The following is a 288358-nucleotide window of genomic DNA, read 5'->3' as shown; positions in this document are numbered from 1 at the left end:
CTAGCTCACCTATTGATTGGGAAGAGTTCATTCTGGGTAATCATTTGGCCAGTGGTAATAGTATCATGGCGACGTGTGTATGGCAGCACAGCTTGATTGTGCTAATCTTAACAAACTCCAAAGAATGACTATGTCCAAACATGAGGAACCTATTGCCAATAATGAGCAATTGAAGGAAAACATGCGGCAGAATTTTCTGTTCCTGAGACTAAGTGTTGACAACGGGGCAGGATTTGAGGATGTCCACGACAGCAAAACTACCTTCGCACTTGGACAAAATCAGCGACCGTTGAGGGGCTAGCACCGACGCAACATAGAACACAATCAATTCCAATGAGAAATGGTGTGGGATTCGCCGAGTCCGTGGGAGGCTGACAAGCTGCAGCCGCATATACATACTTCACTCCTCACACACACCATCCCAGACAACAAGATGACATTGGTTGAGCTGGAGTGTGCCCATCCCAATGATGGGTCAGCTGGGGACAGAGGGCACCTAGGGGAGTGGCCTGGGGGGAGACCGATATGATCTGTGGCCCAAGTTCACATTAGGCAGTCAGCAGCGTGCACAGCTGCATGTTTGCCTTGCAGCCTGCGGCAATGGTGTTCCATGCCCATCCACCCCAACCCCACAGCCACCTCCTGGCCACACCCCTGCAACTCTCCCCAGCCCTGGCAGAAGCCCCCCAGCCAGCAGCACGACTGTCAGCAATTGCGATGGTGGATACTTTCCGGATCCCCTCTCCTGTTTCACGGCGCCTGCACAAAGCACAAGAGAACCTCGCTGTCAGGAATTCGCCGCGGTGGAGGCAGAGAATCATGGAGATTCCTTGAGAATACCTGGTCAGGCCCGCTAATGTTATGCCAAGGGTGTTCACTGTACGTGCAGAGTGGAACGCAATGACTCCGCTGTCGATGCACCAGAGAATTGCAATTTGGCGTGAAACCTGCACCTGACACAAATTTGGTGGCAAAACTGATTCGCCACCCAATCGCATTTCCCGATTCCGGCATCAGCCGATGGACAATCCCGCCCCTGATCTGTGTGGAGAACCAACTTTCACACCCAAAGATGAATTTGCTAATGGAAACATGAGAATGGATGAGAACAATTGAGCATCAGTCACAGGAGGTAGAACATTTCACAGAGGACTTTGAAATGACTAAAGGGTAAAATTGCAAATGCAAACTCGACAAAGATAGATTTTCAGTTCAAACTTGATGAATTTCAAGTATCAGAAGTATCTATAATAAAAAATGCCTTCCTCCAGGCAGTCAGGAAGAGACTGGAAGGGGTAAGAGTGGGGCAGATTTGGAAGTGGGGAGACCAAAAGGGGGAGGGGATGGGACAGACTGAACAGGGGGGTTGGGGTGGGGTGGACCGGAAGGGAGGGAGAACACTGGACTGGAGGGGAGAAGGGGTTTGTCAGGTCAGGCAGTAGGGTGGGGGTTCAGGCCTGGGGGGGAGGGTGGCGGAGTGGGGTCAGCTTGGGCTGGGGGGATGGTTGTTGGGCCAGGGTGAGGGCGGTTGGGCTGTTGGGGTCGTGTTGTGTCAGATCGGGGGTGGCGTTGATGTGATGGGTCCCCTGGGGGGGGGGGGGGGGCGCGGTGGTATGTGTAAGGGGTGTCCCATACAAGCCTGGATCGGGGCATTTAAATACTTACTCTGGTGTTAGAAGTCATTTTTTTCCTCTAACTATCCAGAGGAATTATCAGGGTAAAATTGACAGATCCATTTGAAGTTAGCGATTTACATGAATTCTGTTGAATGGTTCCCAGCCCAGCGTAATTATCCGTAGGATGTTAGCACTTCCGGGCAATTGCCAGATAAACCGTTGCGTAGGAACATCCTAAAGGGATTCCCCAGTACATCATTGGGGTACTCCTTAATGCGATGTTGGGGAACCAGAAGGTTATGGTCTACTGATTCTGAATTACGATATTCCTATAATGTTCAAATGCTGCTAATCCTATTAGATACTAGTATCAATTTTTGCTTTGGTTAAATCTTTGTAAATTGCATTGTAGGACATCTGTAATTGTGAAACAAACTGAAAAGTTTATCTTTCTAGTGTCATGAGAATGTCACTTTAAGAAATGTTTGTCTGCTCATGTTACTGCAGTGGTGTCAGAGTATGGGTGGAGCTGGGCTGTCTGTCAGCTTTTAGTTTCACTTTGAGAAAAGCTTGGGTGTGTCTGTTTTTTTGGTTTCGTTTTAGTGTTGAAGCTGCAGTTAACCAAAGAATGTGTAATGTTGTTCTCTCTGCCATGTAAAGACTATCTCTTGATCATTTGGTGCATTCAGAGTGATAACTGTTCTCAGTCGTGAATTTAAACCTGATGTGCTTCTGTTAAAAGTTTTTTTTAATGTCTTATGGATGTTAAAAGGAAAGCTTAAGGAATACTTCGTGTTGTATTTTTTGGGGGTTGAATTTGAATTGATGGTTGCTAAGATGTCCACTGTATGTTTTAAAGAGGTTAACTTGAGTTCATAGAATAAACATTGCTTTGCTTTAAAAAAATACTTTTCAATTTCTGCCGTGCGCTCCCCATACCACAATCTAGTAAAAGTCTTGGGTCAGGTGAGCTCCATGATACACTTTGGGGTTCTCTAAACCCTGGACCATAACACTAGTATGTAAAAAACTCTATGTTAGGAGATTATGATGTTAAGTTTTTGTAAAGTGTTAAGCCATTGTCAAGAAACCTTCACTGTTCACTTAGTGAAGCATTCTTTTTTCTGAGGAGGATGTGCTAAGCTTTGCAAATACTTACCTTGTTCTGTAGTTGGAGGCCAGACATTTCAATTCCGAGTGGTCTTTGGACCTCCTGCACACTGGGAATGGTTCCTCAAGCGCAGTTCATTTACTTTCACATCTTCAGTCTGGAGACTCAGGAGAATGGAATCTCAGAATGTGAGATTGAAACACTGGAGGTGAATTCTTGTTACAACAATGTTTAGAGAGAATTCCAAAGAAATTTAATCAAATATGGAGATTAGAAACCCTTGTATGAATGATAGAGTTTCAGTGAGACCGTTTGGTTTACAGCAGGACAAGCATCTGGGTGGGTTGTTGAGAAATCCATGGAATCTGCTTTGGTTGCATCTGTCATTTACCTTGGAGTGTGGTGTATAACGACAGTTCACTGTTAATTCACATATACCTCATACGTACTCTGAAAATTGTAGCATCAGCTAGATATTGTAAATTGTTTATCTGTCTAAATTTATATACATTTGTAAATATTTAGAAATGTTGGGTTTGTTTCTTGGGTTTGTTTTGAGATATTTCCAACCTTTTGTCTGGAGTAATATAGTTAATGTTTCTTGTTTAATAAATGTGTAATTCTTTGTGTTAAAAGTTCATCAGCAGACTCTTGTGAATTTATTGTGTACCTTTCTTCCACATTTGAAAAACAACTTTGAATCTATCAGGCTAGGTTCTCCTCTTGAATCTAACTTGTCGAGTAGTAACATCAGCTGGGATTGTAGCTGTATGAGTATGAGCTCTTTTAGATTTTTAGAAGTTAATTTTTATTTTGTCTCCACTTGGCTTCTGAGGCTTGCTCATTGTGGATACCGAGTGAATGGCTATGGAGGTAGTATGGGAGATGGGTGGGAGGTGGTGAGGAGATGAACATTAGAGGGCCTAAGAGCCTTTTATAAAACTGGGCTGAAGTGTCTGAGAATTGAGGTGAGCCTTTCTAACCATCCCATCTCAGCACTCGTCTGTTTCTGTGGCCTGCTTCAAAATGCTGCTGGAGGTGCCAGGCTCAACCCAATTATAGTTCTGTCTTCCTAGAGTGATAATTGCTTATACAGGGGCCTGCTGTATCAGGAGCTTCCCACCTCCGTGGTGAAAATTTGTCCCTATATCTGACAGAGCAGCATAGCATTGGAATGTCAACTGATATAATGCTCTGAAACCCTAGTATGGGAACATAAATTCACAATTTTCTGTTCATGTCCATTTTATTATTTCTGTGCCTTTCTTGTGCACTTTGATTTCCATATGCTCAAAAAACATAACTTATGAGAAAGTAAAGTAGAAAACTGCATAGAGTGAAGGTGGAAAGCATGTTCATTATCTGAGAGTACTATTTTTATTTTGCCACAGTTGATTCTTACTGTCACTTTCAGTCAAAAAAACAATGATAAATGCAGAGTGACAAAAACAGGGTCTCATTTAAATATGATATTGTTTTGCTTCAAGGATCCTTGCCGTTGAAATAAAAATTTTTACAGTAAAATTGCTGCAAAATGTCTGTCACTTCTTATAGTGACTGCTACTGTAATTTGGTTGAAATACTGATTACATCGGCAATTTAGATTGTGCTCTGAACACTTGCATCTGACTGGTGTGACAAGAAAATGATAAAGTGTACACGCACATGACAGTTTTGTGTAAAAAAGTGACAATAGATGAGAACTGACAATACAAAGTGACATTATTAGAGAGAAATGAATAAGTTAAAGAAAAGGAGTTGGAAATTTGGAGAAAATAGCAGTGAGTGGCCAATCAGAACTTTAGAAATGACGATAATAAGGACAAGTGAATACCAAAAGTGGTGTATCCCTTTATGCCAACCTTCATTGACAATAACCTGGCTTAAAGAGCTTCTTTTTAATGGCACAAACTATCATGAAACTACCACGGTACTACAAATACCGTTTAACTTCTGCTGCTTTTCAGAAATTTCATTCTCTTAAACATTTCTCAGATATTTTGCCTGGAAATTCTAGTTTGCTCTATTTTTCTTTAAATTGTGAAGATCCTCAATGTAGGCACCACTGGGTTTCAAAGAACAGATGATTGTAGGCAGAAGCAAGGAGCTTCTAGGTTTGTGGTGCTAGGAAAGAGTTACTCAGAGTGGAGGGCAATGCAGGGAGGAGGAAGAATGTGTGGGATCGTGGATGGTTAAGAAACTGAAAATTAAAATGTTATTTATCAGTGGCAATAGACAGAGTATTGAAGCTGTTGCATGTCATCAACAAGATCAGTTACCCTGTTACTCTAAATAACTCAATTTTGTGTGTTTTTAAATCAGAGCACACAGCGCCCATTTATTGCTTTGTAAAAAGTCAGGATCAGCTTTGTTGGTTGCTGAAATGGACATCCTCACTGGTAAAGTGTGTTTGCAAGACATTTCAGCAGGCCATTCAACAATGGCCCCATGGAGAACTGTGCAAATGTAAGGTAACTAAATGTCATGAGCGGGACAAGATGCACTCAAAAATCCTCAAGAGACAAGGAAGGAAATTGCAGAAATGGTGGCAGAAACGTTACAGTAGTCATTGAATACTGACAATGTGAGGGCTGAAGAAAGGCAGGTGTTACTCACATTGATAAAATAAATAGAAAAAAGTGATTCAGGAAACCGCAGACTGGTGAATTTGACATCCATTGTGGGTAAAGTTATGTAAACCCTTACTAAAGACAAGATCATGGACCAGTGTAGCCATCTGGGATGGCCACTTCCTGATTACAAAATGGACACTCTGCAAAGATTGCAGGGAAAATGGACAATACTAAGAAAGCAAGCAGGTGCAAGGTTTGTCTGTTGATTGGAGCTGTAGCTCCCAGATAAGACCGATACTGCAAACCATTTCCATACTAATGAGCCATCCCCGGGAACAAAAAGGTAACATTTAAGTAAACAATACCAAGACAGACACCCCGGCGCCAGAGGAGACCAGAACAAAGCAGGTCAACGGCCACCTAGGACACGCCCAGCCATCAGGGCACCCACCCCTCTATTGAAGAAATCGATAGGAACGATTGGGAAACAACCCAATTAATTGGGACCAAGTTCAAGGCCCACCCAAAAGCACGCAAAGCCCCTTTTGGGTATAAGAAGAATCCCCCAAGAGAGAATCGCTCTCTTGCGACCCGGCTCTCACCAAGGAGAGACCTACACAACAGCAACATCAGAACAAGTAAGTCCAAGGTCAATGCACGCTATGAGACAGACGCTCCTAGCTGTTATTCCATACCAATTCGCCCCCAGCAGCCTCAGAACCGAACAACGGCCATTGTTCCTCTGACTGAGTGGGTGCCCAAAGCTAAGTATAGGCCTTTAGCAGTAGTGATAGTTTAGTTTGTAGAGTTTTATGCATGAGTATATTTGACTGTGTGTGTAAATAAATGAGCATTGAGTTTGAACTTACTAACTGGTGTATCGAGTTTTTGATCAGTATTCGGTTTTGAACCTTGTGGCGGTATTGAAAGATACATGGCGACTCTAGAGCAAATGTAATTCGAATTAAGGAAGGCAACCATCTTCAGAGCCAAATTAAGAGAAACACAATTAGCAACACCATCTGGATAGAAATAAAACCATAAAATAGAGCTAATGTGCTTTTATGTAGGGCTACCTAATTATCTAATATTTTGGTTTTCTCTGAGGGGTGACAAAGGAAGTTGATAGGGATATGGAGTGGATGTGATATACTTGGATTTTGGTGACGTAATTGATATTCATCTTCTGAAAAAGCTGATTCTGAAAATATAGGAAGTGGGAATTATTTTACAATGGATTTGCAATTTATTGACCAGTAGAATCCAGAGGGTGGTGGTATAGGGCTTGACCTCAATATGTGAACATGCCATGAACGGGGTCAGACAGGAGTCGTTTGGGACCCCTTTGTTTAATATCTTCACAAATGATGTGTAGCCAGGAGGCACAAGCACATTGGCTAAATTTGAAGACGATATAAAGCTGATAAATGTGGCAGACTCCAAAGCTGAACAAGTTAACTACAGGAGGACTGCAAGATACTGCTAAACCGATGGCAGGTGAAATTCAATTAAGAGGCATGCAAGAGTTTTCAACTCGGGATGAAAATATCTATAAAGGGAATATTAATTAAATGGAAAGAAAGTACCATACTTGGAAATGGAAAGAGGAATGAGAATCCTGATTGACATTGAATCGAAGCTGCGGTGACAGAGCTTTGTGGCATTGAACAAAACAAATCAGATATTGGAATGTATTAAAAGGTCAATATTGAGCCAAAATAGGTAAGTAATTCCGAAACATTATAAATGATTGGTGTGGCGACATTTGTACTACATAGTGTTCTGATTGCCCGAGTACAGTAAGAGTATTGCAGCTACTGACTGGATACTGAAGAGAACGACTATAATGATTGAGAGGTTGAAGGGATTGGATTATGAGGAGTGATTATGTAAATTGGCCATGTTCTCACTGGTAAAGTGAAAGTTGAGAAATGATATGATTGCTGTTGTTAGAATTCAAAAGGGAATAGATCATGTAGACTGTATTCTATTCATTTGGAGATTCATCCTCCAGTGAGGAGGAGAGGAGGAGGAGAAGAATAGGGAGGAGGCCAGCTAAACAGGGGAAGGAGCAACATGAAATGAGGGAGGGGGGGAATAACGTGCTGAGGGGTGAAGGGCCAGTGAGGGCAGGCTGCAGCAGGCATAGAGACGCAGACAGAGGCCATACCCTGCCAATTGTACATATAGAGGTCTGTATGACATACAAATGATAGCGAAATGGTGCCTTTTGTGAGCCATTGTGACATCTTTGTGTCACATGCTTACCCCTGAAATAGCATCCAATTGTGTGGGTGGCCAGCTGATGCCTGTGGCATTAAAATTCAAAGTGGTGCTAAACCTTTTCAGATTAGGATAATTTCAGGCTACCTGTGGAGATCAGAGTGGCATAACCCAGTCTGTAGCACATTGCTGCATTCAGGTTTTTACAGATGCCATGTTAATCTGTGCAGGGAAATCCATTGCCCTCCCCACTGACAACATTTGTCAGATGGAAAGATCCTGGTTTGCGGCCATGGGAGGTTTTCCCAGGGTTCAAGGAGTATTTGATTGCACCCATGTCACCATTAAGGCACCAGCAGGGCAGCCACTCCCTGTATATAAACAGGAAGGGTACCACTCAATCAATGTCGAGATAGTCTGCAACCGCTCACCATGTAGCACAGTGGTTAGCACTGTTGTTTACAGCTCCAGGGTCCAAGGTTCGATTCTCGGCTTGGGTCACTGTCTGTGCGGAGTCTTCAGGCTCTCCCCGTGTCTGCATGCGTTTCCGCCGGGTGCTCCGGTTTCCTCCCACAGTCCAAAGATGCGCAGGTTAGGTGGATTGGCCATGTTAAATTGCCCTTAGTGTCCAATAAGGCTAGGTGGGGTTACTGGGTTACGGGGATAGGGTGGAGGTGTGGGCTTAAATAGGGTGCTCTTTCCAAGGGCCGGTGCAGACTCAATGGGCCGAATGGCCTCCTTCTGCACCGTAAATTCTCGGATTTTATGTATCATGCAGAGAACCTGGGGACCAGTGATGACTCTTGCATTCTCAGACTTTCCAAATTGCCAGAATGTTTTATGGACTGGATACATTGGAAGAAGGCTGCTGGGTGACAAAGATACTCTTTGAAGAAGTGAGTCATAACACCTGTTAGAGATCCTAGGACCTTAATTACGATACAAGAGATACAACAGAACCAGGTCCATCACAAATGGGAGCATCTTGATGGAATGAGACAAGAGAGGTTCTCATGCTGAGAAATTCCAATAGTTCTGTCTGTACAAATAAGTCATCAACTGTGTCAGTGTTTCCTCCCTCTCCCTCCTCCATTACAAGAAAACCAGTTTGTCACCCTGGGCACATTCAAACATCCAGTCCGTGTCACTCATTTGGATGCACATTATTACATATTCAAATCAGACCATCAATAGAATTAATCTCTTTGCAGTCTCACACATAGTGATCGAACCAGTGCTCTTATGCAGAATGCAGAATCAATAATTCATTTATGCACACAGAAACTCACAAGTGTGCAAATAATATGAATGATAAATTGACCCATGTGCACCCACATGTGTCCACGTAGGGATTTCTTGAATCTTTTCCGGGTGCTGTGGTGTTGTGCTTCCCTCCTTGCTGCCAGCTGTGGTGGAAAGAGGCTGCTGACCCATGTGCCCTCTTGTTTGTGATGACTTTGGCAGCCTTCCTCTGGTCACCTGAGGCCGTGAGGGCCTGGCATGATAGGAATCTCCAGCACTGTGGCAGGATGCCCACTTGTCAACGTGGCACTCAAAGGTATCTCTGACCCATCAGAAGCACCATGGGAGGTGCCCCCAGATGGCAACAGTTTCTGCTCACCCTCTGCCACAAGGTCCATTTGTCCTCCCTGCTTTCCTGAGAGGGACGAGGAGCTGGATGTGGCTCCAGGTTCCTCATCCTCTGATCAACCTGGCTCTGGGAGCCTGAGTTCAGAGTGAAGATCAGGATTTTCTGCCCCTGTTTTCATTGGGCAGCTTTTGAGACAGGAGTGGAAAATCTCATGAGATCTTCCAAATCACCTTTCACGCAGATGTAAACACATGACGCGAACCACCCCCCCCGCCCCCCAAATGGCACCCCGATCTTCAGTGGACTAAGTTGCAGCTGGAGCGGGTGAATCAGATGTCATCTTGCTAGTGTTAGGTACTCGCCCCTTGAGGTTATGTTTTTCTATGTCCGGAACTATATGTCATAGAAAGCTAGGTTGTTGTTTTTGCTTCAACGCTGTTCTTTCTGCCAGCTCTCGGCCTTTGCCGAATTCCGGGAATTTCTGTCCAAGATGATGGCGTTCAGATCAGAATGAAGCCCATGGTTGCTTCAGTAATCTGGATTTGCCAGTCTAAGACAGTCACCAGTCTGCAAATGGAGGAAGTTGTATGTTCGGTAGAGTGGGTGATCCCAGTGTTCATGGTCTGGATGGACATTGCAGTCACCCTTTGCTCCCCAATGCACGAGAGCCTTCAAAATCACAAACCATCAATACCTCATTCCTAACAACAAACCAGACATTACACACCCTACCCTCCCCAGCCCCCAGAACTTTCTTTTTTTTAATTTTAAAGAATGCCCCTTGTAACCTCACCACTCCAGGGCCTTCCTCCTATCTCACATCTATAATAGATCGCTTCCACTCATTGACTGCCAACTCCAGGGGCTCCTCTTTGATGGGTGTGAGGATAGCCAGGTTTGCTACATTGCCTCCTGTTTTGCATCTCTCCCTGCAACTGAAGTGCAACATTGCAATGATTTGAATCTCCTGTGCAATCATTCGTTCTTACGTATGGCCTATGAGAATTCTATAGACTGCACAAATTGCATGTTAATTCATACTCACTAACTGTTTAGCATTTTACACCCAACCCCGTTTCCCAACACCCCCTTCATAGGCCCCAGTGACATATTGAGTGACATTTTTGCATCCTGCCACCTCACACTTTTAGGGAGCATGTAAGACACCCTCAAATGGAGCCTCCAGAAACCCTCCATGGGTGTACATCTCCATAATAGTGCCTGTCCTTATCTCAACAGATCATTCAGGCATTGGAGCAATTGAATCCTGGTTCTTTGTTCTGGGAAGTTGCCGCTTTCCATGAGCAGGCATGAGTACTTTCTACTTGTCAAGGTGAATATAATCATCTGTAGACTTTGCCAGAGGGGATTGAAACATTTTAATTATTCATTATTTTATATTATTTATTGCTGCAACCTTGGGAGCAGAATAACGGAATGTGAAGAACGAGAGCTCTTGTTGACCAACAACAGAGGTCTTCAAAGCCAAGGGCAGGCAGCACCAGAGGGGGAGCTGGTCTGAAAGCAGCCATCCAGGGAAGATATCCACGAACAGTGGCATTGGCATATCAACATAACCTAAGCACAAGAACAGAGATGTCAGAGGGGTGATGCCAGAGTCATGTGTTACAACACTCTGGGTCAGTTCCAGTCCCATTTGTGCAGGAGTCACAACACAAGTGAACAAACCAATAATTCTTATAAAGAAACCATGGTCTTTGGCACTTGACTGTCCAATAATTACAGTCACCAGGTTTGTAAGATTAAACAAAGTTATTGGGCGTCATTCTCCGACCCCCCGCCGGGTTGGAAAATCGCCGGGGGCTGCCGTGAATCCCGCCGCCGCCGGTTGCCGAAGTCTCCGGCACCAGATATTCGGCGGGGGCGGGAATCGGGCCGCGCTGGTTGGCGGACGACCCCGCTCGATTCTCCGGCCCGGATGGGCCGAAGTCCCGCCGATAAATTGCCTGTCCCGCTGGCGTGGATTAAACCACCTTTTGAACGGCGGGACAAGGCGGCGTGGGCGGGCTCCGGGGTCCTGGGGGGGGCAGGGGCGATTTGGCCCCGGGGGGTGCCCCCACGGTGGCCTGGCCCGCGATCGGGGCCCACCGATCCACGGGCGGGCCTGTGCCGTGGGGGCACTCTTTCCCTTCCGCCTCTGCCACGGTCTCCACCATGGCGGAGGCGGAAGAGACTCCCTCCACTGCGCATGCGTGGGAAACTGTCAGCGGCCGCTGACGCTTCCGCGCATGTGCCGCCCGGGGATGTCATTTCCGCGCCAGCTGGCGGGGCACCAAAGGCCGTTTCCGCCAGCTGGCGGGGCAGAAACTCCTCCGGCGTCGGCCTAGCCCCTCATTGTTGGGGCTCGGCACCCAAAGATGCGGAGCATTCCGCACCTTTGGGGCAGCGCGATGCCCGTCTGATTGGCACCGTTTTGGGCGCCAGTCGGCAGACATTGCGCCGTTTCGGGAGAATTTCGCCCATTGTTTATACCAAGAACTATCATGAAATATGCAATGAAACACAACTGGATAACAACAAGCTAATAAATACTATCCACTTTCCTGCCACACCCTCCATCCATACATATGATACAGACAAACACAAAGGAATGGGTGAAAAATAATAAGGATGAAACTCAAAAGATAAGAGTGTTTCTTTGGATGGTGGATCTTTAGCATCCTATCATCCTTTCTTCACAGCAAGCTGGCAGATTAGAGTCTCTGGTTTTCAACCAGTAATGGTCCTCCATGTAGAGTCATTCATTCAGGGTCCCCGCAGTTTAGAAAATTCAGCACTCATATGCAGTCGGCTTTCTGGAGAGACACTTAATTTCTCATCAAACTGGATTTTCAACTCAAAGTTCTCATTCAGGCCTATATCTTTCTGTGGAGATATTCTATTTCACATCAAACCTTCCTTTAAGCTCATGGTTTGACCTCTGGTCTCTGCAGTCTCAAGAGAACGTGCTGGAGAGAGTGGCCTTCTGGAGCGAATTAGTTGGATGTTTTTTGGAGAGAGTTAGTTGGATCTCTTCATCAGGCCACTAGAATTAAAACTGAGACCAAACTGAAACCTTGGGACTCTAAAACGTCCTCCAGTGGAATAATATCCAATCACCACCTGTTACTGGGTAGAGCACAGCTTTGTGGGCCAATTCATTGGCTATCAGCCCAATCAATCCAGCTGAGATCCACCAATCTCTGTCATTGGTGCCAGTCATTGGTGCCGGTTTGAACCAGCACAGACTAACAGTGATCTTTCCTGCTGCTGAAATCCTCTGCTTGAAGTAAAGATACAGGCTGCCTTAAAGACACATGTGCATAAATCATCCATGGATCAAAAATGTAACAGCAAAAATAAAATAAAAAGTAAATAAGGGAATAAATAGGAAGGACCCTTACAATTCATTCTCACGTATGGCCTATGAGAATTCTGTAGGCTGCACAAATTACACATTAAGTCATATTACAATGGTCACTGGGAAATGTTGAATTTTTCATGAAGAATTTCAGCCACATGGATTTGGTGGCAATCTCAAACCAGCGACCGTCAAAGTTACAGCCATGCTCAATTCATACGCCAGTGGTGGCTTCAAGGGTGTGATAGGCATCATATGAGACATCTCACAGGTTACCATACATAGGTGTAGAAAGGAAGTGACTGATGCCCCCCCCCCCCCCCATTCCATCACGTCAATGCCTTTATCTATTCCCTACTGGTGAAGACAGCCAATTAGCCACATTCAGTGTCATTTCCTCAAATGCAAGATATCATAGACTGTACTCATGTGACCATTAGAGCTCCCTGAGAAGCCAGCTGCACGTGTAAATCATAAAGGGTTTCACTCCTTGGACATACAATTCGCTTGTGACTACAGGAGAAGAATCATGCAGGATTGTGTTCATTTCCCAGGGAGCTGGCCTGCTGCATACAGCACAATTCACTTCTCCGTGGGCTTTTAGAAGCCCCAACCCAGGCTGACGGATGAGTGGTGACAAGGGCTATCCATCGTGTACGTGAATGATGACACCAGTGAGGCATCCACAGAGTGAGGCAGAGGAGCACTACAATCAAGCTCGTACCCCCACCAGAGGCATTTTAAAACACGCCGTTGGTTGCTTAAAATGGGCTTCCACTGGCTGGAGCAGTTTGGAGGGGCTCTGCAATATTCTTTCCAGCGAATGTCACAAATAATCATGGTCCACTGTATGCTGCACAACCTGGCTGTGCAGCGTGGACACATGTTGCAAAGGGTGGAGCTCTCTCCTCAGATGGTAAAAGCCGTCAGTGAGAATGGTTGAGTGAATAAATGAATGAATGAATGAATGAGTGAGTAAGTGAGTGAGTGAGTGTGAAGGACAACCCAATCTACACAAAGTTCACACAACAACGGCATCTACATGACCATTGTTCCATCGCCAGACCTCCATCACCTTCAATGTAGACCTAGCCCTTCCATCTTCCCTTGCAGAGTTAAATGTCAACGTGCACCTTCCACCACCGAAAATAGAATGAGGAAGGGACTTTTTCACACACAATCACAAGTGAGTGCTGATACCAAAGACACCTGAGGAACGTGGGTGAACATCCATGTAACAACCAGCCTTGCACACATATTCTAATCCAGGATCATCTTTAAAGTGCATCAAATGTATTTGCATCTGTCTGAGTTATATCCAATGAGAGTAATCTGGGCCAATCTCCTCTAGTGTGCGTAGAAGAGGTCCAGTTGTGGCTGCAGTTTAAGCCATGCCCAAGAGAATGATCATCAAAAAAGTGACAATTCACACAAACATTCAATAAAGAATGCAAGAAATTGCAATGTATCTCATTTTGGAATAATGTCTATGTCCCTATCTCCTCTGGAACAAACAAATGCGACACACATGGGATTAATGCTGTGGCCATATGATCTGATACCATGACAGGCCCCAAAAATGAGCAATATGTACACCTAACTATAAAAATGACATTATTTTGTGTGTAAATTGCGAAGCGCAAAACAGATGGATAAATCACCTGTGCCACCTTTGTGTTCCTACATTTAAATCATTTTTTCGATCGAGGTGAAACCCCCAAATCAGCAGCCGAGGTGGAGGTAGTCTGCCCAGTGTGATACTCTGTTGCCTTAGATGCCCATGGTGGGTGTCTTCTGGAGGTGTGGGGCCTTAAAGGATCCATGCTACTAGGGGTCTCCTACAAAGATGCAGGGGTACCTCTTGGCCTCGCCTGCTAGAGTTATTGGTTTTAATAATGGAGGGAATGAGGAGGCATCACTGGGGTATCCTGAAAGGAAAATCCCTGGCAGCTGGCACATACTGTTCCTCCATCTCTGTGAGCGAAGTACGAAGTCTTACAACACCAGGTTAAAGTCCAACAGGTTTGTTTCGATGTCACTAGCTTTCGGAGCGCTGCTCCTTCCTCAGGTGAATGCAGAGGTCTGTTCCAGAAACACATATATAGACAAATTCAAAGATGCCAAACAATGCTAGGAATGCGAGCATTAGCAGGTGATTAAATCTTTACAGATCCAGAGATGGGGTAACCCCAGGTTAAAGAGGTGTGAATTGTATCAAGCCAGGACAGTTGGTAGGATTTTGCAGGCCAGATGGTGGGGGATGAATGTAATGCGACATGAATCCCAGGTCCCGGTTGAGGCCGCACTCATGTGTGCGGAACTTGGCTATAAGTTTCTGCTCGGCGATTCTGCGTTGTCGCGGGTCCTGAAGGCCGCCTTGGAGAACGCTTACCCGGAGATCAGAGGCTGAATGCCCTTGACTGCTGAAGTGTTCCCCGACTGGAAGGGAACATTCCTGCCTGGTGATTGTTGCGCGATGTCCGTTCATTCGTTGTCGCAGCGTCTGCATGGTCTCGCCAATGTACCACGCTTCGGGACATCCTTTCCTGCAGCGTATGAGGTAGACAACGTTGGCCGAGTCGCACGAGTATGTACCGCGTACCTGGTGGGTGGTGTTCTCACGTGTAATAGTGGTATCCATGTCAATGATCTGGCACGTCTTGCAGAGATTGCCATGACAGGGTTGTGTGGTGTCGTGGTCACTGTTCTGAAGACTGGGTAGTTTGCTACTTGGGTAGCAGCAAAGTCATCATCAAAGTGGGGCTCAGCAGGGGCCTCATCCCCAGCAGGCCTCTGATCATCTGGCACCTGACTGTCACAGCTTCCTTCAGCTGCTGCAATCTGTCTCTAGTGTGTTCACCAGATTGTACACAAGCCGTCCATGGACAATGTGGGTGTAATTGTGCTGGCAAAGGTTGCTAGTGAGGTGTTAGTGTAACCTCTGGGACATTGGCTTCTTCATCACCAGAGGAGCAGGCTTCAGGCCCTTGCCATGGCTGTGGCCTGGCCCTTGGATGGTTATATTCTGTAATGGAGAACAAACAGAATCACATTCGGAATGATCACAGTTTGAGAAAATCCCATTTTATCAAGAGTCTCCTATGAGTCTATATGCTACAACCAGGATGGTTTCCTCTTCCTCCTCATGTCTGGTTGGAGTAGCCTCACCATCTGTGACAGATTGCATTCCCTTCTCACCAGCGATCTCCATCGCCTCTTCCTCAATTGACTGTCAGCAGTCAGAGTTCTGGAACTCTTCTTGTTTTGTGTGTCTGCTTGTCCTGCATGACCAAGTGCAGAGTTAATGACAGAGCCACCTAACCCCCTGCCTACATGCATCCCCATCATACATATGTGCCTGTCATTCATACATTGCATCCAAGTGCACACAAAAGTCAAATTTCCACATGTTTTGGCCTCAATTGCCATGTAACACGAAGGCTGATCATGCATTCACCTGCCTGGCTTCGGGGCCCATTCGCACATAAATATTATTGATGATTCCAAAAGAGACCCCTGCTCAAGATATGATACTGGCAGCAGAACAGGTCATCAAGCTCCTTCCTGCACTAGATCCAGGCCCTGTTTTGGATCTCACAGTCGCTCATCTCCTCTGGATTCAGGCTGCCTTGTTCAAGCAGGAGAATCTTCTGATGCCACCTTTAGGAAACATGAAGGGGCTCATGTTGAACTGGTGGTGGGGTGGGGAAGGGGGGGGGGGGGAACGGGGACAGGGGATGCAGCGCTTCCATTAGGAATTTGATGGGTAAATTGGGGGTGGGGTGGTCTTGTGAAGATAACCTCAGTTTTCTAGCAGCGAAGCGCAGTCTCCCTTTTTGAACAGGAGGCTCTTTCATGGTCCATCCATTGCCACCTGACAGCATGTTTCACCAATGAGCAGCTTTCCTCACTCTGGAATTGCATATGACCTCTGTGCAAGCCACTTTAAATTTTAATAGTAACCGTGTGGGAAACCAGAAAGGGCAATAGTGTGAAAGTAACATCCACTTCCAATTCTGCCGTCTGGAATGGTATGCCATTCACAAAACACTGCCCATTTTTTCCAAAGCTCTCCACCACTGGGACTTTCTTTGCTTCTTGTCTAGGTCTCTTTATATAAAATTTTAGAAACTGACTGCTTTGATTAGTCAATATTTCTATTCTTATTGTACGTTATGACTGCCAAGATCGTGGAAGGTGAATTAGAAAGAGTTTTGCCTTGCAATTCCTGAATTACAATGTCATTGATATTATCTCTATGTACAATTGTTAGGTTAATTTCAGACCATAACATTTCCAACTGATCTTGGCTATCCTGTGCATTCCATTTGCCCAAATATTCCTTAGTGTCGTAACAACACCTAACTTTCGATGAATAGTTAAAACTATACAAATGAGTAAATTCATAATATCCCCATTGCTCAGCTCTGAAATACAATTTAAAACGAATCAGCCTGGGTGGTAAGAGTAGAAATTGCAGAGGCACTGGCCATTATTTTTCTATCTACTTTAGATATTGGGGTAGAAACAGGACAGGAGGACTGTAAATATTACATTCTGGTTCAAATAAAGCCAGAATGATAACCTAGTAACTACAGGCCAGTCAGTTTAACCTTCATGGTAAGAAAGCTTTGCAAAAAAATCATGTGGGACAAAATTAAAAACCACTTGGCCAAGGATGGATGAATTGAGAGAAGTTATCGTGGACTTTTTATAGGCAAATTGTGTTTAACTAACTTTATTAAGTTTTTTAGTGCGGTAACAGAGAGATAGTTGATGAGGTCATACAATTGATGGAGTATATTTGCATTTCTAAAAGGTGCTTGACACAGTTCTACATAATAGGCTTTATAGCAAAGCTGAGCTCCTTGTATAAAATAGGCAATGGCATCATGGATAACACGTTGACTGAGGGAGAATTCAAAATGTCCAAATTGCTTAACAGCGCGTCTTTCGGGACAGTGGGAGGAAAGCGGAGCACCCAGAGGAAAAACACGCAAACAAAGGGAGAACGTGCAGACTCCACACAGAACGTGACCCAAGCCAGGAATCAAACCTGGGACCCTGGAGCTGTGAAGCAACTGTGCTACTCACTTGTGCTACTGTGCCGCCCATATGCAATGACACTTGAAGTTCCTTTTGATTAAAATTCTCTACCTCTGTGATGTATTCCAAAATGTAACAAAGACCGGGGCTGGATTCTCTGCAGCCCCGTGCCAAAATTGCGTTTGGCGCGGGGGCGGAGAATCGAAGTTCCCGACACAATTGTGCCCGGCGCCGCTCCAGCGATTCTCTGGGCCCCGAATATCTGCGTGTCCGTGAATTACGCTGCGCGACTGGAGGGGCATTGCCAGCGGCCCGCCCAGCAATATACCGCTCCCGACCGGCCGAGGTCCCGACGGCATGGAACTAATATGGTCTGGCCGGTCGGGTCTCACAGTTGCGGTTGCGGACTCAGTCTACGGCTGCCCCACGGGGGTGGGGGGATCGCACATGGGGGGTGGGGGGGGGGGGGCCTTGTGGGCAGCAGGGGCAGCGACCGGGCCATCCGATGCAGGGGCGCACGGCCGATCAGGGAGCCTAGTTTGTTTGTGTTGACCCGCGGTTTGAGTCCGCCATGGCGCTCGGCGCAGCTGCTGGAGGACACCACTGTGCGCATGCACGGACCCGGATCCAGAGGTGGGGGGGGCCCACATCCACAGCCAAAACTGCGTGAAACTCCCCGGGTCCCTGCTAGCCCCTTGCAGTTAAGTGAATCGTGTTCTTTTTTTTCCAGGAAACACGGGAGTGCAACGCAAGCGTTTTTATGCCGGCGTGGGGACATAGCCCCATTTTGGGAGAATCCAGCCCAGGGTCCCAAACCTGGGAATAGCAGAGTGAAAGATGTTACATTGTACAGTCTTCTACTAAGGCTTTCTGCAGACTCCTTTTACTGCACAAACAGACAAGCTTATAATCACAGCTTCGCACAAGTGAGGTTCTGATCATGTGACAGCTGGCTATTGGCACATGATGGGACAATCCATATTAATGAAGGAGTTTAGATCCCCCATTGTCAAAGCCAGTAAAATGCTACCAAAACAGATTGGGGACACCAAGCACCTTTGTTGCATGCGTTTTGTTGGCCGTTCTTGGCAGTTTCTGGAATCAGATCTGGTGGCCTATTTTTATATTTTGCAGAGAGTTCAGACAACGGCAGGTGTGAAGTCAATCACATAACTGCACAGACATGTCCCCTGGTAATCCTGGGGGGGTGCGGGCGGGTGGAGGGGGGGGGGGTGCGAAGATTGTGCTTCAGGGGAAAGCCTGGAGAATTCTACCCACAGTGTCTTTGCTGTTTTAGCTGTTCCTTTCCTTCCCTATCCAAGGTGCTACGGCAGCAGATCAAACAAAAGATTAATATTTCACGTGGTGCACAACTCACCTTTGTGACAAAAACGAAAGAGAGGTAGCATTTCAGGCCAATGGCATTTTATCAGAATTGCTACCATTACATATTTATCTTGACCAATTATCAATCATAGGTTTAACTTGCTATCAATATACAACTTCACATGTGTATCCACATACCGAGTCCAGTAGAGTTCCTTACTTTGAGAAGTAGAATGTGATCTGAAATGGAATTTAATGCAAAATGTTTCTTTAGGAAATTAGTTCTGTTCAATTATCCATTTTGCTCCTTGTTTGCCTACACCATGATACTTATGTGGTTGGGTGAAACCTTTCTGTTCAATTTGAATAAATGACAAGAATAACATTAAATGTTAAAGGTTTTTTTCTCTCAAAAACTAAACTTTAATTTGGTGAGGTTACCTTTAGGACTGGACAAATACATGGGCCAACTGACCACTAATTTAAGTGCAGAATCTTTTTTAAAGGATATATATTCTTAAAACATTTGATGCGTGCTAAACAGCACTTATTCTTTTCTGATCTGACATGTTGTCAGGCTGATGTTTTTCCAGTAAATGCTCAGCATCTGCTGACAGATAGAATTTAATCCATCAGAAAACTGCAAACTGTACTTTAATTAGTACTGCGTGTGTTATTTGTTCGGAGAAATTCATCCTCGGTGACTTCTGATATTTTATATTAATTTGGTCATTTTTGTTTAAAGAAGGACAAGATTATGTCTAGTGATGAATGGTTAAATTCTATAACCCAAGTTACTAATAGGAAATAAATACAGTACATTTTAACTCCCAGCGGATTTCAGGTGAGCAGAGAGCAGGTGGGGTGAAAATTGTATTCTGAGACCCAGGAAGTTGGGAGGGTGAAAATGGAAATTTGGCCAACCAGAGGCAGCCAGTCTGCACCAAAAGAAGATACATGTTATATTTCTTTTTTATCGCAAAGAGAAAAGGTTCGAAGTGCCCACACTCGGGATTCTTGTAAAACATGATGAGCGGGTTATTAAGAGTGTTTCTCAATACAATCAAGATGGTGATCTGCTCAGACCCCATGGAAACACTCTGCTGACATCACCACACATCATGTGATGCATAACCAGCATGGATGTATTCCCAGATTCATAACACCCCTCCCTCTTTACTTCATTTGTGCAATAACAACAATTAACATTTATACAACAGGTCTCCTGATACATTAACATTTATGCAACAGATCCCCTGATATGTTATTTCTACACATATGTACAATTCAATAAGACATCCTCTGTGGTAGGTGACTATTCATTTTTGGTAGAATTCGGCGTTCTTGAGCTTGGATAATTGTGACCTCAGAAATGTCTTCAATTCCTTTCTATGGTTGGTAGTTCTTGAGTAGTTATTTCAGTATCTGTCAGCATAGGCATTGGAAAGACCTCAGAAACAGGACCTGAACTCGTCACTATCTCTGGTTTCCATTCCAAAGTATAGATCTCCAGCTCTTCTAAAGGTCGAACCTCATGAGACTAACTTTATGTAGCAAGTAACTGACCAGCATGTAGTTGTCAATCTCTTTCATCATCCATCTGTACGGTATCCGCTAGCTGGTACCCATTTATCGTTAGTGGTCTCAATCCTAGCTAACACTCTCTCTCCCTGGTTAAATACTTGTCTTTTAAAGATTTCCTCCCTCCTAGAAATTTGTGCTTGTTGCTGTTATTTGACAATCTCTGAAGTATCATGTGGAGTGAGCAAATCAAACTATGTTCACAGTTTCCTCTTGAACAATAGCATTACCGGTGAACTTTGTGTGGTAACACATACAGTGTACTGATAAGATATTAGAAATGTGTTTACTCTTCTTGATAATATTCCCCAGTCTTTCAATATTTTGATAGAATGCTTTAACAATTGCACAAAATGTCCTACAAACTAATTAGTTGTTGGATAATATGGAGCTGACTTGATATGGTGTATATCGTCCCTTTCAAGTAGTTCTCAAACACCTTCGAAGTAAACTGTGCACCATTATCACTGACAATCTGCTCCGGTGTTCCAAATCTTGCGAATATTTTGTCTAGTTTCTCAATGATCTGCTCAGTCATCATTAACTTCATTATCGCAAAAAGAAAAATTGAATACTCTAAAAAAAAATTTTTTTAAATAATTTTTTTAAAACGTCATTATCGTGACTGCTAGCCATTTTGAGTGTGCGCCCACAATCACCAAGCCCATTTAATACTCCAGTGGGCTAGCATAATCAATGCATATTTTCTGCCTTGGCTGCGTTGGACATTCCCATGGACGTAACGGTTGTAATGGTGGAGCGTTCCTTAGTTTTACACAAGATTAGCGACGCTTCCAGTGGCGGCTATGAAGGAGTAAGTCGCACATTTGGTGGCTCCCATTCTGGTCGGACTTTTGGACCTTTTCCCCTGATTTTTTAATGGATTTGAATTGTAGAATGGATGTTAGTGGCAGTTCTCTACTGAATTCCCACTTCGGTGCATGGAGAAAAGGACTAGAGGTGTTCGTAAAGGCACAAACAAGAAGACAGAGAGGTCTTGGGCTGTAGTTGCAACAGGGGACAGCATGGTGGAGGGGCGAACCTCTGGCTTGTCGACCCAGCAGTCTATGGAGCAGCTGATGCAAGTCATCCAGGAGGGCTTTGCTATGTAGAAACGGGACTGCTTGGACCCGATAAAAGTGTTGATTGAGCGGTTGGAGCTCAGGTTGGACGCCCAGGATCTGGTGATCCAGGAGGTGGAGAAGGCGCTGGCTGAGCAGGAGGAGCATCAGACTGAGGTGGAGCTGGAGGTGAGGATGCTGAGGGACCAGCAAAAGAAGCTTCTGGAGAAGGTGGAGGACCTAGAGAATAGGCCCCGCCGGCAGATCCGAAGGAACGGACGCTGGGGAATATGTTGCAGGCATGTTTGAAAAGCTGCTGGGGGATGGGGCATTCTCCGGCCCTGGGAGGTGGATAGGGCTCACAGAGCACCTGTGAAGAAGCCATGAATGGGAAACCCCCCCCGAGAGCTATGCTGGTGAGATTCCACAGGTTCTCGGATAAGGAGCGTATTCTGCAGTGGGCCAAGCAGACACGGAGCTGTAAGTGGGACAATAGCATCCTACGGGTTTACCAAGACCTGAGTGTGGAGGTGGCCAGGAGGAGAGCAGGCTTCAATCAGATCAGGGCGATCCTTTTCAAGAAAAAGGTGAAGTTTGGACTTATACCCAGCCCGTCTCTGAGTCACGCATGAGGATCAGCACTTTTACTTTGAGTCGCCTGAGGACGCGTTGGACTTTGCAAGAAAGAAAGGGCTGACAAAGGACTGAGAACGTTTTGGACTTGGCTGCAGCGTTCGTGTTCCTGTTTTCTCTGTTTTGTTTCTCTGTTTTTGTAAAATGTTTCTCGTTTTGCTTGGAACCAGCAGTAGAGCTGAGTGAGTTTAGGTTTTCATTTGCACTGTTGGGGGATGGAGGTGTGCTAGTTTTGATCTTGGTGTTTTTCGGTTGGGCAATTGTGTGGGGATTGTTTGATGTTGGAGATTGTTTGCATGAGCGGGGGGGGAGGGAACAATAGGTGGGAGACTATCTGGCACCGGGGATGGGGGCCGCCAAGCTAGCTAGGTGGGGGCAATGAGTCCCCCAACTAGGCTGATCACCTGGTATGTTCGAGGGTTAAATGAGCTGGTCAAAAGGGCACGTGTGTTCGCGCATCTTAGGGGATTGAAGGCGGACGTGGTAATGTTGTAGGAGATGCACCTTAAGGTAACGGACCAGGTTAGACTGAGGAAAGGCTGGGTCAGCCAGGTGTTTCATTCGGGACTAGATTCAAAGACTAGAGGGGTGGTGATCCTGATCAATAAGCGGGTGGTGTTTGAGGCGGGTAGAATAGTCTCGGATGTGGGAGGTCGGTATATTATGGTCAGTGGGAAACTGGAGGGGGTGCAGGTGCTATTAGTGAATGTATATGCACCAAATTGGGATGATGTGGAGTTTATAAATAGGATGCTGGGGAAGATACCGGACCTGGACTTGCACAGGTTGGTCATGGGAGGGGACTTCAATACAGTTATGGACCCAGGCTTAGACCGGTCAAGCTTGAAAACGGGCAGGGTGCCAGCAATGGCAAAGGAACTAAGAGGGTTCATGGAGCTGATGGGGGGGGTGGATCCATGGAGGTTTGGGCAGCCGAGGGCAAAGGAGTTCTCCTTCTACTCACACGTGCATAAAGTGTACTCCATTCTTGATTTCTTTATTTTGAGGAGGGTCTTTCTGGCTGGGGTAGTGGACATGGGTATTCGGTGATTACAATCACAGACCATGCACCGCACTGGGATGACCTGCAGTTTAGTAAAGACAGTAACCAGCACCCGCACTGGAGGTTGGATGTGGGACTTTTGGCGGAAATTGGAGGATTTTTGAGGAAATGCATTCAGAGCTACCTGCAGGTCAATGACACGGGGGAAACTTCGGCAGCGGTGGTTTGGGAAGCACTGAAGGCGGTGATAAGGGGGAGCTGATCTTGATCCGGGCTCATAGGAAGAAGGTTGACAAGGCAGAGACAGACAGGCTGGTAAAGGAGGTATTACAGATCGATAGGAGGTATGCGGAGACCCCAGAGGCAGGGCTCCTGAGGGAATGGCGGAGGCCGCATGCGGAGTTTAGCTTGCTGACCACAGGGAGGGCAGTGGAGCGGCTGAAAAAGGCTTTATGAACATGGGGAGAAGGCCAGCAGAATGCTTGTACAGCAGCGTAGGAAGAAGGAGGCAGCTAGGGAGATAGGGAAAGTAAAGGATGGTGAGGGTAACCTGGTTGGTGATTCAGTAGGGGTGAATAAGGTGTTTAGAGATTTTTACAGCAGGCTGTACAGGTCAGAACCCCCTACGGGGCCAGAGGGGATGAGGCGCTTCTTGGAGGGGCTGAATTTCCCAACAGTAGACAGAGAGCCGGTAGAAGTGTGAAAGTCAATATTTTCCCGCTTCTGTAGTAGAAAGATTCAACACACTCATTAAGACAAATAACAAACTTTATTTTCGAAAACAACTGCATGCAGTAATGGCTGAAACTTGAAGTCAGAGAGCAGTCAACAAAACTGCTGAGTCTTTCACAAGTTCCGCGCTTTCGCGGAGAATTAGCTCAATATTTATACATTATCATTATCAAGATTATGTGACAACAGTATGGTCAGGAGTTTGATCGGAAATACAAAGGGAAGCATAGACCAGACCATGTTTGGTCATATCACTCATACCATTACTTAGTCCTTGGAGGGAACATTGAAAGGTCGGAATAGACTTGTTCCTTCCTGAATTCATCTTGTTTTAAATTCCTACGGCCCTGGGTTATGACGAGTTAGTTTTATCAGGAGTTGCCGAGGTCCGATGTTTTGGAATGGCTCGACCTTCGTTGATCTTTTCAGACTTCAAGTTATGCAGAGTTGGCCTACGGCCATACTAGTCTGAAAATGGTTAGGGCAGCATTCTTTACATGGGCCTGATGAGCTGGAATGAGTAGTTTCAGCCTTTCTTATATTGTATCAAACCTTTTGACCAGTCTTCCCATTGACCAGTTTTCTCATCATGCCATTACTAAATTTGTATCATATCACATTCCCTCCTTTTGTCATATCATGACAACTAGTTAAATAGGTATATCCATGACTCGTTTGAAAATGCATTTACACAAGCAACCAAACAATCCTATCCCTAGTAGAATTAGGAGTAGTAGAATTAAGGCCTTTACGATTCAATCAAATAATCCGTGACCCAACCATCCTAGCCAACCCGGCGGGTTACAGTCATGAAATTCACTGCCAATCTCTTGAATTTGAGCAGCCTGTCTCTTAATATGGTCGGCCAGGTTAGTGATATTTTCAGAGCCATCTGGAATATAAGTACAGCAGTCCTGACCTATGATACCGCACGTTCCACCCTGCTCGCAGCGCCAAAATGTGAAAATCAATATTTTCCCGCTTCAGTAGTAGAAAGATTCAACACACTTGTTGAGACAGAATAACAAGCTTTATTTTCGAAAACAACTGCATGCAGTAATGGCTGAAACTTGAAATCAGAGAGCAGTCAACACAACTGCTGAGTCTTTCACAAGTTCCGCGCTTTCACATAGAATTAGCTCAATATTTATACATTCTCATTATCAAGATTATGTGACAACAGTATGGTCAGAAGTTTGATCGGAAATACAAAGGGAAGCATAGACAAGACCATGTTTGGTCATATCACTCATACCATTACTTAGTCCTTGGAGGGAATATTGAAAGGTCGGAATAGACTTGTTTCTTCCTGAACTTATCTTGTTTTAAATTCCTACGGCGCTGGGTTATGACGAGTTAGTTTTAGAGCACAGGGTTTTCGCTCTAGGCGGATGATCTGCTTCTGTACGATTCGGATCCAGTAGAGGGATGGAGGAAATCATGACGACTTTAGAGGAATTCGGCCGGTTTTCAGGGTATAAGCTAAACATGGATAAGAGTGAGCTGTTTGTGGTTCAGGCCAGGGGACAGGAGGGGTGATTGGAGGGGCTTCCGTTTAGGTCAGTAGGGGGTAGTTTTAGGTACCTGGGCATCCAAGTGGCACGGGAATGGGACTGGCTGCATAAATTGAATCTGGCCAGGCTAGTGGACCAAATGAAGGTCGATTTCCGGAGATGGGACGCGCTCCCGTTGTCGCTGACTGGGAGGGTACAAACGGTGGAAATGACGGTCCTCCCGAGGTTCCGAGTTGTATTTCAATGTCTCCCCATTTTGATTCCGCGGTCCTTTTTTAAGCGGGTCAACAGGGTGATCACGGGCTTCATCTGGGCGGACAAGACCCCATGGGTAAGGAAGGTAATGGTCGAGCAGAGCCGGGGAGAGGGCGGGCTGGCGCTGCCAAATTTTAGCAACTATTACTGGGCGGCTAACATAGCCATGATCAGGAAGTGGGTGGTGGGGGAGGGGTCGGTGTGGGTGCGTATGGAGGTGGCTTCATGTCAGGGCACCAGTCTGGGGGCGTTGGTAACTGCGCCTCTGCTGCTCCCGCCAGTGCGGTACTCCACCAGCCCCGTGGTGGTGGCGGCCCTGAGAGTTTGGGGCCAGTGGAGGCGGCATGTGGGAGCAGTGGGAGCATCGGTCTGGGCCCCAATTTGTAATAACCACCGGTTTGCCCCGGGTAGTATGGATGGGGGGTTCCTAGTATGGCGGAGAGCAAGGATTAAGAGGATGGGGGATATGTTTATAGAGAGGAGCTTTCCGAGTATGAGGGCGCGGGAGGAAAAGTTTGGGTTGGCGAGGGGAAACAAATTCAGGTATCTGCAGGTGTGGGACTTCCTTCGTAAGCAGGTGGCAACCTTCCCGCTCCTGCCGCTGAGGGGGATTCAGGATAGGGTAATTTCCAGAGGGTGGGTAGGGGAGGGGGGGTGGTGGTGGGGGAGAGTAGTTTAGGTTAGAATCGGGGTGTAATAAGGGTGGAACCTGTACGACAGGTAAACGGCTTTTGCACCATGTTTGTGGTTTCATGTTTATTGTCTATTTTGTTGTTGTTTCTGTGCCAAAAATGCCTCAATAAAATGTTCATTAAAAAAAAAAGATTGGCATTGCCCAACTTTCCCTTGTTATGGGCCAGGGTTTAGAGAACACCAAAGTGTATCATGGAGTTCACCTGACCCACAACTTTTAATAGATTGTGGTACGGGGAGCACACTGCCCACTCTACAGGTGTGGTATAGCAGAAATGGAAAAGTATTTTTTAAAGCAAAACAATGTTAACCTTTTTGAAACATACAGTGAACATCTTAGCAACCATCAATTCAAATACAACCCCCAAAGAATACAACAGTAAATAATCCTTAATAACTTGCCAAACAACAACAGAAGACAACAGAAACACCTTTCAACAGAAGCATATTAGGGTTTCATTCACTACTGAGAACATTTATAATTCTGAATTCACCAAATGATCATGAGATAGTCTTTTGATGGCAGAGAGAACAGCAGTAAGCCTGCTTGGTCTGGCTTCAGCTCCAACACTGAAAACAAAACTAAAACACACACTGCAGCAAACAGCCTAAAACGAAAGTAAAAGGCTGACAGACAGCCCAGCTCCACCCACACTCTGACATCAGTGCAGTAATATGAGCAGCCAAACATTTCTTAAAGAGACATTCTCATGCCACCTCCCCCCATGAAAAAAAACCCATCAACTTCAAGATGTTTCATTTTTCACCTTTTCACTATCCTTTAAGAAATGCACACAGTAAATATACTTTTTGTTTCAAAAAACAACACACGGAAACAGGGATAATAATAGAACCAATTTTGTTTTCTTCATTCTCCACTGAAATCCTTATCGATTGACAGTCTATTTGAACAAAAAGGTCTCTGCACGATCCGTCCATTTCTCTACGCCGCGGCATTTCTCTTTAAAGTCAGATACTTTAGTTCAATCTGATCACAGAGTTCCTTGTAATTCTCCAACACAGGAGCATTGGTTATCACAGCTTTCAGGCAGTCAAATTCTGTTGAAAGTCCGCTGTCAACTGAAATTTTTGACGTTTCTTCAGCAAGTCCATCAGTGGAGCAATAACGCTACAAAACCTTTGCACAAATGCTCGATCAAATCCACTCATGCCAAGAAATCTCATTATTTCCACTTGTCTTGAGGCTATCGGAAACTCTTCAATAACTGTTAGTTTCACATCCGGTGTGACCATTCGACCCTGTCCGATTGTATGGCCAAGGAAAGTGACATGGGTTTTTCCAAATTCACTTTTGGCTAGGTTTATCACCAAACCCGCCTCCTGAAGTTGATCGAATAACTGCATCAGTTGTTTCAAATGTTCTATCTAGGTCTGGCTGAAAATTACCGGATCGTCGATGTATACCGCCCAATTGGGTAATCCAGAAACAACTTTGTTTGTTAACCATTGAAATGTGGCTGGTGCGTTTTTTATGCCAAATGGCATAACTTTGAATTGGTATATACCATCTGGAGTCACAAAAGCTGAAATCTCCTTCGCTCTTTCAGCTAAAAGTAAATTCAGTTTAGAAATAAAAACTGATTGTCCCACTTTCTCAATGCAATACTCCAAATGTGGGATAGGATAAGAGTCTGTTCTTGTAACTGCATTAACATTTCTATAGTCCACAAACAACCGTTGGGTGAGCTCCATTGGCTGCAACCCACTTCAATTATGCCATTTATAAGCATACTCTCAGTCTCTTTGTTAACCTGTGCCAATTTTAAAGGGTTAAGTCTATATGGATGTTGTTTGATTGGAACACCATTTCCCACATCTACATCATGTATAGCCATTTTAGTACTTCCCAATTTATCTCCACAAACTTGCCCAAGTGATATCAATAACTCTTTCAGATCAGTTTGTTTTTCCTCTGGAAGGTAACTCACAATTTATCCCAGTTTTTAAGAACATCCTCGTTTTTCAATTTAATTGGAGGTATGTCAAATTCACAGTCATCTGGATTTGGTTCATCACTTTGAGATGGAATCATTAAAACCTGCTTTTTCTCTCCTTCCCTTTCAAAGCACCTTTTAAACATATTCACATGACACACTCGGTGAGTCTTCCTTCTATCTGGTGTTCTTACCACATAATTTACCTCAATTAATTTCCTTTCAATATGATAAGGTCCACAAAACCGTGCTTTTAAAGGTTCACCTACCACTGGTAACAACACTAAAACTTTATCTCCACTTGCAAAACTACGAACTTTGGATTTCTTGTCCGCTACACATTTCGTCACATTTTGTGCAACTTTTAAATGTTGTCTAGCCAATTCACCTGCTCTATTTAATCGTTCCCTAAAGTTTGACACGTAATGTAATGTAATTTCCGATTTCTCACTCACCAATTTTTCCTTAATCAATTTAAGTGGTCCTCTTACCTCATGCCCAAAAATTAGTTCAAAAGGACTAAATTTGGTTAACTCATTCGGTGCATCCATAATTGCAAACAGTACGAATGGAATTCCTTTATCCCAATCCTCTGGATAATCTTGACAATAAGCCCTCAACATTGCCTTTAATGCCTGATGCCACCTTTGTAACACTCCCTGCAATTCTGGATGGTACGCAGTTGATTTAAATTGTTTTATTCCTAAGCTATCCAAAACTTCTTTGAATAACCTTGAGGTAAAATTTGATCCTTGATCCAATTGTATTTCTGTGGGTAGTCCATATCCAGTAAAGAACTTAAGTAATTGCTCCACAACCTTTTTAGCTGTAATATTACACACTGGAATGGCCTCTGGAAACCTAGTAGACACATCCATTATAGCCAAAAGATATTGATTCCCACTTTTTGTTTTAGGAAGCGGTCCTACGCAATCAATTAGGACCCTTGTAAAAGGTTCCTCAAATGCTGGAATGGGTATTAAGGGCGCTGGTTTTATAACTGCTTGAGGTTTCTCTATCACTTGACATGTGTGACATGATAGACAAAATTTAACTACATCATTATGTAGTCCTGACCAATAAAAAGGTTTTTGGATTTTAGCTTGAGTTTCCCTTATTCCCAAATAACCTCTCACTGATACCTCATGTGCAACTTGCAACACCTCCTTTCTGTACCCTACCGGCAATAATACTTGATGAACTTCTGCCCACTTTTCATCTGCCTGCATATGTAAAGGTCTCCATTTTCTCACCAAGACATTACTTTTACGGTAATAACACTCTGGTATACACTCAGATTCCTCTTCCGTGTATGCTTTCTGATACATCCGTTTTATTACTACATCTTTCTGTTGCAACTCCGCCAATTTTCCTGAACTAAAAATATCCGCCTCATCCTCCACCTGTTCTTGTTCTTTTTCAACCATCTGATCAAAAATCGTTTCTGATAATTACACTTCATCTTCATCTTCACTCTTTGATTTCTCCTCTTGTCTTAACCTGCGACTTTGCGACCTTGTCACTACACAATCCGGAAAAATCCCAGGATATTCGCCCTTTAACACTTCAGTTGTCTGATTTGCCACTGGCATATCAACCACAGTAGGCATCACTCCCACCTGCGACCCAGCTATATCATTACCCAAGATAAACTGTATTCCTGGACAAGATAGTTTCTCTATTACTCCTACTACCACTTCACCACACATCACTGGACTTTCCAACCTTACCTTATATAATTGAACACTACTGTTCTCACCCTGAATTCCACATATTACCACCTTTTCTGGCAACATTCTTCCCAAACTACATAATTCCTCATCTCTTACCATTAAGGATTGACTAGCTCCCGTATCTCTCAGAATTGTGACTTCTTTACCTGCTCCTCCTGATACACATGAGTAAACATTACCCACTCAAGCAAATTCTGTAAAGAGATCTGGTACCTTCTTATCAATCACCTGTTGATCAGGCTGTACAATCATTGCACCTCCTTCGCTTCTCTTGGGCTTTCCTTTACCACTTCAACAAACCCCACTGTCTTATCCTGTTTTACCACATCAGCCTTCCCAGTGCTTTTCTTCAACCACCAACACTGTGATTTTACATGGCCCAGTTTATTACAGTGAACACATTTAAAACGTTTGAGGTTTTTTTCACCGTCCTGGATTTCTTCTTTAATCTGAGTACACTCTCCTTATTATCTCCCATCAGATCACCTTTGCCTTTATCACTTGAGTATTTCTCATGTGCCCAGTTTCTGTCCCTCACAGGCCGAAACTGATGTCGGAAACCAAGCTTTGATTTATGAACTAATTCATAACCATCTGCCATTTCTGATGCTAATCTCGTAGTTTTAACCCTTTGTTCTCCCACATGAGTTCTCACTACATCAGGAATTGAACTTTTAAACTCCTCCAAAAGTATAATTTCTCTGAGAGCTTCATATGTTTGGACTATTTTCAAAGCAATTATCACCTACCAAAATTATACTGTTTGATCCTTTCAAACTCCATGTATGTTTGACCGAATTCTTTCCTTAAATTTCTAAACCTTTGTCTGTCGGCTTCAGGCACTATTTCATATGCACCTGAGATGGATTTTTTCACCTCCTCATACGTCCCAGATACCTCCTCCAGTAGTGATACAAACACTTAACTCGCCCTACCTATCAGCTTTGTTTGAATCAGTAATACCCACATGTCCTGTGGCCATTTCATTTATTTAGCTACCTTCTCAAATGAAATGAAAAAGACTTCTACCTCCTTCTCATCAATCCTTGGCAATGCTTGGACATATTTAAATAGATCCCCACCAAGCCTTTGACTATGACGCTCTTTCTCACTATCCTCATCACTATCATCCAACTGTACATTTCCCTTTATGCCTGCCAATTTTAACTGACTGCCATGTTTCATGACCATTTTCTGAAATTCAAACTCTCTCACTTTATCTTTTTCCCTGATCTGTACCTCGCTTTCTCTTTCTTTTTCCTCTCTATCTCTTTCGTATTCAAGCTGCTTTAGTTCTTTCTCATGTTCCATGTAACTGAATTTTTGCCATTTCGAATGAGTCAAACTGTATCTCAGGCAACTTTAAATGCTTAGCCACCGCCATAATTACCTCACTTTTTCGCATTTTGTCAGATACTGTTAACTGCAATGTTTTTGCCAAATCTAACAGTCTGCTTTTGGTCTCTGTCCTTAAGGTACTGCGTGTGGCCGTCTCCACCCCCAAAAACCTCAGATCCTCTGAAAGAGCCATTGACGACAACACATTCCCTACTTATACTAAAATACCACACCTGAAAAGCAACCACACAATATGCTCACCCCTCACTGTCTTTAAGTTCACTAAACCAATCCAATAGATAGAGTGTTATCCAGGACGAGCCCCCAATTTGTTATGGGCCAGGATTTAGAGAACCCCAAAGTGTGTCATGGAGTTCACCTGACCCACAACTTTTAATAGATTGTGGTATGCGGAGCACACTGCCCACTCTACAGGTGTGGTACATCAGAAATGGAAAATAATTTTTCAAGGCAAAACAATGTTTATTCTATGAACTCACGTTTCTGAAACTGTATGTTTCTTTTTGAAACATACAGTGAACATCTTAGCAACCATCAATTCAAATACAACCCCCAAAGAATACAACACTAAGTAATCCTGAATAACTTCCCAAACAACATCCAGAAGACAGAAGAAACACCTTTCAACAGAAGCACATTAGGTTTACATTCACTCCTGAGAACATTTATAATTCTGCATTCACCAAATGATCAAGAGGTAGTCTTTTGATGGCAGAGAGAACAGCAGTACACCTGCTCTCTCTGGCTACAGCTCCAACACTGAAAACAAAACTAAAACACACCCTGCAGCAAACAGCCTAAAACAAAAGTTCAAAGCTGACAGACTGCCCAGCTCCACCCACACTCTGACATCACTGCAGTAATACGAGCACCCAAACATTTCTTAAAGCAACATTCTCATGGCACCTGTCAATTTGAGCATCTAATCCTGGACACCAAAAATGCCAGTTCCTTCATGCTCACCACACCAGGATGTCCCTCATTCAGTTGGTCAAAGACTCTACTGGATATGCATGGAGGAAAAATCACACGGATTCTCCATAATAGTACTCCATTCTGTACTGTTAACTCAAGTCTTCGAAGTGATGTAGGATTTGAGGTCTGGATTTTTCCTATGAATGTCTGTCAACATTCCTTTTCGAATCAGGTTCATCACTTGCCCCATCACTGGATCAGTTCTTGTACACCTTTGATGTTAAGATGAAGACTGAGGTACACTATCCGCGAACGAGAAATACACAATGCCGAAACTCTGCGTTTGAGTGATTATGGTCTCCACCTAGAGCTGAATTGCACGTGATTTGTGCTCCTGCCATTTTGTGCAGGAGGCCCGATAGCGGGGTACCACGGCTGGCCACCCCTCCCCCTCAGTGAAATTCAGCCCCACCCCCTGTATCACAATTCAGCCCCCCAACCCTGGATTCTATGGGTCCCACCACCTTTCCACCAAATACGGGGGTGATCCGACCTACTCCCTTCAGAGACCCCCTAAATAAGGAGACTCCCCCTAAAGACCCTCTAAATAAGGAGACCCATGACAAACCCCCTAACTAAAGAGACCCTCTCCATAGACCCCATAAATAAGGGGAACCCCCACAGATCCCCTAAATGAAGAGACCCCCTAAAGACCCGCTAAACAAGGAATCTCCCCCTCAGACCCCTTAAATAAAGAGATCCCCCTAAAGACCACCTAAATAAAAAAAACCTCCACAGACCCCCTAAATAAGGAACCCCCACAGAGATGCCCTAAGTAATGAGGATCTCCCCCCCCCTCCCCACACACAGGCACCTCCAGAAAAGAGACCCCTGTCAGTGAGTCCCCCAGAAAAGAGACTCCTATCTGGAAGCTAGGGAGCAGCCTTGACAGAGGCAGTGAAAAAAGTCACTGCTTCAACACTCACCTGACCAATACACCTGCTGGTTCTGACACAGGAAGCAGCACTTGTTGTCATGATATGCAAACATGCAGCTAATGAACACTTTGAATAGGACACAACCAATGAGTAGTCAGGACACTCAGGGGTGGTATCTCGCTATAAAAGGGATGAGGCACTCACACCCCGCCTCAGGGGCAGCACGGTAGCATTGTGGATAGCACAAATGCTTCACAGCTCCAGGGTCCCAGGTTCGATTCCGGCTTGGGTCACTGTCTGTGCGGAGTCTGCACATCCTCCCCGTGTGTGCGTGGGTTTTCTCCGGGTGCTCCGGTTTGCTCCCACAGTCCAAAGATGTGCGGGTTAGGTGGATTGGCCATGCTAAATTGCCCATAGTGTCCAAAATTGCCCTTAGTGTTGGGTGGGGTTACTGGGTTATGGGGATAGGGTGGAGGTGTGGACCTTGGGTAGGGTGCTCTTTCCAAGAGCCGGTGCAGACTCGATGGGCCGAATGGCCTCCTTCTGCACTGTAAATTCTATGACTCTATGACTCTTTCCACAGACCAACATCTACAGAGTGAGACAGGGTGTATCTTCAGCATCACACCCCAGCACGTGGCTTAGAGCAAGGCTGGTTCAGTTAGACTGAGTTACTACATTTAGATTAGCAGAGAGTCGAACTCATTGAGAACTGTGCTAATAGTTCAATAAACACATTGAACTCATTTCAAAGTCTGGAGCATCTTTTACTTAAAACGGCACCAAGTGGCAGCTTGTGTTATTCCAAATTACATAACACAACACTTGTCAACTCCTGGAAAGAGAAAACTAGTCAGCTTTGTTTAAACCCCTCAGATCCTTAAGATGCAAGTCATTCATTCATTTCCCTTATTTGGCTGTGATTGACAGCTTCCACACACACTGCTGTCAGCTTTGCTCCATTCGTCTTCCTTCATGGTTGAGTAACCCTGAAGTGCTCTAACCAATGTTTATAAACATAAATCTTTGATTGACAGCTCCTGGCCCACTTTAAACTGAATTAAGTGCATCCAATCGCTTCCCTTCACACATGAGTGATTTTGAAGTGAGCATCTGGAAATGTACAGCACTTAATTCTGACAGGGGTCTCTTTTCTGGGGGGCTTCCTGACAGGGGTCTCTTTTCTGGGGGTCTCTTTACTTAGGAGGTTCCTGTAGGCTTCTGTCTACTTAGGGAGTCTCTGGAGAGGCAGTGGGGAGTGTCTGTTGGGGTGGGGTGGGCAAGTCTTGCATTATTGGTGGGGGAGAGTGGCCCTCAGATGGACTTGGGGGCCAAGTACCTTAAGGAGTTATACCCTTGGCCCACTGCGAGGTCCACCATGTCAGGGCCACGTGATTGCCTGTAGTAATTTTCGCCCACGTGATTCCCGGCCCAGAGGACCAGAGAATCACACAGGCCTGAAGAATATGGTGCTCAGCCCACTAAGTGGATGCAAATGGGTCTCAATGGCCCATTTGCATCCGTTCTCTGGTGCAGGGTGCAAATCTTGATCCAGACGATAGCGCTGGGGAATTCGCCACCTCACTGGGAACTCTGCTGCTGGTGCCGTGAGGCAGAGAATTTCACCTAATATTGACAAAATGTTCTTTAGGGTCATGCTTGATTTGTAATGGCAATCGGGATAAAGCATCAGCATTTGCATGCTTCTTGTACTTGCGATGCTGGATATTGTAAGTGTGCACCAACTTTCTCAATGATGATCTCTGCAGTCTAGCAGCTGCCAAAGAAAGAACACCTTTATATGGCCCAAAGATTGTAATCAAGGGTTGATGATCTGTCAACAGGGTAAAATGACATCCATAAATGTAATGGTGGAACCTTCTTACCGAAAATGATGCTCAAAGCTTCTTTTTTGAGCTGAGCTTCATTCATTTCTGTGTTAGTCGGAGTTTGTGAAGCAAATGATATCCGTTGTTCCTGACCTGAAGGTTTCTCTGCGGCAACTGCCTCAGGGCAGCTTTTAATTCATCCAGTGTTCCTGTTCATCCAAACCGGCGATGAGCAAGTCATCTGAATAACATTGCACTCCATTTACCGCACTTAGAATTTGCTCCGTGGATCTTTGAAAAAGAGCAGGCACAGAAGTTATTCCAAAAGGAAGTCTTCTGTAATGAAACAGATCTTTGTGCATTATGATAGTGAGTAGTGGCTGTGATTCGGCAGTCACATTCATCTGCAGATACATCTGTGAAAGATTCATTTCACTGAATTTCTGACTTCCAGAAAGTCCAATAAACAAGTCTTCGATCAGTTGCAGTGGATAATGATTTGCTCACAAAAATGGGTTAATAGAGTTTTGAGGGCAGCACGGTGGTGCAATAGTTAGCACTGCTGCTTCACGACGCCAAGGTCCCAGGTTCGATCCCATCTCTGGGTCACTGTCCTTGTGGAGTTTGCACAATCTCCCCATGTTTTCATTGGTTTCACTTCCACAACCCAAAGATGTGCAGGATAGATAGATTGGCCATGCTAAAATTGCCCCTTAATTGGAAAAAATGAATTGGGTACTCTAAACTAATTTAAAAAAAATAATTTAAAAAATAGTAGTTTTGAAATCTCCACATATTCTCACTGAGCCAGCCCGCTTTAATACAGGAATGATTGATGTTGCCCAATCACTTGAAACAACAGGTTCAAAGACTCCTGTTCTTACTATTCTTTCTAGTTCTTTAGGATTGATAGTGTACAGTACGGTTCTAGCTTGGAGACATTTGGGTGTGCTATCAGGTTTGATTTTTAGTTGTTCTTCAGCTCCGGTCATGGAGCCTAGTGAATCTTCAAACAACTTCTCGTACTTCATCAGAGGTTGTTGCAAGTTTCTCTTTCAATCCATTATTTGATGGACTGTTTCTCAGTTAAGCTTAATCTTAGCCAATAGCTAAATAGAGTAGGAAAGTTCCCATGGACAACAGGAAGAGGCAACTTTGCCGTCTGCCCATTTGCTTCTACTTTCACCATAATGCATCCTTTTAATTGTATGGCTTCTTCAGTGCACATCCTTAGGATCACATCTGATGGTTTAAAGGTAGATGCCTTCGCTTTTGATGGTAAATTGCCTCAGGTATTAGTGATACTGCTGTGCTTGCATCTACGTCCATTTTAATATCATGACCTTCATGTTTTGGATATGCCCAAAAACATTGTTGATCTCCCTGCATTGACAAAACATTTACGACATGATTTAATGTGCAAAAACAGAGTTCCATTTTGGGCATGTTTAGCTGCAGCGCTGAGGATGACCCTGATATCAAACAGGACTCTGCTTTTTTTGGCCTTGGAGAGGACTGCTCCCCTGCTGCCTAACTTGTCAGTGCAGGAAGACATTTTTAATAGTCACCCCGATCTCTCAACCATCTAACGCGGCCTCCGGACCCTCCTGATGCCCCAGCTTACCTGTTAGGGGATTCTTGAGACCCCTCACACCACTTCATAAGGGCAGGGCACCCCAGGGCTTGATCCCCGGCATGTGTACACCTTGGCACTGCCAGCCTGGAAGTGCTGCTGCCAGCCTGGCAGTGCCACCCAGGCATTGCCATGGTGGCACTGCCAGTGTGAGTGTGCCCAGGTGGCAGTGCCAGTGTGACTGGGTGGAAGCAGAAGCAGTACCAACCTGCCCAGAGCCCAGCCACCTGGGGGCCTTATATCGCCTGGGAGACCCCTCCAAGTGCCGTTACGCCTCATCCATGTTTGTATGGGCCAGTACTAAACAGCGCCTTGGCAAGGTCTCCAATGCATGGACGTTAGTTCCTGGGCCTTAGGAGAATCTGGCGCCGACATATTTAAATGAGCCTATCTGATCACTTAAATATTTTAATCTGGATCACGGCCAGTGTGGACAAGGCGTTACGTGTGTCGCAAATCTCGCGAGAGGCTTCTCAGAGACTGTGTCACCAGGTCAGGCACGACAAGGCTGTTCGATCATGTTCTCAGCTGTAGCTTTTGTTGTAGCTTGGTTTCTTGAGCTTCATCCACTAATTTGCAGATACGACTAGATTGTTACTTGAATGGTGATATGATTGTACCTTTGCAACCTTGTTCGTTGAGGCATCCATTTTGTGGATCTTCGCTCCAGCCCCTATCTGCGAGTGCTCTCTCGTAGCAAGCTTCATGATGTGGCAACTTCCACAGTAGAGTTAGATCACTTACAGTTGGCAGCTTCCTCTGAATTGCTTCACTGCATAACCCACAAACCAGCCTACCTCGAAAAGTATCATCAAGTGTTGTACCAATTCACATCAATCTGATCTCTTAAAGACACGATAAACTGTAAAATGGTTTCACCTTCTTCCTGACCATGGCAATGGAACCAACACCTTTCTGTAATCTATAACGGTTTAGGAGAGAAATGTCCCTGTACAATTTTCATTAATTCACTGAAGGACTTGTCACCTGATTTTGCTGGGTGAACAAGATTCTGTGGCACCACAAACGTTTTACGGCCAACTGAGCTGAGGTATGATGCGACTTTTAGGTCCTCCGCTCTCTGATTAGCTATTCAAAACAACTGGAATCTTTCTCAAATTAATTCCATGTTTCATAATCTGCATCAAACGTGTCCATGGCACCGTTTTTTCCTCCGGCCTACACTTGCTCTCTTTTGACTGTGTTAGAAAGTCTGACACAAAGAATCCCTTGAACAAGCAACTAGGATATCTTCCCCTTTATGCCTGAGTATTTTGGCTTTTCTGCCGAGTGGTGGCCCGTGCAGGGTCAGCAGATTTAAAAACCCTGTTCCTCGCCACCCATGTAGCTTCGCCATGTGCACGGTCCATGCAGCCATACCCCATCTACCTACACAAAAGCAAATCTTTCCCGACTGTCGGTCTTCTTTCTCACAGTTGATATTGAAAACTTTTGGTAAACCTTCACATCCGTGGCAGTGCTTCATCCGACATTTGGGTGTGTGCAAATCCGATCCCGAGAACCTTCCGTTGCTCCTGATGCTGTCCCACAATTAGTTGACGAAAATCATCTTTCCAGCGATTTTCTGCCTCAATCCTCATCGCCAGTTTGCTCTCCTGTTATATTTCTTTGTTGCCCCAAAAAGAAAAGGATGGAGATGCCCACACTCTGGATTCTTGTAAAATACAATGAGAGGTTTATTCAGGGTTTTGCTCAATACAATCAAGATGGTGATCTGCTCAAAGCCTGCGCAAACACTGCTGATGTCACTACACATCACATGACACATAACCAGCACAAATCTATTCCCCGATACATAACAGGAAGTCACATTTTGGTTAAATTTCTTAGAAAAGTAGATGGAATCAGGGTAAGCTGCAACTTGTCTTGTGAGGCTTGGAGGAGCACTGCTTCTCTCCCAGCCCCATAAAGGTGATGTTTTGTTTTACATTATAGGGTCATTTTATTCTCCTGACTGCTCCTGAATTGCCTTAACTGTGAATGGGGTCAGAGCAGTTTCTCTTCCTGAGTTAAAATTTGAGTCTGAATCCCATTGATGAGGCCTGTTTCTGGTCTGCGGTTCAGCCATCCAACAAGCAGTGAACAGTTAAAATGTGACTGTGACCATATTTATCTTGACCAATTATCAATCATAAGTTTAACTTGCGATCCATATAAAACTTCTTGGGTGGGTGGGATTCTCCGTCCCGCCAATCCCGCTTTCCGACGCGCCCTCGCCGGCAACGGGATCCTCCCCTCCGACAACCGACCAATGGGGTTTCCCATTGTGGCCATCTCATGTCATCGGGAAACCCGCAGGCATGGGTACGCTGCAGGTGAAGCGGAGGATTCAACCGACAGAGAATCCTGCAGCGCATGTGTATACAAATCCATATACAGAGTTCACACCACGCAGCGCATGTGGATACAAATCCATATACAGAGTCCAATAGAGTTCATTACTTTGAGAAAGAAGGGGCTGGATTCGCGTTCAGCAAGGGGGCGGAGAATGGTCGTCAAACCGGAAATTCAGACCGATAGCGCTCCCGCGATTCTCCAGTCCCCAGAGAATCGTTCGGGAGTCTCTCATGCACAAACTACGTGGCACGGGTAAGGGGCCATTGACAGAGGCCTCCCCCCCACGCCCGTGATTCTCCGCGCAAAACTTGCCGTGTTCCAAACGGCGTGCTTCTAACCACCTATCGGCCGTCGGGAATGTCGGTTGCAGCTGCGGACTAAGTCCGCGACCGCCCTGGTGAGGGGCGGGGGGGGGGATCGTTCACCCGGGGGGTGGGGGCGCTCATGAACGGCCAGGTCAGCAATCAGGCATCACGGGCGAACGCGATCTCGGGGAGGCCTACATTTGTGGTGTCCCTCCGCGGTCCGAGTCCACCATGTCCCACGGGGCTGCCACTGCAGGCCGCCGCCGTGCGCATGCGTGACTCCCGACCGGAAGTGCAGGGTCCCATATCCACAGCCAGAGCTGCGAAAGCACTCTGCAGGTAGGAGAATCACTCAGGACTTTCTTAAGGAAAGTCTAGAGTGAAACATCAAAGTTTTTTCGCTGATGTGGGGGCATAGCCCCATTATTGTTGAATCCAGCCCAAGGTGTGGTTTAATGTGGTCTGAAATGGAATTTTAAAATGTTAAACTTTTTAAAAGGAAATTAGTACTGTTGAATTATCTATTTTGTCCTTTGTCTGCCTAAATAATGATATTGATGTGGTTGGGTGACATCTTTCTCTTCAATATAAATAGATGGCAAGACTGGCAGCATTTCAGCAGAAACATGGTGGTAAGGATGAACCCTGCATTTTATAACTCCCCCTAACCCTGTGCTCACACCTAGAGAGCAGGTTAAATTCCCCCAAAGAGCCCATTCCTAAATTGTCAACTCATCCATTCTCTTGTTACCTGATCTGTTGAGTGCTTCAGCATTTTCTCTTTTTTATTTTGGATTTCTAGTATCTGCCATCATTTTTGCCTTGTGCTTAAATTATCGATCATAAAGAAGACATTTTGTCAGAGCTGCTCTCACTTTGTCACTGTAATTTTCCCAGAAGTATTGTGGAATCACTGTTGATGTGGCACAAAATACGTTTTCCACCAACCTTCCATCAGCTCAGCCAGAGTAACTGCAAGTCAATTCCACACCTTCATTTCTTTCTTCTCTTCTGCTCCTTTGTGAAATATATCGACTTCCTTTTGGGATGAGGCAGCCCACTAGTGCCCTACCAAAGTGGCTACTGTTCATAAGTAAACCTGCACATTAAGACTGATAAAAAGGCCTAGGGGTCCTTTCGAGGTCCCAGCTTTGAATAGGCGGCCATCTGAGGCAGTTGCTCAGGACAACAGAATCAGAAATAAAGGGCGGGATTCTCCGGGAATCGGCGGGGCGGCCAGAAACGGCGCAGTGGAGTGGCGGGAACCACTCCAGCATCGGGCCGCCCCGAAGGTGCGGAATCCTCCGCACCTTCAGGGGCTAGGCCGGCGCCGGAGTGGTTTGCGCCCCGCCGGCCGGCGTGGGAGGCCTTTGGCGCCGCGCCAGCCTGGGCCGAAGGGACTCCGCTGGCTGCCGCGGGTCCACGCATGCACTGGAGCATCAGTGGCTGCTGACGTCATCCCCGCGCATGCGCAGGGGGGGTTCACCTTCGCGCCGGCCATCGCGGAGGCTTACACGGCCGGCGGATAGGAATAGAGTGCCCCCATGGAACAGGCCCGCCCGCGGATTGGAGGGCCCCGATCGCGGGCCAGGCTATCGTAGGGACACCCCCCTGGGCCAGATCATCCCACGCCCCCTCCCCCCCACAGGACCCCAGAGCCCGGCCGTGCCGCCAGGTCCTGCTGGTAAGTGACCTAGTCCAATTTACACCGGCTCTACCTGCATAGAACGAGCGGGACTTCGGCCCATCGCGGGTTGGAGAATCGTCGGGGGGGGGGGCCTCCGACCGGTGTGGCGCGATTCCCTCCCCCGCCAAATCTCCGGCACCGGAGAATTCGACAGCCGACGGGGGCTGGATTCACGCCGCCCCCCCCGGTGATTCTCCGACCTGGCGTGGGGTCAGAGAATCCCGCCGCCCAAAGGCTCTCAGGCAGAAATAGGAAAGAGTACTGCTTTCCTTTTAATTCCTGCTCCACCTGATTTCTGTCAGGTGAAGGGAGTTAACATTTCCTGTTGCATGTCTTCATACCTATCTGAGATATGGATTTGATATTTGCCTTTAAACTCTGTGACCCGGGTTCAAAGTTTTAATTGATCACAAAACGACTGGACTGTTCCTCCCTAAGTTTGCATATCCTTTCTCACAGTATAGAAATTGAAAATATGCACCACTAAGAACCGATGTTCCAACTTACCCTCCTGTATTTTGGGTTGGCCTCACATTTAATATCAGCAGCGTTAACATGTTGCATTTCTTTCCCAGCACAAAATGCATTGAAGAATTTGTGAAAAATTACAGCAGCAATCTCACTTAAAACAGGAAACATTATTTACTGGCTAAATGTTAATGGGAATGTTTATTTAAATTGAATGTTTGGCCAGCGACTCATGCCTCCGGGTCATTCCAGGCTCGAGTGGAGACTGTGTGGCATTTCACAATCATCAGCCCACAAGTACATCCGGGGGGGTCACAGATGTACTCAGAGATCCCTGGAGTCTTCAAGTTCTACCCTACGCTAATGGGTTAGCTCATGGGGGACAAGGGATATCCAGTGAATTCATGACTGATGACACCAGTGCAGAGGCCTGAGACCGTGGCCTGCTATAATGAGACCCACTCTGCCATCTGGACTGCCATTGAGCGGTGCATCGGTTTACTAAAGATGTTCTGTTGCCTGGATTGCTCTGGCGGTGCTTTGAAGTATAATCCCCAGTGGTTTCCTGCATCGTTGTGGTCTGCCATTCCCTCCATAACCTGACACAGCAGCGGGGTGACATTCTGAAGAAAGAGGAGGAGCGTGCATCTTCCTCTGAGGAGAAAGTGGACCAGGACGGATTTCCTGATTCTCACGATTTTCTGCGCTCGCTGCCGAGCCCCGTGGATCTCTCTTTTGGGAATGGCGTTTCCCATTCCCAAGAGTTTAAGCTCTTGCCGCTGATCCCGTGGGCGGTGAGGGCGGGCTCAAGATTCTGCCCGATGTTAAATGTAACAGTGCCTCCCTACTGGCATTGATAATGCTCAGTTTCATTTTTAGTGAATTAACTGGTTCATGATTCACAAGAAATAAATGTGTCGCACTTTATGGTCTAATAGCACAGCCTAGTGGTTGCTTTGCAGCAACTGCAAGAAAAGTCACCATCAGAGAAAGATGGTTTAAAAAAGAAATTGTAAAAGAAAAAGAGAAGGAATCAAACATTTGGATGTTTGAAGTTCAAGTTTTTTCCTCTTCTTTATATCTGAGAGGACAATTAGATATCAATCTCAAATGCATATTAATTTTCAGTCGTCGACATATGCTACTCTTGGTTATGGAAAGAGAGCTCTGCTTCCAGCTGGTAAATTTTAAAGGTCTTAAAGCTTGAGTGAGAGCAGCTGTGCTTGCAGAACGTTTAAAAATTAATCTGCTTATAGCTGATTTTCTAAAGCCAGATGCCTATGCTGGTGCTGTAAGATCCTGATGCATGTGGCACTTTGAGAGGAAAATGAATGTTTTCCCAGACGCCAGCTTCAGTGAAACCGGCAAGTTTTCCTTGGGTTTGCAGAAGAGCAGCATGTTGGGAAGTTGGCAGCTTTAGCACAGCCCCAAAACCTATATAAAAGCAGCTTGTCTTTATAATGCACTTAGGGCCTATAGAACCATAGACATTTACAACACGAACGGAGTCCACGCTAAAGGATCGTGTTAATGCTGGCTCTTTGCTGAAGCAATCTAAAACTAATTCCATTGTTATGCTCGCTTTTCCTGCTTTGTATCTTTATCTCTTCAAGTGTTTATCTATGCTCCTTTGAAAAGATGTAATAGTCTCTGTCTCAAACGTTTCCTGTGGCAATGAATTCCATGCTCTAACAACTCTCTCCGGAAAAAAATTTCTCCTAAATTCTCCCTCAGCGACAGATCTAAATTTATGGCCAATCGCCTCTGATTCCTGAAGCAGAGGTAATAACTTTTCCCTAATTACCTTATCAAAGCCTTTTATAATTTTAAGAACGCTTGTTGAGTTTCCTTTTAACTTTGCTTGTTTAAATGGAGATAGTCCCAATAACTCAAGTCTCTCTTCACACTTCTTCACCCCAGTATCATCTTTGTGAATCTATGCTATATGCTGTCTATTTGTAAAACCCAAGGCGCAGCTAACCTTTTTTGCAGTTTCATGCAACTGCTATTGCATCTTGTTGTTAATGGGATGTTAATAGGATTACTAAAGTTAAGAATACAAAGGTTTGATTCACTAAGTACCTTGAGCATATAGCTCAGATGATTCTGAAGGGGAATTGTGAACATCTTGAGTTCATGGTCCATATTGGTGCCAACGACATAGGTAAAATAAGGGATGGGGTCCTGAAAGCAGAATATAGGGAGCTAGGAAGTAAATTAAAAGCAGGATCTCAAAGGCAGTGATCTCAGGATTACTCCCAGTGCACATGCTTGCGAGATCAGGAAGCGAAGAATAGATCAGATGAATGCATGGCTGGAGAGATGATGCAGGAGGGAGAGATTTGGATTCCTGGGATTGATTCTGGGAAAGATGGGGCTTGGACAAGCTGAACGGGTTCCACCCCAGTGTGACCAGGACTAATATCCGCGCAGAGGTATTTGCTGCTGTTGTTGAGGATGACTCAACAAGAGTGGCAGGGGGGTGGGAACCTGAGTGGGGAACAAATATCGAAATATAGAAATTAAAGACAGAAAAATAGAAAACAAAAGTGCAAGGCAGAAAACAGGGCCAGAGTACAAAAACTATGGTGCGATCTTCCGGCCTTGTTGTGCTCTCGCTCAAGCATAACGATTCCCAATTCCCTATTAGCGTAATGAGGCCGGTGAACAGCAGGAGAGGCCAAGATCGAGATCCGGGCCAGGCGCCAAACAGTTTGCGATGCAACCGGCCCACTCCAGTAGGCAAAATCGGGATCTCGCCGTAGTGTGGCGAGAAACCAATTATCACCACTTAAGCCCATTTCCATACAATTAACGAGAGCCACCCCAAATCCAGTGGCCTCCTGTCAGTCATTGGCCTCTCCAGCAAGTGCTCACGCTGGCGCCGATTAGCACTCCTTTTAAAAAACTTGAACCTGGCGAATGGGCGACGAGCTGAGGAGGTGAGTAATCATCCTTTTCCGCAGGTATAGCGTTTGGGGTACTGGGCCTCGTGTCCCTGTGCTCGGCGGGGGATGGGGACCCTCGGCTGGGGGTGGGCCGCCATGAGAGGGTTGGGGGGGGGAAACTGGCTGCACCAGTATATCAATCCCTGGATGGTGTACCCGTTCCTGGGGCAACCCTTGTGCCTGCCCGTCTGCCCCACCGACCACCCATAACCCCGACCGACTGCCAAGGCCTCTGGCTGTGCGGCTAAGGCTGTTGACAATATTGCTCATAGAGAATTGGAAATCGTGTTAAGTGAGCACTTCACAGATGCCAAGCAGATTCCAGTGGGAATCATGTAGGAATCAGGCAGCATGTAGGAGTCATTGCCTAGCATCCCAATCACACCTTGATGAATCGACACTGTGCTTGAACACTGTGGGAGACAACACCACACACACAGCAGTCAACATCCGAACACCCAGGGGATGGGACTCAGCTCCGGGGAACATGTCCACGGACGGAGGGTGGGTGATTGCCACGGGGAGGGGACCAGCACCTGGTCAAGGTAACGTTGTGAGTGGGTGTCTGGGGTACAGGGTCTGGGACCAGGTGAGGGGGCCCGCTGCGGCCGGATGTGCGTAGGCAGGGTGTTCCGGGTCGGGACGAGTGTATGTGTGTGGGGGGGTGGGGCGGGGGGGGGGGTTCAATGGGGGAATGGAGGGTCCAGGGGTGGGGGGAGCCACCACTGTTTGTCAGTCTAACACCCTCTCCCACTTCTTTACAGATGTTGGCGCAGAGGTTGCCCTATTGGTGCTGGTGCTATGTGATGTGGCCAGACGCTGGAGACGGCGGCAGCAGCAGCACCTGCAGATGCTCAAGGTGGCAGCCCATGTGCTATACCCTGCCCCACACCCAGCCGCCCATCAACCTAGGAAGGGACCCAGAGGGGGAGTCCGGCGATGGCCCAGGGTGTACGGTGCCACAGGTCCTTTGAACAAATGACAGAAAGCGTGCTGCAGGAGGCTCCGCCTCAAGGAGACAGTGCGACACCTGTGCCATATCCTCACTGACTTGGTACCACGTGGAGGAGGAAGACACCCACTCCCGGTGACTGTCAAGGTCACTGCAGCCCTGAACTTTTAAGCCTCAGGATCATTCCAGGGCTCGAGCGGGCACCTGTGTGGCACCTCGCAGGCCGCAGCCCACAAGTGCATCCGACAGGTCACGGATGTCCTGTATGCCCGGGCGGAAGACTACATCGTGTTTGACATGGACTAAGCCCAGCAAGATGCCCGGGCAGCAGGTATCTCCACCATCACCCGGATGCCCCAGGTCCAGGGGGTCATAGATGCCACGCACTCACCGTCCCCTATATCAAAGGAAAGGGGTTCCACTCCTTCAACATTCAAATCGTCTGCGGCCACCAGGTGAAGATAATGCAAGTGTGTGCCCGCTTCCCGAAGAGCGTTCATGACAGCTACAGCTGGGTCATCCCTGCCCTCTTCGAGGAGCACCCCAGGATGGGTGGCTGGCTCTTAGGGGATATCTGCTGAGGCCCTGGCTCCTGATGCCAGTACGGAGGCCGGAGATTGAAGTACAGACCTAGTACAATGAGATCCATGCGGCCACCTGGCTGTCATTGAGTGGTGCATCGGACTCCGCAAGATGCTGTTCCAATGACTCGACCGCTCCGGAGGTGCACTCCAGGCCACTTTATTATGGTCCGCTGTGTCCTTCACAACCTCACACAGCAGCGGGATGACAAGCTGGAGGTTGGTGATGAGGAACATGTGGTCATCTCCAAGGAGGAAGATGAGGACGAGGAGGGGGACAAGGCGGAGGGGGATGGGCACGAGGATGATTAGGAGGCGCCAGACCAGGAGCTGGAGGATGAGGCCAGGGAGGAACCTGAGGCCCAGCCGGAGGCTGCAGGACAGGTGACAGCAGTGAGGGTTCAGCAAGCCTGGAGGGCCAGGGAGGCCCTCATACTGGCACAATTCACTTAGGATGTGGCCTGGTCCATCATCCCATCCTTACCTCCCCCCACCCCCCTCCCCCCACCACTCCCATTTCCCACCTTCCTAAGGTATGTATCACTCCAGGGTGCTGGGTCTGTGTCGGCACTGTCAGCAGGTCGCTGTCGAGGGCAAGGGAGGTGATGCTAGCCTGCAGAGAGCTGGGCGCAGATGCTCCTCAATCTATGCCATAGTCTGAAGCCTGCCTGTCTGCTGAATGCTCCCTCACACCCATCACTTGCACGTGGTGATACATGTTGGAAGAAAGTGACAGAGGCATCCTACTGGTTGTGCACAAGGGTGTTTATTGTTCAATACAGGTTCCCACTCTCCCGATGATGCAGCCACCACCAAGCCCCCCCCCCCCCCCACGGCCCCCCACACCCTACCTACCCTGTCCCCCCTCCCTCGGGTGCCTTTAGTGATCTTCGATGTGCTTGATTGTCCTAGCTCCACCATCACATCTAGGTGTCTCCTCAGGATGCACATCTGAGGTGGAGGCAGCCAGCTGCTTACCTCGTCCCGTGGCTTTCGATGTCCTGGCAGGCGTCCTCTGAGGTAGGAGGGACCCAGCTCACTTGTCAACAGCACATGCACAGCCCTGTTGCCCTGTCCCATGTGCTGACCTGAGAAGCAGCCCCATCAGAAGTAAGGAACTGGGGAAAGCTGATGGCCACCATCCCCCTTCCTCCCGCTAAGTGCCCATAGATCCCTGGAGGCTGCCTTGAGACAGAGGGGCAGCTGGTTCGAGCCCTGGCTGTGCCTACTTCACCCTCCCCGATGCCTGCACCCTCATATCAACGCCCTTGGCGATGCTCCTCAGTGACTGGAACACATCCCCCAGTGACTGGGCCACGCTCTGCAGTGCCTGTTATGGGCCAGGGTTTAGAGAACTCCAAAGTATATTATGGAGTTCACCTGACCTATAACTGTTTGTTGAATTTGGCTAGGATGAGCATAAGCGCATGCCTTTCAGATGTTATTCAATGGATTTCTTAGGTGCTTTCAATCAAAAAAACAAGCTTTATTCTAAGAATTTAGTCAACATTTGTATAAATACACACAGCAAGAATTTTTATCAACTACAAACACAAAGATCCCACACAGCTACAGTAATCTATGTTTAACCCTTAATTAATTCACCCTTAACTGTTCCAATTGATTAACAAAATCCAAGTAAAACCAGAAACCTCTTTTCAAAGGTGTGGCCCAGCACACGGTAATCTCACTGGTATAAGGCTGGTTATTGATGCTCTGTTCCACTTTTCAAACAGCAGATTTGAATTCCTTCCAGAAAGCAATTATCTCTGTTATGTTACCAAATAGTCTGGAACAGCTTTTAAAATGAAGATAGAGAAAAACACTTCTATCAACCTGTGCAGTTCAAACCAGTCAAAAAACTCAAAGCGAAAGTAAATACTCACAGAGCCACAGCCCAGCTACACCCTCACAATGATATCACTGAAGCCATGCGATAAGACAAAACCTTTTTTGAACGGAAATTCCCATGACACCTCCCTCCAAGAAAGAAAAATAAACCATCAACTTCAAAGATGGTTTTAATTTTTCACCTTCTCATTTGCTCATTAATAACAATAGACAATAAACATATTTTTTAAACAAAAACAAAACAGGCAAACATTGATAATTATACAGTCCATTTTAGTTCTTCTTCTGCCACCATCGAACCTGCTTCACCACATTTGTGACAAAGCATCGGCCATCACGTTTTCTCGTCCTGCCACATGTATAAGTTTTAAATGAAATGGTTGTAATAGGAAACTCCATCGAAGCAGTCTGGCATTTTTATTCCTGAATCGCTCCAAAAAGGTCAATGAAATCCAAGTAGAAACCTGAAACGCCTTTTCAAAAGTGTGGCCCAGTATATGGCACTCTTACTGACTTTAAGACTTGGTATTGATGCTCTGTTTCCCTTCTCAAACAGCAGGTTTGAATTCCTTCCGGAAAGCAGGTATCTCTTTTCAAGTTATCAAGCAGTCTGGAAACAGCTTTTAAAATGAAGATACAGAGACACATCTTTTGAACCTGTGCAGAACAAATCAGTTCAAACTCAAAACAAAGTAAAACTCAAAGCCACAGCCAGCTCCCAACTTAAAAATGAAAGTAAACATTTCTTAAAGGGACACTCCCATGACAATTATGATCAGTATATATAATTGTTTCAGACAAATTGCTGGTAACATAAATGTTAAAATGTTGCAAAGCCAGAACCAAACTCAAAGTCTCCTTTTCAATTGTTGAATACTTCCTCCCGTGATCATTTAGTTTCTTGGAAAAATATTCAATAGGCCACTCTATTCCTTCATCATCTTCTTGCAAGAGCACAGCACCTACGCCCACATCATTTGCATCGATAACCACCTTGAATGGTTTTGTGTAATTTGGGGTGGCCAACACAAGGACAGTAGTTAACACAGCCTTCAGACTGTCAAATGCCTGTTGACACTCCGCCGTCCATGAAATTTGCTACTCTTCTTCAGAAGCCCGTCAGTGGAGCAATCTACTGCCAAAATGCAGCACAAATGTACGGTAAAAACCACTCATGCCAATAAATCTCATTATTTCCCTTTGTGTCAAGGGTATTGGAAACTCCCCAATAACTTTTGATTTCACATCCCGTGGGACCTTTTGTCCATGTCTAATTGTATGGCCAAGCAATGTGACTTGGGCTTTTCCAAACTCACTTTTGGCTCGGTTTACCACCAAACCCTCCTCCTGAAGTTGATCAAATAACTCCATCAGATGCTTCAAATGTTCTTTCCCTTTCTCACTAAAAATCACCAGATCATCTATGTATGCCGTACAATTGGGCAATCATCACATTACTTTGTTAGTTCACCATTGAAATGAGGCTGGGACATTTTTTATGCCAAATGGAATAACTTTGAATTGAATATACCATTAGGAGAAACGAAAGCTGAAATCTCCTTCGCCCTTTTTGATAAAGGTACCTCGCAGTAATCTTTAAGTAAATCCAGTTTGGAGATAAAAGCTGATTGTCCCGCCTTCTCAATGCAGTCCTCCAACCGTGGGATAGGATAAGTGTCTGTTCTTGTAACTGCATTAACCTTTCGATAGTCCACACACAATCGTTGGGTACCGTCCGGTTTCGGTACCATCACTATGGGTGAGCTCCATTGGCTGCAACCCACTTCAATTATGCCATTTTTTAAACATACTTTCAAATTCTTTTTGAACCTGTGCCAATTTTAAAGGATTAAATCTATATGGATGTTGCTTATTTGGAACAGCATTTCCCACATCTACATCATGTATAACCATTTTAGTGCTTCCCAACTTATTTCCACAAACTTGCCCATGTGATATTAATAACTCTTTCAGGTCAGTTTGTTTTTTCTCTAGAAGGAAACTCAATAATTTATCCCAATTTTTCCTGTTATCCATTTTAATTTGAGGAATGTCAAATTCAAAGTCATCTGGATTTGGTTCTTCACTTTGAGTTAGGATTGCTAAAACCTCCTCCTTTTGCTCTCCTTCCCTTTCAAAATATCTTTTTGAGCATATTCACATGACAAACTCGGTGGGTTTTCCTTCTATCAGGCATTCTTATCAAATAATTCACCTCACTCAATTTCCTTCCCATCTGATATTGCCACAAAACATTGCTTTAAAGGTTCACCTACCACTGGTAACAGAGAACATAGAAGATAGAACATAGAACAGTACAGCACAGAACAGGCCCTTCGGCCCTCGATGTGGTGCCGAGCATTGTCCGAAACCAAGATCAAGCTATCCCACTCTCTGACATTCTGGTGTGCTCCATGTGCCTATCCAATAACCACTTGAAAGTTCCTAAAGTGTCCGACTCCACTATCACAGCAGGCAGCCCATTCCACACCCTAACCACTCTCTGAGTAAAGAACCTACCTCGGACATCCCTCCTATATCTCCCACCCTGAATATTATAGTTATGCCCCCTTGTAACAGCTACATCCATCCGAGGATATATTTTCTGAACGTCCACGCTATCTATCCCCCTCATTATCTTATAAACCTCTATTAAGTCGCCTCTCATCCTCCTCCACTCCAAAGAGAAAAGCCCTAGCTCCCTCAACCTTTCCTCATAAGACCTATCCTGCAAATCAGGCAGCATCCTGCTAAATCTCCTTTGCACCCTTTCCAATGTTCTACATCCTTCCTATAATGAGGTGACCAGAACTGCACACAATATTCCAAATGTGGTCTCACCAGGGTCATGTACAGTTGCAGCATAACTCCGTGGCTCTTAAACTCAAGCCCCCTGTTAATAAACACTAACACACTATAAGCCTTCTTCACGGCTCTATCCACTTGAGTGGCAACATTCAGAGATCGGTGGACATGAACCCCAAGATCTCTCTGTTCCTCCAAATTCCTCAGAACCTTGCCGTTGACCCTGTAATCCGCATTCAAATTTTTTCTACCAAAATGAATCACCTCGCACTTATCAGGGTTAAACTCCATCTGCCATTTTTCGGCCCAGCTCTGCATCCTATCAATGTCTCTTTGCAGCCTACAACAGCCCTCCACCTCATCCACTACTCCACCAATCTTGGTGTCATCAGCAAATTTACTGACGCCCCCTCCTCCAAGTCATTGATAAAAATCACAAATAGCAGAGGACCCAGCACTGATCCCTGTGGTACACTGCTGGTAACTGGTCTCGTCTGAAAATTTTCCATCCACCACCACCCTCTGTCTTCTGTGTGATAGCCAGTTACTTATCCAATTGGCCAAATTTCCCTCTATCCCACACCTCCTTACTTTCTTCATGAGCTGACCATGGGGAACCTTATCAAACGCCTTACTAAAATCCATGTATACGAATATCAATTGCTCTACCTTCATCTACACACTTAGTTACCTCCTCAAAGAGTTCAATCAAATTTGTGAGGCAAGACCTACCCTTCACTAATCCGTGTTGACTATCCCGGATTAAGCTGCATCTTTCCAAATGGTCATAAATCCTATCCTTCAGGACCTTTTCCATTATCTTACCGACCACCGAAGTAAGACTAACTGGCCTATAATTACCAGGGTCATTCCTATTCCCTTTTTTGAACAGAGGAACAACATTCGCCACTCTCCAGTCCTCTGGCACTATCCACGTGGACAGCGAGGACCCAAAGACCAAAGCCAAAGGCTCTGTAATCTCATCCCTTGCCTCCCAAAGAATCCTTGGATATATCCGATCTGGCCCAGTGGACTTGTCGACCCTCAGGTTTTTCAAAATTGCGAATACATCTTTCCTCAGAACATCTACCTCCTCCAGCCTACCCGCCTGAATCACACTCTCATCCTCAAAAACATGGCCCCTCTCCTTTGTGAACACTGAAGAAAAGTATTCATTCAATGCCTCTCCCATTTCTTCTGACTCCATGTATAAGTTCCCACTACTGTCCTTGACCGGCCCTGACCTCACCCTGGTCATTCTTTTATTTCTCACATAAGAGTAAAAAGCCTTGGGGTTTTCCTTGATCTGACCCGCTAAGGACTTCTCATGCCCCATCCTAGCTCTCCTAAGCCCTTTTTCCAGCTCATTCCTTGCTACCTTGTAACCCTCAAGCGACCCTACTGAACCTTGTTTTCTCATTCTTGCATACTCTTCCTTTTTCCTCTTGACAAGACATTCAACCTCTTTTGTGAACCATGGTTCTCTCACATGGCCATTTCCTTCCTGCCTGACAGGGACATGCCTATCAAGGACACGCAGTATTTGTTCCTTGAACAAGTTCCACTTTTTATTTGTGCCTTTCCCTGACAGTTTCCGTTCCCATCTTATTCTCCCTAATTCTTGCCTAATCGTATTATAATTACCCCTCCCCCAATTATAAACCTTGCCCTGCCGTATGGCCCTATCCCTCTCCATTGCAATAGTGAAAGACACCGAATTGTGGTCACTATCTCCAAAGTGTTTTCCCACAAACAAATCTAACACTTGGCCCAGTTCATTACTCAGTACCAAATCCAATGTGGCCCCCCTCTTGTCGGCCTATCCACATATTGTGTCAGGAAACTCTCCTGCACATTCTTTACAAAAACTGGCCCATCCAAACTGTTCGACCTATAGAGGTTCCAATCAATATTTGGAAAGTTAAAGTCACCCACGACAACTACCATGAGACCTCCACATCTATCCATAATCTGTTTTGCAATTTCTTCCTCCACATCTCTATTACTATTTGGGGGCCTATAGAAAACTCCTAACAATGTGACCGCTCCTTTCCTATTTCTAACTTCGGCCCATATATTACCTCAGTAGGCAGATCCCCTTCAAACTGCCTTTCTGCAGCCGTTAAACTATCCTTGATTAACAATGCGACTCCTCCACCTCTTTTACCACCTTCCCTACTCTTACTGAAACATCTATACCCCGGAACTTCCAACAACCATTCCTGTCCCTGTTCTAACCATGTCTCCGTAATGGCCACAACATCGTAGTCCCAAGTACCAATCCACGCTCCAAGTTCACCTACCTTATTCCGGATGCTCCTTGCATTGAAGTAGACACACTTCAACCCACCTTTCTGTCTGCCGGTACACTCCTGCGACCTTGATACCCTCCTCAGTACCTCACTACTCTCAACACTGGCTTCTGGGCTACAGCTCATTTTCCCAGCCCCCTGACAAATTAGTTCAAACCCCCCCCGAAGAACCGGAGCAAATTTCCCTCCCAGGATATTGGTGCCCCTCTGGTTCAGGTGCAAACTGTCCTGTCTGTACAGGTCCCACCTTCTCCAGAATGTGCTCCAATTATCCACGTAACTGAAACCCTCCCTCCTACACCATCCCTGCAGCCATGTGTTTATCTGCACTCTCTCCCTGTTCCTCACCTCACTAGCACGTGGCACCGGCAACAAACCAGAGATGACAACATGGTTTGTCCTGGCTCTCAGCTTCCACCCTAGCTCCCTAAATTCCTGTTTTAAATCCCCATTGTGACTGCTCCCCCTCCCCTTTAAGGATTCTGAAAACACGGTCTGAGACGTCACGGACCCTGGCACCCGTGAGGCAACATACCATCCGTGAGTCTCTTTCGCTGCCACAGAACCGTCTACCTGTCCCTCTAACTATCGAGTCCCCAATAACCATTGCTCTCCTGCTCTCCCTCCTTCCCTTCTGAGCCACAGGGACGGACTCAGTGCTGGAAATCCATTCACCGTGGCTTACCCCTGGTAGGTCGTCCCCCTCAACAGCATCCCGCAGGAATATGTTCTGTAACTGCAAGGATCATTGTTGCCTGCCTGCCTAAGTGGAGTTGAGAGCTGTTTGTTCATTTTATATGCTGTTTAATGGGAAATTGTATGTTCGGGTCCAGAGATACATATATGTTCTTGTTCGGTTTGAAGTTTAAAAGTTTAAATATTGTTTTCCTTTTGTTTTCATAAAATTTGTAAATAATGAAGCCCTATTCCTTATGTAATCACTCCTGGAGCGAAATGATCTTTCCGCACAGTCTGAAAAAAAAGGTTGCAGTTTTGGTCCAGTATCTGAGCCACTGTTGGGATCTGACCAAGCATTCATAACACAGATAACAGTCTAATTTGTTTTGTAAGGGCCCCTCCTGTTGATTCCTTTCGTTCCTATTGCTTTTATTTTGTCTTTATCGTTTTGGGTCCAAGAATCATTAATCTAGACTTACGTTAAAGTCAAATAGAGTAAGAAAGGAACTTAAAGTGTTAAAATAGCATACTTTGCTTTGTATTTTGTGCAGAAGAATGCAGACCTTATGGCACCCAAGAGATTGGAGGGGTTTGTTTCGATTGGTTTGCTAGTGGCCAATAATTGGCAAGGGACAGTATTCTGCCTGGCAACCAACAGCGATTGGTTCCTGTCAGGTGGGGGCTTTCGTCAAGAACCCTAGAGAAACCACTAGACCCTCAGCTCTCTCTCTGATTTGCCACCTACTGTCTGAAACCAGAGGTTTCTGCATCCTGGAACAAAGATTCTTATCCATTTACTTTCATTATTATTTTACACCGCTCTTTTCCCTCTGTGTTTGTTTGTCTGTATGTGTGTAGAGGGCAGAGCGAGTTAAAAGGGTGAGTTTGAGGTTTGATAGTAGTTAACCAGTTGTATTTGTTGCCCATTCAATTATAGTTACTGTTAACAATAAAAAGTTAATTGTGTTTAAATTTACAAACCTGAAGACTGTAGTTAGCGGGCAGCCAAAGACCTCGGGTATTTTAAAAATAAAAGTTAATTTCAACCATGTTGCCTCTGTGGGTCACATGGGATTAGAATTGTAGGATAGTCACTCCGTCCTCGTTACTTACTTTAAATGCAGTGGCACCTTTCTTGCCCAACTTTCCGATTTAGGCTGGGTGAGGAAGATAGTGCAGTAGGTTCCCAAGGCCTTGTGTTGAGCCGGAGGTAGGGAAGCCACGGCTCCTTTTTTACAGCGCTGGCTGCCATAAAGCAGAAAGATTTAACAATCCAGCTGTTTTGAGAAGACAAGGTGAAGGTAAATGTATAAGGTAAGAGGCCTTGGCTCTTGGTCACATGCCCTCGTCCATCACCACATGAACGGTATTGCAGTCCGTCTAATGTGAACCCTGTAGGTACCAGATCCTTCTACTAAAACTCCCCCCAAGTCTTTATCCCCTGGATATAGATTGATATTATTTTACTTAAAGTTTGCTTTAAGTCTTAGATCGCTATAATTCTTGTGCTCTTAACTTTAGTGTTGCAACTATAAACCATTCTAACTCCAAATCACTCATGATTAACATTGCAACATTAACAGCATGCATTAACAATGTTCTTACTCCCCCATCTACCTCCTTCAATCCTTGGCCTCAGAGATTCAGTCGCTCTGCAGGTCTTACAGCCTTTCCACTTCTCATTCACCGTTTGATTGTGAGAGTGGCAGGAACATGTCATAATATCCACCAGTATATCATGGTGCAGACACACACACTGATGGACACACAGTGGGACCAATCAACACACAACACCTCAGCCAATCACCAGTTAGAGCACACGCGCTATAAAGACAGGGGGCATCAGAGTTCCCGCCCATTCGAGTAGCAGCTAGCTAGGAGGACAGAGCTCACAGCCTGCAACACAGACATTCACCATGTGCTGAGTGCATCGACTGGTTAGGACAAGGCAAAAGTCTTTAGTTAAAGCTAGTATTGTGTTAACCCACAGTGAGAGTATGTTAAACTGTTAATGACTCAATAAAATAGTGTTGCACTATTTCAAGTGTTGGTGTGTGTTCCACGGATCCAGAGCGCCCAACACAACATGATACCAGGGGTTGAGGGATATTAGCACTTCTTAGACCTACCTGCAAGTGATCTGCCTTCCGCCAGCATTCCGTCATCCTGCAACATGGACAACATCTGCCCGCCGCCGCCGCTCCGCATCGCCGGCAACCTAGGGGCCAACTGGAAGATATTCAAACAGCGCTTCCAGCTCTTCCTTGAGGCCACAGACAGGGAGGACGCCTCAGATACCAGGAAGATTGCTGTCCTCCTCTCCACAGCCGGGGACCTTGCCATCCACATTTTTAATTCTCTCACCTTTGCGGATGATGAAGATAAAACAAAGTTCAAGACGGTCTTCCTCAAGTTTGACACTCACTGCAGCGTAGAGGTGAATGAAAGCTTCGAGCGCTAAGTGTTCCAACAGCGTTTGCAGGGTAAGGATGAATCTTTCCAATCCTTTCTCACGCACCTCCGCATCCTTGCGCTGTCTTGCAGCTACGGCCCCACCTCCGACTCCATGATACGCGACCAGATTGTTTTCGGTGTTCAGTCGGACCCCCTATGACAGCAGCTCCTCAAAGTAAAGCAGCTCACCCTAGCGACCACCATTGAGAGCTGTGTCCTACACGAAAACGCCACGAGTCGGTATTCCCACATCCAAGCAGCTGAAACGGCGCGGCAAGGTCCCACGAGGCGGAACGGGTCCAAGCAATTGAGCAACTCAGGGCCTCAGCCTGGATGAGGGCAGCCATTTTGCGCGCTTTTCGTGGACTCCCGTGCTTGTGCGCAGCAAACGAGGGGACGGCGATATCGAAGAACATAATGTGCAGGCGCGCACCACGCATGACCGCACCGCGCATGCGAGGTGGCGCAGCGAACGTGCTGACGCTATGACATGCGGCAACTGTGCCTCCGCCCATTTAAAATGGCAATGCCCTGCCTAATCTCGACAATGCCTAAGATGTGGCAGACTTGGCCACGATGCTGCCTTATGCCGAGCAGCACAGCCTGCTAATTCATATCGCTTCAGCCAGCCTCGCAGGAATGTCCGGGCAATTCAACCCACGGTCACCGAGTACGATGCGGACCTCCCACACAGCAGTGACACCGAGGACCCGAAGGCGCCTTTTTGAGTCGGTATCGTGACAAAAAACAGGGTGTCCCCGAAGCAAAGACACCAGCCGCTGTCGGTATACAGCATCGATCCAGACGATGAGTGGTGTGCCACCCTGATGGTCAACCGGTCCCAAATACGATTCCGCCTGGACACTGGTGCCTCCGCCAATCTCATTGAGGTCTGACTCCCAAAGCCTCTGTGCCAAACCAGCCATCCTTCCATCAGCCTGCCAGCTATTGGATTACAATGGCAATGCCATTGATGCCAGTGGCTCATGCCAACTTGAAGTGACGCACAGATCACGCAAAGCCATCCTTCCTTTTGAAATCATGGGCTCCTCAAAAGCCTCCCTGCTTGGCGCGCAGGCATGCAAGCTGTTGAACCTAGTTCAGAGAGTTCACTCTCTCTCTCTTGCTGACGCGTCTGCCTTTCAGGACACCGACTTCAGGATGCAACTCGACGCCATCATCAACCAGCACCACGACATCTTCGAAGGCATGGGCACGCTCCCATATACCTACAAGATCTTATTGAAACAGAATGCCACGTCTGTGGTGCACGCACCTCGCAGGGTCCCAGCGCCCCTTAAGGACCGCCTCAAGCAGCAGCTGCAGGACCTCGGGACCAAGGAGTGATTTCCAGAGTCACGGAACCAACCGACTGGGTCAGTTCCATGGTATGAGTAAAAAAGCTTTCCGGCGAATTGAGAATTTGCATTGATCCCAGGGATCTAAATCGCAATATCATGAGGGAGCATGATCCAATTCCCAAGCGCGAAGAGATCACATGCGAGATGGTTCGCGCCAAGCTCTTCACCAAACTCGACGCCTCAAAAGGATTCTGGCAAATCCAGCTCGATAAATCCAGCAGGAAACTGTGTACATTCAATACCCCCTTTGGCAGATATTGTTACAACAGGATGCCGTTTGGGATCATATCTGCTTCAGAAGTGTTCCATAGGATTATGGAACAAATGATGGAAGGCATTGAAGGTGTTCGCGTCTATGTCGATGACATAATCATTTGGTCCACCACCCTGCAGGAGCTTGTCAGTCGTCTCCAGCGTGTATTCAAACGCATACGTGAGGAGGGCCTCTGCCTCAACAGAGCCAAATGCTCTTTTGGTCAGACGGAATTCAAGATCCTCGGGGACCACATCTTCCAGTTGGGTGTACGGCCGGATGAGGACATGGTGGCTGCTATCACAGCCATGAAAACGCCAGAGGACAAGAAGGCGGTCCTCCGATTTCTGGGCATGGTCAACTTTTTAGGGAAGTTCATCCCTAACCTCGCCTCTCATACCACGGCTCTCAGGAACCTGGTCAGGAAGACGACAGACTTCCAATGGCTCCCTGCCCACAAGCGCAAATGGAGAGAACTCAAAACCAAACTCACCACGGTCCCGGTCTTAGCTTTCTTTAATACAGCAAAACAGACCAAAATTTCGACCGATGCCAGCCAATCCGGCATTGGGGCAGTGTTCCTGCAACGCGATGAGGCCTCATCATGGGCCCCCGTTGCATATGCGTCACGCGCCATGACCCCCACGGAGCAGCGCTACGCCCAGATAGAAAAGCAGTGCCTTGGCCTTCTGACCGGTCTGGTTAAGTTTCACGATTACGTGCACTGACTTCCTCAATTCACCGTCGAGACCGACCATCGCCCACTGGTCAATATAATACAGAAAGACTTGAACGATAGACGCCTCGCCTCCAGCGTATTCTTCTCAAGCTCCGGCGATACGACTTCCAGCTGGTATACACCCCAGGCAAAGACCTCATCATTGCTGGCGCTCTCTCCAGGGCAGTGAACACTCCATGTGACCCAGCGGGATTCGTCTGCCAGGTTGACGCCCATGTGGCCTTCGTGGATGAACGCCTCGTCCCAATTCATCGCGAGACGGCGGCTGACCCTTTGCTACAGCGTGTCATGCGCCACCTAACAGACGGGTGGCTCAAGGGCCAATGCCCTCAGTTCTATAATGTCAGAGATGATCTGGCAGTAGTAGACGGGGTTCTTTTGAAACTGGACCGCATTGTCAGCCCGCATAGCATGCGCCAGCTCGTCGTGGAACAGCTACATGAGGGCCATCTTGGCATGAAAAAGTGCTGCCGACGGGCCCGAGAGGCAGTGTACTGGCCTGGCATTAATGAAGACATATCCAACACAGTGCTCAACTGCCCCACTTGTCAGCGCTTCCAGCCAGCCCAACCAATTGAGACCCTGCAGCCCCATGAGTTGGTCACGTCACCTTGGACCAAGGTGGGCATCGGCCTGTTCCATGCGCTGGGTAGAGACTATGTCCTGATGGTGGACTACTTTTCAAATTACCCGGAGGTGATACGGTTGCACGATATCACATTGTCTGCAGTCATCTGTGCCTGTAAGGACACCTTTGCTCGACACGGCATCCCACTCACGGTTATGGTCGGACAATGGCCCCTGCTTCGCAAGCCAGGAATGGTCCAACTTTGCCAGGCGGTACAATTTTGCCCATGTGACATCAAGTCCGCTGTACCCCCAATCCAACGGCAAAGCGGAGAAGGGAGTCCATATAGTCAAACGGCTCCGATGCAAGGCTGCCGATGCTGTGTCCAATATCTACCTCACCTTGCTGGCCTATCGCTCCGTCCCACTGTCCACTGGCCTGTCGCCAGCCCAATTGCTCATGATCCCCTTGTTGGTGCCCTTGGGGGAGGTATATAGATCTGCAGCCTGTAGGCCGCACTTAGTACAGTGCAGTCGCAGGCAGGCACTGTTCTAGCTTATTAAAATCACTGTTCACTTCAACTCTCCATCACGTGTGAATTGATGGTCGCATCAATTTAATCAGCTACAATATCGCTATGGAAGCAGCCCTCAAACCTGATCGACTGGAACTCGACCCTCAGGCAGCAAAGACAAAGAAATGTTTTCGCACTGGCTCCGCTGTTTTGAGGCCTGCCTTGCCCCCTCCTCCTCGCCCACTGTCATCTCCACGCCCGGGTGAGCCACAGAATCTCCACGCAGATCGAGGAAGTGACCACGTAGCAGATGCGATCGCGATCCTGAAAAGGCAGTACGTGAAGCCGGTGAATGAAATGTTCGCGTGGCATCTCCTCACCACTCATCGTCAACGCCCCGGGAAATCGCTGGAGGAATACCTACGCGACCTGAAGGTACTCGCTCAAAACTGCAATTATAAGGACATCATGGCCTCGTAGCATATGGAACTCGCCATCCGGGACACCTATGTGGCTGGAGTCCGGTCCATCTACGTCAGACAGCGCTTGCTTGAAAAGGGCGCCCTCGACCTAGAAGAGACGGTAAAACTATCCACCTCCTTAGAAGTAGCGTTTCAGAGCCTCAATGCTTTCCCCTCCGACCACGTGATTCCCTCGTGGACATCCGACCAGAGGGTGACCCAGCCTGTGCCGCCTGGCTGCCCGCCCAACCCGGGGGGCTGCCCTGCTATTTCTGCAACCAGAACCAGCTACTCAGGCAGAGTTGCCCGGCTCGGAACGCGACCTGTAGCGACTGCGGCAAGAAAAGACACTTTTTGCCAAAGTCTGCCTGGCCAGATCCAAGTCTTGTAAATCACAGGCCTGACTTTCAGACTCACAGGCCCGCAGACCCCGCAGTGTGGCGGCGTGCCTGCCGGTACAGCCCCTTTCGGGCGCGTCATCAGCCTCGTGCTGTCCGTGGGGGCAGCCATCTTTAACCCTACCCAACACGTGTGACTCATGGGGGCCGCCATCTTGGCTGCCATCTCCAACACCGCCTGACACTTGCTACCGACGGGGGCAGTCTTCTTGGGACCACCCCACCACCTCCAACCACGCCGGCTACCCGCAGCTCGGCGCTATCACCCTCGACCAATCACGGCCAAAGCAGCTCAGGAACTCATGATGACCGTCCGGGTCAATGGGCACGAAACGCCCTGCCTGTTTGACTCTGGGAGCACGGAGAGCTTTGTACATCCAGAAATGGTAAGGCGCTGTTCTCTCCAAATTTCCCCCACATTCCAATTTCCCCCACATTCCAAACAATCTCCCTCGCTTCCGGATCACATTCGGTGCAGTTCCGGGGGTACTGTGTCGCGAACCTCGCGATACGGGCGCTGAGTACGCCAATTTCAAACTGTATGTCCTCCCCGACCTCTGTGCTCCTCTCCTGTTGGGACTGGACTTCCAGTGCAACCTCAGAAGCCTGACCCTGAAGTTCTGCGGACCCCTACCCACTCTCACCGTATGTAGCTTCGCAACTCTTAAGATCGCTCCTCCTCTTCACGAACCTCACCGCCGACTGTAAACGCGTCACCACCAGGAGCAGGCAGTACAGTGCCCAGGACAGGACTTTTATCAAGTCAGAGGTCCAGTGGCTCTTGAGGGAGGGGGTCATCGAAGCCAGTAAGAGCCCCTGGATAGCTCAAGTGATGGTCTTCAGGACCGGGGAAAAGAACCGGATGGTTGTAGACTACAGCCAAACCATAAACCGATACACGCAACTCTATGCGTACCCCCTTCCCCGGATAGCGGACATGGTGAGTCAGATTGCACACTACCGGGTGTTCTCCATGGTAGATCTGAAGTCTGCATACCACCAGCTTCCAATCCGCCCAGAAGATCGCCACTACACGGCCTTTGAGGCAGACGGCCGCCTCTTCCACTTCCTCCGGTCCCTTTCGGCGTCACCAACGGGGTCTCGGTCGCCCACAGAATGATGGACCAAACTTGTGGGCAGCACGGTAGCATTGTGGATAGCACAATTGCTTCACAGCTCCAGGGTCCCAGGTTCGATTCCGGCTTGGGTCACTGTCTGTGTGGAGTCCGCACATCCTCCCCGTGTGTGCGTGGGTTTCCTCCGGGTGCTCCGGTTTCCTCCCACAGTCCAAAGATGTGCAGGTTAGGTGGATTGGCTATGCTAAATTGCCCTTCGTGTCCAAAATTGCCCTTAGTGTTGGGTGGAGTTACTGGGTTATGGGGATAGGGTGGAGGTGTTGACCTTGGGTGGGGTGCTCTTCCCAAGAGCCAGTACAGACTCGATGGGCCGAATGGCCTCCTTCTGCACTGTAAATTCTATGATCTATGATCTATGATCTATGATATAAACGGTGGACCAGTACGGGCTGCGGGCCACATTTCCGTCCTTGGACAACGTCACCATCTGCGGCCATGATCAACAGGACCACGACGCCAACCTTCAGAAGTTTCTCCAAACCGCCCAAGCCCTCGATCTCACCTACAGCAAGGAGAAATGCGTTTTCCGCACAACCTGACTGGCCATCCTCGGCTATGTCATAGAAAATGGAGTCCTAGGGCCTGACCCCGACCGCATGCGCCCCCTCCTGCAACTCCCCCTCCCCCACTGCCCCAAGGCCCTTAAAAGATGCCTTGGGTTCTTTTCATATTATACCCAGTGGGTCCCCAATTATGCGGACAAAGACCGCCCACTTATCAAAGCCACCATCTTCCCCCTGCCGACTGAGGCCCGCCAGGCCTTCAGCCGCATCAAGGCAGATATTACCAAAGCCGCGGTGCGCGTGGTGGACGAGTCCATCCCCCTCCAGGTGGAGAGCGACGCATCCAAGGTCGCCCTCGCCGCTACCCTAAACTAGGCAGGCAGGCCCGTAGCCTTTTTTCCCGTACCCTCAATGCCTCCGAGATACGTCACTCCTCATTCGAAAAGAAGCTCAAGCCATTGTGGAAGCTGTGCCGCATTGGAGGCACTACTTGGCTGGTAGGAGGTTCACCCTCATCACCGACCAACGGTCGGTAGCCTTCATGTTCAACAATACACATCAGGGCAAGATCAAGAATGATAAAATCGTGAGGTGGAGGATTGAACTCTCCACCTATAACGACGATATTGTATATCGTCCAGGGAAGCTCAGCGAGCCCCCCGATGTCCTGCCCAGCAGCACATGCGCCAGCGCGCAAGATGACCGACTCCGAGCCATCCACAATGACCTCTGTCACCCGGGGGTCACCCGGCTTCTCCACTACATCAAGGCCTGAACCTGCCCTACTCCACCGAGGAGGTCAGGGCCATGACCAGGGACTGCCAAATCTGCGCGGAGTGTAAGCCACACTTCTATCGACCAGATAAGGCCCACCTGGTGAAGGCATCCCGGTCCTTTGAGCACCTCCGCATCAATTTAAAGGGCCCCTCCCCTCCACTGACCACAACGCGCATTTTCTTAACGTCGTTGATGAGTACTCCCGTTTGCCCTTTGCAATCCCATGCCCCGACATGACCGCGGCCACTGTCATTAAGGCCCTGCATAGTATATTCACCTTGTTTGGTTTCCCCACTTACTTCCACAGTGACCGGGGCTCCTCGTTTATGAGCGACGAACTGCGTCAGTACCGGCTCGGTAAGGGCATCGCCTCGAGCAGGACTACCAGTTACAACCCCTGAGGAAACGGACAGATGGAGAGGGAGAACGCGACGGTATGGAAGGCTGTCCTTCTGGCCTTACGGTAGGAGTCTCCCAGTTTCCCACTGGCAGGAGGTCCTCTCCGACGCTCTCCACTCCATTAGATCACTCATTTGCACAGCCACGATCGAGACCCCTCATGACCGCCTATTTGTTTTCCCCGGGAAATCCACCTCCGGGGTCTCGCTTCCATCCTGGTTGACGACACCGGGGCCTGTCCTCCTCCGAAAGCACGTGAGGAGCCATAAGTCCGACCCCCGGTCGAGAGGGTCCAGCTCCTTCACGCCTGTGGTAAACCACTGTTGCACCTGTATTATGTGATGTACGGTAGTCCCTGCCTGCTGGCTCCACCCAGGAGGCAGGGTATAAATATGCGTATCCTCCAGTAGCAGCCATTTCGCCAGCTACTGTGGGAGGCCACATATCTGATAGCAATAAAGCCTTAGTTGGATTCAACCATCGTCTTTTGTCCCATTGATCGTGCCTCAATTTATTGCTCTGAGTTTCTAAGGATGGACCTCCGTATCAAACCGGATCGCCTGCAGCTGGATCCGCATTCAAGCAACGCCAGAAAGGACTTCCAGCACTGGCTAGCTTGCTTCGAAGCGTACATCAACTCGGCACAAACCCCTGTCCGGGGGGTTCAGAAGATTCAGATTTTACATTCCAGGTTGAGCTCCAAAGTCTTTCGTTAATCCAGGACGCACCGAACTACACCGAAGCCATGACTCTACTCACAGAAAACGAACATTCTCTTCGCCAGGCACGCACTCACAGTCGCTCTCAACTCCCTGGTGAGTCCACAGAAGACTTCTGGCGGGCCCTAATCCCACTAGTCCGGGACTGTGACTATCAGGCCATTACGGCCACGGAACACTCAGACCTCCTTATGCGGGACGCATTTGTGACTGGAGTTGGGTCAGATCTCATACGCCAGCGGCTCCTAGAAGGGGCGACGCGTGACCTCGTAGAGACTAAAACGCTAGCGCTCTCCATGACGGTCGCCCTGCGCAACGTCCAGTCCAACATCCCCAGCCGCATGGCCCACCCCTCCTACGCTTCGTGGACCCCACAGACAGCCACCCCAGCGGGGGCGCTGCCCACCCAATACGCCTGCGCTGCACGCCAGCCAGCGAACCCGGCGGGCCCCCGATGCTATTTCTGCGGCCAACAGAAGCATCCCCTCCAATGCTACCTGGCCCGCGCTGCCCTTTGTAAAGCCTGCGGGAAGAAGGGCCACTTCGCCGCGGTGTGCCAGGCCCGCTCAGTAGCCTCTATCGTCCTCACCCCCCTTGGTCACGGACAATGGGCATCACCATTTCCCCCCCCCTCAGACCACTTGCGGCCAGTAGGCGCCGCCATCTTCCCCTCCGCACAACACGTGCGTTTCATGGGCGCCGCTATCTTGTTCCGCCCCCGCAACGTGTGTGTGGTAGTATGCATTAGGGGTCATGTGGGACTGTGAAGCCATGATGCTATTGGCTGACAGATCCCGGGTCCTGGTTGGCTGTTGATCCCTAGCTCCACTCTGAAGGCGGAGTACAAGAACACGGGCTTCTCCCCGCAGCTCCAGTCTGTTGCTGAACTGCGGGGAACAAGTCACGCTTAATAAAGCCTCATCGACTTCATCTCTATTCGTCTCCCTCGTAAGTCATTGTGCGCTACAATTTATTAAGCGTGCTTAAAGGACTATGGAGCTCAGGATCGCCCCGGAATGCCTGCGGATCAGCGCCCACGCAGTGAACTCAGCAGCAGTTTTTAAACACTGGCAGGCTTGTTTCGAAGGCTACCTCCGAACGGCCCACGGCCGGATCACAGAAGACCAGAAACTACAGGTCCTGCACTCAAGGGTAAGCCCAGAAATTTACCCTCTCATAGAAGACGCAGAGGATTTCCCGACGGCGCTCGAAGCACTAAAGAGCGTCTACGTTCGCCCAGTGAACCAGGTCTACGCACGCTACCAATTCGCAACGAGACGGCAAAGTCCCGGAGAATCGCTAGAGGAGTTCTACGCCGCGCTGCTAATTTTGGGACGGGGCTGCGGCTGCCCGCCGGTAAACGCGACTGAACACACGGACATGTTAATTCGCGATGCGTTTGTGGCAGGTATGAACTCTCCCCAAATCCGCCAAAGACTTTAGGAAAAAGAGTCGCTAGGACTCTCAGAGACACGGGCCATCGCAGCTTCCCTAGATGTGGCCTCGCAAAACGCCCGCGCCTACGGCCCCGACCGCGCGGCAGCCCCTTGGGCTCCGTGGACCCCCGTCGCGACAATCCCCCCCCCTCCCTCACAGGCTTGCGCGGTTAAGACGCCAGATCGTCCCGGGGGGGCCCGCTGCTATTTCTGCAGGCAGGCGAAACACCCCCGGCAGCGCTGCCCGGCCCGCGCAGCGATTTGCAAGAGCTGCGGCAAAAAGGGCCATTTCGCGGCTGTGTGCCGGTCCCGGGGGGTCGCCGCTGTCCCCGGAGAAGAAAGAGTCCAGCGCATCCCAAACGCTCCCCAACCCCCCCAGCGCCCCAGGTGCGACCCGCGGGCGCCGCCATTTTGGGTCCCGGCCACCATGAGGGGAGGATGGGCACCGCCATCTTGTGACCCCCCAGCCATGTGCGATGCATGGGGGCGGCCATTTTGTCCATCCCCGACCACGTGCGACCCGTGGGGGCGGCCATTTTGTCCACCCCCGGCCACGTGCGATTCATGGACGCCGCCATCTTGGATGACAACAATGGACCCCAGCATCGACGGCTCCACGGGGTCCGAAGAAGACGCTGAGACACTACGACCACATCTGGCCTCGGTGACGCTGGATCAGGCACGGCCCCGGACGCTCCAGACGACGACAACAACGGTGCTGATCAACGGACACGAGGCACCATGCCTGATCGACTCCGGGAGCACCGAAAGCTTCATCCACCCCGACACGGTAAGACGCTGTTTTTTGACCATCCGTCCCAGTACGCAAAAGATTTCACTAGCTGCAGGATCCCACTCCGTAGAGATCAAAGGGTTCTGCATAGTGACCCTAACGGTGCAAGGAAGGGAGTTTAAAAACTACAGGCTCTACGTCCTTCCCCAACTCTGCGCGCCCACGTTACTGGGATTAGATTTCCAGTGCAACCTGCAGAGCCTAACGTTTCAATTCGGCGGCCCAATACTCCCACTCACTATCTGCGGCCTCGCAACCCTCAAAGTGGAACCGCCATCCTTGTTTGCAAACCTCACCCCGGATTGCAAACCCGTCGCCACTAGGAGCAGATGGTACAGCGCCCAGGACCGGACATTTATCCGGTCCGAAGTCCAGCGGTTGCTGAAGGAAGGCATAATCCAGGCCAGCAATAGTCCCTGGAGAGCACAGGTGGTAGTAGTAAAGACCGGGGAGAAGCAAAGGATGGTCATAGACTATAGCCAGACCATCAACAGGTACACACAGCTAGATGCGTACCCTCTCCCCCGCATATCCGACATGGTAAATCGGATTGCCCAATATAAGGTCTTCTCCACCGTGGACCTCAAGTCCGCCTATCACCAGCTCCCCATTCGCCCAAGTGACCGCAAGTACACAGCCTTCGAGGCAGATGGGCGACTATACTACTTCCTAAGGGTCCCATTTGGCGTCACAAACGGGGTCTCGGTCTTCCAACGGGAGATGGACCGAATGGTTGATCAACACGGGTTACAGGCCACGTTCCCGTATCTCGACAACGTAACCATCTGCGGCCACGATCAGCAGGACCACGACGCCAACCTCCAAAAATTCCTCCAGACCGCAAACGCCTTGAACCTCACATACAACGAGGACAAGTGTGTGCTTAGCACAAACTGGCTGGCCATCCTGGGATACATAGTGCGCAATGGGATAATAGGCCCCGACCCCGAATACATGCGCCCCCTTATGGAATTTCCCCTCCCCCACTGCTCCAAAGCCATGAAACGCTGCCTGGGTTTTTTTTCATATTACGCCCAGTGGGTCCCCCAGTATGCAGACAAGGCCTGCCCACTAATACAGACTACTACCTTCCCCCTGTCGACAGAGGCTCGCCAGGCCTTCAGCCGCATCAAAGCGGATATCGCAAAGGCCACGATGCGCGCCATCGATGAGTCCCTCCCCTTCCAGGTCGAGAGCGACGCCTCCGATGTAGCTCTAGCGGCCACCCTTAACCAAGCGGGCAGACCCGTGGCCTTCTTCTCCCGAACCCTCCACGCCTCAGAAATCCGCCACTCCTCAGTGGAAAAGGAAGCCCAAGCCATAGTGGAAGCTGTGCGGCATTGGAGGCATTACCTGGCCGGCAGGAGATTCACTCTCCTCACTGACCAACGGTCGGTAGCTTTCATGTTCGATAATGCACAGCGGGGCAAAATTAAAAACGACAAGATCTTAAGGTGGAGGATCGAGCTCTCCACCTTCAACTACGAGATCTTGTACCGTCCCGGAAAGCTGAACGAGCCGTCCGATGCCCTATCCCGCGGCACATGTGCCAACGCACAAATAGACCGTCTCCAAACCCTCCACGAGGACCTCTGCCACCCGGGGGTCACTCGGTTCTACCATTTTATAAAGTCCCGCAACCTCCCCTACTCTGTGGAGGAGGTCCGTACAGTCACCAGGAACTGCCACATCTGCGCAGAGTGCAAACCGCTCTTTTTCAGGCCAGATAGAGCACACCTGATCAAGGCTTCCCGCCCCTTTGAACGCCTCAGTCTGGATTTCAAAGGGCCCCTCCCCTCCACCGATCGCAACACATACTTCCTGAACGTGGTGGACGAGTACTCCCATTTCCCTTTCGCCATCCCCTGCCCCGACATGACCGCGGCCACAGTTATTAAAGCCCTTAGCACCATATTCACACTGTTCGGTTGCCCCGCATATATCCATAGCGACAGGGGGTCCTCCTTCATGAGTGACGAGCTGCGCCAGTTCCTGCTCAGCAAGGGCATAGCCTCGAGCAGGACGACCCCCGGGGGAACGGGCAAGTAGAGAGGGAGGATGGCACGGTCTGGAAGACCGTCCTACTGGCCCTACGGTCCAGGGATCTCCCAGTTTCACGGTGGCAGGAGGTCCTCCCGGACGCTCTCCACTCCATCCGGTCGCTGCTGTGTACCACCACTAACCAAACGCCTCATGAGCGCCTCCTTGTCTTCCCCAGGAAGTCCTCCTCCGGAACGTCGCTGCCGACCTGGCTGGCGGCCCCAGGACCCATCTTGCTCCGGAAACATGTGCGGGCACACAAGTCGGACCCGTTGGTCGAGAGGGTTCATCTCCTCCACGCGAACCCGCAGTACGCCTACATGGCGTACCCCGACGGCCGACAGGACACGGTCTCCCTGCGAGACCTGGCGCCCGCCGGCAACACGCACACCCCCCCGACACCGATCACCCCCTCCCTGCCACCGGTGCACCCCGCAACCGCCCCCTTCCCGGGAGGATCGGTCCTCCTCCCATGTCCGACCAGGAGTGAAACAGAAGCAGACACCGAAAAGCTCCCGGAGACGACAACGCGGGAACAAGCACCTGCACCACCACCGAGGCTGAGGCGATCGACAAGGAAGACCAGACCACCCGCTCGACTCGTGGCATCGGTGTAACACAAGAATGTTGTTGGGCTGTAACGAGAATGTTCTTTTTCCTCTTACGAATATTGTAAATAGTTCACAAACCCTGTACATAGCCCAATGTAGGGCAAAGTGTAGGGCATTGAAAGGACATGCCAAAAAATGTTTTTCCTCCCAGGACCAGCCTTGTAAACCCCTACCACCATGCGAAGCACCACCCCGCCGGGTTCATTTTAACAAGGGGTGAATGTGGTAGTATGCATTAGGGGTCACGTGGGACTGTGAAGCCGTGATGCTATTGGCTGACAGATCCCGGGTCCTGGTTGGCTGTTGATCCCTAGCTCCGCCCTGAAGGCGGAGTATAAGAACACGGGCTTCTCCCCGCAGCTCCAGTCTGTTGCTGAACTGCGGGGAACAAGTCACGCTTAATAAAGCCTCATCGACTTCATCTCTATTCGTCTCTCTCGTAAGTCATTGTGCGCTACAGTGTGTTCCATGGGTGTCGCCATTTTGTAATCCTCAAGATCTTCGGGCGCCACCATCTTGTCTACCCCTCAGCACATGAGCACCACCAGCGTTCCAGGACCCGGGCTCACCAACCGCCCCATTACCCAACGACCAACCAAGACTCACCTCCATGTCAATCGACTAGTCTCGTTCACATAACGTGACCAACGCATCCACCAGCGTGAAAGTCGACGGACATGTAACCTCCTGCCTGCTGGACTCCGGGAGCACTGAAAGCTTCATACACCCGGATACGGTAAGGCGCTTCTACCTCACGATACACCCCGCCAACCAAAAAATCTCCCTGGCCTCCGGATCCCATTGCGTAGCGATCCAGGGGTACTGTACAGTCACGCTCACGGTCCAGGGTGTAGAATTCAGCGGCTTCCGCCTCTACGTCGTCCCTAACCTCTGCGCTGCTCTAATCCTCAGCCTGGACTTCCAGTGCAACCTCCAGAGCCTAACTCTGAAATTCGGCGGGCCCTTACCACCCCTTACTGTGTGCGGCCTCGCGACCCTAAAGGTCGACCCACCTTCCCTCTTTGCCAATCTAATTCCAGATTGCAAACCCGTCGCCACCGGGAGCAGACGGTACTGCACCTAGGACAGGACCTTCATCAGGTCCGAAGTCCAGCGGCTGCTTCGGGAGGGCATCATCGAGGCCAGCAACAGCCCCTGGAGAGCTCAAGTGGTAGTAGTTAAAACTGGGGAGAAACACCGAATGGTCGTGGACTACCGCCAGACCATCAACTGGTATCCGCAGTTCGACACGTACCCCCTCCCACGCATATCTTTAAATAAAAAAAAATTTAGAGTACCCAATTCATTTTTCCAATTAAGGTACAATTTAGCGTGTTCAATCCACCTAGCCTGCACATCTTTGGGTTGTGGGGGCGAAACCCACGCAAACAGGGGGAGAATGTGCAAACTCCACACAGACAGTGACCCAGAGCCGGGATCGAACCTGGGACCTCGGCGCCGTGAGACTGCAGTGCTAACACTGCACCACCGTGCTGCCCTCTCCCACGCATATCTGACATGGTTAACCAGATTGCGCAGTACCAGGTCTTCTCAACGGTAGACCTGAAATCCGCCTACCACCAGCTCCCCATCCGTAATTCGGATCGTCCATACACCGCCTTCGAGGCAGAAGGCCGCCTATACCACTTCCTTCGGGTCCCCTTCGGCATCACAAACGGGGTCTCGGTCTTCCAAAGGGAGATGGACCGAATGGTCGACCAGTATGGGTTGCGGGCCACCTTTCCATACCTAGACAATGTCACCATCTGCGGCCATGATCAGCAGGACCCAGACGCCAACCTTGCTAAATTTCTCCACACCGCTACTCTCCTAAACCTCACTTACAACAAGGAGAAGTGCGTGTTCAGCACGAAGCGCTTAGCCATCCTCGGCTATGTGGTCCAGAACGGAGTTATGGGTCCCGATCCCGACCGCATGCGCCCCTCATGGAGCTCCCCCTCCCCCACTGCCCTAGGGCCCTCACGCTGCCTGGGGTTCTTTTTGTACTACGCTCAGTGGGTCCCAAACTATGCGGACAAGGCCCGCCCATTCATACAGTCCATCCAGTTTCCCCTGACGGCCAAGGCCCAACAGGCCTTCGCCCAGATCAGAGCTGATATTGCCAAGGCCACAATGCATGTTGTAGATGAGACACTGCCCTTCCAAGTAGAAAGCGACGCATCAGATGTCGCCCTTGCTGCCACCCTCAATTAGGCAGGCAGGCCCGTGGCATTCTTTTCCCGCACCCTTCATGACTCAGAAATTCGACACTCATCCGTCGAAAAGGAGGCCCAAGCTATCGTTGAAGCTGTGAAGCATTGGCCTTCATGTTCAACAACACACAGCGGGGCAAGATCAAAATGATAAAATCTTGCGGTGGAGAATCGAGCTATCCACCTCTAATTACGAGATTATGTATCGCCCCGGCAAACTCAACGAACCTCCTGACGCCCTATCACGAGGTACACATGCCAGCGCACAGGTAGACCGACTGCTGGCCCTGCACGACAGCCTTTGTTACCCAGGAGTCACACGGTTGTACCACTTCATCAAGGCACAAAATCTGCCCTACTCCGTCGAGGAAGTAAGGACAATCACCAGGGACCGCCAGGTCTGTGCGGAGTGCAAGCCGCACTTCTACCGGCCGGACCGCGCGGGCCTGGTGAAGGCCTCCCGCCCCTTTGAACGCCTCAGCGTGGACTTCAAAGGCCCCCTCCCCTCCACCAACCGTCACACATATTTTCTCAGTGTGATCGACGAATACTCCAGATTCCCCTTTGCCATCCCATGCCCCGATATGACGTCGCCACCGTCATTAAAGCCCTCAACACAATCTTCACTCTGTTCGGTTTCCCCGCCTACATCCACAGCGACAGGGAATCCTCATTCATGAGCGATGAGCTGCGTCAGTTCCTGCTCAGCAGGAGTATCGCCTCCAGCAGAACGACAAGTTATAACCCACGGGGCAACGGACAGGTAGAAAGGGAGAATGGGACGGTATGGAGGGCCGTCCAGCTGGCCCTAAGGTCCAGAAACCTCCCGGCCTCCCACTGGCAGGAGGTCCTCCTTGATGCACTCCACTCCATTCGCTCATTGTCCGCACTGCCACTAACAATACACTCCATGAACGTCTTTTTGCCTTCCGCAGGAAGTCCACATCTGGGGTGTCGCTCCCGACTTGGCTCGCAGCTCTGGGAACCGTGCTTCTCCGTAAGCAATTCTGACTCCACATTCACCATTGTATTACATTGTGTTATGTTGGTGCCCTTGTGGGCTCCGCCTATGGCTCTGCCCCTTCGGGGGAGGTAAATAGATCTGCAGCCTGTAGGCGGCACTCAGTACAGGGCAGTCGCAGGCAGGCACAGTTCTAGCTGATTAAAACCACTGTTCACTTCAACTCTCCGTCACGTGTGAATTGATGGTCGCATCATATGCCCATCCCGTTGATGGGTCGGCTGGGGCTGGAGGTTAACTAGGGAGTGTCCTGGGGAGTCATGGAGGCATACGATCCATGGAGGCATACGATCCATGGAGCTAAGTTCACAGTGGGCAGTCATTGGCCTGCATAGACACATGACTGCTTTGCAGGCTTCGGCAATGGTGGTCCCTGCCCAGCCACCTCAACCCCACGACCCATCTCCTGGCTGCCCCCCCAGTACCCCTCCCAGCACTGACAGATGTTCCCCCCGACCAGCAGCACACCTGTCAGCACATTATAGCGATATTGGGCACTTTTTGTATACCCTCTCTCTCTCAGCAACCACAGCACCCGGTTCCCAATTTTCAATACCATAAGTGAATTTACCACTATAGATTCTGCCTAGTGGAGGCAGAACACCATGGGAGGCTCAGAGAATGCTGGGTCGGTCCCATTAATGATATTCTAACAGCCTTTACTGTACTATTTATATGCCCATGCTTGGCGTGCAGCGTGCAACACATTCCCGCCACTGATGAGGCACCGGAGCATGACGTTCCTGTGGTGTTCTTTGTGATTCTTGTTCTCTGGATGGATATTGTTGTGTTCACAAAGACCACAGAAGCTAAGTTCATTAACAAAGCTAACATTTATTTACACAATTTATTAAAGCCCGACCATTTATTCCTATAGTAAACAATAATCTAGCAATCTACAATCTATACTCAACTAACACTAGTCTCTACACTCTATCTATAACTGTACTCTACGCTCTCTCACTACTCTTATGCTGTCCTCGCCAGCCTTCTCACAAAAGCCTGTGAATCAGTGCTTTATATAGTTATGCATCTTGCTCCATCTAGTGGTTAATTATGATATTAAATTAACCCTTAGTATTCTGAACATTTCCCATAATGTCACAGTTCCGTTGGGTGCCCTGCGCCGGCCTCGATTTTCAGCTGACGCGCAATTCTGCGCCCGGTCGCATTTCGCGATTCCAGCATCGCTGGCCAGTGATATTTTCTGGTAGATACACTTGTGGTTAATCATTCTAATGTCATTCTATAATCCAGGAAATTCTGAAAACCAGAAACGACTTGGTCCCAAGCATTCTGGAAATGGTGAAGTTGCAGTGCATCAATATCAACCTGAGGCCTCTGAATTATTCATGCATAAGTGCTGGCATTTGGAAAGATGGTGCTGTCTAGATGTTGTTCCCTCTTGAGACAATCAAACACTAGCCAGTGATGAATGTTTTTCCTGTTAGAGCCTCCTGGTGAAGCTGCAGTAATCCTACAACAAATGCATCCATGTGTGCAATGGTGTTTCAGCCTCTTGAAGGACACCATGGCCACTGACTTACTGATGTCATGGTTGACAGGACTGCACTATGAATAATCATAGAATTTACAGTGCAGAAGGAGGCCATTCGGCCCATCGAGTCTGCACCGGCTCTTGGAAAGAGCACCCTACCCAAGGTCAACACCTCCACTCTATCCCCATAACCCAGTAACCCCACCCAACACTAAGGGAAATCAGGCGATCTTGAGCGAGAGATATATACAGCTTCTTGTTTGAATGCAGCTCTCCAACTGAAAACTAAACCAAAAAGAGCCACAAAGCAGCTTTACAGCTCAAAACGGAAGTAAAAATACAGGCAGACAGCCCAGCTCCACCCACACACTGACATCACTGCAGCTATTTGATAAACACCCATTTCTTAAAGGTACATCCACCTGACACCGCCCCCCAAGAAAAAAAAATAAACCATCAACTTCAAGATGGTTTCATTTTTCACCTTTTCACTTTCCTTTAAGAAATAGTGACAGTAAAATACTTTTTCATTTGACAAAACAAAACACGCAGACAGGTATTATAACATAGTCCATTATAGTTCTTCTTCCTCCACCGAACCTGCTTCTCTTCATCAGATTCGTGACAAAGCATTGGCTATTACGTTTTCTCGTCCTGCCACATGTATTACTTTTAAAATAAAAGGCTGTAACAATAAACTCCATTGAAACAGTCTGGCATTGGTATTCTGAAATCGTTCCAAAAATGTCAATGGATTATGATCAGTATATATAATTGTGTCAGACGGATTGCTAGTCACATAAATGTGAAAATATTGCAAAGCCAGCACCAAGCTCAAAGTCTCCTTCTCAATCGTTGAATGCTTCTTCTGGTGCGTGTTTAATTTCTTGGAAAAATAACAAATAGGCTTCTCTAGTCCTTCATCATCGTCTTGTAGAAGCACCGCACCTACGCCCACATCACTCGCATCAACAGCCACTTTGAATGGTTTTGTATAATTTGTGATGGCTAACACAGGAGCAGTGGTTAACACAGCCTTCAGGCCGTCAAATGCCTGTTGGCACTCCACTGTCCACTTAAATTTGCTACTCTTCCTTAGCAAATCCGTCAGTGGAGCAACTACATTGCTAAGGTTCTGCACAAATTTCTGGTACAATCCACTCATGCCAAGAAATCGCATTATTTCCCTTTGTGTCGAGGGATTTGGAAACTCCCCAATAACTTTTGTTTTCACTTCCCGTGGGACCATCTGACCCTGTCCGATTGTATGGCCAAGGAAAGTGACTTGGGCTTTTCCAAATTCACTATTGGCTAGGTTTACTACCAAACTCGCCTCCTGAAGTCGATGGAATAACTCCATCAGATGCTTCAAATGTTCTTTCCATGTCTGACTGAAAATTATCAGATCGCCGATGTATACCGCACAATTGGGTAATCCTGAAAAGACTTTCTTTGTTAACCATTGAAATGTAGCTGGGGCGTTTTTCATGCCAAATGGCATAACTTTGAATTGGTATATACCATCTGGAGTCACAAAAGCTGAAATCTCCTTTGCCCTTTCGGATAAAGGTGCCTCCCAGTAATCTTTATGTAAATCCAGTTTGGAAATAAAGGCTGATTGTCCCACTTTCTCAATGCAATCCTCCAAGCGCGGGATAGGATAAGACTCCATTCTTGTAACTGCACTAACCTTTCCATAGTCCACACATAACCGTTGGGTAACATCCAGTTTTGGTACCATCACTATGGGTGAGCTCCATTGGCTGCAACCCACTTCAATTATGCCATTTTTAAGCATACTTTTAATTTCTTTGTTAACATGCGCCAATTTTAAAGGGTTAAGTTTATATGGATGTTGGTTAATTGGAACAGTATTTCCTACATCGACATCATGTATAGCCATTTTAGTACTTCCCAACTTATCTCCACAAACCTGCCCATGTGATATCAATAACTCTTTCAGGTCAGTTTGTTTTTCCTCTGGAAGGTAACTCAACAATTGATCCCAATTTTTAAGAACATCCTCGTTTTCCAATATAATTTGAGGAATGTCAAACTCAAAGTCATCTGGATTTGGTTCTTCACTTTGAGTTAGAATCATTAAAACCTCCTCCTTTTGCTCTCTTTCCCTTTCAAAGTAACTTTTAAGCCTATGCACATGACATGTGTGAGATGATCGACAAAATTTAACTACATCTTTATGTAGTCCAGGCCAATAAAAATGTTTTTGGATTTAGCTTGAGTTTGCATTACTCCCAAATGACCTCCCACTGGTACCTCATGTGCTACTTGTAACACCTCCTTTCTATACCCTACCGGCAATACTACTTGATGAACTTCTGCCCACTTTTCATCCACCTGCATATGTAAAGGTCTCCATTTCCTCATCTAGACATAATTTTTACGATAATAACACTCTGGTATACACTCAGATTCCTCTTCCGTGTATGCTTTCTGATACATCCATTTTATTTCTATATCTTCCTGTTGTAATTCTGCCAATTTTCCCGAACTAAAAACATCCGCCTCATCCTCCACCTGTTCTTGTTCTTTTCCAACCATCTGATCAAAAATTGTTTCTGATAATTGAACTTCAACTTTATATTCACCCTTTGATTTCTCCTCTTGTCTTAACCTGTGACTTTGCGACCTTGTTACTACACAATCCAGAAAGATCCTAGGATATTTGTCCTTCAACGCTTCAGTTGTCTGATTTTCCACTGGCTTATCAACCACAGTAGGCATCACTCCCACCTGCGATCCAGCTATACCATTACCCAAGATAAACTGTATTCCTGGACAAGATAGTTTCTCTATTACCCCCACTACCACTTCACCACTCTTTACTGGACTTTCCAACCTTACCTTGTATAATGGAACACGACTCTTCTCACCCTGAATTCCACATATTACCTTTTCTGGCAATATTCCTTCCAAACGACATAACTCCTCATCTCTTACCATCAAAGATTGACTAGCTCCCTTATCTCTTAAAGTTGTGACTTCTTTACCTGCTCCTTCTGGTACATATGAATAAACTTTACCCCACAAGTAAATTCTTTAAAGAGATCTGGCACCATCTTATTAATCACCTCTTGATCAGGCTGTACAATCTTTTGCACCTCCTTCGCTTCAATTGGGCTTTCCTTTACCACTTTAACAAAACCAACTGTCTTATCCTGTTTTACCACAAGAGCATTCCCAGTGCTTTTCTTCAACTACCAACACTGTGACTTTATATGGCCTAGTTTATTACATTGAAAACATTTGAAACGTTTCATTTCTCTTCCACCCTCCTGGATTTCTTTTTTAATCTGAGGTACACTCTCCTTGTCATCTTCCATCAGATCACCTTGACCTCTACCACGTGAGTATTTCTCTTCTCCCCAGTTCCTATCCCTCACCGGCTGAAACTGATGTCTGAAATCAAACTTTGATTTATAAACTAATTCATAATCATCTGCCATTTCTGCTGCCAATCTCGCAATTTTAACCCTCTGCTCTTCCACATGAATTCTCACTACATCAGTAAAATAAAATTTTTAAACTCGTCCAAAAGTATAATTTCTCTGAGAGCATCATACTTTTGGTCTATTTTCAAAGCCCTTATCCACCTATCAAAATTACTCTGCTTGATCCTTTCAAACTCCATCTATGTTTGTCCAGGTTCTTTTCTTCAATTTCTAAACCTTTGTCTGTAGGCTTCAGGCACCTTATATGGACCTATGCACCTTAGATGGATTTTTTCACCTCCTCATACGTCCCTGATACCTTCTCTGAAAGTGATGCAAACACTTCACTAGCTCTACCTACCAACTTTGTTTGAATCAGCAATACCCACATGCCCTGTGGCCATTTCATTTGTTTAGCTACCTTCTCAAATGAAATGAAAAAGCTTCTACATCCTTCTCATCAAACCTTGGCAATTTTAAATAGATCCCCACCAAGCCTTTGACTATGACGCTCAGGCTCATTATCCTCATCACTCTCAGACTGTATGTTTCCCTTTACATCCACCAATTTTAACTGACTGTCATGTTTCATGGCCATTTTCCAAAGTTCAAACTCTCTCTCTTTTTTCCTTTCCTCTCTATCTCCTTTCCTTTCCTCTCTCTCTTTCTCTCTCTTTTCCTTTTTCCTCTCTCCCTCTTTCTCTCTCTGTTTCTTTGCCCCTCATTGCGTATTTAAGCTGCTTTAATTCTTTCTCATGTTCCAGTTCATTAATCTGTAACGGAATGTTTGCCAATTCTAATGCATCAGACTGTATCTCAGGCAATTTTAAATGCTCAGCTACCGCCGTAAATATCTTGTCTTTTCGTATGCTGTCAGGTAACGTTAACTGCAATGTCTTTGCCAAATCTAAAAGCCGTTCTTTAGTCTCTGTTCGTAAGGTACTGCGTGTGACCTTCTCCACCCCCAAAAACTTCCGAGCCTCTGAAAGAGCCATTGTCCACAACACACTCCCCACTTGAATTGGAATACCACACCTGAAAAGCAAACACAAATATGCTCATTCCTCACTGTCTTTAACTTCACTGAGCAATCCAATCACGAAAGATAGACTTTTATCCCGGATGAGCACCCAATTTGTTATGAGCCAGGTCTTAGAAAACTCCAAAGTATATCTTAGAGTTTACCTGACCCACAAAATTTAATAGATTTTGGTTATGGGGAGCACAAGGGTCCACTCTCATACACACAAACTCCTGTTCCTCAGGGTGATGGTCTTCCCTGAGCTGTGCCAGTCAGCGATGGGCTCTTCTCCTCATTCTAATCAAAGCTACCAATAAGGCTATGTTGCCTACGGCCTGCATTCTACACTCCTCCTTATATCTATGAATGGATACAATTGAGCAATCAATTGTAGTTCCCTGGAATGGTCTCCCTCCATATAGAAGGCAGGAATACAGTCTCTTGCATCTGACATTCCCTCAGTCTGCACAGCACATACCAAGGCCACCCTTTGCAGGAAGATATCATCCAAGGACAACATGTGGCTGAACTGTCCCTTCAGATATGACTGCACAATGAAGGTATTAATTAGGGTCAAAATATCTAAGTCCCGAGATCCACAATTATCGTTGTATTGGGTGTCTCGGGTGTCCTTGACAATAACTATCAATACCCAATTCTTGAACTTATGACATCACTACTGTCATGAGAATGTCGCTTTATGAAATGTTTGGCTGTTCATATTACTGCAGTGATGTCGGAGTGTGGGTGGAGCTGGGCTGTCTGTCAGCTTTTTACTTTCATTTTAGGCTATTTGCTGCAGGGTGTGTTTTAGTTTTGTTCTCAGTGTTGGAGCTGAAGCCAGACAAAGCAGGTGTACTGTTGATCTCTCTGCCATGAAAAGACTATCTCTTGATCATTTGGTGAAATCGGAATTATGAATGTTTTCAGTAGTGAATGTAAACCTGATGTGCTTCTGGTAAAAAGTGTTTCTTTTGTCTTCTGGATGTTGTTTGGGAAGTTATTAAGGATTACGTAGTGTTGTATTCTTTGGGGGTTGTATTTGATTTGATGGTTGCTAAGATGTTCACTGTTTTAAAAATGTTAGCTTGAGTTCATAGAATAAACATTGTTTTGCTTTAAAAAATACTTTTCCATTTCTGCTGTACCACACCTGTAGAGTGGGCATTGTGCACCCCATACCACAATCTATTAAATGTTGTGGGTCAGGTGAACTCCATGATGCACTTTGGGGTTCTCTAAACCCTGGCCCATAACAAATTGGGGGCTCATCCGGGACAAAAGTCTATCTATTGGATTGGCTTTGTGAACTTAAAGACAGTGAGGGGTGAGCATATTGTGGTTGCTTTTCAGGTGTGGTATTTTAGTTTAAGTAGGGAGTTTCTTGTGGACAATGGCTCTTTCAGAGGCTCTGAAGTTTATTTGGGGTGGAGACGGTTACACGCAGTACTTTACGGACAGAGACTAAAAGCAGAGTGTTAGATTTGTCAAAAACATTGCAGTTAACATTACCTGACAACATGAGAAAATGTGAGGTAATTATGCCAGTGGCTAAGCATTTAAAGTTGCCTGAGATACAGTTTGACACATGGAAATGGCAAAAATTCAGTTACAACTTAAACAAATGGAACATGAGAATGAATTAAAGCAGCTTGAATACGAAAGAGAGAGAGAGGAAAAAGAAAGAGAAAGAGAGAGAGAGGAAAAAGAAAGAGAAAGGGAGCGGGTAAAAAGAGAGAGAAGAAAGGAAAACAGAAAGAATAGCCCCAGCAGAACAAAAAGAAATAGAAAGGGTGATACAGATCAGGGAAAAAGATAAAGAGAGAGAGTTTGAACTTCAGAAAATGGCCACGAAACATGACAGTGAGTTAAAATTGGCAGGCATAAAGGGAAACGTACAGTTGGTTGATAGTGAGAAAGAGCGTCATAGTCGAAGGCTTATAAGAACATAAGAACACAAGAACTAGGAGCAGGAGTAGGCCATCTGGCCCCTCGAGCCTGCTCCACTATTCAATGAGCTCATGGCTGATCTTTTGTGGACTCAGCTCCACTTTCTGGCCCGAACACCATAACCCTTGATCCCTTTATTCTTCAAAAAACTATCTATCTTTATCTTAAAAACATTTAATGAAGGAGCCTCTACTGCTTCACTGGGCAAGAAATTCCATGGATTCACAACCCTTTGGGTGAAGAAGTTCCTCCTAAACTCAGCCCTACATCTACTTCCCCTTATTTTGAGGCTATGCCCCCTAGTTCTACTTTCAAGCTAAAATCCAGAAACATTTTTATTGGTCTGGACGACATAAAGATGTAGTTAAATTTTGTCAATCATGTCACACATGTCGAGTAAACCTCAAGCAGTGATAAAACAAGCACCCTTAATACCCATTCCAGCATTTGAGGAGACTTTTACAAGGGTCCTAATTGATCACGTAGGACTGCTTCCTAAAACTAAAAGTGGGAATCAATATCTTTTGACTATAATGGATGTGTCTACAAGGTTTCCAGAGGCCATTCCAGTACGTAATATTACAGCTATAAAGATTGTGGAGGAGTTACTTAAATTCTTTACTAGATATGGACTACCTACAGAAATACAATCGGATCAAGGATCAAATTTTACCTTGAGGTTATTCAAATAAGTTATGGATAGCTTAGGAATAAAACAATTTAAATCAACTGCGTACCATCCAGAATCGCAGGGAGCATTAGAAAGGTGGCATCAGACATTAAAGACAATGTTGAGGGCTTATTGTCAAGATTACCCAGAGGATTGGGATAAAGGAATTCCATTCGTACTGTTTGCAATTAGGGATGCATTTAATGAGTCAACCAAATTTAGTCCTTTTGAACTAATTTTTGTTCATGAGGTAAGAGGACCACTTAAATTGATTAAGGAAAAATTGGTGAGTGAGAAATCGGAAAATACATTATTGGATTACATGTCAAATTTTAGGGAACAATTAAATAGAGCAGGTGAATTGGCTAGACAACACTTAAAAGTTGCACAACATGTGATGAAACGGTTAGCAGACAAGAAATCAAAAGTTCGTAGTTTTGCCAGTGGAGATAAAGTTTTAGTGTTGTTACCAGTGGTAAGTGAACCGTTAAAAGCTAGGTTTTGTGGACCTTATCAGGTTGAATGGAAATTAAGTGAGGTGAATTATGTGGTAAAAACGCCAAATAGAAAGAAGACTCACCGAGTGTGTCATGTGAATATGCTTAAAAGGTACTTTGAAAGGGAAGGAGAGAAAAAGGAGGAGGTTTTAATGATTCTAACTCATAGTGACAAACCAAATCCAGATGACTGTGAATTTGACATACCTCAAATTAAATTGGAAAACGAAGATGTTCTTAAAAATTGGGCGATATTGTTGAGTTACCTTCCAGAGGAAAAATGAACTGACCTGAAAGAGTTATTGATATCACGTGGGCAAGTTTGTAGAGATAAATTGTGAAGTACTAAAATGGCTATACATGGTGTAGATGTGGGAAATGCTGTTCCAATCAAATAACATCCATACAGTCTTAACCCTTTAAAAGTGGCACAGGTTAACAAAGAGATTGAGAGCATACTTAAAAATGGCATAATTGAAGTGGGTTGCAGCCAATGGAGCTCACCCACAGAGTTGGTACCTAAACCAGATGATACCCAATGGTTGTGTATGGACTATAGAAAGGTTAATGCAGTTACAAGAACAGACTCTTATCCTATCCCACGCTTGGAGAATTGCATTGAGAAAGTGGGGCAATCAGTTTTTATTTCTAAACTGAATTTACTTAAAGGTGACTGGGAGGTACCTTTATCCGAAAGGGCGAAGGAGATTTCCGCTTTTGTGACTCCAGATGGTATACATCAATTCAAAGTTATGCCGTATGGCATGAAAAACGCACCAGCCACATTTCAATGGTTATCTAACAAAGTTGTTTCAGGATTACCCAATTGTGCGGTATACATCAACGATCTGGTAATTTTCAGCCAGACATGGACAGAACATTTGAAACATCTGATTGAGTTATTCGATCGACTTCAGGAGGCGGGTTTGGTGATAAACCTAGCCAAAAGTGAATTTGGAAATGCCCAAGTCACTATCCTTGGCCATACAAATGAATAGGGTTGAATGGTCACACGGGATGTGACGACAACAGTTATTGTGGAGTTTCCAATACCCTCATCACAAAGCAAAATCATTTCTTGACATGAGTGGATTTGATTGAACATTTGTGCAAAGGTTTTGTAGCGTGATTGCTCCACTGATGGACTTGCTGAAGAAACATCAAAAATGTCAGTGGACAGCGCACTTTCAACAGGCATTTGACGGCCTGTTAACTGTGATAACCAATGCTCATGTGTTGGAGAATTACAATGGACTCTGATCAGATTGAACTAAAGTATCTGACTTTAAAGAGAAATGCCGAGGCATAGAGAAATGGATGGTTCGTGGAGAGACCTTCCTGTTCAAAGAGACTGTCAATCGAGAAGGATTCCAGTTGGAGGAAGAAGGGGAAAAAATAGACTATATTATTATACCTGTTTGCGTGTGTTGTTTTTTGAAACAAAAAAGTATATTTACTGTGTGCATTTCTGAAAGGCATTGAAAAGGTGAAAAATGAAACCATCTTGAAGTTGATGGTTTATTTTTTTTTCTAGGGGGGAGGTGTCATGAGAATGTCGCTTTACCAAATGTTTGGCTGCTCATATTCCTGCAGTGATGTCAGAGTGTGGGTGGAGCTAGGCTGTCTGTCATCTTTTTACTTTCGTTTTAGGCTGTTTGCTGCAGGGTGTGTTTTAGTTTCGTTTTCAGTGTTGGAGCTGAAGCCAGACAAAGCAGGTGTACTGTTGATCTCTCTGCCATGAAAAGATGATCTCTTGATCATTTGGTGAATTCGGAATTATAAATGTTTTCAGTAGTAAACCTGATGTGCTTCTGTTAAAAGGTGTTTCTTTAGTCTTCTGGATGTTGTTTGGGAAGTTATTAAGGATTACTTAGTGTTGTATTCTTTGGGGGTTGCATTTGAATTGATGGTTGCTAAGATGTTCAGTGTATATTTTAAAAAGGTTAACTTGAGTTCATAGAATAAACATTGTTTGGCTTTAAAAAGTGCTTTTCCATTTCTGCAGCACCACACCTGTAGAGTGGGCTGTGTGCTCCCCGTACCACAATCTATTAAAAGTTGTGGGTCAGGTGAACTCCATGATACACTTTGGGGTTCACTAAACCCTGGCCCATAACACTACAAACATGGTGTGCTATGACCAGCACACTGAGAACATGGAGTCTTGTAGGGCACATGCTGCCTCTGTGCAGCAAACATGGGCCTTGGTTTTGATTTTTAACCTTACTTCCGTTCTGACATGCCTCTGTAAGGATCAGATGCTATTTAGAATCATATCTCCCACAACATCAAAACTTAATGTTTTGATGCATTCATAATGTTCATAATGCATTCGATCCTTGAGTCCAGCACTCAGCTGAGACATGCTCTCCAAAGTTTGAGCAGGATATTTTTTTTAAAAATAAATAAATTTAGAGTATCCAATTATTATTTTTTCAATTAAGGGACAATTTAGCATGGCCAATCCACCTAATCTGCACATCTTTGGGTTGTGGGGGTGAAACCGACGCAGACATGGGGAGAATGTGCAAACTCCACATGGACAGTGACCCAGGGCCGGGATCCGAACCCGGGTCCTCAGCGCCGCAGTCCCAGTCCAAACCACTGCGCCACCTGCCACCCCTCGAGCAGGATATTTATAGAATGTCCCTTCAAATAGCCAAAACGTGTTGCACTGAACTCCTTCTATATGCCCAGAAACCCTTCCCCAATCATTTTTTTTCTTGCTTGTTTTTCGAACTGCATCATTAGTAAGATTGAAAATGTTGTTGCTGACTTTCGTCCGTGAGACCTTTACACCTTTAACACCCACCGATTCCTCCCATCCTTCTATCCTCACTGCCTCCATATACGTTTCCTCCTGTGACTGTCCAGTCACGCCTTGACCCCATCATTGCCCATGTAGATATTTTGTTTCTTTCCCCCAAACCCTTTAACGTTGATGTCCGCATACCCTTTGTCAACTTGACTCTTCCCCTTCTGAAGACCATAGGCACTCTGACTTTGTAGGACCTCTAACCACCATGAGAATGTTATGTATTGTAACCAATGCCCTCTGTCATAATCAGAGGCACTTTGGAGATTCTCCCACTTCCATGTTAGACTGTCGGCAAGCAACACCTCTGCAATAAACTCTGGTAACTGGTTAGATAACCTATGGTGTGGAAACCTGGTTCTGCTTTGTCTGTCCTGTGAGTAAAATGAAAACCCCTGAAACAGAATTACAAACAAAGCTGGTGACAAGGATGTTTTTCCAGTGGAAAAGTCAGAAAAAGACCTGGATCGCGAGGTGATGATCGGTTTTCGGGAGACCATTCCACCATCCATAAATGTGTGGTAAAACTGGCCATTGGGACCGGGGGTTTTAGTCTTGCTAAGAGAGCATGTTCATTTTAGAAGCGATAGAAAGCACTTAGGACGATTCGTAAATTATTTTCCTCAGGAGCACTCAGAGAGCCGGAGGTGGGAAAGGAGAAAATCTTTCAGCCAGAGCGTCGACTGTATGCTAATCAATTTGCACAATTGGTGGGCTCAGAAAAAACCCCACAAGCCTCCTAGCAAAGGGATAGCCAGGAAGTAAGGGGGTAGGCTATAAAAAACCAAGTTATTTATCATGTTGGGGAGTTTTTCCAGCTGCCGTCTTCACACATGGTGGGCTGCAGCGTCGGATCCTTGCACATGGGGCAAGAGAGACCTGCTTTTGGGAACAACAGCTGCAAGAAAGGTAAAGCAACGTGATAGCAACCAAGATTAAGCAGAATTACAGTTCAAATCTTCTGTTTTTAAAACAGATTGCTGTTTGCAAGAAAAAAATGTTCATAAAGCCACAGTCCAACCAAGAAACGCATATTTGTAAAGAAATGATACAAATTAAATTTGAAGAGAAAGATATTAGAGGGGAGGAAAAGTTAAAGAAAGCACTACAACTTAAAAACAGGTAACTGATGCCAGGAAAATGTGGTGCCATGGAACCGTTCGAGGGGAATGCGGAGTCATGGAGCTCCTATGAAGAGAGGTTCCAGTACAACCTTGCTGAAAAGAAGACACAGAATGAAATTAAAGTAGCAACTTTCTTCAGTGTAATAGAGCAGAAAACCTTCACCCTATTACAAAGCCTTGTCCATTCTGCAAAGCCTGGTACAATAACTTACGAGGAATTAACGAAAACTCTTGAACAATACTTCTCACCCAAAGTATTAATCATAGCAGAAAGATTTCAAGATGTAGTCAAGAAGAGTGTGAACATAGTCCACAATTTGTAGCAGTACGACACGCTGCAAGCCAGACTTGTGTGCAGATTGAGAACTGAGAATCCAGAAGGGATTGCTGACAGAACGCTCGCTGATACTCAAAACTGCTGTTGAAATAGCAGTGCCTATGAAATTCATAGCAAAAGAAGATTCCCAAATTGGAGCTGGCACCAAAATAAAAAAGATGAATACTGAGAAAAGAAGATCTGACAGCACAGTGGCACAGTGGTTAGCACTGCTGGCTCACGGTGACAAGGTCCCATGTTCGATCACGGCCCTGGGTCACTGTCCATGTGGAGTTTGCACATTCTGCTCGTATTTGCGTGGGTTTTGCCCTCACAACCCAAAGATGTGCAGGGTAGGTGGATTGGCCACACTAAATTGCCGCTTAATTTGAAAAAATGAATTGCGTACTCTAAATTTACTTTAAAAAAAGAGAGAGGATCTCTCAACATGTAGGCTAGTCATATATGTTCCCAGTTGGGACATTCTCCACAGGAATGTTGGTGTTGAGAAATCAAATGCTTTAATTGTGGCAAGAGAGATCACATAACAAAGATGTGCTCAGCCGGAGAAAATCCTCAAACCTTGAAGATGAGTAAATCTACAAAAATAAACTGCAGAATGACTGACGGTAATGAAAAGTCCCAGGAAGACATGTCTACATAGATGAAAGAGCCAAAACTCGATGTAATATTGATGAAAGCAATACACGGAGATTTGGGGTTAATCCAAAACTGAATTGGAATAAAATTAAAATAGAAGTAGATATGGAAGCTGCTGTATGCTGTTGACTGTTTCGATCCTAACAGCGTCGCCAATACTGTTGCAAATATTAATGATGCTGGTGAACCACAAGCCTTTCCGTATATCGATCAAATGACCACACAACCAGTTAGTTAGTTCAAAAGATGGTTTATTTACATGCACAAGAGTATCTCGACATGCAAACACAATATCTACTATGAGTTAACCTATCAGCTACAATAGCCTATACTTAACTTCAGGATGATTGGCACTATGCAAATGGATAAGGCCTTTATCTGGATTTCACTTGGCTGGTTTGAAGAAAGTGGCTCTGTCTCTGCTGGGCTCATCTGTCAGGTAGCGAGCGTTGGTCTTGAACTTAGCTGGCTGTTCCTGCTACAATTTGGCTGGTACAGCCTGGATCTAAAAGAGACAGAACACATGGCTGTGCTCTCTTTCGCGCTCTTTGGGGTGGTCCTTAACCTTGGACCCAATAGTTCAACAGGGCTCTGATCACTGTCTTTGATTTCAGCCAATAAAGGGGCGGGTGCCTTGGTAGCTGGGCAGGTCCTTAGCGGTCATTGACTTTGGCAGTTGGGCTTTCTGAGTAAGGGGAGTGGCGCCGATCAGTCAGTGGCTGTGCCGGTTTCTTGATTGGTGTTCTATTGTCTTGGGAAAATGGGCCATTAAAATGCAAACGGTGGTTTGATCAGGTCGGGTTATCTGTGTTTCAATTACACATAGGCTCTGTATCTGTCTGAGTCCTGGGTTGGCCATAATTCCCATGGTCCTTTGCTAGTGGCCATCTTAGATGGCTACATTCCGTCCTCTTGATCCTGAACGCGAAGCGTGGTGGATCACACTATTGATCCCTGTTCATCCTTGGTGGCCCGGTCACCCTTGGTCAAGGCAAGGTTCTACTCTTCTCTATCTTATGGTTTGGGACATTTTTTATTTTTATTTTGGAGTACCCAATTCAGTTTTTCCAATTACGGGGCAATCCACCTAGCTGCACATTTTTGGGTTGTGGGGGCAAAACCCACGCAAACACGGGGCGAATGTGGAAACTCCACACGGACTGCTGTGAGGCAGCAGGGCTAACCCACTGCGCCACCGTGCTGCCCGGGTTTGGGATATTTACCTAATGTACCATGAATATTAATAAATTAATTCATCTCTAACGATCACTATAATTCAGGTCACTATAAAACATTTAATTTATCTGCACAGTTGATCTCTAGCTAACGCTACCTAAGCTACTCTCATGCTGCTAGTGAATATCAAAGAACTTCAATACAGTACAAAATTTAAAACAGCAGCATCACATTTCTACTTAATCCTGGTAAAGTTAAAGAGGTACATGGTTTATTCTTAGCAGTGATTGGTACATGAATTTAATTTTGTTGAATTCCAAAGAAGGGTGCTCGGACTATATATATTGGGGACCGGGGGGCTTTTGCTCACCATTTACGGAGTCAAAGTGTCTGAATGACTCTGCAGATTATTGCAATTACTAGAAGGGCTTCTACTATGTATGAAAGGGGGTTCCATTTGGCAATGATATCGCACCAAGTGGGGGTTTCGATGTTTGTCTTTATGTGTGGTGTAGTGTCCGGGCTGGTGCTGGCCTGTTGTGTGGTAGTGCTCGGGGCTGCTATGGGGTTTGTAACAAAAGTCCGTTGCGCGCAGTTGCAGAGGTCGAGCGATGATCCAAACGCATGTCAGCAGTCTTTGCTTCACCTGTGTTTTCTGTTTTCCGGGTAATCCTGGGGGTGCGTTTTCTAGGTAATCCTGGGAGTGCAAGCATAGTATCTGTTATTATCTTTGGTTAATATCTCATTTTATTAGTCTTTCTCTCCTTACTCCAATTACCCATTATGATTGTCACCATGGGTGACTCCCTCATTTTTTTTTTTGAAATACCATTTTGAGAGACAAGGGGTGGTATTCTCCCCCCCACGCCAGGGTGGAGAATCGCTGGGGCGCCGCGCGAGTCGTGCCATGCCGCCCTGACACCCACACGCGATTCTACCACCCCCCGAAACCAGCGCCGCGAGAATCGCGCCGGGCCGCTCGGAGAATCGCCGCAAATGGCGAGCGGCAATACTCCTCCCCGGGTGGGCCGAGCGGCCAGCGAAAAACAATGACAGTCCTGCCGGTGCCGTTCACCATTGGTCGCTGCCGGCGGGAACTCTGCGGGAACGCTGGGGGGGGGGGGGGGGCGGCCTGTGGGGGGGAAGAGGGACTCCTTCACCGAGGGGGCCTCCGATGGAGTCTGGCCCATGATCGGGGCCCACCGAACGGCAGGCCGGCCTCTCCCCGGGCCTACGTCCTGGCACGGCCGGCCCCTGAACACCGACCCCATGTTGAGTCAGGGCCGCCGCGCGTAAGAAGTTCCCCGCGCATGCGCAGGATGGCACGGCCCAACTGTGCATGCGTGGGTTGGTGCGGCGCCCATTTGGCGCCGCGTAAGGACGCTGGAGCGGGGTGAACAACTCCAGCACCGTGCTGGCCCCCTGTGGGGGCCAGAATAGGTCATGCCCGGGCCCTGTAAACGACGGGGCGAACACTTGGCCTCAATATCGGAGAATCACGCCCAAGAAATGCAAATTTTTTAAGTACAGAGACTCGCGCAGCTTGTGGTCGATGTGGGGAGTGGTATGACAATTTCCTCGACCAGTCTTTTCTTTATGTGCAACCAGTGGTGGTTGAGGCTTATCTTAACCAGCCGAATTTCAGGGCGGCCAGTTTTATACAGTTTCGTCCCAGGGTTCAGAGGTAGTTCGTGTGTAGCAGCGTGTATAGCAACCAATTGTGTCATATGTGTAAATCGCAGGTGGGGAGTGACTAGGGGGTTGTGTAAGGTAAAGGAAAGAAGGGGTGAGTGTACAGAACGTGGCAAAATGCATTCTTTATACCACAACCAAAGGGAGAGCAGAGAAGGTGAAACTAAGGCCTGCCAAAGGCAATGCAGAGTGTAGAGAACCATTCCAGAGCGTATGAAGTGACAGGGACATGAGGTGCGTGTGGGCTGCTGCGGGAGAAGAATGGGTGGAATCCCCGGGTAGGGCGGGGGTTAGTGCAGTTACTCCACTACCTGAGCTTAACTGACCGGATGCATTTGGGGTCCTCAGGGAGGTCGGGGATCAGTGCCGTTATTCCCTACCTGGGTGACCTGGGTGGACGGTAAGAGTTTGTAGTCATGTAGAAACTTGTCCTAAAGACTGGGAGAACAGTGACCTGTTTTTCGACAAACATGTGGGAAGTGGGAACCTTGGTCTGACTCAATGCTGTGGGGGAGACCCCAGCTTGTGAATATCTGTTGGGTCAAAATCTTAGCGGTGGCCTTTGCTGTGTTTGTCTGTGAGGGAAATGCTTCTACCAGCGATTACAACCAGCACGAACTTGAAACCATTTCTGCAAGGGGGAAGGGGGCCAATGGAATCGATTTGCAAATTTGCCCAAGGGCCATTCACAGGTTGGGTGTGATATAATTGTCCTTTCTTTGAGTAACGTTCAGGATTGTTCTGAGCACAGATAAGGCAATCTGGGTTACATCGCCGTTTAAATCGGGCCACCAACACAAAGTTCTTAAATGGGCAATGGTATTGTCTCTGCCCTGATGTCCGTGTCCGTCATGAAACTGGTAAATAACCTGGTTTCTGTCCTGGGTGGGGACTGTCATGATATCCACATTAACATATCATGGTACAATCATACACACACACTGATGGACAGATCGACGGACCAATCAACACACGCAACATCACATCAATCACCAGTGAGAGCACACGCACTATAAAACAGGGAACACCACAGTTCCCGCTCATTCCAGCAGGAGATAGCTCAGAGCACAGAGCTCACAGCTTGCCACTCAGACATACACCATGTGCTCTAAGACAGTGTTAGGGCTGGGTCCACAGGTTAACTGGTAAAGTACGAACCACAGCCAGAAGTATACAGTAGATGTTATCAAGAATAATAAAATAGAGGTGTACCATCTACAACCGTGTTGGTTCGTTTGTATAGCGGAACACCCAACACGACATAGTACCAGGCTTGGAACCCAGCAACTGTGAGACCTACCTGCACATCTTCAGAGATCCGCCATCCTGCGCCATGGACACCAACAGCCATGCTGCAGCCGGCAGACAAGAAGGCAGTGCTACGCTTTCTCGGGATGGTCAACTTCCTGGGGAAGTTCATTCCCAACCTTGCCTCCCACACAACGGCTCTTCACCACCTGGTGAAGAAGACTACGGAGTTCCAGTGGATGCCCGCACACCAGAAGGAATGGGAGGAGCTCAAGATCAAGCTCACCACAGCCCCGGTATTGGCGTTCTTCGACACTACTCGAGATACAAAGATCTCGACTGATGCCAGCCAGTCCGGCATTGGGGCGGTACTCCTGCAACGGGACGACACTGCATCATGGGCCCCGGTCGCCTATGCCTCGTGGGCCATGACCCCCACAGAACAGCGCTATGCGCAGATTGAGAAGGAGTGCCTGGGTTTGTTAACCGGCATAGATAAATTCCACGACTATGTGTATGCTCTCCCTCAGTTCACCATGGAAATCGATCGTCGCCCCCCCGGTCAGCATCATACAAAAGGACCTCAATGAGATGACCCCTCGCCTCCAGCGCATTCTGCTCAAGCTCCGGAGGTACGACTTTCAACTTGTCCACACCCCAGGAAAGGACCTCATCATCGCGGATGCCCTGTCCAGAGCAGTGAGCACGCCATCCGAATCGGGGGGTTCGTCTGTCAGGTCAAAGCGCATGTGGCCTTCACTTCGGCCAATCTGCCAGCTAATGATGCAAGTCTGGCCCGTATTCGCCGTGAGACTGCGGCTGACCCCCTTCTACAACGTGTGATGTGCCACATGATGGAAGGGTGGCTCAAAGGACAGTGCCCACAATTCTACAATGTCCGGGACGACTTGGCCGTCATTGACGGTGTCCTCCTAAAGTTGGACCGGATTGTGATTCCGATTCCATACAGCATGCACAGGCTGGTCCTCGAACAATTACACGAAGGCCATCGCAGGGTTGAGAAGTGCAGGCGGAGGGCCCGGGAAGCTGTGTACTGGCCGGGCATCAGCGACGGCATCGCCAACATGGTGCTCAACTGCCCCACCTGCCAAAGGTTTCAGCCGGCGCAAACCCCTGAGACACTTCAGCCCCATGAGTTGGGCGAAGGTGGGTGTGGACCTTTTTCATGCGCTCGGCAGGGACCACTTCATCATAATTGACTATTTTTCAAATTATCCGGAGGTCATACGCCTGAACGACTTGACATCATCAGCTGTAATCAGAGCATGTAAAGAAACCTTCGCTCGCCATGGCATTCCGCTTACCATCATGTTTGCGAGCCAAGAATGGTCTTCTTTTGCCGCTTCGTATGGCTTCACACACGTGACGTCCAGCCCTCTGCATCCCCAGTCAAATGGCAAGGTGGAAAAGGGCGTCCATATCGTGACGCAGCTCCTCTGCAAGGCTGTTGATGCCGGATCTGACTTCTGTTAAGCCCTGTTGGCCTATCGCTCGGCCCCACTGTCCACAGGCCTCTCACCAGCCCAGCTGTTGATGGGTCGCGCCCTCAGGACCACTGTACCGTCCATTCATGTTCCTAAACCCGACCCATGCTCCAGTACTGCAAAGGATGCGACAGCAGCGTGCTCAGCAGAAGATGGCACATGACACTCGGGCAACTGATCTTCCTGCCCTGGCGCCTGGAGACAACGTCCGCATACACGTACCAGAGGGTGGCTGGTCGGCAACTGCCGAAGTTCTCTGCCGCGTGGCTCCCCGCTCGTTCCTGGTTCGCATGCCTGATGGCTCCATTCGCCGGCGTAATCGGTGGGCCCTTCGGCTGCTTCCGCGCTCGCTACGTGATCATGCACCGGTGCCACGCCCTCCTGCTGTCCCTGATGTCGACTTCGTGGAGCTTCCTGCCACTCTGCCTATTCCTCTATCGCCCGTGGCCAGGTCCATTCCTCAGCCGGTGGATCCTGACCCACCCTTGAGGCGGTCAACCCGAATTCATCGCCCACCGACTGGCTGGACTTATGAGCCTGTTTGCACATTGGACTCACTGAATTGTTATGCAACAATGTTAATGTTTTTCTCTTTTTGTCGTTCCAGGAGTTCTCTTTCGATATTTGATGATTGCACTTGTTTTGTTTGTGGTACAACCTCGTTGCTACGTTGCACCTGACACCTTCCTATGTATATAGTTTAGCCTCATGTACATGTTGTAGATATTGCACACACATATTCAGCTGCACTCACTACACACCAATATTTATTACCATATAGGCACATATTCTTGTGAAAGGGGGGATGTCATGATATTCATATTAACATATCATGGTGCAAACACACACACACTGATGGACAGATCGACAGACCAATCAACACACACGCAACATCACAGTCAATCACCAGTGAGAGCACATGCACTATAAAACAGGGAATACCACAGTTCCCGCTCATTCCAGCAGGAGGTAGCTCAGAGCACAGAGCTCACAGCGTGCCACTCAGACATACACCATGTGCTCTAAGATAGTGCTAGGGCTGGGTCCACAGGTTAACTGGTAAAGTACGAACCACAGCCAGTAGTATACAGTAGATGTTATCAAGAATAATAAAACAGAGTTGTACCATCTACAACAGTGTTTGTTCGTTTGTATAGAGGAACACCCAACATGACAGGGACCACATAAATTCCATTTTTTAAAGCTATGCTGTCCTGTACAGTCAGTGCATCTTTCCATTTATCATAGGGGGCTGGGAAGTTGCCGTCTAAAACCTGTTTGAGGGTGTTGTCTGCTTTTTGGGCTTGAGATAGATCCTCAATATTGGTCTGGGAAACCTGGACTGAGTGTATCGGTTGCTTCCGGGTGGCTGCCAGAAGTGACCACGGCGTGACCCTGCTTTGGCTAAGGCGTCTGCCTTTACATTCCAGGGTGGGGACGAGTGTTGATGGCTTCTTACTTTAATAATACCGTATGTGCGGTCTGAGTCTGTCTTGAGAATGTGCTTTAACAATGGGGCAGAGGGTAGGGGTCTTCCATTGGCTGAAACAAAACCTAGAGATTCCCACAGGGGCAGGAATTCTGTTAAGCTGTTGCACACATACAGACAGTCCGAGTGTATGTCTGCGGGAGTTGGAAAAGAGTCGGGGTGCTCAATTACATAGGCTATGGCTGCGAGTTCTGCTGCTTGTGAACCTAGGTGGCCGGACAATTTTAAAGAGATCTCTTCGAGTGGGCATCCCTGCACGTCTTCTACTTAAATTTCACAACCAGTAATTCTAATTCCATTTCCGATTGTGGAGGAACCAACTACATAAATTTTTAAAGCATTGCCTGTGATTTGGGAATCCTGTGTCGTACTGCCTGCTCGTGGTTGTAGTGACTTTGGGATAGAGGATCCTCTGTGGTGTTGGACTGCTATGATCTGGCACTCGTGGGGTCCCTGCATATTGGAGATTATCGGCCAGAAATGTGTTGGTCTTGGTGCGTTTTACTGTAATGTATTTGTAACAGTAGTGTCCAGTGAGCTGCTCTGATTTGGCTGACTGAACCGTCCTTTAATCTACCGTCTAGTAATAGTTGAGTGGGGGTGTGCTCGGTCAGGATCGTTACTGGGTTCAGGCCTGTGATGTACGCCAAGTACTGTACTGCCCAAAAGACTGCAAGCAAGTACCTTTCGCAGGCTGAGAATCCTTGCTCGACGGGGTCTAATACTCTTGAGGCATAGGCTATGGGTCCTAAGTGATCATATTGTTCTTGCAGGAGCACTGCTGATAGGGTTCGGTCAGTGGTTGCTACTTCTATGGCATAGGGCAAGTCTGGGTTTGGAACTTGTAAAGTGGGGGCTGTTTTAAATCATCAATGGCGTCTGTGTGCTGCGGAAGCCATTCCCATGGGACGTTCTTTTTCAGGAGCTCTGAGAGTGGGACTGCCTTAGTGGCAAAACCATCTATATGATTTCTGCAATACCCTACCAAACCTAGGACTGACTGGAGTGCAGTGACATTTTGGGGCAGGGGCAATTTAACGATCGACTCGATCCATTTTTCCTCAATTTCTCTCTTCCCGTGGGTGATGATGGTGCCTAAATAAAGAACCTTTTCCTTTAAAATCTGGGCCTTTTTGGGGTTGACCTTGCATCCGATGGATTGCAGTAGGCCTAATAATTCAGATAAGAGCTCTACGTGTTCCTCTTTTGTGTCCGTTTGCAAGAGCAGACCATCTACATATTGTATTAGGCATTCGTGTCGAGAAAATTTAGAAAGTCCGTTGGCCAATTGTCAGTGGAAAATGGAGGGGGAGTTATGGAATCCTTGTGGGAGGCTACTCCACGTGTACCGCTGCCCTTGAAATGTAAACGCGAACTTATACTGGCAGGCCTTGTCTAATGGGATGGACCAAAAGCCATTGCTGATGTCCAGCACTGTGAAATATTTTGCCTGCACTCCTTGTTTAAGCATGGTCTCGGGACTCGTGGCAACAGTGGGGGCTGCTAAAGGGGTTACCTTATTAAGTTCTCGATAGTCGATCGTTAGTCGCCATGAACCTTCGGGCTTTTTTACAGGCCAAATTGGGCCATTATTTGTGGACGCTATGGGTTAAATAACTCCTTGGTCTAAAAAACTGTTAATAACCTTTGAAATCTCACCCTCGGCTTGCTGTGGGAAACCGTATTGCTTTTACGGCTTTGGATTGTCTCCTGAAATCTTTATTGTACCTGGGATCTTCCCACAATCATGTTTATGTTGTGCGAACAAAGCTTTGTGTTTTATGAGGACCTCCCTAATCGTCTGGTCTGCACAAATTTTTGTGGATTAAATCAATAGTCACCTACCGAGCAAATCCTGTTTTCATAATCCCCTACTATGAGCATAGCGGGAGCCCTAGCTGTTTTGGCCATTCGCCATACATATTTGTTTACTGGGTCAAACAAAAGGTTATGTGAGTTCATAAAATCAATGCCTAACATGTGCTCTGCGGTTTGGGGAAAGTCAACTAAAACGACGGGGTGTCTGGTGCTAATGTTCCCTATCTGAATGGGTACGGGAGCTGTGATATATCCCGTTCAAACATGGTGGAGGAGTTCAAAGTGGTGTGGGATCCTCCTGTGTCCCAAAGAAAATCGACTGTATGTCCCCGGACTGTGCCTGTGTAGCGCACAATGACTTACGAGAGAGACGAGTAGTGATGAAGTAGTGACCATTCGGTCCATCTCCCGTTGGAAGACCGAGACCCCGTTCGTGACACCAAATGGGACCCTTAGGAAGTGGTATAGACGCCCGTCTGCCTCGAAGGCTGTGTACTTGCGGTCACCTGGGCGGATGGGGAGCTGGTGGTAGGCGGACTTGAGGTCCACGGTGGAGAAAACCTTATACTGGGCAATCCGATTTACCATGTCGGATATGCGGGGGAGAGGGTATGCATCTAGCTGTGTGTACCTGTTGATGGTCTGGCTTTAGTCTATGACCATCCTTTGCTTCTCCCCGGTCTTTACTACTACCACCTGGGCTCTCCAGGGACTATTGCTGGCCTGGATTATGCCTTCCTTCAGCAACCGCTGGACTTCAGACCGAATAAATATCCGGTCCTGGGCGCTGTACCGTCTGCTCCTAGTGGCGACGGGTTTGCAATCCGGGGTGAGGTTTGCAAACAAGGACGGCGGTTCAACCTTGAGAGTTGCGAGGCCGCAGATAGTGAGTGGGGGTATTGGGCCGCCGAATTGAAATGTTAGGCTCTGCAGGTTACACTGGAAATCTAATCCCAGTAATGTGGGCGCGCAGAGTTGGGGAAGGACGTAGAGCCTGTAGTTTTTAAACTCCCTCCCTTGCGCCGTTAGGTTCGCAATGCAGAACCCTTTGATCTCTACGGAGTGGGATCCTGCAGCTAGGGAAATCTTTTGCGTACTTGGATGGATGGTCAGAAAACAGCGTCTTACCGTGTCTGGGTGAATGAAACTTTCGGTGCTCCCGGAGTCGATCAAGCATGATGTCTCGTGTCCGTTGATCAGCACCGTTGTTGTCGTCGTCTGGAGCGTCCGGGGCCGTGATTGATCCAGAGTCACCGAAGCCAGTCGTGGTCGTAGTGTTGCGGCGTCTTCTTCGGACCCCGTGGAGCCGTCGATGCTGGGGTCCTTTGTTGTCATCCAAGATGGCGGCGTCGATGAATCACACGCGGCCGGGGGTGGACAAAATGGCCCCCCCATGGATCGCACGTGGTCAGGGGTGGACAAAATGGCCACCCCCATGAATCGCACGTGGCTGGGGGGTCACAAGATGGCGGCGCCCATCCTCCCCTCGTGGTGCCCGGGACCCAAATTGGCGGCGCCCACGGGTCGCACATGGGGCGCTGGGGGGGGTTGGGGAGCGTTTGGGCTATGCTGGGCTCGTTCTTCTCCGGGGATTGTGGCGACCCCCTGGGACCGGCACACTGCCGCGTAATGGCCCTTCTTGCCGCAGCTTTTACAAATAGCTGCGCGGGCCGGGCAGCGCTGCCGGGGGTATTTCGCTTGCCCGCAGAAATAGCAGCGGGCCCCCCCGGGATGGTCTGGCGCTTTAACCGCGCAAGCCTGTGAGGGAGGGGGGGGGGGTTTGTCGCGATGGGGGTCCACGGAGCCCAAGGGGCTGCCGCGCGGTCGGGGCCGTAGGCGCGGGCGTTTTGCGAGGCCACATCTAGGGAAGCTGCAAGGGCCCGTGTCTCTGAGAGTCCTAACGACTCTCTTTCTAAAAGTCTTTAGCGGATTTGGGGAGAGTTCATACCTGCCACAAACGCATTGCGAATTAGCATGTCCGTGTGTTCGATCGCGTTCACCGGCGGGCAGCTGCAGCCCCGTCCCAAAATTAGCAGCGCGGCGTAGAATTTTTCTAGTGATTCTCCGGGACTTTGCCGTCTCGTTGCGAGTTGGTAGCGCGCGTAGACCTGGTTCACGGGGCGAACGTAGATGTTCTTCAGTAATGCGAGCGCCGTCGGGAAATCCTCTGCGTCTTCTATGAGAGGGTAAATTTCCGGGCTTACCCTCGAATGCAGGACCTGCATTTTCTGGTCTTCTGTGATCCGGCCGGGGGCCGTTCAGAGGTAGCCTTCAAAACATGCTTGCCAGTGTTTAAATACTGCTGCCGAGTTCGCTGCGTGGGGGCTGATCCGCAGGCATTCCGGGGTGATCCGGAGCTCCATAGTCCTTTAAGCTCGCTTAATAAATTGTAGCGCACAATGACTTACGAGAGAGACGAATAGTGATGAAGTCGATGAGGCTTTATTAAGCGAGACTTGTCCCCAGCAGTTCAGCAACAGAATGAAGCGGCGGGGAGAAGCTCGGGGTCAACAGCCAACCAGGACCCGGGATCTGTCAGCCAATAGCATCACAGCTTCACAGTCCCACATGACCCCTAATACATACCACCACAGCCTGTAACTACTGCTCTGCCTGATTTGTCCCAGCGTGTGTCACAGACCCAAGTTGGGGAGTCCGATTTTGATTTCCCGTGTCCTCTACGTATCTTTGGGTGCTTTTGTTTAACTCTTGCCAATCGGGAGCATCTTCATCATCCAAATCCTGCCCGAAATTGTACCTGAAGCCATTCTGTCCTGAGAGTAGCGACTGTAACTTTTCTATCTTCTGTCGGCATTTAGCATGGTCAACGGTACTCTGCCTCTGTTCCTTAGTGGAGCTGTGGAGCGCTCTCAAAGCTGCTTTTAAGTCTATGCATTTGCTAGTTAGCTGGGTGACCTGTTGTTCTGTTTCCTCTCTAATAGAAACTTACAAGATAATGAATGGCTTAGATAGGGTGGACGTAGGGAATTTGTTTCCATTAGCAGGGGGCACAGCCTTCGAATAAAAGGGAGTCACTTTAGAACAGAGATGAGGAGAAATTTCTTCAGCCAGAGAGTGGTGGGTCTGTGGAATTCATTGCCACAGAGGGCGGTGGAGGCCGGGACGTTGAGTGTCTTTAAGACAGAAGTTGATAAATTCTTAATTTCTCGAGGAATTAAGGGCTATGGAGAGAAAGAGTGGGTAAATGGAGTTGAAATCAGCCATGATTGAATGGTGGAGTGGACTCGATGGGCCGAATGGCCTTACTTCCGCTCCTATGTCTTATGGTCTTATGGTCTTACCAGGACTGCGCGCTGTGTATTTTGGTAGGCTCTATCGTCTGGAAGCTAATAAGGTGAACTAGACAAGATTGATGTGAGCGTTTTACATCGGCCATTTCCTTATCCTTAGCTGCTAACTGTACCTGGAGTTGCTCAATTATCTTCTCGCTTTCGTTACTGTTTCCCTCGTTCTTTTCTTCCTTCTCAATTAACTGCCTACAGAGCGTCTTCACGACCTCCTCTGTGCCTCGCAACTGTGCCAAACAGGACACTATTGCCATCGGCTTTCTAACTTTCCCTACATTTTTCTTGTGGACCTCGCTTACGTTCTCCCACCAAGTTTGTCCTATCTTTCCTGGACCTGACCCATCATTAGCGCAAAGATTCGACCAAAGGGGCCATCCTTTCCCCTTAAGTATTTCCTTAACTCTTCCTCCAATATGGGGCATTGCTCTTCTGGTAAACCACTGTATTGTATTGTACTTACTGTTCTTACTGTTTGTTGCATGTCTGGGTTTGTCCCTGCTGGCTCTGCCTGTGGGTCTGCCCCTAGGGCTCAAGTATAAAGGTGGCTAACCTCCAGCCCTGCCTTCAGTCTGGGGACCGGTTGCAGCATGTATCTTTTAGCTGATTGAAGCCACAGTTTACTCTTCCTACTCTAGTCTGTCGTCGTTAATGGTACATCAGCTCTGCTCTGTTGGTCGCTGCGACCTCGGGTTCCTGTGGATTCATCAATCTTCCCATTGCTTTAGTGGCCATTTATTCTCTGATCTCTTTCTCTACTTTTAATTTGGGACAGGGGAATAAGGCAGCAATTTGAACAGTGGGTATGGCCTTAGCTATTTTCCGGCTCACAATCACTTGATAGTGGTATACAATTCTAACAAGTTTACCTTACTCTTCCTGTTAAGTACGCACTTCCGAAATTCGGTTATTTGGTCGATATGGGACTTGCACTTGTGGTTCTTTCTCTTTCTCGCAATTGGATTCAAAGTTTGTGGGTTCTCTCGGAGTGACAAAGTCACTTCTAATTGAGTCCCATCAGAGTTCGCCAATAATGTTGACTGTTTCGATCCCAACAGCATCGCCAATAGGAGGTAAGTTTTTCCTTTAAAAACACTTACCTTCACAGGAGCAGGCCAGTCGATTTCAGCGGGAGCGGTGCGCAAGTGATTTCTGGGAGGTAAGTTTCTCCTTTAAAAAAAATAAACACTTATTTTCTGTTTTTTTTTCCCGCGGACTTCTGGGAAGACCCCCCAACCAATAAATTCTGGTGGAGAGGAAACCCGAGACACTACACGTGTAGTGTCTCCCACCCGCCCTCCTCCTCTAACCTAACAATAAGACCCATTGGTGTGAGGTAAGTGCCATATTATATTATTACTATTAGCATTATTATATTATATTATGAGCATTGCGCAGGTCAAGGAGACACAGCCGGAGTGAGAGAGATACAGACAGTGAGAATTTGCTAGTTTGGTGCAGTGAGGTAACCCAGGAAAGGTAAGTGGTTAATCTAATTGTGCTGTTTTTCAGTTAAAAGTGCAGGGAGTGTCTGATTGGCTGAAGCTGCCCCCACCATAAACTTAAATTAAACTAATTAATTAATTAGCGATGGCTGGTCAGGTGATGTGCTTGAGCTGCTTGATTTGGGAGCTGGCAGATCCCATTGCGACCTGCAGCGACCACATCTGCAGTAAGTGTTGGCTGCTCGAAGAGCTCCGGCTCAGAGTTGATGAGCTGGAGTCTGAGCTTCAAACACTGAGGCACATCCGGGAGGGGGAGGCTTACCTGGACACTGTGTTTCAGGAGGCAGTCACACCTGTCAGAGTAAGTAGTTTAAATCCTGCTAGTGGCCAGGGACAGCAGGGTGTGACTGCAAGTCAGGCAGGTAAAGGGAACCAGCAGTCAGAAACTCAGGAGCCTCAGCCCTTGATTCTGTCCAACAGGGATGAGGCACTTGCTCCCTGTGTGGATGGCGAACAGGGTTGCAGGAAGGATGAGTCAGCTGACCAAGGCACCATGGTTCATCAGGCCATTCAAGGGGAGGGAGTAAATAGGCAAGTTGTAGTTGTAGGGGATTCTATTATCAGGGGGATAGATAGTATCCTTTGTGAGCAGGATAAAGAGTCCCGCATGGTATGTTGCCTGCCCGGTGCTAGGGTGCGGGACATCTCTGACCGGCTTGAAAGGATACTGGAGAGGGAGGGGGAGGATCCAGTTGTTGTGGTCCATGTTGGTACCAACAACATAGGCAAGTCTAGGAAAGAGGACCTGTTTAGAGATTATAAAGAGCTAGGATTCAAATTAAAAAACAGGTCCTCGAGGGTCATAAACTCCGGATTACTGCCCGAGCCACGTGCAAATTGGCATAGGGAGGCAAGAATAAGGGACATTAACACGTGGCTGAAAGAGTGGTGTGGGAATAAGGTGTTCCTTTTCATGGGACACTGGCATCAGTTTTGGGACAGGGGGGACCTATACCATTGGGATGGTCTCCACCTGAACCGAGCTGGGACCAGTGTTCTGGCGAAAAGAGTAAATAGGGTGGTCAATAGGACTTTAAACTAAAGATTGGGGGGGGGAAGGGAAAGTCAGGGAACCAAGAGGTGAAGTAATCAGTGGGAAGCGTAGCTGCTTAGGAATACAAAAAAGCACGAAAAGACAGAACTCAGGAGAGGTTACAATAGTCCCCATCCCACAAAATATGACACAGTGTAATAGAAAGGTTCAGTAAACCAAGGTCCACCACACTAAGAAAACAAAAAGGGACGGTCAATAGAGAATTAAAGGTGCTATATTTAAATGCGCGCAGTGTACGGAACAAGGTAGATGAGCTTGTGGCCCAGATTGTGACTGGCAGGTATGATGTGGTAGGCATCACAGAGACATGGTTGCAGGGGGTTCATGACTGGCATTTAAACATCCAGGGATTCACAACCTATCGAAAAGACAGAGAGGTGGGCAGAGGGGGCGGGGTTGCCTTGTTAATTATGAATGAAATTAAATCAATAGCACTAAACGACATGGGGTCAGATGATGTGGAGTCTGTGTGGGTAGAGTTGAGGAACCACAAAGGCAAAAAAAACATAATGGGAGTTATGTACAGGCCTCCTAACAGTGGTCAGGACCAGGGGCACAAGATGCACCACAAAATAGAAAGTGCATGTCAGAAAGGCAAGGTCACAGTGATCATGGGGGACTTTAATATGCAGGAGGACTGGGTAAATAATACTGCCAGTGGACCCAAGGAAAGGGAATTCATTGAATGTTTACAGGAGGGCTTTTTGGAACAGCTTGTGATGGAGCCCACGAGGGAACAGGCCATTCTGGACTTAGTGTTATGTAATGAGCCAGACTTGATTAAAGATCTTCAAGTAAGGGAGCACTTAGGAGGCAGTGATCATAATATGGTCGAATTCAATCTCCAATTTGAAAGAAAGAAGGTAGAATCAGATGTAAAAGTGTTACAGTTAAATAAAGGTAACTACAGGGGCATGAGGGAGGAACTGACGAAAATCGACTGGGAGCAGACCCTAGTGGGAAAGACAGTAGAACAGCAATGGCAGGAGTTTCTGGGTGTAATTGAGGACACAGTACAGAGGTTCATCCCAAAGAAAAGAAAGGTTATCAGAGGGGGGATTAGGCAGCCATGGCTGACAAAGGAAGTTAGGGAATGCATCAAAGCAAAAGAGAAAGCCTATAATGTGGCAAAGAGTAGTGGGAAGTCAGAAGATTGGGAAGGCTACAAAAACAAACAGAGGATAACAAAGAGAGAGATAAGGAAAGAGAGGATCAAATTTGAAGGTAGGCTAGCCAGTAACATTAGGAATGATAGTAAAAGTTTCTTTAAATACATTAAAAACAAACGGGAGGCAAAAGTTGACATTGGGCCGCTCCAAAATGACGCTGGTAATTTTGTGATGGGAGACATGGAAATAGCCGAGGAACTGAATAAGTACTTTGCGTCAGTCTTCACAGTAGAAGACATGAGTAATATCCCAACAATTCCGGAGAGTCAGGGGACAGAGTTGAATATGGTAGCCATCACAAAGGAGAAAGTGCTAGAGAAACTAAGAGGTCTAAAAATTGACAAATCTCCGCGCCCAGATGGGCTACATCCTAGAGTTCTAAAGGAGATAGCTGAAGTAATAGTGGCGGCGTTGGTGATGATGTTTCAACAGTCACTGGAGTCAGGGAAAGTACCAGAGGATTGGAAAATCGCTGCTGTAATCCCACTGTTCAAGAAGGGAACAAGGAAAAAGATGGAAAATTATAGGCCAATTAGCCTGACTTCGGTTGTTGGCAAGATTCTAGAATCCATTGTTAAGGATGAGATTTCTAAATTCTTGGAAGTGCAGGGTCGGATTAGGACAAGTCAGCATGGATTTAGTAAGGGGAGGTCGTGCCTGACAAACCTGTTAGAGTTCTTTGAAGAGATAACAAATAGGTTAGACCAAGGAGAGCCAATGGATGTTATCTATCTTGACTTCCAAAAGGCCTTTGATAAGGTGCCTCACGGGAGACTGCTGAGTAAAGTAAGGGCCCATGGTATTCGAGGCAAGGTACTAACATGGATTGACGATTGGCTGTCAGGCAGAAGGCAGAGAGTTGGGATAAAAGGTTCTTTTTCGGAATGGCAACCGGTGGTGAGTGGTGTCCCGCAGGGTTCAGTGTTGGGACCACAGGTGTTCTCTTTATATATTAACGATCTAGATAACGGGACTGAGGGCATTCTGGCTAAGTTTGCCGATGATACGAAGATAGGTGGAGGGGCAGGTAGTATGGAGGAGGTGGGGAGGCTTCAGAAAGATTTAGACAGTTTAGGAGAGTGGTCCAAGAAATGGCTGATGAAATTCAACGTGGGCAAGTGCGAGGTCTTGCACTTTGGAAAAAAGAATAGAGGCGTGGACTATTTTCTAAACGGTGACAAAATTCATAATGCTGAAGTGCAAAGGGACTTGGGAGTCCTAGTCCAGGATTCTCTGAAGGTAAACTTGCAGGTTGAGTCTGTAATTAAGAAAGCAAATGCAATGTTGTCATTCATCTCAAGAGGCTTGGAATATAAAAGCAGGGATGTACTTCTGAAGCTTTATAAAGCATTAGTTAGGCCCCATTTAGAATACTGTGAGCAATTTTGGGCCCCACACCTCAGGAAGGACATACTGGCACTGGAGCGGGTCCAGCGGAGATTCACACGGATGATCCCAGGAATGGTAGGCCTAACATACGATGAACGTCTGAGGATCCTGGGATTATATTCATTGGAGTTTAGGAGGTTGAGGGGAGATCTAATAGAAACTTACAAGACAATGAATGGCTTAGATGGGGTGGATGTAGGGAAGTTGTTTCCATTAGCAGGGGAGACTAGGACCCGGGGGCACAGCCTTAGAATAAAAGGGAGTCACTTTAGAACAGAGATGAGGAGAAATTTCTTCAGCCAGAGAGTGGTGGGTCTGTGGAATTCATTGCCACAGAGGGCGGTGGAGGCCGGGACGTTGAGTGTCTTTAAGACAGAAGTTGATAAATTCTTGATTTCTCAAGGAATTAAGGGCTATGGAGAGAGAGCGGGTAAATGGAGTTGAAATCAGCCATGATTGAATGGTGGAGTGGACTCGATGGGCCGAATGGCCTTACTTCCACTCCTATGTCTTATGGTCTTATGGCCAATACTGTTACTAATATTAATGATGTTGGTGAACCACAAGCCTTCCCTTATATCGATCAAATGACCACACAACCAGTTAGTTAGTTCAAAAGATGGTTTATTTACATACACAAGAGTATCTCGACATGCAAACACAATATCTACTACGAGTTAAACTACACCTATCAGCTACAATAACCTATACTTAACTTCAGGGTGATCAGCGCTATGCAAATGGATAAGGCCTTTATCTGGATTTCACTTGGCTGGTTCTAAGAAAGTGGCTCTGTCTCTGCTGGGCTCATCCGTCAGGTAGCGATCATTGGTCTTGAACTTAGCTGGCTGTTCCTGCTGCAATTGGGCTGGCACAGGCCGGATCCAAGAGACCTAACACATGGCTGTGCTCTCTTTTATCCCTCTGGGATTCTGCGCTCTTTGGGGCGGTCCTTACCCTTGGACCCAATAGTTCGACAGGGCTCTGATCACTGTCTTCGATTTTGGCCAATAAAGGGGCGGGTGCCTTGGCAGCTGGGCAGGTCCTTAGTGGTCACTGACCTTGGCAGTTGTGTTTTCTGAGTAAGGGGAGTGGCGCCGATCAGTCTGTGGTTGTACCGGTTGCTTGATTGGAGTTCTATTATCCTGGGAAAATGGGCCATTAAAATGTAAACGAGCAGGGGTTTCGGTCAGGTCTGGTCACCTGAGTTTCAAATACACATAGGCTCTGTATCTGTCTGAGTCCTGGGTTGACCATAATTCCCATGGTCCTTTGCAGGTGGCTATCTTAGATGGCTACAATGCCTTATCTCTGAAACTGTATGTCAACAAAATCTCAAGAACGTATCATTAAAACTGTCTGATTTGAGAAATTACATGGAAGAGGTGGTTCCAGTGAAAGGTTATATCTTGCTGCAAGTTGAAGTAAATGGTCAATCTGCAAAATTACCATTACGTGTGGTAATAGGAAATTTTCCTGCACTTTTCAGAAGAGCGTGTTTGAACTAAATTGGTAAGCTGTAAACCAATTGGTTTATGGAAAGAACACATTACAGAAACTATTAGAAAAACATAAGAAAATATTTGAAAACACTTTAGGAGAAATGACTAAATTTTAAGGGCAGCACGGTAGCATAGTGGTTCGCACAATTGCTTCACAGCTCCAGGGTCCCAGGTTCGATTCCGGCTTGGGTCACTGCCTGTGCAGAGTCTGCATGTTCTCCCTGTGTGTGCATGGGTTTCCTCCGGGTGCTCCGGTTTCCTCTCACAGTCCAAAGATGTGCAGGTTAGGTGGATTGGCAATGCTAAATTGCCCTTAGTGTCCAAAATTGCCCTTAGTGTTGGGTGGGGTTCCTGGGTTATGGGATAGGGTGGAGGTGTGGGCTTGGGCTTGGGGGGTGCTCTTTCCAAGAGCCGGTGCAGACGCGATGAGCCGAATGGCCTCCTGCATTGTAAATTCCATGAATCTATGACTGGAGTTGAGGCACAGTTTAAGATAAAATCTGATAACATCCCTAAATGCTTAAAGACAAGGGGCTGAATTCTCCGATTCTGGGGCTATGTCCCCACGTCGGCATGAGGAAAATGATCACCATTTCCCCGTTTTGCTGGGGGCCAGCATGCTGGCAGCATAGAGCATCAGGCTCTAGCTGCCGATACGGCCAGAACCGTGCTACATGGCGGAGGCAGCTCGCGGACCCGGCCTGCGAAATAGTGCCCCCCCCCATTTGGCTGGGTCGCGCGCCCCTGACCACCCCCTCCAGCCCCTAATAAAGTCCCCCTCTGCCTGCAGATCAGCCCTCCCCCGACTGTGGCGATGCTGGTCTGAGTCCGCAGCCGCCACGCCGAATTCCTGCCGGGTGCGACCATGAGTGACCCACACAATCGGGAACTCGGCAGGTTGGGGGCGGAACATCGGGGGTCGGGCCTCAGGCAATGGCCTGAGGCCGTCGTTACATGGCAAGGCATACTCAGACAGTACGGCGCTTGGAGCATCGCAAAAGCAGCGCCGCTCACGATTTTGTCAGGAACTCTGATTTTGTGGCTAATTGCCGAACACAATTACGCCATCGCCGACCGGAGAATCCAGCCCAAGGACTGTGTTATGCTATCAAACAAAAAGTCCAAGTAGAACTTGCCAAATTGATCAAAGATGGGACTGATTAAGAGTGTGACTATGAGCAATTAGGCAACCCCAATTGTCCCAGTTATCAAGTCAGATGGCCCAGCAAGAATCTGTGGTGACATTAAAATGACGATAAACCCAGTGTCATGTACTGACCAGTATCCCTTCCCATTAATAGAGGGCCTATTTTCAAGTTTGGCGGGTGGATGAAAATTCAGTAAGATAGATTTGTCCTCCGCGTACCTGCAGATAAAGGTAGCAACTGAGTCACAGTTGGAGGCCAGTGGATCCCACGATGCCGGTGGATACCGGGTAAGTCAGCCAAAGCCGGTTTATCACAGGTTTTGGCATGTGACGTTTGGTCCCACCTCTTGTGAATGGGATTCTGACTCCGATGCCTCGCGGGACTTGGCTGAATCCTACAAAAACTTCCGGGAAGCCCACGAGAGGGCTTTCCCGGCATTCACTGGCCATACCACGCACAAGTGAGAGAACGCAACACAGCCTGTGGATCACGACCTTCATGTCATTGGATAGCGGTGCGGAATTCACCCGCCAAGCCGATGGGAAACTCCCTGAAAAAACCACCACAAATGAAATTTGAAATGTTTCCATTGAATTCTGCCCCATATTGTCGATATTTCACTCTCGCTGGGTCAAAATCCTGGAACTCCCTTCCAACGCTCTGGGTACATTTGCACCGCATGGACTGCAGCAGTTTAATAAGGCTGCACACCACCATCAGGGGCAATTAGGAATGGACAGAACAAATGCTGACCTTGCCAGTGATACTTACAACCCATGAAATAATTTAAAGGAAGGTTTCTACTCCCCTTCAAAACTTGACTGCTGGGAAGAAAATATTGGAGATTGCAGAGAAGGCTGCTCCTTTAGGAACAGGAATTTGGATCAGAAGTAGGCAATTCAGCCCTTCGAGTCTGCTCCACCATTCACTCAGGTCATAGCTGATCACTCCCTGGTCTAAAATCCACCTCCCACCTGTTCCCCAAATCCCTTTAACCCATTTTTTACATCAGAAAAATATCGATCTCCCTTTTGAAACCATTTAATGACTCAGACTCCACCGCATTATGGGGCAACGAGTTCAACAAATTCACTATCCTCTGCACAAAGTAGTGCCTCCTCATCTCAGTTTTAATCTACCGCCTCTCAACCTATATCTGTGGCCTCTTGTTCTAGATTGCCCCATAAGGGCGAACATTTGGTCTACATTTACTTTATCAATCCCTTTTAGTATTTTATATACCTTGATCAGATTCCCTCTCATTCTTCTAAACTCCAGTGAGTATAAGCCCAAACTGTTTAATCTCTCCTCATACGTCAAGCTCTTCATCCCCGGAATCGATCTGGTGAACCTCCTCTGAACATCCTTCCTCAAATAAGGAGACCAAAACTGGACACAGTATTTCATCTCCTTTGAAGATGAAGAGCATCCCTCCATGAGATGCAACAACACAGATGCCAATGTACAGGTTGCTGAGTTAGTACTTGTTTCTTACATGACGCATAGAACAGAAATGTGCTGGTATCCACAAGATTAAGTTCCTCAGTGCCTCATTAATGCCAGTGTCAGCAGTTAAAATTGTCTCTCCTGATGCCCCACTGCTCCTTTGGGCTTCTTTCTGTCTGCCCAAGTGCTCCTGCTGGTTTCTTCTTCTGGTTCCTTACTCTTACCTTTTCTTTGTGAGTGAGTGATGAGTGATGAATGGGTGGGTGATGAGTGCGTGACTGAGACTTATTAGAGATGGTGTAAGTATTTATTTGTAAGCCTTCAGCCTTCTTCGGTCACCCCATTGACTCTGATTTGCAATCTTCAGAGATGGAAATCGGCCACAGAGCCTGGTAATCACTGCCCTGAGATTTCCACCACACATTAGGGAAGCAGAATGTGGGAACAAGCAGACATATCCTGGGGCTTCATTAGAATGTTTTCTAAATTGACTTCAACGTTGGGTAACCTACATTTCCCACCTGGAAAAATCCTGGATCTTTGCAGAGAATATTAAAAAGCAGAGGCCAGCTTTGCATTCTGACCCTTTTTCTGACCTTTGTGATCACATATGTGAAACTCTCACAGCAAATTTAAAAAATAATGAGTAGCAAAATAGTTCAAATCAGTAGTTACCTTCACATTCACTGATGGAGTCATTCTTCTCCTCAAGGTAGCTTCATTATTTGGATTCAGGAGCTTGCATAATTCTGTCGTACCTGTCCCATTAATCAGTCTCCGCATTACATCTGCTTAGGCATGACCTGCTACAATTGCACTGGGTAACACTTGCTCTCTTAAGCAGTCTGCTAGCCTTAACTTATGGAATCTGACTTACACCGTGCTATTTTCTACTTGTACACTTGTACAAAGTACTTTACAGCCAATGATGTACTTTTGAAGTGTAGTCACCGTAATAGTGTGGGAAATAGAATTCTATTGTGAAACAAATCGTACATTCCCATTGGCAGACTGAGTTAGTATAGGATGAAGGGAATCTTTGGCTTGAATCTAAAGTAATAAACTACATTAGTCCGCAGTAAGGTGAAATGTATGGAGCAATCAGTTGATCATGGTCACTCAGTTTAAACAGACATCTCAGCTTCATGTAAGATATAACATCCTTGTTTGGCAGGCCATCTTACTTATCTGAGACAGCGGTCTTCCTCATTCTGCTCCACAGTCTTGGGGGCAGAACCTTCTCTCCACCCGTTTCACTATTTAACACCCAATGCCCCAAAAGCCAGACTGCCCTGTTTGGTTTATGAGTTTAAAAAAATAATCATTAGTGCAATATAAGAAGTGACTTCAAGAGCAGGGAAAACGTACTGAACCGAGCAGAACAACTGAAGCAGAGTCGCATAGCCTGGACTTGTATTCCCTTAGTTTAGAAAATTAAGGGGTGATCAATTTGAGGGGTCTAAGATAATTAAAGGATTTGGTGGAGTAGCTGGAGAGAAAACTGCCCGAGAGAGGGAATCCAGATTAAGAGAATAGAACCTTAAAGTTAGAGCTAAGCTATTGAGAGGTGATGTCAGGAAATGCGCTTTCATGCAAAGTGGGAAGCTGGAACTCTGGGGCAGGATTCTCCGGCCATGCCTGCCCGAGGTCAATGGACCACGTCCCACCCATGGCGATCAGCCAGGTCGGCTGGTTTCGCACAGGGCTAAATCGCTGGCTTTGTAAGCAGACCAAGGCAGGCTAGCAGCACGGTTCAATTCCTGTACCAGCCTCCCCGAACAGGCGCCGGAATGTGGTGACTGGGGGATTTTCACAGTAACTTCATTTGAAGCCTACTTGTGACAATAAGCAATTTTCATTTCATTTCATCTTGCACCAAACAGCGGAAGAATCCAGCCCTTGGTTGCAAAAAAGCTGTTGAGGCGAAGTTGAAAATTTCAAAACAGGGACTGAAAGATTTTTACTTGACGAAGGCATTGAGTGACATGAAACCAAAGTATGCAAATGGTGTTAAGATACAGATCAGCTCTAATCAATGAGACAGACTCAAGGAATTGAATGACCTTCTCCTGATCCTATGCGCCAATGTGTTAAATTAATGGGATTGGCACAGCAACAATGGGCGGAGTTTTTCGATTTTCTTCCAAGGTGTCAACTCAGACCAGAAAGGTTTTGTGTAGCCCGCTGGCTGTGCTGTTGGTTTTCCCGCTGAAATGTTAAACATTTCTGGGGGGGGGAGGGAAGAAAGCCAGGAGGCTGGCCCCACGACATTATGCTGGCATGGTTTTGGCGGGGGGAGGGGGGCATTCCAACGTGGGGGGATGTTACAGCGGGAGGCCCGCTAATTATATTAAAATTATTTTTAAAAGCTCCCATCATTGCATGGTGGGAACCCAGTTAGGTCACTGGCAGGGTGGGTGGGACACGCAAGCAGGGAAATCCTGTTTGCGTAAGAGCTATTTTGGGACTCCCCCTCGATTCTCCGCCCCCTCCGCCATTCCCGCCTGCCGAAAACAACGGAAAATGCTCCACCCAAAACGGCACTATCGTTCAATGATGTGAGATGGAGATTTTGTACGCCATGCTTGAGATTTGATATAAACTTCACCTGTAAATGTTATATCCTTAAAGCAAGTTTCAAGATATTTTGAGATGGCTCATTTATCCTAAGTGTGGAAAACGACTTAGAAAATCCTGAAATTGACAACCACAAACTGACATAGCCAAATCTCATTGGGTTAAAATATTTTATTGTTTATTTGTGTTAGAGTTAAAGGAAACCGATGGATATTTGTGCCAAATGCACTGAATGCTTGCTCATAACTTTACGATTGCGTGATGCTATTGCGGGCAGCACGGTAGCATGGTGGTTAGCATAATTGCTTCATAGCTCCAGGGTCCCAGGTTCAATTCCCGGCTTGGGTCACTGTCTGTGCGGAGTCTGCATGTTCTCCCTGTGTCTGCGTGGGTTTCCTCCGGGTGCTCCGGTTTCCTCCCACAGTCCAAAGATGTGCAGGTTAGGTGGATTGACTATGCTAAAATTGCCATTAGTGTCCAAAATTGCTCTTAGTGTTGGGTGGGGTTACTGTGTTATGGGGATAGGGTGGAGGTGTGGGCCTGGGTAGGGTACTTGTTCCAAGAGCCAGTGTAGACTCGATGGGCCGAATGGCCTCCTTCTGCTCTGCAAATTCTATGAAATTACCGCGTACAAAACATAGACCGTACAAAGTTCCACCCTTTTTTTCAAATGACATCTAATTAATTAATACGTAATTTGACCATTACAGATAAATTACTTTTTATTAAATGCTTCCTGTGGATTTAATGGAAGCATTAGTGAAGAAAAAGATCATTTATTTCCAAAGAATCAAATTGCTTGATTGAGAAAAGTGGACTATTTGAATTGATTCCAATAATAACAACTAATTGAGATCTAATTTTCCTTAGCAGTCTTCCCAATTTCAGGAAAATGGAAGCAAGAAAGTAGCAGGGATGAATGCCAGTGGAACTCTCTGATCAATGCTTGCAATGATCGTGGCCAATCAGTATGTCTACCCAAATATGCATTTATATATGAAATGTTCGCTCTGTTAATGCTGAGTGAAGGAACACCAGGATGTTTTTGTCATCTTGAGTTACTATGGCATGTGAGAAAAGAACTACATTTTGAAAGGTCCCTTTAAGCAATACAAGGATTGATCACATGCTGAGATCTTCCTTGGATATCTGAAGGCAACTGCTTTGGTCTGCTGCTACACTTGGCTGAGGCCTATAATGACTATTTCCAACACTTCTTCCCATGATGTGCTCCTGAATCCAGCCAAAATTACTCAAATTAGGCTTACCCAAAAAAAACCATGAGGTAACCTACCTTTATTGGTTGCAGGATCTTTGCCCTGAATTACATAAAAGTACAGATGGAGCCAAGTGTTTGATTGGATATATCAGTAGTGTCATAGTGTCATGTGAGAGTACTTTTAAGACATGGATGTTTAAGCAATGTACCTTTAAGAAAACAGTGATGTCAGAGAGTGGGTGGGGCTGAGGTCAGGTCAGCCATTTTGCAGTTTTGTTGTGCAGTTTTAAAAACAGCTGTGTGTCTGTGTTTTGCAGTGAGCTGTGATGTCTGCCATAAAAAAACATCTCTGGATCATTTGGGTGATTTAAACTCATAATTGTAAAGCCTTTAACCTGATGTGATTTTGTTTAAAGGTGTTAAGTCTCTTGGAAGTTTGAAGGAACATTTTAAGGAATTATTTACTGTTGCAATATTTTCTGAATTATCTTTGAAGTAAGGGGTTTTAAGAGATCCAATGTTTATTTAAGATGTTAAGTTGAGTTCATGGAATAAACAGTGTTTTGTGTTTAAAAACCCACGTGTCCATAATTGTAATCCCGTACCTAGGGAAAAAGCCGTGTGCTAGGAAAAGCAACAAATACATTAAAGGGAGAGGTTGGTTGAACTCCATAATACATTTTGGGGTTCTGAAAACGCCTCGCCCATAGTAGGTATAAACCTTTCGAGAATATGCTGACTGTCAAATGTTTCTTATGTGTGGGATGCAGCTGTCATCTTGTTAACCTGAGGGACAGGATTCTAACACTCCCTTGCCGGCAGGTTTGAAGGTGGGCTGGGTGGGGCACGTAAAATCCAGAGGATAGCCTTCCTGCCATCTACCCCGACCTGTCTGAAATTTTACAGGGGGGACTGGAGAGACTTTGCATACTCTTGGGCCTATTGAGGTGCTTAAGTGGCCAGTTAATGGCCACTTAAGAGTCTCATCCCACCCCTGCAAGTATCTTAAAAAGTAGATTTATAACTGACTGCAGAACATCCACAGTTGCCTGAGCACTTCTAAGATGTGGCACCTGCCGTGAATTCAAACAGGCATGACTCCATAGAAGAACTTCATCGAATCCCTCCATGCAAAAGGCCCATTGAGTCTACACCAGCCCTTCGAAAGAGCACTCTACCTAGGCCCAATTCCCTGCTCTATCCCCGTAACCTCGCGCATTGTACATGGCCAATCCACCTAACCTGCACATCTTTGGACACTAAGGGGCAATTTATCATGGCCAATCCACCTAACCTGCATATCTTTGGGCTGTGGGAGGAAACCAGACCATCCAGAGGAAACCCATGCAGACACAGGGAGAACATACATTAACCTGCTTCTTGGCAGTGATTTCATGCCTTTGAACCTTGGTGCACTTGGTAGTCAGATGAAGAGCTCACTCCCAAAATCAACCCCATTTTTTCATCAGTGCACAGTTAAAACCATTACTGCATACAAAATAATGATGCGATTTTATAGAATGACCTGGGCATTTACTAGATTATAGTAAGCCCCATGTTTCGCCAGCAGCTGCTCATGTGAACCCCGCTCTATTACTTTTCCATTGTCAATAACAGCTATCACATCTGCATTCTGCACTGTCGTCAGACGGTGAGCGATTACCACACAGGTCCTTCCTTCCCTTGCTTTGTCAAGAGTCTCCTGGACAATCTGAAAAATGAGGAATTTTATTTAGAAGGAGTTACTGCAACAAGTCAAATTTTAAATTTTAATGATTTTTGGCTGTTAATGCTAAAAATACATTGATAAAGATCTCCTCTGATTTAAGTAAAAAGAACATAAGAAATAGAAAGAAGAGTAGAGCAGATGGCCCCTCGAATCTAATCCTGATCTGATCTCGTCCCCAACTCCACCTACCTGTATATTCCTCATAAACCCCTCAGAATTATGAACCTGTCTATCTCAGTCTTGAATACATCCAATGATTCAGCCTCCATACTACTCTGGGTAGACTGTACCAAACTTTGATGATCATAAGGTGGGATTTTACAGCCCCTCCCACTGCCGGGATCATTCGGTGAAGGGAAACGGAATTTCCCCATAATTTTTCAGACTCTGACTGAAAGCCGGCTTGTCTCCCTCCAGATGCACTGTCTCGTTTTCAGACTGCATTTGAGCCACTGAGAAACATCAGTGGGCAGGGTTAATGTCATCAGTCTGGCAGGGCGGGGCTTGCTACAGCCTGCAACACTGGCTCGACACAGATCAGGGTGCCATCTTTAAAGCCAATGGCACAATCATTGGTGGCTCCCCTCTCCCCACCTCACGGGCAACAATCATCATGGCAGTATCGCCAGCACTCCCATCACTGCTGCTTCCCCCCGTGCCTGCAAGTTCCCCTCCCTCTCCCCATGGCTACTTTCTGCTTCAAAGGTGTCAGTGCTCCCCCCAATCACCACACATAACAGGAAACCCCCTTCAATTGGGACCCCTAGCGGGACCGCCCCGACACTGCCTCCAGCACAGGATCGCACTACCCCTGGCATAGGTTGGGACTGTCAGGTTCAACTTGCAGTGCCAATCTGTGCCGGGGGCAGTTGCAGGGATTTATCTCTCCCCGGGGGTCTATACTTAGCTTTGTGACCCCAGAGGGATCGCCTTGACTGATTCTCATTTTTCTGAACCTGTTGTAAACCTCGCCCACGTGATGTCACATTAGCGGGATATGAATATTCAATGAGAAGGGATCTTGTGGCAAGGGTGGAGCTTGATAAGTAAACAAGATTTATTTAAATGAGGTTCCCACCCTTTCTGGTGATGAACCTCATTACATCACTGGCGGAGTGCGTGGAAAATGTGCTTAGGTGTATCCCATGAGAATCCGCATTCTCGATTCTCATGGGATTTTCCACCCATGTCATTGTTCTCACTGGCAGCTAACACGGGCCGAAAATCACCGCCGAGATGTCAAACTTTCTGGTTGATGAACTTTCATCCGAACTGCCAATAAACATGAAAAGGAAAATAGAAAACGATGAAGGTGAATGAATTAAAAGAGACAAACAGAACTCCTGCTGGAAAGTGGAGTAGGACATCTTCAAAGTGAACACTCCTGGAAGAGAAGTGGTAGTTAGTTAAACATTAATACTAAAGGAAAATAGTGCAGATACTGGAAATCTGAAATAAACACAGAAAATGCTGCAAATACCAGAGGCCAGGCAGCAATCGTGGAGAGAAAAAGGAAGTGAACATTTCAAGCTGATTACTTTCATCAGAAGTGAAAAGTATGCTGTATGCTGCGGTGCATATATGGATATTATCTGGTGACCAGCACTCAGGGTTGTTTATGAGTTTTTACTGTGTGAAAATCTGCTGCTGCATTTTCCCATAACAGTGGCTATATGACAAAAACATTTAATTGACAAGAAACACGTGAAATAACAAACGTACTGTTATGGGCCAGGGTTTAGAGAACCCCAAAGTGTATCATGGAGTTCACCTGACCCACAACTTCTAATAGATTGTGGTTTGGGGAGCACACGGCCCACTCGACAGGTGTGGTGCAGCAGAAATGGGAAAGTATTTTTTAAAGCAAAACAATGTTTATTCTATGAACTCAAGTTAACCTTTTTAAAACATACAGCGATCATCATAGCAACCATTAATTCAAATACAACCCCCAAAGAATACAACACTAAGTAATGCTTTAAGCTTTCCTTTTAACATCCATACGACTTAAAAACACCTTTTACCAGAAGCACATCAGGTTCAAGTCACTACTGAAAACATTTATAATTCTGAATTTGCCAAATGATCAAGAGATAGTCTTTTGACGGCAGAGAGAACAGCAGTACAGCTGCTTGGTCTGGCATCAGCTCCAATACTGAAAACAAAACTAAAACACACCCTGCAGCAAACAGTCTCAAATGAAAGTAAACAGCTGACAGACAGCCCAGCTCCACCCACACTCTGACATCACTACAGTAATATGAGCAGACAAACATTTCTTAAAGCAACATTCTCATGACACCTCCTCCCAAGAAAAAAAAATAAACCATCAACTTCAAGATGGTTTCATTTTTCACCTTTTCACTATCCTTTAAGAAATGCACACAGTGAATATACTTTTTAGTTTCAAAAAACAACACACGCAAACAGGTATAATAATATAAACCATTTTTGTTCGTTCCTCCAACTGAAATCCTTTTCAATTAACAGTCTCTTTGAACAGGAAGGTCCCTGCATGATCCGTCCATTTTTCTACACCTCGGCATTTCTCTTTAAAGTCAGATACTTTAGCTCAATCTGATCGCAGAGTCCCTTGCAATTCTCCAACACAGGAGCATTGGTTATCACAGCTTTCAGGCCATCAAATTCCTGTTGAAAGTCCGCTAGCCACTGAAATTTTTGACGTTTCTTCAGCAAGTCCATCAGTGGAGCAATCATGCTACAAAACATTTGCACAAATGTTCGATCAAATCCACTCATGCCAAGAAATCGCATTATTTCCCTCCGTCTTGAGGGTATCGGAAATTCCTCAAGGAAAGTGACTTGGGCTTTTCCAAATTCACTTTTGACTAGGTTTATCACCAAACCTGCCTCCTGAAGTCGAGCGAACAACTCCATCAGATGTTTCAAATGTTCTATCCATGTCTGGCTGAAAATTACCAGATCGCCGATGTATACCGCACAATTGGGTAATCCTGAAACAAGTTTGTTAGTTAACCGTTGAAATGTGGCTGGTGCGTTTTTCAAACCAAATGGCATAACTTTGAATTGGTATGTACCATCTGGAGTCACAAAAGCTGAAATCTCATTCGCCCTTTCGGATAAAGGTACCTGCCAGTAATCTTTAAGTAAATCCAGTTTGGAAATAAAACCTGATTTCCCACTTTTTCAATGCAATCCTCCAAACGTGGGATAGGATAAGAGTCCGTTCTTGTAACTGCATTAACCTTTCTATAATCCATACACAACCGTTGGGTACCGTCTGGTTTTGGTACCATCACTATGGTTGAGCTCCTTTGGCTGCAACCTGCTTCAATTGTGCCATTTTTAAGCATACTCTCAATCTCTTTGTTAACCTGTGCCAATTTTAAAGGGTTAAGTCTGCATGGATGCTGTTTGATTGGAACAGCATTTCCCACATCTACATCATGGATAGCCATTTTAGTACTTCCCAATTTATCTCTACAAACTTGCCTATGTGATATCAATAACTCTTTCAGGTCAGTTCGTTTTTCCTCTTGAAGGGAACACAACAATTTATCCCAATTTTTAAGAACATCCTCATTTTCCAATTTAATTTGAGGTATGTCAAATTCACAGTCATCTGGATTTGGTTCGTCACTTTGAGTTAGAATCATTAAAACCTCCTCCTTTTTCTCTCCTTCCCTTTCAAAGTACCTTTTAAGCATATTCACATGACACACACGGTGAGTTTTCCTTCTAGCCGGCATTTTTACCACATAATTCACCTCACTTAATTTCCTTTCAATCTACAAACCTTGCTTTTAAAGGCTCACCTACCACTGGTAACAGCACTAAAACTTTACCTCCACTGGCAAAACTACGAACTTTCGATTTCTTGTCCGCTAACCGTTTCATCACGTTGTGCAACTTTAAGTGTTGTCTAGCCAATTCACCTGCTCTATTTAATCATTCTCTAAAATTTGACATGAAATCCAATAATGTAATTTCCGATTTCTCACTCACCAATTTTTCCTTAATCAATTTAAGTGCTCCTCTGACCTCATGAACAAAAATTAGTTCAAAATCTTGACACTAAGCCCTCAACATTGTCTTTAATGTCTGATGCCACCTTTCTAACGTTCCCTGCAATTCTGGATGGTACGCAGTTGATTTAAATTGTTTTATTCCTAAGCTATCCATAACTTCTTAAAATAACCTGGAGGTAAAATTTGATCCTTGATCCGATTGTATTTCTGTGGGTAGTCCATATCTAGTAAAGAATTTAAGTAACTCCTCCACAATCTTTTTAGCTGTAATATATTGTACTGGAATGGCCTCTGGAAACCTAGAAGACACATCCATTGCAGTCAAAAGATATTGATTCCCACTTTTTGTTTTAGGAAGCGATCCTACGTAATCAATTAGGACCCTAGTAAAAGGTTCCTCAAATGCTGGAAGAGGTATTAAGGGCGCTGGTTTTATCACTGCTTGAGGTTCCCCCATCACTTGACATGTGTGACATGATTGACAACATTTAACTACATCTTTATGTAGTCCAGGCCAATAAAAATGTTTTTGTATTTTAGCTTGAGTTTTCCTTATTCCCAAATGACCTCCCACTGGTACCTCATGTACAACTTGCAACACCTCCTTTCTATACCCTACCGGCAATACTACTTGATGAACTTCTGGCCACTTTTCATCCGCCTGCACATGTAAAGGTCTCCATTTTCTCATCAAGCTATCACTTTTACGGTAATAACTCTCTGGTATACACTCAGATTCCTCTTCCGTGTATGCTTTCTGATACATCTGTTTTATTTCTATATCTTTTTGTTGTAACTCCGCCAATTTTCCTGAAGTAAAAATATCCCGCCTCATCTTCCACCTGTTCTTGTTCTTTTTCAACCATCTGATCAAAAATTGTTTCTGATAATTGCACTTCAACGTCATCTTCACTCTTTGATTTCTCCTCTTGTCTTAACCTGTGACTTTGCAACCTTGTTACTACACAATCCAGAAAAATCCCAGGATATTCGTCCTTCAACACTTCAGTTGTCTGATTTTCCACTGGCTTATCAACCACAGTAGGCATCACTCCCACCTGCGATCCAGCTATATCATTACCCAAGATAAACTGTATTCCTGGATGAGATAGTTTCTCTATTGCTCCTACTACCACTTCACCACTCTTCACTGGACTTTCCAACCTTACCTTATATAATGGAACACTACTCCTCTCACCCTGAATTCCACATATTACCACCTTTTCTGGCAATATTCTTCCCAAACTACAGAACTCCTCACCTCTTACCATTAAAGATTGACTAGCTCCCGTATCTCTTAAAATTGTGACTTCTTTACCTGCTCCTCCTGATACACATGAGTTAAACTTTACCCACACAAGTAAATTCTTTAAAGACATCTGGCACCTTCTTATCAATCACCTCTTGATCAGGCTGTACAATCTTTTGCACCTCCTTCGCTTCACTTGGGCTTTCCTTTACCCCTTTAACAAACCCCACTGTCTTATCCTGTTTTACCACATCAGCCTTCCCAGTGCTTTTCTTCAACCAACAACACTGTGACTTTACATGGCCTAGTTTATTACAGTGAAAACATTTGAAACTTTTCATGTCTCTTCCACCCTCCTGGATTTCTTTTTAAATCTGAGGTACACTCTCCTTATTATCTCCCATCAGATCACCTTTGCCTTTACCACTTGAGTAACTCTCATGCCCCCAGATTCTATCCCTCACAGGCTGAAACTGATGTCGGAAGCCAAGCTTTGATTTATGAACTAATTCATAATCATCTGCCATTTATGCTGCTAATCTCACAGTTTTAACCCTCTGTTCTTCCACATGAGTTCTCACTACATCAAGAATTTAATTTTTAAACTTCTCCAAATGTATAATTTCTCTGAGAGCTTTATACGTTTGGTCTATTTTCAAAGCCCTTATCCACCTATCAAAATTACTCTGTTTGATCCTTTCAAACTCCATGTATGTTTGACCAAATTCTTTCCTTAAATTTCTAAACTTTTGTCTGTAGGCTTCAGGCACTAGTTCATAAGCACCAAAGATGGATTTTTTCACCTCCTCATACGACCCAGATACCTCCTTCGGTAGTGATGCAAACACTTCACTAGCTCTACCTACCAGCTTTGTTTGAATCAGTAACACACACAACAGAAAGAGAAAGAGAGAGGAAAATTTCATTTCATTTGTTTAGCCACCTTCTCAAATGAAATGAAAAAGTCTTCTACCACCTTCTCGTCAAACCTTGGCAATGCTTGGACATATTTAAATAGATTCCCACCAAGCCTTCGACTATGACGCTCCTTCTCACTATCCTCATCACTATCATCCAACTGTACGTTTCCCTTTACGTCTGCCAATTTTAACTGACTGTCATGTTTCATGGCCATTTTCTGAAGTTCAAACACTCTCTCTTTATCTTTTTCCCTGATCTGTATCACCCTTTCTCTTTCTTTTTGTTCTGCTAGGGCTCTTCTTTCTGTTTTCCTTTCTTCTCTCTCTTTTCCTCTCTCTCTTTCTCCTCTCCCTCTTTCTCTCTCTCATTTTTTCCCATCTCTCTCTCTTTTGTATTCAAGCAACTTTAATTCTTTCTCATGTTCCATTTGTTTAATTTGCAACTGAATTTTTGCTATTTCCAATGAACCAAACTGTATCTCAGGTAACTTTAAATGCTTAGCCACCGCCATAATGACCTCAACTTTTCGCATTTTGTCAGGTAATGTTAACATCAATGTTTTTGCCAAACCTAACAGTCTGCTTTTAGGCTCTGTCCGTAAGGTATGCGTGTGGCAGTCTCCCCCCAAAAAAACTTCAGAGTCTCTGAAAGAGCCATTGTCCACAACACACACCCTACTTAAACTAAAATACCACACCTGAAAAGCACCCACAATATGCTCACCCCTCACTGTCTTGAAGTTCACTAAGCCAGTCCAAGACTTTTATCCCGGACGAGCCCCCAATTTGTTATGGGCCAGGGTTTTGAGAACCCCAAAGTGTATCATGGAGTTCACCTGACCCACAACTTTTAATAGATTGTGGTTTGGGGAGCACACGGCCCACTCGACAGGTGTGGTACAGCAGAAATGGGAAAGTATTTTTTAAAGCAAAACAATGTTTATTCTCTGAACTCAAGTTAGCCTTTTTGAAACACACAGTGAACATCTTAGCAACCATTAATTCAAATACAACCCCCAAAGAATACATGACTAAGTAATGCTTTTAGCTTTCCTTATAACATCCATACGACTTAAAAGCACCTTTTACCAGAAGCACATCAGGTTAAAGTCACTACTGAAAACGTTATAATTCTGAATTCACCAAATGATCTAGAGATAGTCTTTTAATGGCAGAGAGAACAGCAGTACACCTGCTTGGTCTGGCTTCAGCTCCAACACTGAAAATGAAACTAAAACGCACCCTGCAGCAAACAGCCTAAAAAGAAAGTAAACAGCTGACAGACAGCCCAGCTCCACCCACACTCTGACATCACTGCAGTAATATGAGCAGCCAAACATTTCTTAAAGCGACATTCTCATGACAATACGATTTAGGAGCAACGGTAGACCATTCAGCAACTCAAGCCTGCTCCACTATTCAATAAGATCATGACTATTGAGATTGTGTCCTCAATGCGACTTTCATACTTACTCTCCAATACCACTTTATTCCCTTGCTAGTCAAGAATCTATCTATTTCTGCCTTGAAAATATTTAATGATCCTGACTACCACTTCTGGGGAAGAGTTCCACACTTACAAACCCTCTGAGAGAAAAACGTTCTCCTCATCGCTATCTTAAATGAGAGACCCCTTATTTTTAAACTATGTGCCATAGTTCTTGTCTCTCCCACTAGAGAAACATCCTCTTAGTAAAGCAGTCTGTCAAGTCCCCTCAGGGTCTTTTGTTTTTCAAGAAGATCACCCCTCATTCTTCTAAACTCCAATGGAGGCCAAACTTTCCTCATAAGGCAAACCCCTCATCCCAGGAATCAGCCCAGCTCACCTTCTCTGAACTTCCAATGCAAGAGGCCAACACTGCTAGGATGGCGACAGCAGTGGAGAGCATGGTGCACGATGTGTCCAAGGCATAGTTCAGTCAATTACGGCCATGGCCGAGCGCCTCAACACCATGTCCGAGCCGCTGCGGAGCATGTCCCAGTCGCAGGTTGGCATTGCTGAGACACTCCAGTGCATGTCCCACTCACTGAGGAGCATCACCGAGGACTGCAGACATTGGGGAGTCTGCAGGGCTGGGAGAGCCAGATGACGCAGGGACAGCCGGGGCTCATCCTGCTGTCCCTCTGTCCTGAAGTGACCTTCAGGGCCCTACGGGCACCGACAGGGAGAAGCGGCCGGCAACCCGGAACTATCCTGTGGAGTACCAATAGTGGCCACCAGCTCCCCAAGTTCCTCCCCCTTGACAGCGCCGCAAACAGGGTGGCATGGTGGGGCATGTGCCACCAGCATGTGGGCCGGGGCCCTCCAGCCCCAGGGCCCCAGAGGACATCCACCAGGGGCATCGAAAGGCACAGGACGCGGTAGGCAGTACATTACCTCCACTTTTGATGTGCATCCTGGGGATACACCTAAACGCAGCAGTAGAGCACAGAAGGCTAAGTTGGTTGAGGATCACAGAGGGCACTAGGCGGGAAGGGGTTACGTGGGGTGTGGAAGGTGGGGCAGCACCATCTCCCCCTCTCCCCCACCGTTCTTCCACTAGAGATAGTTGGGGACACATATGTATAGCATTAAAAGATGACACCTATGGCACTTTCTTCTGCAAGGTGGGCTAACCACCAACCCCATGCCCAGGCATCACCAAACACTGCCTTCGACAGTGACCCACTGACAGCTCCAACACACAGTCCCATCACCCTAGAGTGATGTTACACAGACCCTGGGAAGGTAAAACAGGGTGGTTGGGGGGCTGGGGGGAGGGGGGATGCAATTTTTTTCTTTATTCCTTTATGGGATGAGGGCTTCGCTGGCTGGGCCAGCATTTATGCCCATCCCTGAGGGCATTTAAGAGTCAACCACATTGCTGTGGATCTGGAGTCACATGTAAGCCAGATTGGGTAAGGCTGGCAGATTTCCTCCCAAAAGACATGAGTGAACAAGATGGGTTTTTCTTTTATGACAATTGACATTGGTTTCATGGTCACCGTTAGACTTTCAATGTCAGATTTGTCTTTATTGAATTTGAATTCCACTATCTGCCCTGGTGGGATTCCAACCCAGGTCCCCAGAGCATTACCCTGGGTCTCTGGATTACTAATCCAGCGACGATACCACTACGTCACTGCCTCCCTGAGGGAGGGTGGGAGGGAAAGGAATAGGGGGGAAGGGGGGGGGGGGAAAGGAGGAGAGGGAGTGGGAGAAGGGTGGGGGTGGGGGTGAGATGACGGACAAAGCCACGTCCTATGTGAAGCACAGTAAGAAGTCTTGCAACACCAGGTTAAAGTCCAACAGGTTTGTTTCGAATCACTAGCTTTCGGAGCACTGCTCCTTCCTCGAGTAAAGGAGCAGCGATGTCTATCTGCAATTATACAGGGCCTTGGTGAGGCCACACCTGGAATATTGTGTGCTGTCCTGGTCTCCTTATCTGAGGAAGGATGTTCTTGCTGTAGAGAGAGTGCAGCGAAGGTTTACCAGACTGATTCCTGGGAGGCGGGACTGATGTATGAGGAGAGATTTAATTGGTTAGGATTGTATTCGCTGGAGTTTAGAAGATCTCAGAGAAAGCTATCAAATTCTAACAGGACTGGACTGGGTAGATGCAGGAGGAAGTTCCCGACCGTGGGTGTGCCCAGAACCAGGGGTCACAGTCTGAGGATATGGGGTAAAACATTTAGTTCAGAGATGAGGGGAAATTTCTTCACCCAAAGAGTGATCGGACTGTGGAATTCTTTACCACAGGAAGTAGTCGAGGCTAAAACATTGCATGTTTTCAAGAAGCAGTTATATATAGCACTTAGGGCAAAGGGGATCAAAGGATATGGGAGGAAAGCAGTATTAGGCTATTGAGTTGGATGATCAGCCATGATCATAATGATTGGTGGTGCAAGCTCGAAGGGCTAAACATTCTCCGCCTGCTTCTATTTTCTATGTTTCTATGTTTATTGTGTAGACAAAATAGCAGTCAATTCGAACACAAATTGAGCAAAATCTCATTTAAAAAAATATAACTTTAGAGTACCCAATTATTTTTTTCCAATTAAGGGGCAATTTAGCGTGTCCAATCCACCTAACCTGCACATTTTTGGGTTGTGGGGATGAGACCCACGCAGACACGGAGAGAATGTGAAAACACCACACGGAGAGTGACCCGGGACTGGAATCGAACCCGGGTCGTCAGCGCCGTTGGCAGCAATGGGGAGGACAAGTGGATAGCACTGTGGCTTCACAGCGCCAGGGTCCCAGGTTTGATTTCCTGCTGGGTCACTGTCTGTGCGGAGTTTGCACGTTCTCCCAGTGTCTGTGTGGGTTTCCTCCAGGTGTTCTGGTTTCCTCCCACAGTCCAAAGACGTGCAGGTTAGGGAGATTGGCCATGACAAATTGCCCTTAGTTACCAAAAAGATTAGGAGGGGTTATTGGGTTACGGGGATAGGGTGGAAGTGAGGGCTTAAGTGGGTCAGTGCAGACTCAATGGGCTGAATGGCGTCCTTCTGCACTGTATGCTCTATGTTCAATGCTGACCACTGCATCACCGCGCCACCCTTGAATTGAGAGAAATCTCATAAACAGCAAATCAAACCAACAAATAGTTGTGGTGGTGTGGGATGTGGGAGAACTGCTCACCAGGACATCCAAAAAAAACCTGCTTTTTTTGACTAATGCTCTTGGATTGATCACCTGAGAAAGATGATTGAGCCACTCCCTCAGTACTGCACCATGCTATCAGTCTGAAGTATATATCCAAACCCAAGACAGTGTGACTGAATCAATACATTTTTTACTCAAAGGTGAGAGCGCTAATTAGTAGTTACTCAAATGCAAATAGTGTGCGGGCTGCTAGCCCTGTTTTGGACAAATTCCTGGAGGTTTGATCACCTCCTGCCTCATACAACCACCACACTCCGCCAAATAGACTTTTCCCCACCCCCAATAATTGTCATAATGAATCAACAAAAAGGTTTAAAAAAAATGAAGAAAAACAATTTATTTCAACAGCTCTGTGATTTTCTTTTTCCTGTGTTGTTTGCAGTCGTGTCCAGAAGACTAATTTGTAATTCTCGAACACTTCAGGACCAGGGAAGAGTGACAACCCTAACTCGTGTACAAAATGTATTTTTCTATCTACCGTTCTCTTCATGATTTGCTTCAGTCTTCTGTGTGCTGTTGTGAGGTCTGTAGGAATGCTACAAACAACTGCCTGAGTTTCTCCAGCAACTGAGCACATTCCAATAAAACAAGCCTATCAGGTTTCAATCACTGCTCCCAGTCAACATTAACATTCCTGAATGAGGTGTTTTTTCCCCCTAATATGCAAATCTTGTGTCACTTTGGATGATTCTCAAGGTTTTCTTGAGGTGAAGTGTTTATTTTGCTGTTTCTAAATCGGATGCCTAAATATGGATTGTTCTTTGCAAGGGACCTCTTCAGCCAGATGTTTTTTGAGCCTCGACCACAGCAGTGCCTTATCCTCAAATTCTGGGTCTCATGCCAGCTGCAAGCCAAACTGTCCGGCATGCTAAAAGCAGCTGTTGAGTCAGGCCATCCTTTAAGCTATATTTCCTGTGTTGCTGGTTTTAGCAAGTCCCAGCAGATTAACATTTGGTGTGCAGCTGGCTGCACAAGACTCATGCTTCAGAATCCCGTGGCATTCGTGAAGGCCTGACACAATGCAGATGTTGCTTCGGCGATTCATTTGGATGCTCAAAGATTGGCATCGCAAACATCCTGCCGGGATGCTAGAATTAAGCTGATCAAGCAGGCTAATTGAAATGACCACACACCTCCAGCAACAACTTGTACTTATATAGGGTTTAAATATTAAAAAATCACAAAGTGCTTCACAGAAGAGCTAGCTGACCAAATTTGGCAATGAGCCAAGCAAGGAGACACCAGTAACCAAAAGCTGCCTTTTAACTCCTGGAATGTGGGCATCACTACCAAAGCTAGCATTTACTGTCCATCTCCGGGATCTGGCACCCGCTGGGTCCCCACCCACAACGGTCACCACCCTGACCTGGTACCGTCCCCTCCCCCTCCCTCGCCCCTGCGCCGCCCACCCTCCCACCAGTGAACCTCACCGCGGCCCCCACCCGAGCAGCATCCGTCCCCTCTCCGGATCCACTACTGGGTGACGAAGGAGAGGACAACACGCTCCCGGAGTCGCAGGTGACCACATCGGCGCCCACACCACCACCAGGAGTGAGGCGATCGCAGCGGAGGGTCAAAGCCACCGACAGACTCAATCTGTAACGTTGTTTTTCACCCCCGCTGAACTTTATTTAAACAGGGGGTGAATGTGGTAAACACCACTGGTAAGGCACTACGCGTATTACGGTACTGCTACTGTACTATAGGTAACACAGTAAAGCCCAGCCTGTTGGCTCCTCCCAGCAGACGACGTCTAAAAGTGTATGCTCTCCTGCGTTGCTCCCATTCTGGTTCCAACTGCAGGAAGCTCAATATCTTGTGCAATAAAGCCTCAATAGTCTCGCCATTTTTGTCTCGTGGTCATTGATGATACATCACAAGGTTAGCATTTACTGTCCATCACTGCCAAAGCTATCATTTACTGTGCATCAGCATTTACTGTCCATCACTGCCACGGTTAGCATTTACTGTCCATCGTTGCCAAGGTTAGCATTTGCTGTCCATCGTTGTCAAGGTTAGCATTTACTGTCCATCACTGCCAAAGCTATCATTTACTGTGCATCAGCATTTACTGTCCATTGTTGCCAAGGTTAGCATTTACCGTCCATCATTGCCAAGGTTAGCATTTACTGTCCACACTGCCAAGGTCAGCATTTACTGGTGTAGCCATCTCAGATGGTCACCTGCAAAGGGCCATGGGAATTATGGCCAACCAAGGGCTCAGACAGACTCAGAGCTTCTGTGTGTATTTGCCACCCCGATAGCTAGATGCGATCGAAACCCCCGCTCGTTTGCATTCTAATGGCCCATTTACCCAGAACTGTACTCCGGTAACCAATACAGATACAGACTAATCGGCGCCACACCCTTTACTCAGGGAGCCCAAACAGTCAAGGTCAATGACCGCTAAGGACACGCCCAGCCATTAAGGCACCCGCCACTTTATTGGCCAAAATCGAAGGCAGTGATCAAAGCCTGTCGAATTATTGGGTCCAACTTAAGAATCGCCCCAAGGAGTGCGAAATCCCAGAGGGATAAGAGACACAGCCATGTGCTTGGTCTCTCTTCGATCCAGCCTGTGCCAACCCAAGTGCAGCATAACGACCAGGCAGACAAGTTCAAGATCAACGATCGCTACCAGACGGGTGAGTCCAGCAGAAACAGAGCCACTTCTTCCACCCAGACATGCAAGATCCGGACAAAGGCCTTGTCCACCTGCATAGAGCCGGCTGCCCTGAAGTTAAGTATAGGTTATTGTAGTTGTTAGGTGTAGTGTAAATTGTAGTGTTTTGTGCTGCATGTCGAAGTAATCCTTGTGTGTAAATAAACTATCTTTGAACTTGAACTGACTAACTGGTTGTTTGGTCCTTTGATCGACATCCGGTAAAGCCTTGTGGTGGTATCATTTGATACCTGGCAACTCTAAAGAGCATCATTATAATTGGCAACATTATTGGCGACTGCGGTGCCGATTGGAAACACTGTCCATCCCTGCCAAGGCCAGCACTTACTGTCCATCACTGGCAAGGCCAACATTTACTGTCCATCACTGCCAAGGCGAGCATTTACTGTACATCAGTGCCAAGGTCAGCATTTACTGTCCATCAGCATTTACTGTGCATCACTGCCAAGGTCAGCATTTACTGTCCATCACTGCCAAAGTTAGCATTTACTCTGCATCACTGCCAAGGCCAGCGTTTACTGTCCATCACTGCCAAGGCCAGCACTTACAGCCATCAGCATTTACTGTTCATCACTGCCAAGGTCAGCATTTACTGTCCATCACTGCCAAGGTTAGCATTAACTGTCCATCACTGCCAAGGCCAGCATTTACTGTCCATCAGCATTTACTGTCTATAGATGCCAAGGCCAGCATTTACTGTCCATCAGCATTTACTGTGCATCACTGCCAAGGTCAGCATTTACTGTCCATCACTGCCAAGGTTAGCATTTACTGTCCATCACTGCCAAGGTCAGCATTTACTGTCCATCACTGCCAAGGCCAGCATTTACTGTCCATCACTGCCAAGGTTTCCATTTACTGTGCATCACTGCCAAGGTCAGCATTTACTGTCCATCACTGCCAAGGTCAGCATTTACTGTCTATCAGCATTCACTGTCCATCACTGCCAAGGTCAGCATTTACTGTCCATCACTGCCAAGGTCAGCATTTACTGTCCATCACTGCCAAGGTCAGTATTTACTGTCTATCAGCATTCACTGTCCATCACAGCCAATGTCAGCATTTACTGTCCATCAGTTTTTACTGTCCATCACTGCCAAGGCCAGCATTTACTGCCCATCACAGCCAAGGTCAGCATTTACTGTCCATCACTGCCAAGGTCAGCATTTACTGTCCATCAGCATTTACTGTCCATCACTGCCAAGGCCAGCATTTACTGTCCATCACTGCCAAGGCCAGCATTTACTGTCCATCAGTTTTTACTGTCCATCACTGCCAAGGCCAGCATTTACTGTCCATCACAGCCAAGGTCAGCATTTACTGTCCATCAGCATTTACTGTGCATCACAGCCAAGGACAGCATTTACTGTCCATCAGTTTTTACTGTCCATCACTGCCAAGGCCAGCATTTACTGTCCATCACAGCCAAGGTCAGCATTTACTGTCCATCAGCATTTACTGTCCATCACTGCCAAGGTCAGCATTTACTGTCCATCAGCATTTACTGTCCATCACAGCCAAGGTCAGCATTTACTGTCCATCACTGCCAAGGCCAGCATTTACTGTCCATCAGTTTTTACTGTCCATCACTGCCAAGGTTAGCATTTACTGTCCATCACTGCCAAGGTCAGCATTTACTGTCCATCAGTTTTTACTGTCCATCACTGCCAAGGTCAGCATTTACTGTCCATCACTGCCAAGGCCAGCATTTACTGTCCATCACTGCCAAGGTTAGCATTTACTGTCCATCACTGCCAAGGTCAGCATTTACTGTCCATCAGCATTTACTGTGCATCACTGCCAAAGTCAGCATTTACTGTCCATCACTGCCAAGGCCAGCATTTACTGTCCATCACTGCGAAGGCCACCATTTACTGTCCATCACTGCCAAGGCCAGCATTTACTATCCATCACTGCCAAGGCCACCATTTACTGTCCATCACTGCCAAGGTGAGCATTTACTGTCCATCCCTGCCAAAGTTAGCATTTACTGTCCATCACTGCCAAAGTTAGCATTTACTGTCCATCACTGCCAAGGTTAACATTTATTGTCCATCACTGCCAAGGTTAGCATTTACTGTCCATCACTGCCAAGATTAGCATTTACTGTCCATCACTGCCAAGGTTAGCATTTACTGTCCATCACTGCCAAGGTTAACATTTACTGTCCATCACTGCCAAGGTCAGCATTTACTGTCCATCACTGCGAAGTGAGCATTTACTGTCCATCCCTGCCAAAGTTAGCATTTACTGTCCATCACTGCCAAGGCCAGCATTTACTGCCCATCACTGCCAAGGTCAGCATTTACTGTCCATCACTGCCAAGGTCAGCATTTACTGTCCATCAATGCCAAGGTCAGCATTTACTGTCCATCACTGCCAAGGCCAGCATTTACTGTCCATCAGCATTTACTGTCCATCACTGCCAAGGTTAGCATTTACTGTCTATCATTGCCAAAGTTAGCATTTACTGTCCATCACTACCAAGGTCAGCATTTACTGTCCATCACTGCCAAGGTCAGCATTTACTGTCCATCAGCATTTACTGTGCATCACTGCCAAGGCCAGCATTTACTGTCCATCACTGCCAAGGTTAGCATTGACTGTCCATCACAAGCAAGGTCAGCATTTACTGTCCATCACTGCCAAAGTTAGCATTTACTGTCCATCACTGCCAATGTTAGCATTTACTCTGCATCACTGCCAAGGCCACATTTACTGTCCATCAGCATTTACTGTCCATCACTACCAAGGTCAGCATTTACTGTCCATCACTGCCAAAGTTAGCATTTACTCTGCATCACTGCCAAGGCCACATTTACTGTCCATCACTGCCAAGGCCAGCATTTACTGTCCATCAGCATTTACTGTCTACAGATGCCAAGGCCAGCATTTACTGTCCATCAGCATTTACTGTGCATCACTGCCAAGGTCAGCATTTACTGTCCATCACTGCCAAGGTTAGCATTTACTGTCCATCACTGCCAAGGTCAGTATTTACTGTCCATCACTGCCAAGGCCAGCATTTACTGTCCATCACTGCCAAGGTTTCCATTTACTGTGCATCACTGCCAAGGTCAGCATTTACTGTCCATCACTGGCAAGGCCAACATTTACTGTGCATCACTGCCAAGGCCCGCATTTACTGTCCATCACTGCCAAGGTTAGCATTTACTGTCCATCACTGCCAAGGTCAGCATTTACTGTCCATCACTGCCAAGGTCAGCATTTACTGTCTATCAGCATTTACTGTCCATCACTGCCAAGGTCAGCATTTACTGTCCATCAGCATTTACTGTGCATCACAGCCAAGGCCAGCATTTACTGCCCATCACTGCCAAGGTCAGCATTTACTGTCCATCAGCATTCACTGTGCATCACTGCCAAGGTCAGCATTTACTGTCTATCAGCATTTACTGTGCATCACTGCCAAGGCCAGCATTTACTGTCCATCAGCATTTACTGTCCATCACTGCCAAGGTCAGCATTTACTGTCCATCAGCATTTACTGTGTATCACTGCCAAGGCCAGCATTTACTGTCTATCATTGCCAAGGTTAGCATTTACTGTCCATCACTGCCAAGGTCAGCATTTACTGTCCATCACTGCCAAGGTCAGCATTTACTGTCCATCAGCATTTACTGTGCATCACTGCCAAGGCCAGCATTTACTGTCCATCACTGCCAAGGTTAGCATTTACTGTCCATCACAAGCAAGGTCAGCATTTACTGTCCATCACTGCCAAGGTCAGCATTTACTGTCCATCAGCATTTACTGTCCATCACTGCCAAGATCAGCATTTACTGTCCATCAGCATTTACTGTGCATCACTGCCAAAGGTCAGCATTTACTGTCCATCACTGCCAAGGTTAGCATTTACTGTCCATCACTGCCAAGGCCAGCATTTACTGTCCATCAGCATTTACTGTCCATCACTGCCAAGGTCAGCATTTACTGTCCATCAGCATTTACTGTGTATCACTGCCAAGGCCAGCATTTACTGTCTATCATTGCCAAGGTTAGCATTTACTGTCCATCACTGCCAAGGTCAGCATTTACTGTCCATCACTGCCAAGGCCAGCATTTACTGTCCATCAGTGCCAAGGTCAGCATTTACTGTCCATCAGCATTTACTGTGCATCACTGCCAATGTCAGCATTTACTGTCCATCACTGCCAAGGACAGCATTTACTGTCCATCACTGCGAAGGCCACCATTTACTGTCCATCACTGCCAAGGTCAGCATTTAGTGTCCATCACTGCCAAGGTGAGCATTTACTGTCCATCCCTGCCAAAGTTAGCATTTACTGTCCATCACTGCCAAAGTTAGCATTTACTGTCCATCACTGCCAAAGTTAGCATTTATTGTCCATCACTGCCAAGGTTAGCATTTACTGTCCATCACTGCCAAGATTAGCATTTACTGACCATCACTGCCAAGGTTAGCATTTACTGTCCATCACTGCCAAGGTCAGCATTTACTGTCCATCACTGCGAAGTGAACATTTACTGTCCATCCCTGCCAAAGTTAGCATTTACTGTCCATCACTGCCAAGGTCAGCATTTACTGTCCATCACTGCCAAGGTCAGCATTTACTGTCCATCAGCATTTACTGTCCATCACTGCCATGGTCAGCATTTACTGTCTACCATTGCCAAGGTTAGCATTTACTGCCCATCAGAGCCAAGGTCAGCATTTACTGTCCATCACTGCCAAGGTCAGCATTTACTGTCCATCACTGCCAAGGTCAGCATTTACTGTCCATCAGCATTTACTGTCCATCACTGCCATGGTCAGCATTTACTGTCTACCATTGCCAAGGTTAGCATTTACTGTCCATCACTGCCAAGGTCAGCATTTACTGTCCATCAGCATTTACTGTCCATCACTGCCAAGGTCAGCATTTACTGTCCATCACAAGCAAGGTCAGCATTTACTGTCCATCACTGCCAAAGTTAGCATTTACTGTCCATCACAAGCAAGGTCAGCATTTACTGTCCATCAGCATTTACTGTCCATCACTGCCAAGGTCAGCATTTACTGTCCATCACAAGCAAGGTCAGCATTTACTGTCCATCACTGCCAATGTTAGCATTTCCTGTCGTTCACTGCCAAGGTCAGCATTTACTGTCCATCAGCATTTACTGTCCATCACTACCAAGGTCAGCATTTACTGTCCATCACTGCCAACGTTAGCATTTACTCTGCATCACTGCCAAGGCCAGCATTTACTGTCCATCACTGCCAAGGCCAGCACTTACTGTCCATCAGCATTTACTGTCTATCACTGCCAAGGCCAGCATTTACTGTCCATCAGCATTTACTGTCCATCACTGCCAAGGCCAGCATTTACTGTCCATCAGCATTTACTGTGCATCACTGCCAAAGGTCAGCATTTACTGTCCATCACTGCCAAGGTTAGCATTTACTGTCCATCACTGCCAAGGCCAGCATTTACTGTCCATCACTGCCAAGGTTTCCATTTACTGTGCATCACTGCCAAAGGTCAGCATTTACTGTCCATCACTGCCATGGTCAGCATTTACTGTCCATCACTGCCAAGGCCAGCATTTACTGTCCATCACTGCCAAGGTTTCCATTTACTGTGCATCACTGCCAAGGTCAGCATTTACTGTCCATCACTGGCAAGGCCAACATTTACTGTGCATCACTGCCAAGGCCCGCATTTACTGTCCATCACTGCCAAGGTTAGCATTTACTGTCCATCACTGCCAAGGTCAGCATTTACTGCCCATCACTGCCAAGGTCAGCATTTACTGTCCATCAGCATTTACTGTGCATCACTGCCAAGGTCAGCATTTACGGTCTATCAGCATTTACTGTGCATCACTGCCAAGGCCAGCATTTACTGTCCATCAGCATTTACTGTCCATCACTGCCAAGGTCAGCATTTACTGTCCATCACTGCCAAGGCCAGCATTTACTGTCCATCAGCATTTACCGTCCATCACTGCCAAGGTCAGCATTTACTGTCTATCATTGCCAAGGTTAGCATTTACTGTCCATCACTGCCAAGGTCAGCATTTACTGTCCATCACTGCCAAGGTCAGCATTTACTGTCCATCAGCATTTACTGTGCATCACTGCCAAGGCCAGCATTTACTGTCCATCACTGCCAAAGTTAGCATTTACTGTCCATCACAAGCAAGGTCAGCATTTACTGTCCATCACTGCCAAGGCCAGCATTTACTGTCCATCACTGCCAAGGTCAAAATTTACTGTGCATCAGCATTTACTGTGCATCACTGCCAAGGCCAGCATTTACTGTCCATCAGTGCCAAGGTCAGCATTTACTGTCCATCAGCATTTACTGCACATAACTGCCAAAGTCAGCATTTACTGTCCATCACTGCCAAGGCCAGCATTTACTGTCCATCACTGCGAAGGCCACCATTTACTGTCCATCACTGCCAAGGTCAGCATTTACTGTCCATCACTGCCAAGGTGAGCATTTACTGTCCATCCCTGCCAAAGTTAGCATTTACTGTCCACCACTGCCAAGGTCAGCATTTACTGTCCATCACTGCCATGGTCAGCATTTACTGTCCATCACTGCCAAGGCCAGCATTTACTGTCCATCACTCCGAAGGCCTCCATTTACCGTCCATCACTGCCAAGGTCAGCATTTACTGTCTATCATTGCCAAGGTTAGCATTTACTGTGCATCACTGCCAAGGTCAGCATTTACTGTCCATCACTGCCAAAGTTAGCATTTACTCTGCATCACTGCCAAGGCCAGCATTTACTGTCCATCACTGCCAAGGCCAGCACTTACTGTCCATCAGCATTTACTGTCCATCACTGCCAAGGCCAGCATTTACTGTCCATCAGCATTTACTGTGCATCACTGCCAAAGGTCAGCATTTACTGTCCATCACTGCCAAGGTTAGCATTTACTGTCCATCACTGCCATGGTCAGCATTTACTGTCCATCACTGCCAAGACCAGCATTTACTGTCCATCACTGCCAATGTTTCCATTTACTGTGCATCACTGCCAAGGTCAGCGTTTACTGTCCATCACTGGCAAGGCCAACATTTACTGTGCATCACTGCCAAGGCCCGCATTTACTGTCCATCACTGCCAAGGTCAGCATTTACTGTCCATCACTGCCAAGGTCAGCATTTACTGTCCATCAACATTTACTGTGCATCACTGCCAAGGTCAGCATTTACTGTCCATCACTGCCAAGGTCAGCATTTACTGTCCATCAGCATTTACTGTCCATCACTGCCAAGGTCAGCATTTACTGTCCATCACTGCCAAGGTCAGCATTTACTGTCCATCAGCATTTACTGTGCATCACAGCCAAGGCCAGCATATACTGTCCATCAGCATTTACTGCCCATCACTGCCAAGGTCAGCATTTACTGTCCATCAGCATTTACTGTGCATCACTGCCAAGGTCAGCATTTACTGTCTATCAGCATTTACTGTGCATCACTGCCAAGGCCAGCATTTACTGTCCATCAGCATTTACTGTCCATCACTGCCAAGGTCAGCATTTACTGTCCATCACTGCCAAGGCCAGCATTTACTGTCCATCAGCATTTACCGTCCATCACTGCCAAGGTCAGCATTTACTGTCTATCATTGCCAAGGTTAGCATTTACTGTCCATCACTGCCAAGGTCAGCATTTACTGTCCATCAGCATTTACTGTGCATCACTGCCAAGGCCAGCATTTACTGTCCATCATTGCCAAGGTTAGCATTTACTGTCCATCACAAGCAAGGTCAGCATTTACTGTCCATCACAGCCAAGGCCAGCATTTACTGTCCATCACTGCCAAGGTCAGCATTTACTGTCCATCAGCATTTACTGCGCATAACTGCCAAAGTCAGCATTTACTGTCCATCACTGCCAAGGCCAGCATTTACTGTCCATCACTGCGAAGGCCACCATTTACTGTCCATCACTGCCAAGGCCAGCATTTACTGTCCATCACTGCGAAGGCCACCATTTACTGTCCATCACTGCCAAGGTGAGCATTTACTGTCCATCCCTGCCAAAGTTAGCATTTACTGTCCACCACTGCCAAAGTCAGCATTTACTGTCCATCACTGCCAAGGCCAGCATTTACTGTCCATCACTCCGAAGGCCTCCATTTACCGTCCATCACTGCCAAGGTCAGCATTTACTGTCTATCATTGCCAAGGTTAGCATTTACTGTCCATCACTGCCAAGGTTAGCATTTACTGTCCATCAGCATTTACTGTCCATCACTGCCAAGGTTAGCATTTACTGTCCATCAGCATTTACTGTGCATCACTGCCAAGGCCAGCATTTACTGTCCATCACTGCCAAGGTTAGCATTTACTGTCCATCACTGCCAAGGTCAGCATTTACTGTCCATCAGCATTTACTGTGCATCACTGCCAAGGCCAGCATTTACTGTCCATCATTGCCAAGGTTAGCATTTACTGTCCATCACAAGCAAGGTCAGCATTTACTGTCCATCACAGCCAAGGCCAGCATTTACTGTCCATCACTGCCAAGGTCAGCATTTACTGTCCATCAGCATTTACTGCGCATAACTGCCAAAGTCAGCATTTACTGTCCATCACTGCCAAGGCCAGCATTTACTGTCCATCACTGCGAAGGCCACCATTTACTGTCCATCACTGCCAAGGCCAGCATTTACTGTCCATCACTGCGAAGGCCACCATTTACTGTCCATCACTGCCAAGGTGAGCATTTACTGTCCATCCCTGCCAAAGTTAGCATTTACTGTCCACCACTGCCAAAGTCAGCATTTACTGTCCATCACTGCCAAGGCCAGCATTTACTGTCCATCACTCCGAAGGCCTCCATTTACCGTCCATCACTGCCAAGGTCAGCATTTACTGTCTATCATTGCCAAGGTTAGCATTTACTGTCCATCACTGCCAAGGTTAGCATTTACTGTCCATCAGCATTTACTGTCCATCACTGCCAAGGTTAGCATTTACTGTCCATCAGCATTTACTGTGCATCACTGCCAAGGCCAGCATTTACTGTCCATCACTGCCAAGGTCAGCATTTACTGTCCATCACTGCCAAGGTGAGCATTTACTGTCCATCACTGCCAAGGCCACCATTTACTGCCCATCACTGCCAAGGTTAACATTTATTGTCCATCACTGCCAAGGTTAGCATTTACTGTCCATCACTGCCAAGATTAGCATTTACTGTCCATCACTGCCAAGGTCAGCATTTACTGTCCATCACTGCCAAGGTTAACATTTACTGTCCATCACTGCGAAGTGAGCATTTACTGTCCATCCCAGCCAAAGTTAGCATTTACTGTCCATCACTGCCAAGGCCAGCATTTACTGCCCATCACAGCCAAGGTCAGCATTTACTGTCCATCACTGCCAAGGTCAGCATTTACTGTCCATCACTGCCAAGGTCAGCATTTACTGTCTATCATTGCCAAGGTTAGCATTTACTGTCCATCACTGCCAAGGTCAGCATTTACTGTCCATCAGCATTTACTGTCCATCACTGCCAAGGTCAGCATTTACTGTCCATCACTGCCAAGGTCAGCATTTACTGTCCATCACTGCCAAGGTCAGCATTTACTGTCTATCATTGCCAAGGTTAGCATTTACTGTCCATCAGCATTTACTGTCCATCACAGCCAAGGCCAGCATTTACTGTCTATCACTGCCAAGGTCAGCATTTACTGTCCATCACTGCCAAAGTTAGCATTTACTGTCCATCACTGCCAATGTTAGCATTTCCTGTCCATCACTGCCAAGGTCAGCATTTACTGTCCATCACTGCCAAGGTCAGCATTTCCTGTCCATCACTGCCAAGGTCAGCATTTACTGTCCATCAGCATTTACTGTCCGTCACTACCAAGGTCAGCATTTACTGTCCATCACTGCCAAGGCCAGCACTTACTGTCCATCAGCATTTACTGTCCATCACTGCCAAGGCCAGCATTTACTGTCCATCAGCATTTACTGTCCATCACTGCCAAGGCCAGCACTTACTGTCCATCAGCATTTACTGTCCATCACTGCCAAGGCCAGCATTTACTGTCCATCACTGCCAAGGTTAGCATTTACTGTCCATCAGCATTTACTGTGCATCACTGCCAAAGGTCAGCATTTACTGTCCATCACTGCCAAGGTTAGCATTTACTGTCCATCAGCATTTACTGTGCATCACTGCCAAAGGCCAGCATTTACTGTCCATCACTGCCAAGGCCAGCACTTACTGTCCATCAGCATTTACTGTGCATCACTGCCAAAGGTCAGCATTTACTGTCCATCAGCATTTACTGTGCATCACTGCCAAAGGTCAGCATTTACTGTCCATCACTGCCAAGGTTAGCATTTACTGTCCATCACTGCCATGGTCAGCATTTACTGTCCATCACTGCCAAGGCCAGCATTTACTGTCCATCAGCATTTACTGTGCATCACTGCCAAGGCCAGCATTTACTGTCCATCACTGCCAAGGCCAGCATTTACTGTCCATCACTGCCAAAGGTCAGCATTTACTGTCCATCAGCATTTACTGTGTATCACAGCCAAGGCCAGCATTTACTGTCCATCACTGCCAAGGCCAGCATTTACTGTCCATCAGCATTTACTGTGCATCACTGCCAAAGGTCAGCATTTACTGTCCATCAGCATTTACTGTGCATCACTGCCAAGGCCAGCATTTACTGTCCATCAGCATTTACTGTCCATCACTGCCAAGGTTAGCATTTACTGTCCATCACTGCCAAGGTCAGCATTTACTGTCCATCAGCATTTACTGTCCATCACTGCCAAGGTCAGCATTTACTGTCCATCACTGCCAAGGTCAGCATTTACTGTCCATCACTGCCAAGGTCAGCATTTACTGTCTATCATTGCCAAGGTTAGCATTTACTGTCCATCAGCATTTACTGTCCATCACAGCCAAGGCCAGCATTTACTGTCTATCACTGCCAAGGTCAGCATTTACTGTCCATCACTGCCAAAGTTAGCATTTACTGTCCATCACTGCCAATGTTAGCATTTCCTGTCCATCACTGCCAAGGTCAGCATTTACTGTCCATCACTGCCAAGGTCAGCATTTCCTGTCCATCACTGCCAAGGTCAGCATTTACTGTCCATCAGCATTTACTGTCCGTCACTACCAAGGTCAGCATTTACTGTCCATCACTGCCAAGGCCAGCACTTACTGTCCATCAGCATTTACTGTCCATCACTGCCAAGGCCAGCATTTACTGTCCATCAGCATTTACTGTCCATCACTGCCAAGGCCAGCACTTACTGTCCATCAGCATTTACTGTCCATCACTGCCAAGGCCAGCATTTACTGTCCATCACTGCCAAGGTTAGCATTTACTGTCCATCAGCATTTACTGTGCATCACTGCCAAAGGTCAGCATTTACTGTCCATCACTGCCAAGGTTAGCATTTACTGTCCATCAGCATTTACTGTGCATCACTGCCAAAGGCCAGCATTTACTGTCCATCACTGCCAAGGCCAGCACTTACTGTCCATCAGCATTTACTGTGCATCACTGCCAAAGGTCAGCATTTACTGTCCATCAGCATTTACTGTGCATCACTGCAAAAGGTCAGCATTTACTGTCCATCACTGCCAAGGTTAGCATTTACTGTCCATCACTGCCATGGTCAGCATTTACTGTCCATCACTGCCAAGGCCAGCATTTACTGTCCATCAGCATTTACTGTGCATCACTGCCAAGGCCAGCATTTACTGTCCATCACTGCCAAGGCCAGCATTTACTGTCCATCACTGCCAAAGGTCAGCATTTACTGTCCATCAGCATTTACTGTGTATCACAGCCAAGGCCAGCATTTACTGTCCATCACTGCCAAGGCCAGCATTTACTGTCCATCAGCATTTACTGTGCATCACTGCCAAAGGTCAGCATTTACTGTCCATCAGCATTTACTGTGCATCACTGCCAAGGCCAGCATTTACTGTCCATCAGCATTTACTGTCCATCACTGCCAAGATCAGCATTTACTGTCCATCACTGCCAAGATCAGAATTTACTGTCCATCAGCATTTACTGTGTATCACTGCCAAAGGTCAGCATTTACTGTGCATCACTGCCAAGATCAGCATTTACTGTCCATCAGCATTTACTGTGCATCACTGCCAAGGTTAGCATTTACTGTCCATCACTGCCATGGTCAGCATTTACTGTCCATCACTGCCAAGATCAGCATTTACTGTCCATCAGCATTTACTGTGCATCACTGCCAAAGGTCAGCATTTACTGTGCATCACTGCCAAGATCAGCATTTACTGTCCATCAGCATTTACTGTCCATCACTGCCATGGTCAGCATTTACTGTCCATCACTGCCAAGATCAGCATTTACTGTCCATCAGCATTTACTGTGCATCACTGCCAAAGGTCAGCATTTACTGTCCATCACTGCCAAGGTTAGCATTTACTGTCCATCACTGCCATGGTCAGCATTTACTGTCCATCACTGCCAAGATCAGCATTTACTGTCCATCAGCATTTACTGTGCATCACTGCCAAGGCCAGCATTTACTGTCCATCAGCATTTACTGTCCATCACTGCCAAGGTCAGCATTTACTGTCCATCAGCATTTACTGTGCATCACTGCCAAAGGTCAGCATTTACTGTCCATCACTGCCAAGGTGAGCATTTACTGTCCATCACTGGCAAGGTTTCCATTTACTGTGCATCACTGCCAAGGTCCGCATTTACTGTCCATCACTGCCAAGGTCAGAATTTACTGTCCATCACTGCCAAGGTTAGCATTTACTGTCCATCACTGCCAAGGTCAGAATTTACTGTCCATCACTGCCAAGGTTAGCATTTACTGTCCATCACTGCCAAGGTCAGTATTTACTGTCCATCACTGCCAAGGCCAGCATTTACTGTCCATCAGCATTTACTGTCCATCATTGCCATGGTCAGCATTTACTGTCTATCACTGCCAAGGTTAGCATTTACTGTCCATCACTGCCAAGGTCAGCATTTACTGTGCATCACTGCCAAGGTCAGCATTTACTGTCCATCAGCATTTACTGTGCATCACTGCCAAGGCCAGCATATACTGTCCATCACTGCCAAAGTTAGCATTTACTGTCCATCACTGCCAAGGTTAGCATTTACTGTCTATCACTGCCATGGACAGCATTTACTGTCCATCAGCATCTACTGTCTATCGCTGCCAAGGCCAGCGTTTACTGTCCATCACTGCCAAGGCCAGCATTTACTGTCCATCAGCATTTACTGTCCATAAGTACCAAGGTCAGCATTTACTGTCCATCACTGCAAGGTTAGCATTTACTGTCCATTACTGCCAAGGCCAGCATTTACTGTGCATCGCAACCAAGGTCAGCATTTACTGTCCATCACTGCCAAGGTCAGAATTTACTGTCCATCACTGCGAAAGTTAGCATTTACTGTCCATCACTGCCAAGGTCAGCATTTACTGCCCATCACTGCCAAGGTCAGCATTTACTGCCCATCACTGCAAAGGTTAGCATTTACTGTCCATCAGCATTTACTGTGTATCACTGCCAAGGCCAGCATTTGCTGTCCATCACTGCCAAGGTCAGCATTTACTGTGCATCACTGCCAAGGTCAGCATTTACTGTCCATCACTGCCAAGGTCAGCATTTACTGTCCATCACTGCCAAGGTCAGCATTTACTGTCCATCAGCATTTACTGTGCATCACTGACAAGGCCAGCATTTACTGTCCATCACTGCCAAAGTTAGCATATACTGTCCATCACTGCCACGGTAGGCATTTACTGTCTATCACTGCCAAGGTTAACATTTACTGTCTATCACTGCCAAGGTCAGCATTTACTGTTCATCACTGCCAAGGCCAGCATTTACTGTCCATCACTGCCAAGGTTAGCATTTACTGTCCATCACTGCCAAAGTCAGCATTTACTGTCCATCACTGCCAAGATCAGCATTTACTGTCCATCAGCATTTACTGTCCATCACTGCCATGGTCAGCATTTACTGTCCATCACTGCCAAGATCAGCATTTACTGTCCATCAGCATTTACTGTGCATCACTGCCAAAGGTCAGCATTTACTGTGCATCACTGCCAAGATCAGCATTTACTGTCCATCAGCATTTACTGTCCATCACTGCCATGGTCAGCATTTACTGTCCATCACTGCCAAGATCAGCATTTACTGTCCATCAGCATTTACTGTCCATCACTGCCAAGATCAGCATTTACTGTCCATCAGCATTTACTGTGCATCACTGCCAAAGGTCAGCATTTACTGTCCATCACTGCCAAGGTTAGCATTTACTGTCCATCACTGCCATGGTCAGCATTTACTGTCCATCACTGCCAAGATCAGCATTTACTGTCCATCAGCATTTACTGTGCATCACTGCCAAAGGTCAGCATTTACTGTCCATCACTGCCAAGGTTAGCATTTACTGTCCATCACTGCCAAGGCCAGCATTTACTGTCCATCAGCATTTACTGTCCATCACTGCCAAGGTCAGCATTTACTGTCCATCAGCATTTACTGTGCATCACTGCCAAAGGTCAGCATTTACTGTCCATCACTGCCAAGGTGAGCATTTACTGTCCATCACTGGCAAGGTTTCCATTTACTGTGCATCACTGCCAAGGTCCGCATTTACTGTCCATCACTGCCAAGGTCAGAATTTACTGTCCATCACTGCCAAGGTTAGCATTTACTGTCCATCACTGCCAAGGTCAGAATTTACTGTCCATCATTGCCAAGGTTAGCATTTACTGTCCATCACTGCCAAGGTCAGTATTTACTGTCCATCACTGCCAAGGCCAGCATTTACTGTCCATCAGCATTTACTGTCCATCATTGCCATGGTCAGCATTTACTGTCTATCACTGCCAAGGTTAGCATTTACTGTCCATCACTGCCAAGGTCAGCATTTACTGTGCATCACTGCCAAGGTCAGCATTTACTGTCCATCAGCATTTACTGTGCATCACTGCCAAGGCCAGCATATACTGTCCATCACTGCCAAAGTTAGCATTTACTGTCCATCACTGCCAAGGTTAGCATTTACTGTCTATCACTGCCATGGACAGCATTTACTGTCCATCAGCATCTACTGTCTATCGCTGCCAAGGCCAGCGTTTACTGTCCATCACTGCCAAGGCCAGCATTTACTGTCCATCAGCATTTACTGTCCATAAGTACCAAGGTCAGCATTTACTGTCCATCACTGCAAGGTTAGCATTTACTGTCCATCACTGCCAAGGCCAGCATTTACTGTGCATCGCAACCAAGGTCAGCATTTACTGTCCATCACTGCCAAGGTCAGAATTTACTGTCCATCACTGCGAAAGTTAGCATTTACTGTCCATCACTGCCAAGGTCAGCATTTACTGCCCATCACTGCCAAGGTCAGCATTTACTGCCCATCACTGCAAAGGTTAGCATTTACTGTCCATCAGCATTTACTGTGTATCACTGCCAAGGCCAGCATTTGCTGTCCATCACTGCCAAGGTCAGCATTTACTGTGCATCACTGCCAAGGTCAGCATTTACTGTCCATCACTGCCAAGGTCAGCATTTACTGTCCATCACTGCCAAGGTCAGCATTTACTGTCCATCAGCATTTACTGTGCATCACTGACAAGGCCAGCATTTACTGTCCATCACTGCCAAAGTTAGCATATACTGTCCATCACTGCCACGGTAGGCATTTACTGTCTATCACTGCCAAGGTTAACATTTACTGTCTATCACTGCCAAGGTCAGCATTTACTGTTCATCACTGCCAAGGCCAGCATTTACTGTCCATCACTGCCAAGGTTAGCATTTACTGTCCATCACTGCCAAAGTCAGCATTTATTGTCCATCACTGCCAAGGTTAGCATTTACTGTCCATCACTGCCAAGGTTAACATTTACTGTCTATCACTGCCAAGGTCAGCATTTACTGTCCATCACTGCCAAGGCCAGCATTCACAGACCATCCCTAATTGTCTGCAAGAAAGTAGTGATGATGAGCTGCCTTCTTAAACCACAGCAGTTCATAGTGGTGAATATTTGGTAGCAAATGATACACTGGTGTAATTTTCAAGGGCAATTAAGAGTGAACCACATTGGTGCAAACTGGAGTCAGATACAGACATGGTACACGTACAGCCTGCAGGATATTAAGTGAACCAGTTGAGTTTTTGCAGCATTACTTATGCTGGCTTTTTATTCACATTTTTTTTTCAACTTAGTATGTTGAATTAAATTTACAAACTGCTATGATGGGATTTAAACATACAGCACTTGATTATGAGTCCGGGTCTGTTGATTGTTTGCCTAGTAACATAACCACGATACTGCCACTTATGGAGGAGAGAAAGGCAGAGACAGGTGATGAGGTTCAGGGAGGAAATTCTAGTACTTAGGGCCAAAGTGCTGATAGCACGCCTCCCCACGGTGGAGGAATGGAAATTGGAGATGTGTAAGAGGACAAAATTAGACAAACGCAGAAGGTTGAAGTGTCGCGGAAAGTTACAGAGACAGGGAGATGCAATGCCATGTAAGGATTTGAAATAATGATGAGAATTTCTGCTGGACCTGGAGCCACCTGCAAATGAAAATTAGCACATCTGGGGCGAAATTCTCCGGTATCGGCGCGATGTCCGCTGACTGGCGCCCAAAACGGCGCAAATCAGTCGGGCATCACGCCGCCCCAAAGGTGCGGAATGCTCCGCATCTTGGGGGGCCGAGCCTCAACCATGAGGGGCTAGGCCGGCGCCGGACTAATTTCCACCTCGCCAGCTGGCGGAAAAGGCCTTTGGTGCCCCGCGAGCTGGCGCGGAAATGACATCTCCGGGCGGCGCATGCGCGGGAGCGTTAGCGGCCGCTGACGGCATTCCCGCGCGTTGCGCAGTGGAGGGAGTCTCTTCCGCCTCCGCCATGGTGGAGACCGTGGCGAAGGCGGAAGGAAAAGAGTGCCCCCACGGCACAGGGCCGCCTGCGGATCGGTGGGCCCCGATCGCGGGCCAGGCCACCGTGGGGGCACCCGCCCCCCAGGGCCAGAGAGCCCCGCGCCACCCCCAGGACCCCGGAGCCCGCCCGCGCCGCCTTGTCCCACCGGTAAGGTCGGTGGTTGAATCTACGCCGGTGGGACAGGCATTTTAGCAGCGGGACTTCGGCTCATCCGGGCCGGAGAATCGCAGGGGGGGCCCGCCAACTGGCGGGGCGCGATTCCCGCCCCCGCCGAATATCCGGTGCCGTGAATTCGGCAACCGGCGGGGGTGGGATTCACGCCAGCCCCCGGCGATTCTCCGACCCGGCGGGGGGTCGGAGAATCTCGCCTCTGGTCTCTCCACAGTTGCTGACTGATCTGCTGTGCATTTCCACGGATTTCAATTTCAGATTTCCAGCATTTATTTGAAACGTTTTTTGTTTAAGACTGGGCGGGGCGGGGGGGGGGTGGTCTTACCTTTTCACTCTCTGTATCAAGTGCAGATGTTGCCTCATCTAACAGCAGAATCTTTGGCTCCCGTATGAGGGCCCGTGCAATAGCCACTCGTTGCTTCTGTCCACCAGAAAGCTGAGCCCCTTTTCCCCCAACTCGAGTGTTGTATTTCTAATTATGAAAAGGATCACAATTTAAAATGCTCACAGAATTCACAGTACTTGACTGGATATGCACAAGTGCTATTATGTTTAAAATGAGTTTGATAGCACTTTCCTTTCACCTAAGCTGTTATCACAAGGTACAGGGTTATTTCCTTTAGCAAAAATAGAAAATACACTTCCTGGTTTTATTTTAGATCCCCAGCAAATATTAACCTCTGTTGCTTTAAACAAAAGCTTCCATCTTAAATTCACCAGTCCTGAGTTTCTTTTGACTGATGTTTACTAGCACAAATACCTGTGGTGGCACAAATACATTTAAGGGCTGTAATTTAGTCGCGCTAGCATTTTGAGAAAATTATGATTGTCATGGTAAAAATGCCACAAGTATTTGAATTAATCATAGCAAACTATAAAACGTCAGTGGGAGGACTGGTTCTATCATCTGTTTTTCAGCACCTTATTTGAACTGCACAATTGCCATTCTTTTGCCCAGCAGTGAGTTCTGCTCATGTATGTTCACATACCTCATATTTAGAGTGCAGTCGGGGCATCCAAACAGTTTTTAAACTAGACTTGACCTTTCATTCGAGTTATACTGTGCAACAGATCTCGACTCTGATGTTATACTGTTACTTTTCTGTGGCATCATAAATCCAACTTGCCCAGGTTTTTGTTAAAATGTTTTTTTTAAGATGCCACGTAAACTAATGGTGGGATTAGGCAAAAGAACTTAAGAATGCTATCGTAGACCATTTCTCCCAGTGCTGGACAAAAGCATGCATTATTTGAAATGATTGATACATCCTGAAAAGCAGTAATAAATGATCAGTAAATTGAGATATGCAAATATGTGATTGCTGATCTGACAGTTATCACATTGCTGATCAAGTCTATGGTTAAAAAAATGTCTTTTAGGATTTAATTCAAGTAAACGACTCCATGAAACGGCACTATTATCAAGGTGCAGCTGATACCACATCTGGTGCAGTACAGCCTCTCATGGTAGCTAATGTGGTGGTTTTAATGCAAGGATTTTGGCGCAGGCTGCTCCCAGCTGTTCCATGATCTAAGCTTGTTGGAGAACATCCCAAAAGGGGGATAACATTCCTTTAACATTAAAATGACAAAAGAGAATAAAGCAGTGGCGCATTTTAATTGTAAAATGTAGTGCCATGTTACCACCAATGGGCAATGCTTCATAAGATAAGCGAGAATAAAATATCAACACTTTTACTTCAGATTGTTATTACTCACCATGCTATTCCATATTAAAACCTTAACAATGACATTTCTGAAGATTTAATCAAAGTCATTTTACAACCTGAATTGTCTGTTGTTTTGTAATGGTGGTATTGAATGTTAATTTGTATATCTACAAAGTGATGTGGTTACAGAGCACCGAGAGAGCCATCATATGAATAAGCAGAATTAACATGGATTTCTCCAAGGGAAGTAGGGTATGACAAATCTGCTCGCGTTTTTTGAGGTTGTACCTGGCAGGTAGGGAGAACCTCAAGGGTGTGGTGTAATCGGATTTTCAAAAAACATTCAGAAAGATGCCACCTTTTCAAAGATACACAAAATTACAGTTCATTTAATCAAAGGTAAGATATGAGCATGGATTGAGAATTGATTAATGGCCAGAAGACAATGGGAATAAATGGGTCATTTTCAAGTTGGCAGACTGTAAATAAAGGAACACCACAAGGGTTAGTCCTGGGCCTCGGCTGTTTACCATTTATATCAACAACTTGGATGAGGCAGGAAATGAGTGTATTGCATCCAAGTTTTCTGATGATACAAAGCTCGATTGGAAAGCAGTGAGGAGGATGTAAAGGGACTGCAATGGTTACGTGAGTGTGCAAGAACTTGGCAGGTGGAATATAATGGGCTGAATATAATGGTCATGAAGCTTGCCACATTTATTGGTTGGGAAGCTGGCAGCAACTTTGCTGGAGTAATTTCTGGGAGTTCTGAAAAAAAATCAAATACCCATCAGGCAGTCTGCTGCTTGCCTTTGGGGCTCCCGAGACTTTGAAGAATCTATTTCCCAGAGCTGCCAGCCACTCAGGTGTCCAGCAACTCTTTAGTTCCAAAAGCACTACTCGGAGAAGCGGCGACTCCAGCAGGATCTGGACCAGGAACACTGCTAAAGGCACAGTGGAGAGTTAAGAGAGGTGGGCTCGCTGGGCCAGTCAGAGAGGTTCCGGTGGAGGGAGCTCATTGGGGAGAGCAAATATATTATAGAGTGGTGCCCTTGTGACTGACATGGTCCCTCTGTGGGCGCAGGCTACCCAATCCGGAGCCTACCCACCTGCCTGCCTGCCGGCCACAGAGACACACGACATGTTGTCAGACCATTTACAGGCCTCAACAGGCCCAGGCACAGGAATGCCAAATTTCAGACACCTGGAGATAGGAAGGCGACAGGCTTTCAAGCATGCACCTTCCCACCCATCCGCCTTCCAGCAAACTCCTTCATAGGACCGAGGTGAAGAGAAATTCATTCACTCAAAAGTTTTGGTCCTTCGGAATTCTCTGACCCTGCTGTGGATGCTCAGCAGTTAAGTACATTCAACCCCGAGATGAATGGATTTCTGGGTACCAGGATAAATAAAGGAGTTATATAGAATTTTTTTAAAATATAGAATTTGCAGTGCAGACGGAGGCCATTCGACCCATCGAGTCTGCACCGGCTCTTGGAAAGAGCACCCTTCCCAACCACACACCTCCACCCTATCCCATAACCCAGTTACTCCACCCAACACTAAGGGCAATTTTGGACACTCAGGGCAATTTCGCATGGTCAATCCACCTAACCTGCACATCTTTGGACTGTGGGAGGAAACCGGAGCATCCGGAGGAAACCCACGCACACACGGGGAGAACGTGCAGACTCCGCACAGACAGTGATCCAAGCCAGGAATCAAACCTGGGACCCTGGAGCTGTGAAGCAATTGTGCTAATCACTATGCTACCGTGCTGCCCATTGTATGGACCAGCTATGACTTTATTGAATGGCAGAGTAGCCTTGAAGGACTGAATAGCTTACTCCTGCTCCGAATGTTTGTATTCTAACTGCAGGGTCAATTTATATATGTACATATTATTATTAATATTATTGCTGTTTAAAATGGATTAACTTACATCAGGGAGTTGTTCAATAAAAGAGTGAGCATTAGCTGCCTTTGCTGCCTTCTTAATGTCCTCCTGTGATACAGTCCGACTGTTGTCACCATAGGCAATATTCTCAGCAATGCTACAGTTGAAGAGCACAGGTTCCTGAGATACAATTCCAATTTGAGATCGAAGCCATTGGATGTTAATTTTTCTGGCATCAATTCCATCTAGAAACTACACAATTAAAAGAAATGTTAATTGTTTGCAAGCTTATCATGCAAGTGGATTCAAGTATTTTTACAGATTTTGCACACGTGTTTTGCATTTGTACGTGCAGTAGTAAATTGATTTCCTGCATCAATCTGCTCAATAAAGTGACATCTAACTTGTGCACTATTTCTATCATGTTTGAATAGTTTTAAATGAGACATCACGTTCATCTCACTTTGCGTCTCTCTTGATTATTCTGAACTAGATAACTTACTTCTATTCTACCCCTCATAGTGCAATGATGGAATGTATTTTACCATAAAAAGTCAAAACTACCTGACTTTCCAAACTTATGCTGAATATGCGATTTTCATTCATTGCTCCTTGCTTTAAACTCATGGGAATATTTTCAGTTGAACTTACAAATCAAAAACACAAGATGACTGATTACAGTGCCGACTGCGAGGTGAACATTTCAGTCATTCATCTGAAAATTCTCTTTCTCTATTTCAGCACAAGTGTTATCCTATATGTTCTAATCTGGGGGTGAACATCTCCTTTAAAATTGCACAAAGAGGAATTTCAGATGAAGCACAAAGAGGAATTTCAGACAAATACAGTTAGCATTTGTACTCTGGATTCTATAATTTCAGGGCACAAGTGCGATCAATATGAAGCAGTGTCTATTTTGCTTTATACCACCAGATGGAGCTGTTGTCTGTCAAAGACTGCAAAATGTTGATTCTGGTTTTGTGACGAGATTCAGAATTGTTGGCAATGTCACTCACCAGCCATCCCTTACCTAGTGCAGAGGCATGGATCTGAACACATGCGTACATTGCTCTGTGGCCTGTGCCCACACTCCACCCCAAAATATTTCTGCCTATATTTAGACGGGGGACCGTTTTGGAAGGTCGGTGAATGATTAAATAATGGAAAAACTGAAATGTGAAGTGTACGGATATGATGGGGGATCATATGTGCAAAGAATGGTCACTACCATTGAGCCAGAGCCCCCATTATTGAGCACAGAAAAAAAAACCTGTAATAACCACACTGTCGAGGCGATGCTGAACCTATAGGTAGAGAATCACCTGGCTGGGTATATAAGCTTACATAGACCAAAAATGACATTTACCATGGTCTGGGGGCATAGACATAGAACATACAGTACAGAAGGAGGCCATTTGGCCCATCGAGTCTGCACCGACCCACTTAAGCCCTCACTTCCACCCTATCCCTGTAACCCAATAACCCCACTTAACCTTTTTGGACACGAAGGGCAATTTAGCATGGCCAATCCACCTAACCTGCACGTCTTTGGAATGTGGGAGGAAACTGGAGCACCCGGAGGAAACCCACGCAGACACGGGGTGAACGTACAGACTCCATACAGACAGTGACCCAACAGGGGATCGAACCTGGGACCCTGGCGCTGTGAAGCCACTATGCTACCGTGCTGTCACACTGACCTAGACTTTCAATCAGATCTCAGTCACTTCAGGCATTCAGTAGTAACAATTTGGCATTTGCCTCGTTCATTTAGCTCAATAAAACATCTCTAGATGCATTGAATTACAGAAATGTAGACCAACAATTACAGCATTCCAGATAGTAGGTCAAATGCACAGTCCAAAGGCATGAAAGGATGAACCATGGGGGAATGCATGTCTGGCACTGGAAACCATAGGCGGGATTCTCCGATCCCCCGCCGGGTCGGAGAATCGGCGGGGGCTGGCATGAATCCCGCCCCCGCCGGTTGCCGAATTCTCCGGCACTGGATATTCGGCGCGGTTGGGAATCGCGCTGCGCCGGTTGGCGGGCCCCCCCCGGCGATTCTCCGGCCCGCGATGGGCCGAAGTCCCGCTGCTGGAATACCTGTCCCGCTGGCGAGAATCAAACCACCTCTCTTACCGGTGGGACAAGGCGGCGCGGGCATGCTCCGGGGTCCTGGGGGGGGGGGGCGCGGGCCGATCTGGCCCCGGGGGTGCCCCCACGGTGGCCTGGCCCGCGATCGGGGCCCACCGATCAGCGGGCGGGCCTGTGCCGTGGGGGCACTCTTTTCCTTCCGCCTTCACCATGGTCTCCACTACGGCGGAGGCGGAAGAGACCCCCTCCACTGCGCATGCGCGGGGATGCCGTGAGCAGCGGCTGACGCTCCCGCCCAAGGGCCGCCCGGCAAAGTCATTTCCGCGCCAGCTGGCGGGGCACCAAAGGCCTTTCCCACCAGCTGGCGGGGCGGAAATCAGTCCGGCGCGGGCCTAGCCCCTCAAGGTGAGGGCTCGGCCCCTCAAGATGCGGAGGATTCCGCACCTTTGGGGCGGCGCGATGCCGGACTGATTCGCGCCGTTTTTGGCGCCGGTCGGCGGACATCGCGCCGATTGCGGAGAATCCTGCCCCTTGTGACAGATAATTTCAAAAGATGTTCGGCGGTATTCTTCCCCCCCCCCACGCCATGTGGGAGAATCGCCGGGGCGCTGTGCGAGTCGCGCCATGCAGCCCCGACACCCGCACGTGATTCTCCCACCCCCCCAAAACGAGCGCCGCGGGAATCGCGCCGGGCCGCTCAGAGAATCGCTGCAAACGGCAAGCAGATTTTCTCCAGCCAGGATGGGCCGAGCGGCCGGCAAAAAAAAATGACAGTCCCGCTGGTGCCGTTCACCCCTGGTCGCTGCCGGTGGGAACTGTGTGGGAACGCTGGGGGGGGCGGCCTGTGGGGGGGAGAGGTGGGCTCCTTCACTGTGGTGGGGCCTCCGATGGGGTCTTGCCCGCGATCGGGGCCCACAGGCCTCCCCCCCTGGGACTACCTCTCTCCGCGGCCGGGCCCAGAACCCCGGCGCCATGCTGGTGAGGGGCCGGCGCGCGTAAGAAGTTCCCCGCGCATGCGCAGGCTGGCACGGCGCCCATTTGGCGCCGCGTAAGGAGGCTGGAGCGGCATGAACCGCTCCAGCGCCGTGCTGGCCCCCTGTGGGGGCCAGAATAGGTTGTGCCCGAGCCCTGGTCGCGCCATCGTGAAACGCGATGGCGTTCACGACGGCACGGGCACTTCGTCCCGGGAGTGGAGAATCCCGCCCGTTGCCTATTTCAAATGTCAAAAGATATGTGTGTTAAGTATGTTTTTCATGTGGTGATTGGTGATAGGGATTTCTTTTTAAAGATGTGTCCATTCAGTAATATGCAGGTACAGCAAGTGATTAGGAAGATAAATAGGTTGTTGTTTATTACAAAGGGAATGGAATATAAAAGTGGGGATGTTCCACGATAGTTTTGCAGGGTGTCGGTGAGATCACGGGCTGGGGTTCCCCAGCCGCCTGATTCTCAGCGACATGCCTTTCATTGGTGGCGGGACTCTATCTTCCTGTCATTTGTCAATGGGATTTCCCATTGTAGCCACAGGGGTGCACGGGGAATGCTGGCCCACATCTGGAGCCCTTTGTACAGTTTTGGTCTCCTTATTTAAGAAAGGATAGAAATGCATTTGAAGCAGTTCAGAGAAAGTTCACTCGATTTATACCTGGGATGGGGATTATTTTATGAGGAAGGTTCGACAGGCTGGACCTGTATCCTTTGGAGTTTAGAAAAATAAGAGGCAGTCTTATTGAAACATGTCGGCCGGGATTCTCCGAGCCCGCGCCGGGTCAGAGAATTGGCCGGGGGGGGAGGGGGCGCGAATCCCGCCATGCCGCTGATTCTCTCTGTTGACCGGAGAATCCACGGCAATCGCGCCGGCACGGTTGCCGTGTCGCTGGTCGGGGGACGTTGAAAGTGCCCCCCCCCCCGGCGATTCTCCGCGCTTGATGGGCCAAATGACCGCGAGTCCTGCCGGCGTCGTTTACGTATGGTCCTACCCGGCGGGACTCGCTGTTTTGACTGCGGGGGCCATCCTGGTGGGGGGGCGGGGGAAGCCTACTTCCGGGGGGGGGTCCTCCACGGTGGCCAGGCTCGCGATCGGGAGCAACCGATCGACGGGCGGGCTCATTCCGGGAAGGGCCTATGTTCCTCCGTGTGGGCCCCTGGAGGGCTCCGCCATGTTGCCCGCGGGCCGGCATGGAGACCCGCGCCGGCTTTCGGCGCCGGAGCAGCGGACTGCACTCCGGCACCGTTCTAGCCCCCTAGGAAGAGGTGAGTGCCTGGGCCTGGAGGTCACTCGCGCCGGTTTTGACGCCGGCGTCAACACTTGGCTGGGATTTTGGATAATCCCGGCCATAAGATTCTGAGGAGACTTGACAGGGTAGATGGAAAAAGGTTGTTTCTCCATGTGGGAGCGACTGGAACTAGGGGATCTCTCATCTGAGATGGAGATGGACATAATTTTTCTCTCTGTGGGTCATAAGTGTTTGGAATCAATTACGTAGGCCATCCTTTAAGTGGAGGCTCAGCGGTGAGTGGCAGCATGAGGGTTGTGTGGCTCGTTCATGGTCTTTGTGTTGCGTGAGGCATGAAGATGGGGAGGCGAGGACAGAAGAGAAGGGGTGGGTGCAGAGGCCAAGAGAAGGGCAATGGATGTAGTAAGTGGGGGGAAAGAATGGAAAACTGCGAGGGTCCCCGCGACATCTCTTGGTGTTCAGTTCAAATTGGGATAAAGCTGCAGCTGTTGGGGCCTTTGAAATATGGTGCCCATGCTGGAGACAGCGGGGCGCATGGCTTCCTGCCCGCCAAGTCACTAACAACGATAGGAAATGCCTGGCTACATAATTAATGATCCCAACATTGTGAATTCGGCTGGGCTCCACGGAGGGAAATACTCCTGCTTCCCACTCCCACCAGGTGACTTGGACCCGGAGCAGAAGACCCAAGCCGGAGAAACTGAGTGGGGCACATTTTAAAAGCGAACAGACCAGTAAAAGATGTTATGAAAGGAAGACTTCAAAAAGGGGAAGGAGGAGAATATCAACGTTGGATAGTTTGGAAATTGAAGGGAATTATTGGCAAATAGAAAGACTAGCACAGGGTAGAGAGACATGACAAGATTACTAAGAGCCAAGGATCTGTGGTCCGGCAGAACTCACACGATGATGACGATGATATTCTACAACAAAGTAGACAAAGAATTAGACATAGAATTTACAGTGCAGAAAGAGGTCAGTCGGCCCATCGAGTCGACACTGGCTCTTGGAAAGAGCACCTTACACAAGCCCACACCTCCACCCAATCCCAATAACCCAGTAATCCCACCAAACACTAAGGGCAATTTTGGACACTAAGAGCAGTTTAGCATGGCCAATCCACCTAACCTGCACATCTTTGGACTGTGGGAGGAAACCGGAGCACCCGGAGGAAACCCACGCAGACACGGGGAGAAAGTGCAGACACCGCAGTGACCCAAGCCGGGAATCGAACCTGGAACCCTGGAGCTGTGAAGCAATTGTGCTACCCACTGTGCTACCGTGCTGCCCTTTACTAAATACATCGGGCGTGATTCTGCCCTACCCAGCAGGCCGGGCGGTCCCGGCGGACCGAAGGACCTCTGCTTGCCGGCGCGAGTTGGCGCATGCGCAGGGGGGTTCATCTCCGTGTTGGCCATCGCAGAGGAATAGCAGCCGATGCGGAGGAATAGAGTGCCCCCACGGCACAGGCCCACCCTCGGATTGGTGGGCCCCGATCGTGGGCCAGGCCACCTCCCGGGACCAGATCCCTCCGCGTCCCCCCCCCCCCCCCCACCCCCAAGGACCCCAGAGGCCGCCCGCACAGCCAGGTCCCGCCGGTACGTACCTCCTCTAATTTACGCCGGCGGAACCGGCCGTAAACGGGCAGCCACTCGGCCCATCGCGGGCCGGAGAATCGCCGGGGGGGGGGGGCGCTGCCAGTGGCCTCCCATTCCCGCCCCAGCCAAATTCCCGGCGCCAGAGAATTCGGCAGCCGGCAGGGGCGGGATCACGCCACCCCCCGGCGATTCTCCGACCCGGCAGTGGGTCGGAGAATCCCGCCCCTGATTCTAATTTTGTGCTCCAATACACAAGAATGGATTTCTTCAGGCATCCCTTTTATTTAAAACAAGTCTTACCACTTCTCCTTTCAGTGGATCATAGAATCTTTCTATGAGCTGCACAGCGGTGCTTTTACCACATCCGCTGCTGCCAACCAGTGCTAAAGTCTGAGCTTTTCCAACCTTGACTGATAGTTTCTCGAGCACTGTTATATCTGGACGACTCTGATATCTGAAGTGAACGTTGGAGAACTTTAAGTTACCATTAAATTTGTCCTGTGATAAAACAAATGAAATGGCAAGATGATTTCAGCAGTGAAGTTGCCTGTTGCAATGATTACTTCCGTGTTATGGGTTTAAATAATGTAAGTACACATGCACATCAAGATGCTTGCTGATTCTTCAGGAACATGCTCAGGTTACTGACCCACCATTCTTTACTGGAACATCAACTCCAATGTCTAATTAAAATGCATATTCATAACAGGCAGGATTATTGAAATACAAAATTTCAATAATTTAGAAATATTGGAAAATTAGAAATATTGGAATAAATCACTTGAAATATCTGGCTATCCAAGGTTCCTTAGACAGCACCTTCCAAACTCATAGCCACGACCATCTAGAAGGTCAAGGGCAGTAGATACAGGGCAACATCACTACCTGGAGGTTCCCCTCCAAGTCACTCATCATCCTGGCTTGGAAATATATTGCTGTTTCTTCATTGTCGCTGGGTCAAAATCCTGGAATTACTTTTTTAAAGGGCACCCCAATCTCAAAGTTAAAGAAAAGGCCTCTGTCCATCGCCGGCTTGGGGCTTCAATGTCTGCACACCGCACCGCACCCCTCCCCCAAACATAATGGGAATTCCCCCACTAATGGGGTTCCACAGTGGTCCAGCCCGGCACCATCCTGGCCCGCCCATGGCCGTGCCAACCTGGCAGTGCCAAGGTGCCAGGACACTGCCCAGCCATGTCCCACACCACCCAAGGGCCGTACTCACCAACGAGCCCCCAGCATGGTCATCACAACTGATTGCCATTTTTGGCAACCAGTAGTGATTCCCACCGGCATTCCGTCACGCCGGTGATGGGGGAAACATCTAACAACCTCAGAAGCAAAGGCGTTAAGCTTTTTAAGAATATTAAAATGCAGGGGCTGTTTAGCACAGGGCTAAATCGCTGGCTTTGAAAGCAGACAAAGGCAGGCCAGCAGCACGGTTCAATTCCCGTACCAGCCTCCCCGAACAGGCGCCGGAATGTGGCGACTAGGGGCTTTTCACAGTAACTTCATTTGAAGCCTACTTGTGACAATAAGCGATTTTCATTTTCATTTGAATTCATGGTAATCAGGTTCACGTCCCTTCTGGGTGTGAATCTGATTAGGTCGCCGGTGGAAGTTGGGGAAGATCTCATACTGAGATCTCATCACTGTAAATCCCGTTATGGCCCCCTCGTGAGAGTTAGCAACTATAACGGGATTTGCGCCTGCGCAAACGGGCCCAAAAAATCGTGGCACATGGCTGCCATCACAAAGATAAAATGACCGGACATGAATGTGAATCCATGTAGGGATTCCTAAATGTCCAGCCACTGGACCCCAGGGATAAAAGATCTGGGGTTAAAAGGTCCCACTGCACCTGTTTTCTGGTGCGGTACTCTCCCGTCGGCAGCGGGATCCTCTTTCCCGCCAGCTGGCCAATGGGGTTTTCCATTGTGGACACTCCCACGCCGTCGGGAAATCCGTGGGCATGAGTACGCTGCCGGCGAAAGGGAGGATCACGCTGACGGAAAATCCAGCCCCTGGATTTCCATGGAATTTGATGGAAAACCCATCCATTACACCCGTGTAACCAAATGAAAATGAAATCTGATCACGTAAGCATCAGTGGAACCCTACGAGATAGGGGGCGAGATTCTCCGACCCCCGCCGGGTCGGAGAATCTCGCCCCCTATCTCGTAGGGTTCCACTGATGCTTACGTGATCAGATTTCATTTGGGTGTGAATCTGATTAGGTCGCCGGTGGAAGTTGGGGAAGATCTCATACTGAGATCTCATCACTGTAAATCCCGTTATGGCCCCCTCGTGAGAGATAGCAACAATAACGGGATTTGCGCCGGGTCGGAGAATCGCAGGGGGCTGGCGTGAATCCCGCCCCCGCCGGTTGCCGAATTCTCCGGCACCGGATATTCGGCGGGGGCGGGAATCGCGCCGCGCCGGTTGGCGGGCCCCCCCGCGCGATTCTCTGGTTTGGATGGGCTGAAGTCCTGCCGCTAAACTGCCTGTCCCGCCGGCGTAGATTAAACCACCTACCTTACCGGCGGGACAAAGCGGCGCGGGCGGGCTCCGGGGTCCTGGGGCTGCCCCCACGGTGGCCTGGCCCGCGATCGGGGCCCACCGATCCGCGGGCGGGCCTGTGCCGTGGGGGCACTCTTTCCCTTCCGCCTCCGCCACGGTCTCCACCATGGCGGAGGCGGAAGAGACTCTCTCCACTGCGCATGTGCGGGAATGCCGTCGGCGCCCGCTAACGCTCCCGCGCATGCGTTGCCCGGAGATGTCATTTCCACGCCAGCTGGCGGGGCACCAAAGGCCTTTTCCGCCAGCTGGCGGGGCGGAAATCCGTCCGGCGCCGGCCTAGCCCCTTAAGGTTGGGGCTCGGCCCCCCAAGATGCGGAGCATTGCGCACCTTTGGGGCGGCGCAATGCCCGACTGATTTGCGCCGTTTTGGGCGCCAGTCGGCAGACATCGCGCTGTTTCCGGAGAATTTCGTTCATGGAGTTTGAAATTGAAAATCGGCACCAGTGTCCTTCTTAATCACATAACAAGAAAACAAAGAGTATGATCATTCCAGAAAGATAAACACCGAACAGCAATCAACCAAAATGGCAGTGATGATACATATATATATATAAATACACAAAAAAGAATAAAATTGTTTGCAAACATTAAGCCTTGATATTATCAAAATTTTAGCTTCATTCTTAGATCTTAAAGCTTATTTATTTTTAGTTTACTCCTTGTATTTAAAATACTCACCAGTGTCAGCCCATCGGTTCCGTAGCTGTCTATAATTGGCACACGCTCGAAGAGAGCAAACAGGTTCATTGCAGCAACTTTGGCCTTGGCATAATCAGGAGCAAAAGAACTGGTTTGTCCAATTGCCACAGCACCATACACAATAGCATTAAAAACACTGTGGAATGAGGGTTTAGAAAATAATATTAACCCTGGTATATTATACAAATTACCATTATATTAAATTATTCAATCAGATAAGGTTGGCAGATAGATGAATATTTATTTTGGTTCACAAAAACCTTTAGAACTGTCTTCTGGCCCACCACTACAGAAATGTACTGCTTGAATCATGTGCCAGTTCCTTCCCCTTCAGACATCATGCCCTAAGAGGTCCTGGTTATGCTTGACCAAGTATTAAAGCCGTTTGCTGTTGTCTTCTGCAGTATGGCTGACCAGTAAACACTCCTGCTGTCCACCACCTGCCCTCAGACAGGCTGATAATCTACCTGTTTGGCTACATTATGAGTGGCCATCACATCCTGAAATGGGACTTGAACCCAGATCTTCTGACCCAGAGGTAGGAATACTACCACTGCACCACAAGACCTCCCTCAAGTGCCAGTACAAGTACTGTAATATGAAGGTCAGTATAAAATGACTCAATATAAAATTAATCCCACCTTGATGGTACTCAGAAATTCCAATACAGACAAATCTGGGGCAAAATTCTCCCGAAACGGCGCGATGTCCGCCGACTGGCGCCGCAAACGGTGCCAATCAGACGGGCATCGCGCCGACCCAAAGGTGCGGAATGCTCCGCATCTTTGGGGGCCGAGCCCCAACATTGAGGGGCTAGGCCGACGCCGGAGGAATTTCCGCCCCGCCAGCTGGCGGAAACGGCCTTTGTTGCCCCGCCAACCGGCGCGGCCCGATTCCTGCCCCCGCCGAATATCCGGTGCCGGAGACTTCGGCAACCGGCGGGGGCGGGATTCACGGCAGCCAATGGCCATTCTCCGACTCGCTGGGGGGTCGGAGAATGACGCCCCTGGTTCAAGCTCCAATAATTTAGGAAAATCATATTTAGTCCAAATTAACGAGTATCATTTTTCATTCTCTCTCCAGCACATCTTATGCAACTCACACAGTTGATCAGAAGCATGAACTATGACCTGGACAAGCATCAATTAATTATTAGAAATCACAATGAATTATCCTAATAGATTTAAGGTAAAGTATTTATGTTACTTACAGGAAAACACCTTCCACATCCATTGCATTTATTGCTATCAGGTATGCACCAAATCGAAAACTAGCTGCATAGCTGAAGTACTGGACAGCCTGGCTCAATGCAAAAGCACTACCATAGACCTGGGATTTCTTTTTAGCATTTCTGCAATACATGGACAATATCATGTTACAATAAATCCAGAACAAAGTTACATGGTGGACATTTAATTCAGATTTTCTAGTCCAGACCATACCAACAAATTTACCATGATTGAGGCAGAACTTATGTTAGTACTCAGATTTAATTGGATAGGTGGACAAAGGAAAATATTGAAGGTCTATCCAGTGGCATAGTGATCACACTGCTGCCTCACACGACAGGGACCCGGGTTCGATTCTGGCCTCGTCTGCCGGTCTGTATGGAATTTGCATTTTCTCCCCGTGTCTGTGTTGGTTTCCTCTGAGTTCTCCAGTTTCCTCCCACTGTCCAAAGACGTGCAGGTTAGGTGGATTGGCGGGGAGTACCCGATTATTTTCCGGGGCCAGGACCGAACCCGGGTCCTCAGCGCCGTGAGGCAGAAGTGCTAACCACTGCACACCACGCCATCCCAACTTGATGCCATCTATCACAATTTAACAGGTGAGTGTTCCTTTTAATTAGATTACACTGTGTTCTGAAATCGATTCTCGATGTTGTCTGAAACCATCGTACAAAGGAAGCAAAAGTGCTGAAAAACAAGATTTTGAAGCTGTGTGCCCACGCCGGCGTGGGAACGGTGGCATTTTACAACAGAAAAATGGCGTAAATCGGCACCAATCCTCCTTTTGGTTGGGGGCTAGCATCAAGGGAGCGAAGAGCACCCGGCGCCCCCCTTGGCCGGCTCGTGCGCCCCGGACCACCTTCCCAAAGTGCCCCCAGCCCCTGGCAAAGTCCTCCCTGTCTGCGGATCGGCCCTCCCCCGACTGTGGCGGTGCTGGACTGAGTCCGCAGCCGCTACACCGAGTTCTCGACGGATGGGACCATGAGAGACCCACGCCCCGGGAACTCGGCCGGTCGGGGGCGGAGCATCGGGGGGAGGGGGCCTCAGGCAATGACCTGAAACCGTCGATACTTCACGCGGCCACTGTCCGAGTACGCCGCTTTGGATGGGGCGGAGGATCGCGAAAGTGATCGGTTTGGTCGTAAACTTTGATTCTCCAGCCGATTGCCAAACGCGATTTCAGCGCTGCCGACAGGAGAATCCCACGCATGATTTTTTTGACACCTTATTGTTGTTTGTTTTATACTGTTCAGATTTCTTTTCTGAAGGTGTACAATCCAAATTATACTTGTGCACCAATACTGGCAACAGTATGAAATTGCCCGATATTGTGGCATATATTGTAACCACAAAAACAATTGGTGCTCCCAATTTATTTAAGAGCTCAATGAGTACCAAAACAGAAAATATTATGTAATTTTTTATTGTCTCATTAAGTGCAGACATAGGCTTAGGCTTATGCTCATTTATGCCATCATAACTTGCTTGGATGGGACTGAAATATATTAAGTTAAAGGCTTTCAGTTATAAACTGTGCGCTTTAATGAGCATGGATTCTCACTGAGTCTCTTGCAAATCCGCTGTCTTCGATCCCAGAGAATTCAATAAAAATGATGAGTATTTTAAATGAAAGGACAGTTCAGAATTCATTTTCATGGCTACGTCTCGATTTACACACCTATATGGCAGCTCTAGATTTTCATCGTACATTTTTTCAAATGTCGGTTCTACAGTTAGAGAAACAACAGTCCGGATATTTTCCACAGCTTCTGTTGCTAACTTTAAGTTAAAAGAAAAATATAGATTAAGCATTGTTATGGTGCCAAGTCTTCATTGCAATGCACTGTCATTCGTAACTTCTTTACAAAATTGGTCCCTAATCTGCATGTTAATTTGGAGAACCCGTTTGCTCCTTTTTTTGATGATTCCCTTTTTGCTCAGCAACACCTCTGCTCCCTGCACTATTTCTCGATGAGCATCCAATGTAGTAATTTGTATATCTGCTGGTATGTAAAGGGTTAACAACTGTATCATAGTGCTAGACAACCAGCAGATGGCAGCACCAGATCCATGTATATAAACTGAACTCTGAGGTTCTTCCTGCCTCTTCGTATCAGGAGTGACTAGATAGCAGAGTGGTAGAGAGATAGCTTAGTTGGCACGTCTAGTTAAACATTATTTATGCTTCTTCTTATGTACTTAATCATCAGTTATAGATGTAGAAAATGAACTAACTCATTGATATTTATATTTGTTATTCATTAAATGTTATTTGCTTAATTTTAAGACTGATAGTTTTACTGAACTACAACCATCAGACCATTCTGGAAATAAGCAAAAGAGTAACAACATATTACAATCACGTAATATGACATCCAAATCTCAGTAACATCATTCGTCCAGTTCCCAGAGGGACATATAAATGAGTATATGTGCTTCATTGCAAATTTCTCCCCTTGTTCTGACGTGGGAAGCTGCAAACTATTTGCTTGTCATTGGAATGTTAGAATGTTTCCAAGGAGAGAACAGCAAGTACGACCTTGTGTCCTACAACAAATTGTACAATATCCCTCCTATTTGTCGTGATCAAAGAAATATTTTAAATGCATTGAAGGATGTGAAAAATAGTAGGTGAAAAAAATTTCTGCAAATTATAATCATGCTTATGGTACTAACGGAGTATTCAAGGGACGGTTCTCAGCATACCAATTTCAAAAATAGCTTTGCAATGAAAAAGATGTCACGAACATTTTAGTTCAAAATCTGGGGCATCATTCTCCGACCCCCCCGCCGGGTCGGAGAATGGCCGTTGGCCGCCGTGAATCCCCCCACCGAAGTCGCCGGTACCGGAGATTGGGCGGGGGCGGGAATCGGGCCGCGCCGGTTGGCGGGACCCCCCGCTGGATTCTCCGGCCCGGATGGGCCGAAGTCCCGCCCAGAAATTGCCTGTCCGCCGGCGTAAATCAAACCTGGTATTTACCGGCGGGACCAGGCGGCGTGGGCGGGCTCCGTGGTCCTGGGGCGATCTGACCCCAGGGGGTGCCCCCACGGAGGCCTGGCCCGCGATCGGGGCCCACCGATCCGCGGGCGGGCCTGTGCCGTGGGGGCACTCTTTCCCTTCAGGCTCCGCTACGGCCTCCACCATGGCGGAGGCGGAAGAGACTCTCCCCACTGCGCATGCGCGGGAAACTGACAGCGGCTGCTGACGCTCCCGCGCATGCGCCGGGAAACTGACAGCGGCCGCTGACGCTCCCGCGCATGCGCCGCATTTCCGCGCCAGCTGACGGGGCAACAAACGCCATTTCCGCCAGCTAGGCCGCCAAAGATGCGGAGCATTCCGCGCCTTTGGGCCGGCGCGATGCCCGTCTGATTGGCACCGTTTTTGGCACCAGTCGGCGGACATCACGCCGTTGGGGGAGAGTTTCGCCCCTGGTGTGGTGTTTGAGGTGGCATGTTCATGCAATGACTGGACTGATAGAGGATCATTTTAAATTTCTGTGCTTCCAGGAAGGATCCTAGTCCATGGGCAGCACGGTAGCACAAGTGAGCACCGTGGCTTCACAGCGCCAGGGTCCCAGGTTCGATTCCCTGCTGGGTCACTGTCTGCGCGGAGTCTGCACGCTCGCCCCGTGTCTGCGTGGGTTTCCTCCGGGTGATCCGGTTTCCTCCCACAGTCCAAAGATGTGCGGGTTAGGTGGATTGGCCATGATAAATTGCCCTTAGTGACCAAAAAAGGTTAGGAGGGTGTGGTGAACCACGTATTGCTACTATATATATATTTACCGTTGTTCATTAGTCGCCCTACTGTTATCCACCACTGTATATATGTTCACTGTTGTTCTTATTCACTGTTACTTACTGTTGTTGTGGTGGTGCTTCTGTTGGTGCCGCCTGTGGCTCCGCCCCTCGGGGGAGGTATATAATTGGCAGACCTTTGGCCAGCTCTCAGTGTGGGAGCAGCAGCAGGCTGGCATACTTCTTAGCTTATTAAAACCACTGTTCTCTTCTACAACTCAACTCGTGTGAATTGATGGTGAATCAGACGGGTTATTGGGTTATGGAGATAGGGTGGAAGTGAGGGCTTAAGGGGTCGGTCCAGACTCAGTGGGCTGAATGGCCTCCTTCTGCACTGTATGTTCTATTTCAAAAATTATTCTTTAATTATTCATTTTAATGGTCAGTAAGCCACTTAATGTGTGCTTACAAACTTCACATATGCACTTTCAGCTGCCACCGGAAGTGTGTATGCATAAAATGAGCCATTTGCGAGTCTGTCTGTACATACGTGTGTGTGTGTGTGTGTGTGTGTGTGAGCGAAATCGATGCAAGTGGAATAGAAATGTTGCCCAATTTTTAAAAATATTTAAAACTAAATAAAAAACTATTTCTTCCCACGTATACTACTTTTCAAAACTGATAAAAATGAGCAGGACTATTGAGATAAATCAAAAGGTGTTGACTTTACCTTACCAGCTGCTTCAAGTTCATTTTTATCACGACTTGTGTATCCTGTCAGAGATTTCATTTCAACCACCCCGGCCACAGCAAGAATGGGCACTATTGCTAGGACCAACAGGCTCATTTGCCATCCAAATATGAATGAAATAATAACTGCAGTTCCCATGCTTGCAACATTTTGTGCTATTAGTCCTAGTCTTGAGCCTACAGTCTGGAATGAAATGAAAATAGATACGAGGTTTAGCTAATTATAATCTCAGTTTTAAAATAAACAAATGAGAGAAAGTGAGCAGTGTCAGGACGTGACGTCTATCCTGAACACTGTTTCTGCCTTTTTCCTCCTGTTACTTTGTTGTATCTTTCCCTTCCCTCAAAACGTCCTGAAGGATCTTTCACTTCCGCCATTCCTTTGGGATGCTGTTTTAATCTTTCCCACTTTCTGCTCGGTACCCTGATTTCCATCTTGAATTGGGAACCCCCACAAGTGTGGAACACTCAACACTTTCCAGGCTTTTGATTTCAATTAGATATAGTGCAGAAAAGTAAGATGATCAACTCCGCCATGTTACTGTTGGGCTAGCAAGATTGAAGATTATCCCCCTTTCCCCTCACAGTTCCTCAGAAAATTTCACCATCGTGATAACATGAGGATTTAATTCTTTGTGGATTCTTCTGCTCATGTGCCGTAACTTTGGTAGACGTTCAACAAAATTCCTGTTCCCATATGAGTAGAGCAGGAGAGCTCCCTCAGCAATTCACTCACTCCCTCCCCCCAGTGACTCCCCAAAGCAGAGCAATGGAATTTGAACGTCTACTCCCCTGTCTCTATTCAGCAGCACTGGGAAGGGACTGACAATGGGTTTCTTTATTTAAAATCAGGAAATGGTGTACTAAGTAGGGACATCTAAATAAATAAATAAACTATTTTGAGCTGTTGGGATTTATTACATACTGCATATGGCATTGGAGAAACAGAACATAGAACATAGTGCAGAAGGAGGCCATTCAGCCCACCGAGTCTGCACCGGCCCACTTAAGCCTCGCTTCCACCCTATCCCCGTAACCCAATAACCCCTCCTAACCTTTTTTGGTCACTAAGGGCAATTTATCATGGCCAATCCACCTAACCTGCACGTTTTTGGACCGTGGGAGGAAACCGGAGCACCCGGAGGAAACCCACGCAGACACGGGGAGAACGTGCAGACTCCGCTCAGACAGTGACCCAGCGGGGAATTGAACCTGGGACCCTGGCGCTGTGAAGCCACAGTGCTATCCACTTGTGCTACCGTGCTGCCCATAATGAAATGATATGGAGCTGGCAAAACAGAAGTGCAAGAGATGGGAAACGGCTTAGGCCCTGGATAGAGAGGTTGGGTCCAGATCTCCTGCAGCCATTGATGGGAGGGCAGGAACACCTTACCCAAAGTGTCAAGAATGGAGTCTTATAATGGGATTTTGCAGCGGGAACAAATGATTTGAACATGAGGATCAGGATTTTGAAGTCACTGTATTAAGACGTGGGAGGTTAGCAAAGTCCAGCAAGAACAGGGGCGAAAGTGACAGGGGATTAATAAGATCCAGTTTAGTTCGATTCATACAGCAGACATTTATATGAGTGCCAGTTTCAAAGCATAGACTTTACAGTGCAGAAGGAGGCCATTCGGCCCATCGAATCTGCACCGGCCCTTGGAAAGAGCACCCCACTTAAGCCCGCATCTCCACCCTATCCCCATAAACCAGTAACCCCACCTAACCATTTTTTTTTGGACACTGAGGGCAATTTATCATGGCCAATCCACCTAACCTGCACATCTTTGGAGTGTGGGAGGAAGCCGGAGCAGCTAGAGGAAACCCACGCAGATACGGGGAGAACTTGCAGACTCCGCACGGACAGTGACCCAAGCTGGGAATCGAACCTGGGACCCTGGAGCTGCTGAAGCAACTGTGCTAACCACTATGCCGCCGTGCCACCCGCACCCTTTTACCTCGTGCTGCCCATAAATGCTATGGATTTAAGTGGTGTTGAATTTCCTTTTCACCCCACCACTCATAAATTTGCCGAAATTCCCCAGTGGCGGAATTCAAACATTTTCTCTTGCTGGCCAGGAAGTTACAACAGCAGCATGTGTACCCAAAGCCAAATGGACTGTAAAGACCAGGGCCCTGATATTTATGGAGAGGCAGAAGAACATGCCAAGGCCAGTGACGCAGAGGTTCGGCTGAACTATTCCACTTCCCAGCAGTCAGCTGGCCAAATTGAGATGATGTTTGGCTCCCTGTGAGAAAACCAATGGTGGAAGGTTGCATCCAGGGACCATTAGGGCAATCCTTCTGTGGCCTGGTGGGGCCAGGCGATTGGGGTGACCATCATGGGAAGGAGATGGTTGAAGGTTTGGACTTGGGGCAAGGGGAGAAGTCAGCTGCAATCACAGATAGAGAGATCATCGATGCTGGTGCAGACAGGTGGTTGGGGTGGAGGTCTGCATTCAGGGTAGGGGGAGACTGAAATACCACAATCAGCAGAGGGGGTGGGGGGGGGTCAAAGATTTCTTTGGGGGACTGGAGTTGCACATTTGCTCTACTTAGACCAAAAGTGCTACTTCCTTGTCAAATCTTCCTTGAAGTTATAAGATGATACTTGAAAACACTACTGTTATTAGATATCATCGCACATCCTACTCAGGAACCTGTAGGGGACATTTTTTAAGTTAATAATTTCAGAAACAGATAAAACATAGTAAATAGCGAACTTTGGAATGTATACGAAAGATACGTTACGCACTGTTTGGACTTGTGATGCCTCTGTAGCCAGTCTTGTAGTCAGGGCTCCAGTGCTGTTATTCTTATCATCAAACCAAGCAATCTCCTAGAGACAGAGTGAAGCATTGACCATGAATAAAATGGAGCAAGAGAATGAAACATACCAGAAACTTAGTTATTCGTGACTTGTGGATTGCTGCATACTTTTAGCTTTGGCTTTTGCTAAAAAACACACTATGAAAATAGATTGAATGGGCAAGCCCCAACAAAACGTGAATTTTCCAGCTGTTTCACTGCTTTAGATCAACGATCTGGATGTCCTTGCGTATGTGTTAACTTTCACCATATGGGTGCTCACAGCTAATGTAGAAAGGCCAATCTCTCTACAATACATCAACACATTCTTTTCATCAGTTTTATGGTGACTAACACTTTTTTTTGTGTAAATATTTTTATTGAACATTTTTAAATTTATATAGAAATACAAAAACATACACAAAAGCAAGAACAGCCACCAAACCCCCATCTAGCTCAAGGCCAGTCCCTCTGTAGGACCACCCTTCAGATCCTCACCACCTTCACTGCCCCTATAAATGACAAAATCATGCTTTCCATTACTACAAAGAACACCTTTGGTCGAAACACCGGCAGGCATTGAAACAGGAACAAGGGGCGTCATTCTCCGACCCCCCCAGCGGGTCGGAGAATGGCCGTTGGCCGCCGTGAATCCTGCCCCCGCCGGTTGCCGAAGTCTCCGGCACCGGATATTCGGCGGGGGCGGGAATCGGGCCGCGCCGGTTGGCGGGCCCCCCGCTGGATTCTCCGGCCCGGTTGGGCCGAAGTCCCGCCGATAAATTGCCTGTCCCGCCGGCGTGGATTAAACCACCTTTTGAACGGCGGGACAAGGCGGTGTGGGCGGGCTCCGGGGTCCTCTGACCCCAGGGGGTGCCCCCACGGTGGCCTGGCCCGCGATCAGGGCCCACCGATCCGCGGGCGGGCCTGTGCCGTGGGGGCACTCTTTCCCTTCCGCCTCCGCCACGGTCTCCACCATGGCGGAGGTGGAAGAGACTCCCTCCACTGCGCATGCGCGGGAAACTGTCAGCGGCCGCTGACGCTCCCGCGCATGCGCCGCCCCGAGATGTCATTTCCGCGCCAGCTGGCGGGGCAACAAAGGCCGTTTCCGCCAGCTGGTGGGGTGGAAATTCCTCCGGCGTCGGCCTAGCCCCTCAATGTTGGGGCTCAGCCTCCAAAGATGCGGAGCATTCCACACCTTTGGGGCGGCGCGATGCCCGTCTGATTGGCACCGTTTTGGGCACCAGTCGGCGGACATCGCGCGTTTCGGGAGAATTTCGCCCAAGAACCGTGGCAACATATTCATCTTCACCAATTGTACTCGCTAGCTGACAATGGGAGACGATCCCATCTCTGTAGGCCTACCTTCACCCTGCTCACCAAACTTTTAAATTTTAGCTTCCAAAGCTTCGCTTAATCTCTTGCCAGCTGTACTCCTAAGAACCTGAAATGCGAGTTTGTCAGCCTAAACGGCAACACCCTAATTAGTTCCCCTCCCCGGTGAAGTGACCGGAAAACATTCACTTTTGCACCAATTCAGTTTATACCCGGAAAAAGCTCCGAACAACTAGTATCCCATTATATCCCCCATCGTTGGGACCGTATCCATAACATACAGCAACAGGTCGCCGGCATACAGAGACACCCTCTGCTCCTCCTCCCCTCCCCTCTCCCCTGCTCATTATCCCCCTCCACTCATCCAAGTTCCTCAAGTCAATGGCCAGAGGCTCAATCGCCAATGCGAATAGGAGAGGGGACATAGGGCACCCCTGCCTCATTCCCCGTGCAGTTGGAAGTATCCCAAGTTTACATTATTTGTCCGGACACTAGCCTTTGGTTCCTGGTACAACAATTTAACCCACGACACAAACTTCTGCCCTATCTAGAATCACTCCAGCACCGTGAAGATGAACACCACTCCATCCTATCAAAGGCTTTCTCTGCATCCAGCGCCACAATCACTTCCTGCTCTTCCACCTCTGCCTGAGACAGCACCACATTCAGCAGGCACCACACATTGGAAGACAATCGCCTACTCTTCACAAATCCCGTCTGATCCTCCCTGATGACCTGTGGAAGACACCCCTCCAACCTGAGTGCCAACACCTTTGCTTTAAACCCCCTCAGATATTTTGATCTTCACTTTCAAAAAGAAATAGCTTCACGTTGTGAAATACTTGCACATATCCGCACATTTTTGAATCCCGGCTGAGAGGGCTGGAGCATCACGAGAAGAGATTGAATAAACTGGGATTGTTCTCCCTAGAGAGGTGGAGGCTGAGGGGCGACCTGATAGAAGTTTATAAAATTAGTAGGGGTATAGATAGGGTGAACAGTTGGAGCCTTTTTCCCAGGGGGGGAAATGACAATAACAAGGGGGCACAAATTCAAGGTGAGGGGGAAAGATTCAGTGGAGATGTGCGGGGGATGTTTTTTACACAGAGGGTGGTAGTGACCTGGAATGCACTGCCAAATGAGGTGGTTGAGGCAGATACGTTAGCGACCTTTAAGACTTATCTGGGTAGGCACACGAACAGACGGGGTATAGAAGGATACAGGCGGTTGGTCTAGATAGTACAGGTGATCGGCGCAGGCTTGGAGGGCCGAAGGGCCTGTTCCTGTGCTGTATTGTTCCTTGTTCTTTGGCGTAGAGAATGGAGCTTCCAGCCCGTTAATCCGATTTAAATGGGTTCAATGACCCATTTGCATCTCCCAACTGGCACAGAGCGTGTAGCTCTCTCCTGCCACTGGTGAGGGACTGGAGCATCAGAATGGGATCAGCCAGCAACTAACCCATTTTAAACCCGACGCTTCATTCTCTGTCACATTCAGGAATCCCTCCACTGATGGTGGGCAGCGGAGAATCCACCCCTACAACTCAGAAGATAAAGATAAAAGCTGAGTGAGAAACTCAATAATGAACACTTACCATTAATGATAAATACCCACAGTTCTGATCCAATTTGCATTCTTTGATTCTGTTCACCAACAAAAACTTATATTTATAAAGCCTTTAATATAATAAAATAGCCTAAGACACTTCACAGGAGTGATATATACTTATATAGGGTGTTGAAAAGCCAGATGACCAAAAGCTTGGTCATGGAGAGAGGTTCTAAGTTGACGTTTAAAGAACAAAAGGGAGGGAATGGAGAGATATAGGGAGAGTGTTCCAGAGCTTAGGCGTCAAAAGACACAGCCACCAATTGTGGATCAATTAATATTGGAGATGGTTAACAGCCCACCAGAGGAGTGTGGGCTGGAGGGGATTATAGGGATCAGGAGCTGTGAGGCTGGGAAGTATTTGAAAAAGAGGATGTGAATTTTAACTGTGAGGTATTGACTGAACCAATGTATGCCAGTGAGAACAGGGGTGATAGGTGAATGGCATTTGGTGCGAGTTAAGACAAGGGCAGCAGGGATTTGGATGATCTCAAGTTTAAGGAGGGCAGATTGAGGGAGATCAGTCTGAAGTGCATTTGAATAGATTAGAAAGAGAAAGAGGCATAAATGAGGTTTTCAACAACAGATGAGCTGCAGAAGAGGTAGAGGTAGAGTTGGGTCATGTTAGGCAGGTAGATAAACAGGGTCTTAGTAATGTCACGATATGTTGCTGGAAGCTCAGCTCAGGGTCAAATATGACACCATCATTGCTAACAGTCTAAGACTTTGCTGTGAAAACCTTTCTCAGCCTATTCCTAATGCACTAAAATCCCAGTACATCATCTTCCCATCACCTTTACTAACCTGACGTAGCATCGCCTTGAAGGCCATATATCTCAGTTTCTGAGTAAGGGTTTCTCCAGCTTTTCCAAACATAAATCCCTGAAGACAACAGATGATAACTTTTAGATCATTAACTGGTTACCAGAAAGTTCTACAAGACAAAAAAGAAACTTTAAAAATCTGAACATTGCCATCAGACAGAGTTCATTTACCTGTGCAGTTAATGCACATTTTATTTTGCAAACATAGTTTCATCTCTCTGGCAGTGCCAATGCTTATTAGCCATATACAAAATGGCTGGGAACTGCACATTAATTCTGAGATTTTTTAATACTCTCCAAATTCAGAACAGGTACCTATATATTGGTGGCACAGTACCATTTTACTTAAAACAATTTAGATTGTCCTTTCCATGAAGGCCAGCATGTCCAAACTGTATCCAATCCATTTTCCTTTTTAAAAATTGATTCTTATTGTGGTGGTATGTATTAGGGGTCATGTGGGACTGTGAAGCCGTGATGCTATTGGCTGACAGATCCCGGGTCCTGGTTGGCTGTTGACTCCTGGCTCCGCCCTGAAGGCGGAGTATAAGAACCCGAGCTTCTCCCCGCCGCTTCATTCTGTTGCTGAACTGCTGGGGACAAGTCTCGCTTAATAAAGCCTCATCGACTTCATCACTACTCGTCTCTCTCGTAAGTCATTGTGCGCTACAATTCATTAAGCGAGCTTAAAAGACTATGGAGATCCGGATCGCCCCGGAATGCCTGCGGATCAGCCCCCTCGCAGCGAACTCGGCAGCAGTATTTAAACATTGGCAAGCATGTTTTGAAGGCTCCCTCCGAACGGCCCCCGGCCGGATCACAGAAGACCAGAAAATGCAGGTCCTGCATTCGAGGATAAGCCCGGAAATTTACCCTCTCATAGAAGACGCAGAGGATTTCCCGACGGCGCTCGCATTACTGAAGAGCATCTACGTTCGCCCCGTGAACCAGGTCTACGCGCGCTACCAACTCGCAAAGAGACGGCAAAGTCCCGGAGGATCGCTAGAAGAATTCTATGCCGCGCTGCTAATTTTGGGACGGGGCTGCAGCTGCCCGCCGGTGAACGCGATCGAACATATGGACATGCTAATTCGCGATGCATTTGTGGCAGGTATGAACTCTCCCCAAATCAGCCAAAGACTTTTAGAAAGAGAGTCGTTAGGACTCTCAGAGGCACGGGCCCTTGCAGCTTCCCTAGATGTGGCCTCGCAAAACGCCCGCGCCTACGGCCCCGACCGCGCGGCAGCCCCTTGGGCTCCGTGGACCCCCGTCGCGACAAACCCCGACCCCCCCCTCCCTCACAGGCTTGCGCGGTTAAAGCGCCAGACCATCCCGGGGGGGCCCGCTGCTATTTCTGCGGGCAAGCGAAACACCCCCTGCAGCGCTGCCCGGCCCGCACAGCTATTTGTAAAAGCTGCGGCAAGAAGGGCCATTACGCGGCAGTGTGCCGGTCCCGGGGGGTCGCCGCAATCCCCGGAGAAGAACGAGCCCAGCATAGCCCAAACGCTCCCCAACCCCCCCAGCGCCCCATGTGTGACCCGCGGGCGCCGCCATTTTGGGTCCCGGGCACCACGAGGGGAGGATGGGCGCCGCCATCTTGTGACCCCCCCCAGCCACGTGCGATTCATGGGGGCGGCCATTTTGTCCACCCCCGACCACGTGCGATCCATGGGGGTGGCCATTTTGTCCACCCACGGCCGCGTGCGATTCATGGACGCCGCCATCTTGGATGACAACAAAGGACCCCAGCATCGACGGCTCCACGGGGTCCGAAGAAGACGACGCGACACTACGACCACGACTGGCTTCGGTGACTCTGGATCAATCACGGCCCCGGACGCTCCAGACGACGACAACAACGGTGCTCATCAACGGACATGAGACATCATGCTTGATCGACTCCGGGAGCACCGAACGTTTCATTCACCCAGACACGGTAAGACGCTGTTTTCTGACCATCCATCCAAGTACGCAAAAGATTTCCCTAGCTGCAGAATCCCACTCCGTAGAGATCAAAGGGTTCTGCATTGCGAACCTAACGGTGCAAGGGAGGGAGTTTAAAAACTACAGGCTCTACATCCTTCCCCAACTCTGCGCGCCCACATTACTGGGATTAGATTTCCAGTGTAACCTGCAGAGCCTAACATTTCAATTTGGCGGCCCAATACCCCCACTCACTATCTGCGGCCTCGCAACACTCAAGGTTGAACCGCCGTCCTTGTTTGCAAACCTCACCCCGGATTGCAAACCCGTCGCCACTAGGAGCAGACGGTACAGCGCCCAGGACCGGATATTTATTCGGTCTGAAGTCCAGCGGCTGCTGAAGGAAGGCATAATCCAGGCCAGCAATAGTCCCTGGAGAGCCCAGGTGGTCGTGGTAAAGACCGGGGAGAAGCAAAGGATGGTCATAGACTATAGCCAGACCATCAACAGGTACACACAGCTAGATGCGGACCCTCTCCCCCGCATATCCGACATGGTAAATCGGATTGCCCAGTATAAGGTTTTCTCCACCGTGGACCTCAAGTCCGCCTACCACCAGCTCCCCATTCGCCCAGATGACCGCAAGTACACGGCCTTCGAGGCAGACGGGCGTCTATACCACTTCCTAAGGGTCCCATTTGGTGTCACGAACGAGGTCTCGGTCTTCCAACGGGAGATGGACCGAATGGTTGACCAGCACGGGTTGCAGGCCACGTTCCCGTATCTCGACAACGTAACCATCTGCGGCCACGATCAGCAGGACCATGACGCCAACCTCCAAAAATTCCTCCAGACCGCTAACACCTTGAACCTCACATACAACGAGGAAAAGTGCGTTTTTAGCACAAACCGGTTGGCCATCCTGGGATACGTAGTGCGCAATGGGATAATAGGCCCCGACCCCGAACGCATGCGCCTCCTTATGGAATTTCCCCTCCTCCACTGCTCCAAAGCCCTGAAACGCTGCCTGGGATTCTTTTCATATTACGCCCAGTGGGTCCCCCAGTATGCAGACAAGGCCCGCCCGCTAATACAGACCACTACCTTCCCCCTGTCGACAGAGGCTCGCCAGACCTTCAGCCGCATCAAAGCGGATATCGCAAAGGCCACGATGCGCGCCATCGACGAGTCCCTCCCCTTCCAGGTCGAGAGCGACGCATCCGACGTAGCTCTGGCGGCCACCCTTAACCAAGCGGGCAGACCCGTGGCCTTTTTCTCCCGAACCCTCCACGCCTCAGAAATCCGCCACTCCTCAGTGGAAAAGGAAGCCCAAGCCATAGTGGAAGCTGTGCGACATTGGAGGCATTACCTGGCCGGCAGGAGATTCACTCTCCTCACCGACCAACAGTCGGTAGCCTTCATGTTCGATAATGCACAGCGGGGCAAAATTAAAAATGACAAGATCTTAAGGTGGAGGATGGAGCTCTCCACCTTCAACTACGAGATCTTGTACCGTCCCGGAAAGCTGAACGAGCCGTCCGATGCCCTATCCCGCGGCACATGTGCCAACGCACAAATAGACCGTCTCCAAGCCCTCCACGAGGACCTCTGCCACCCGGGGGTCACTCGGTTCTACCATTTCATAAAGTTCCGCAACCTCCCCTACTCTGTGGAGGAGGTCCGTACAGTCACCAGGAACTGCCACATCTGCACGGAGTGCAAACCGCACTTTTTCAGGCCGGATAGAGCCCACCTGATCAAGGCTTCCCGCCCCTTTGAACGCCTCAGTCTGGATTTCAAAGGGCCCCTCCCCTCCACCGACTGCAACGCATACTTCCTGAACATGGTGGACGAGTACTCTCATTTCCCCTTCGCCATCCCCTGCCCCGACATGACAGCGGCCACGGTCATTAAAGCCCTTGGCACCATATTCACACTGTTCGGTTGCCCCGCATATATCCATAGCGACAGGGGGTCCTCCTTCATGAGTGACGAGCTGCGCCAGTTCCTGCTCAGCAAGGGCATAGCCTCGAGCAGGACGACCAGCTACAACCCCCGGGGGAACGGACAAGTAGAGAGGGAGAACGGCACGGTCTGGAAGACCGTCCTGCTGGCCCTACGGTCCAGGGATCTCCCAGTTTCCCGGTGGCAGGAGGTACTCCCGGATGCTCTCCACTCCATCCGGTCGCTGCTGTGTACCACCACTAACCAAACGCCTCATGAGCGCCTCCTTGTCTTCCCCAGGAAGTCCTCCTCCGGAATGTCACTGCCGACCTGGCTGGCGGCCCCAGGACCCATCTTGCTCCGGAAACATGTGCGGGCGCACAAATCGGACCCGTTGGTCGAGAGGGTTCACCTTCTCCACGCGAACCCGCAGTACGCCTACGTGGCGTACCCCGACGGCTGACAGGACACGTCTCCCTGCGGGACCTGGCGCCCGCCGGCAACACACACACACCCCCGACCATCCCCTCCCTACCACCGGCGCACCCCGTGACCGCCCCCTTCCCGGGAGGATCGGTCCTCCTCCCGTGCCCGCCCAGGAGTGAAACAGGAACGAACACCGAAACGCTCCCGGAGACAACTACGCCTGAACAAGCACCTGCACCACCACCGGGGCTGAGGCGATCGACGAGGAAGACCAGACCGCCCGCTCGACTCGTGGCATTGGCGTGACACCAAGAATGTTGTTGGATTGTAACAAAAAAAAATTTTCTCTTACTAATATTGTAAATAGTTTCACAAACTTTGTACATAGCCCAGTGTAGGGCTAAAACTGTAGTAACATGCCCAAAAGTTTCCTCCCAGGACCAGCTTTGTAAACCCCTACCACCATGCGAACCACCACCCCGCCGGGTTCCTTTTTAACAAGGGGTGAATGTGGTGGTATGTATTAGGGGTCATGTGGGACTGTGAAGCCGTGATGCTATTGGCTGACAGATCCCGGGTCCTGGTTGGCTGTTGACTCCTGGCTCCGCCCTGAAGGCGGAGTATAAGAACCCGAGCTTCTCCCCGCCGCTTCATTCTGTTGCTGAACTGCTGGGGACAAGTCTCGCTTAATAAAGCCTCATCGACTTCATCACTACTCGTCTCTCTCGTAAGTCATTGTGCGCTACACTTATACCATACATGACCATTTGATACCACAATGAAATTAAAAATATTTTTCTGGCAATGTTTAATACTGTAAGGTGCTGTCTCCAATTGTTTTTCCTGAGTCATCTCTCATAACTTTTTATGAAGACTCAACTCATGGAACTGTTTGTTCCTGCACAAGTGACTAAGAAACAACAAGGGCAGAAAATAGTGGTGATATTTGTTCAGAGTTCCGCCAACATTATTTGTAGTGTAGGACAGATTATAAATCAGGAAGTCAGAGGTGTGTGTAATAAGTGTAATATAGCATTCATGGGGGACTTTCATCGTCATATAGACTGGGCAAATCAAATTTGCATTAATAGTGTGGAGGGTGTATGGAATGTATACAAGGTAGTTTTCTGGACCAATAAGTTGATGTACCAACTATATAGCAGGCTACTTTGGATTTAATACTGTCCAATGAGAAAGGATTAATTAATAACCCTGTAATAGAGGTCCTTTAGAAAAGAGTGACCATAATATGCAAGGATGTTAGAATGAGTTTGATTGTGATTTAACTAAGTCCAAAACTACAGTCCTAAATCAGAACAAAGCAAAGCTACATAACTGCAAGGGGGGAGTTAGCTAAAATTGATTGGACACTACATAAAAGGCAAACAATGGCTAGAATTTACATAATTTGTACACACCTTACAACAAATATACCATCAAAGAATTCCTTTATTAGATTAAAGGAAAAGGCTTATAATGTTCACTTTGAAAATTGAAGGAATTTTACAATTCAGCAAAGGCAGAGAAAAGCGAAAATGAAATTAGACCATTAGATTGTAAACTTTTCTATATGGTTGTAAACAGGAGAGATTGGTGAAAATAAACATGAGCCCATTAGAGGCAGAGTGGTGAAATTAAAATGGGGAATAAGGAAATGGCAAAGACATTAAACAAATACTTAGTATATGTCTTCGCAAAAGAAAATTAACAATAAATTCCAGGAATAATAGCAAAAATGAATAACTTAAAGAAATCTGTGCAGGCAAAGAATTAATACTGAAGAAATTAAAGGGACTAAATGGCAACACATTCATTGGACCTGACATCCTGCAACTTTGTTCACAGAGCTGAAAATGAGTTTATGACAAAAATAATAATTTTTAATCAGTGGCTTGACTGTGCTTGTGAGTAACCTGGGGCAAAATTCTCCTACCCGCCCCGCCACATTTCTGCCCCGACCGGCCGGCGGGAGTCTCCGTAACACCGGCCGGTCAATGGGGTTTCCCATTGTGGGGCAGCCCCACGCTGTCGGGAAACCCCCGGGCGCCGGCAAAACGGAGACTCCCGCCGGCGGAGAATGACGCCCCTGATTTTAAATAACAGGAAATAGCCCTTATAAATATGCAAAATCATTGGCAGTCTGAAAATAGCTGTAACCAACACTACGGATTCCAAATTTTCTGATAAGCAGTATTTTAATATTGGTGTTCACCCATTTGAAAAAATTGTGTTGATGCCAGAATTAATTTACCACATGGACTTCAGCGGTTCAAGAAGGCAGCTCACCACCAGCTTCTCAAGGCTATTAGACATGGGCAACAAATGCTGGCCTAGCCAGCGAACCACACATCCCATAAAAATGTCAATGGGGAAAGATAGGTGTCATGACCAATCATTAACACTGACTATGCTGCTGCCTCCAATGGCATCATAGAAAAGTGAATTCATTTTTTTGCATTTTCCTCTTGTTAGACAGTCCCTCAGGATGGAGGGTGGAATGCTTCCACTCTAGCTTGATAGGTTCTGAAATATTGATACGTCAATGTGCGCTCTGCAGACTCAGTCACACTTAAGACAGATGGTGCTCAAAGGGTTGGATGGATGGGTCGTTTGGGGATTTGTGCCCCGGCCTCTGACGCCTCAACTTCACTTCTGCACATGTCTGATGAAGTCTCTAGACATGTTTAGTGCCATCTTCAATGAGCCATCTCCATCTTGGTAGGTCACAAGCCTGGATTTGCATGAGTTGGACCCTTGCAGAGATACTTTCAGGACATCTTTAAAATATTTGCGCTGTCCTCTTGGGAGTCTACTACCACGACTAAGTGCAAAGTAGAGCCGTTTCCGGAGAATCGTGTCAGGCCTATGTATGACTTATCCCGCCCAGCAGAGCTGATTTGGAGTGATTCAATTAGAACCTCGATGCTGATCATTGACTTGGGAAAGGATGCTGCTGTTGGACTGTCTTCCATGCGACTGCATATGGAGGTTCTTGCAAATGCACTGCTGTTAGCTCTTATCCGGTGCTTTAAGATGCCTGCTGTATATTGTTCAAGTACTGAATCATAAAGGAGCATGGGAATCACTGCTGCCTGGTAAATCATGACCTTAGTCTCAAGTTTGAAATCCTACTCCTCAAATAGTGATTGCAGGAGTTGGGCCTTGCCCCTCCCACAACACTGTAAGGTATATTTGCATAAACTAAGTGCATCTGACTTAAAAGTATAAATGCGGAAACTTTAAATCTTTTCGCTGGCAGCTAGGATGTAAATGGCTGTCATTATAAGATGCCATTAATTTGAGTACATTACTCATATGCCAACTCTTCAAAATTTCAAATGAATAAATGATGTGGTCCTTTCCCACTGTTTTCCCATTCTAACTTTTCCCATTCTGTTTGGAATAACGGTACAGCATACCGATGGGAAGCTCATGGCTTGTCCATGTTTTTTTTTTGTTTTATTTAATTTCTAATTTTGTTTCCCTTCTTTTTCATTTGATTATTTTATCCCTTCAGTTTTTCAGCTTGTTCAAAATAATAAATAAGAAATTGCATTTGATAAATGTTTTCCAATAATTTGCACGATAGCTATCCATCATAAGTTTCCAATGTTATATTTTTCGACAACTAAACTTTTTGTATTTGTTGTATTCACTTTGAAAATAATGTTACTTCCTTGAGACCACTATTGTTAAATATATTATTTATGGTGTAAGATACTTACTTGTAAGAAATATGTAACAAAGGAAACTATACCAATAACACAGAATAAAATAGAGTAAAGATTTGCTTGTTGCCTGATCACGTCTGTATCAGTTTGAGTGAAGATCTGGAAGGAGAAACAAGATCAATTAAACTTTGAAAGATTAAATTGTACTTTAGTTCAGAAATAAGTAGCATCAGGAGGAAAAATTTTGTGGGACTGAGTCTGTGGTCTGAAACATACAGATCACAATTGCTTTCATTTCAATGCATCTGCCACCCATTGCCTTCATTTCAATGAGGATGAAATCTTGCTGTGCAATTTTAATAATAAACATGTTATGTCAATAGCTCTTATAAATGAATTCCTTATTTAGGCAAAGCAATTTCATACAAATGTATTAATATGTTTATTTTCAATACCATATAGCAAGATTTCAATCCCTACATACCTTCATAGAATCCCTCCAGTGCAGGCCATTTGGGCCATCGAATCTGCCCGGCCCTCTGAAAGAACACCCTACCTATGCCCAATCCCCCACCCTATCCCCGTAATCCCACCTAGGGGCAATTCAGCATGGCCAATTCACCAAGCCTGCACATCTGTGGGAGAATACCGGAGCATCCGGAGGCAACCCTGCAGACATGGGGAGAACATGCAAACTCCACACAGTCACCCGAAGTCAGAATTGAACTTGTGTCCCTGGCGTTATGAATTAGCAGTGCTAATTGTTGTGGCACCTTGCCGCTTCTTCTTCCTCTGATTTCCATTCCTATGTTTATTACTCTCCCTCCTTTCTCATGCATGCTGTTCACGTTCCTCCACTCCAAGTTGCTGTCGCTCCTTGCTGTCCATTGTTTCCCCACTTCACATTCGCTTGAAGTTTCCGTGAGGTGTAAAAGCTAATCACCTGACTACCAATGGAGAGAGAATGAGGTGAACTTGATCTACACCAGCATGTGAGGAATGAGCTTCTAACACATGGACAGCCAATTTTTAACCTAACCCAAATCTGTAGGAGCCTTCAGATTGAAGTATCCTCCCCTTTCTCGCCCGAGATGGAAAATTGTTTCGTTTTCTGTTTCCCATCCGACCCTGACCTGCGCCTACTCGACAAAAAATCGAGGATGAGTGGGAAAAGGCCCTTAAATGGCCATAAAGTGGAGGGATCTTGGGGGGAATCCTGTCCATGCAATTTACGTTCTCCCCCCACCCCACCTCAAGGGGAGGTAAAATTCTGCCCATTGTGGGGGATGGGCAGTCTGGGGATATTGAGGGTGGGACTTAGCCATTTGCTGCTGAGACTAAGGGCAGCACGGTAGCACAGTGATTCACACAGTTGCTTCACAGCTCCAGGGTCCCAGGTTCGATTCCCGGCTTGGGTCACTGCCTGTGTGGAGTCTGCACGTTTTCCCCCTGTCTGTGTGGGTTTCCTCCGGGTGCTCCAGTTTCCTCCCACAGTCCAAAGACATGCAGGTTAGGTGGATTGGCCATGATAAATTGCTCTTAGTGTCCAAAAAGGTTAAATGGGGTTACTGGGTTACAGGGATAGGGTGGAGGCGTGGGATAAGTAGGTTGCTCTTTCCAAGAGTCGGTGCTGACTCGGTGGGCCAAATGACCTCCCTTGGCACGGTAAATTCTTTGATTCTATGATACTGGGAAAAGGAAATGAGAAAGGAGGTCAGAACATGGCTGAGTATGGTCGCAAACAATGTTCTGACACTATCCTCCAGATCAACCAGAGGAGAACACAGAAATACCAAGGCAATCCAACATAAATGAAACCCAAGTTATAAACAAATGAATACAAAAAGAAAGGCAGCAAGTTATTGCATGCAGTAAGTAACCAAAAGAAATATTTAGTGTTGCACACTTACACTGACAATCTTTGCAAATATAATGCAAAATGCAGGGTGAGTTGCTCCATTGACAATTGCACCTATGACTCCCAAAAATATGTATGGCCACTCCGATTTATTCAGCTTAAAAAGTTTTAGAAATGAAACGCTTTTCAGTTTTCCTTCCTATTATGAATAAATACAATAATTAGACTGAGCCAATTCCTTTGGAACATATGAATCAATGGAATATTGAATCCACCATGCTTGAAGAGCTTTCTGGTGAAGACACATATACAGTACAAATGGCACGATGCTTAAGTTAGAATATAAAATTCCAGCCATCTGAAAATCAGCTATTCAATCGAGCTATAGTCATTCCACCCAGCTGGAGGAGAATGATGGGTGTGGTTGCTCGAGACATACCCTGGAAGCTACGTCATTAATAAATAAAGCGGTTTATTGATGAAAGGCAAAGACAGTTAGATTACAGGCACAGAACACTATACCACAGGTCTTTATACTACAGCTCCCTGGTCCACACTGCCCGGGGTCCTGCTCCCAGGGCTCCGCGCAAACTCCCCATTCGCCGAGGTTTACACGCACTTGTGTGATTGACCCTGATCATGTGAAGCCCACCTTCTTAAAGGGGCCACGCTATCACAGTGGGCATAATTGTGTCAAAGTCTGCAGACAGTCTGAAAAAGATGGGAAGGGATCATTTATTATAATTGCAGTCACAAAGGATGCCGAGGACCATTTCATGGCTGTGGCCAGACCAGAAACCTGAGGGACTCAAACATGGAATTGTGGGGAAGATAGGTACAGATTTAGAAAGTGAAAACAAATTCATGGGCTGGGTTTCTCAGAGCCTCCACGCCGCAATCGCGCCCGGCGCGGGGGCGGGGAATAGGGTGTCGGTCCCGCAATGCCTCCCCGCGATTCTCCGGCAACCGCTTGACGCGGCGTCGGTCAGGGCCCGTTTAAAGAAGTCCCGTGGTGATTCTCTGCGGATGATCGGCCGAGTTCCTGCCGCCGTGGTTCATGTATGGTTCCACCCGGCGGGAGCTCGAAGTCGCAGCTGCGGTGGCCGTCCTGGTGGGGGGACAGGGGAATCCGTCGCTGGGGGTGGGGGGGCTCCACGACGGCCAGGCCTGCGATCGGGGGCTACCGATCGGCGGGCTTGTGCGATCTGGGGGATGGGGCTTACTTCTTCAGCGCCGGCCCGCTGTGTGGGTCCGCCATGTCGGCCAGGGCCGGCGCGCGCATGCGTGGACCCGCGGCCGGAGGTGCAGGGCCCCGAATAGGCAGAGGGAGCTGCGTGGAGCACTCCTCGGCCCTGCAAGCCCCGTTGAAAATGGAGAATCACGCCGGACTTTATGGAAAAAAGTCCGGAGTGATTCGTGCCTGTTTTCTCGCGGGCTTGGGAACAAAGCCCCATTATTGGAGAATCCCGCTTAAGGACTTTGGAAAGGAAGGGGAAATTGAAAATGGGTGGTAATTTGCAGGTACGGTGTTGTCATGTGTAGTCTTTTTCTGTAGCCTGGTGATGACTGCAGATTTTAAAAGGGGAGCCAGGGAATAAACAGAGGAGAGATCTGGGGCGGGATTCTCCCATTCGGCGGCAGAGTGCCCACCGACGGCGTGAACGGACCACTGGGAGTACCGAAGGGGCCAGCATGGCACTGGAGCGGTTCACGCCCCTCCAGCCTCTCATCCTGGCGCGAACTGTGCGCCGCGGGATTCACGCATGAGCGGTGGCCTCCGTCAATGCACCGGCCCTCGGCGCAACATGGCGCGGGGCTTCAGGGGCCGCCGCGTAAGAAAATAGGCCCGGGGAGCGAGAGGCCGATCGGTGGGCCCCGATCCCGGGCCAGGCCCCTTGGGCCAGGCCCCGCCTGGGTTGGAATCCCCACCCCCCCACAGGCCGCCCCCTAACCCTGCGCGCAGAGTTCCTGCTGGGTGCGGTGTGGATGGCGCCGGCGGAACTCTGCCTTTTTAGAGCGGGGAATCGGCGGCCTGGCCGCGTAGAGCGGATCGCGACCCGCGCCGATTCTCCGATCGCGTGCTGTCGTCGGGGAGGCGTGGCCAGGTTGCGGGGATTCTCCGGCTCGGCCCAGGCTGGGAGAATCCCACCCCAGAAAAAAAGGTTGAGTGGCTAGCAGTTTGGTGGCAATAGGATTGAGGGGCCAGCTGTGCGTCTCTTGGACAGGATGAGGCTGGGTAGAGCACTCCAGGTGATAGGATAGAATTGAGGTACTGGTATGAGCTCAGGGAGAGCACAGAGGGAACATTCAGGGAGGTTTGTCCCAAAGGGTTAAAGGAAGTGAATGAAGTGGCAGAAGCAGTTAAATAAATGACCATAATTTTCAAGCCAAAAAAAATCCAAAAATCCAATGAGCTCCTCATACCTACAGCTGTGTGTGCTGCTGCTGGTGGGAGGGATATCAGTGATACAGGTTACTTCATCAACCCGCTAAACCTATTCGAAAATGTGTAGATGATTTTAGATATCAGCCATTGTAGACTTTAATAGATTGAATAGAGCTTGTTTTACTTGAGAACTCTTGACCAACTAGTGGCAAACCTCTTTGAGGTGGAGAAGGTGTTGAGTTAGTTGAAGTATTTTTGGAGTCAAGGTGGTGTCATGGCAGCACCTAGTTGGGTCCTCTCAATATCAAAAATAGTCCGCCCTGGGACACCTCGTAATCAGATGCCTGAGCCAGACAGACTCACATTACTTCAGGAAACTGTTCATCATCAATAAGGCAGGGGGGTCGGAGAATCTCGCCCATGATTTTTTAAAATTGCAGTTGCTTTACATGTATGACCGGGAGTAAATGTGAGATTAAGATTGCATTACCTCTGCCTTATTTTCTTCCACTTCGGTTTCAATCTGAGTTGCGCTTCTAGTGCTTGATTTGTTGGATAATGTGCGCTTGGAAACAACATGGTCAGCTTCATCTTGCTCTGTTCCATTTTCTGTTCCTGTTTCTTCCTTTGTACTTTTAAATGCCTTTGGAAATATTGTTTATTGTAATTAATTAGAACATAAACTTACCAGCTGACAGAGTGAGCTGTATGTTTTCTCTGCTTGGCGATCATTTGCATAGTAACTTCTGAATAACTTCATTTTCACATTAGTATGATTTAATTGTGAATTAATCCGCGCGATTCAACCAAAACATCTCTATTTCCGTATTCAGGCCCCTTTGACATAGTGTTCCGATAAACCCCGCTATCCAACGGCAAATTGCTGTTATTTGTGGCCTCTGCGAGAAGGCCCCGTCGTGCCCGCACTTATGTCATTCTGAATTTTGAATTCAGCGCACCAGTGCAGGAAGCCTACTCGCGGATCGCCGCACAATTCTTAAAGGCAGCCTTGAGCTTTCAACGTCCCTTCAGTGCCTCGAATGCAGCCTCAGGGCCCTTCCACTTCTCCCAACTGACATCTTCCGAGGTCCTCGAGGCCGCCTTCACCCCACCTCTTATGGGTAAAGCATCGCCGTGCCTGACCCCTGACACGGGCAACCTGGCACACGGGCACCTTGGCCCTGCCAGGGTGCTCAGGTGGCAGTCCCAAGGTACCATGCTTGCAGTGACAAGCTGCCCAGGTGCCAGTGGGAGTACCAGAATACCACCCTGCCCAATGCCCGACCATCCAGGGGTCTCTAATGGCCTGGGAGTCCCCTCCGCTCATGTGCCGTTATACCTGGTCCATGTTTGTGAAAACCTGTACTAAAAGGCACCCTGGTGAGATCTCCCAGGTGCAGCCAGTGAATCTCGGGCCCTGGGAGAATCCGGCGAATTAATATTTGAATACGCATATCTGGATCACGCCCAGTGAGCGTCGTAAATCTTTGCGGCCTCATTCTGACACAAAGTCGGGTGCGGCAAGGCCGTTGAATCACACAGATTGTAATTTTATTGACTATTTTGATTTTGTCATGTTTGGCAGTACTGACACCATGAGCACAAGGTGAGATTGACTTTGACAACTGATAACCAGAGTATGCCAATCAGACACCCATGACACTTCGCTCTCAACTCTATTAGTATGCCCCCTCAATGAAAAAGTAATACTTTCCATAGAACTTCCAGTCAGTTATATAAATGCCAGTCTTTAACTTCCAAATAAGTACATAGTAAGTAAGCAGTATTGATTCTTACTCAACACTACAATCTGTTGCTTCAGTAATACGCTGCACACTGCATGAGGCCACCAAATTTTCACCGTTTTGAGATGAATTGTGACGTGGGCGAAATTCTCCGACCTCCCGCCGGGTCAGAGAATCGCCGCGGCACCGTGCGAATCTCGCGACACCGCTCCGACGCCGGGATGCCATTCTCCGATGTGTGGCAAAACGGGCATCCGCGCATGGCACCCGGCCGCTCGGAGAATCGTCGAAAACGGTCGCAGCGGCGATTCTCCGCTGGAGCAGGGATTCTCCGGGCTGGATGGGCCGAAGTCCCGCCGGCGTGACCGGATGTCACGCCGGCGCAGTTCTAACATGGTATAAAGCAGCGTCAGCCAGTCGTGCTGGCAGACTCTGCGGGAGGAGGTGGGTGACGGCGTGGAGCAGGCCCCGGGGGTGTGTATGTGATTGGCGGTGTTGTTGGGGGTCAGGAGCCCGGGAGGGGGACTGACATGGGCGTGTCTGCGGGCGGTGTGGGGGAGGCTGCCGGGGGTGGGGGTGGGCACACATCCGGGGGTGGTGGCCCACACATCTGGGGGCGGGGGGGGGGTGGCACACATCCGGGGGTGGGGGTGGGGTGGGGGGTGGCCCATACATCCGGGGGTGGGGGTGGGGAAGGAGCGGCGGGGGCGACAAAGGCTGTGGGCGGCCATGGTCCGCCATGGCAGAGCGGATCTAACGGCCAGACCCCCCTATGACGGCGGATATGCGGCTGTCCACCCAACCCGTTTGCTTCATGGCGCAGGCGGCCCGGCTGTCCTGACGTGTCCCACCCACCAAATTGGCGGCACCCACCAGCGGGTATGTCCAGGGCGGCACACATGGGAGCCCCCCGGTGCGGGCACTGCCACCAGATGGTGGCCCTTGCAGAGGGGACGGCCGACGGGTCTCAGGGCATGGAGGTGGTGGGGTGGGGCGCGTACTGGCAACCGGGCCGGCCATGTAGACAATGGCACATGGTTGTAGATGGGTGTATACCAATGCTGAAACCCTGTCTACTCCCACCCCCTACAGATAGTACAATGTGTAGCCATCTTCCAGCATTGTTGGCCGCCGTGGCGGGGCTGCTGCCCTGCATGAGGCCCAGTGGGAGCTGGAGCACGGGCGTGACTGGGAGGTGGCAGAGCCTGTTGTAGAGTAGCGGGCTGCAGTGGAGCACATGCAAGCCACCCAGGCCGCAGGGCTAGATGCCCGAGAGGCGCAGGAGGAGCACCACGCCGTGCGGGAGCCAAAGCAGGAGGATGACGAGGAGGAGGAGGAGAGTGTGCCACGGCCTGATGCGACAACGTGTGTACCGGCCCCGCACGTCCTTTGAGGACCTCCCGGACAGGGCGTGCAGGAGGAGACTTCGGCTGAGCCGGGAGACCGTCACCCACATCTGCCACCTGATGGCACACCTGGCACCACGTGGGACCGGGGGTGGGCATGCCCTCCCGGTGGCCGTCAGGGTGCCGGTCACCCTCAATGTCTTCACGACGGGGTCATTCCAGTCATCGAGTGGGGACCTGTCCGGCATTGCCCAGCCATCGGTGCACCTGGATGGTCACCGACGCGCTGTACGACATTGCGGGCCGGTACATACAGTTCCCTGAGGACCGCGCCCACCAGGATGCCCGCGCGACGGGTTTCGCCACTGTTGCTCGGATACCCATGGTGCAGGGGACGATGGATGGAGTGCACATCGCCCTGCGGCCTACGTCGGAGGAAAGGGTCATGTGCCTGAACAGGAAGGGTACATATTCAATGAATGTAAAGGTGGTCTGTGACCACAGGATGACGATCCTGCACGTCTGCGCCAGGTACCCTGGCAGTGTGCATGACTCCTTTATACTCTCCCAATCATTCATCCCGCCATGTTTGAGGGACACCCACCCCCGCCTGCGGGGCTGGTTGCTGGGCGACAGGGGATAACCGTTGCGGTCGTGGTGGTGCTTTGGGCTGCTGAAGATGCGCTTCAGGTGCCTGGACCACTCTGGGGGGGGGCCCTACAGTACCCGTCGGAGAGGGTCAGCTGCATCGACGTGGTCTCCTGCGTCCTGCACAACATAGCCCAGCCGAGGGGCGACGTGTTGGAGGAGGAAGAGGAGGACGGTCAGGATGAGGAGAACTCTTCTCCAGATGAGGGGGGTGGCGAGGGGGAAGAGATGCACGGGACATGGGGATGGACGGCACCAGGAGGCTGCCCAGCGCTGCCGGCTGGGCCAGCAGGCACGGATGTTGCTGGTAGCTGCACGTTTCGGCGACTATGGTGGGGGTCAGCACTGATGGGCATGGGCACAGACAGCAGAGTTCGGCACCTCCCACACCACCGACCACCCTCACCTCCCCCACCGCCGACCACCCTCACCTCCCCCACCACCGGTTGGGGGGGGAGTCCGAGGTGGCGTGGTGGTGTTCCAGCAGCCCCCCCCACCCCCCACCCCCTCCACCCCCCGCCCCGTGCAGGGGGAGCCAGAACAGGCCCCAGCACCTCCTCCTCCTTCGGGGTGCCCGGTGGCCCCCGGGGCTCTCCATGGGATGGGGGTGTGAGCGGATCCAGCACCCGGGGCACCACCATCACCTGGCGCTGCCAGTCCTGGAGGCCCGCGCTGGTATTGACCAGGGTTTGGACGTTCGCAGCCATGGAGCTCAGGGACTTCGCCATCCCTGTCTGACTCTGTACAATGCCGTCCATCACCCGGGCAATAGCGCTGATGTTCTGAGCGATGGCCTGCTGGGACTGGGCCATGGCCTGCTGAGACCGCGCCAGGTTGTTGAGCGCCTCTGCAATGTTCAGCTGGCCCTGGCTCATGGCTGCCTGTGAGACGGCAGCCCTGTCCTGGGCCGCGGAGGACGCGTGCACAAATAGCCCCAGGCCCTGAAAACTCAGTCCCATCGACATCGACATCGACATCATTGTCTCCACCGCGGACGCCACCCGTGCGGTGTTGGCCTGTGTGACACTCATGCCCCGCACCATTCCCTGCTCCTGGACGCAGATGCACTCCTGCATTTGCATCTGCAGGTGCTCGAAACCGACCGTCACACTATCACGCCCCTGGGTCCCTGACTGCATCGGGTCTATGGGTGGGCAGGGGAACTCCAGGAACCCGGGACCCGTCTGAGCGGCAGGTGTTTGCCGGGGCTGGGCTGCCCTCCGACCGTTCGGCCCCTCGGCTGCTCCTACCTCCCCCTGCTGTACTGGATCGGCTGTGTGGTGCGCACCAGTTAGTGTCCCAGAAGTCTCATCACTAAAATGGCCAACCGAAGTGAGAGTATCTTCGGTGGCGGAGGGTGCATGGGACAGCTGTGACGCAACCTCGGTGCCTTCATCGGACCTGCTTTGGGGGTACCCTGGGGTGCCATGTCCCGTATGTTCGTCCCCTCCGTGGTGGTGTTGTGTTGTCTTCTTTCATGCCTGTCTGTCCTGTGTGCTAGTGTCCTGTGTCGTCGTGCAGTGCCTGTCTGTGCCCTGTGTACCTGTGTCCTGTGTCGTTGTGCCGCACCTGTCCGTCCCCTGAGTGCCTGTGTCGTCGTGCCATGCCTGTCTGTCCTGTGTCGTCACGTCGTGCCTGTCCGTCCCCTGTGTGCCTGTGTCGTCGTGCCATGCCTGTCTGTCCTGTGTGCTTGTGTCCTGTGTCGTCCTGTCGTGCCTGTCTGTCCCCTGTGAGCTTGTGTCCTGTGTCATCCTGTCATGCCAGTCTGTCCCCTGTATGCTTGTGTCCTGTGTGGTCGTGTCATGCCTGTCTGTCCCATGTGTGCTGATGTCCTGGGTCGTTGTGTCATCACTGAACTGGGCTGTTGTTGGAGCTGCCCACCCCATCGCTGCTCGAGTCCCTGTGGGCTGGCCGCCCAGGCGCTGGCCGGGGGCGGTGTCTGCCAGGTGCGCCCGGTTGATCTGCGTCGGCTGGCCATCCAGATGCTCCACGTCAGTCACCGCGTGGCCCTGCGACACACAATACACCATCATGGTTAGGCAGGTGGAGAAGGATGTGGGTCGCGGTACAGGGTGAGTGGAGAGTGCTGAGGGGGAACGGCTGGGGGTAGTGTGATAAGGGAAGAGGGCTGAGGGGAGAGTGCTGAAGGGAGAGTGCTGAGGGGAGAGTGCTGAGGGGAAAGGGGCCAGGCAGGGGAGGGATCTCACTTGGTGGCGCGCCCCCGATCTCGGCATGGGCAATCTCCCGGTCCTCGGGTGCACCAGCTATGTCCAGAGCCCTCTGCTCGTGCACGGTGAGGGGCTGCAAGTCAGGTTCACCCCCTCCGGTTCGGGCACGCTCTCGTTGGTTATGGGCGCTCTTCTCCTGGGGGGGGGAATGACAGCATTGTTAGGCGGTCCGATGCATGCAGTTGGTTTTATGTTGCCATGGGTGCACAGGGCTCATGGCCAACGCACCCTGCATGGGTAGCTGCAGCCATGCGGGTCACGGCTGTGGTTGTACCGTCCCCCTGGGGAGGACGTGGGTGTTACACATGTGGGGGGTAGGGGGGTTGGTGCCATGGGCACATTGCTGGGTAGTCACCCTGGCTGCCCTCAGTAGGTCATTGAGCTTTTTGAGGCACTGCTCGCCAGTCCTGGGTGTCAACGCGATGGCACTGACGGCCACGCTCACCTTCTTCCACAGACGCCGGGCCACGTTGGGTGGGACTCTCTGGCCGGGTCCAGGGTACAGATGCCCTCTCCTCGAGGACATCCAGGAGCGTCTCCAGGTCGTGGTCTGTGAACCGGGGCGCTGCTCAGCGTGGCGCCATGTTGCTCCAGCGGCAGCCTGTGCATTTGCGTCGCCTTTTGTGCGACGCGGTGCCGCATCGATTGCGTGGTGCCGCCTATCCGACACTGCTCCGAGGCCGCGCCCCCATGCTTCATGCAGCGCCCCTGCGGGCCCCCTTGTACGCACAGAATGGGGTCCCGGAACGGTCGCCGACCGCGGAGTGAAACACTCCCGTTTTGGCGCCGGCGCCGACACTCTGCCGTCGGAGTGGAGAATCGCGCTCCTGGTGTCTGGATCGTTGCGGTGCTCATGGTCATATATTTCAATTATATAATCAACAAAATTTGGAACAAAGTAGTGAGAGTGGCATGCTAGATGGCAAGATTTTGGTATACATAACCAATCTGAGCTATTATGCTACCACAGTGATATAGTAATACATGATGCAAATTGTAGTAATATTCTACATGTAGCTGGTTATGTTGCAATGATATTGTATAGGTACTGATACTATAGTGAGTACTAGAGTGAGTTTGGGAATTTGGAGCTAGGTGGGAATTCAAAGCTGGGTGGGGAGGAGGTGATTTTTAACTCTGGTAAGTGACTGGTAAATAGTTTTTCTTTTCATTATCTAATTTATTGATTTATTTTTTCTTTTGTTTTTTCGAATTGTAGTTGTATAAGTTAACCTAAGGTTTAAGACATGGCAGGAGATCCCAGACCTGAGTCATGCTCCTCCTGTGCAATGTGGGAGCTCAGGGACACGTCCCTGGCTCCTTCACGTGCACGAAGTGTGTCCAGTTGCAACTCCTGTTAGACCGCTTGACGACTCTGGAGCTGCGATGGACTCACTTTGGAGCATCCGCCATGCTGAGGACATCGTGGATAGCACTTTTAGTGAGTTGGTCACACCGCTGGTGAAAGTTACTGAGGGAGTTAGAAAATGGGTGACCAAAAGACAGAGCAAGAGTAGGAAGGCAGTGCAGGTGTCCCCTGCGGTCATCTCCCTGCAAAACAGATATACCGCTTTGGATACTGTTGAGGGGTGTGGCTCACCAGGGGAAGGCAGCAGCAGCCAGGTTCATGGCACCGTGGCTAGCTCTGCTGTGCAGCTGGGCAGGAAGAAGAATGGCAGGGCTATAGTGATAGGGGACTCAATTGTAAGGGGAATAGAGAGGCGGTTCTGCGGACGCAATCGAGACTCCAGGATGGTATGTTGCCTCCCTGGTGCAAGGATCAAGGATGTCTCGGGCGGCTGCAGGACATTCTGGGGGGGGGGAGGGTGAACAGCCAGCTGCCATGGTGCACATAGGCACCAACGATATAGGTAAAAGATGGGACAAGGTCCTACAAGCTGAATTCAGGGAGTTAGGAGTTAAACTAAAAAGTCGGACCTCAAAGGTAGTCATCTCAGGGTTGCTACCAGTGCCACGAGCTAGTCAGAGTAGGAATGTCAGGATCGATAGGATGAATGCGTTGCTCGAGAGATGGTGCAAGAGGGAGGGATTCAAATTCCTGGGACATTAGAACCAGTTCTGGGGAAGGTGGGACCAGTAGATATCGCACGGTCTGCACCTGGGCAGGACTGGAGCCGATGTCCTGGGGGGCGGGGGAGTTGCTAGAGTTGTTGGGGAGGGTTTAAACTAATGTGGCAGGGGGGTGGGAACCGATGCAGGAAGTCGGAAGGTAGTAAAACAGGGACAGAAACAAAAGGCAGAAAGGGGGAAAGTGTAAGGCAGAGAAGACAAAGTCAAAAATCAAAAAGGGCGACAGTACAAGGTACAGTGACTGAGGGGAGCTCAGTGAATATGCCCAGTAATACTAAAAGGAATAAAACGGGAAGTAAAAACAGAAATGATAAGAGACACGGCAGGTTGTCACATGAAGATATGGGTTCAACGACAAGGAAAATTAGGAGAAAGGTTAAGAGGCAATATAAAACTTAGGAGAGGTTACTGATCGAGGTGTTAAGATTCAGAACAGAGGTAAAAAAGCCAACATAAGTGTACTTTACCTGAATGCTCGTAGTATTCGGAATAAGGTAAATGAGTTGATGGCGCAAATCATTGTGAATGACTGTGATTTAGTGGCCATTACTGAAACATGGTTAAAGGATGGTCATGACTGGGAGTTAAATATCCGAGGGTTTCAAACTATTCATAAGGACAGAGTGGATGGTAAGGGGTGTAGCTCTGTTATTTAAGGATGCAATCTGGGCAATAGTAAGGGATGGAATCGGTGCTATGGAGGATAAGGTTGAATCCATTTGGGTGGAAATCAGGAACAGTAAGGCGAAAAAGTCACTGATAGGAGTAGTCAATAGGCCACCAAATAGTAACATTATGGTGGGGCAGGCAATAAACAAAGAAATAACTGATGCATGTTGTCATTTGAGAGTACCTTTAAGACATGGATGTTTAAGCAATGTACCTTTAAGAAAACAGTGATGTCAGAGAGTGGGTGGGGCTGAGCTCAGATCAGCCATTTTGCAGTTTAGTTTTGCAGTTTGAAAAGAGCTTGGGAGTGTCTGTGTTTGCAGTGAGCTGGATCTCTGCCATGAAAGACTATCTCTGGATCATTTGGGTGATTTAAACTCATAATAGTAAAGCCTTTAACCTGATGTGATTCTGTTTAAAGGTGTTAAGTCTCTTGGAAGTTTGAAGGAACATTTTGAGGAATTATTTACTGTTGCAATATTTTCTGAGTTTTCTTTGAAGTAAGGGGTGTTAAGAGATCCAATGTTTATTTAAGATGTTAAGTTGAGTTTGTGGAATAAACTTTGTTTTGTGTTTAAAAACCCATGTGTCCATAATTGTAATTCCACACCTAGGGAACAAGCCGTGTGCTAGGAAAAGCAACAAATTCATTAAAGGGAGAGGTTGGTTGAACTCCGTGATACATTTTGGGTTTCTGAAAACGCCTCGCCCATGACGATGTAGAAATGGTACAGCAATTATCAAGGGAGATTTTAATCTACATGTCGATTGGTTTAACCAGGTCGGTCAAGGCAGCCTTGAGGAGGAGTTTACAGAATGTATCCGCGATAGTTTCCTAGAACAGTATGTAATGGAACCTACGAGGGGACAAGCGGTCCTAGATCTGATCCTGTGTAATGAGACAGGATTGATTCAGGATCTCATAGTTAGGGATCCTCTTGGAAGGAGCGATCACAATATGGTGGAATTTAAAATACAGATGGAGGGTGAGAAGGTAAAATCAAACACTAGTGTTTTGTGCTTAAACAAAGGTGATTACAATGGGATGAGAGAGGAACTAGCTAAGGTAGACTGTGAGCAAAGACTTTATGGTGTCTCAGTTGAGGAACAGTGGAGAACCTTCCAAGCGATATTTCACAGTGCTCAGCAAAGGTTTATACCAACAAAAAGGAAGGACGGTAGAAAGAGGGAAAATCAACTGTGGATAATTAAGGAAATAAGTGAGAGTATCAAATTGAAGGAAAAAGCATACAAAGTGGCAAAGATTAGTGGATGTCTAGAGGACTGGGAAATCTTTAGGGGGCAACAGAAAGCTACTAAAAAAGCTATAAAGAAGAGTAAGATAGATTATGAGAGTAAACTTGCTCAGAATATAAAAACAGATAGTAAAAGTTTCCACAAATATATAAAACAAAAAGAGTGGCTAAGGTAAATATTGGTCCTTTAGAGGATGAGAAGGGAGATTTAATAATGGGAGATGAGGAAATGGCTGAGGAACTGAACAGGTTTTTTGGGTCGGTCTTCACAGTGGAAGACACAAATAACATGCCAGTGACTAATAGAAATGAGGCTATGACAGGTGAGGACCTTGAGATGATTGTTATCACTAAGGAGGTAGTGATGGGCATGCTAATGGGGCTAAAGGTGGACAAGTCTCCTGGCCCTGATGGAATGCATCCCAGAGTGCTAAAAGAGATGGCTAGGGAAATTGCAAATGCACTAGTGATAATTTACCAAAATTCACTCGACTCTGGGGTGGTCCCGGCAGATTGGAAATCAGCAAACGAGACACCACTGGTTAAAAAAGGAAGTAGGCAGAAAGCGGGTAATTATGGTCAGTGAGCTTAACTTCGGTAGTAGGGAAGATGCTGGAATCTATCATCAAGGAAGAAATAGCGAGGCATCTGGATGGAAATTGTCCCATTGGGCAGACGCAGCATGGGTTCATAAAGGGCAGGTCATGCCTAACTAATTTAGTGGAATTTCTTGAGGACATTACCAGTGCGGTAGATAACGGGGAGCCAATGAATGTGGTATATCTGGATTTCCAGAAAGCCTTTGACAAGGTGCCACACAAAAGGTTGCTGCATAAGATAAAGATGCATGGCATTAAGAGTAAAGCAGTAGCATGGATTGGGGATTGGTTAATTAATAGAAAGCAAAGAGAGGATTAATGGGTGTTTCTCTGGTTGGCAATCAGTAGCTAGTGGTGTCCCTCAGGGATCAGTGTTGGGCTCACAATTGTTCACAATTTACATAGATGATTTGGAGTTGGGGACCAAGGGCAATGTGTCCAAGTTTGCAGACGACGCTAAGATGAGTGGTAAAGCAAAAAGTGCAGATTATACTGGAAGTCTGCAGAGGGATTTGGATAGGTTAAGTGAATGGGCTAGGGTCTGGCAGATGGAATACAATGTTGAAAAATGTGAGGTTATCCATTTTGGTAGGAATAACAGCAAAAGGGATTATTATTTAAATAATAAAATATTAAAAACATGCTGCTGTGCAGAGAGACCTGGGTGTGCTAGTGCATGAGTCGCAAAACATTGGTTTACAGGTGCAACAGGTGATTAAGAAGGCAAATGGAATTTTGTCCTTCATTGCTAGAGGGATGGAGTTTAAGACTAGGGAGGTTATGCTGCAATTGTATAAGGTGTTAGTGAGGCCACACCTGGAGTGGTCTCCTTACCTGAGAAAGGACGTACTGGCGTTGGAGGGTGTGCAGAGGAGATTCACTAGGTTAATCCCAGAGCTGAAGGGGTTGGATTACGAGGAGAGGTTGAGTAGACTGGGACTATACTCTTTGGAATTTAGAAGGATGCGGGGGGGATCTTATAGAAACATATAAAATTAAGAAGGGAATAGATAGGATAGATGCGGGCAGGTTGTTTCCACTGGCGGGTGAATGCAGAACTAGGGGGCATAGACTCAAAATAAGGGGAAGTAGATTTAGGACTGAGTTTAGGAGGAACTTCTTCATCCAAAGGGTTGTGAATTTATGGAATTCCTTGCCCAGTGAAGCAGTTGAGGCTCCTTCATTAAATGTTTTTAAGATAAAGATAGATAGTTTTTTTGAAGAATAAAGGGATTAAGGGTTATGGTGTTCGGCCCGGAAAGTGGAGCTGAGTCCACAAAAGATCAGCCATGATCTCATTGAATAATGGCCTACTCCTGCTCCTAGTTCTTATGTTCTATAGGTACTCATAATATAGTGATGTTGTATAGCACAGTGGGCTAAGCAGTTGGCTTGTAATGCAGAACAATGCCAGCAGCGCGGGTTCAATTCCTGTACCGGCTTCCCCAAACAGGCGCCAGAATGTGGCGACTAGGGGCTTTTCACAGTAACTTCAATGAAGCCTACTTGTGACAATAAGCGATTATTATTATTAGGTATTCATACTATAGTGATATTGTATAGGTACTCAAACTATTTTGAAATCATATAGGTACCCATACGATAGTGATATTGTATATGTACTCATACTATAGTGATAGTGTATAGTTACACATACTATAGTTATAGGTACTCATACTACAGAGATAATTGTATAGTTACTCATAATATAGTGAAATCATATCGGTATTCATACTATAGTGATATCGTATATGTACTCAGAATCATGAACGATTCTAGCATAGAAAGATACCACAAGAGCAAATCAGCTAGTCCCTCCCCTCATGCAGTCCACCTTAACCCTGCAAATTTTCTCTTAAGCTGCTTACTCAATTCCCTTTTGAAAGCCAAGATTGAACCTGATTCCACCATACTCTCAGGCAGTGCTTTCCAGATCCCAACCACCTGCCATGAAAAAACATTTTCCTTCATGTTGCTTTTTTGGTTCTTTTGCCATTTCCCTTATCCTCTGGTTCTCAACATGTCTGCCAAGGGAACAATTTATCCTTTATCTACTCTGTCCAGAATCTTTATGATTTTGAATATCTGTATCAAATATCCTCCCAACCACTCTTCTCCAAGAAGAACAACCCCAGCTTCTCCAATCTATCCACATAACTGAAGTCCCCTATTCTGGGACCGTTTTCGTGAATCTTTTCTGCACCCTCTTCAAAGCTTACACTTCCTCCCTGAAATTCAGTGCCTAAAACTAGACACAATATTTTGTTTGAAGCTGACCCAGTGTTTTATAAAAGTTTGTCATAATTTACTCGTTTTTGTACTCTTCTGCCTCTGCTTATAAAGCTCAGGAAGCCCTATCCCTTTTTAACCACTTCCTCAACCTGTCCTGACGCCATCAACAATTTATGCATATGTACCCGCAAATCTCTTGTATTATAGAAACATAGAAAATAAGAGCAGGAGGAGGGCCTGCTCCGCCATTCATTATGATCCTGGCTGATCATCCAACTCAATAGCACAATCCCGCTTTCCGCCCATATACTTTGATCCCCTAAGTGCTGTATAAAACTGCTTCTTGAAAATATATAATGTATTGGCCTCAACCACTTCCTGTGGTAACGAATTCCACTCGCTGGTTGAAGAAATTTCTCCTCATCTTTGTCCTAAATGTTTTACCCCATATCCTCAGACTGTGACCCCTGGTTCTGGACACACCCACGGTCAGGAACATCCTCCTGCATCTACCCTGTCCAGTCCTGTTAGAATTTTAAAAGTTTTTAATGAGATCCCCCCTCATTCTTCTGAACTCCAGTGCATACAATCCTAACTGATTGAATCTCGCCTCATATGTCAGTCCCGCCATCCCAGGAGTCAGTCCAGTAAATCTTCGCTGCACTCTCTCTATAGCTAAAACATCCTTCCTTAGAAAAGGAGACCAAAACTACACACAATATTCCAGGTGTGCCCTCACCAAGGCCCTGTATAATTGCAGCAATACATCCCTGCTCCAGTACTCTAATCCTCTCGCAATGAAAGCCAGTATACCATTTGCCTTCTTTACCGCCTGCTGTACCTGCATACTTACCTTCAGTGATTGATGTCCGAAGACACCCAGGTCTTGTTCCACATTCCCCTCTCCTAATTTATGGCCATTCAGATAATAGTTCCGCACCCATACCAACTTTAGAATTGTACCCTTTAACTTTATATTGCCTTTCCTCATTCTTACTTCACTCTCCTTTGCATAAAACTTCATCTGCTTTGAGTCCATCCTTTCCACTAGCCTGCCTAATGTTCCCTTGAGGTCTTTCACTATCCCCCAAATAATTCACAATCTTCTCAATTTTGTTAACTTTGAAATTCTGCCGTGGGCACCCATATCTATGTTTTAATACATATATCAAGAAAATCAGTGACCCTAGCTCTGACCTCTGAGAAACCCTGACTGTATCTTCTTCCAGTCCAGACTATAAGACCAAAAGACACAGGAGCAGAATTAGGCCACTCGGCCCATCGAGTCTGCTCCGCCATTCAATCAACGCTGATATTTTTCTCATCCCATTCTCCTGCCTTCTCCCCATAATCCTTGATCCCCTTATTAATCAAGAACCTATCTATCTCTGTCTTAAAGACACTCAGTGATTTGGCCTCCACAGCCTTCTGCAGCAAAGAGTTCCACAGATTTACCATCCTCTGGTTGAAGAAATTCCTCCTCATCTCTGTTTTAAAGAATCATCCTTTTAGTCTGAAATTGTGTCCTCTGCTTCTAGTTTTCCTACAAGTGGAAATATCCTCTCCACGTCCACTCTTTCCAGGCCTCGCAATATCCTGTAAATTTCAATAAAATCCCCCCCCTCATCCTTCTTAACTCCAACGAGTACAGACCCAGAGTCCTCAACCGTTCTGCATATGACAAGCTCTTCATTTCAGGGATCATTCTTGTGAACCTCCTCTGGACCCTTTCCAAGGTCAGCACAAAAGGTTAATCATTATTCTCTGTTTCTTGTCACTCAACTAACTTCATATTCATGCTGCTGCTGTCCCTTTTGTCCCATGGACTTCAGCCTTGCTGGCAACGTTTATGTGGTGATATTGTACATGCATTCATACTGCAGTGGTATTGTACACGATTCATATTCAAATGATGTCGTGCGTATGATTTACTATGGTGACCTGATGTGCATAGCTCATACAGAAGGGATATTAACCACATAAATCAAAGCAAAATAATACTGTACATGCAGCTTACACTGTTGCTGAACAGCGCCAGGGACCCGGGTTCGATCCCCGGCTTGGGTCACTGTCTGTGCAGAGTCTGCATGTTCTTATCATGTCTGCGTGGGTTTCCTCTGGGTGCCCTGGTTTCCTCTCACAAGTCCCAAAAGACGTGCTTGTTAGGTGAATTAGACATTCTGAATTCTCCCTCCGAGTAACCGAACAGGTACCGGAATGTGGCGATTAGTGGCTTTTCACAGTAACTTCATTGCAATGTTAATGTAAGCCTACTTGTGATACTAATCAAGATTATTATTATTATAATGCAACAATATGGTATATTTACTGATGCTGTCCAAATTGATTCATATTGCAGCAAATCTTGCCACAAACATAACACTAAAGTAAAATTAAATTTTATGTATTGTTACAGGGAAAGAAAATAGGCAAAATCTTCAGTCCTCCTGCCAGTGTTGGCGCCTTATACATTGTTTGCCAATGACCCATCTCTGCTTTGGAAAATGTTGTTCTCTTAGCTCTTCTTAAATTGTAAAGATGTGATAGCATTTAAGTTTTCCAGTTATATTTGTTGTATTTTGTTTTGAGATATTCACCAATGAAGAAAATGGTACCTGTGCCAATACAAGTGAGTGATAAACTCCATTTTCCTGCATCAGTTCTGCATGTGTCCCTTGTTCCATTAAAACACCATTTTGAAAGCTGGCTATCATATCTGCAGTCCTGATTGTTGATAGACGATGAGCAATCAAGATCGTAGTACGCCCTGTACTTGCCTGTGGAAATAAGAGGTGTTCAGGTTACACATTACCAGCCTTTCAAGAATTTACCAAGTTACTCATGGAAGATTTTATGATCTGATATAAAAAACAATCTGTTTGCAGATGATCCTCAAAGGTTTGCACAGCTATGGCAGGCATTCAAGAGATTCCCCATCCACGGTGAAAATGAACCCCAAAGTCTTCGACTTAAGTCTAGCGATGCCGAGACAGACAAAGTATAAGCTTCCAGTTGTTTTCCAGGAACCAATCACAAGCCTGAAGCCAGAGGTGCCACTCCACATAAAGCATGGCTGACCTGAGTCTCTCTCATTCTTACTGCCTTCCAAAGGCATGTTGGAAGGATTTGCAAGATGACAGTCAACCTTTTTTGGCCACTTTATGAATGCACCTTCTGTAGTCACCAAGTCTTGTAGTTGGACTCAACTTGAATCTTCTGGTTCAGAGGCAGGGACACTACCCACTGGATCACAAGATAGTCAAGGTCCTTAGCGCAATATTAAATACATCCGTTTCAACATCACCCACATCCTGAAAGCAAATAAAACAAATGGCAATGAATTCTCAGAGAAGTTCCCTTGATTACTGTAACTTTGGCAAAAGAATCAAGAAAACCTTCGTGAAACTCTGTATTCTCCGCCCCTTTTTGCTTTTCCCTGATGACAGTATGACAATGAATGGAAGGGATGGAAATGGAAGAAATGGTACATGGAGGTCCCACAATGCAAACACAGGGCTGGCTCGAACAATCAACTGCCCTTTTCCTGTCTTTATAAAAAAATGTTTCCAGAATTTCACTATGTTTAGAAGTAATTGCTCAATTGTTTCCTGAATAACATTAGGTATTTCCGCCAACTATAATCCCGCATGTTCCATGAATATATGATGACATTCTTTTTTTTTCTTTAGCTTAATATGTGCAATTATTTGTGTTTGCTAACTAAAATCTACAAATACCTTATCCAATGCTGCTTGAACAACAGCTTCACTCTCCGTGTCAAGGGCAGAAGTGGCTTCATCCAACAAGAGAATCTTCGGGTTACGCACCAGAGCCCGGGCGATTGCAATTCTCTGCTTCTGTCCCCCACTCAGTTGTGTACCTCTCTCCCCAACAAAGGTATTGAATTTCTGAAATAAAATATAAAAATATAGATCCTGTGAATGCTTCACTGTCCAAAAATGTAATTAGAAATCCTGGCTACATCCAGTTGACACATTAAGGACAGCAACATCATTTAGAGCAGGGTTTCTCACACTTCAGGTCATAATCCGTGGGTAGGTCGCAGGCGGGTATCGGGCGGGTCGTAGAGCAATCAGTTGCCATTTGCGGGAGAAGTGTCCAATAGCTGCGGCTAGCCTTTAAATTGGGAATGCTGGCCGCGACCAGCTTTTAAATGGAAGGATGCAGTCTTCCAGCAAGAAACGGCGGCAGAGAGCAGATCACATGCCCGGCATGTACACTGGTGTCAGGCGCCCTGTATATCTGTGTTTTTGATGCGAAATCAAAGAGGGAGATTCCTCAATTTTCTAGCTGCGAGCAAGCACGGCTACAGGGCTGTGAAGAACTGAAGATGGATCATTTTGTTATAAGGAAGACAGGGCCAGAGACACAAACAGGCCAGGACATCACAACTGAACCTGCTGGAGAGAGCTGCTTGGGAGTCCAGGGCAGGACAAAGCAGTGCTGGTGTTAGCTTTGTACAGAGCTCCAGGGCCTCTAGTGATCAGCCAGCAAGGGACAGGGAGTCAGTGCAGCAATCCCCTGTGGTTGTCCCCCTCTCGAACAGGTATACCCCTTTGGATACTGTCAGGGGCAATAGCCTATCAGGGGAAAACAGCAGCAGCCAGAGCAGTGGCACCACGGCTGGCTCTGATGTTCAGCAGGGAACGTTCAAAGCGCAGAAGAGCAATAGAAGAGCAATAGGCACAGATAGGTACTTCTGTGGACATGAAAGAGACTCCAAGATGGTATCTTGCCTCCCTGGTGCCAGGGTCCAGGATGCCTCAGAATGGGTAGCAGGCATCCTGAAGGGGGAGGGTAAACAGGTAGAGGTCGTGGTACATATTGGTACTAACGACATAGGCAGGAAGGGGGATGAGCTCCTGCAGCAGGAGTTCAGGGAGCTAGGCAGGGTTAAAAGACAGGACCTCAAGGGTTGTATTCTCGGGATTACTCCCTGTGCCACGTGCCAGTGAGGCTAGAAATAGGAAGGTAGAGCAGCTAAATACGTGGCTAAACAGCTGGTGTAGGATGGAGGGTTTCCGTTATCTGGACCACTGGGAGCTCTTCCGGGGCAGGTGTGACCTGTATAAGAAGGACGGGTTGCATCTAAACTGGAGAGGCATAAATATCCTGGCCGTGAGATTTGCCAGTATCACATGGGAGGGTTTAAACTAGTATGGCAGGGGGGTGGGTACCAGAGCAATAGGTCAGAAGGTGAAAAGATTGAGGGAGAACTAGGAAATAGGGCTACTATGACTCTGAGGAAGAGCAGACAGGGAGATGTTGCTGAAAACAGCGGGACTGGTGGCCTGAAGTGCATATGTTTTAATGCAAGAAGTATAACAGGTAAGGCAGATGAACTTAGAGCTTGGATTAGTACTTGGAACTATGATGTTGTTGCCATTACAGAGACCTGGTTGAGGGAAGGACAGGATTGGCAGCTAAACATTCCAGGATTTAGATGTTTCAGGCGGGACAGAGGGGGATGTAAAAGGGGTGGCGGAGTTGCGCTACTGGTGAGGGAGAATATCACAGCTGTACTGCGGGAGGACACCTCAGAGGGCAGCAAGGCTATATGGGTAGAGATCAGGAATAAGAAGTATGCAGTCACATGTTGGGGGTTTACTACAGGCCTCCCAACAGCCAGCGGGAGATAGAGGAGCAGATAGATAGACAGATTTTGGAAAGGAGTAAAAGCAACAGGGTTGTTGTGATGGGAGACTTTAACTTCCCCAATATTGACTGGGACTCACTTAGTGCGAGGGGCTTGAACGGGGCAGAGTTTGTAAGGAGCATCCAGGAGAGTTTCTTAAAACAATATGTAGAGAGTCCAACTGGGGAAGGGGCTGTACTGGACCTGGTATTGGGGAATGAGCCCGGCCAGGTGGTAGAAGTTTCAGTAGGGGAGCATTTCGGGAACAGTGACCACAATTCAGTAAGTGCTGGTGAACAAGGATAAGAGTGGTCCTCGGGTGAATGTGCTAAATTGGGGGAAGGCTAATTATAACAATATTAGGCAGGAACTGAAGAACATAGATTGGGGTCGGATGTTTGAGGGTAAATCAACATCTGACATGTGGGAGGCTTTCAAGTGTCAGTTGAAAGGAATTCAGGACCGGCATGTTCCTGTGAGGAAGAACGATAAATATGGCAAATTTCGCGATCCTTGGATAACGAGAGATATTATAGGCCTCATCAAAAAGAAAAAGGAGGCATTTGTCAGGGCTAGAAGGCTGGGAACAGACGAAGCCTGTGTGGAATATAAAGAAAGTAGGAAGGAACTTAAGCAAGGTGTCAGGAGGGCTAAAAGGGGTCACGAAAAGTCATTGGCCCACTGAAGGACAGGGGAGGCAATCTATGTGTGGAGCCAGAGGAAATGGGTGAGGTACTAAATGAATACTTTGCATCAGTATTCACCAAAGAGAAGGAATTGGTGGATGTTGAGTCTGGAGAAGGGTGTATAGATAGCCTGGGTCACACTGAGATTCAAAAAGACGAGGTGTGAGGTGTCTTTGAAAAATATTAAGGTGGATAAGTCCCCAGGGCCTGATGGGATCTACCCCAGAATGCTGAAGGAGGTAAGAGAGGAAATTGCTGAGGCCTTGACAGAAATCGTTGATCTTCACTGCCTTCAGGTGATGACCTGGAGGACTGGAGAATAGCCAATGTTGTTCCTTTGTTTAAGAAGGGTAGCAAGGATAATTCAGGGAACTAAAGGCGGGTGAGCCTTACGTCAGTGGTCGGGAAATTACTGGAGAGAATTCTTCGAGACAGGCTCTACTCCCATTTGAAAGCAAGTGGTCGTATTAGCGAGAGGCAGCATGGTTTTGTGAAGGGGAGGTCGTGTCTCACTAACTTGATAACGTTTTTCGAGGAGGTCACAAAGATGATTGATGCAGGTAGGGCAATGCATGTTGTCTATATGGACTTCAGTAAGGCCTTTGACAAGGTCCTTCATGGCAGACTGGTACAAAAGGTGAAGACACACGGGATCAGAGGTGAGCTGGCAAGATGGATACAGAACTGGCTAGGTCATAGAAGGCAGAGAGTAGCAATGAAAAGGTGCTTTCCTGATTGGAGGGCTGTGACTAGTGGTGTTCTGCAGGGATCAGTGCTGGGACCTTTGCTGTTCGTAGTATATATAAATAATTTGGAGAAAAATGTAACTGGTCTGATTAGTAAGTTTGCGGAAGACACAAAGGTTGGTGGAATTGCAGATAGCGATGAGGACGGTCAGAGGATACGGCAGGATTTAGATCGTTTGGGGACTTCGGAGGCGAGATGGCAGAGGGAGTTTAATCCGGACAAATGTGAGGTAATGCATTTTGGAAGGTCTAATACAGATAGGGAATATACAGTGAATGGTAGAACCCTCAAGAGTATTGACAGTCAGAGAGACTTGGTGTACAGATCCACAGGTCACTGAAAGGGGCAACACAGATGGAGAAGGTAGTCAAGAAGGTATACCGCATGCTTGCCTTCATTGGCCGGGGCATTGAGTATAAAAATTGGCAAGTCATGTTGCAGCTGTACAGAACCTTAGTTAGGCCACACTTCGAATATAGTGTTCAATTCTGGTCGCCACACGAGCAGAAGGATGTGGAGGCTTTAGAGAGGGTGCAGAAGAGATTTACCAGGATGTTGCCTGGTATGCAGGGCATTAGCTATGAGGCGAGGTTGAATAAACTTGGTTTGTTCTCACTGGAACAAAGGATGTTGAGGGGCGACCTGTTAGAGGTCCACAAAATGATGAGGGACATAGAGTGGATAGTCAGAGACGTTTTCCCAGGGTAGAGGGATCAATTACTAGGGGGCATAGGTGTACGGTGGAAGTGGCAAGGTTTAGAGGAGATGTACGAGGTAAGATTTTTACACAGAGGGTTGTGGGTGCCTGGAACTCGCTGCCGGAGGTGGTGGAAGCAGGGACGATAGTGACGTTTAAGGGGCATCTTGACAAATACATGAAAAGGATGGGAATAGAGGGATACAGACCCCGGAAGTGTAGAAGGTTTTAGTTTCGACATAGACATAGAATTTACAGTGCAGAAGGAGGCCATTCGGCCCATTGAGTCTGCACCGGCTCTTGGAAACAGCACATTACCCAAGCCCACACCTTCACCCTATCCCCATAACCCAGTAACCTCACCCAACACTAAGGGCAATTTTGGACACTAAGTTTAGACGGGCAGCATGGTCGGCGCAGGCTTGGAGGGCCGAAGGGCCTGCTCCTGTGCTGTACTTTTCTTTGTTCTTTGTTCAAAGAAAAAACTGAAATCGGGAACAAAGCAGTATAAAGATGATTTCTTGAGGTGTGGCTTTGTTAATTGTGCCAGTGCAACTCATGATGCAAATTCCATGTGTGTTATATGCAGGGAAGTACTGGCAAATGAGATTTTAGAACTCTCAAAACTTCAAAGGCCTTTCAATGGCAAGTTCAAGACAAGCCACTTGATTTTTTTCAAAGCATGCAGCATGAACTTAAATTATCAGCTGAAGTGTAACATTGAATGACAAAGCAAGTGTGATCATGAGTCATGTCCAAAGATGTGCAGGTTAGGTGGATTGGCCATTCTAAATTGCCCTTAGTGTCCAAAATTGCCCTGAGTGTTGGATGGGGTTACTGGGTTACGGGGATAGGGTGTAGGTGTGGACCTGGGTAGGGTGCTCTTTCCAAGAGCCGGTGCAGACTTGATGGGCCCAAAAGCCTCCTTCTGCTCTGTAAATTCTATGATTCTATGATGAGGATCAAGCAGGCTCACCTGTCACATTAAAGGTAAGCAAAAAAGGTGTGTCACGAAGGCTTGCCAGCGTGGATCATGAAGGTCAGCCAGCATGGGTCACGAAGGTCACCCAGCATAGGTCGGGAAGGTCGCCCGGCATGGGTCACGAAGGTTACCCAGCGTGGATCGCGAAGGTCAGCCAGCGTGGATCGCAAAGGTCAGCCAGCATGGGTCGCAAAGGTCAGCCAGCGTGGATCGCGAAGGTCAGCCAGCGTGGGTCGCAAAGGTCACCCAGCGTGGGTCGCGAAGGACAAACCGGGTGTGTTTGGTGTATTTTAGGCTGTATCGTGAGACAAGGCAGGGATGCCCACTCTCTCCATTGCTCATTTGCCTTGGTGATAGAGCTACTGGCAATGGCACTTAGAGCGTAAAGGGGTTGACAGGGGATAGTGCGCGGTAGGGTGGAGCATAGAGTCTCGTTATATGCAGATGATCTGTTCCTCTACATATCGGACCCATTGGAAAGTATTGGAGGTATCATGGTCATTTTGGTGGAATTCGGCCTGTTCTCTGGGTATAAGTTATACATCGGGAAGAGTGGGGTCTTTCTGATCCAGGCGAGGGGGCAGAAGAGATGGTTGGGCGAGCTACCATTTACGGTAGTGGGGGAGAGTTTCAGGTATCTGGGCATCCAGGTGGCGCAGGGATGGAAGCAATTACATAAATTGAATTTGGGGTTGGTGGAGTAAATGAAGAGGAATTTTTAAGAGGTAGGACATGCTCCCGTTGTCATTGGCAGGGTGGGTGCAGTCCTTGTAGATGACGGTACTCCCAAGGTTTTTATCTGAGTTCCAGAACCTTCCGATTTTTGTTTCAAAGGCCTTCTTTAGGAAGATCAACACACGGGATTTGTGTGGGCGGGGAAAGCACCTTGGATGAAGGTGCTGTTGGAGCACGGTTGAGGGTGGGGGGGGGGGGGGGGGTGGGCTGGCCTGGCCAAACTGAAAGAACTATTACTGGCCAGCAAATATAGTTATGGTAAGGATGTGGGTAATGGGGGAGGGATCAGTATAGGAGCGGATGTAAGGCACTAGCTTGGGAGCACTGTTGAAAGCGCCTCTGCCATTTTCGCCGGCCAGGTTCTCCACAAGTCCAGTAGTAGTGGCGGCCCTAAGGGCGTGGGGACAGCGGTGGCAGCACCTGAGGCTGGAGGGGGCCTCGGTTTGGGCTCCGATTTGTGGGAATCTCAGGTTTGTTCCGGGGGGCTGGACGCAGGATTCCGGGGGTGGAATCGGACGGGGCAGACCTATTTGTGGAGGGCAGTTTTTCGAGCTCAGAGGGGTTGGTAGAGAAATATGAGCTGCCCAGCGGGAATGGGTTCTAGTACTTACAAGTTTGGGACTATGTGAGGAAACAGGTGCCATCCTTTCCTGACCTGCCGCCCCTGGGGCTGGAGGACACAAGTGGTGTTGAAAACAGGGGCTGGTGAGGGCAGGTTGTCGGAGATTTACAAAGAATTAATGGACTGGGAGGGTGCCCCGATAGGAGAAGTTAAGCATAAGTGGGAAGAAGAGCTGGTGAGGGTGCTGGAGGCTGGGTTGTGGGAGGAGGCTGTGAGAAGGGTGAATGCATCCTCTTTGTGTGCTAGGCTGAGCCTCATCCAATTTAAAGTATTGGGGGAAGGTGGTCCAGAGTTCAGAAGTGGCAGTTTGTGGAGTGTCGGAAGACTCAGGAAGTATTGGAAGAGTCCAGGGGGTGAGAGAGGCCAACGTTTTGGCCCTTGCCTCTTTGGTAGTCTGGAGATGGATCTGGCTGAAATGGAAGGTCTCGGGCCTGCCGAACCCGGGGGTGTGAACGAGCGACCTCACAGAATTCCTTAGGTTGGAAAAAATCAAGCTCACTTTGGGAGGATCTGTGGAGGGGTTTGCCTGGAGGTGGAAACCGTTTATTAATAATAAGAAGAATAATAATAACCGCTTATTGTCACAAGTAGGCTTCAAAGAAGTTACTGAGAAAAGCCCCTAGTCGCCACATTCCGGTGCCTGTTCGGGAAGGCCGGTACGGGAATTGAACCCGCGCTGCTGGCATTGTTCTGCATTACAAGCCAGCTGTTTAACCCACTGTGCTAAGTTTAGCAATTTCTTCCGGGATCATCATATCATAGAATCATAGAATTTACAGTGCAGAAGGAGGCCATTCGGCCCATCGAGTCTGCACCGGCTCTTGGAAATAGCACCCTACCCAAGGTCGACACCTCCACCCTATCCCCATAACCCAGTAACCCAACCCAACACTAAGGGCAATTTTGGACACTATGGGCAATTTAGCATGGCCGATCCACCTAACCCGCACATCTTTGGACTGTGGGAGGAAACCGGAGCACATGGAGGAAACCCACGCACACACAGGGAGGATGTGCAGACTCCGCACAGACAGTGACCCAAGCCGGAATCGAACCTGGGACCCTGGAGCTGTGAAGCATTTGTGCTATCCACAATGCTACCGTGCTGCCCAGTTAAGTCACGGTAGGACAGCACGGTAGCATAGTGGTTAGCACAATTGCTTTACAACTCCAGGGTCCCAGGTTCGCTTCCCAGCTTGGGTCACTGCCTGTGCGGAGTCTGCACGTTCTCCCCGTGTGTGCGTGGGTTTCCTCCGGGAGCTCCGGTTTCCTCCCACAGTCCAAAGATGTGCAGGTTAGGTAGATTGGCCATGATAAAATTGCCCTTAGTGTTCAAAATTGCCCTTAGTGTTTGGGGGGGGGGGTGTTACTGCATTGTGGGGATAGGGTGGGGGTGTGGACTTGTGTAGGGTGCTCTTTCCAAGAGCCGGTGCAGACTCGATGGGCCGAATGGCCTCCTTCTGCACTGTAAATTCTTTGACGTCAGCAGGAAGAGGAGCGGGAGGGGGGGGGGTGCTTAGGAGTTCAAAGAGGCAGATTGGGTGGAGGGTAACAGCAAGAAGGGTGGGGGCAGGGGTGTTGGTTATTTATTGTTATGAGATTTCCTATTTGTGGTTATGTTCGATGTACATATATATATAAATGCCTTAATAAAACATTCGAAAAAAAGCTTTCTCCCTATAAAGGTGGTACAACTAAATTTGAAGGGGGAGATTGAATACTTCACTTTACTGTTGAATACTATAGGTGCTAAAGTGGTGACCAATGTCTTAAATGCCTGTTTAACCCATCTGCAGCAGAAGTCACCATTTTGGTAAACGAATTGGAGCTTTCCCAAGAGGCTTGGTCAGCTGATTCATTTCCCTGGTTCTAAGATCTACCCGGCTCGCAACGCCTCGCAACATCTAACACGATCTGTATATGTTGGCAATTCTGCATATTAGAGCGAGACAGCTAGCCTCACTGTAATATGCAGTTTCCTGACTTACCCGAGGTGTGGGATCTTATCTCCTCCATCTCGGAGGCCTCGGGCGAGTGCCATTCAGGACAGGCCTCCATGAAAGGGGACCAACAGCACGGCACCCGTGAGGGTCTCCGAGGGGATCGGAAGTCCCAGGTGTATGCCCTTTGGGGTCCCTTTTAGTCATTATCAGAGGGGTACGCTGGCACTGCTGCTGCCACCCATGCACCCTGGCAATGCCAGCCTGGCACTGCCAAGGTGTCCAGGTGGCACTGCCAGCTGGTAGGAGCACTGCCAGAGTGTCAGGTTAGCACGACCAATGTGGCAAGCTGACATTCTTGAATGGGCGCGATGGGCTGGAGGGTTAAGGGGTGCCGGGGGAGGCCAGGGACCCACCCATTACCTGGTGGGGCTTGGGGGAATGTCCAGTCACTTCAGCGGCCTCAGAGAAAAAATGGCATCCCGCTCTCTCGCGACACTGAGGGTTTCCAGCGAGCAGAACTCCTTAGTGCACAAAGCGGGGCTATGTGCAGCCTCAGCCGTGCGTTCCCCGTTGAGGTTAAGGCCCCTTATCAAAAGCGAGTTGCGTTTTATAGCCTTGTGTTTCTCGGCGCCGCAAGTGCTGGGAAACACGTGGCGAAACACGCTCGCTATGGGACTTTATTCCCATTTAGTTAAACCGCGCCCAGGGTTTTGATGGTCAGTAGTCATCCCCATGTCAATGTCCAGAAAGAAAATGCTGGAAAATCTCAGCAGGTCTGGCAGCATCTGTCGGGAGAGAAAAGAGCTAATGTTTCGAGTTCAGATGGCCCCTTGTCAATGCTGTTAGAGCTTTGACAAAAGGTCATCTGGACTCGAAATGTTAGCTCTTTTCTCTCCCTACATATGCTGCCAGACCTGCTGAGATTTTCCAGCATTTTCTTTTTGGTTTCAGATTCCAGCATCCGCAGTGATTTGCTTTTATCCCATGTCAATGTCCCTGATCATGCATAGATTAGTGCAGATTGAGAGATCCCATTCCCTCCCCCTCATTTGAGTCATCATGCAGCCTGCACAGTTTTAGAATCACAGAAGATCCGCCTAAGACTGGGTCACCTGTTTAAAAACAATCCTATTGATCACAATACTCTCCTCTTTAATTTCAAATAAAGACACACTGCCTTTGTAAAAAAGTAATCAGCAAACATTGTTATCATCACTGCCATGCCTTTGTTCCATATACAAAGATGCATTGCTTAATTTTGTTGTATCTTGAGTAATTACATCCTAAGCACACGACAATAAAAGCATTGTCAAACATGTTTTTGATGCACAGAACAGCTCTTTAAAGGTTGCAGCTCCTCACTTACATCAGGAAGTTTTATGATAAAATCATAGGCATTTGCTTCTTTTGTAGCCATCTCAATTTCTGAATCTGTAACATCGGCACGTCCAAATCGTATGTTTTCAGCAATTGTTGTCGCAAAAAGTACAGGCTCTTGGCTGACCACACCAATCAACTTTCGAAAATGCCTGATATTTAGTGACCGTATATCATGGCCATCAACTGTAATCTGGTAGCAAAAAGATAGTGCACCAAATAATATTTTTTTCTGCATTGTAATATAAAACAGATTATACATATCGGAAACATAGTTACCTATCTATATTCTGGGATACTTGTCACAACAGGTAAACTAACATTGTGCACTATTTAGTTGAAAACAGCCTGATAATGGGACCAACACTTTGAGAATCTTTACCAATATATCCTCCAAGTTGTGATTATAATAAATTGCATGTTTCAAGAGGTGTAACTGAAGAATGCAATGCATTTTTGGCAATAGTCAATAATGCTGCAGTCTGCCTATTGTTATGGACGAGGTGTTTTCAGAATCCCAAAATATATCATGGAGTTCACCCAACCTCTCCCTTTAATGTATTTGTTGCTTTTCCGAGCACGCGGCTTTTCCCCTAGGTGTGGGATTACAATTATGGACACGTGGGTTTTTAAACACAAAACACTGTTTATTCCATGAACTCAACTTAACATCTTAAATAAACATTGGATCTCTTAACACCCCTTACTTCAAAGATAACTCAGAAAATATTGCAACAGTAAATAACTCCTTAAAATATTCCTTCAAACTTCCAAGAGACTTAACACCTTTAAACAGTACCACATCAGGTTAAAGGATATATATATTTTCTGTAGAATGGCAGAGATATATTAGCTTGGTTGATTTCAGCTCCAGCACCTTGCTTTCTTCTTGCAAACTCTCTGGACACACACAGACACACACAAGCTGCTGTCTCAAACTGGCTTTCTCCTTTTAATCAGATCACAGCAAACCAGAACTTCTCAAGCTGCTGTCTCAAACTGGCTTTCTATTTTTAAACTGCTCTCAGCAAAATCAGCCAGGCACTTTTTAGCTGCTCTCAGCAAAACCAGCCAAGCACTTTTTGTAAACTGCAAAAACCCAACTGCAAAATGGCTGAACTGAACTGATCTCCACTCTATGACATCACTGTTTTCTTAAAGGTACATTGCTTAAACATCCAGTTCTTAAAGCCACTCTCGCATGACACTATGCTCTGCACATATATATCTGTGCCTTTCAAAGCTGGCTTCACACACCAGCCAGTTTACACTCTACAAGGTATCAAGCCCAAGCAGTGTATTGATGTCAGATCAGAATTTGGCTTTTGGTCTACGCTGTCACTTATGGATCAATATAGACCTGAAGTTACATCAGCACAAAAGTATCGATTAAAAAATTCAATAATAATTTCCTTAGGACACCCAATTATATTATTTTTCGAACAAATCAAAGGACATAAGACAATCTATAAATTGTATCAGAATTTGATACTGACTATTTGAATACAACTCAAACCTTCAAAGTAAGGAAAAAAAGATTGTGAGGGTAACACGCATGATCATTCTTTACATTGTGGTAAAGGCTATTGTCGCAGTCTCAATTTCACTTCCTGGCAGGACTTCCAATTTGAAACCAAGGGCGGGATTCTCCGGTCCCCCAACATCGTGTTTCTCAGTGGCGCGCCGTTTGCTGGTGGTGGGGTTCTATCTGATGGGATTTCTCATTGAAACCACACTGCCACGAAACCCGCTGGTGGGGTGCGCTGGCAGCGGGAAAAGTGAATCCCAAAGACCAGAGAATTCTGGCCCAAGTGCTTCTTCAAACCCACATGGGAGTAAATATCATTAGGCGATAACAAATTGACAGCCCAATTTATTGTCTCTCCCTCAATTTTTATTCCCAACAAAAACAAATTAAATTATTTTTGTTCTACTTACCGTACTCATGAGGGCTGATTGTTAAGCCATACCATCCAACCATGCCAGCTGGTCCTGCCCCATGCAAAGCAGCTCAATTTCCTCCAAGATTCCAAAATATTCAGCATGAGCATACATTGCCTGTTTCGGCACAGGCCCTGGGGTACTTAAAAATCATCCAAAGCAAATGTGACATTGGGTTTTTGTTTGGGACACAGTGCACAGCCTTGTGAAATTGGTCAGCTTTTTTCCCCTGGTTTTCCACCCTGACCAGTTTCTACTGAAGATTAGTTACATTGCGAAATACTGCAGAGCTTCTGAACCTATAGAGCTGTACGTCATTGAGGATCATCAGCTCCAGAAAACTCCAGAATTGCCTGATCCTCAGTAGAAACCGGTCGTCGATGTTCATGTTTTCAGGCTGGAAAACGGCAGGGGGGAAATGAATTAATTCCATCTTGTGACCTTGTGTCTCAAAGACACCAGAAAAATATCCAATGTCATAGTGGCTTTGGATGATTTTTTGAGATTTTTGGCGAAAGATTCGAGAACAATATGAGGAAGAGGTTTTTTACACTGCGAGTGGTAATGCCCTTGAATTCACTGCCTTTGAAGGTGATAAAAGTGGAGACAATGAATGCAAAGGAAATTGAATGGCCACTTGAGGGAATTAAACTTGCGGGAGTGCAGGACCGCTAGCGGGTCTGGCCTTGTGGAGACGAAATCTCTGCAAAGGTCAGCTAGTGGTGGGAAATTCTTAACCCACCTGCCACTGGCCTCACTTCAGGACCTGATAAAAAATTCAGCCAGTAGGGTTGTTATGTCACAGTAGGAGGCCATTCAGTCCATCGACGCCATGCTGACTCTGTGTTGAGCAATCCAGTCAGTCCTATTTTGCTGCTCTCTGCCTGCAGCTCTGCAAGTTTAATTACTTCAAGTGGTCATTCAATTTCCTTTCCATTCATTGTCTCCACTTTTATCACCCTCGAAGGCAGTGAGTTCAAGGTCATTACCACTCGCAGTGTAAAACAACCTCTTCCTTGTATCTCTCTTGTGTCTCTTGTCAAAAATCTTAAACTTGCAACCCCTAGTTCTTGTGCCATCAGCTAATGCATTCACCTTTTTATTTGCCGATTATAACCTGTCATAATCTTGTACATGCCGACCAGATATCACCTCAATCTCCTTTGCTCCAAGGAGAACAATCCCAGCTTTTGCAACCTAACCTTGTCGCTAAATTCCCTCATCGCTGGAACCATTCCAGTAAATCTCCTCTACATTCTCTCAAGGACCTTCACATCCTTCCCAAAATGTGATGACCCAAACTGAACACAATATTCTAGTTGTGGCTAAACAGAGCTTTATAAATTTCAGCATAACTTCCCCGCTTATTACTCAATATATCTATTTATGAAGCTGAAGATACCATATGCTTTACTAACTCCTCTCTCAATATGTCATGCCACCTTCAAAGTTTGATGCACCTGAGCTCTGCACACTCTTTCAAACTGTGCCATTTCTTGCCTCTCCCTATCCCATCTGCCAAAATCCCACCTCACACTTCTCTGTATTAAATTCTATTTGGCACATATTTGCCCATTCTGATAACTGATCCACATCCTGTTGCAGTCGATTGGTATAATCCTCACCATTTGCCACAGATCCAATTTTGAAATTTTACTCTTGTGTGTTCCAACCTTAGTGCTGTTGCTGCCAGAACATAGCCCTTCATTTGTTTTTCTTTTTTGTACCACAACTAGCCTGAGTTCCAAGCTACCGACATTGGGATTGGCAAGATAGTTACAGGGCATGCTTACTTTCCATTTCAATTTTTAATACAAAAGCCATGAAATAACACAGTAGGTTAATAGTTACAACAATTCATGCTACAGTGTTCACCTAAAATTCCTCTCTCGACTCCGTCACTGCAAACGTTGATATTGATGTCTCAACTAAAGTAACACCGGAATTTCAGAAGTGTGTATGTTGAGTTCTTCACAGCTCAACCTCGAGGCCCATATGTTTTTCTCTTAATTAACTGTCTCATTGATATAAAATTGTTCTAAAAATACAAACACTGCTCTATGTTTTATTTTAAACATTACTACCATAGAATAATGTATAGGTCACACTCTGATCTGGGCTTTGTAATGACCTAGAAAATTAGAGAATGAATTTCAGGTGTTGATATAAAAACTGTTTCAGGCAGCAGGAACAAACATCATGAGAGTACATTACAATTATTTTTGCACGATTGATTACTTCGGTAATTATTTAAAAGGCAAATTCACAGTTCATAATGGCTTAGAGAACACAGACTCTGCCTAGTTTCTCACCATTCCTTCCTGGAGATCATAAAATCTCTGTAGTAACTGAATGGTGGTGCTTTTTCCACAGCCACTGCTTCCGACCAGAGCCACTGTCTGTCCACTGTCAATCTTCAAATTCAGACCTTTTAAAATCTATGGAAAGAAGCAGAGAAAATGCAAAATAAAGGCTCCAACTCTAAAAGGTGTGCAGGAGCAGGGGGGTCTGGGTGTATATGAGCATATATCTTTGAATGTGGGAGGACAGTTGGAGAGAGAGTTAATAAAGCATACAATATCCTGTGCTTATTAATAGGGGCATAGTGTACATAGAGTACAAGAGCAAAGAGATTGGGCGGGAATCTCTGACCCCCCACGAGGTGGGAGAATCGCCGCGGGTCGGCGTGAATCCCGCCCCCCAAAAACCGGCGTGGCGTGAGTCGCGCCGCCCGCCTCGGAGAATGGCGGGGTCCGGCGTGACTCAATGGGCCCTGGGGCTGTTTGGATTCTCTGGCCCGCGATGGGCCGAAGTCCCACCCGTTCTGTGCCGGTCCCGCCGGCATAAATTAGAATTGGTCCCTTACCGGCGGGACCAGGCGGCGCGGGCGGGCACCGGAGTTCTTGGGGGGTCGCGGGGGGATCTGGCCCTGGGAGGTGCCCCCACAGCGGCCTGGCCCGTGGTCGGGACCCACCAATCCGCGGGCGGGCCTGGGCCCTGGGGGCACTCTATTCCTTCCGCACAGGAGGCCAAGGTCATCCACCATTTCCGGTGCGGAAGTGACTCCATGTGTGCATGTGCGGGGATGACAGCAGCATGCGCTGGCACTCCCGCACATGCGCCGACTCGCGCTGGCCGGCGGAGGCCCTTCGGCGCCGGTTGGCGTGGCGCCAGGCCCCAATCCCGCTGGTCGGCGTGGCGCCAACCACTCCAGGGCGGGCCTAGCCCCTGAAGGTGCAGAGGATTCCGCACCATTGGGGCAGCCCGACACCGGAGTGCTTCACACCATTCCGTCCCGCGGGATCACCCGCCCCGCCGGGTATGGGAGAATCCCGCCCATTATGTTGAATTTGTATAAGACGCCAGTTCAGCCTCAGCTGTTGTATTGTCCAGTTCTGGGCTCCACAATTTAGGAAGGATGTGAAGCTATTGGAGAGAGTGCAGGAAAGATTTAGGAGAATGGTTCCCAAGATGAGAGGCTTTAATTACATGGATGGATTATTTTGGATCATCTGACTCGTCTCTTTAAAGATGTTGATTTACCTCTGCAGTTTCAACATTTTCAGTTTCTGTTTTTTCTGACTAGACATGGATACTATGTGCGTTTGTAAAGTGAGAAAATACAAAGTTAATTCTGATGGGCCAGCCGATTAAGTCAATGGACAATGGAGCCACATGTATGGAAAATCCCATCTTAAATCAGTGATCTGTGCAGAGCTAAGTGATTTTGTTGGAATTATGTCCAATGCCATAATGGAGGCAGGGAGATGAGGGAGGCCTAAGAACCACCTCAGCCAGTGTGGGGAATGAACCCATGCCGTCAGCATCATTAAATCCACAGTGGCCCCTTCATGTAGATTTTAATTTATTTCAAGTAAAGAGAGATTTAACCCCTTTTAGTATTATCAGAAGTCCATTAAAATCTGATAAATTAAACAGATTTTCTTTTCATTGTAAATGTAAAAAAAGATTATAATACCTGTATATCTGCTCGTGATGGGTAGCTAAAATGCACATTCTTAAATTCCACTATTCCTTTAATTTGATCTGGTTTATATCCTTCTTCCGAGAACCCATCTATGGCAGATTTCTTAAAGGAAAACCAAATTGAAGATTATCATAAATAATAATAATAACCTTTTATTGTCACAAGTATGAAGTTACTGTGAAAAGCCCCTAGTTGCCACATTCCGGCACCTGTATGGGGTGCCTGGTACGGGAATTGAACCCGCGCTGCTGGCCTTGTTCTGCATCACAAACCAGCTGTCTAGCCCACTGAGCTAAACCAACCCATATAATGTCATGAAGGAGAAAACACATCTTAGAAATTGTTATCATCGGTCAGAAACGAAGGGCGCGGTCCATCAGCCATGCTACACCAGAAAAGCAGCTCGTCGCGGCGCAGCGTGAAAGTTGGGAAGCCCTGCTCCCGGATTCTACCCGGTTCTCAATGCCTTGCGAGATCCAAAGCGACCTCCCACAGTGCGTTCGGGCTGCAGCGGGAGGTCGAGGATTGTTTCGGGGGCCTCGGAGATGGCATCCCAGTCTCTTGCTACAATAGGGAGCAGAGCTCTCCACTGTACAAAACAGGGCTATGGATGGCCTCAGCCACGCGTTCCATGTTCAGGCCCCTTATGCAATGTGAGTCGAGCTGTTGAAGACCTTTTTCCCTTTTGGAGAATCGCGCCCCCCCGAACCCCCACGCAAGGCAACCCCGGCCCGATCGTGCGCGCGCATAAAATGGGAGCATGGCACCTTGGCATTGCCAACCTGCACCCTGGCAGTGCTTATGTCATTTGGCAGTGCCAGCTGGGCACCTAGGCAGTAACAGGCAGGCACCCAAGTGTCATTTCCAAGTTGCCAGGCTGGCACTGCCAGAGTACCCAGGTGGCACCACCCCCAAAGGGCATGCAGCTGGTGGTCTCCGATTCCCTGGGCGACCCTCACGAGTGCCGTTCCATCTGGTTCCCGTTTGTGGGATCAGTGCTGAACGCACTCGCCCGAGGGCTGGGATTCTCTAACCCCGCCGGGTCGGAGAATCCCCAGGGGGGGCACGAGAATTGCACCCCACCGCCCTGACCTATTCTCCGGTGCCGATTCTTGGGCGCCCGCTGGATTGCCGCCGCGCTGGTCGGGGACCGTCGAAAGCAGCCCCCCCGGTGATTTTCTGGGCCCCGACAGGTCGAGAGGCCGCCAAATTCAGCCAAGTCCTGCCGGCGTGGGTTACTCAGGTCCCACACGGCGAGACCTGGAAGGTGTGTCTGCGGGAGCCGTCCTGGCGAGGGGGTGGGGGGATATGCCCCGGGGGGGGGGGGGGGGGGGGGGGGGCCACGGTGGCCTGGCCCGTTATCGGGGCCTACCGATTGGCGGGCGGGCAGGTTCAGCGGGGGCCTATGTTCCTCCCTGTCGGGCCCCTGTAGGGCTCCGCCATATTGCCCGAGGCCGGCGCGGAGACGGGAACCCACGCGCATGCACGGAATCACACCGGTTATTCCGTGCATGCGCAAACTCGTGCCAGCCATTCTGTGCCGGCTGGAGCTGCGGGAACCACTCCGGCGCCGACCTAGCCTCCTTGGAAGGGGAGCATTCCTCAATATCTGGGACCATTGACGCTGGAGTGGCTGCCGCCGCTTTTCACGCCGGCGTCAGAACTTGGCCACGGGATTTGAGAATCCCGGCCCAGGTCTCTGAGGCGAAGTGGTTGAATCACAAAGCCTCAGGCTCCTCAGGAATCTGCACAATAGAATGAGGCTTAATGCCTCACTCTAACATGCAAATTTGCCAAAAAGTGATCCCGTCCATTGTGGGCAGGATTGACATCACAACGTCTCACGAGGTCAGGTCGGTAATCATGGGCGAAATTCTCCGGAAACGGCGCGATGTCCGCCGACTGGCGCCCAAAACGGCGCAAATCAGACGGGCATCGCGCCGCCCCAAAGGTGCGGAATGCTCCGCAGCTTTGGGGGCCGAGCCCCAACATTGAGGGGCTAGGCCGGCGCCGGACGGATTTCCGCCCCGCCAGCTGGCGGAAAAGGCCTTTGGTGCCCCGCCAGCTGGCGCGGAAATGACATCTCCGGGCGGCGCATGCGCGGGAGCGTCAGCGGCCGCTGACAGTTTCCCACGCATGCGCAGTGGAGGGAGTCTCTACCGCCTCTGCCATAGTGAAGACCATGGCGAAGGCGGAAGAAAAAGAGAGCCCCCACGGCACAGGCCCGCCTGCGGATCGGTGAGCCCCGATCGCGGGCCAGGCCACCGTGGGGGCACCCCGGCGCCAGATCACCCCGCGTCCCCCCAGGACCCCGGAGCCCGCCCGCGCCGCCTTGTCCCGCCATTCAAAAGGTGGTGTAATCCATGCCGGCGGGACAGGCATTCCAGCAGCGGGACTTCGGCCCATCGCGGGCCGGAGAATCGGCGGGGGTGGGCCCGCCGACCGGCGTGGTGCAATTCCCGCCCCCGCCAAATCTCTGGTGGCGAAAACTTCGGGACACGGCGGGGGCGGGATTCACGCTGGAAGGCCTCAGAGCACATCCAACCAACATGCATTGGACCCACCTCCAGCATTTTCTAAAACTAAGTTTAGAAATATATGATGGAAAAAGCAATTAATTGAGCTGATGGGCTACTCAATGCTTTTTCCGCCCAAAACAACACATAGCTGAAAAAAATCAGTAAATTCTGTCCGATATTATTCCTCTCCTGGAGTGTTAACAGTCATCCCTGCAGTTTTTCTCTAAACTTGCACTGTTAATTCTGTTTTTTTACCATTTATCTCATGGAAAGAATCTAGTCATTTTAAAATCTGGGGCATTATTTTTCAGATTCCAGTTCCCAGCCTGCCACCTGAAGGGTTGGTGGAGAACACACCACACTGATTACAGCAGCCCCCCAGCCAGTTAATAAGTCTGTGGAGTGGTAATTGGCTTGAAATGGGTTTTCTGCCCCACACTAGGGAGCATGTCCCACCTCAGACAGTTGTTGATCCATTCGATTGCCCAGCAGCTCTATAGTCCCAGTGGTGCCAGAGGCAGCATTGCCAGGACTGGAATTACAAGTAGTCCCAGATTCTATGTCCCAGAGTGCAGGACCCAGTAAGCGCAGTGGGATCTCTCATCGGCAAGAGAAGGTGAGGCGCAGGGGAATGAAGCCAGCAGTGTGGGGTCTTAATAGAGAGGCCAGGGAGGGAGGGAGCACCCACATGGAGCAGATCTTGGAGCCGTGCCTAATGTGGCACCTTTGAGGAAAACACGCTGCCCAGCCCCTTATTGCTTGAGACTCTAGCAGGGTGATCTGACTGGCCTCCCCCTTGCCCCTGCACTCCTCCCACCAGTCTCAAAATTGAGAGCAGGCAGGAAGTGGACAGCCTGGCCTAGGTCATGCCCTCTACAAATAAAATTACTGACAGGTTGGGGCATGCAGGAGGGCAGCGGGAAGACCACTTGGAAATTTTACAGGCCCCCCCCCCGCCCACCCTTCACCTGCAAAACAACCAGTGGGGGACTGTAAAATTTTGCCCATGTCTTTCGGTTAATCAACTCCTCCCCCAAATATCTATCTAATCCTCTTTTAAATGTTTCCATATTATCTCAGACTAATTAAGTCCACAAATTCACAATCCTACCCATATGGTTAAATCTGAACTCCCTTTGCAAGTTTCCTTTTCTAATCTTTCACCTTTGTGTCCAGCTTAAGAGGTTGTGGCAAACTTGCACATATTGGACAGAATCATCTGCACATCGTCCTGCCGAAACAATGGGATAATGTGCAGGTCTACTAACTGAAAGTTAAAAAAATTAACTTATGCAATGTGCACTTTGCTGGCTATGCCAACATTTATTGTCCGTCTTTAATTGACCTTGAGGAGTTGATGATGATCTGCCTTCTTGAACCACTGAAGTTCCCAGTGAGGAACGGACTTTACCATGGCTCTTTCACAAAGTCATGACATTAGGACCTTGCCTCTGTGTATCCTAACCAATCAGGGAGGGAAAGCAGGATGTTGTGCAGAAACTGTCAAAGAAAGGGGCCGGGATTCTCCGAGCCGGCGCGGGCTCGGAGAATCGGCGTTGACGCTGGGACGGCCTGCAACACCGTTCCAACACCAGCGACGGGAGAATCGTCGCCAGCCGTGCGTGCATGATCGACACGGCGCCGGTCGGAACCCGTTGAAAGAGGCCCGAGCCGTTTCTCAGCAATCGACCGGCCAAGTCCCCGCTGGTGTGGTTCTAACATGGTTCCACCCGGCAGGAGCTCGGACCTCCGGCCGTGATGGCCGTCCTGGTGGGAGGTTGGGGGATCAGACTCCGGGGCGGGGGGCCTCCACGACAGCCAGGCACGCAATCGGGGGCCACCGATCGGCAGACGCGCGCGATCCGGGGGGTGCCTACCTTCTTCCGCAATTTGCGCAGACCGGCGTGGAGGCGGCTGCCGCGCGCATGCGTGGACCCACGGCCGGCTGCCACGCGCATGTGTGGACCCGCGGCAGGCAGTGCAGGGCCGCGTATCAGCGCCGGCGCTGCGTGGAGCACTCCAGCGCCATGCTGGCCCCCTGTGGGCCACGGAATCGCTGGGCCAGGAGGCCCGTTGCATCAACACTTAGCCCCGATTCCAGAGAATCCCGGCCAGGGTTTCTGATTCAGATCACGGTATGGGTTTGAATGTGTCAACTTAACCTGGATTTCTAAGGCACCCTGGGCTGGATTCTCTACTCCCGCGTTGAAGTGGCCGCGCCGTCGTGAACGCCATCGAGGTTCACGAAGGCGCGAAACGGCCCCGATCCTGACCGATTCAGGCCCTGACAATGGGCTAGGATCGGGGCCGTGTCATCTACACGCGCCAGGCCTTGTCGCCCGCGTAAAGGCGGCGCCGCATAGATGATGCGGCCGGCGCCGCATAACTGGCGTCATCCGCGCATGCGCGGGTTGGCCGGCGCCAACCCGCGCATGCGTGGTTGCCGTCCTCTCTAAGTCCGCCCCGCAAGAAGATGGCGGACGGATCTTGCGGGGCCGCGGAAGGAAGGAGGTCCTCCTTCAGAGAGGACGGCCCGACGATCGGTGGGCACTGATCACGGGCCACCCCACATTTGAGGTAACCCCCGGTGCAGGGTCCTCCTTCGCCCCCCTCGCAGGCCGCCCCCCCCCAGCGTTTACGCACCGTTCACGACGGCAGCGACCAGGTGTGGACGGCGCTGGGGGGAACCCGCCGTTTTGGCCTGGTCGCTCAGCCCATCCGGGCCTGAGAATAGCGGGGGCGCCGCAGAATCGCCATTTTGGGTGTCTCCGGCGATTCTCAGGCCTGCAGCCCGCAGAACTCGACCGGGCCATTCCCGCCGCTTGGGAGAATCGCAGGAGCGCGTCGGACCGGCGTCTCGGGAAATTTTAGCGGCCCAGGCGATTCTCCCAACCGGCGCAGGAGTGGAGAATCGCGCCTCCTACCTCGGCCCACCCTATCCCCAAACCCCAACTTTGAAATTGTGCAATTTAGTATGGTCAATCCACCTATCCTGCACATCTTTGAACTGTGGGAGAATACCGGAGCACCCGGATAAATCCAAGCAGACACGGGGAGAACTATTTCTGTAAAATCTTTACGTCTAGTACATTATCAGCCAAACGCCGCTATCTTAACATACAGGAGTTACAATTTAGCATTTGCTTCCTTACCTCATTTAATATTTTATAGATTTCAAATGCAGCTCCTCTAGCATTAGAAAATGCTTCAATGTAAGGTGCGGTTTGGCCAATCGAAAATGTTCCAAATGTGACACAGAAAAAAATCTAAAAATATTGATGAAAGGCAAGTTTAAAAATATGATTTATAAAACATCACAAATATAATTTTAAAGGACCAAATGTTCCTGAGCAGTGTTGTTAGTAATAGCATTATTATAATTGGTGAAAAATAATATCTCAGTGGGTATTTTGTAAATTTGGAGGAGGTGACAAACTGAATCAGCTGCCAATGACAGAGCCCATCTGATCCTCCATTCCAATGATTTCAATAGAAAGGGGTGTGCAGATGGAAGATCCTTTTCAGCCAGCTGTCCACCAAGTCAAAGTTGACAATTTTACCCTTTGATGTTTCAATTTAAAAAAATATAATATAGAAAAGCATTTCTACGACAACTGGCTGCCACTTTGCTTGAGCTAATCTGCATTCATTTTTTGTATTGCACATAATACAATGAAATTCTATCAGCCCGACGACTTGTCAGATGTATTAAGGTGTCACTGTCAAGGTTAGATAGGTATTAACATGCTGGATATTGTGTATGTATGAACAGACATAGCAAATCAGGTTTGGCTATAAGAACCCTCACAGATGAACTGTTATAACATTCAATAAATTTATATATTCAATAAATAAATAAATTTAGCGTTTTTCCAGTTAAAGGGCAATTTAGAGTGGCCAATCCACGTATCCTGCACATCTTTGGGTTATGGGGGTGAGACCTACGCAGACACAGGGAGAATGTGCAAACTCCACACCGACATGACCCGGGACTGGGATCAAACCCGGGTGCTGTGCGTCGTGAGCCAGCAGTGCTAACCACTGCGCCACCATGCCACCACAAGTTCATTTATGCAGAACCATTACTTGGTCAAGTTTCCACAATGTATCTAGAATCCATAGAATTTAAAAGCCATTGGAGTTAGCATCTTCAACAGAGGAAACGGAAGAGGTGGAAATAAAATTAAATGGAATGTAAAATGGGCTGCAGATTTGCTACTCCCATTTTAAACTATTACACAAAATCAAAACGTGCCCCATTAATTTTTACAATCCAAGGGCATGTACTGGCTCTATTTTTCCCATTCCCTACTGTCTACGAGCCATGCATCATCTGTGAACAGCATGCAGTCCAAGCAACCTGCATCTCGGCCACCACCGTGGCCACGTCAATAAATACACAAGGGTGGTCTGTGGCCATTGTTTCCTCTAATTTTCCTTCATAAAACTTCTCAGTACCTTCTAACAGCGGTGGAACCTTTCAGTACCACTTCGTGATAGTCTGCCGAACTGCTACTAAAACAAGAAGCTATTTGAAACATGGGTGAGAAAATATATTTTTAACACTGAATTTAAAAAAAAGAAGGAATATAACTCATGTCAAATTATCCCATGGGATATCAGACAAGCTGCAAATATATTACTATACTTACAGTAAGGACTGTTCCAATGGTGTATCCTGAGTTCTCAAGCACCAAAGTAGTTCCATACCAAAATCCTATTGCATAAGATCCAAATATTATAAAGTAGGCAAACCCAACAGACAGATTGGTAGTAATAGCTTTCTTTATACCAATCTTCTTTGCTTCTCCTAAATTCTTCTGGTACCTTGAAAAGATATATGGGGGATAAATTTAACAACTGAACACTAAATACTGCGTGATAGTTATCAATGTTCACCATACAAACCTTTCAATTTCTTTCTTTTGCCCTCCAAAGGCCACCACTGTTCGGACTGCCCCCAACGTTTCTTCTGCAACGGCTCCAGCTTTTGCATAAGCTGTCATCTCCAGATTAGTGAATGAGACTGTGAGCTAAACGTAGAATACATTGAACCTGAGGTCATCAATATATTTAGTCCTAAAATATTTTATCTTGGTGCTGTAAATTATAAATATTTCTGATGATCAAGTTACATTTCTTACTCTGAAATTATAACGGAGTAATAACCTGTAATATAGAAAATCAGTTGTTAGCCGGAACTTTCCGGCTGTTCACACCGATGGCGCAGCCCTGCCACAGGTTTCCCGGCGACCAGGGGTGCAGTCAACGAGAAATCCTGTTGACAACTGTGGGACTGGAAGATCCCACCGCTAGCCAATGATGGGCAGCCTCCTGCCCGCGGCGGGTTGTTTGGTAAATCCGGTCCATCACAACAACAATTTGTATTTATAAAACACCTTTAACGTAATGAAATGTCGCAATGTGCTTTACAGATACATTATAGAACAAAATCAACTAGATGGTCAAAAGCTTGAACAAAGACATGGGCCTTAAGTTTTCACCTGCCAGGCCGTGAAATGCTGATCAATTAACAGACAACCAGCATGAAATGTGCGCTGGGAAAGGCTCATCGCTGCTGGGGAGGATGGGCACTAAGAAAACAGAGGGTGATGGCTGGTGTTTCGAACATTCTCCCTCGGGGGCAGCCAGTGCGGAGAAGTCTCATGGGGCTGAAGATATGTAAAAAGATCATTTGCGATGAAAAAGTTATTCAAAGTGTGTCTAGGCAGCACAATTAATCACAAACCTCAGTCCCCAGACATCTTTTAAAATTTTATTTCAGCCTGCCATTTCATCCTGCCCTGGATCAAGGTTGCAGCCAAAACGTAAAGATCACTTGGAAAATCAGCCCTCCCACCAAGGCTTAGTCCAGCACACAATGAGGATGCATTCACCTTCCGCACAGCTTCCCTCCACACTCCGGCCCCCAACGCCCCTCCCAACTTGTCCTCCAACTTGAGCCTGACCTCCTGCACGGCAGCATTCTCACTCTTCATTAGCTCCCCATACATGTCCGCAACCCTGCCCTCCCCAATTTTATCCTCGGACAGAAGCTCATCCTGCAGCACCGGGGGCAGCAGCATCAGAAGCGACGACACCTCATTCCTAATAAAGTCCCTACGCTACTGATACCTGAACCTATTCCCCTTTGGTAACTGGTAAGTCCCATTCAGCTCCTACAGGTCTGAAAACTTCCCTCACACAAACAAATCCCTAAACCATTCTATCCCCATCTGCTGCCACCCCCGGAACCTCGCATCCAACCCCGCCAGCGCAAACCCATTATTATATTTTAACTAAGGCCCCATCTTTCCTCTTCGAATAACATAACAATTCCCATGACATGAAATAAAGAGGGAATTGTCCCTGTAATGTTCAATGGTTTGATTGATCTGTGTTTGATTATGTTATTCTGGTAACTGATCCTTGTTTATCGTACTCAATTGCTTCAGCTTGTTATTTGAGCCATAGAGCAATTGAAACAACAATGTTTCGAGAGAAGCTCTTAGCTGAGACCAGCTATGTGTGTACAGAAAATCCTGAGAGTTCTAAGATATTTTAAAGTACCGTATATAAACCTATTTGGATTTCAAACTAGTGTTACTTTTGCATCATTCTGAGATAATTCCGACATCCAAGAGATTCAGCAGACTGGCAAATAAGTAACAATATTGGTGAAAAGGTTGGTTGAGACAAGTTTAATTTTAGCAGTTCGAGCAACATTTATTTCATCGACTGCAGATTCTCGCATGTCCTGGATCTGATGGATTTTGAGGGTCAAGACCTACCTACCCACTATAAGGATGTATGGTCCAGATGTAGAAGTGATGTAAATGAAATAAATACTTATGAATTGTCTCGGAGCACAAGGCCAACAAACATTCAAGCAGATCACAGAAGGCACGTCTATATTTGATACGACATTCAAAGAATATTTGGGGTTAAAGGAATGTGTGATGGTCAAATAATATACATTCCATCAGAAGTGCCAGGGAAATTATGAGCCCATTAAGTATGAGTGACAGCATTGTGGCAATTGACTTCTACATATAAATTTGCTACACTAACCAACAAACTAATTTGTGACCAAATTATTGAACACACTTCAGTTTCATGAATTAGGCAACATCTTCTCATGGAGGGTGATGGAGAAAGCTACGGCCTTGGCTGCACAAACCAAATCTGTCATGTTAGATTCGCACAATTGTGAAACAATGCACCTTTAGACTCAGGGGGCGTCATTCTCCGACCCCCCAGAGGGCCGAAGTCTCCGAAGGGAGAAAAGTCGGCGGGGCGTTAATGTCACCGCTGCCGTCGGAGAATGTCACGGGTCTGCGCAAGGCAGCCGATTTTCGGCCTGCCGATGTTCTCCCTTCCGGATGGGCCGAAGTCCCGTCGACGTGAACGGTCATCTAACATGACAGATTTGGTTTGTGCAGCCAAGGCCGTAGCTTTCTAGTTTGTTGGTTAGTGTAGCAAATTTATATGTAGAAGTCAATTGCCACAATGCTGTCACTCATACTTAATGGGCTCATAATTTCCCTGGCACTTCTGATGGAATGTATATTATTTGACCATCACACATTCCTTTAACCCCAAATATTCTTTGAATGTCGTATCAAATATAGACGTGCCTTCTGTGATCTGCTTAAATTAAACCTCCTTTTCATTGGCGTGACCCTGTGCTCCAGGTTCACGCCGACCAGCGTGGAGGTGAGTGACGGCCTGGGGGGTTGGCTCTGGGCAGGCGATGGCGTGGCCGCAGTCTGAATGCGTGAGGTGTGTCTCGGGTTGTGTGTGTGTGTGCGCGGCGGGGGGGGGGGGGGAGTTGGTTAGAGTAGGCTGGGCTCCGGGGAAGTGCTGGGAGGGGGTCCGTGCAGGGGAGGGGAATGGGGAGGGGGTCCGTGCCGGGGTGGAAGTTGGGGGGGGTTGGGGTCCGTGCCGGGGTGGAGGTTGGGGGGGGTCCGTGCCGGGGAGGGGGATGGGGGGTCCATGCCGGGGTGGAGGTTGTGGGGGGGTCCGTGCCGGGGAGGGAGATGGGGGGTCCGTGCCGGGGCGGAAGTTGGGGGGGGGGTCCGTGGCGGGGTGGAGGTTGGGGGGGTCCTTGCCGGGGAGGGGGATGGGTGGGAGGTCCGTGCCGGGGTGGAGGTTGGGGGGGTTCGTGCCGGGGTGGAGGTTGGGGGGGGGGGGTCCGTGCCGGGGTGGAGGTTGGGGGGGTCCGTGCCGGGGAGGGGGATGGGGGGTCCGTGCCGGGGTGGAGGTTGGGGGGGGGGGTCCGTGCCGGGGAGGGGGATGGGGGGTCCGTGCCGGGGTGGAGGTTGGGGGGGGTCCGTGCCGGGGGTGGAGGTTGGGGGGGGTGTCCGTGCCTGGGAGGGGGATCCGTGCCGGGGTAGAGGTTGGGGGGGGGGTCCGTGCCGGGGTGGAGGTTGGGGGAGGGTCCGTGCCGGGGAGGGGGATGGGGGGTCCGTGCCAGGGTGGAGGTTGGGGGGGGGGTCCGTGCCGGGGTGGGGGATGGGTGGGGGGTCCGTGCCGGGGTGGAGGTTGGGGGGGGGATCCGTGCCGGGGAGGGGGATGGGGGGTCTGTGCCGGGGTGGAGGTTGGGGGGGGGGGTCCGTGCCGGGGAGGGGGATGGGGGGTCCGTGCCGGGGAGGGGGATGCGAGGGCAAGTGAGTAGGTCCACCTGGCCAGGTGCCAGCCTCCAACAGTTGGACCCATGCGGTCCATGCCACCTGTCTGGGGAGAGGAAGGGATATGGGCAATGATGACATGTCATCGTTCCCCTCCCCCCCACCAGGCCGTCATGTTTTCCGATCACCCGGCGATGTTGGCCGCCGTGGCGGCAGCCGCTCATGTCTCTGTTGCCCTGGATGAGGAGGAGGAGGAGGAGCGTGCCAGAGAGGCGGCGCAGACTGCCTAAGAGGGACAGGCGGCAGCCGCCCAGGCTGGAGGGACACCTGACCGACAGGACGAGGAGGGGGAGGAGGACGTCGTGGCCCCACGGCAACGGAGGCACCCGAGGACGCCCCGTGTGTACCGGCCCCGGCAGTCATACCAGGACCTCATGGACCGGGAATGCAGGAGGAGACTCCGGATGAGGCGGGAAACCGTGGCACACATCTGCCACCTGCTGGCACACCTGTCACCGCGTGGCACTGGCGGGGGACACCCTCTCCCCGTGTCCGTCAAGGTTACGGTGGCCCTGAACTTTTATGCAACGGGGTCATTCCAGGCACCGACTGGGGACCTGTCCGGCATATCGCAGACATCGGTGCATCGGTGCATCCGGGCAGTGACAGATGCCCTATATGCCATGGCGCACCGCTACATCCGCTTCCCCGTGGACCGGGCCAGCCAAGATGCCCGGGCCGTAGGCTTCTCTGCCGTGGCCGGATTCCCCATGGTCCAGGGCGCGATCGATGGGATGCACGTCGCCGTGCGGCCACCTGCAGATAACAGGGCCGTGTTCACCAATAGGAAGGGGACCTATTCAATGAACATACAGGTGGTCTGCGACCACCGCATGATGATCCTGCACGTCTGCGCCCGTTACCCAGGCAGTGTACACGACTCATACGTGTTGTCGCGGTCATCCATCCCCGGCATGTACGAGGGACGCCATCCCCAGCTGAGGGGCTGGTTGCTGGGCGACAGGGGCTACCCATTGCGATCGTGGCTGATGACGCCTATACGGAGGCCACGCAATGAGGTGGAGAACCGCTACAATGATGCCCATGTAGCGACAAGGGGAGTGATAGAGAGGTGCTTTGGCGTGGTGAAGATGCGTTTTCAGGTGCCTGGACCTCTCTGGGGGCGCCCTCCAGTATCGGTCAGATAGGGTCGGCCGCATCATTGTGGTGTGCTGCGTCCTGCACAACATAGCCCAGCAGAGGGGCGATGTGCCGCAGGCAGAGGAGGGCAGAGTGGAGGAGCAGCAGGAAGAGGCCCAGTCCTCCCAGATGAGGGGGATGGGGGCAATGGTCAGGGCAGACGGGGTAGACACAGGCGGGTGGCTGTCCACCGTTACCGGCTGGCCCAGCGGGCACGGGACAGACTGATAGACGCCCGCTTCACTGACTAGATGGGCGTGGGAATCGGGTAGTATGGCCACAGACCGCACACCATGGCAACAGCCGACCACCCACACCCCCCACCCATCCACCCACCCAGCACCCTCACCCCCCTCCCCAACCCCACCCACCCCACCCGCATGCACACCACCCCCCCCCATTGCCGATCCACCTGAGGCACAACGGGCCGGGCTCACACAGTTGCGGGTGGACGCGTGTCTCTTGCAGGCCATGGAGGATGATGACAACCCGCCCTGCGGTGAGCTCCTGGCTCTACATCGTTGGACTATGTCTGACCCATGGCCACAGTACCACCATCCACCCGGACCATTCCTGCATGCGGCTGTGACACTGCAGCGCACGGTCCCGTCCTCTGCCCGGGGGATGTTGATGGCGGCCCAGGGGGAAGGGGGCAGACTCACCTGGGGCTGAGGTAAGACCACCCCTCACACACACACTTGCGCTCAACGTACATGACACCCCCGCACGCTTTGGACAGAGCACAAAGGCAGCTTCTGTAGGTGTAACATTGACTTTAATAACCAAAGGAGTTCATGCACGTGCCCTAGCTCCTAAAACTCATCTGTGCCCTGCACCCGTGCCAACTTACTCAGTGTCTAATTTTTTGGCCTTACGGGCCCTTTGACTACGTCTACGTGGTTCCCCAGACGGTACAGCAGAACTGGAGGTGGACTCCTGTGATTCCTGCCCTCTGACACTGGATCCCTTTGGCGGCCGTTTCCTGGGGCGTCCTGGCCTGGATGGGCCAGGCTGCGGCCCGGGCGACTGGGATGGCGAGCTGCCAGCCTGTCCTGCCCGTTGCCCACCCGATGCACCTGGGACGGAAGGGGGGGGGAGTCCGAGGTGTCGCGGTGTACCGGGACCTCCCCTACAGGGGGAGCCGGGACGGACCACACCACCTCCTCCTCCCTCGGGGTGCCCGATGGCCCCCAGGCCTCTACATGGGTGGGGGATGCGAACGGACTGGCCATCCGACGCCCCCTCGACATCTGGCGCTGCCAGTCCTGGAGGCCCGTGCTGGTATCGACAGGGGTCTGCAGGTTTGCAGCCATGGAGCCCAGTGGGTTGGCAAACCCTGTCTGTGACAGTGCGATGCCGGCTCGCACATGGCCACTGGCGCCGATGCCCTCAGCGATGGCCTGCAGAGACTGGGCCATGGCCTGCTGAGACTGGGCCATGGCCTGCAGAGACTGGGCTATGGCGTTGAGCGCCTCTGCCATCTGGCGCTGACACTGGCTCATGGCCTCCTGTGAGAGGGCAGCCATTTCCTGGGCCACAGAGGCCGCCTGCATGGAAAGCCCCAGGCCTCGCAAACAGTTCCCCATGTCTGACACCGTCGCACCCATTGCCTCCACCGCGGACGCCACCCGTGCGGTGTCAGCTTGGGTGGCACGCATGACCGGCACCACTCCCAGCTCCTGGACGCGGGTGGACTCCTCCACCTGCGACTGCAGCCGCCGCAAGCCGCCCGTCACCCTCTTCGCTCGTCTCCGGGTCGGTGGTTGCATCGGATCTATGTGTGGGTGTGGTAACTCCAGGAACCCGGGATCCATCTGGGCGGCAGATGTTCGCTTGGGCTGAGCTGCCCTCCGACCGCCCCGCCCCTCTGCTGCTCCTACCTCCACCTGCTGTACCGGGACGGCTGTGTTGTGCGCACCAGTGAGTGTACCAGACGCCTCATCACTAAAGTGCCCAACCGAGGTGAGTGTTTCTGCGATGGTGGAGGGTGTTGGTGACAGCAGTGGCGTTGTGTCGTGCTCGTCGTCCCACTCTGAGTCCATGGCACTTTGGGGTGGGGGTTCGTCTCCACCCATCCACTCTGAGTCACTGTCCGGTATTTCGTCTTCCTGGGCAGTGCTGTCCCGGGTAGTGGTGTCCCGGGTAGTGGTGTCCCGGGTAGTGGTGTCCCGGGTAGTGGTGTCCCGGGTAGTGGTGTCCTGGGTAGTGGTGTCCTGGGTAGTGGTGTCCTGGCTCGGATGTGACGGGGGCCTGTGGCTGCCCCCCTCGTCGCTGGGTGGTCGCTCATGCACGTGACGGGGGTGTCGTCTCCCTGTTGCTCCAGGTCTCTCCGTCTCCCGTGGCCTCCGAGGGGCATCCGGCGGGTGTCGCATGCTGGAGGGTGCGGGTCTCTCCGTCTCCCGTGGTGTGCGAGGAGCATCCTGCGGGTGTCGCATGCTGGAGGGTGCGGGTCTCTCCGTCTCCCGTGGCCTCCGAGGGGCATCCTGCGGGCGTCTCATGCTGGAGGGTCCGGGTCTCTCCGTCTCCCGTGGCCTCCGAGGGGCATCCTGCGGGCACTCTGCATCTGCGGGGATGGGTGCCTGGACGTTTGGTCCTGCGATACACAATGAAGCATGCATGGTTAGACATCAGGCAGTGATCAGGTGATGTGGGGGAGGGGGATATAGGGGAGGGGGGATATGGGGACGGGCTGTCGGTGGCTCACTTGCTACTACGCCCCCGACCTCTGCTTCAGCAACCTCCCGGACGTCTGGTCCGCCAGCCAGTTCCAGGGCCCTTTCCTCGTGTTCGGTCAGTGGCCTCTCATCAGCGGGGCCTCCTCCAGTCCTCACATGCTCCCTATTGTTGTGTGCGCGCTTATCCTGTGCGGGGGGGGGGGGCGGGTGGCAGGGGTAAAAGGCAACACTGTTAGGCAAGTATATGAATGCACGCCATCGGTTGCGCGTGCATTGCAGAGGTTAAGGTTAGGGCTGGATTCACTTGGGGATATGGGGGAGGGGGGATATGGGGGAGGGGGATATGGGGGAGGCGGGATATGGGGGAGGGGGGATATGGGGGATATGGGGGAGGGGGGATATGGGGGAGGGGGGATATGGGGGAGGGGGATATGGGGAGGGTGGATATGGGGGAGGGGGGATATGGAGGAGGGGGGATATGGGGGAGGGGGGATATGGGGGAGGGGGGATATGGGTGATATGGTGGAGGGGGGATATGGGGGAGGGGGGATATGGGGGACGGGCGATATGCGGGAGGGGGGATATGGGGGAGGGGGATATGGGTAGGGGGGATATGGGGGAGGGGGGATATGGGGGAGGGGGGATATGGGGGAGGGGGATATGGGGGAGGGAGATATACGGGAGGGGGGATATGGGAGATATGGGGGAGGGGGGATATGGGGGATATGGGGAGGGGGGATATGGGGGGATATGGGGAGGGGGGATATGGGGGAGGGGGGATATGGGGGAGGGGGATATGGGGGAGGGGGGATATGGGGGATATGGGGGAGGGGGGATATGGGGGAGGGGGGGATATGGGGGAGGGGGGATATGGGGAAGGGGGGGATATGGGGGAGGGGGGATATGGGGAGGCTCACCCTGCCTGCTCTGACGAGGTCGTTCACCTTCTTGTGGCACTGGGTGCCTGTCCGTGGTGTCAGGGCCGCAGCGGTGACGGCCTCTGCCACTTCCCTCCACAGACGCCGGCTGTGGCGTGAGGCAACTCTGCGGCCGTGCCCGGGATACAGGGCATCCCTCCTCTGCTCCACCGCGTCCAGGAGCGCCTCCACATCCCGTGACTTGAACCTCGGGGCTGAGCGGCGGCCAGCCATCCAGTCGGGTGTTGCAGTTGGGTGTTCCGGTCGGGCGGGGGGGAGCAGCGCGGCCTTATGAGCCGTCACGCCGTGCAGCGCGTATGACGCTGCACGGCGTGAACTACTGCGCAAGCGCGGATCCCGTTACGTCGCTGCTAGCCCATTTCGGGCCGGAGACTTTCGACCAACGTGACATTTTTCCATTTTTCCATTTTTCCAACGTGACGCAAGTCGGATTTGCGCCGTTTTCTGCGCCGATCGGTGGACTTTCCGCCGATAACGGAGAATTTTGCCCAGGGTCACAGACACAACTTGCCGAAGCAGGTCAGGTGGAAGGGTAATGGAGAACAAGGGCCAGGATTCTCCCCAACTCGCGGGCGGGCCATACCGGCGCCAAAGAGTGGCGTTAACCATTCCAGCGTCGGGCCGGCCGGAAGTTGCGGAATCCTCCACACTTCCGGGGGCTAGGCCGGCGCTGGAGTGGTTGGCGCCACGCCAACTGGAGCCGAAGGGCCTCCACTGGCCAGCGCGAGATGGCGCATGTGCGGCAGTGCCAGCGTGTTCTGGCGCATGCGCAGAACCGCTGCCGTGATCCCTGCCCATGCGCAGGGTTTTTTTTCTCCACGGCGGTCTCTGTAAAGCTCCGCCATGGCCGGCACGGAGAAAAAAAAACCTGCGCATGGGCAGGGATCACGCCAGCGGTTCTGCGCATGCACAGAAAGAGTGTCCCCACGGCACAGGCCCGCCCGCAGATCGATGGGGCCCGATCGCAGGCCAGGCCACCGTGGGGATCGCCCAAGCCCGGGGCCGGATCCCCCCTCGCCCCCATGAGGTCTCCGCTGGCCGCCCTCATGTCCCGCCGATATGGACCTTGTGTATTTCACGCCGGTGGTACTTGTCAAAAACGGGCGGCTGCTCGCCCCATTGGGGCCCGGAAAATTGCCGGGGGGGGGCCGCTGCCAACGGCCCCGACCGGCGCAACGTGATCCCCGCCCCCACCCAAAAACCGGCGCCGGAGAATTCGGCAGCTGGCTTCGGAGCGGCGGGGCGGGATTCACGCCGCCCCCCCCGGCGATTCTCCAACTTGGCGGGGGTCGGAGAATCCCGCCCAAGATCTCAGCAACAGTTATCAACCTGTCATGGTCAGATATCTTTAAATCTGTTCCCAAATTGTGATACTGCTCATTGAGTCACAATACCGTGTCCGGCTTCTGAAGAGGCTCCAAGGTCTCTGTAACCTAGAAAGTCAATTTTGGGGGCTGCAAATGTGCATTTACCCTTTGAGCATCAAATTGTGTTGTGCAAGTCAAGTGAGCACCACTGATAACAGTTGATCATGTTCTGCTTTCTCCCCTCCATGGATAACAACATCATCAAGCTGGGCTAAGCATCCCATCAACCTCTGACCATTGATCCTCTGGAATGCATTAGATGGTGAACTTAGAGTATAGAGTGACAGTAGGTGGAGTAAAGCCTACACACAAGGCCATTCATACATTTCCAGCTCTGTCTCACATGATGGAGTTGCCATCATTCCACAGTGCTACTAACCTTTATAAACAATTTGTGCCAAGAACATGGAGGTCATGAAGCCTCTTTGGCAGCTACTACGCAAAGATGCACAATGGGAATGGGAATCACACAGCAAGCATGCATGTTTGAAACAATAAAGGCGAAGATAACCTCTTGAAAAACTTCACACACATTTCAGACCATTTGTGTAAACATAGCTCACAACAGATGCATCGGGATATGCAACTGGAGCTGTAGTCTCATAGTATATTGGAGGAAGTGAGAGACCAATTGCAACTGCATCATGGCCATTGTCATGAACTGAACATAAACACTACTGGAGAATGAGAAGCACTAGCCTGTGTCTATGATTGTGAACATTGCCACTTGTATCTCTATGGTAGAAAATTCATTCCCCATACTGATCACCAAGTGCTGATGCAATTCTGAACTACGTCAGGATCAGATCATCTACAGATGGTCAGATCATCTTTATCGGTATAAATTTGAAGTGATACAAGTTGCAGGTTCATGGAACCGTGTAGCTAGCATGCTGAGCTGTGCTATGATCATAGACAGTTTTAGCAATAGCGAAGCAACTTGCGACACTGAAGACAGACCGTCGGCCCAAAACGTCCAGCTCCGTTTGGTTGGAGACCCGATGTACCCCGGAGGATGCACTATGGAACTGCTTGGAAGTCCCAATGCAAGGCAATTGCCTCAGAAATTTCAACTTCTGATCAATAAATGCTCTGCTGACTTCCGGTTGCGGCGATGACCAGCTAAGCGGGCACGTTTCGGCGGCTCCAGCTCGAACGGACATTCGGGCTCTTTTCAGAGCCCCAACGGGGAATTTTTTCGGGACAAAACCCGGTGTGGGGTGAGACAAGAGGGAAAAAGAAAAATATCGGCGGCGGCGGCCAGATCTCGAAGAATCCTCGAGGACAGGGGCAGAAGGAAGAAAAGAGCAAGATGGCGGCGGAGGGAGCCCAGGCGACATGGGGACCGGACCAGGATGAATTTTTAAGACGGTGTGTGGAGCTGCTAAAAAAGGAGGTGCTGGCCCCGATGCTACAAGCAATTGAGGGGCTTAAGGAGACACAAAAGACCCAGGAGATAGAGCTCCGTGTGGTGGAGCAGATGGTGACTGACAACGAGGACGAGAGCCTGGGCCTGGCGGTCAAAATGCAGACGCACGAGGCGCTCCATAATAAGTGCATCGAAAGGATTGAAGTCCTAGAAAACAGATCATGGAGAAAGAACCTCCGGATCCTGGGTCTCCCCGAGGGAGTGGAAGGAGCTGACGGCGGGGCTTACGTGAGTACGATGCTACGATCGCTAATGGGAGCTGAGGCCCCCTCGGGCCCCTTGGAAGTGGAAGGGGCCCATCGGGTCCCTGCGAGGAGACCAAAGGCGGGAGAACCACCTAGGACGATGATCGTGCGATTTCACCGCTTCAACGATAGAGAGGCGGTTCTGAGATGGGCCAAGAAGGTACGGAGTAGTAGAGGGGAGAATGCGGTGGTACGAGTGTACCAGGATTGGAGTGCGGAGGTGGCGAGAAGGAAGGCGAGCTTCAATCGAGCCAAGGAGGTGCTGCACAAGAAGAAAGTGAAGTTCGGGATGTTGCAGCCGGCGTGACTGTGGGTCACGCACCAGGAGGGGCATTACTACTTCGAAACGGCGGAAGAAGCATGGACCTTCATTAAAAACGAGAAACTGGATCTGAACTGAGGGACTGATGTTGGAGGGGAAACGACAATGCTGATGTATATAGAGATGTAAATTGGGGAGGGGGTGACATTGAGAAATGTGGGCGCCGGTGGGGGGGAAGAAGAGACTCAGGCGGTGGATGGGGAATGGGAGTGGGGCGGCAGAGGGAGCTGCGCAACGAGGGGCGGGACGGCTCTAGAGAACACAAGGTTTCTTTTTCTTGTTCCCGCGTCAGAAAGATGATGGCGGGAAAATAGGCGCAAGGTGGATGGGAGTTCCTCACACGGGGGGGTCAAGGAGAGAGCGGGAGAAGCCGGGATCAGTTGAAGTCAGCTGACCTTCGGAAGCAATATGGGGGGAGTAACCATGCTAGATGGGGGTCTAGCAGTGGGGGGGGGGGGGGGGGGGAGGGAGGGGGGGAGGGGGGGGATAACTGGGTTGCTGCTGCGGAGATCGAGAAGGAACTGGTAAAAGAAAAGGTGGTCGGGGCGGGAATTCGCCGCCTGGGGGGCGGGTGGGTGCGCGGAACCGGGACATGGGACTGGCCCAGAGAGGGTGATGGCTAGTCGACAGGGGAGGGGGGTGGGCAGACCCCCAGTCCGGCTGATCATGTGGAACGTGAGAGGCCTAAATGGACCGATTAAGAGGGCCCGAGTGTTCGCGCACTTAAAAGGACTGAAGGCAGACGTGGCCATGCTTCAGGAGACGCACTTGAAGGTGGCGGACCAGGTTAGGTTAAGGAAAGGATGGGTGGGACAGGTGTTCCACTCGGGGCTAGATGCAAAGAATAGGGGGGTGGCCATATTGGTGGGGAAACGGGTGTCATTCGAGGCTAGGAACATTGTAGCGGACAGCGGTGGCAGATATGTGATGGTGAGCGGCAGACTGCAGGGAATGGAGGTCGTGTTTAGTTAATGTATATGCCCCGAATTAGGATGATGCGGGATTTATGAAGCGGATGCTGGGACGTATCCCGGACCTGGAGGTAGGAAACCTGATAATGGGGGGGGGGGGGGGGCACTTCAACACCGTGCTGGACCCAGTGTTAGATAGATCTAGATCTAGGACCGGAAGAAGGCCGGCAGCGGCCAAGGTGCTTAGGGGGTTTATGGACCAAATGGGGGGAGTGGATCCGTGGCGATTTATTAGGCCGATGGCAAAAGAGTTCTCCTTTTTCTCCCATGTCCATAAGGTGTACTCCCGGATAGATTTCTTTGTTTTGGGAAGGTCACTGATTTCGAAGGTGGAAGGAACTGAGTACTCGGCCATAGCTGTTTCAGATCATGCCCCACACTGGGTGGACCTGGAACTAGGAGAGGAGAGGGAGCAGCGTCCACTCTGGCAACTGGATGTGGGATTATTGGCGGATGAGGGAGTCTGCCGAACGGTGCGGGGATGTATCGAGAGATACCTGGAGGCCAACGACGACGGGGAGGTCCGAGTAGGAGTAGTATGGGAAGCACTAAAAGCGGTGGTCAGGGGAGAGTTGATCTCCATCAGGGCTCACAAGGGGAAAACGGAGGCCAAAGAAAGGGAAAGACTACTGGGGGAGATTTTGAGGGTAGATAAAAAATATGCGGAAGCCCCGGATGAAGGACTATACAGGGAGAGGGGACGACTCCAGACGGAGTTCGATCTGCTCACCACAGGGAGGGCAGAGGCACAGTGGAGGAAGGTACAGGGGATGAGATATGAATATGGGGAAAAGGCGAGTCGCCTGTTGGCCCACCAGCTGTGAAAGAGGACAGCGACGAAGGAGATAGGGGGAGTTAGGGATGAAACGGGAGCCACGGTGTGGAGAGCAGGGAAAATAAACGAGGTATTTAAGACCTTCTACGAGAGGCTATATAGGTCCCAACCCCCAGAGGGAAAAGAGGGGATGCAGCAGTTTCTGGACCAACTAAGGTTCCTGAAGGTGGAGCAGCAGGAGGTGGCAGGCCTGGGGGCGCCAATTGGGGTGGACGAGGTGACCAAAGGGCTGGGGAACATGCAGGCAAGGAAGGCCCCGGGACCAGATGGGTTCCCGGTGGAATTCTATCGAAAATATGTGGACTTGTTGGCCCCGCTGCTGGTACGAACCTTTAACGAGGCCAGAGAAGGGGGGACCCTACACCCGACAATGTCGGAGGCGACGATATCACTAATCTTGAAGCGAGATAAAGATCTGCTGCAGTGCAGGTCCTATAGGCCTATCTCATTGCTAAATGTGGACGCAAAGTTGCCGGCAAAGGTGCTGGCAACGAGGATAGAGGACTGTGTCCCAGGGGTGGTGCACGAAGACCAGACAGGGTTCGTAAAGGGGAGACAATTGAATGTCAACGTGCGACGGCTATTAGGGGTGATAATGATGCCCCCAGCAGAGGGGGAGGCAGAGATAGAGGCGGCAATGGATGCAGAGAAGGCATTTGATAGGGTGGAGTGGGAGTATCTATGGGAGGTGCTGAGGAGGTTCGGGTTCGGGGAGTGGTTTGTCAGCTGGGTTAAACTCCTCTATGGGGCCCCAACGGCAAGTGTGGTCACAAATCGGCAAAGGTGGGAGTATTTTCGACTACACAGGGGAACAAGACAGGGATGCCCACTGTCCCGATTACTGTTCGCGCTGGCAATTGAACCACTGGCCGTAGCGCTGAGAGACTCCAGAAAATGGAGAGGGGTGGTTAGAGGCGGAGAGGAACACCGAGTGTCACTCTATGCGGATGACCTACTGCTGTATGTGACAGATCCAGTGGGGGGGATGACAGGGGTCATGCAGATATTGAGGGAGTTTGGAGATTTCTCGGGATATAGGCGTAACATGGGAAAGAGTGAGCTTTTTGTGATACACCCTGGGGACCAGAGTAGAGGGATAGATGGCCTACTGCTAAGGAGAGTGGAAAGAAACTTCCGATACCTGGTGATTCAGATAGCCAGGAGCTGGGGAACCTTACACAGACTCAATCTGACACGGCTGGTGGAACAAATGGAAGAGGATTTCAAAAGGTGGGACATGCAGCCGCTGTCACTGGCGGGCAGAGTGCAGGCAATTAAGATGATGGTCCTCCTGAGGTTCCTATTTGTGTTCCAATGTCTCCCTATACTGATCACTAAGGCCTTCTTTAAAAAAATAGATAGGAGCATCACGAGCTTCGTGTGGGCAGGGAAGGCCCCGAGGGTAAGGAGGGGGTTCCTACAACGTAGCAGAGACAGAGGGGGACTGGCGTTGCCGAATTTGGGCGACTACTATTGGGCCGCCAACGTGGCGATGATTCGTAAATGGATGAGAGAGGGAGAGGGAGCGGCGTGGAAAAGGTTGGAGATAAAGTCCTGCAAAGGGACGAGCTTGAAGGCGCTGGTGACGGCGCCATTACCGCTCTCCCCGAAAAGGTTTACCACAAACCCAGTGGTGGCGGCAACATTAAGTACCTGGGGGCAATGGAGGCGACAGAGGGGTGTGCTGGGAGCCTCGGTGTGGTCCCCGATCAGGAACAACCATAGGTTTGCCCCAGGGAGGCTGGATGGAGGATTTCAGAGCTGGCACCGGGCAGGAATCAGGAGAGTGGGAGACTTATTTATAGATGGGACGTTTGCGAGTTAGGGAGCGCTTGAGGAAAAGTATGAGCTGCCTCTGGGAAATACCTTTCGGTATATGCAGGTGAGAGCGTTCACGAGACAACTGGTGAGAGAATTTCCGCTGCTCCCGACACAAGGGATCCAGGACAGGTTGCTTTCGGGGGTGTGAATCGGGGAGGGCAAAGTGTCTGAGATATACCGGGAGATGAGAGAAGAGGGGGAGGAGTTGGTGGACGAACTGAAGGGAAAATGGGAAGAGGAGCTCGGGGAGGAGATTGAGGAGGGTTTGTGGGCTGGTGCCCTAAGCAGGGTAAATTCCTCTTCCTCGTGTGCCAGGCTTAGCCTGATCCAATTTAAGGTGCTGCACAGAGCACACATAACGGGAGCAAGGTTGAGCGGGTTCTTCGGAGTGGAGGACAAGTGTGGGAGGTGCAGGGGAAGCCCGGCGAGCCACACACATATGTTTTGGTCGTGTCCGGCACTGGAGGGGTATTGGAGGGGAGTGACGGGAGTGATCTCGAAGGTGGTGAAGGTCTGGGTCAAGCCAGGCTGGGGTTGGCTATATTTGGGGTAGCGGATGAGCCGGGAGTGCAGGAGGCGAAAGAGGCCAATGTTGTGGCCTTTGCGTCCCTAGTAGGATTTTCCTCATGTGGAAGGAAGCGAAACCCCCCGGCCTGGAGACCTGGATAAATGATATGGCGGGGTTCATAAAACTGGAACGGATTAAGTTTGCGCCGAGAGGATCGGCTCAAGGGTTCACCAGGCGGTGGCAACCGTTCCTCGACTATCTAGTGGAACGTTAGGGGGAAGATAGATAGCTAGCAGCAGCCCGGCGGGGGGGGGTAAATTGTTTGTGTTCTAGATGGGGAGAGGGGGTGGGGGGAGCATTACTTCGTGTTATTTTGTTAGTTTACTATATTATTTAAACAATGTTATATAGCAGGTATCATGCTACCATTTTTGTTGATTTGTAAGGGAAAAAATTGTGTTTGAAAACTTTAATAAAATATATTTTTTTAAAAAAGATAAATGCTCTGCTGTCTGGGCCCCTCTCAAAAAGTCTCGACCTCTGAGTTAAAGGTGGAGACTTTGTAAGGTTCCAACTCACTTACCTGGATTGTTACCCAGGAAAAGTTTGACAGATTTAAATCATGTCTAACACTTGGGTAGCTATACAACTGAGCACTCACAACTCGCCACTAAGCTCCCTCCCTGAACTAACACCACTTAACCATCTGAAACCCAAACCCTCCAAATTCCCAACTTCCGACATAGAATCATAGAATTTACAGTGCAGAAGAAGGCCATTCGGCCCATCGAGTCTGCACCGGCCTTTGAAAAGAGCACCGTACTTAAGCCCACGCCGCCACCCTATTCCAGTAACCCCACCTAACCTTTTACACTAAGGGGCAATTTAGCATGGCCAATCCACCTAACCTGCACATCTTTGGACTGTGGGAGGAAACCGGAGCACCCGGAGAAAACCCACGCACACACGGGGAGAACGTGCACACTCCGCACAGTGACCCAAGCCGGGAATCGAACCTGAGACCCTGGAGCTATGAAGCAATTGTGCTAACCAATATGCCGCCGTGCCACCCGCACCGTTTTACCTCACACTGATCACCAACTCCCCCAACCTTCTGACCCCCCTCCGACTACTCCCCTGACCCTCCTGACCCTTTGATTCCCTGACCCGACCCAAGATCATCACCCTACACAACCTCATTACTCTATCACCTGACCTAGCTGGCACCCTACCCATCCGAACACCCTACCTACTTACTCACTTACCTCACTCACTGTCATTCACTAATGCACTGACAAGCTATTTAAATATCAAAAAGCATTTTAGTTGGTTAGTGAATGAAGACTTACCAAAATACTATACCTAGTTCTGTAAAAGGGGACACATCTTGGCTTTCCCCATCAATGAGGTCTCTCAAAACAGGCACTCCTGCATTTCTGAAAAGGCCAAATCGGAAGCCCGGGACAGAAATGCAGAGCTCCAGTGTCGGGAAAGAAAATAGGAGCAGAGTGACAGTCGAATGATGATTGCCATTCCTTGGGAGATCTGGCACTGTATGATCACAGTGATTTCCCACGCAACTGCATACCTTGTTGCACGTGAGAAGTTGAAGGCAGAATTAGTAACAAACAGCGTACTGCAGAGAATAAGCCAGTTTCTAAAAACCAAGTGGCCTGGTGCAATAGAGGAAGACCTGACCTCGTATTACAGAGCACCAAATGACCTCACATTGTTCAATGTTGACTGTATTGCATGGAAAGTAGACAGTTATCCCGAAAGCGCTTCAGAAAATTGGAGTAATCATGTCCATGGATGACATTTGGGCGTTGTTAAGATGAAACAATCCTGTGAAACAGTCTGGGGGCTGGCAATAGGTCGATATATAGAAGAGTTCATTAGAATCTGTGTAGCATATATACCCAGTTCAAAAATCCGCTGAAGTGTGTCTTTCATCTCTACATTCATCCCTGTTGCCAACAAGATGGTGGCAATAACTCAAACTTGATACTTTCGGGGAAGTGCTAACAGTTACTAGAAATCAACCTCTTTTGCTTCTTGTTTATGATCTGTATCGTATAAGGCTAGAAATTCCGATAACAAATTCCATAATCACCACTCCCGTCATTAACATTCTCGACAAGTTGTTTACAAAATGTGGTTTGCCATTGACTATCAGTACAGGCAATGGACCACAGTTGGTCTTCAGTTAGTTCACAGAGTTCGGGACAAATTACAGAATTCGCCACCATCTGACAACACACTGCAACCTGCAATTGATTTGTGGTAATGAAGGGCAGTCTGAGAGCTAGTGGGCGCGATTCTCCGATGCCGCGCCGGCTGGGAGAATCGGCGATCGCGCCATTTTTCCATGCGACGCCATTCCTACGCCCTCCCGAGATTCACCCAAGCGGCGAGATCGGCCCCGTCGAGTTCTGCGCGGCGCAGGCCAGAGAATCGCCCGAGACACCCAAAATGGCGATTCTCCGCTACCCCCACTATTCTCCGGCCTGGACTGGCCGAAGTCCCGACGGCGTGACCCCAGTCCACGCCGTCACCGTTCACACCTGGTAAATAAAGTCGTCAGCCAGTCGTGCTGGCTGACGCTGAGCAGTGATGAGGTGAGCGGATTGTTCCGGAGCTTCTGCGGACCGGGTCGGCTTCCCCGAGAACGCTGCGGCCAACGGGGGGGGTGGGAGGGGGTGGGGGGGTGAGGGAGAGTGTGGAGGTGGGAGGGGGGTGAGGGAGGGAGTGGAGGTGGGAGGGGGGTGAGGGAGGGAGTGGAGGTGGGAGGGGGGTGAGGGAGGGAGTGGAGGTGGGAGGGGGGTGAGGGAGAGTGTGGAGGTGGGAGGGGGTGAGGGAGAGTGTGGAGGTGGGGAGAGAGGGAGAGTGTGGAGGTGGGAGGGGGAGGGGGGAGGGAGAGTGTGGAGGTGGGAGGGGGGTGAGGGAGGGAGTGGAGGTGGGAGGGGGGTGAGGGAGGGAGTGGAGGTGGGAGGGGGGTGAGGGAGAGTGTTGAGGGTGTCGTCCATCCGCGGATGCCACATGTCAGCCGCCCTGATATGGCAGGACGGTGACGAGGACATGGCCGCAGGTTGTCGTGTAGCTGATGGGCACAGGCGAATGGCACACTGGTGAGGAGGACGGTGTGAACTGGCCGTTGGACTCAGACAGTGACCAGGTGTTAGGCTGGCTGCGTATCTGCAGCGCAACTAGGCCACCGGGGCACACAGGTATCCCATGCAACCCGGCTGGCGAGGTGTGGCAGAACCTCCGCGTAACATGTCATTTCTCTTCCCCCCACCACCCTCCTGCAGGTCACCATGTATGCCAACCAGACAGCGATGTTCATTGCCGTGGTTGGAGCCGCAGCTCTGCAGGTGGCCATCTGGCAGCGTAGACTGCGACAGCCCACAGTGGCTGCAAATGCATCGTTTGCTGCTGCAGCAGAGGGGATGGCCGCGGAGTGGCCCGTCGTCACCGCCCAGGCCGCAGGCGCTCAGGCCCGGGATGTCCAAGGGGTTGCCGTGGGGAACATTGACCCCCCGACGGTGAGGAATGCACAGGAGGCAGGCACTGATATCGAAGTGCTTGGGGGGAGGAGGAGCAGGAAGAGGAGCCACTGATGGTGGTGCCAGGGCGCCACAGGTGTCCAGCAATGCCGAGGGTGTACCGTGACAGAATGTCGTTCGAGGCCCTACCGGACATCACATGCAGGAGGAGACTACGGTTCAACAGGGAGACGGTCGCACATATATGCCACCTCGTGGCACACCTGCCACTTGGAACGGGTGGAGGACACGCGATACCAGTCTCCGTCAAGGTGGCGGTGGCTAACCTTTACGCTACCGGTTCCTTCCAGGCGCCGAGCGGGGACCTATCCGGGATCTCACAGGCATCGGTCCACAGGTGCATCAGGGCCGTGACTGATGCCTTGTACGCCTTCGCGGTACATTCAATTCCCCAAGGACCGAGCACAGCAGGATGCACGGGCACGTGGATTCGCCAAGGTGGCCGGGATACCGATGGTCCAGGGTGTCATCGATGGTGTGCACGTCCCCATGCGCCCACCTGCAGACAACGGGGACGTGTTCATGAACAGGAAGGGCGCATACTCCATGAACATTCAGGTGGTGTGCGATCCCCACATGAAGATCATGCACGTGTGTGCAAAGTACCCCGGGAGTGTGCATTCTGGCACAGTCGTTCATACCCGCAATGTTCGATGGATGCCACCCGCCCCCCTCGCCCCCGGCTGAGAGACAGGGGCTATCCATTGAGGTTATGGCTGATGGTGCCAATATGGAGGCCTCAGACCAACGCGGAGAGCCTATACAACGAGGCTCATGCAGCAACCAGGGGTGTGGTGGAGCGGTGCTTCGGGCTGCTGAAGATGCAGTACCGGCCCGACAGGGTCGGTCGCATAGTTGTGGTCTGCTGTGCGCTGCACAACATTGCCATGCAGAGGGCAGATGCCCTGGTGGAGGAGTCGGAGGGAGGACCCGACGGCAGCGGAGCTAACGCGAATGTAGGGGAGGAGGAAGAGGAGGATGGCGTGCATCAGGGTGGGGGGAGGGGGGCAGGACACAAGACACTGCCCGGGTGCTCATTATGTCCAGGAGGCTGCAGCACCGTCGAGGACAGCGGGCACACGACACGTTGGTGGCCGCACGGTTCACGCACCGTGGGGGAAGGATTCGCTGAACACTGCCACTTGCAGCATCAGTCCTGCACACGGGCACCACACAGCACCCACCACCACCCCCCACTCCCCCCCCGCACCGCGTTCACGGCACCAATTCCACATCACCTTACCACTGCGACACTACGGGATTGCACAACATTGATGATTGGGTAAGCGGTTGTGATCAGTGCCATGTTGAATGATGACAGCCCGCTCTGCGATGAGCTGTGAGCTGAGATTCGCCAGCCAAGGACTGACTCATGGCTATAGCTGAACCATGCGCTCCGGTGGTAACTGCCTTCATAACGGACATTTCATCACGTGCCCGTGTAGGGTAGCTGCCGCCGGAGTGCCGAGGACTACGGTCTCCGATTTTGGGAGGCAGGGGGGAAAGGGACAGCACATCCGGCACCGACGGTGAACCGCTCATTAACCACAGCTCCACTCGGTCACCCTCACGAGCCCCCTGGCACCGGACATAGCACAGAGTCTTACAAGTTAAGTGCAACAGTGAGTTTATTTGTGACATTCACATACAGATGCCCTATCCCCTACAACTAAACTGTGCCCTGCACCCATGCCAACTTATTATATGCCTATAATAAGGGGGGGGGGGGGGGAGTGTACCGGGACGTCCCTTGCTGGAGGTACCGGGACGGGCCCCAGAACCTCCTCCTCCCTCACGGAGCCCGGTGCCCCCGGGCCTCACTGTGGGACGGAGGTGCGATCAGAGACATGCCCCGTCGCACCACCGACACCTGGCGCTGCCTGCACGGTGTCAACCACGGTCCGAATGCTCGCAGAGACAGAGCCCAGGGAGTGCGGCATTCCTGCCAGGGCCTGTGCTATCTCAACCTGTGAGTGCGTTACGCCATTCATCACGTGCGCCAGGCGGTCTATGCTCTCCGCGGCTGACTGCTGGGACTGTGCCATCGCCTGCTGGGACCGGGCCATGGCATGGTGAGACTCGGCCAGGGCCCGGAGAGTGGCGGCAATGTCCTGTTGGCTTTGTGAGATGGCTGCCTGTGAGAGGGCCACCCTCTCCTGGGCCACGGATGACGCGTGCACGTGAAGCCCAATGCCTTGCAGAACCTAACCAATGGCCGAAGCCCTTCCACCCATTGCCTCCATCGCGGACGCCACCCGTGCGGTGTCGGCCTGGGTGGCTGCGATGAGCGGCACCACTCCCTGCTCCTGGACGTGAATGGACTCCTCCAACTGCGTGTGCAGGTACTGGAAGATGGCCCTCATCCCGTTATTCAGTCCCTCGGTGTCCACATGCATCGGTTGTCCGGGTGGGTCAAGTACATCCAGGAACCCGGGAACCGTCTAGGCGGCAGCTGTTTGCTGGGCCTGGGCTGCCCTCCGACCGTCCAGCCCCTCACTCCCCTCAGCTCCAGACTCCACCTGCTGTGCCGGCTCGGCTGTGTGGTGCACACCAGACCGTGACCCGGGAGCCTCATCACTTATCTGCCCAACCGAGGTGAGTGTCTCTGCGATGGTGGATGGTGTTGGAGACAGCAGTGCCGCTAGCTCGAGGTCATCGTCCGTTAGGAAGTCTGGTGTGTACTGGTCCCCCTCATGGCCCGGCGCAAGGTGCATGCGGCCCATGTCATGTCGCCCTCCAGGTGAATCCGTGGACTGTGTGGCCGTTCTCTGTGCGTCATCGTCACTGTCCATCCTGTGCCCCTCAGTATTGTCTCTGTCCGTCGTATGTGCATCCCCGCCCAGCGTCCCAGACTGAGAGGATGGCCCTCCTGTCCGACCGACTGCCACCCTCTGGCGTGCGTCCCTGGGTGCGCTTGAGGTTGTAGATGGTCGGCTTTGTCTTGGCCGAGACGACCCTGGACGTTCGGCGGCTGGCCCTGGGGAACACAACGATACGGGGTTCGTTAGACACGCTGGGCCAGGTGTATGGTGGTGGTGGGGGCAGTGTGTGAGGGGGGGAGGGGATTGAGGATGAAGGGTGCAGTGGCATGAGTGTGAGGAGGGGAGGGGATCGAGGGTGCAGTGGCCAGATGTGTGAGGAGGGCGATGACGGGCTGGGGGGGGTGGTGGGGGGGGGGGGGGGGGGGGGTGGTGAGGACATGCAGGGTTGTCTCACTTGCTTCTGCGCCTCCGACCTGGCATGTCGCGACCTTCCGGGTGGCGGATCCCCCAGCGAGGTCCAGGGCCCTCTGCCCGTGAACATTTAGGGGGTGCAGCACAGGAGAACCCCCTCCGGTTCTCATCCGCTCACGTTGGTTGTGAGCTGTCTTGTCCTGGGGCGGGGGTTGGATAAAGCATCACAATTAGGCGGGTATCATCAGAGCGAGCAGATATAGGCTATATTAATGCAGGGTGAGGAGACAGTTGGAGCCACGCCATGGCATCTCTCCAGGGGGGGTCCCGGTGCTCATGTGGGTCGAGTACAAGAGTACAACGTTGTGCACCCTGAACCCCCCCCCCCTCGTGCCCGGGGGGGGGGGGGGGGTTGGTTGTGATCCGGGGCACCCTCATGGCACTTACCCTGGCAGCCCGAGTGAGGTTGTGCAGCTTCCTCTGACACTGCTCCCCGGACCGGGGGGTATGCCCCACAGCACTCGCAGCGGTGCCAACTTCACGCCAACCGCACCTCACCATGCTGGACGGCTGCTGATACCCACGTCTTGGACAGAGGATGGCCCTTCGGTTTTCAACCTCATCGAGGAGGGTGTCCAGGTCCATGTCCCGGAACCTCGGTGCAGCTCGTCGGGTCTCAGCCATCTCTCCTCCTTCTCCTCCTCCTGGGTCCTTCCCTGTGAGGATTGCGCCATTTATGGTGCAGTGCCGAGTCATTTGGGCGTTGCGCGCTTACGACGCTGCTTTCACGCCACGCCCCCGAGTTCCTCGCGGCCCCGCTCCTAGCCCATTTTCGGGCCCTGAATCGATCGCGATCGGGGCCGTTTCGTGCCGTTATGAAACTCGACGCCGTTCACGACGGCGTGGGCACTTAGTCGCGGGAGCGGAGATTCACGCCCAGTGTGTTCGAGGGGAGAACATTTTGGTAATCCATTCACATCCTACTTCAAACATATCGATCCATGTCGCAGAGGGGTGAAGGCTGGAGGGCTGTTCTTATTATCATTATTACAGCTTGCATGAAGTCCCAGAGAGACACCGGCTGAAATGATGATAGGTTGTATCTTTTGCATGCCACTCACCATTCGTAAGCCGTCACCACCAATTAACGAGAATATCAGCTCACTTTAGATACCTGGGGGTGCAGGCTGCCCGGGAGTGGGGAGTGGGGGCTGCGCAGGTACAACATCTCTAGTTTGGTGGGGAGAGTGAAAGCTGATCTGGCAAGGTGGGATGGTCTCCCTCTGTCACTGGCGGGTCGGGTACAGGCGGTTAAAATGAAAGTGTTGCCGCGATTTCTGCTTATTTTCCAATGCCTGCCGATTTTTTGCCAAAGGCATTTTTCAGAGAGGTTGAAGGAATGATTACCTCGTTCATATGGGGAGGGAAGGTGGCCAGAGTTAGAAAGGTGCTGCTACAGAAGGGAAGGCAGGCAGGGGGTTTGGGTCTTCCGAACCTGATGTATTACTACTGGGCGACGAATGTGGAGAAGGTGCGGAGCTGGGTCAGAGAGGTTGATTCCCAATGGATCAGAATGGAGGAGAGTCTGTGCCGGGTGTCGGGATTGAAGGCACTAGCAACAGCGCCGCTCCCGATGGCCCCGGGGAAATACTCAGGGAGTCCGGTAATAATAGCTTCATTGAAAATTTGGAGACAGTTTCGCCAACACCTCGGGTTGGAAGGCAGGGTCAGGGGAAATGCCGATTCGGGGGAACCACAGATTTGAGCCGGGAACTGGGATGGAAATTTTCGGAAATGGGAGGAGAAGGGGGTTAAGACACTAAAAGATTTGTTTCTTGGGGATCGGTTTGCAGGTTGAAGATGCTGGAAGCAAAGTATGGGCTGGAGCAGGGGGAAATGTTTAGATACATGCAGGTTCCAGATTTTGCCAGAAAAGAGATACAGAGCTTCCTGGTGGATCCAGCCTCCACATTGCTGGAGGCGGTGCTGACGACAGGGGGGACTGGAGAACGGGGTAGTGTCAGCGGTTTACGGAGCTATTTTGGAAGAGGAGAAGACACCACTGGAAGGGATCAAAGGAAAGTGGGAGGAAGAGTTGGGAGAGGATATGGACGAGGGGTTCTGGTGTGAGGTGCTCCGGAAAGTGAACGCCTCCACCTCGTGTGTGAGGTTGGGGCTGATACAGCTGAAGGTGGTATATAGAGCACACACTTCACGAGGGCGAGGATGAGCCGATTCTTTGAAAGGGTAGAAGGTGTGTGTGGACGGGGGCCCCTCAAATCACATTCATATGTTTTGGTCCTGTCCAAAGCTGGAGGATTACTGGAAAGAGGTTTTTAGGGTAATCTCTAAAGTGGTGCACGTGAAACTGGACTCGGGCCCTCGGGTGGCCATATACGGGGTATCGGACAAGCTGGGGTTGGAAACAGGTGGAGGGGCTGATGTTGTAGCCTTCACCTCGTTGATCGCCCAAAGGCAGATCCTGATGGATTGGAGAGAAACCTCTCCACTCTGTGCCCTGGCGGGGGAACTGTTGGAATTCTTGACTCTTGAGAAGGTTAAGTTTGAACTGAGGGGAAGGATGGAGGGGTTCTACAATTCATGGGCATTATTCATTATGCACTTTCAAGAACTGGATAACATCGAACATTAGTTGTGGGGGAGGTTGGGAGCGTTGGGGGGAGGGGTGCGGTGTGTGTTAATGGTGACTATGGGTGATTCCTGATTCCTTTCTGTCATTTGTTTATGTGAACATGCGGGCTAATGTTTGGGGTTTGATGGGAGGTGGGATCGTTGTTATTGATATGGGGATTGACATATTTGTTCCTGATTATTGTTTATTGTTGTTGGGTGTAAATTTGGGAGAAAATGTGAAAAAGGAGAATAAAAATATTTTTTTTAAAACGAGAACATCAGAACGAAAGCAGAAGCAAAAGCATACTTTGACAAGCAAACAGGCATAAGGGAACCAAGATTTGAGGATGGAGATCAGGGGCGCAATTCTCCACAAACGGCGCGATGTCCGCCAACTGGCGCCCAAAACGGCGCCAATCAGACGGGCATCGCGCCGCCCCAAAGGTGCGGAATGCTCCGCATCTTTGGGGGCCGAGCCCCAACATTGAGGGGCTAGGCCGGCGCTGGAGGTATTTCCGCCCCGCCAGCTGGTGGAAACGGCCTTTGTTGCCCCGCCAGCTGGCGTGGAAATGACATCTCCGGGCGGCGCATGCGCGGGAGCGTCAACTGCCGCTGACAGTTTCCCGCGCATGGGCAGTGGGGAGAGTCTCTTCCGCCTCCGCCATGGTGGAGACCGTTGCGGAGGCGGAAGGGAAAGAGTGCCCCCATGGTACAGGCCCGCCCGCGGATCGGTGGGCCCCGATCGCGGGCCAGGCCACCGTGGGGGCACCCCCCGGGGTCAGATCGCCCCGCGCGCCCCCCAGGACCCCGGAGCCCGCCCACGCCGCCTTGTCCCGCCGGTAAATAGGTACTCTAATTTACGCCGGCGGGACAGGCAATTTATCGGCGGGATTTCGGCCCATCCGGGCCGGAGACTCGAGCGGGGGTCCCGCCAACCGGCGCGGCGCGATTCCCGCCCCCGCCGAATATCCGGGACCGGAGACTTCGGCAACCGGCGGGGGCGGGATTCACGGCGGCCAACGGCCATTCTCCGACCCACTGGGGGGTCGGAGAATGACGCCCCAGATTTGAATCAAAGGCTCAAACTCTGATCACAAACTTTCATCATGGCCAAGCCTTCATTCTTGCCTGAGGTATCCATTAGACTGTTGATAGAGCAGTGCTCCAAAGAAAACATTGCTTGATTGACAGCTCTTGCTCCAATCTTTTCTATTAGTGCAATATTAATTTGCAAAAGATAAGGGGCGAAATTCTCCGTTATCGGCGGAAAGTCCGCCGATCGGCGCAAATCCGACTTGCGTCACGTCGGAAAAATGGGTCGATAGTCTCCGGCCCGAAATGGGCTACCAGCGACGTAACGGGATCCGCGCTTGCGCAATGGTTCACGCCGTAACGGCTCATAAGGCCGCGCTGCTCCCCCCCACCCAACCGCAACACCCGACCGCAACACCCGACTGGATGGCTGGCCGTCGAACAGCCCCGAGGTTCGAGTCACGCGATGTGGAGGCGCTCCTGGACGCGGTGGAGCAGAGGAGGGACGCCCTGTATCCCGGGCACGGCCGCAGAGTTGCCCCACGCCACAGCCGGCGTCTGTGGAGGGAAGTGGCAGAGGCCGTCACCACTGTGGCCCTGACACCACGGACAGGCACCCAGTGCCACAAGAAGGTGAACGACCTCGTCAGAGCAGGCAGGGTGAGCCTCCCCATACCCCCCCTCCCCATATCCCCCATATCCCCCTCCCCATATCCCCCCTCCCCCATATCCCCCCTCCCCATGTCCCCCCTCCCCCATATCCCCCATCCCCCCTCCCCCATATCCCCCCTCTCCCATATCCCCCATATCCCCCCTCCCCATATCCCCCTCCCCCATATCCCCCCTCCCCATATCCCCCCTCCCCCATATCCCCCATATCCCCCCTCCCCCATATCCCCCCTCCCCATATCCCCCCTGCCCCATATCCCCCCTCCCCCATATCCCCCATATCCCCAAGTGAATCCAGCCCTAACCTTAACCTCTGCAATGCACGCGCAACCGATGGCGTGCAGTCATATACCTGCCTAACACTGTTACCTTTTACCCCCGCCCCCCCCCCACAGGAGAAGCGCGCACACAGCAATAGGGAGCATGTGAGGACTGGAGGAGGGCCCGCTGATGAGAGGCCACTGACCGTACACGAGGGAAGGGCCCTGGAACTGGCTGGCGGACCTGAGGACCGGGAGTTTGGTGATGTTGAGGTCGGGGGCGTACTAGCGAGTGAGCCACCGACAGCCCGTCCCCATATCCCCCCGCCCCTATATCCCCCTCCCCCGTAACACCTGAGCACTGCCTGATGTCTAACCATGCATGCTTCATTGTGTATCGCAGGACCAAACGTCCAGGCACCCATCCCCGCAGATGCAGACCGCCCGCAGGATGCCCCTCGGAGACCACAGGAGACGGAGAGACCCGCACCCTCCAGCATGCGACGCCCGCAGGATGCCCCTCGGAGACCACGGGAGACGGAGAGACCCGGACCCTCCAGCATGCGACGACCGCAGGATGCCCCTCGCACACCACGGGAGACGGAGAGACCTGGAGCAACAGGGAGACGACACCCCCGTCACGTGCGGGAGCGACCACCCAGCGACGAGGGGGGCAGCCACAGGCCCCCGTCACATCCGAGCCAGGACACCACTACCCAGGACACCACGACCCAGGACACCACTACCCAGGACACCACTACCCAGGACACCCCTACCCGGGACAGCACTACCCAGGAAGACGAAATACCGGACAGTGACTCAGAGTGGAGTGGGGGGAGACGAACCCCCACCCCAAAGTGCCATGGACTCAGAGTGGGACGAAGAGCACGACACAACGCCACTGCTGTCACCAACACCCTCCACCATCGCAGAAACACTCACTTTAGTGACGAGGCGTCTGGTACACTCACTGGTGCGCACAACACAGCCGTCCCGGTACAGCAGCAGAGGGACCGGGCGGTCGGAGGGTAGCCCAGCCCAAGCGAACATCTGCCGCCCAGATGGATCCCGGGTTCCTGCAGTTCCCACACCCACACATAGATCCGATGCAACCACCGACCCGGAGACGAGCGAAGAGGGTGATGGGCGGCTTGCGGCGGCTGCGGTCGCAGGTGGAGGAGTCCACCCGCGTCCAAGAGCTGGGAGTGGTGCCGGTCATGCGTGCCACCCAGGCCGACACCGCACGGGTGGCGTCCGCGGTGGAGGCAATGGGTGCGACGGTGTCAGACATGGGGAACGGTTTGCGAGGCCTGGGGCCTTCCGTGCAGGCGGCGTCTGTGGCCCAGGAAATGGCTGCCCTCTCACAGGAGGCCATGAGCCAGTGCCAGCGCCAGATGACAGAGGCGCTCAACGCCATTGCCCAGTCTCTGCAGGCCATGGCCCAGTCTCAGCAGGCCATGGCCCAGTCTCTGCAGGCCATCGCTGAGGGCATCGGCGCCAGTGGCCATGTGCGAGCCGGCGTTGCACTGTCACAGACAGGGTTTGCCAACCCCCTGGGCTCCATGGCTGCAAACCTGCAGACCCCTGTCGATACCAGCACGGGCCTCCAGGACTGGCAGCACCAGATGTCGGGGGGGCGTCGGATGGCCAGTCCGTTCGCATCCCCCACCCATGTAGAGGCCTGGGGGCCATCGGGCACCCCGAGGGAGGAGGAGGTGGTGTGGTCCGTCCCGGCTCCCTCTGTAGGGGAGGTCCCGGTACACCGCGACACCTCGGACTCCCCCCCTTCCGTCCCAGGTGCATCGGGTGGGCAACGGGCAGGACAGGCTGGCAGCTCGCCATCCCAGTCGCCCGGGCCGCAGCCTGGCCCATCTAGGCCAGGACGCCCCAGGAAACGGCCGCCAAAGGGATCCAGTGTCAGAGGGCAGGAATCACAGGAGTCCACCTCCAGTTCTGCTGTACCGTCTGGGGAACCACGTAGACGTAGTCAAAGGGCCCGTAAGGCCAAACAATTAGACACTGAGTAAGTTGGCACGGGTGCAGGGCACAGATGAGTTTTAGGGGCTAGGGCACGTGCATGAACTCCTTTGGTTATTAAAGTCAATGTTACACCTACCGAAGCTGCCTTTGTGCTCTGTCCAAAGTGTGCGGGAGTGTCATGTACGTTGAACGCAAGTGTGTGTGTGAGGGGTGGTCTTACCTCAGCCCCAGGTGAGTCTGCCCCCTTCCCCCTGGGCCGCCATCAACATCCCCCGGGCAGAGGACGGGACCGTGCGCTGCAGTGTCACAGCCGCATGCAGGAATGGTCCGGGTGGATGGTGGTACTGTGGCCATGGGTCAGACATAGTCCAACGATGTAGAGCCAGGAGCTCATCGCAGGGCGGGTTGTCATCATCCTCCATGGCCTGCGATAGACACGCGTCCACCCGCAACTGTGTGAGCCCGGCCCGTTGTGCCGCAGGTGGATCGGCAATGGGGGGGGGGGGGTGGTGTGCATGCGGGTGGGGTGGGTGGGGTTGGGGAGGGGGGTGAGGGTGCTGGGTGGGTGGATGGGTGGGGGGTGTGGGTGGTCGGCTGTTGCCATGGTGCGCGGTCTGTGGCCATACTACCCGATTCCCACGCCCATCTAGTCAGTGAAGCGGGCTTCTATCAGTCTGTCCCGTGCCCGCTGGGCCAGCCGCTAACGGTGGACAGCCATCCGCCTGTGTCTACCCCGTCTGCCCTGACCATTGCCCCCATCCACCTCATCTGGGGACGACTGGGCCTCTTCCTGCTGCTCCTCCACTCCGCCCTCCTCTGCCTGCGGCACATTGCCCCTCTGCTGGGCTATGTTGTGCAGGACGCAGCACACCACAATGATGCGGCCGACCCTATCTGACCGATACTGGAGGGCGCCCCCAGAGAGGTCCAGGCACCTGAAACGCATCTTCAGCACGCCAAAGCACCTCTCGATCACTCCCCTTGTCGCTACATGGGCATCATTGTAGCGGTTCTCCGCCTCATTGCGTGGCCTCCGTATAGGCGTCATCAGCCACGATCGCAATGGGTAGCCCCTGTCGCCCAGCAACCAGCCCCTCAGCCGGGGATGGCGTCCCTCGTACATGCCGGGGATGGATGACCGCGACAACGCGAATGAGTCGTGTACACTGCCTGGGTGATGGGCGCAGACGTGCAGGATCATCATGCGGTGGTCGCAGACCACCTGTACGTTCATCGAATAGGTCCCCTTCCTATTAGTGAACACGGCCCTGTTATCTGCAGGTGGCCGCACGGCGACGTGCATCCCATCGATCGCGCCCTGGATCATGGGGAACCCGGCCACGGCAGAGAAGCCCACTGCCCGGGCATCTTGGCTGGCCCGGTCCACGGGGAAGCGGATGTAGCGGTGCGCCATGGCATATAGGGCATCTGTCACTGCCCGGATGCACCGGTGCACCGATGTCTGCGATATGCCGGACAGGTCCCCACTCGGTGCCTGGAATGACCCCGTTGCATAAAGGTTCAGGGCCACCGTAACCTTGACGGACACGGGGAGAGGGTGTCCCCCGCCAGTGCCACGCGGTGACAGGTGTGCCAGCAGGTGGCAGATGTGTGCCACGGTTTCCCGGCTCATCCGGAGTCTCCTCCTTCATTCCCGGTCCGTGAGGTCCTGGTATGACTGCCGGGGCCGGTACACACGGGGCGCCCTCGGGTGCCTCCGTTGCCGTGGGGCCGCGACGTCCTCCCCCCCCCTCCTCGTCCTGTCGGTCAGGTGTCCCTCCAGCCTGGGCGGCTGCCGCCTGCCCCTCTGCGGCAGCCTGCGCCGCCTCTCTGGCACACTCCTCCTCCTCCTCATCCAGGGCAACATAGACATGAGCAGCTGCCACCACGGCGGCCAACATCGCTGGATGATCTGAAAACATGACGGCCTGGTGGGGGGGAGGGGAACGACGACATGTCATCATTGCCCATATCCCCTCCTCCCCCCAGCCAGGTGGCATGGACCGCATGGGTCCAACTGTTGGAGGCTGGCACTTGGCCAGGTGGACCAGCTCACTTGCCCTCCCATCCCCCTCCTCGGCACGGACCCCCCCCCCAAACCTCCACCCCGGCACGGACACCCCCCCCCAACCTCACCCCGGCACGGACCCCCCCCCAACCTCCACCCCGGCACGGACGCCCCCCCACCTCCACCCCGGCACGGACCCCCCCCCAACCTCCAACCCAGCACAGACCCCCCCCCCCCAACCACCACCCCGGCACGGACCCCCCCTCAACCTCACCCCGGCACGGACCCCCCCCAACCTCCACCCCGGCACGGACCCCCCCCCCCAGCCTCCACCCCGGCACGTACCCCCCCCCCCAACCTCACCCCGGCACGGACCCCCCCCCCAACCTCCACCTCGGCACGGACCCCCCCCCCCAACCTCCACCCCAGCACGGACCCCCCCCCCAACCTCCACCCCGGCACGGACCCCCCCCCCAACCTCACCCCGGCACAGACCCCCCCCCAACCTCCACCCCGGCATGGACCCCCCCCAACCTCCACCCCGGCACGGACCCCCCCCCGCAACCTCCACCCCAGCACGGACCCCCCCCAACCTCCACCCCGGCACGGACCCCCCCCCAACCTCACCCCCCCCCCCCCCAACCTCCACCCTGGCACGGACCCCCCCCCCAACCTCCACCCCAGCATGGACCCCCCCTCAACCTCCACCCCAGCACGGACCCCCCCCAACCTCCACCCCGGCACGGACCCCCCATCCACCTTCCTTGGCACGGACCCCCTCCCGGCACTCCCCCGGAGCCCAGCCTACTCTAACCATCCCCCCCCGCCGCACACACACACACACAAGCCGAGACACACCTCTCCTCACGCATTCAGACTGCGGCCACGCCATTGCCTGCCCAGAGCCAACCCCCCAGGCCGTCACTCACTCCACGCTGGTCGGCGTGAGCCTGGAGCACCGGGTCACGCCGATGAAAAGGAGGTTTAATTTACGTCGACGTGAACGGTCATCACGTCGACGGGACTTCGGCCCATCCGGAAGGGAGAATATCGGCAGGCCGAAAATCGGCTGCCTTGCGCAGACCTGTGACATTCTCCGCGGCAGCAGCGACATTAACGCCCCGCCGACTTTTCTCCCTTCGGAGACTTCGGCAACCGGCGGGGGCGGGATTCACGGCGGCCAACGGCCATTCTCCGACCCTCTGGGGGGTCGGAGAATGACGCCCAAGAAGTTTCAAGTGCGTGCAGTTTCAACTATTGATACTTTCAAGGCTCAGGATGATTGACACTTTTAGAGGGCTATAGTGAAAGGAGTTTCTTTAAAGAAAATATAAAGTTATAAATGAATGACTGTTTTTAAAATCTTTTACGTACTTTCCATTGATTCTGTACGTTTCATTGGTTCAGTATTGAATTCACAGGTGAATGGATATGGAAGTGGAATCGCTTGGCATGGAGGATATGAGAGGCCATGAGTTGGGTGGGGCATGAGCTGGCATGAATGAGGCATGGAGGCTGTGTAAAGTCTGAGGGTTGAGGCTGGCAGGCTGTTCTTACTATCATTATTACAGCTGCCTTATAAACAGCTACCTCAACCATCTGCAGCCCTGTGCCTGCCTCCAAACAGTTGCCAGGGGTGGTAGTCCAAACTCCGGTCAGAATCTGTGCCCGCCCCCTCCCCCCCCCCGCACATTGACACTTTCTCCGAAGGCACATAGAGCTGGGAAATTCCTCGACTCCCACTACCCGCCTCTGAGATCAAACTCCAGCCTATTATAACATTCTGTTTCTCCCAATGCATTTATTCTAGGTTGATATCACAAGCCCTCCGAAGGTGATTTTATGTGATCTAGACTGTGCTTTATTCATGTATCTAATTTTTTCATAAACATTTTTTTTTGTGCTTACCTTAGACCACAGCACAGCTGACAATGCAAGGAGGGGACTGGCAGCCAGAATTACCAGAGTCAGTTTCCATCCTCTGGCAAAACCAATTATTATGCCTCCTACAAAAGTTGCGATGTACTGGAACAAAAGTCCGATCTTATCACCAATGCCCTCATTGATTTTGTCGATGTCACTAGTAATTGAAAAAACCCACAATAAATTCTAATTAAAACGTTATTTTTTACAGCAACAAAGCTCTTTTGAATAAAAAATACACTTATTTATCCAGTCTGAAAATATGATATCATTCTTACGCTGTTAGTCGTGTGTTGAGTTGCCCAACCGGGTTAACATCAAACCAGGCAATCTCTTTTCTCAGTAAAGTGTGAAAAAATGTCTTTCGTAGCCTTCTCGTCTGTCTGGCTGACGTTATAACCCAAAAGGAAACTTGGATGTAAGCACATAATAGTGCCCCTGCTCCAATTGCAACATAGTAATAGGAAAACCTAGAATGGAAGCAATGAATGTTTCTTTTCTAAAAATAAACACAATTTTCTTCTATTAATAGTAACATTGAAAAAATAGGAGCAGGAGGAGGCCATTCAGCCCTTCGAGCCTGCTCCGCCATTCATTGTGATCATGGCTGATCATCCCAACTCAATAACCTAATCCCACTTTCCCCCATATTCTTTGATCCCCTTCGCCCTAAGAGGGTAAGCATTCCCAAAGCAATGGAGGACAACAATGGGTTTACTCATTTTTTGAGCTTCTGCTGGATTTACACATTTTGATGGGAGGAGACAATCACATTGCTCAGTTGAGAAGGCGCGATAAATATTTCATAGAATTTACAGTGCAGAAGGAGGCCATTCGGCCCATCGAGTCTGCACCAGCTCTTTGAAAGAGCACCCTACCCAAGCCCACATCTCCACCCTATCCCCATAACCCAGTAACCCCACCCAACACTGAGAGCAATTTTGAACACTATGGGCAATTTAGCATAGCCAATCCACCTAACCTGCACATCTTTGGACTGTGGGAGGAAACCGGAGCATCCGGAGGAAACCCACGCACGCACGGGGAGAACATGCAGACTCCGCACAGACAGTGAACCAAGCCAGGAATCGAACCTGGGACCCTGGAGCTGTGAAGCAATTGTGCTAACCACCATGCTACCGTGCTGCCCTATTTGTGTCCTGCACTGCAATGGGGGAAGAGACAAGCGCCTGATGACCTCAAGAACCAGGAAATGGAAGAAGCTCAGCTCCAATGTGGTGTAAATACAAGTATTAGGCGTGTGAAAGACTGGCATTCTTAAGATCTATCCTGAGCAGGGAATCAACAACTTGTGCCTTTCACAGAAAACCTTTTCTCGCAAAGGGCATATCAAGGATGAGATCATGAGTTGCCAATCAGAACCAAAGGTTTGGAGCATGGACAAATTTAGGAAACAAGTTGGCCAGGCCAGCGGCAGAAATGGCATAACTGGGAGCAGAAATCAGAGAACGCCACTGTTCCTGCAGGCAAGGGAGTCAGTAGGGTCGGTTAACTCCATCGATGGACCTTCAACAACACTGGAAGATCAACTTCAGTTTGGACATAAAAGTTAAGTATTACGTTCGGAGCAGGATGTGTGAAGGAAGAAACAGAAACACAGGGAAATAAGGATACTGGTCTGAACTGGTCTTGTACACTTTAAAATGGAACACAAGTAAATCAGGGATTAAGAATACTGGTCCGAACTGGATGTTATAACCCGACCAGAGGTCCTGAGGTCTGTAACCTCAGAGTTTCTGTGGCCTCGCCTAAGTACGATCTCCCTAGATGAGAGGGCAGAGCCATTCCCTTAAACCAGGGGCCTCTGGGATATAAATACCCCGGCACAAGTGTGGGCCGGGGGTGGGAAACCTTTTGGGGAGTAAGAGGTGTAATATTATAGGTGAAATAAATTAGGGTTTTTCTTACAGACATCCTTCTGTGCAGTCACTCGCCTGGAACTTTACACTGGTGACGTGGATGGGATGGGGCCAGGCTGACATGGTCCACCTCCATATGGATTTTGCAGGACCCTTTCTCTTTTTAAAAAATAAATTTACAGTACCCGATTATTTTTTTCCAATTAAGGGTCAATTTAGTGTGGCCAATCCACCTAACCTGCACATATTTGGGTTGCGGGGGTGAAACCCACGCAGACACAGGAAGAACGTGCAAACGCCACACAGACAGTGACTCGGGGCCGGGATCGAACCCGGGTCCTCAGCGCCATAGGCAGCAGTGCTAACCACTACGCCACCAAGCCGCCGAGGCAGGACCCTTTCAAGGGGCCATCTATCTAATTATCATGGACACCCATTCAAAGTGGATGGATGGCCACTGAATGGCCACAACGACACCGCGGGCCACTACTGAGCTGCTCAGACAAATGAAAATCGCTTATTGTCACAAATAGGCTTCGAATGAAGTTACTGTGAAAAGCCCCTAGTCGCCACATTCCGCGCCTTCAAAACCTTTAGTGTTCGCGAGCTTCCCAAAGTATCAGTATCAGACAACGGCACAGCTTTTACGAGTACAGAATTCGCCAACTTCCTGAGTAAAATGGGGTCCGCCATGTACAGACTGCACCTTATCACCCGTCATCCGATGGATTGGCCGAACTGGCAGAACAGACGTTAAAGCTCGGCATGGGAAAACAGACCTCCGAGTTCTCCGCAGATCCGTCTGGCCCGTTTCCTTTTCTATTGTGGACCATGTTAAGTAATGGGTTAAGAGTTAAGGAATGCGTTAAGAGACATTGCAATTAGTTGTCTCATTTATGTTAAGTATCCAATGATTGACACTGATATGTAAAGGGGCTTCAGGTGGCCCTTGGGTCAGGTGATGTGTTGTTAGAGTTTTGAGCAGAAGCTGTGGAAGTGAAATAGAATTAGAATTTAGAATTTACAGTGCAGAAGGAGGCCATTCGGCCCATCGAGTCTGCACCGGCTCTTGGAAAGAGCACCCTACCCAAGGTCAACAGCTCCACCCTATCCCCATAACCCAGTAACCCCACCCAACACCAAGGGCAATTTTGGACACTAAGGGCAATTTATCATGGCCAATCCACTTAACCTGCACATCTTTGGACTGTGGGAGGAAACTGGAGCACCCGGAGGAAACCCACGCACACACGGGGAGGATGTGCAGACTCCGCACAGACAGGGACCCAAGCCGGAATCGAACCTGGGACACTGGAGCTGTGAAGCAATTGTGCTAACTACACTGCTACCGTGCTACCATAAATGGTGTTTGGTGAAAAGGAACAGGACTTTTGACTCTTCATCCAACGGTAACTAAAACATCTAACAATGGTAGCAGAGGATGGTTTGAAAGATACACTTTTCCTGAACAAACCAAGGAGTGAGTGAGAAGGAAAAAAATGAAGGGATATATGGCCGAACCCAGGATAAAGATGGCTTATTTCCTGAAAGGGAATCGTACGACCAATGCAGAAGTGCAGTAGTTATGTGGATTAAGGTAACTGATTTGGGAAAGAGAAAACAAGGTATGGCATTGACTCTTTCTTTACCATATGGCAGTAAAATCCAAAACAAAGTGTTTTCTGAGCTAGACTCTGAGTTAGACTCAGAAGAAGATCTGGACTCTTTTACGGATGGATACGATTTATAAGAAAGATGACTTGTTAAGTGCGTATGAAGCATGGTCGGATTTTGATAAGTTCCGTAAAATAGAGGAACTCTCCATGGAAGACTATATAATGGAATTTGGCAGACTATATAAAAGGCTGCAGAAACACTACCTGGAATTTCCACAGTCTGTGTTGGCCTTTAAATTACTTGACTGTGCTAGAGTGAGCAACATGGATAGGCTCCTGGTTTTGACAGGAGTTCAGTTTACGGATGAGGATACCTTATTTGATCAGATGACAAAAGGTTTAAAGAAGTTTCTGGGGAAACATTCGATTCCAATGGCCATAATGACTCAAATAGGTCAGCCTGCTATAAAGCAGAATATGATATGAAAGATACACTACTAACAGGATGGTGAAATTGTACAGCTACGAACAGGGCCCAGGACTATAGAAACTATCGAGACAAGGAAATTATGAAGACAGAAACCCAGTTAGAGCTTACAATAGGAAGATGAACCCCAGAAATGCACGGGGCATGATAAATAGATGTTTTCGATGTGACTCTCAATACCATTATGTCTTCAGCTGTCCAAAACGTTATGATAGAGTGTTTGAAGTGACACATGACACGGAAGAGGAAAAAGATAGTGTTCAGAGAGAAGACATTGTCCTATTAACAAGCAGTTTTATGCTGGTAATGAGGATGTTGGTTGCCGAATCCTTCAATTGTGCTGTATTGGACAGTAGCTGCACATCTACTGTGTGTGGAATTGACTGGTTAAAATGTTACCTGGACTCCTTGAATGCTGAAAGTCGTAAAAAGGTTAAGGAATTTGAAAGTTTTCAGGTTTGGGGTTGATAATACTCTAAAGTCACTGAAAAGAGTGGTGATCCCTTGCAATATTGCCAGAGTGAATCATTTCATTAGCACGGATGTTGTATCAAGTGAGATACCTTTGCTTCTGAGCAGACCATCGATGAAGAAAGCACACATGAAACTGGATATGGAACAGGATAAGGAAACAGTTTTTGGAAAGACAGTGAACTTACAATTTACACACTATTGTATTCCATTACTGACAACAAATATTTCAAGTAGAGTGGTTAATGGCAGTTGAAACTGGAACTTGCGCTGATAAAAAGCTTGTTGTATTAAAACTGCATAGGCAATTTGCACATCCTTCTCCTTGGAGGCTGAAAAATGTCTTAAAGGATGCAGGGGTAAGGGATGAAGACTACACTAAACTGGTAGAACAGGTTAGTGATTGCTGTTAAGTTTGTAGGAAGTACAGAAGGACACCAGCATGACCGATGGTAACCCAACCTTTGGCCAGGGTTTTTAACGACACTGTGGCCATGGACCTTAAGATCTGGGATAAGGCCATTTTTCCGAAAGGACAACGACCAAAAGTTGGTACAAAAGTGACATACTTGCCTGAAGGGTCTAGTCAATGGAAGGATGCAACTGTTATTAGTAGAGCAGGGAAGGCTACTGGAAAGTATAAACATTGGTTGAATGTACTGCATTCAGGGGAGGGAGTTAAGACAATGGATTGGGAACATGAAGTTCAAAAATGGAGGGCACAGAAATGCAGTGCTAGTTCAGATAGTACATCAGTTAGTGAACAGGTCCGCAGGAAAAGGTCGAGAACTATTGAAAGGACGTCCCACAGCAGAAAGGAAAGATCAAGCAGTAGCAGTATAGAACGAGATACCAGGGGTGAGAGGGGACGTAGTTTATCAAGGTCTCGGAACATGGGTAAGACTACGAATACTAATAAGAGTAGAAACCCACATGCACATGAGATTTTGGTGGCTTCCAATAAATTGGATGAAAAGATATCAAAGATGCTAAACAGCAAGAACTGCATAGTTGGAGTGAATTTGGGGTATACACGGAAGTACCAGATAGGGGACAAAGAACTCTATCCCACAGATCGATTTGCACGGAAAAGGTTCTTCTGGATGGAACTTATAAGGCAAAGGCCAGGCTTGTGGCAAGGGGATTTAAAGAAAGCTTAGAAGACCAGGATTTAGGGTAGATTCACCAACAGCAGGAAAGGTTAATTTTAAAGATCTTCTTAGCTCTATTAGCCACAAAGGCATGGGAATGCAAATCTACAGATAGAAAATCTGCCTTCTTGCAGGGGCATCAGCTCCAGAGAAACATTTTTCTCTGTCCTCCTAAAAACGCAGCTAACACAGAAGGGGTACTCTGGAATTTGAACAAATGTGTCTACGGTTTAAATGTTGCATCTAGAGTCTGGTATTTTTCGGTAAGGTCAGTTTTGTTAAAGTTAGGCTGTTGCCAGTTGAAAGCAGATCCGCTAATGTTTTACTGGCACTATAAAGGAAACCTTTCTGGCATCTTTGTGATGCATGTCAAATAATTGTTGTGGGGTGGGGCTAGTGATTTTGAAGCTTTTGTAATCTCTGGTTTGAGGAAAGATTTCAGGGTCGGAAGTGAGGCTTCCGGTGCTTTTAAACATATTGGACCGGAAATCGGACAGACTAAGTTAGGGGCAACTTTATGTCAGCAATCTTATTTGGAAAGCATCAGCCCAATAGCAATTAGTCGTGGCCGTGTTTCAATGGTTTCAAAGGTGGAAAAAGAGCAACTGTGAAGTTTAATTGGGCAACTGAATTGGTTAGGTAGACAGACTAGACCGGACGTGAGTTTCGATGTCTTAGAGTTGAGTACAAAAATGAATGATCCCAAAGTGGAAGACACAAGAAGAGCAAATAAAGCGTTTGGCCAAACTAAAAATGCAGGAGTGTGTTTTGAGGTTCTTTTTAGGTGACCTCAGGCACTTGAAACTCATAGTTTATAGTGATGCGTCCTATGCAAATTTATGTGATGGGGTTTCAAGCGCAGGAGGTTTTATAATTTTCCTTTTGGGGAACAATGGTAAATGTTGCCCTCTTGTGTGGGAAACAAGGAAAATAAGGAAAGTGGTCAAAAGCACTTTGGCTGCTGAGACGATATGCTTTGCGGTGGATATGGCCTTTTATATATGTCAGACATTGACAGAAATGTAACTTTTGGATATTGTTAATGAAGGGCGCCTGTTTCTGTGACTGTTATTTTTTCTTCCAAAAATGAAAAAGGGGGGGGGAGGGGGAATTGCGTGTGTGTTTTTGAGTTTCTTGAAATTTTGTTTTCACCTAATTATTTTTTTTCTCCAAGGAAGGGGAGACTGTTAAGTAATGGATTAAGAGTTAAGTAATGCTTTAAGAGACATTGCAATTAGTTGTATCATTTATGTTAAGTATCCAATGATTGACACTGATATGTAAAGGGGCTTCAGGTGGCCCTTGGGTCAGGTGATGTGTTAGAGTTTTGTGCAGAGGCTGTGGAAGTGAAATAAATGGTGTTTGGTGAAAAGGAACAGGACTTTTGACTCTTCATACAACGGTAACTAAAACGTCTAACAGACCACACCACATACCACCACTGGAGTGGCGCTCTCGGAATTATTAATGGGTCGTTGGATGCACCTCGTCCTGTCAGACTTCAGGGAAAAGGTCCGTGACCAACAGGAACAAGCCAAAAATTGATGATCCAGACCCATCAAGGAATTTGTGGCAGGTGTGCAGTCTGCGTCTGTAATTTCACCAGCAGAGCGTTGTGGATCCCAGAACAGTGGTAAAACAATCAAGACTATACTCCGTACGAGTACAGGCACGTGGATAACCTCCGAAGCCGAGCCTTACAGGTCCTCAAAGACAAATCAAAGCCCCCACAACTGGTCATGCCCCTTCCTCCAGAGCAGCCACCTGTGACACTCAGTGAGGCTCATCCTACTCGGAATCAGACAAGGAGACTTTGCCAATAGCAGTCGAAACTGGGCTTGTAACAACCGCTGGGCCAAGCACAGTAGAACCAACCAGGTGTTCAGTCAGCAAACATCGTTCCCAGGCGTTCAAGAGACAGCCCCGAGCAAAGCATGCGAAGGATCTCCCCCTCCTGTCAAGATGGAAGACATATTGGACTTAGGATGCAGGGGCATTACAACCCAACCGGAGATCACAGGGTCAATAACCTTGGAGTCCCTGAGTACGATTTCCCTAGATGAGGGGGTATAGCCAACCTCTTAAACCCGGGGCCCCTGGGACATGGATAACCCAGCCCAAATATGAGCCAGAGGCAGGAAACCCTTTGGGGAGTAGGAGGTGTAATATTGTAGGTGAAATAAATTTGTGTTTTTCGTACAGTCATCGTTTCCGTGTGGTCGCTCGCCTGGAACTTTACACTGGTCTTGTATACTTGAAAATGGAACAGCAGTAAAATGGGGAAATAAGATTACTGGTCCGAAATGTTTTTCCCTCCTGTGCCTCGAACAAGACCGTGTTCTGGGTAACATAACTGTAGTTAATTGTATTTTGTGATTGATGACTGCAAACCTTCTGTGAGGGCTGTGGATGAATCAATAAAGCAAGTGTGAATTATCGGAAGAAACTCGTCTCGTTGGCCATTCTGTTCAAGCTGCACACTTATGAATGTGATCTCATAAACCTGAGTATGGGGAGGGTCTCTGAGGGAGAAAAGGGATTCCCCATACAGCTGGTTTGGTTTTGCTTTAGATATTCTTTAGAATGAATAACTGTGAGTTATAATGTTTACAAGTCCTGTTTACATCATTTCTGGCTTAGTTTCTTCTAAATCTGATGACTTAGGAATACAGTGGATTTACAAATATATCTGCCCATTGAGAAATATTTTGAATATACATATTAGTTGCGTATTAGTTGCACTTACACAGCTATTTGTTCTTCAAAGGGTGTGTCGTCACATTCCGTCATGTTTACTGCAATAAACCACAATAAAAGTACAAATAAATTGCAGAAAATGGAACAAATATCTTTATTTTGTAAGACATTGATTCTACACTGGGAAATTATACTTAAATATTTAGAATCATCAGATGAAATTGTGCCAAATGATCTATGTGAAGCAAATCACAACTTTGTACCATCGTATATTGCAAGTGATTATTGTGCTGATGTAGCTGTTGTTCTGTTTGTTTAATCTAAGCATTGTAAATGATTATTTATTATTGGTTATGCTTCAGGTTTAGGTACGTGTCAAATGCTCAACTAACATAGGGTGGAATTTTCCATCTTGGAGACGAAATCCAGTGGCAGGCAGAAATAGCAGAGTGATTCCCGTTCGAAAGGTGAACATGCAAACTTCTGCTTTTCAGCTCATTGATTATGGATCGGTGAGGAGCTTGGCAACACTCATGGTGGGGTGGGCAGGAGGTTGCCCTCCCACCATTACTGGGTCAAAGGTCCTGGTGCCATATTTAAAGTCATCTGAATACACATTCACTCAAAGCAAGCCAGGAGAACCGCACAACCCCAAGCAGAGTCCTTGCAGCCGTAGCTTGTAGTGAAGAAGTTGGCAGAAATGAGCAACCACCTCCTAGGACATATGAGGGTGCCTCCAGCATTGCCTTTCACTCATCTCTAGACAAGAGCACCGCTGTAAAAACACCCATGATCGGGCCAATGCTCACGAAAGCCACGACCAAGACAGCATCCCTGCAGCCTTCATTGAAACCCAGTGGGTATGTGAATGAATTGAAGTGATACAAAAAGCGAACAAGTCCCTTACATTTCCTCCCTCTCAAAGCCAGCAGGCTAGTGCTAAGCCCTACATGGCATCCCCAATCCACTCCTTCCATGCAACAAACCAGAGATGGGTGTTCTTTCCGTTCATACATGAATGCATATGGAGACATTGCTCTTTGATCAGGGTGATGATAGCCATGTGCAAGAAGTCACCCTGTGACATTGTTCCGTTTGTCTCCATTACTTTTGAGACTCTATAGGGAGTTCATTGATTTGACAGCATTGAAAGACTAACTGTATAATCCCTTGTCAGCCATGACCATTCACCCAAGAGGATAGGGGAGGTAGTGGAACAGTGGAATTGTCACTGGACTAGTAATTCAAAGACCCAGCAGGATGCTTTGGAGGTCCAGGTTTGAATAACACCAGGGCAGATGGTGAAATTTGAACTTAATAAATATCTGGAACTTGTCCCATGATGACTATGAACCATTGTCATAAAAACTCATCTGGTTCACGAATGTCCTCCAGGAAACCTGCCATCTTTATCTTCCATGTGATAAACAGCTGACTTTAAACATGCTCTCTGAAATGACCTAGGAAGCCACTCAGGGCAATGCCCTATCGAGTAATAAATGCTGACCCAGCCTGCAATGCAATGTCCAATTAATTTTAAAAATTCCCATTGATTTCAAGTTTGCTGGCTCTGGGAGCAGTTCCACAGTGAAAGAGCGTTGGGTGATAAATCACAATTTCAGGCTTTCCACAATAATCGGAACATTAGAAAGGTGGCATCAGACATTAAAGACAATGTTGAGGGCTTATTGTCAAGATTATCCAGAGGATTGGGATAAAGGAATTCCATTCGTACTGTTTGAAATTAGGGATGCACCTAATGAGTCAACCAAATTTAGTTCTTTTGAACTAAATTTTGGTCATGAGGTCAGAGGACCACTTAAATTGATTAAGGAAAAATTGGTGGGTGAGAAATCGGAAATTACATTATTGGATTACATGTCAAATTTTAGGGAACGATTAAATAGAGCAGGTGAATTGGCTGGACAACATTTAAAATTTGCACAAAATATGAAACGGGTAGCGGACAAGAAATCCAAAGTACGTAGTTTTGCCAGGGAGATAACGTTTTCGTATTAATACCAGTGGTAGGTGAACCTTTAAAAGCAAGGTTTTGTGGACCTTATCAGGTTGAAAGGAAGTTAAGTGAGATGAATTATGTGGTAAAAACACCAGATAGAAGGAAAGCTCACCGAGTGTGTCGTGTGAATATGCTTAAAAGGTACTTTGAAAGGGAAGGAGAGAAAAAGGAGGAGGTTTTAATGATTCCAACTCAAAGTGACAAACCAAATCCAGATGACTGTGAATTTGACATACCTCAAATTAAATTGGAAAATAACAATGTTCTTAAAAATTGGGATAAATTGTTGAGTTACCTTCAAGAGAAAAAATGAACTGACCTGAAAGAGTTATTGATATCACATGGGAAAGTTTGTGGAGATAAATTGGGAAGTGCTAAAATGGCTATACATGATGTAGATGTGGGAAATGCTGTTCCTATCAAAGAACATCCAAATAGACTTAACCCGTTAAAATTGGCACAGTTTAACAAAGAGAATGAAAATTAATGAAATGAAAATCGCTTGTCACAAGTAAGCTTCAAATGAAGTTACTGTGAAAAGCCCCTAGTCGCCACATTCCAGCGCCTGTTCGGGGAGGCTGGTACGGGAGATTGAGAGTATGCTTTAAAATGGCATAATTGAAGTGGGTTGCAGCCAATGGAGCTCACCCATAGTGATGGTACCTAAACATGACGGTACCCAACGGTTGTGTGTGGACTATAGAAAGGTTAATGCAGTTACAAGAACGGACGCTTATCCTATCCCGCGTTTGCAGGATTGCATTGAGAAAGTGGGACAATCAGCTTTTATTTCCAAACTGGATTTACTTAAAGGTTACTTGCAGGTACCTTTATCCGAATGGGCGAAGGAGATTTCAGCATTTGTGACTCCAGATGGTATATACCAATTCAAAGTTATTTCATGCCATTTGGCATGAAAAATGCCCCAGCCACATTTCAACGGTTAACTAACAAAATCGTGACTTCCGGGTGCGCCTATGCAGAGCTAGGTCGCATATTCGGTAGCTCCCGCTTGGAACGGACTTTTGGGCTCTTTTACAGGGCCCCCACGGCATTTGTTTGACATTTCCCAGTGTGGGAGGAAGACTGCAACATTCCCCTGACAGTGTCCCCCAGGAATGTTTGTCTTTTGGCTACCAGACCCGGCAGAAACAGTAAAAGATTTGGCTGCAACAGGATAAACAGGGCCTCTTGCAGCATGCAGGCAGGGGAAGGGCAAGCTTAATGCTGCAAGCTGACCTGAGGGCCTTTATCAAAGGCGAATTCTAGCAGCAGAGGGAACAACAGTGAAAAGATCTCACCAAGGCCACTGGAGAAGTGGGGACGAGGCTTCCGGTGGCGGCCATGGAGGAGTAGGTCGCGCTTTCGGCAGCTCCTGTCTGGAACTGACTCTTAGATCTTTTTCAGGAGTTTCCACAGACATTTTGGGGCAGATTGGTGAAGCGAACACTGCCAAAAGGATTCCCTCTCGAGACTTCCGGTTGCGGCTATGCGGAGCTAAGTCGCACATTTGGCGGCTCCCGTAAAAACAGACTTTTGGGCTCTTTTCAGGGCCCCCAAGGGCACTTTTTCGACTTTTCCCGGTGTGGGAAGGAGTTAATAATAGCTCCCCATCAGAATATGGCTTTAACTAGGAGCGGGGTGACAAAAAAGGTGGTGGTGGACCAGAAGAAGGGAGGGAAGAAGGACAAAATGGCAGCGGGCGGAAACCAGGCAGCGTGGAGGCAGTGGGCAGAGGAGCAACAGGAGGGTATCCAGCGCTGCCTCAGAGACATTAAAACGGACCTGCTAGAGCCGATGAAGGCTTCTATTGATAAGCTGCTGGAGACACAGACGGCCCAGGGGGTGGCGATCCGAGAGGCTCAACAAAAGATCTCTGACAATGAGGACGAGATCTTAGTCCTGGCGGTAAAGGTGGAGGCGCACGAGGCGCTCCACAAGAAATGGCATGAGCGGTTCGAGGAGATGGAGAATCGGTCGAGTCGGAAGAATCTGCGGATTCTGGGCCTCCCGGAGGGGCTGGAGGGGCCGGACGTGGGGGCCTATGTGGTCACCATGTTAAACTCGCTGATGGGAGCGGGGTCCTTCCAGGGGCTCCTGGAGCTGGAAGGGGCCCATAGAGTGTTGGCGAGGAGGCCCAAGGCTAACGAGCCTCCGCGGGCGGTGCTGGTGCGGTTTCATCGGTTCGTCGATCGGGAGTGTGGGCCGGGTACAATCGAGCGAAGGCGGTGAAGTTTGGCATGTTGCAGCCGGCGCGACTGTGGGTTACCTACAAGGACCGGCACCATTATTTTGAGTCTCTGGAGGAGGCGTGGGCCTTTGTTCAGGCCGAGAAGCTGGACACAGACTGAGGGTCGGGATGGGCGATTGGGGACTGCGGTGGATATGTTATGCCTATTTTTGGTTCGGGGGGGGGGCCTTTGCATTGTTTTGGGTTTCTTTTTCTCTGTGTTTTTCTCTTTCGGGTTGGGGAGGGTGGATGGGGCGGGTTGGGCACTGTTTTGGTTGGTGGCGGGGCCTGGTAGGTGGAGAGCGCGGGATTTTTTCCCGCGCCGAAGACTTGGGGGGGCGGGACCGGGGCGGGGAAGCGAGGATTGTTTCCCGCGCTTAGAACGGGGGGGGTGAGGGGGAGAGCCTGTGAATGGGGAGCGGGAGAGGAGGGTGTGCCACACAATGGGAGGAGTTGAAGGGGAGGCGGGAGTGGCCGGGGTCAGCAGGAGTCAGCTGACTTGCGGAAGTGCAATGGGGGGAGTAAACCAGCTAGGATGGGTCCTAGCCGGGGGGGGGGGGGGGGGGGGATCGAGTTGCTGCTGCTAAGATCAAGGAGGAGCTGGAGCGAGTGGGGGGTGTCGAGACGGGGGTATGCCGCTGTGGGGAACAGGCGGGTGTGGGGTGCGGGCGCGTGGCTGGCCGAGGAGGGGTCATGGCTAGTCGGCGGGGGAGGGGGGCGGGTAGCCCCCTGATCCGGCTAATAACCTGGAATGTAAGGGGACTGAATGGGCCGGTTAAGCGGGCCCACGTGTTCGCGCACCTGAAGGGGCTCAAGGCGGATGTGGTTATGCTCCAGGAGACACACCTGAAGGTGGCAGACCAGGTAAGACTGAGGAAAGGGTGGGTAGGTCAGAAGTTTCACTCGGGGCTAGATGCCAAAAATCGAGGGGTGGCGATCTTGGTGGGAAAGAAGGTGTTATTCGAGGCGTTGAGCATTGTGGCAGATAATGGCGGCCGGTACATAATGGTAAGTGGTTAGTTGCAGGGGGAGAGGGTGGTACTGGTCAATGTGTATGCTCCGAACTGGGACGATGCGGGTTTTATGCGGCGTATGTTGGGTCGGATCCCAGACTTGGAAGCGGGGGGCCTGATAATGGGGGGAGACTTTAACACGGTGTTGGATCCTGCACTGGATCGCTCCAGGTCTAGGACGGGTAGGAAGCCGGCGGCGGCTAGAGTGTTGAGGGGACTTATTGGCCAAATGGGAGGGGTGGATCCTTGGAGATTTGCAAGGCCGGGGGCTAGAGAATTTTCATTCTTCTCACATGTCCTCAGGCTTATTCTCAAATTGACTTTTTCATTTTGAGTAGGGCGCTGATAGCGAGAGTAGAGGATACCGAGTATTCGGCAATAGCCATTTCGGACCACGCCCCGCATTGGGTGGACTTGGAGATGGGGGAGGAGAGGGACCAGTGCCCGCTGTGGTGCTTGGAGGTGGGGCTGTTGGCGGACGAGGAGGTGAGCGAGCGGGTCCGAGGAAGTATAGAGAGGTACTTGGAGACCAACGACAACGGGGAGGTTCGAGTGGGGATAGTATGGGAGGCACTGAAGGTGGTGGTGAGGGGAGAGCTGTTCTCCATCAGGGCCCACAAGGAGCGGAGGGAGCGGGGGGAGAGGGAGAGGCTGGTGGGGGAGATAGTGAGGGTAGACAGGAGGTATGCGGAAGAACCTGAGGAAGGATTGTTGAGGAAGAGGCGCAGCCTCCAGGCCAAATTCGACCTGGTGACCACCAGGAAGGCGGAGGTGCAGTGGAGGAAGGCCCAGGAGGCAGTCTACGAGTATGGGGAAAAGGCAAGCCGGATGCTGGCGCATCAGCTTCGGAAGCGGGACGCAGCTAGGGAGATCGGGGGAGTTAAGGACAGGGGACAGGGGAGGGAGCGTGGTGCGGAGTGGGGTTAGCATCAATGGGGTCTTCAGGGACTTCAACGAGGAATTGTACCGATCAGAGCCCCCACGGGAGGAGGGAGGGATGGGCCGTTTCCTGGACCAATTGAGGTTTCCAAAGGTGGAAGAGAGACTGGTGGCATGTAAGGTTTTCGGGCAATTCGGCTCTTTTTGGACTGTGTTCAAGAATAAAATCCAGAGACTGTAAAAATGGACAATTTTCAGCCAAAGGAACATAACCAAATTTCCCAGCAGGCTTGGCCCGCTGAGCTGAGTATGTGCATGGGTATTTACAACCCCCCCCCCCCCCCCCCCGGAGCTACAAGGAAGAAGAAGCCAGACAACTAAATGGGATTAAAAACAGAGACAAAGGGCATGATAATGCTGTAAGGGGCCTGCCTGCAAGCAGGACAATGTGATGGTCATAGCCCCATGCAGATGTAAATGACTTTGTCTCCACCAGAGCTGAATCCCATCAACGTCCCATCAACATAACGCGGTGAGGATAGCAGCGATCTCCGAAGCAGATGGAAGCCGTTGAAAAATCTTCACAATGGAGCTTAGCCTCGTTATCTAAAAGAATAGACTGCCTGGTTCAAAGGGGGCGGGACCAGCGGGAACTTTAAACTTGTACCTATTCAATGCAAAAGGGGCTGGCCTGACACAGAAAAAACCAGGTAAACGGGTATAAAAGGGGTGGTCAAAGGGTCATCGAGCGCTCTTTTTCGACTGACTGCTCTTAGCTTGACCTCTCCAACTTCAACTTGACTCCTGCTGCAGCCGCAGCCTTGGACTGTAAGTACCCTGCAGCAGCGTGCGAAACCCCCGGGACTTTGATAGTGGTTGAGGCTTTGGGACAGGGGGCTTGTTTTGTGTGTTCTTTTACTCTGTTTGTACCATTGCTAAATTGTGTAACAATAAGATTTTACGTTGTGTCCGTTATAGCAATTTCTTGACATACATAGTTTTGTTAGAGCTTAAGGTTTTTATTGTATTTTCTTCTGTTTTGGTGATCTTGACCTGGGTTTTGCAATAAACCTCAATGTGCTTGTAATTGGAGTCCGTTTAAATTCTTCAATCTCTCACCAACAATCTCTGACCAAGTCACGTTTTAAAATACTCCTCACCCTAATTCCGGGGTTGAGAATCTGGGGTCATCTTGGAATGATTCAAACTCGTTCACTCAGGACAGGCAGCTGGTTAGGTGATAAACAGCAGTGTCCTATTCTCTCTCTTGGGAAAGCTACTCCAGCGAAGTAGGAACCGGGTGGGTGTTTTACCACCGGCAAGAGAGAGATTCACCTGGGCATTGGTGGGGGTCTGGATATCTGTGCGATATAAGCCTCAGGCTTCCGGTTAGGGATAAATGGCAGGCTTGATTCAGTGCTCCCTCCCGCGGACGTGTCCCAGTGCGGCATCCCCTGGTCTCTGACGTTTCAGTGCCAGCTGGAGAGAGACACACACAGATATACAAACCCCAGATATCGGCACAGTTGTGTAGTAAAGCAAGAATGGAACCCGCTACAGGCAGGACTGGGCTGGAGGAGCTGATCAAAGGGATAGGAAGCATGCAGGCGGGGAAGGCACCGGGGCCGGACGGTTTCCCGGTCGAGTTCTATAAAAAATATATGGACCTGTTGGGCCCGCTGTTAGTTGGGACCTTCAATGAGGCAAGGGAGGGGGAGGGCTTTACCCCTGACGATGTCCCGGGCACTGATCTCCTTGATCCTGAAGCGGGACAAGGATCCCCTGCAATGTGGGTCTTACAGACCGATTTCCTTGCAAAATGTAGATGCCAAGGTGCTGGCGAAGGTCTTAGCCACGAGGATTGAGGATTGTGTGCCGCAGATCATCCATGAAGACCAGACGGGGTTTGTGAAGGGGAGACAGTTGAACGCGAATGTGCGGAGGCTTTTGAACGTTATCATGATGCCGGCGAGGGAGGGGGAGGCGGAGATAGTGGTGGCGATGGACGCTGAGAAAGCCTTTGATAGGGTAGAGTGGGGGTACCTGTGGGAGGTGCTGAAGAGGTTCGGGTTTGGGGAGGGGTTTGTCAGGTGGGTTAGGCTGTTGTATGAGGTCCCGATGGCGAGTGTGGCCACAAATAGGAGGAGGTCCGAGTACTTTCGGTTGCACCAAGGGACGAGACAGGGGTGTCCCCTGTCCCCCCTGCTCTTCGCACTGGTGATTGAACCCCTGGCTATGGCACTGAGAGAGTCGAGGAACTGGAGGGGGTTGGTGCGGGGTGGGGAGGAGCATAGGGTGTCGCTTTATGCGGACGACTTACTGCTGTATGTGGCGGACCCGGTGGGAGGAATGCCAGAGGTAATGAGGATCCTTAGGGAATTCGGGGACTTTTCGGGGTACAAGCTCAATATGGGGAAGAGCGAGCTGTTCGTAGTTCAGCTAGGGGACCAGGAGAGGGGGATTGGCGAGCTCCCACTAAAAAGGGCGGAGAGGAGCTTCAGGTATTTGGGGGTCCAGGTGGCCAGGAGCTGGGGCGCCCTGCGTAGGCTTAACTTTACAGGGCTGGTGGAGCAAATGGAGGAGGAGTTCAAGATGTGGGACACGCTGCCGCTGTCCCTGGCGGGTAGGATGCAGTCAATCAAAATGACGGTGCTCCCAAGGTTTTTGTTCCTGTTCCAGTGCCTCCACGTGTTTATCCCGAAGGCTTTTTTCAGGCGGGTTAACAGGAGTATAATGGGGTTTGTGTGGGCGCGAGGGACTCCGAGGGTGAGAAGGGTGTTCCTGGAGCAGAGTAGAGATAGGGGGGGGGGGGCTGGCACTGCCCAACCTCTGTGGGTACTACTGGGCCGCCAATGCGACAATGGTGCGCAAGTGGGTGATGGAGGGGGAGGGGGCTGCATGGAAGAGGCTGGAGACGGCGTCCTGTGTGGGTATGAGTCTGGGGGCGCTGGCAACGGCGCCGCTGCCGCTCCCTCCAAGGAGGTATACCACGAGCCCGGTGGTGGTGGCGGCCCTCAAAATTTGGGGGCAGTGGAGGCGGCATAGGGGGGAAGTTAGGGCCTCGGCGTGGACCCCATTACGGGGGAACCACCGGTTCGCCCCAGGAAGAACAGCTGGAGGGTTTTCGGGGTGGCACAGGGCAGGGATACGAAGGTTGGGGGACCTGTTTGTGGACGGGAAGTTCGCGAGCTTGGGTGAGCTGGAGGAGAAGTACGGGCTCCCCCCGGGGAACACCTTCAGGTACTTACAGGTAAGGACGTTTGCCAGATGGCAGGTGGTGGAATTCCCACGGCTACTGCCACACACAGTACAGGACAGGGTGCTCTCGGGGGGATGGGTGGGAGTAGGGAAGATCTCGGAAACTTACCAGGTGATGCAGGAGGAGGAGGAGGCCTCGGTGGTGGAGTTGAAAGGTAAGTGGGAGGAGGAGTTGGGAGAGGAGTTTGAAGAGGGGACGTGGCAGATGCCCTAGGGAGGGTGAACTCTTCCTCTTTGTGCGCGAGGCTCAGCCTCATACAGTTTAAGGTGCTGCACAGGGCACACATGACCGGGACAAGGATGAGCAGGTTCTTTGGGGGTGAGGACAGGTGTGTTAGGTGCTCAGGGAGCCCAGCAAATCACACCCATATGTTGTGGGCATGCCCAGCGCTGGAGGAATTTTGGAAGGGCGTAGCGAGGACGGTGTCGAGGGTGGTAGGATCCAGGGTCAAACCGGGCTGGGGGCTCGCAATATTTGGGGTGGCAGAGGAGCCTGGAGTGCAGGAGGCGAATGAGACCGGAATTCTGGCCTTTGCGTCCCTGGTAGCCCGGCGAAGGATTCTCCTTCAGTGGAAAGATACGAGGCCCCAAGCGTGGAATCCTGGATCAGCGATATGGCAGGGTTCATTAAATTGGAGAGGGTGAAATTCGCCTTGAGAGGGTCGGTACAAGGGTTCTTTAGGTGGTGGCAACAGTTCTTAAACTTTCTGGCAGAACGATAGACATTGGTCAATGGCAGCAGCAGCTCGGGGGGGGGGGGGGGGGGGGGATGGTTTACTTTATTTTTGTTTATGTTATTTACACTGGAGGGTCTGAGGGGCTGTATACACCTGTTGTCTTAAGTCGGGGTGTTAATGTTAATTTATTATTTAGGTACGGGGGGGAGGGGTTTGGGGGGTTGCTTTTTTTGATTGTGTTTTGTACTTAACCCTGTTGGGTTCTTTTTTCTTTTTCATTTTGTTATTGACATTTTATGAAAACCTTTAATAAAATTTAAAAAAGAAAATCTGACAAAATCGTTTCAGGATTACCCAATTGTGCGGTATACATAGACGACCTGTTAATTTTCCGCCAGACATGGAAAGAACATTTAAAACATTTGATAGAGTTATTCAATCGACTTCTGGAGGCGGGTTTGGTGATAAACCTAGCCAAAAGTGAATTTGGAAAAGCCCAAGCCACTTTCCTTGGCCATACAATCGGACAGGGCCGAACGGTCACACAGGATGTGAAGCCAATAGTTATTGAGGAGTTTCCGATACCCCAAGACAAAGGGAAATAATGCGATTTCTTGGCATGAGTGGATTTGATCGAACATTTCTGCAAACGTTTTGCAGCGTGATTGCTCCACTGATGGACTTGCTCAAGAAGCGTAACAAATTCCAGTGGACAGCAGAGTTTCAACATGCATTTGACTGCCTGAAAGCAGTGATAACCAATGCTCCGGTGTTGGAGAATTGCAAGGGACTCTGTGATCAGATTGAACTAAAGTATCTGACTTTAAAGAGAAATGCCGAGGCATAGAGAAATGGACGGATTGTGCAGAGACCTTCTTGTTCAAAGAGACTGTCAATCGAGAAGAATTTCAGTTGGAGGAAGAAGAAAAAAAAGGACTATGTTATTATACCTGTTTGTGTGTGTTGTTTTTTTAAACGAGAAAGTCTATTTACTGTGTGCATTTCTTAAAGGATAATGAAAAGATGGAAAATGAAACCATCTTGAAGTTGATGGTTTATTTATTTTTTCTTAGGGGGAGGTGTCATGTGAGAGTACCTTTAAGAAATGGGTGTTTATAAATGGGTGTGTGTAGAAGTATCTGTAGTGAGAGTACCTTTAAGAAATGGGTGTTTATTACTGCAGTGATGTCAGAGAGTAGGTGGAACTGGACTGTCTGTCAGCTTTTTACTTTCGTTTTAGGCTGTTTGCTGCAGGGTGTGTTTTAGTTTTGTTTTCAGAGCTGGATAGCTGCAGTCACAGCCAGAAGGTGTATTAGAGTCACTCTCTGTAATCGAAAGACTGTAAATCGATCCTGGTGATTTAAAACTAACAACAGTAGCGACTTTAACCTGATGTGCTTCTGGTAAAAGGTGTTTTAAGTCTTATGGGTGTGAAAAGGAAAGCTTAAAGGATTACTTAGTGTTGTATTCTTTGGGGGTTGTATTTGAATTAATGGTTGCTGAGATGTTCACTGTATGTTTTAAAAAGGTTAACTTGAGTTCATAGAATATACATTGTTCTGCTTTAAAAAATATTTTTCCATTTCTGCTGTACCACACCTGTAGAGTGGGCTGTGTTCTCCCCATATCACAATCTATGAAAAGTTGTGGGTCAGGTGAACTCCATGATACACTTTGGGGTTCTCTAAACCCTGGCCCATAACAAGAGAAAAATACATGTTCAAGGAAATGGAGTGCAGAGAGTGGCCATGCGATGTCCTGAAGCATGTGCTGTGTTTAGAGAGAGCTGTGAAAGAACACAAGTGAGCTTTAGCCACCCTCAGGAAGTGTTTGTCTATTCCAGAAAGCAAAGCATGTTGCAAACTTTAGATTTCCTTTATTAAGTGAGGGAGGGAGAAGCCTTACGAACACATCCCTATTACAATAGTGGATGTCTTGCGGTATTAAACTGGAATGTTCATTGATTAAGAATCTATAGGGACTGTTGCCTGAAAGGGGGTGTATGGTTGTGAATTAAACTAAGCAGAGCTCTTTTGGGAATTGTTTCTGGAACTATTTTTAGCTGTGTACATGTAATCTTGTTTATTTTATGTTTTTCTCTTCTTTTTAGTGATAATTGTTTTCAATTAATGTTCAAAATCTGCAAAATTGACATTGGAAATCTCGCTCCTAACTTCAGTGCACATAGTTTCTCGTAATAAAACACAAATTGCAAATTGTTGTGATGGCTTGTCCAGGTTTCCCTTTGGGATTTGTGCAGTTTGGCAATCACCATCTACCATATCATAATTGTTATAAAAATGTTTACAAAAAAAAAACATTCTACTCACATGATTCATTGGCAGATTGTGCCTGGCATATAAAGCCATTTGTCATATCACCAAAAACAAGTGACAATAGCGGAAGGCACATTCCATGAGCTACTGCAGCTATAATTCCAACTACCATCAGTAAAACGTCCAGACCATCTGCAAAACGAAACTGAGAGATATGCAAAATAGATGAGTTTTCAATTTTCTCATATTTGAGTTCTGTGAAACTGAACAATATTAAATACCAAAGGATTATGGGTGCACAATATTGCAGCAAAATAACATGCAAGAAGGATGTCAATACTCTACAACTTTCTGACTACTCTACCTCTGAGCTATTTTTATTTAAGTGAGTTGCAAATGTCAAATAATTGGCAGTTACTGTGCAACAAGATTCTGTTGTACTATATTGCTAATCTAGTACAAGTACAAACAGATATTTCTTTTGATTTTTTGGGGCTTTCCCCCTACACTGGTTGGTAAAATACATTTAAAAGAGATAACATGGTTCTTTTATTGCCTGGTTCAGAATTGTAAACACCCCTCAGCGAAGAACCTAACAGCAGGATGTTATTTTGCCCCTTGACCCAGGGCTGGATTCTCCACTGGTGGGATTCTCCATTGCGCCGACAGTGCACCCGCGCCTGGGGATTTCCCGACGGCGTGGGGCTGCCCACAATGGTAGATCCCATTTGCCAGCTGGCAGGACAGAGAATCCCGTCCCCTGTTTCAGCATTCAGTTTGATTATGGTGAGTCTGTATCTTAGGTCCATGCCTTTGGTTGCATCACCCTTAATATCCTTGCCTGACAAAAATCTATCAATCTCAGTTTTGATAATTTCAATTGATCTATCTGGGATTGAGTTCTGAGGGCAGGTTGGGGAGTATTTCCCACTGCAGTGTCTGACAGAAAACCACGCCAGATCTTCCATCTCCAGCATATTTAATTAAGCATCTGGACATTTTGCATCCTTTTCTGTGGCAGAGCAAGCCTGATTGCTCACATTCGGCCATCATATCTGGGTGCCATATTTAAAAGGTGCTTGACTTCACTGATGCACCATTGAAGAAAGATAATGAACCTCCTAAAGAAACATCCACCTGATAGATGTTCCTTCCACGCAGTACTGTGCTGTTCCAGGGTCAATGACAGTCTCCATCCCAGCTGTTCTTCAGGTCAGTCCTATCTTCTGCACGATATGCTGGTCCAGACGGGTTCGAGGGTGGAGGGAAGATTTGGATAGCCCTTCATGCATTCCATTAGCAGAATGCAAATCGGACTCATGCTGACCTCTAGCAGGATTCCCAATCTGCCATGGCGGAGAACATCGGAGGATCCCTCTGTAAATTCATGCTGGTTAGAAACCGATTTTTGGGTCTCCAGCCGAATTTCTGTGTCCACTCCTCGCCCGTTATCTATGCCACTCGTGGGGGCATGGGAGAATTCTGACAAATAACCTTTTAGGGAGAGAGATCCAAATTTCACTCCCTTTGTTTAAAAAGTGCTTTTTGTCCACATTCCAAAGGATTCTAATGTTAAGATTATGCATTATCGCCTCTTATTCTAGACCAACCCCCTCCCAATCAGGGAAAGTGGCAATCTATTCCTTTCTACTTTATCAACTCCTTTGATCATCTTAAACATCTCAAATGATCACGCCTTAATCTTTAATATTCAGGAAATACAAGCCTCGATTATGTAACCTGTCATCAAAATTCACTTCTTTTAACCTCAGTACCATTCTGATCCATCTGTGCTGTTCCTCCTCCAGGGACAATCCTTCCTGACATCCAGGGCGGGATTCTTTAACAATGGGGCTATGTCCCCATGCAGGCATGAAAACCGGCGGCAACAACTCCGGCGTCAACGGACGCTGAAAGGGAGTAATTCTCCCCTTCCTAGGGGACTAGGTTGCCGCCGGAATGGTCCCCGCAGATCCAGCCGGCGGCGAACGGCTGGCGCAAGTTCGCACATGCGCGGAACAGCCGGCGCAGGTTCGCGCATGTGCGGAACCGCCGGCGTATATCCGTGCATGCGCGGGGTTTCCCTTCTCCACGCCGGCCCCCGGGCAATATGGCAGAGCCCTACAGGGGCCCGGCGCGGAGTAAAGTAGGATCCAGCCCACCCGCCGATCGGTAGGCCCCGATCGTGGGCCAGGACACCGTGGGGGTCCTCCCCCCTTCCAGGACGGCCCCCGCACACTCATCTTCCAGGTCCCGTTGTGTGGGAGCGGAGTAATCCACGCCGGCGGGACTCGGCCAAACTCATCAGCCACTTGGCCCAACAGGGCCCGGAGAATCGCCAGGGGGGGCCCTGTCAATGGCCCCTGATCGGCGTGGTGGCGATCCCGCGGGCTGGGCGCCGGGTCGGATAATCCCAGCCCGAGTGTTCAGAACTAAATGCAAGACACCAGAAAGCATCAAACCAGATCTCAGAAGAGCTGGAACCCAACATGAAACCTTCTATGTTAAAATAAAGGCCAACATAACATTAGTATTTAAATATTTTTCTATCTGTCCACCAGCCATTAGTGGTTTCTGTACTTGGACACCTGTGGTGAATGTATTCACCATAATATAAGTTGTCTGTATAGTACTGTGGCCTATGGCCAGGGAATGGTAATATGATCTCCTCCCATGTATTGTACTGGAACCCTGGCGGGCTCTGCCTCTGGCTCCTCTCCCCCTTGGGGCGGTATATGGACCTGCCGCCTGTGGGCGGCGCTCATTGTTACAGCAGTCACAGGCAGGCAAGTTCTTGGATAATAAAACCTATGTTCACTCGTTCTCATCGTCTAGTAGTGAATTGATGGTACATCAATTTATTATCCAAAGACATCACTATGGAAGCCGCTCTGAAGCCTGATAAACTGGAACTCGACGCACGAGCAGCAGACACTAAGGAAATCTTCTCCCACTGCCTCCGCTGTTTTGAGGCCTACCTCGACTCCTCTGAAACGCCTCCCTCCGACACCCTCAAGCTGCGCCTCCTGCACGCCCGGGTGAGCCACCGATTCTCGGGTATGATTGAGGACGCAGTCACGTACGAAGCAGCGGTCGCGATTCTAAACAGACAGTTTGTGAAGCCCGTGAACGAAGAGTTCGCGCGGCACCTCCTCACTACCCGCCGTCAACGCGTCGGGGAATCGCTGGACGAGTATCTACAGAACCTGACACGACTCGCCCACAACTGCAACTACAGGGATGTGAAGGCCGATGAGCACATGAAGTTGATGAGCCGGGACACCTACGTGGCTGGGGTCCGGTCTAACTGCGTCTGGCAGCGACTGCAGGAAAACGGTGCCACTGATCCACAGGACACAGTAAAACTAGCCACCTCGTTAGAGGTGATCTACCAGAGCCTCAGCGCATTCCCGGCAGACCCAACAAACCCCTCGTGGGCACCACAGATATGGCCTTCACCAGACCCGACTACGTCCCAGGCCTGTGCCGCGCGGCTGCCCGTTCAGCCCGGGGGGCCGTCTTGCTACTTCTGTGGTCAGGGCCAACACCCCCGGCAGCGCTGCCCAGCCCGCACCGCGACATGCAGCGACTGCGGCAAAAGGGGACATTTTGCCAGAGTCTGTCTGGCCCGATCCAAAGCCCCGAAGTCAAATGTTTACCAGGCCCGACCCATAGACTCACAGGCCCCACAATGTGGCTACGTGCCTGCCGGTACCGCCCCCTTCAGACGCGTCATCCGCCTTGTGCGGCTCGTGGGGGGCGCCACCTTTAACTCAGCCCGACACGTGCGACCGATGGGGGCGGCCATCTTGGTTGCCATCTTCAACTCAGCCCGACACGTGCGACTCGTGAGGGCGCCATCTTGTGACCTCGATACCTCCGACCACACAGACTACCCGCAGCTCAGCGCAGTCACCCTCGACCAGTCGCGGCCAAAACATCTGAAGAATTCGATGATGGCCGTCCGGGTCAATGGGCGCGAGACCCCCTGTCTTTTCGATTCCGGGAGCACAGAGAGCTTCGTCCATCGTGACACGGTAAGGCGCTGCTCCCTCCACATCTACCCCGCGTCCCAGACAATCTCCCTTGCCTCCGGATCCCATTCGGTACAGATCTCGGGGTACTATGTCATGAACCTCGCGATACAGGGCGCTGAATACGCCCATTTTAAACTGTATGTCCTCCCTCACCTCTGCGCCCCCCTACTGCTCAGATTCGACTTCCAATGCAGTCACCGAAGCCTGACCCTAAAGTTTGGCGGACCCCTACCCCCTCTCACTGTATGTAGCCTCGCGACCCTTAAGGTCACCCCCCCCTTCGCTCTTTGCGAACCTCACCCCCGACTGTTCGCCCGTCACCACCAGGAGCAGGCGGTACAGTGCACAAGACATGATTTTTATCAAGTCGGCGGTCCAGCGACTCTTGAGGGAGGGGGGTCATCGAGGCCAGCAACAACCCCTGGAGAGGACAAGTGGTGGTTGTCAGGACTGGGGAAAAGAATCGGATGGTTGTGTACTACAGCCAGACCATAAACCGGTTCACGCAACTTGATGCGTACCCCCTCCCCCGCATAGCGGAAATGGTCAACCAGATCGCACAGTACCGGGTGTTCTCCACAGTAGAAGCAGCCGGCCGACTCTTCCAGGTCCTCAGGGTCCTTTTCGGCGTCACTAATGGAGTCTCGGTCTTCCAGAGAACAATGGACTGAATGGTGGACCAGTACGGGCTGCGGGCTACATACCCATACTTGGACAATGTTACCATCTGCGGCCATGATCAGCAGGACCACGACACCAACCTTCAGAGGTTCCACCAGACCGCCCAATCCCTCAACCTCACATTTGTGCGTTTTCTGCACAACCCGGCTAGCCAACCTCGGCTACGTCGTGGAAAACAGGGTCCAAGGGCCCGACCCCGACCGCATGCGCCCCCTCATGGAACTTCCCCTTCCCCACAGCCTCAAGGCCCTCAACCGCTGCCTGGGGCTATTCTCCTATTCCGCCCAGTATGTCCCCAACTATGCGGACAAAGCCCGCCCACTTATCAAAGCCACTATATTACCCCTGACGGCTGAGGCCTGCTTGGCCTTCAGCCGCATCAAGGCCGATATCACTAAGGCCGCGATGCACGCGGTGGACGAGTCCGTCCCCTTCCAGGTAGAGAGCGATGCGTCAGACGTCGCCCTGGCCGCCACCCTCAAGCAGGCGGGCAGGCCAGTAGCCTTCTTTTCTAAAACCCTCCACGCCTCCAAGATTCAACACTCCTCTGTCGAAAAGGAAGTGCAAGTCATTGTGGAAGCGGTGCGGCATTGGAGGCACCACCTAGCCAGTAGGAGGTTCACCCTCATCACCGACCAACGGTCGGTAGCCTTTATGTTCGACAACGCACAACGGGCAAAATTAAAAACGACAAAATCTTGACGTGGAGGATCGAACTCTCCACCTCTACTGATGATATCAAGCATTGTCCTGGGGAGCTCGTCAAGCCCTCAGATGCCCTGTCACGCGGCACATGCGCCAGTGCACAAGATGACCGACTTCAGGCTATCCACAATGACCTCTGTCACCCGGGGGCCACTCAGCTTATCCACTTTATTAAGGCCCACAATCTGCCCTACTCCACCGAGGAGGACAGGGCCATGACCAGGGACTGCCAAGTCTGCGCAGAGTGCAAACCGCACTTCTACCGGCCAGGCAAGGCCCACCTGGTGAAGGCCTCCCAGCCCTTTGAGCGCCTCAGTATCGACTTCAAAGGGCCCCTCCCTTCCACCAACCGCAATATATACTTCCTGACCGTTATTGACGAGCACTCCCACCTCCCCTTCGCTATCCCATGTCCCGACATGACTTCAGCCACTGTTATAAAGGCACTGCACAGCATTTTCAACCTGTTTGGTTTCCCTGCATACATCCACAGTGACCGGGGCACCTCTTTCATGAGCGATGAGCTGCGTCAGTACCTGCTCAGTAAGGGCATTGCCTCGAGCAGGACGACGAGCTACAACCTGCAGGGAAACGGGCAGGTGGAAAGGGAGAACGCGACGGTATGGAAGGCCGTTCTTCTTGCCCTTCGGTCTAGATGTCTCCAGATTCCCCGTTGGCAGGAGGTCCTCCCCGACGCGCTCCACTTCATCAGATCGCTCCTCTGCACAGCCACGAACGGGACCCCTCACGACCGTTTGTTTGTCTTCCCTAGGAAGTCCATCTCCGGGGTCTCGCTTCCATCCTGGCTGACAAATCCGGGAGCTGTCCTTCTCCGGAAGCATATGCGGAGCCATAAGACCGACCCCCTGGTCGAGAGGGTCCAGCTGCTGCACGCCATCCCCCAATATGCCTACGTCACGCACCAAGACAGACGGCAAGATACGGTCTCAGTCCGGGACCTGGCGCCCGCTGGTTCCCATATCAATGCGCCCCCTCCCCACTGCCTACCGCCACCCCCCCTGGGGCTCCTGTACTGAGCCGCCACTACACTGCCGCCATCCACCACCCCCCTGCCTACCCCCACCCCTCAACCATCGCCGACACGCCGGACCGAAGCTCGAGACAACACACTCTCGGAGTCAACAACTACAACGCCCGTACCCGCCGCACCGCCATAGCTGAGGAGGTCCAAAAGAACAATCCGGCCTCCAGACAGACTAAATGTATGATGACCCCACTTCACCCCCAATGGACTTCATTTTTAACAGGGGGTGAATGTGGTGAATGTATTCACCATAATATAAGTTGTCTGTATAGTACTGTGGCCTATGGCCAGGGAATGGTAATATTATCTCCTCCACTGTATTGTACTGGAACCCTGGTGGGCTCCGTCACTGGCTCCGCCCCCCCCCCAGGGCGGCATATAGACCTGCCGCCTGTGGGCGGTGCTCATTGTTACAACAGTCACAGGCATGCAAGTTCTTGGATAATAAAGCTTGTTCACTTGTTCTCATCGTCTCGTAGTGAATTGATGATACATCAACACCTAAATCTCTCTGCTTCTCAACAGTTCCTGGTTTCCTGACATTTAGAAAATACTCTGCCCCATCAGGTAGTGTAGGATCTTGGAGGGTGGTGATTATGGTAAGATTATTGAAGATTAGAATAAAATTTGGGTAATGTTGTGACCTAAACGGAGTTACAAGAATAATTTTTAAAATGTTTTAGAGTACCCAATTAATTTTTTCCAATTAAGGGGCAATTTAGCATGGCCACTCCACCTACCCTGTACATCTTTGGGTCGTGGAGGAAAAACCCCACACAAATACGGGGATAATGTGCAAACTCCACATGGACAGTTACCCAGAGCCGGGATCGAACCTGGGACCTCGGCGCCATGAAGCAGCAGTGCTATCCACTGCGCCACCGTGCTGCCGACAAGAATAATGTTTAAAGTATGCATATCTATTTCTTATTCCAAAAATTGGCTTTGTTAACCCTTCACCAACTCAATGCATTTGAGGGGAAATGAGATTAGCACACAGGAGAGAAAGTAATAGAAGGATTTTCCCTGATAGGAATATATAGAGATGGGTGTGTGCACCATAAATGTCAGTATAAGCTAGTTGGGCCAAAAGACATCTTTCTGTGCTGAAAACTCTGCCCAGATATTTATCGTAAGGGAGAGTGAGAGGCCAAAAGTGTCCAAAGAATCTAACAAGGCCAAAGAGGTGCAGGTCTTACTAAATCTAACAGCAAGACCACATCATCATTGTTTTATTTTTTTCTCACCCAACAGCCAGCCAAATAGAATTAATAGCTGTTAATAGCTGAAAACCAGCGGGATGAGTCCACAACACTGATCATTTGGAGGTAGTTTACAGTAATTTGGGTGGACCTTTGACAAAGAGTCATTCAGACTCGAAATGTTAGCTCCCATCTCTCTCCACAGATGCGGTCAGACAGACCGAGATTGTCAAGTATTTTCTGCTTCTGTCTGTGTTGATGTTACCCTTTGTTATCCCTTATTCCCCTTTGAGTAATGCAAAACCTCTTGTTTGCAATAGAAAAAAAGTAGAATTCCTTTTCAAATACTCAGTCAAGTAGCAGCGGGAGACTAGCATTGAGGAAGGCATGTTTTCCTTGAAAATTAGACCAAAGATTACACATAATCACACTAAGCATCTGTACACCAATACTCATGTAGCATTGCCTCCAGGCCTAAAAGTCATTCCAACATAGTAACAGTTAAAATGTCACAAAATTAAACTGTGTCCTGTGTACAGGTCTCAGCCTGAAACCGCAGAGCAGTGAAATTGTCTTTAGAAGAGACATACATACCAACTGAAGAGCACTAACTGATTGTACTTTTTCAACTTCCTTTTCATCTTTATGCTTCCTAAAAAATAATAGTGAAAGACTTTTAAATAATACAGTTCTATTACTCTACTCACTCTTCCAGCATGAAGCAATGTTTTCATTTCTCGGGATGTGATGACACTAACAAAGGGGTTTGCCTGAGAAGGTGGGATGAGGTCAATTCAGGGACATTACTGTGACAGATGAGCCATGTGCAATTTATTATTTGTTAATTTTAAACATTTTATGTCCCACAACAAATTAACTTTTCATCGAAGATAAAAGAAAGAAACAAAGCGAGTGTGAAACGTGCTTTGTGCTGGTTGGGAATGGAGTGGAAAGCAGGCTGTCGACTCCCTACCTCCTCATTTACACCACCCTCCAAGATCAGTTTCACCCTCCCTCAGTGAATTTTGGGTTTTCAACAGATTATCGTTACTCGAAAAACCATTGAAACGTTCACTCATGCTCACCCACTCAATTATGTTCAGGCTGAATTTCCACACCATTTTTCGAGGGTTTTGGTGGCTCCTTCACCAAAGCAGCTGAGTAAGAGATTTGCAGTGGAAATTAAACCCCACTCTGCCCTCCTCCCACTTCATGTCGGCTATCATCTCCCTCGCTTCTTTAGCTCCACCTGGAAGTTTTCTTCCCCTTGAAACTTACCTGGCAATTTTTTTTCCCCTGTTCAAATTGACATTGTCAAATTGTCATTGACAAACTAAAGGTCTCCTCGCATATTCCCCAGAGCATTTGCTGCTCTATCTCCCCCCCAAAGGACCACACATAGTTTCTCTCCATAGAATCCATGGAATTTCCACAGTGCAGAAGGAGGTCATTTGGCCTGTCGGGTCTGCACCGACCCTCTGAAAGAGCACACTACCTAGGCCCACTCCCCCTCCCTATACCCACCTAACCTGCGCTTCTTTGGACTGTGGGAGTAAACTGGAGCACCCGGAGGAAACCCACGCAGACACGGGAGAAAGTGCAAACTCCACACAGGCAATCAGCGAAGGTCGGAATTGAACCCGGGTCGCTAGGACTGTGAGGCAGCAGTGCTGATCACTGTGGCGCCCCTTCTATCCTCATATGTTGGATTGGCTCTTCAGAAATGCTGCTATCATCTTCTCCCTCCCATCATCAAAACTGCTTCCAGCTTGTCTTTTCTGCTTCTGAACTCCTCAGCTAATCCCTTTTGACGTCAATTCCCTTCCTCTTCCCTCAGTTTCTCTCTTGCCCAGATCCTGTTTCTCCTGTAAATGTTTCTGACCTCTGTTTAACGTAGACGGGAATTTTGAACTTATGAATAGTCCTGTTTCGAGCATGCAGCAACTAGTATCACAATTACTGGACAAGGGAAGGAATAGTGCTGAAGGAAGAGGTTAAGTTTGTCATAATATCCACTCATGTATATAATGAGATGCAGACAGGCAGTGATTGACACACAGGATGACCAGTCAACATACAGCACAGTGCAGCCAATCACCAGACAGGGCATTACCACTATAAAGTCAGAGGGCACGAGGTTTCCTGCTCTCTCGGGACCCAGCCACTGAGACAGTCAGAGACCAGGAGCTAGCAAGTACAAACACCATGCGGTAGCTAGTAAGTCTGGTCAGGCTACTACAAGGTCTCCATTCAGTTCAGTATAGTGTCGACCCACAGCTGAATATGTATATCAGTTCATCGTTGAATAAAACAGTGTTGGGTCTTCTCCAGTGTTAGACGTCTGTTTCTAGCTTCCCTGCATCAAGTGCAGTCCACATCGAACCTACCTGCCTAACACATCAAAGTTCTGTACTGATCTTCAGGTGACCATTTTACCCTGGGTTTACTATTTACAACAAATTCAGCGTATTTTGATAAAATTCTAAACATGGCTCATAGGGTTGGGGTTAAAATATGCCATTTCTATCGTGCAGAATAGTTTAAATTATAAATGCTTTGAAATTGTTTTGACACCTTCGGATCTCGTATCGTAGCGTAATAATATTGAAGTAATACAGTACCTGAAAATTAGAACTATCAAAACATTAATATGAATGCAATACAGGGCGGCACGGCAGCACAGTGGTTAGCACTGTTGCTTCACAGCGCGAGGGACCCGGGTTCGATTCCTGGCTTGGGTCACTGTCTGTGCAGAGTCTGCACATTCTCCCCGTGTCTGTGTGACTTTCCTCCGCGTGCTCCGGTTTCCTCCCACAAGTCCCAAAAGACGTGCTGTCAGATGAATTGGACATTCTGAATTCTCTCTCAGTATACCCGGTCAGGGGCTGGAATGTGGCGACTAGGGATTTTTCACAGTAATTTCATTGCAGTGTTAATGTAAGCCTACTTGTGACACTAATAAAAATTATTATTATTTTTCGCAATATTTTAAGCACTTTTGTGTATATGAGGTGGGCCATCGCAATAAAAGCTGGTGTAGCTTTGGTAATTAAGAAGCTGAAGATAATTACATAACCTCACTCCCAGCAGGGAGCCATGTTGAAAAGACAGCTGGGATTTTCTAGCACCGTCGCAGTGGGATTCATTATGGGAGATTCGGCGGTTCAGCCAAAAGCGGAACCGGACAATCCCAGCACTCGGTGAGGCTGGAAAAATCTCATCCAATATTTTGAAGAGTCAATGCTAAAGTGTCAAACAAGTCCTGTACCTCTGGCCAATAACCCCTTTTTAAGCACACCCTTTCCTGCTGGGAGGGTGCAATCAAAGAGTCAACCCATCTAGTAGAAGCTATGTGAATAACTGGAGTGTTCTTTGATTTGATTTGATTTGATTCATTACTGTCACATGTATTAGTATACAGTGAAAAGTATTGTTTCTTGCATGCTGTCCAAATAATGCATACCGTACATAGGGAAGGAAGGAGAGACTGCAGTTATAGCAAGGTGTAGAGAAAAAAATCAACTTAATACGAGGTAGGTCCATTCAAAAGTCTGATGGCAGTAGGGAAGAAGCTGTTCTTGAGTCAGTTGGGACGTGACCTCAAACTTTGGTATCTTTTTCCTGACGGGAGAAGGTGGAAGAGAGTATGTCCGGGGTGCGTGGGGTCCTTAATTATGCTGGCTGCCTTTCTGAGGCAGCGGGAATTATAGATAGAGTCAATGGATGGGAGGCTGGTTTGCGTGATGGACTGGGCTACATTCACGACCTTTTGTAGTTTCCTGCGGTCTTGGGCAGAGCAGGCTCCATACCAAGCTGTGATACAACCAGAAAGAATGCTTTCTATGGTGCATTTGTAGAAGTTGGTGAGGGTCGTAGTTGGCATGCCAAGTTTTCTTAGCCTTCTGAGAAAGTAGAGTCGTTGGTGGGCTTTCTTAACTATAGTGTCGGCATGGGGGGACCAGGACAGCCTGTTAGTGATCTGTACACCTAAAAACCTGAAGCTTCTCAGACCACTCTTAAGAATTTAGTTCACTGCCATTGTTGTGTATGTGATATTGATATTTTATTGTCAGGTGATTTTAAATCATCATTGCACGTGGTGTTGAATGTTATTGTACATTTTCATTGAAAAGAACCCACCACTTACTTTTGTCTATTCTCCTCCTTGGGATCTTCCAGGGGCTTTTTCTTATATTTTGCTTTGCTCAAGTCACCATTGCTCAAATTTTCATCCTCTGCTTCCATGGTTACCTGAAATAATAGCAGAATTGTTGGCATTTTTGCTTCAGTGAATAATTCAGGGTTCTTTAAAATATTCAAATTATTCAAAATTAAAAGCATAGTTAAGGATGTAGCTCCACAGGTATGCTCAAATCATTGGCATGTCATATTCCAGGTATTGCCACACTCATGATATCATTCTACCCGCCAGACCTAGATTTCTTCAGCTAAAACATAGGGCCGTCTTTCGCGAGAAAAATAGCACGTGAACGGTTTCCTGCATTATTAACTCACAAATCGACCAGAAAGTTCAGCGATACACTGGGAGTTGTCAATTTCCAGAAATCGCTGATAGATTTATGCCCCTTCACTGCTTGCATCGTACAAACGGCAACTCATCCTTAACCTCCTCATTACCTGAATAACTTGCTGGATTTACACATTAAATTTACATCAAATATGCTGCAGAAAGTTAGGGCTGGAACAAAAGTAAATTTTTTAATGACATGATAGTGCTAGTACAACCGCTCTGGCCGAGAAAGAGGACAATTTAAAATGTCCAATCTCATTATTGCATGAAGCCAATTTATCAATTTTTAAAATGCCAAACTTTATTTTCTGTTAAGGTTTTTTCTTTCCTTTCTTTTTTTCACTTTCTCTCAGTACGATCTTTCCCTCGTTTTTTTTTCCTTTTTCCTGTATTTGTCCGTCATCAAGGACGTCAACATTGTCGGTACTGCAATGAATGAGGTACAAGATGCCCTCCTGCCCCTGTTGCCCCTTTATCAGCTCACACTTCCAACAAGTTGGGATGCAACTTTTCTTCCAGCAAGGAAATGTCCAAAAGCACACGTGCTTTAAGATGCCCCACTCCAGCAGAAAAATGTTACGTGTAGCTGTGGGGTTACGACGAAAAGCAACACATCCATTGTAAACACACCTGCTGCATCCCACAAGTAGCTGTTTGCAGTTCAGATTCAGTAAAGAACTGGTAGATTCGCCGTTTGAACTTTGATATGTACCATGTGACACTCCCAGGATTGCAAATTACTCATGATCGTATCCAAATAAGCTGTTTGTTCATGCAAGTTTCACCAGAGCAAGGCAAATTCGACCAGTAATATTATACTGTAACTTTATTAATTTAAATAAGTAATCGACGTCAGAGGCCAAGGCCCTTAATGTAGGACACTGCCAAAATTGAAATGTGTAAAGGATAAGATAAGATAAATCAAGGAGCAATGATTATATGCTGCCAAAGTTAGCTTTTGAAAGGATTCCAGAAATCTAGTAGGGGAGAGGATGGAAAAAGCAAGTGAGCGAGGAATTGCCGATCAGATTTTGCATTCTTCCCTGTCCAGGAATGTAAAAGATGCTGTGGACTCGGGTCTAACCCCCTCAACATTAATTTAACTCCTCGCATGTTTGCTCTGTTTCAAGTACTTAAAATTTCCATGAACAAAATCAATGGTTGCTGCCTTAATCATCCCCTGTAGCAAAGCATTTTATGTTTTCCACAATCCAACGCATGAGCTAAAAACTTATTTAGACCTGAACAGCAACTGTAGCTTGCATTCTGATGTGACCATCAATTCACTCAAGGACTCGTGTCGGAGTAAAACAGTGGTTTTAATTAACTATCAACTTTGCCTGCCTGCGACTGGTACATACTGAGGACAGTCCCACAGGCCAGCTACTCTTATACGCTTTCAAAGGGGCAGAGCCATGTGCGGAGCCCGTACATGCTCCAACATCCTCCAACATCTCCCCCTGTGGGTGAAGCCATACAATGGCCCACAGATAAAACCCACAGGGTTAATAACATAGAACATAACTGGTGAATTAACTGTATTTACAAACATAGAACATAACTGGTGAATTAACTGTATTTACATTCACCACACATTCTTATAGCAGTCTTAATAAAGAAAACATTCCAAGAGGCAACATAAAACAAAATATGACACCGAGTCACATGAGAAAACATAAGAGTTATCCAGACTCGAAAGGTTAGCTCCCTTTTG

At 48.9% G+C, this 288358-nt stretch overlaps 1 protein-coding gene across 2 annotated transcripts; it reads right to left on the bottom strand.

The window, feature by feature from the left end:
* Window positions 1–110489: 110489 nt before the first annotated feature.
* Window positions 110490–287334, bottom strand: LOC140425196 (ATP-dependent translocase ABCB1-like). Of its 2 annotated transcripts, XM_072509206.1 has the most exons (28): window positions 287275–287334; window positions 286261–286364; window positions 282708–282765; window positions 274498–274648; window positions 262140–262188; window positions 254067–254258; window positions 253774–253945; window positions 220511–220635; window positions 220255–220429; window positions 218755–218868; window positions 213075–213185; window positions 211408–211533; window positions 207144–207347; window positions 197447–197617; window positions 196325–196486; window positions 181386–181538; window positions 178562–178708; window positions 176706–176810; window positions 168668–168745; window positions 164871–164954; window positions 162096–162299; window positions 159309–159409; window positions 157612–157752; window positions 156381–156537; window positions 153423–153620; window positions 147236–147442; window positions 143949–144095; window positions 110490–112978 (listed from the first exon to the last, which is right to left on the bottom strand). In XM_072509206.1, the coding sequence occupies exons 1-28, from the start codon at window positions 287281–287283 to the stop codon at window positions 112781–112783; spliced, it is 3843 nt and encodes a 1280-aa protein (XP_072365307.1). In that variant the 5' UTR covers window positions 287284–287334; the 3' UTR covers window positions 110490–112780. The 2 variants fall into 2 exon arrangements, with proteins under 2 accessions (XP_072365307.1, XP_072365306.1); XM_072509205.1 differs by lacking the exon at window positions 287275–287334 and having other exon boundaries at window positions 286261–286442.
* Window positions 287335–288358: the final 1024 nt, after the last annotated feature.

This window comes from Scyliorhinus torazame, chromosome 6, assembly GCF_047496885.1.
Source record: "Scyliorhinus torazame isolate Kashiwa2021f chromosome 6, sScyTor2.1, whole genome shotgun sequence".
Lineage (NCBI taxonomy): Eukaryota > Metazoa > Chordata > Chondrichthyes > Carcharhiniformes > Scyliorhinidae > Scyliorhinus > Scyliorhinus torazame.
This window is presented reverse-complemented; position numbering and strand designations above follow the sequence as displayed.

Bases quoted from the DNA above. Each gene is read 5' to 3' on its own strand.
- LOC140425196 (XM_072509205.1), bottom strand. From the start codon at position 286,391: ATGCCAACAATTCTGCTATTATTTCAGGTAACCATGGAAGCAGAGGAT. The intron at 220,430-220,510 runs GTTTGTATGGTG...TATCTTTTCAAG, and splicing joins CAAAAGAAAGAAATTGAAAG to GTACCAGAAGAATTTAGGAG. The intron at 159,410-162,095 runs GTAAAGTCAACA...TTTAACTTAAAG, and splicing joins AACTTGAAGCAGCTGGTAAG to TTAGCAACAGAAGCTGTGGA.